Below are 268,916 nucleotides of genomic sequence, written 5' to 3' on the forward strand. Positions count from 1 at the left end.
TCTACAGTGATGTGTCCTTGAAGGGACTTGGCTGTGTATTGATGCAGCATGGTAGGGTGGTAGCATATGCTTCCAGGTAGTTGAAAGAGTATGAAAAGAACTACTTTACCCATGATCTTGAATTGGCTGTAGTAGTACATGCATTGAAGATTTAGAGGCATTACCTGTATGGCGAGCGATGCAAAATCTTCTTCGACCATAAGAGTTTAAAGTACTTTTTCACTCATAAGGAACTAAACATGAGGCAGAGACGGTGGTTGGAGCTTATTAAAGATTATGATTGTACTATCAGTTACCACCCAGTGAAAGCAAACGTAGTAGCTCATGCGTTGAGTAGGAAAACTATGGGGCCAGCGCTGGATGTTATGGAGATTTAGTATCTAATCATGATGGATCTGGAGAGACTTGGCATAGAGGTGGTCAAGAGTGATCGTGTGACGACCCAAATAATAACAATGTAATTTAAATAAAGAGGAAGGGAAATGGAAACAATAACAAAAGGAGGAAGTCAAATTCGTCGACGAACGCGACATTGCACTTTGGAAGGAATAATCAAGGGAAATTATCAGGGTCTCGTTGACGAACACAGGGGATTCATCGACGAGGGTAAAAGAGGACCTCGTCGACGAAGACAAGATTCATCGACGAGAAGATACCGAGAGAGGTTTTGAGCAGTATGAATTTCATCGACGAGAAGTGGGTTTCGTCAACGAAATTATTAAAGGACTCATCGACGAGATGATGTGGCTCGTCGATGAGATGACGTGGCTCGTCGACGAATCCAGTCTTATAAATATTAAAAACCTAGATTTTTTACTTCAAAATTAAGGAATCTCTTACCCTCCTCTTCTCCCTTCGATTGTGGGCCAGATTTTCACTAGTTCGACGATCTGAAGCCACCACGATTCTCTTGGGGAAGTTCTCTCCAAATCTGCTAGCGCGAATCATTGGTGAAAGCAAGTTGAAAATCATCCCTGAGTTGAGGTAAGGCTTTTTAAGACAAATTTGGTCCTACGATAGTTATAAGAAATGATATACACGTGAAAATACTAAAGTTTAGTACTGAGAGTTTTCATTTTCAAGGTATTGAGCAGAAAATCCTATGGGTGTTAGACCAAGATATTTTGGGGGCTTTCTCAGTAGTCAGGTAAGGGAATAAATTAAAGCAATTATTTTTCCACGCAAATTACCATTGTTTCTCAGCAAATTGATTTTCAGAAAAACATGTATTATATATGAATATTATTGAGTAAATGTATATTTTGGAAAATACTATTGTATATAGGAATTACGATTTTAGATGGAACATATGATTTAATTCAGCATTGTGTGGCATGAGTATTATTTTCATAAAATGTATTATTTTACAGTAATTTTACGAATAAGCATGTTTTCAGGAATTACGTAATAATGCAGTATATGATGATTTTGAAATACATGATAATTGATTTATTTTCCGAATGATATTTATGAAATGCTCGGCGCGAGGCCGTATATATGAAATGATTTCGGTGCGAGACCATATTTATGAAATGCTTGGCGCGAGGCCATATATATGAAATGATTTTCGGCGCAAGGTCGTATTTATGAAATGTTTGGTGCGAGGCCATATTTATGAAATGATTTCGGCACAAGGCCGTATTTATGGAATTATGAAAAATGCTATAATATCATGTATTATATGTTATCAGAACTCGGATATTAGTTTAGTTCAGTTTCAGAAGCTCGGTACCATAACTATATAGATCAGATATTTATTTTTAGACTTGTGCTAACCACCCAACGAGGGGGTGGGAGATGGATAGTCGACGTGGCTTTCAGTGTAAAGTTGTAGACGTCCACTTAGTAGTCCAAACCAGGGTGTGGCGGGCCCATCGTACTTACAGATTTTTTTACTCAATAGTGGTTGGCCAGCCATTGTCGGGTCCCGCCTTCGAGCTGCACAACCCGTCATGGGGGGTAATACATGACATCAACTAGCTATTCATCCTAGGTATGTTTTTAGTATTATCAGGTATAACAGACGATTTATGAATGTTATGAATTACTAGAAAAATATGAAAGTATATGATGATTCAGTATGTTATGACGAATGTTTACAAATATATAAAATGTATTGTATATATATAACTGCATTATATATTCATGTTGCCACACAGCTGCATTTAGTTTATTTTCCCTTACTGAGAAGTGTCTCACCCCCGAACATTAAATGATTTTCAAGAAACCCTGAGAGACCGGTGGGACGTGGCCGTCGTTGAGTTTATCGAGTTACACCATTAGGAGGGTAAGTCTTGTACTAGGATCAGAAGATTTTTGTTGTTAGATCCTAGGTCTATTTTTTATGTTTTGGAGATTGTATTTAAACACAGTATTATGGGAATGTAGTAGACTCTGGTATTATGTAATTAATGGTTTGATGGATCTAAATTATTTTTACTGCTGCTTAGGTTTCCGCTGTTTATGTCAAGCTATCCCCGCTACTTACGGGTTCGAGTTGATATTATTATTATTTATGTTTATTATGTGATAATTTAAGCAGGACGTTACAGTGATCCTCAGGTATGTGTTGCCAGTTTAGTGGTACAGTCTACTCTGCAGGAAATGATTAAAGCTGCTCAAAAAGAGGATCTAGAATTAGTAGAGGTAATGGTCAGAGTACAGAGTGGTCAGGGAGAGGAATTTTGTATTACAGATGACGGGGCTCTACAGTTCCGTTCTAGATTATATGTTCCTATTGATGCTGATATCAGAAAGACCATTTTAGAAGAGGCTTACAGATCTTTGTACACAGTTCATCCCAGCAGCATGAAAATGTATCGAGATCTACGAGAGTCTTATTCGTGGAGTGGTATGAAGAATGAGATTACTGAATATGTAGCACAATGTTTTATGTGCCAGCAGATAAAAGCTGAGCACCAGATGCCAGTAGGTCAATTGCAGCCACTTTTTATCCTGGAGTGGAAATGGGATCACATATCTATGGATTTTGTTTCACGACTGTCGTCAGCATTGCATGGCCAGAATGCAATTTGGGTGATTGTAGATCATTTGACTAAGACCACCCAATTCCTTCCTATCAAGATCAGCTACTCCCATAACTGACTGGCAGAGATTTATATTCGGGAGATAGTTTGTTCTCACAGTGTGCCAGTGTCTATAGTGTCAGATCGAGACTCGTGATTCACATCACGATTTTGGAGGAGCTTGTAAGGGGCTCTAGGGTCTCAATTATCTTTCAGCATGACATTCCATCCTCATTCAGATGGGCAGACTGAGAGGACGATTCAAATATTAGAAGATATGCTTCAAGCATGCGTGTTGGATTTTGGGGGTAGTTGGACAGTTTATGTCGCTAGTGGAGTTTGCGTACAATAACAATTATCAGGCTAGTAGATGTCGTTCTCCTCTATATCGAGATGAGATGGGTGAATGGCTAGTTGTGGAACTAGAATTAGTGTAGCAAACGTATGATAAGGTTTGACTCATTAGAGATAGAATTAGTACAACTCAGAACCGGTAAAAAAGTTATGCCGATAACCGCCGCAAGAAATTGGAATTTGATATTGGTGATCATGTGTTTTTGAAAATATCCCCGTTAAAAGGGGTTATAAGATTTGGAAGAAAAGGTAAACTTAACCCTAGGTTCATTGGCCCGTTTGAAATTCTAAAGAAAGTGGGGTCTGTTGCCTACAGGTTAGCTTTACCACCTGTGTTGTCAAGGATACACAACGTATTCCAAGTCTCCATGTTAAAGAAATGTGTCCCAGACCCTTCTCACGTAATTAGTCATGGTGAATTAGAGCTCAGTGATTCACTAGTTTACGAGGAGGTACCAGTGCAGATTCTGGATTGGAAAGAACAAGAATTATGTAATAAGAAGATTTCTTTAGTAAAAGTCCTATGGAGGAATCACGTAATAGAAGAAACTTCTTGGGAACTCGAAGAATAGATAAGACATAAATACCGGCAATTGTTCCATGGGGTTCAGTTATAATCAGGTAAAGTGTAAGTAATTGTGTAATGTTTCTTTTGCAGGTTAGTTAGTATATGTAGTAGTTTTGTTAATGAGTAGTATTTTGATTTTGGGGGAATTTTATTTTATAAATGTAATCTCCCAAAACTCTGAATGTAACCATGGTATTCCTCCGCTATAAGTGAGGGTAAGTAATAAAATAAGTAAACTGGTTATCTTTAAGGGATGGTGGATCATATGGACAGTAAATTTCAAGGATGAAATTTTTATGAGGGGAGTATGTAAAGACCCAAAGAAATTATAATAATTAAATAATAAGAGAAAGGAGAGAGAAAAATAAATTGTAATTTGGAAATTCAAATAGGGGTCTCGTCGACGAACACAACACATTCGAGGACGAACACGCTTAATGGGATCGTTGATGGGGACACATGTCTCATCGACGAGAAGTTATCGAGAGGCTATTTTCAACTCTGAATTTCATCAACGAGGAATAAGCATTCGTCGATGAACTACCTTTGTGGACTCGTCGACGAAGTGACGTGGCTTGTTGACGAGTGCATGTGTATAAATAAACTAAACTCAATTTCTTTCTCTCACTCTCTCTCCCTTATTCGTCCCCTCTCCCTTCTCTCTAAGATTTTGGGCCGGTCTCTTGTCTGTTCGATGATCCAAGCCTGCCACGACACTCCTGGGAAGTTTCTCTCCAAGTCCACCGGAGTGGATTGTTAGTGGGACTAACTTGAACTTCATCCCAATTTCAGGGTAAGGCTTTTTATTTAATATTTGACTTTCCTACAGTTGTGGAAAATGTAGTACTCGAAGAAATACTAAAGCTTTGTTCGGGGAGATGTTATTTTCAGGGTGTTGAATGAGGAATCCTGCGGGTATAGGACAAGTCATTGTAGGGGCTTTTCAGTAGTCAGGTAAGGGAGTAAACTAAAGTAGTAATTTTTCATGAAAATCATTATTATTTAATAACAGATTAATTTTTAGAAAGCATGTATTATATATGAGTATATTTGTGAAAATGTATATTTGGTAAAATACTGTTGTTACACAAGAATATATATTTTTAAGTATGAAATGTCAGGAAATGTGATTTCAGAACAGAATTCATGATTTTATTCAATATTGTGGGGCATGAATATTATTTTACACATGTTGTATTATTTAAAGCCAATTTTACAAAAAAAACATGTTTAAGTTATTTTCAAGAATAACATGATAATACAGTAAACTATGATTTCAGAATATATGATAAACAATATATTTAATTAGATCAGTATGTATGATATGTTCGACGCAAGGCCGTAGTTATGCATGTTTTCGGCGCAAGGCTGCAATTATGATTATATTCGGTGCAAGGCCGTAATTATTTATGTTATTATAGAACTCAGAAATGCTATCAATCTATTTATGTTAAAACAGTATATTATCATATACTATATGTTATTAGAACCCAGATGATAGTTCGGATCAATTATCAGGAGCACAGTACCATAGCTATACAGTTTAGTTTAGTTCAGACTTGTGCTAACTGCCCCTACCAGTAGAGGGGGTGGGAGATGGATAGTCGATGTGGCTTTCAGTGTAAAGTTGTAGATGTTCACCTGGTAGTCCGGACCAGAGTGTGGCGGGCCCATCGTACTTACAGACATTTTTGACTCGTCAGTGGTTGGCCAGCCATTGTCGAGTCCCGCTTTCGGGCTGCACAACCCATCATAGGGGGTAATGCATGACATCAGCTAGCTATTCATCCTTGGTAAATTTCAGAATTACTAGTTATATCAGATGATTTTATGAACAGTGAAATACAATATGATTTAGTATAATTATGAAATGTTATATTTATTCAGTTATGATATTATCAGTGTTTTCAAACATGTAACATGTACTGTATATTTATTATAGCACACAAATATTCATGTTGTCACACAACTGTATTTAGTTTATTTCCCTTACTGAGAGGTGTCTCACCACAACTTAAACCATTTCAGGGAACCTAGAAAGACGGGTGGACCGAGCCCTGCACCGTTGAGGCGACTGTGCTACCTCGTTACGAGGGTGAGTCTTTTGAACTAGGGTCAGTAGGTTCGATATAAGATCCTAGTTTTATATTTTGGTATTTTGAGGATTGTATATATACATTTATAGTACATGATGAAAATATAGGCAACTCTGGTATATTGTGTTATATAGTTGGGTGGATGAAATTTATGTTTACTGCTGCTTAGGTTTCCGCTGTGTATGACAGGTGTGTCCCCATTACTCACAGGTTTGGGTTGACTTCGTTATGTTTTAAGTTAATGATAATTAATAGGGTTAATTATGTAGCAGATTAGGCAGGTATTTACAGCATATGCTGTAACGACCCCAAATATAATGTGTGTAAGTGTAATCCAAAATAATAATAATAACAATAATATTATTATTATTATATTATATTAAATAAATAAATAAATAATAGTATTATAATGATAATAAAAACTTATTGGAATAAGATATATATATATATATATATATATATATGTATGTATGTATGTATGTATGTATAGGCATCCTGAAGCTTCACTCTAAAGCTTCAGGAAATTTTAAGATTCAAGCCCCCCCCCATGGCTCTCTCTCTCTCTCCCTCCCTCCCTCCCTCTCTCTCTCTCTCTCTCTTTTCAATTTCTCCTCCATCTCTCCGCCAAATTGAAAAACGAACACTAATTTCGAGTTCCAGCTCCGCTCTTGAACGTTTTAACCGGAGTCGATTCGTCGTTTGGACGTCGTAGGCACCACTCCAAGGCTAAGGTAAGGGGAATAGATTATGCCAGTTCATTTTTAAAATATTTTCGATTAAATTTGAGAATGTGAATTTAATTAGATTTATGATAATTAAAATATGTTTGATTATTAAATTAATTATATCAATGTTTAGATTTTATTTTAGAAATATGTCTGAGTTAAATTAAACTACAGGGATTTGATTATATAAGATTTTTGGGAATATTTTGGAATTAAGTTAAACTGTAGGGATTTGAGTATATCAGAATTTCTTGGAATATAGTGGAATTAAATTAAATAGGTGAAATTAATACCCCTATTTTTAGCAAAAAATATATTTTTCCCAAGCAGATTATTATATTATGAAATATTTACTCAAATTGTGTGGCATGAGTAATGAATATATTTCTGCATAAGTAAACATATTAGAATATTTTAAGAAAATTTACAGCAAAGTATATGTGAAAAATTTATACAGAGTTATGATATGAAATATGACAGTATTATTCAGATTTATAATATGACAGCATTATTCAGATTTATAATATGATAGTATTATTTAGATTTTAGTTTTTTTTAGGGGTTTAACTGTTATTTGAAATTTATGGGCTTAGGAAATTTTAAAATAATATTTTATTTAGGGTTGATTTGATTAAATTAGGGTTATTGAATAAGGGTTCAAGTGAGCGCCGCCGACATCGTTTTGGGGTCCCTACTGGTGTAATTTCAAGAAATCAGGTAAGGGGACTAAGTTAAGTCAGGAATTTTATTAAATTTGAACCGATTAAATATGCTAAGAATGATTTTATAACTGTTGTTAATTATTTACTGAACTGATTTATACTGTGGGAAGGAAAAATGGTATTTTCAACTATGTAGAATGATTATACATTTAAATGTTATTTTCGGTTAAATGAGGAACGGGTTATTTTCTATATACACTAAAATTCATCTTGGCCACATACTGATATTAACTTAGTCTTCCCTTACTGAGAAGTGTCTCACCCCAATTTACAAATTATCTTTTCAGGAAATTCTAGAAAACGTTCTTAGCAGGCTAGAGGGGCTGAGACGGTAGTATATATATATTTTTTTTGTGGTGAGTGTAGTTTGAAATGGCTCTTGTATAAGTATAGTACATTGGTTTGTAATAAGGATTTTAGAACCTTTTGTATATAAAGGTAGTATAGAACTCTAGTAATGGATTTTGGAGATTGTATCATTTATTTCCGCTGCATTTTATATAATGAGTTGGTATCAGGTACACAGACGTCACTAAAGTAGCACCCCAAGCCCCACGTGGTGGATTAGGGCATTACAGGTGGTATCAGAGCCTAGGTTTACTAGATACTGCAAACTTTGACAGTTGATGATTACAAGAGTATAGGTTGAGACAAGTTAAGGATGGGAATGGGTAGGTTAGGTCGAGTTTTGGTCTGGAAGCTTGGAGGCAGAGATCCTTGATGATTTTCTGTACTTTTCCTAGAATGACGATTTCAGGATAACCATGGTAAATCCATCGATGGTTTCATTTCTGGGTTAAGAGACTAGAAATTGGATTCTTAAGCAAAAACGTTGAGTGGGTTGGGTATGTGTGTAATGACAGGGTTGTGTTCAGGAGTTGACAGTTTGGTGATAGAATTAAGGGAATGAATCTTTAAACTTAGAATTTATACGTATTAGTAGTTTCTTCATTTCATATTTGCTTCAATTATGATAAATAAGGAGTTTTTAAGTCGGTTTCCATCCTATCTTCAGGATGGATTCTAGGGGAAATGACATCGTAGCTGGAGGGAATAATCACATGGATACTTCCAATGAGGATGATGTCGAGGCTTCGGTAGTGCTGCGAAGTATAGCGCGGCAGGCTAGGAAGGAGAACCGGAGGGACTCTAGAGAGCAGGATCAGCCACCGGTTGGTCGGGGGCTGCACTTTTCAGCAATTTACCCGGACGAATCCACCGATTTTTGTAAGAGGAGCAAACCCAGTCGCAGCTGAAGATTGGGTTCAAGGAATAGAGGAAATGCTAGGTGTGCTAGAGTGCATAGATGAGCAGAAGGTGTGGTTTGCCACCTTTAAATTGGTAAGGGAAGCGAAGAGGTGGTGGAGATCGGCGAAGATGGTTGAGGAACAGCGTCCAGGACATCTGGCACGAGACTATAGTGTGATGTTGAGTTACACTCCTTCACAGCCTCAATATCAAGGAGGTAACCAGGCACCATAAGGTGGTAACCAGAGGGGCACCACTCAGGTGCGGGTGTACTCGCTTATGCCGGGAGATGTGGAAAATGCTGACAATGTGGTGACAAGTACTATTTCCATTTTGTCAAATAGTGCAGTGGTATTGTTTAATTCAGGTGCTACACACTCTTTTGTGTCTCGAAAATTCATTAGATTGTGTGGGGTAGAGACTCAGTTGTTAAAGGCCGAGTTAGCAGTGGTCACGCTAACGGGGTTGGTTGTTGTATGTAGTAGGGTGATCAGAGACTACCCAATGGAGATTCAGGAGAGAAAGTTGCCTGCTAGTTTAATCATTTTTTATATGCATGGTTTCGACGTCATTTTGGGGATGGGTTGACTAGCATCCAGCTATGTGAGCATTGATTACCATGGGAAGGAGGTAGTGTTCAGACCTCCTGGGGAGAAGGAGTTTAAATTCATTGGGTCGTGTATGCGTTATGCACCACAGATTCTTTCAGTGATTCAAACTAGGAGACTACTTCTGGAAGGTTGCCAGGGGTACCTAGCATTTGTGGAAGAAGCACCGAAGAAGGGACTTAAGCTGGAGGATATCCCAGTGATAAGGGAGTTCTCGGATATTTTTCTAGAGAACTTACCGGGATTACCTCCTGATCGTGAGATAGAGTTTGCTATCAACCTATCTCTAGGAACAATGCCAATTTCTAAAGCATCGTGCAGAATGGCAACGACAGAGTTAGAAGAGTTGGAAGAACAACTACAGGAATTGTTAGATAAGGGGTTTAATAGGCCCAGCGTGTAACCCTAAGAAGCACTGGTATTGTTTGTGAAAAAGAAAGATGGGTCGATGAGAATGTGCATCGACTACATATTTTCATATTTCCATAAGTCAGCCAAAATAGTGGGAACAGTTTAGTCCCAAAATTAAGATGCCCATAAGATTGTAAGATACTAAGTGGGCAACAATTAGGCTTCTATGTTTTGTGAAAATTCTTTATTCCCTGGGAAGTGATGTTATTACCATAACCTAAAAACAAACATGAGAATAAGATGTCATGGGCATCATGTTGCCAAGTATTCTGAAGGATCCTGTGAATCAAATAACACCTAATAGAATCATCTTTAGAAATTTACTTAGAAGAAAAATTATAATGATACTCGGACCTTTAGAAATTTGCTATTCAGAAGAAAAAATCATACATGCTAGGACCTGGAATTTTATCTTTTCACTTTATCCTATGTGAATCCTACTTTGCAATGGGACACCAATTTAACTGCTTAGGCATTGGCTCGATTGGGATTTGATTTGTATACAGACTAATGTGAAATCTTCAGTTGTTGTCTGCAATTGATTGTGGCTTTTGAAGCCATCTTTAGAAACTAACTCCAACTCTGTAATGAAATTCTTCATTCTACCATTAGCAACTCTCTAGCACAAATGAATATCACCCTTTGGTATGTTTTAATTGTGACCTTACGGTTACCTAAGTATCAGAGCAGAGGGGTGCTACTTGTATGGACGAGTAATCACCTCTATCCTTGGGTATTCTCGTGGGTAAATCTCTGCATGTGATTGTTTAGGTTCAGAAAATGGTTTTAACGTTATGATAATGATTTTCAAATGTATTTAAAATGATATCAATATACCTCATGTTAGCCACACGCTGTGTTTAATATATTGTTTCTTCCCTTACTGAGATGTGTCTCACCCGAATATAAATTTATCTTTTTCAGGATTTCCTTGGGATCGAGCTTTGAGAGCTCGAGATTTTATAACATTTTTTTGGAGATATAAGAAAAAGGGTATATTTTTATGTTAGTTTTGGGGAACGTAAAGGTTTATGTTTTACGTCCTTATGTTTTAAGTCTTTGGAGAAAAGAATATTTGTGAGCATACTGAAATGTTTTGGAGATATATGTAATTATGGAAATGCAGGTGTTGAAGGATATTATAGTCTATGGATAGAATTAGGAAACTCTGGTATTATTTGTATGATTAAGGTTCATAGTTGTGTTTTTCGCTACGTATGTATGGTTTAATTATGGAATATCAGGGATGTTAGCTTTACCGTGATCCCAAGAGGGGGGGTGAATTGGTATTTTTAAAATTTAACCCCTAGGTATTCCTCCTAACAGCAGTATGTTCACAACCCTATGATCAATCTAGTGCAAATAATATAAATATACCGGAAATTAAATAAAGCAGTTTAATTAATCACACAAGCACCAGAAAGCAGTAAAGAGAGGGTGACACGCAGATATGTTATCGAGGTTCGGCCAACTGCCTACGTCCCCGCCTTGGCTAACTAGTACAAGGATTACCACAATAATTTGCTCACTAAAATGGGTGCAGTGGTACCTATACAAACCAGGTCAATTAGCACAGAGCTGACCTCAACCTTTATACCAATCCTTACTGAGCTGGATTACCACCCCCTCAGGCCATACCTGGAATCACTAAGATATACAATCAAATGGTACAATATAAAAGTGCTTTCACGTAAAGCAAGTTTGTACCCAAATGCGCTCAATCACATACACCACAGATGATTTAAAATGTAAGCCCAGTGTGATCTAGATAGTTCAACTCTCAAAGGGATTTTCTATCAGTGTAATGCGTACGTGAGAGTATCAACAAGTAATCTTTGTATTTCAGAATGTTCGCAATCAAGATGATCAAACAAAGATATCATGCAAGATTCAAATATTCCAAATAGCAGAATGTGTCAATCACTTCAAATAGTGTATATACTTGGTTTGCAAAAGCCAAGCAATCTTTGTATTCAACAAATGATATAAACTTGAATAATATTGCCACAAATATTAGTATATCAAACACAAATATCTTTCCACAAAAATGTCAATACGAATACCACAAGATATTTGAGTAAGTTTGAAAATATTTTTGCAAGCCAAAAACAAATACAAATTTCTCGAGAAATTGCAATGAAAATGCAATACTCAAAAGTTCAACACAAGTCTTCTTAAGGTAGGCTTATTAGAAAAGCCTCCTAAGAATACTTAGGTTATACTCTCGTAAAAATCGATTCAAGCACTCACGGAATGAGATAGCAAACCTCTAAATAAAAACACTCAATACACTTACAAATGATACGAATAAGTGAAGAAGGTAAGTTTGAGTGGATTTGGAAATAGTAAGAGCAATAGGAAATATTTTGCTTGAAAGAGAAATTGGGATATTTGTTTTTGCTAATCAACTTGCTAATTTACCCAAATGAAGGGGTATATATAGACATTCCATGATTTCTGACCGTTGGGGACCTATTAAGAATTGTTAGAAAAGTTTAATGACATTTTAAACATTTTAACCCTGTTTAAAAATATTAACTGCGGTAAGAAATGAGGGGCAACCCGAGAGGTCCGGTCGACCAGATCTCATATGGTTCGGTCGACTAGGAAGTTTTTGAACTGAGGGCTTGATCGACCGAAAGTGGGCAATTTCCCATTTCTTCGAGGTTCGGTCGACCGGGCCATTTTGAACTGGCTGGTTCGGTCAACCAAATAGTTGAGATTTTTCCCGAGGACCCTCGATCGACCACGTAGTTGGAGTACAATTTTTGCTCGATCGACCAAATGGTCAATATGTTGACCTCAGGGGGTTTCGGTCGATCGGGGGGTTTTGAACTGCATTGGTTTGGTCTACTAGGACCTTGGTCAACTGTTAACCCATGCCTGTTTCGGTCGACCAGGGCAAAATGAACTGCATTAATCAGTCGACCAAAAGTGCACAACGTGTACATTTTGGTCCTATTTCAATACACATTCACCCTATTCAAGTGCTTACTACATGCAAGTGCAAAGGTGAGTGTCCTAGGGATATTTATGTCCAAAATCAAGACACCGAAAGGATCTGGTGTCAGTCGATCGAGGGTAAACCCTAAGGTCTCTCTACGCTCACTTTTAGTTCGTATTTGGTTTGAGCTTACATAATAAACCATGCATGTGTTGTGTGTACTTATTACAAATCAAATGTCCTAATTACTATTACAGACCCTTGAATAAATATAAAATACAATACAATTAGAAACTAGGTATTCAACTTCACTCTCTCTTTGTGCATTGTGATTTCCCAATATAAGTTCTTGCACAAAACCTCAAACACTCATTAGTTGCAATGAGTATTTGTCATAATCAAAATCAGGTGTAACCAATAAGGTCAACAAGGGATTTTATCAGGTATAACGCGTCGAACCCGGGTTTAAGGGTTCGAGGTAATGGTATCAGAGCAGTGTCCAGCCAGAAGTGTGATTAATTTCACATCGCCTGGATATAGAAATGTTAGAGTATTAGGTTATAGATGATTTATACCAGAGTATAGGAAACAGTTAGGATTAGGATGCTAAATGGATAGGTCAGGTTAGGTGTTGAGAAGTAGGTATAGAGTAGGGAAGTATAGGATTTTGTCTTATAGCTTGAAGGTAGAAATCCCTTGGCGGACTTCTGTGATTTTCTAATTCAGTCGACAGTTTCAGAAAACCACGGTAAATCCATCGACAGTGATGTTTCCTAGTCGTGAGATTGGTCCTTATATGGAGAACTTCGATGTGTATTGGATTTAAAGTATATAATTGTATTATTGAGATTATGGTGTGGGATATAGTAAATTGTAGAATTATGGAAATGAAAGATCGAGTAACAAATTTTGAGGACGAAATTTTTTAAGGAGGGGAGAATGTAAAGACCCAAAAAATTTATAATAAATAGGAAAGAATAAATAAAATTAATTAATTAATTAAAATTATTAATCAATTAATTAGTTAAACATTATTAAATTGATGTGTTAAATAAATAAATAAAAAGAAATAGTATGAAGGAAAAAAAAACAAATTAAAATAATATATATATATATAAAATGTAAACTTCCTAAAGCTTTGCTTCAAGAAGAATCTTGTCTGCAGACGCCAACCCCCCCTGAGTTTTTTTTTTGCACTAGCCACCTCCATCTTCGTCTCTCTCCTTCTCTCAAATTCTCGATGGGTTTGCGTCGAATCAGGAAACGGAAGGTGTCATTGGATTCCTAGTTCCGCCGCCAACATTTCTATTGGAACAGATTTGTTGTGGGAACGGCTTAGGCCCTACTCCTAGGGAAAGGTAACTTTTTCCCATTTTCTCAATTTCGCTTTAGATATGCAGTTAAATTGACGATTTGGTACCACCATGTGGTCCTAATCACGGTTGTCATCATGTTGACGTAGGTAAACTTCCAATTGGGGTTTTCTAGACCCCACTCCAAAGCGAGAGTGAGATTTGGAAAATTTGGAAAAATGGTTATATTTGTAGGTATTATTATTTATTTGGAAATTATGGCCCTAGGAAATATTTAAATAGTATTTTATTTATAAATAATTTAATGGAACTAGGGTTTGTGAATTAGGATCCGAGTGAGCACCGCAGGTATTTTCGGAGTCCCTGTTGGTGTAGTTCAAGAAACCAGGTAAGGGAAAATTATATATTAAATCAGATTTTATGAAATTAAAGGTAATAATTTATGTTATATTATATGTATGTTTCGGTGTGAATTATTAAAATGTCAAACATGTAAAACTATGATTTCTGAGCCTAGGACCACTTATTTAGTTATGTATTTGTGGAAATAAACTGAACAAAGTAGAAGGAATTTTCTGGACAATTATGTAAGAAATGGAAATTGTATTTTCAGTAATTAAATGTTAAATGTGGGTTGGTTTATTTTACAGGAATATGAATGAATTTTACCGTTAAATTGTGTGACATGAGACTCTATACAAATATATGTTAAATGTATAAGATGTAGGCTAAGTAAGTAAAGCAATGAGAATAAAATATGATATGGACAATGTTGTCTGTGTATGTTAAATGCAATCATGTAAAGGTACGATAGCTGAAAGCGAGTTAGCAGATTCTAGTGCATTTTTATGTGGACTAATTGTAGCAGATTCTATCGCATTTCTATGTGGACTAACTGATGACTACTAAAGAGCGGTTGTAGTACAAAGGAATGAAATGAAAATGTTATGTAATGAAATGACTAGGAATGAAAATGCAATGAAATGAAATGTGAAGTGTGAATGATACAAATGGGAAAGAGTCACTTAAAGTGAAACACAAGAAAATGTTAAGTTATGAACATGAAAGAACGTGAATGATTGAATAACGATGGAAATAATGGTGTATTATGATATTAGAAATATGTATGTACGTAGAATATGTTATGATTGGGCGAGGCGTACCTTTCACCTGAGGGCTTGCTGAGTAAGGCGAGTGCACTAGTAGCTACAGATGTCGCAGTAACCGCATAACTACTAGGGCAAAGAGAACCTACTTGTATGAGTGGGTAGATTTCTCTATCCTTAGGGCCTTTGTTGGTAAACTATTATTGAACTGTATGAGTACGAGATTAATATTACACTTGAGGGCTTACTGAGTAAAGGGAGTGCTTTGGTATGTTTTAATTATGACCTTAGGATTACCTAAGTATCAGAGCAAATGGGTGCTACTTGTATGGGCGAGTAATCACCCCTATCCTTGGGTAATCTCGTGGGTAAATCTCTGCATGTGATTGTTTAGGTTCAGAAAATGGTTTTAATGTTATGATAATGATTTGCAAATATATTTAAAATGATATCTATATACCTCATGTTAGCCACACGCTGTGTTTAATCTATTGTTTCTTCCCTTACTGAGATGTGTCTCACTCGAATATGAATTCATCTTTTTCAGGATTTCCTCGGGATCGAGCTTTGAGAGCTCGAGATTTTATAACATTTTTTTGGAGAAATAAGAAAAAGGGTATACTTCTATGTTAGTTTTGGGGAATGTAAATGTTTATGTTTTACGTCCTTATGTTTTAAGTCTGTGGAGAAAAGAATGTTTGTGAGCATACTGAAATGTTTTGGAGATATATGTAATTATGGAAATGCAGGTGTTGAAGGATATTATGATCTATGGATAGAACTAGGAAACTCTAGTATTATTTGTATGATTGAGGTTCATAGTTGTGTTTTTCCGCTGCGTATATATGGTATAATTATGGAATATCAGGGATTTTATCAGGTATAACGAGCCAAACCCGGGTTTAAGGGTTCGAGGCGTTACAGATGGTATCAAAGCAATGTCCAGCCAGAAGTGTGATTAATTTCACATCGCTTGGATATAGAAATGTTAGAGTATTAGGTTATAGATGATTTATACCAGAGTATAGGAAACAACTAGGATTAGGATGCTAGATGGATAGGTCAGGTTAGGTGTTGAGAAGTAGGTATGGAGTAGGGAAGTGTAGGATTTTTTCTTATAGCTTTAAGGCAGAAATCCTTTGGCGGACTTTTGTGATCTTTTGATTCAATCGACAGTTTCAGAAAACCACAGTAAATCCATCGACAGTGATGTTTCCTAGTCGTGAGATTGGTCCTTATATGGAGAACTTGGAAGTGTATTGGATTTAAAGTATATAATTGTGTTGTTGAGATTACGATATTGGATATAGTAAATCGTAGAATTATGGAAATGAAAGATCGGTAACAAATTTCGAGGACGAAATTTTTTAAGGAGGGGAGAATGTAAAGACCCGAAAAAATTAAAATAATTACGAAAGAATAAATAAAATAAATAAATAAATAATTAATTAATTATATTAATCAATTAATTAGTTAAACATTATTAAATTGATGTGTTAAATAAATAAATAAGAAGAAATAGTATGAAGGAAGAAAAAAACAAATTAAAATAATATATATATATATATATATATATATATATAAAATGTAAACTTCTTGAAGCTTTGCTTCAGGAAGAATCTTGCCTGCAGACGCCAACCCCCCCCTGAGTTTTTTCTTGCGCCAACCACCTCCATCTCCGTCTCTCTCCTTCTCTCAATTTCTCGATGGGTTTGCATCGGATCGGGAAACGGAAGGTGTCGTTTGATTCCTAGTTCCGCCACTGACATTTCTACTGGAGCATATTTATCATGGGAACGGCTTAGGCCCTACTACTGGGGAAAGGTGACTTTTCCCCTTTTTCTCAATTTCACTTTAGATATGCAGTTAAATCGACGATTGGGTACCACCACGTGGTCCTAATCACGGTTGTCGTCATGTTGACGTAGGTAAACTTCCAATTTGGGTTTTTTAGGTCCCACTCCAAAGCAAGAGTGAGATTTGGAAAATTTAGAAAAATGGTTATATTTGCGAGTATTATTATTTATTTGGAAATTATGACTCTAGGAAAATATTTAAATAGTATTTTCTTTAGAAATAATTTAATGGAACTAGGGTTTGTGAATCAGGGTCCAGGTGAGCACCGTAGGTATTTTTCGGAGTCCCTATTGGCGTAGTTCAAGAAACCAAGTAAGGTGAAATTATATATTAAATTAGATTTTCTGAAATTAAATGTAATAATTAATGTTATATTATATGTATGTTTTGGTGTGAATTATTAAAATGTCAACCATGTAAAACTATGATTTCTGAGCCTAGGACCACTTATTTAGTTATGTATTTGTGAAAATGAACTGAACAAAGTGGAAGAAATTTTCTGGATAAATATGTAAGAAATGGAAATTGTTTTTTCAGTAATTAAATGTTAAATATGGGTTGGCCTATTTTACAGGAATATGAATGAATTTTACTGTTAAATTGTGTGGCATGAGACTCTGTGCAAATATATGTTAAATGTATAAGATACAAGCTAAGTAAGTAAAGTAATGAAAATAAAATATGATATGGACAATGTTGCATGTGTATGTTAAATGCAACCATGTAAAGGTACAACAGCTGAAAGTCGGGTTAGCAGATTTTAGCGCATTTCTATGTGGACTAACTGTAGTAGATTCTAACGCATTTTTATGTGGACTAACTAATAACGGCTAAAGAGTAGTTGTAGTATAAAGGAATGAAATGAAAATTTTATCTAATGAAATGACAATGTAATGAAATGAAATGTGAAATGCGAATGATACAAATGGGAAAGAGTCACTTAAAGTGAAACACAAGGAAATGTTAAGTTATGAACATGAAAAAATGTAAATGATTGAATAATGATGGAAAGAATGGTGTATTATGATATTAGAAATATGTATGTACGTAGAATATGTTATGATTGGGTGAGACGTACCTTTTGCCTGAGGGCTTGCTGAGTGAGGCGAGTGCACTAGTAGCTACAAATGTGGCAGTAGCTGCATAACGTACTAGGGCAGAGGGAACCTACTTGTATGGATAGGTAGATTTTCCTATCATAAGGGCCTTTGCTGATAAACTATTATTGAACTATGTGAGTTTGAGATTAATCTTACACTTGAGGGCTTACTGAGTAAGGCGAGTGCTCTAGTATGTTTTAATTGTGACCTTAGGGTTACCTAAGTATCAGAGCAGAGGGGTGCTACTTGTATGGGCGAGTAATCACCCCTATCCTTGGGCAATCTCGTGGGTAAATCTCTGCATGTGATTGTTTAGGTTCAGAAAATGGTTTTAATGTTATGATAATGATTTGTAAATGTATTTAAAATGATATCTATATACCTCATGTTAGCCACACGCTGTGTTTAATATATTGTTTCTTCCCTTACTGAGATGTGTCTCACCTGAATATGAATTCATCTTTTTCAGGATTTCCTCGGGATCGAGCTTTGAGAGCTCGAGATTTTATAACATTTTTTTGGAGATATAAGAAAAATGGTATGTTTCTATGTTAGTTTTTGGGAATGTAAATGTTTATGTTTTACGTCCTTATGTTTTAAGTCTGTGGAGAAAAGAATGTTTATGAGCATACTGAAATGTTTTGGAGATATATGTAATTATGGAAATGCAGGTGTTGAAGGATATTATAGTCTATGGATAGAATTAGGAAACTCTGGTATTATTTGTATGATTGAGGTTCATAGTTGTGTTTTCCGCTGCGTATGTATGGTTTAATTATGGAATATCAGGGATTTTATCAGGTATAACGTACCGAACTCGGGTTTAAGGGTTTGGGGTGTTACATTAACCATTGGTGAGAATCTATGTAACCGGTAAGAGATGTTGAGGGTTGAGGCTATGAGCTAGAACTGTTTTTAAAATAGTCTTTAATGGGAAATGACTTCCCAGATGACTTATTAACATGAATATTTTGGATTAGGATGTAAACCTATAAATGGAATGGTTTTCTATTTGTCGTACACTTATTTGATTATTTCCAAAAGAAAATAGTATTTAGAGATCCAAATGGAGTAAGGGTTTTCTTTCTAACTAACAAGCTCTTATAATTGACATCTTGAGAGCTTGTGAAAGGATAGAATTTGGGCACATGACTGGGGTTGTAACAACAATGGAAAAATATACGAGTTAACGAATTCCAAACTTCTTTACCCATAGTCGATGAATTTTTATATATTCTTCCCAGATGATTTATTGGGGCTACCTCCAAAAGGAGATTTAATTTAATATTAATTTGGTGTTAGGAAAGGAGCTTATGTCGACTGCTTCATATAGAATGACATTAACTAAACTAAGGCAACCTAAGGTGCAATTAGAAGATTTCCCCGACAAGGAATCTGTTCGACCTAGTATATCATTATAGGTTGCACATGTGTTATTCACTAAGTGGGACCTTGAGGTTATGCATTAATAATTGGAAGTTGAATCATGTTACATTAATAATTGGTATCAACTTCCAGGGATTGGTGGATTATTTGATTAAGTGGTAAAATCCTAAAATTTTGGAAGAATGATTTGCAATTAAATTACCATTAATTAAGATTTAGGAAGTACACACCCCAAAGATAGAATTGAGTATATAGTAAGATCGCTATGGGTTTTTAGTGTTACCAATTGGGGTTACTAATGCACCTTGCATTTTCGTTGATATAATGAATCAAGTCATTTAACCATACTTGGATCAATTCATTATAATTTTATGGATGATTTTTGGGGTATTCAAAGATTCAATAAGAGCATGAACAACATTAGTGATTAATTTGTCAAACATTATGAGAGCATCAGTTACATGCTAAATAGGATATAATATGAAATTTTTGGGTCACGTCATAATCAAAGGATAGTTATCTATTGATTCTTCTAAGGTTATGTCAATGTTAGAACTTTGGAAGACTGAAGATGAAAAATTTAAGTTGTGTGTTGGTGCTGAAGCAAGGTATATTAGGACAGGGTGTATAATCCATCAACTTGTGTTAGTTACCAGTTCTAATAGAGTGGTTTAAAAGATTAACTCAAAACTTGATAGGTTAACGATGGATTTTACTTGGGGTTGTATTTAACAAATTTCGAGGACGAAATTTTTGTAAGAAGGGGAGAATGTGATGACCCCAAAAATTGTATGCATGGAAAAGTAAAAAATAAAAATTATTAATTAATTAATTAATTAATTAAATTAAAATTTAAAATGAAATTAATTACTTTTTAATTTTAAATAATGATTATTAATTAAATAATATACTATCATAATAATATATATTATGTATAAGTGAGTGAATCAATCCTAAGATTGAAATCTCAGGATTGAGATTACAGAGAGCAGCACCTCTCTTCTCTCTCTCACGTCTCTGCTCTCCTCCATCCTCCTCCTCTCTCTTCTCATTTTCTCGGCCAATATTCGGCCGATCGAAAAACTGAAGATACTGCTGGGTTCTTATCTCCGCCACCGACATCCCTATCGAAGCGGATTTTTCGTGGGAGCAACATAGACACCACTCCTGGGAAAGGTATATTCCCTCTCTTTTCTTAATTTCTCCTTAAATATTCAGCTAAATCGATAATTGGGCACTACCACGGGGTCCTAATCTCAATCGTTGTCACATTTGGTCGAAGTAAATTTTCAATTCGGGGATCTTAGGCACCACTCCAAAGCGATAATAGGATTTAGGGAATTCAAGAAATTGGTTGTTTTCGGAGGTTTAATTGTTATTTGAAATTTATGGGCTTAGGAAATGTTAAAATAATATTTATTTAGGGTTAATTTGATTAAATTAGGGTTATTGAATCAGGGTTCGGGTGAGTGCCACAGGCATCGTTTTGGGGTCCCTACTACCATAGTTTTAGGAAACTAGATAAGGGGATTAAGTTAAGCCAAAAATTTTATTAAATTTGAACCGATTAAATTATTTTATATATATATATATATATGTATGTATTTAAGAATTTAAAGGTTACTTCGAAAACCAACCGTTCGAAATGGATTTTACAAACTTAGGACATATGGTATGGTATTTTGAAAAAAAAACGAATGGTGGAAAGTTTGGTTATTTATATGCTTATGTTTAAATGTTGAAATCGTGTGGCTGATGATTATTTGGTAGGATTTATTGTTTAACTGGATTTGAGACTGTTTGTGAAATACTGGAATTGTTGTGAAAAATACTGAACTGCTTGTGAATATTGCAGGACTTTGATTTAACGGCCAAGGGCCGGGGTTTTGTTTAAACGACTATGAACCGAGTTGTATTTGTCGGCCAGAGGCCAGATTTTATAAAATGACCGGTTTTGTACAAAATGATTTAAACTACAGTTTTTATTATTTAAATTGTATGATATGTTTTAGTGTAATAACCCGAAAAAAATTAAAAAAATATATTAATAAATTAAATTATTAATCAATTAATTAGTTAAACATTATTAAATTAATGTATTAAATAAACAAGTAAAAAAATAGTATAAAAAAATTAATTAAGAGTAATTATTAATTAATTAATTTATTTATTAAATATTATTAAATTAAATAAATAAATAAAAATAGTAAAAAAATTAGAATAAAGATATATATATATATATATAAGATTTAATAATATAATAATATATATTATTATTTAGGAAGTAAAAATGAAGCATTCGTCTCTTCAGTTTCCTTTGCTCTCTCGCCTCTCCGTCTCCGCCTCTCCCTCTCTCTCTTCCCTCATTTCTTGACGGATATTCGACCGATCGGGAAACGGAAGGTGTCGTTGGATTTCTAGTTCCGCCATTTCTACTTGAGCGGATTTGTTGTGGGAGCGACATAGGCACTATTCTTAGGATTAGACAATTTTCTCCTAATTTTTCAATTTCTCGTTAAATCTGCTATTAAATCGACGATCGGGCACCACCACGGGGTCCTAGTCGTGATCATCATTATTTTAAGATGAGTAAATTTCCAATTGGAATTTTCTAGACCTCACTCCAAAGCGAGAGTGAGATTTGAGAAATTTGGCAAATTAGTTATATTTGAGGGTATAACTGTTTATTTGGTATTTAAGGGTCTATGAAATATTAAAATAGTATTTTATTTAGGATTAATTTAATGAAATTAGAATTTTTGATTCAGGGTCCGGGTGAGCGCCACAGGTATTTTTCAAGGTCCTTGTTGGCGTAGTTCTGGAAATTAGGTAAGGGAAAATTATATATTAAATCAGATTTTATGAAATTAAAGGTAATAATTTATATTATATTATATGTATGTTTTATTGTGAATTATTCAAATGTCAACCATGTAAAACTATGATTTCTGAGCCTACGACCACTTATTTAGTTATGTATTTGTGGAAATGAACTGAAAAAAGGGGAAGGAATTTTTTTGGATAATTATGTAAGAAATGGAAATTATATTTTCAATAATTAATGCTAAATGTGGGTTGACTTATTTTACAGGAATATGTATGAATTTTTACTATTAAATTGTGTGGCATGAGATTCTATACAAATATATGTTAAATGTATAAGATACAGGCTAAGTTAGTAAAGTATTAAAAATAAAATATGATATGGACAATGTTGCCTATGTATGTTAAATGCAACCATGTAAATGTAAGACAGTTGAAAGGCAATCATGTTACCAGATTCTAGCACACTTCTGTGTAGACTAATTGATGACAGCTAATAAAAGTTGTATACTAACTGATGATGGCTAAAAAACAAGTTGTAGTATGAAGGAAAGAAATGAAAATGCAATGTGATGGCAATGAAATGATAAAGGAATGAAATGACAAATGTGAACGATGTAATGTTGATGATTATGTAAAGTGAAATGCAATGCAATGTTTAAGCTATGAACATGAACAAAAATGTATGATTGATTAATGACAAAGAGAATAATGTATTATTGTAAGAACCCGGAAAATATAAAAATGGACTCTGCAGATTTCGTCGAAGAAGGCAGAAGACTTTTCATCAACGAAATTCAGAGGTTCATCGACGAGGAGAAGCCGAGAGGTCTGGAAAATTTTAAATATCAGACTTCGTCGACGGGGCTGCCGACATCCTCGACGAAATCCTTGACTTTTCGTCGAAGAAGGCACGTTTTGTCGATGAAAACCAGCTGGGTCAAAGGGGTATAAAAGGAATTTTCTCTTTCTTCTTCATTAAGTTTTCTAAATCTCTCTCTCTCTCTCTCTAAACTCTCTCTACTCTCTCTCTCTCTCTCTCTAGAATTCCTCGCCGGTCGTTGATAGAATTGGGAAACAGAAGTTACCACGAGGATCGTGGAAGGATTCTCTACAACTTCTACGGATCGAAATCTCGTTTCGGAGGTTTTCGGGTTTCGGCGAAAAATCGGGGTAAGGCTCGGTTTTCATTTATGGCCTGGTAGTTTTGTAGAGGATGGTCCTGTGAGTATTTTCTATACTATGATTTGTAGGTTTTGGAACTTGATTAGAAGTTTAGGAGCTTTGGAGTTCAGGATTTGCTTACGGGGTTGAGGTAAGGGGAAACTGTGTTATATTGGTTATTTTTGAAATCGAACTCGGTGGAACTGTGGTTCACGGTCCTGTGTATGTTTTGACTACTCATTTGGGGGGATCTAATGGGGAAAATATGGGTTTTTCATTATTACAGTTTTTGGGGAAAAAGGGGGCGACGGGCTGCATTCTTGGTTTTGATGAAAACCTATGTATATGTGTGATTTATACTGCGTGAATGGGATGGTCGTGCCTTGACTTTGTATAAACTGTATTTGTTTGGAAAACCATGATTTAGATTACCAAATGGGTGTCGTTTGTTTGGTTACATGAGCATGCATATATGTGTGATATGTTGAAATGCTAGTAGGAACGCGAATCTGAAATTATTCCAGGTACTGAGAGTGTCCGGCTCTATATCCGAGGGGGTATGAAATCGCTGGCCATAGATTGGCAAGAGTGTCCGGCTCTATATCCGAGGGCGTGAGCCTTATTCGGCAAATCAGGCCGCAGGGTGTGGATCCACCATTTGAGTACCAGTACGATGCCATGGGGGTCGAGGACTAATCATGTGCCGATGGCGCCGTGCTTTGCGGGTTGGCTATGGGCCAACGCCGGAATGCAGGACCAGCTTCAGGCCGATAAGTGTGACGACAGTGTACAAATCATATGTGTATTTGACGGGGCTACGTATAAATGGCCGCTGTATGTGTGCATGTATGCACTGTGTGAATTAGTACTGGATTGCATTCAACTGCGTGTATGTTTTGTCATGATAACACTCAAATGCCACACATTGATATAACATGTGTTCTTCCTTACTGAGAGGTGTTTCACCCCTACTGTACGTACATTTTTACAGGTCGTTCGAGTAACCGGAACTAGCGTCCTGGTGTAGGGAGCGTAGTGACCGGTGTACTGCGTTAGTGCTTGGGTAAGTGCTAGGACTGTATTGTGTTGGGTTGCCATTTTGAGTTGTATTTGGGCACCCAATTTGTACGATTTGTTAGAGCTATGTTTTGCTCTTGTATAGACTCTAGTATGGTACTGCATATGTTGATATAGTATGATTTTTCCGCTGCGTATATGTTTGTGTTTGGATGCTGTTTAGGGTGCCTAGAACCCCACGGGGTCAGACCCTCATCCATTGTACTGTATCTTTTGATGATTGTATGATACAGGGACAAGTTAGGTTACATTCTCACCTCTGGGTCCCATTTCGAGGTTCGGGGCGTGACAATTATGATATCATAAGTACCTATGTACGTAGAACATGTTATGATTGGGCGAGACGTACTCTTCGCTTGAGGTTTTGTTGAGGAAGGTGAGTGCACTAGTAGCTTCAGATGTGGCACTAGCTGCATAACATATTAGGGTAGAAGGAACCTACTTGTATGGGCGGGTAGATTTTCCTATCCTTAGGGCCTTTGCCGGTAAGCTATTGTTGAACGATGTGAGTACGAGATCAACCTAAAACTTGAGGGCTTACTAAGTAAGGTGAGTGCCCTGGTATGCTTTAGTAGTGACCTTAACGTTACCTAAATATCAGAGCAGAGGGGTGCTACTTGTATGGGCGGGTAATCACCCCTATCATAGGGTAATCTCGTGGGTTAAATCTTTGCATGTGATTAATTAGGTTCAGAGAATAATTTCAGTGTTATGTTAATGATTTGAAAAATGTTATTAAAATGAGATTTATATACCTCATATTAGCCACATGCTGTTTTAATATATTGTTTCTTCTCTTACTGAAATGTGTCTCACTCGAATATGAATTTATTTTTTTCAGGATTTCCTCGAGATCGAGCTTAGAAAGCTCGAGGTTTTATAGCATTTTTGGGAGATATAAGAGAAAGGGTATAAACATTTTAATGATGTTTTTGGAAATGTAAATATTTTATGTTTTATGTTTTAAATCTTCTAGATTTTATGAATGGTTGTGAAACGTACTGGTGTTGTGAATACTGGAAGTGTAGGTTATGTTTTTGGAGATATGCATATATTTGAATACAGGTGGATGATAATTTATTGTGGTTGGTAGATAGATTTAGAAAATTCTGGTATTATATTTGTTGGGAGATTATAATTATGTTTTCCGCTGCGTAAATGAATGGATTTGTCGCACTCTAGGCCCACGTAAGGGGCCGAGGTGTTACAAATGGTATCAGAGCAATGTCCAGCCGGAAGTGTGATTAATTTCACATTGATATAGAAATGCTCGAGTATTAGGTTAGGAATGATTTATACTAGAGTACATGATTGAGTTGCGATAAGGGTAGGAATGGGTAGATTAAGATACTGATAGGAATTATGAGTTGTGTTTCCTAAGCTTGGGGGCAGAAATCCCTTGATGGTCTTATATGTTTTTCTGAAGAAGTAGTTAGTTTCAGAAAATCATGTTAAATCCATCGATGGTGATGTTTCTGAGTAGAGAAATAAGAGCTTGGGATTTGAACTCGATGGGTAGGTCGGCTGAATGTGGAAAAATAAAATCTTTGAAGGAGAATAATTTACGTGATGTGATTAAATGATTTGTGGTCAAGTTGGATTTTTGGCATTTAAATTAAGGTATATGGAAATGTTTGGTATGAGGTTGGTTAGTTGGTTTCAGAGGTTATGGTATCGGGGGAAACTAGCAAGTACCTCTAGGTAGAGGTGGACCAGGGCAAGTGTATTCGTTGATCCCGACTGAGGCAGATAATGTTAGGGGCGCAGGTATAGGTTTATAATTAAGATAATAATGATTTAATTTTGTTATGAATGATTGATTAGTAAAGAAATTTTGAGGATGAAATTTTCTAAAGGAGGGAAGAATGTAATAACTCGAAAAAAAAAATTAAAAAAAATAGTCAATTAAAATTATTAATCGATTAATTAGTTGAACATTATTAAATTAATGTATTAAATAAACAAGAAAAAAGAAATAGTACAAAAAAATTAATTAAGAGTAATTATTAATTAATTAATTAAATATTATTAAATTAATTAAATAAATAAAAATAGTAAAAAAAATGGAATAAAGATATATATATATATAAGTTTATTATAATATGTTTTTATAAGTTAAAGTATAGATATATATATATATATATATATATATATATGTATATAAGATTTAATAATATAATAATATATATTATTATTTAGGAAGTAAAAACTTTCTTCCTCGGGAAGCATTGGTCTCTTCAGTTTCCTTCGCTCTCTCGCCTCCCCGTCTCTGCCTCTCTCTCTTCCCTCATTTTTCAACGGATATTCGATCGATCGGGAAACGGAAGGTGCCGTTGGATTCCTAACTCTGCCACCGACATTTCTATTGGAGTGGATTTGTTATGGGAGCGGTCTAGGCACTATTCTTGGGGTAAGGCATATTTTCACTAATTTCTTAATTTTTCGTTAAATCTGCTGTTAAATCGATGATCAGACACCACCATGGGGTCCTAGTTATGATCGTTTTCATTTTAACATGAGTAAATTTTCAATTGGAGTTTTCTAGGCCCCACTCAAAAGTGAGAGTGGGATTTGAAAATTTTGGCAAATTGGTTATATTTGAGGGTATAATTGTTTATTTGATATTTAAGGGTTTAGGAAATATTAAAATAGTATTTTATTTAGGATTAATTTAATGAAATTAGGATTTTTGATTCATAGTCTGAGTGAGCGCCGTAGGTATTTTTCGGGGTCCCTGTTGTCGTAGTTCAAGAAACCAGGTAAGGGGAAATTATATATTAAATCAAATTTTATGAAATTAAAGGTAATAATTTATGTTATATTATATGTATGTTTTGGTGTGAATTATTAAAATGTCAACCATGTAAAATTATGATTTTTGAGCCTATGACCACTTATTTAGTTATGTATTTGTGGAAATGAACTGAAAAAAAAGTAGAAGGAATTTTTTTGGATAATTATGTAAGAAATGGAAATTGTATTTTCAGTAATTAAGTACTAAATGTGGGTTGGCTTATTTTACAGGAATATGTATGAATTTTTATTGTTAAATTGTGTGGCATGAGATTCTGTGCAAATATATATTAAATGTATGAGATATAGGCTAAGTTAGTAAAGTATTAAAAATAAAATATGATATGGACAATGTTTCCTATGTATGTTAAATGCAACCATGTAAATGTAAGACAGCTGAAAGGCAATCATGTTAGCAGATTCTAACACACTTCTGTGTAGACTAACTGATGACAGCGAAAAGGAGCTGTAGACGAACTGATGATGGCTAAAAAACAAGCTGTAGTACGAAGGAAAGAAATGAAAATGCAATGTGATGGCAATGAAATGATAAAGGAATGAAATGACAAATGTGAACGATGTAATGTTGATGATTACGTAAAGTGAAATGCAATGCAATGTTTAAGCTATGAACATGAACAGAAATGTATGATTGATTAATGACAAAGAGAATAATGTATTATGATATCATAAGTACCTATGTACGTAGAACATGTTATGATTGAGTGAGGCGTATTCTTCGCTTGAGGGCTTGCTGAGAAAGGCGAGTGCACTAGTAGTTTCAGATGTGGTGGTAGCTGCATAACGTACTAGGGCAGAGGGAATCTACTTGTAAGAGCGGGTACATTTTCCTATCCTTAGGGCCTTTGCCGGTAAGCTATTGTTGAACGGTGTGAGTACGAAATCAATCTAACACTTGAGGGCTTACTGAACTCTGGTAATGGATTTTGGAAATTGTATTCTTTATTTCCGTTGCATTTTATATGATGAGTTGGTATCAAGTACGTAGACGTCACTAATGTAGCACCCAGGCCCCACGTGGCGAGTCGGGGCGTTACACCACCTGATAGCGAGAATGTTGGTGCCTGCATCCGCATGTGGTTTCTTAAGGAGGCGATGTTTTGCCAGCCCTCGGCAGATGCAGATACGCACACTGTAGCGTGCCACACACGAGCCCACTTGTTACGTTTGATATGTGGGACACTTTTTTGCGACCTCTCAGAGAGTTATGTGCATTTGATGTTCGTCCCACTCCTTGCGGAGTTGACAAAGATACGCTCGTACAGTTGGGGGTCGGTGACATTAGCATGGCTTTACATGGAGATTTGCCGCACAGCTGACTAATCGCTGCTGGAGATCTCTGGCCCACTCTGCTTACTACAGGTTTGGGCATAGAAGAGATTCACTTCCTTAGCTCCTACGCACCATGGTATCCTACGTATTTAGAGGGACGAGCACGGTCTTCTGATTGACCCAGTCTCACTCGCATTCCGGTTAGTAACTTCATTCACAATGCATTTGTGGCATGAGTACTACGAATACTAATTCGTAGTATGTACTAGTCCTTACACCTATTAATTTACGTATTATTTTGTACAGATGGAGGGATGAGTTGAGGGCACCGTCCATTGCGCAACATACATTGCCCTGGTACAGGTTTGAGTTGGACATGCACCGGGAGCACAAGGTATAGTTTGATTCAAGTGTAGCACATCATAATCGTTTTCCATCAGATACATCACCCACCTCTTACATTATACTTATGTTTAAGTGCAATTCTTATGGACGCCCTGCACAGATGATATTCTGGCCGACCTATCCACTGATTATGCAGTCGAGAGGGACCTTTGTGTAGCTCGAGTGCCACCCATATGCTTTCATATTATCGATTGGTATCTTCCTGACCGAGTTATGCGTTAGTTTGGCTATCGGCAGGGCATTCCCGACAGCTTTTTGACGTTGGGGGTTGATGTACATTGGGAGGACTTACACGAGATTGATGGGCACAGTCAAGGGGCCACGGACTGGGCTGCCAAGCACCAGATGTACATGACTACATGGCATCATCGGTGGGAGTACATTATACGGGGAGTGGCGGAGGATGGTTCGATACATCCGGATGACCCATACTATACGTGGTATAGGTCCATCACACGACGCTTCGTTGATAGGACCGCTACTGTCTACATGAGCCTTGTAAGAATACTTTAACACACACCTACTTTTTTACTGTCTACGTTACGATGTTAATGTGGTAACTAATTTTTTTCGTATATTGCCGGCGTACGTACTACACGAGGTTGATCTACTCTCTTCAGATCCCATTGTTTAGAGTCTAGCGAGAGCTAGATTGGACCTTGTCCACGAGGACGATAGACGGATCCCTATAGCTCGACAAGCCCCGCCTCCAGTGCTTGTCTTGCAAATTCCTATATTTCATGACACTGGAAAATCACAGGAGTTAGCTTGGTAGCCAATGTTTTATTGGATTTTGCATACTTTGGAAAGCTTCATGATTGTGGTTTCTTCAAGTCTAGCATGGGGAGAAGTATTGTATTTCCTGCTCGAGAATGTCTTCTATCCCAACTTCATTTGCAGGGAGATTATGTAACGCCCCGGTCCCAACTTACGACCCGAGTGTTACGGTAGTGATGTCTGTGTACCTGATATACTTCTTAACAGATATATACACAGTGGAAAACATAAACATCCATCAAACTATTATTAGAGTTCTAGTTGCCTGATAGATAGATACAGTTATTCCAACATCCATATACAACAATGTATAATACTTGACGCATCCTAGAGTCTTACAACATATTACAAGTTCTGAAAACCTGTAACATAACCTACAAAATTGAGCTCGTGGAGATGCTCACTCAAAACAAACCGCTACCCTGCCCTAGTCCTTACTAATCTCAACCTCGATAAGGACTTGAAAAGATAGTTTGTATGATAGAGTGAGACACCTCTTAGTAAGGGACGATTAAGCTAACAACAATGTGTGGTCAGCATGCTTTAAGTGTTTAGAAAAAACACAAACATATATAATCGTCATTTCCATAATTGTAAAATACGTAGCCTGTTCTCATCATATGAACAGCCCCATAGTATATAACAACAATTACATAAATGTACAGATATGCAGGATAGTACACGCCCTCATACTCTATACCATGTATAAATCCCAACAGTCGGTGTTGACCGCCCCTACTGTCTCAATATAGTCTGGGTACATGATCAAGAGGCAAACTCACACTAAGACCGCCCCTACTATCTCAATACAACCTGGGCACATATAGATCAAAAGTATGATGCTCTCACTAGCAACGGATCCGTGCCTACACTATCAGTCCCTAGGGTTCCTAAAGCATATCGTGCAATTTAAGTCATTTAAACACTCTTTTGAAATCATTTCACTAAACATGTCATTACGTGGAATCCGGCCCGTAGCTGTCAAACAAACTTCCCGTATTTTCACAACAGTTCTAGTATTTCAACACATTAACACCTGCCACACAATTTTCCACATTCGAAAACTGCCCGAAAGTAAATATAAACAATTAATATCACAGTACGGGTTTCAAACAATGAAAACAACATTTCCAACAGGTGAAAAGGTCCATAATGACAAGTACAATATTCTAAAACTATAACATTTGAATTTGACTGGTTGGTTTTGAAAATAAAGCCGGTTTACCGAATCGAGGCCCTAAAATCGCCATAACTCGATATCTAAAAGTTATTTTGACATTTCAATCGGTTCATATTGTATAAATCACTACATTAACATAACCCCCTTACTTGCATGTGAATCGGAGTCTAAAATGACCTAAAAACTCAAGCCCTAGCTTTTCGAACCCCGAACCTAAACAATTCAAAACAACGGCACAAAAACCCCAAAACCTAATACTCGAAGAACAACACTTCAGTATAATTTCGTATACTACATATCTACTGGACCAAAAGGCAAAAACCGACCCTCACCTCAATTTTTGAGAAAAATTCAGAAATCTCTGAAAAGAAATTCTTATCTGTAGAACCTGTAAAGATTCCTTCCCTGATTTACGTAGCAACATCGGATCGTCGATTTCGAAAACACGCGGCCCAAAAATCTTAAAGAGAGAGAGAGAGAGAGAGAGAGAGAGAGAGAGAGAGAGAGAGAGAGAGAGAGAGTATATATAAAAAAAACATAACTTAGCTCTTAAGCAACTAAAATATCTTCTCCACGGTAATTATATATAAATATCTAAAAAAACATCTAAAAATATCTTCTCCAAGATATTTATTATTATATTTTTTTATTTTTTTTTATTTTTTTGGGTTACTACAAATTGTCATGGAACTTTGGTGCTTTATGGAACGTTATGCAGACGCACACATAGTGAATGATGTTGTTGATGAACTTAACTCATTGTTAAAGTTAGTGGCATCTTCTCAATCTGTTTTTACACCTGGATGCGCTTTCAGAAAGTTGGCAAGATTAATCTGTGTGCTTCTTACTTGTAGCACTTAATCTACCATAGATCGATTTTACAGTTATCGGTGACAAGAGATCTCAAGCATCACGTCTTTTGAGTGTGGCCCTTCTTATGGAGGGATTCCCCCTCACACTGCTTATAGACAATAGAAAAAATAAAGCCATGGAAAAAATTATTATAGATTATTATTGCTTCATAGAGAGTTTTGATGATGAGTCATGCAGTTATGGTTTGTTTGGAGTGCTAGTTTTTGCACTGTCTGCTACCTCCCAATCTCTGTAAGTAAAAAGATTCCTATATACATTATTTGTGAGCATTATATTGAGTTCTGTGAGTATCAAATTGTTTGAATAATTCTAGAAACATATAGTGTCCATTTAGTTTTGGAAAATAGTTTGTATTTTTAGTTAATAAATGAACAACAATAAATAGTTTTGGCACTATTTACTTATGATTGTTATTAGTATACATTCACATGTTTCACTCGTTTCACATATATTTATATTTTTAATTAGATTAAAATTTTTAATTTTTTCTATGTGAAAATTTAAATTAATAAATGATTCTTCACTCCAAAAATTTAATTTATTATTACTATAATAACTAAATAAAAAATAAGAACACAAAAAATTGAAACAATCCATGTTACAAATTATAGTTAGAAAATTTTTTGAAAATGACATACTTTAAATTATTAATAAAAAAAAATGAGCACAGTAAATCTCGTTGCTTGGTCTAGCGAGATTTAAATGGTAGCTCAAATAATTGAGTGACACGTGGCAAGAAAATCTCGCTGCTTGGTTCAATGAGATTTGCATGGAAAATAAGTCAGGGCTTACGTGTGGCAAATCTCGTTGCTTGGTCTAGCGAGATTTTTTTAAATCTGGATGAACCAAACAACGAGATTACGTTAGAGTTATTTTGAAAAATATTTTCCTAAAGGTATTATTTAATATATTTATTTTTTAAAAAAATAAATCGGGAAAAAAACTCCAATAGTACGCATATTCACTGCCCAAAACAGATGCCTATACCCTGTTGGGGGGGGGGGAGAGACAACTTTTTTTTGTTTCATGTGGTGGCAGTCAAAAGCTTCCGGTGACCCACGGAGAACATAACCCCAAGAATTGAGACAAGTGAAAAGCATCTTCTAGATGCCCTCTGTAAATTGTTGAAATTGACAAAATCACCATGACCGAGGGGAAAAAATGCTTGAAAGAAAAGTAAAAAAAGAGAGCATCCAATTGCTCCCCTGTGTCTTTAATATATTGTTTCTTCCCTTACCGATATGCGTCTCACCCGAATGTAAATGTGTCTTTTTCAGGATTTCCTCGAGATCGAGCTTAGAGAGCTCAAGGTTTTGTAGCATTTTTGGAAAATAGAAAGAGAGAAGGGTATATATTTTTATGTTAATTTTTAGATGTATAAATTTATGTTTTTTGTTCTATGTTTTGAGTTATCTAAGATAGGAATGATTGTGAATACTGGATGTTTTTAGGGATATTTATATATATGTTGAATACATGTAGATGACTAATTTATTATGGTTGGTAGATAGGGATAGTAAACTCTGGTATTATATAATTGGAGATTATATTTATGTTTTCCGCTTCGTACATGATATTAGTATGTGGATTGTTAGGTAATGAATGGATTAATAGCACTCCGTGTCCACGCAGAGAGGGTCGGGGCATTACATGTTGCATAAGGGTTTTTAGTACTCTAGTAAATAATAAATAAATTTGAGATCTTTCGCTGTGCAAATATTCGGGTCATCATAGTTTTAATCTTCCACAGTTAAATCTTTGAGTGCCTCACTTGTGTTCTTCTCTTTAGATGGGGAAAAGAAAGAATGTGAAAACTGTTTTTGATTTGACTTGGGGATCATAACCCTAATATCTTTTCTTTATATACTAGGTTAATTTTAGAAGCTCATGAGTCTTAAATTAACTTAGTATTGGACTTCTACACATTGCAAAGCTCATACCCAATAGATGTTAAAATAGTCAAGTACAATAATTGTTCTTAAATATGTGAGCCCACAATAGGAAATTAAAATTTCCTAATAGGTACCATCCATTAGACGAGTGTGTAGAGGGTGCTAATACCTTCCTCCTACATAACCGTACTCTTAGACCTTATCTTGTTGCGCAAAATATAGACTATCGATTTATAGACCCTAGGTTAATTTAGAGATCAATTAACTAATAATAATTAATTAGGTATTCTAACCCGACTTAGGATGAAATAGGTTAGTGGCGACTTAATTGGACAAATTCTTGAATTCATTATTTTCATTAATTTCAAGGTCACTATTTAGTTGAGATAATTCAGAGATTCAACTCCCTTTTTTCGGAAGGCGACCCTCTGGCATGTTGTGACATACATTCACACCTAGTCACACACATAGTGCATGCATACATTCTTATGCCCATATATTATTCATACACACCATGCATGCCAAAAAAAATAAATTTGTATGTATATATGTTAACATTAGAAAAACTTTATTAATCTTTTGTTCACATACAACTGTACAAGGCCATCCTTTTATAGGAGAAGGAGGCATACAAGGGTACAAGGGTATTTTAGGGAGATACACTAACATCCCCCCTCAAACTCAAGGTGGTATCGAATATGACATTTGGAGTTTGCAGACTAAAGCACGATGACGACCAGGTGGATGAGATTTTGTGAAGATATCAGCCAACTGATCAGCCGAAGGGACTGACAAGAGGCGAAGTTTCCCGTTCTGAAGATGATAATGCACAAAATGACGCACAAACCAATTGAAGAAGTTCCCACCTTTGAAACGTCTTAGAACACAGACCTCAAAAACTTGAACTATAGAATCGAAATCCAACGCTTTGAAAGTAATTGAGAAAACAAGCAACGCCGCATCTGCTGTAGAAGCCATAACCTGTGTTTGAGATTCTATCGCCTCCACCACGGGCTCCACCGGGGAGGATTCTTCGGCCGAAGGAGCAGAGGATGCCATTATATTCCCCCTGTGCGAGAGCAAGAGAGAGTACAGAAAAGATTTGTATTCCCCCTGTGCGAGAGCAAGAGAGCGTACAGGAAAGATTTGATCCCTTTTTGGTTCTTTCTTTACCCTCTCCCGTTCTCCCCTGCTTTGCTTTAGCATGATTTCTTTTTAGTGAATTTGAAGCTTTCTCTGGGCTATACACTCCACGCCAAGCGGTTCACCATCATGCCTAAGGTTATCCAGCTTGTGCGTCCCTCAGCACTGACAAGCTACTCGAAGCCCGACTACATAGGCACAACCAAGGCGCTGAGGCTTGTTTAATTTTATTACTGTGCTTCAATTTTTGTTATTGTCCTTTCATCACGCTAAAACTTTGTTAATCTTTTGTTCACATACAACTGTACAAGGCCATCCTTTTATAGGAGAAGGAGGCATACAAGGGTACAAGGGTATTTTAGGGAGATACACTAACATCCCCCCTTAAACTCAAGGTGGTATCGAAGATGACATCTGGTGTTTGCAGACTAAAGCACGATGACGACCAGGTGGATGAGATTTCGTGAAGATATCAGCTAACTGATCAGTCGAAGGAACTGACAAGAGGCGAAGTGTCCCGTACTGAAGATGCTGACGCACAAAATGACAGTTGATCTCGATATGTTTGGTGTGTTCATGAAAGACATCGTTGTGAGTGATCTGGACAGCACTATGATTGTCACAATAAAGCGGAGTGCTCGAGGGCTGAGGAACTCCCATATCTTGGAGAAGCCAACGAAGCCAAAGAAGCTCAGAAGTAGTATCAACGAAAGCCCGATACTCAAAGTCAGTGCTAGAGCGAGCAACAACTGTCTGCTTTTTGGTTCGCCAAGAGATAAGAGAGTCACCAAGTAAAAAAAGAAAACCAGTCGTAGACCGACGATCAGTAAGGCCCCCTGCCCAATCAGCATTAGAATAAACTTGTAACGTCAAGGATGAGTGAGAGGAAAAAAAAAAAAGGCCATGAAATAAGGTGCCCTTCACATATCGTAAGATGCGAAGAATAGCTGCATAGTGAACAAACCGAGGAGCTGACATAAACTGACTAACAGACATAAGTGAACCATCAGCAGTATAAATTAAGGGAACAGAAGTTAAAGATTGCTTATGTGTTACTAAAGAGGAATCAGAGGTCATATGATTGCAACAGGAAAAATCAATAAACCAAGGTGTAGAGGTACCTGCGGAGACTGATAAGGCAGTAGAAGTGCGGGATAGAACCTGGGTGATAATTGCCTCAAGGTCAGCTGTAGAAAGAGACAACAAAGGAGGTGCAGAAGATGGAGCAGAAATTGAGGAGCTGGTGGAGACAGTAGCAACACGCTTGGAAGAGTAAGAGGCCTTAGCCTTGAGAGCATCCCGAGCATCCTTGGCCTTCTTCTTAGGACAATCGGAAATACGGTGACCATCTTCCTTACAATAGTGGCACTGGCCATTGAAACGATGCGATTTAGAAGATGCAACAGCTACAACAGGAGAAGCCGGAGTAGAGGAACGAGATGGAGCAATAGCTAAAACCATATCGGTAGAATGAACCCTACGAGTTTGTTGGCATGTCTCCTTAGAAATGAGCTCCGTAAGAGCAACCTCAAGCGTAGGAAGAGGAGATTGATGTAACAAAGAAGCTCGAGTATTTTCAAATTCATCCCGGATATGCATCATAAAGTATATAAACTAACGACGATCCCGATATGTAGCAAAAAGTTTAATCGACTGCTCATCAGAAAAAGTAGGGTCAGCTTGAGAAAGCTGATCCCAAATGCCACTAACCTGAGCATGAAACTCGGCAATAGATTGTCCAGGTTCCAGACGCATCTGGGAAAGCCTAGTTTCCAACTGAAACTCCAGAGCAGCATCACTACCACAATTGTATCGTTTGGCCAAAAAATCCCAAGCAAGTTTGGTATTACGAAATTTAGGAAGTAGACTATGAATAGTAGGAACGGATGTATTAATAAACCAGGAAAAATTTTTTTAAGAAAAAAAAAATTAGGTTAACTTTGGCTCTGATACCATGTTAACATTAAAAAAACTTTATTAATCTTTTGTTCACATACAACTGCACAAGGTCATCCTTTTATTGGAGAAGGAGGCATACAAGGGTACAAGGGTATTTTAGGGAGATACACTAACAATATACATATATGCAAACCCATATCATGCTCTCATACTTACGCATGCACATAGTACACCTACATATGTTTACACATACGCTAAAACACACAATACATTTATATTTCCCTGATTAAACACCCGCATGTCTTCATATATATATGTACACTGCCATTCAAACTAAAAAATTGTGCATAAACGTTCATCATGCATATCATGACGTCCCGAAATGCTGCCTCCCGAAGAGGGCGAATCTTCGGATTACCTGGATCAAGTGGTGAGTCCAATAAAAATGGGTAAAGGCGAGATAATAGATAAATTCGTCCATAGAGTTGCTATTAATTTACTATATCTTATGCAAGGTTGGAATATTACTACCAATTTAATGGCCTTAAGCTGTACCCAGGTCTAAAGGCTAATAATCACGATCTGGTAAGAGATGGGCTTGCTAGCTCTGGTGCGTGCACAAAATAGGAAATTGTGGGGGACACAAGAGAAAGGAGCTTTAGAGTGCTAAAGAAGGGGTTTGGGACCAAGAGGGATGGGGGTGGTCTGGGGGGCACATGCCATCAGAATCTATGGAAGGTTCCCCGCCTGATGTGGCAGGTTGCATGCAAGAAGAAGAAAAGAAGGAGGGGCTTGAAAACAACATTGTTTTCGGGCTCCCCCCCCCCCCCCCCCCCCCCCTCTCTCTTATATGTATATAATTAAAGAAAAAACCATTCGAAAAACCTTTCATTCTAGATTGGGTTGGGAAGACAAACAAAATATGCTGAACCGAATGGGACTGAAAAAATAAATAAATTACGATCAATTCACTATTTCGAAAGCACAAAATGAGCAGCAAACAAATCCTCAGCATCCCCTAATTTGTGATTCTCCCTCAATTTCTCTTCAGTTGGAATTAAATTCGACACCTGCTTATTAATGGTGCAGAGCCTGGACGCTCAACATCTGTGGCAGCCAGCCTCGCCCTCAGCTTCTGTTGAACCATTTTTCTTCTGGGACTGCGTGTTTTAATTGAATTGACATTTTCTTTTCTGAGGCAATAGTCCAGTGTCCAGCGTCGACGACTCCTCGGCGACTGACCCTGAGGAGGTGAGTCGGCAAAGAGAGGGAGAGAGATGGGAGCGAGCAGCGAGCCGAACCAGGAAGGGTCGGACGAGCAGCAGAAACGATCGGAGATCTACACGTACGAGGCTCCCTGGCACATCTACGCCATGAACTGGAGCGTCCGGCGCGACAAGAAGTACCGTCTGGCTATCGCCAGCCTGCTGGAGCCGTGCCCTAACCGAGTGGAAATCGTCCAGCTGGATGACTCCAACGGCGAGATCCGCTGCGACCCCAACCTCTCCTTCGAGCACCCCTATCCCCCTACCAAGATCATCTTCATCCCCGACAAAGACTGCCAGAAGCCCGACCTCCTAGCCACTTCCAGCGATTTCCTCCGCATCTGGCGCCTATCCGACGACCGCGTCGAGCTCAAGTCCCTCCTCAACGGCAACAAGAACAGTGAGTTCTGCGGCCCTCTCACTTCCTTCGACTGGAATGAGGCCGAGCCCAAGCGCATTGGCACGTCCAGCATCGACACCACCTGCACCATTTGGGACATTGAGCGCGAGGCCGTCGACACCCAGCTCATCGCCCACGACAAGGAGGTGAACGACATCGCTTGGGGCGGCGTTGGCGTGTTCGCCTCCGTTTCCGCCGATGGTTCTGTTAGGGTTTTCGACCTCCGCGACAAGGAGCACTCCACCATCATCTACGAGAGCTCCGAGCCCGACACCCCCTTGGTTCGCCTCGGCTGGAACAAGCAGGACCCTAGATACATGGCCACCATCATCATGGACAGCGCCAAGGTTGTCGTGCTCGACATTCGCTTTCCCACGCTCCCCGTTGTCGAACTGCAGCGGCATCAAGCCAGCGTTAACGCCATTGCCTGGGCGCCCCACAGCTCTTGCCACATTTGCACCGCCGGGGATGACATGCAGGCGTTGATCTGGGACTTGTCGTCCATGGGGCAGCCCGTCGAGGGTGGTTTGGATCCAATTCTGGCTTATACCGCGGGCGCGGAAATTGAGCAGCTCCAGTGGTCTTCGTCGCAGCCTGACTGGGTAGCAATTGCCTTCTCTTCCAAGCTCCAGATACTCAGGGTATGATATGAGCAGCACTTAGTTTGGTGTGCAATTCAATTACATCTGCCACAGCGGCAGAGGGCAGGGGCGGAGGACTATCTGGTATGCAATTGCGTTGGGCGGGTGCTGTGGTGGATTCAACCTTATACCAGGCTGTCGCTGAAATACCTACCCACTGCTAACTTTTCTTGATCGCTTTAGTGTGGTAAACACCGTCCCTGTCCATACTGCCTTTATATTTGCTTCTATTATTTCGTTTTCTTGTTTTTTTTTTAAAAGTTCCTTGATTATCTCAAGACCCTTTAACATTTGTTCCTATGGACAAACTAGAAATATTACATCGTCAGATTCTTGTGCAACTTATAATGGGTTCCCCATGATATTCTTATGTTGTTTTCAGCTATTTAATACCACTGTCAAAGAAGGAATGCTTGGATGTTGTAATAAAAAATCTCTAGGCCTAGAAGCATTTAGTTCATAAAGAACAGTTGCTATTTTTGTTACGTAAATTCACCATGGTCATCCATTTTGGGTGGTGTGTGTGCTGCCAAGAGTTGCTTTTGATATGCAATCATTGCATAGTGATCAAATTTGAAGCAAAATTTTGTCATTATGTTATAGGGCCAACCATGTTTATGGTGAATACAGTGGGTTGAGTGTAAATTAAACTACTCTATTGAGATAGGTGATTGGTGAGAGTAGCGATAAGTACAATTGAGGGTGGAAGAATTGATAATTTTAAGATTAAAGGCATTGTCGTAGGAGAAGGTGAAGTCAATTCAGAAATTGTGTTTGCATGCTCAATTTATTTGGAAGCAGCACAAAGGAGAAGATAAAAGAAATGAAGTTCTCTCCACTTCTCTCATTTGGTTGTCATAGAGTGTAAAGAACAGAAAAGAAGCAGAGGCTGGAGAGAAAAAAACTGAGGGGAAATGCTATCTTTGCCTCTCCCCGACAAATCAAAACTACTGAAAAGATTACAACACCTTTTGAAAAATTTAATGATAGAGAGGTGGTGGAGTTGTTATCCTAGTTACTGTTGTTGGGGACCTGCTGTCCTTCCTTTGGGGTGGATAGGTGTTCTTGGTCTTTAGACTCTTCGTGGGCTTGTTCTTGCAAATCTTTTTGTGGCTACCTGATTAATGCTAATATTTCCTTTCCATTCCATAGAAGTATTTGGAAGGCCAAAGTTCCCTCAAAGATCAAGGCTTTGGTTTTTGTTAATAGAGTTAACACCAATAATGTGTGGCAGAGTAGAGGCCTTCAAAGTTACTTCTCCTCATATATGTTTTCTTTGTCTTCATAGTTTGAGCATGTCATTTTTTTTTTTGCTGCTTGCTTGCTTGCAATATATGCAATAAGCTTTTTGATCTTTTGGGAGAAAATTGGGTCAGTGGAGGATTTGTTGGCCACTTCTTTTGCTGGTTTTGGTAAAAGGAAGGATGCTCAGGCTTTGTGGATCTGCGTGGTTTTCACAGTTTTGTGGGGTTTGTGAATTGAATGAAATGCTTGTATGTTTATGGAAAAAAAGCAGAATTTATCTTTGTTATGAGAGGATTCATTATTTGGCCTTGCTTTGGTGTGCTTCTGCTGGTTGTTATGAAGGATTGAGGTTTTCTGATATCCAACAGGAGTGGTGGCATTGTTTGTCTGATTGTTTGAGTTTTGTTTATTGTTCCTGTGTTATTTTTTATTTTCTATTTTTTCTTTCTTTCTTTCTTTTGTTGTGGAAGATTTCTTGTTCTCCTTCTTTCACATTCTTCTTTTACTTGGGGAATCTACCCTGATAGTTGGATAGATAAATGTAATCCTACAACTTTTAATTATAGGAACTTCTGCACCAGAAAAAATGGAATCTTCAATTATGGCCTCTCTGGATGTAAAATATATCTCTTCCGTAATGTATGAGACAAATGTATGCCTGTGTTTCTTTCCATACTCTCTCCCACCTATCCAATCAAAATGGAGAGAAACTACTTCCACCATAAGTGTAGTATAGGAAAACCTCTTTCTTTCCAAACCAACCAAAAACCCAGCCAATGGGATTGTATTCCATCCTCGTAGGTCTTCACTCTTTCTTCTACAAGCTGAACGTCTTGAAGCATTTAACTCTTTTGATATCTTTAGCTGCAACTTGGTGAATCCCCAGAGTTACATGAATCAAGTCCAAAGTGTTTTCATTCATCTGCAATGAAGGGGAGGGTGACTAGCTGCCACTTCCTATTCTTCGGTGGTAATGGCTATGATCAATAAAAATTCTTGTCTTTTTTAAGTTTTTGAAAAATTCTGTCCAAATTGTTTCATTGGTAAAGAAAGACAATTTTGAAGGGAGTTTAGTCAAAATAATGGCCTCCATGGAAACTTCTTATTTCCTTCCAATCCTTCCCCTTTTGTGAGGCTGTAGTAAGACTTCACTGTAAAAGTCCCTGATTCAGTATGTGATAAGACTGTTCTATTATCTCCTTTCCCTTCTACTTTGTTTTCTTGAAGCATTCTTCGCAGTACTGGTCATACTCTGAATCCCTGAAGTTCCTTCTGCATGATTAAAATTTCCAGTGAGCTCCAAACAGCTACTAACCAGGCCTTGTTTTTCTGCAGCTAGTAGGGGCGTAATCGGTTTGGCTCGGTTCGGTTATGGGCCAAACCAAAAACCGAACCGAACCTTGCGGTTTTTGGAATTCTTAAACTGAAACTGAAACCGAACCGAATGTATTATCCCATGGAGTGGTTCGGTTATGGTTTTTTCGGTTTTTAACCGATTTCCTAATATTCAACAATTATTTTGTGTGTATGTCTTACCGATTGTGAGTGAATTCACATGATAAATGTTCCATCTGAAACTGAAAAATTAAGAAAGCTAGGAAAGGAAATTGAAGACTAGAAGGAAAGGAATGATGTTATGGAATGCAGAAGAGAAAAAAAAAATCCACAAAATAAAAGAGAAATTACTGATAAAATCGGCGAGGGGATCGGCGATGACGGTAAGGCAAACTATACTTCAGGTCCTCAGCTGCTTCCTGCTAGTGCTTGAGAGGACAGGGGAGGGAGGCAGAGGTAGGGCTGCCGGCTGCAACGATGCGTTGACGGCAGCGGCTCAGCACAGTGCAGCTGCACAGAGGGCAGAGGCAGAGGGGAGTCGGGACTGAGAGTCTGAGAGAGTGAGACAGTGAGGGGAGTCGGGACTGAGAGTCTGCGAGTCTGTGAGAGTGAAACCTCAAACCGTGAGCGACTGATCGTGAAGAAGCTGTGAAGGGTTTGTGAAATGTGAACTTCAAAAGAAACCCTAGTCCCAAATTCATGTATATTGAGGGACTGGATCCATAGTGGCGCAACCTGAATTAACTTATTATATGGACCAATCATAATTAACCATATTAAATTTTATATATAATTTAAATTAAAATCAATTTTTTTGATTTTTCAGTTCGATTATACTTTGGAAATCGAAACCGAAACTGAAACCGAAAATTTATACTTTCTAAAATTGAAACCGAAACTGAATACCGAAAAACCGAACCGCTTGTTATTTCGGTCCGGTTTTTGGTTTTTTTGGTAATTTTTGTACACCCCTAGCTGCTAGCCCAAACAGCTCAGGAAACCAAATGTCATGGCAGAAGCACACTGAGTTGTCATTATCAACCACAAATTTAATTATTATTCCTTTTTTTTTTTTTATAAAAGAATAATTTATTAGAAGGGAGAAGAATGTACATCAGAAAAGAAAAAAGAGAAAAGAGAAAAGAAGAAAGAAACAGCGAGAATAAGAAACCCTCTCTTTACATCAACAACAATAACCTACAACAAAAATTCATATAAATCGAAATTCAACTCAATAAAGCAAAGCCAACCAGTCTTGCTGCAGGTCTTCCAAACAAACATGATGGAAAAAGCCATTAGCTTACACCCACAATGTCGTAAGATAAACCACTCTACTCCAAAGCGAGTTATTTGCAGTAGCCACCCCTTTGAAAATTCTGGCGTTCCTCTCCAGCCAGAAACACCAAAGAACAGCCGTAACAGTGCATTGCAACAAGGCTTTCTTATCCTTCCCTTCTCCAAACCCCTGAATGTGATGTTACTAAAAGCCTTCAAGGTGGAGGCACAAACCCAGTCTTCACCAAATATTTCCAAATAGTTTATTCTAGATAGCCCAAGGAAAAGAGCAATGAAGGGACAAATGTGGGTAAGTCTCCCTACTCCTCTAAAGGACACAAACATCCGTTGATAATGCCTTATTAGGCCTTTTCTTTTGAAACAACTTTTTTTTATAATAAAAGAAGGTATATTAGATAAAGAAAGAGAAGTTACAATAAAAGAGGACAAGAAGGTCATCCCCATAAAATAAAATAAAATGGAAAAAAAAAATCAATTAAACAAAGAATCCCCTCTTCAATCCTTTTCGTTCATAATTCACTGAACACTTCAAGTTAGCTAACTCCCTTCGACCCTATTTAGGTATGTTTTTACACATCGAAACACACTTCATTTCCCCCAGGATCACAGAACTTTAAATCCAATTTATCCATGAGATTTTGAACGAATAAATCCTTCCTTGAAATCTCCTACACTGGTGTTGGTAAAATACCGTCCTTGCATTGTAGATCATTAACCAAACCATCATTTTTTAATATAGAGACCCCCTCCAATCCTTCCAAAGGGGATGGATGTACATATGGCAAGTCTCTTCTAAAAGCAAATCATTAGGATTGATTCCAAGAACTCCAGTCCAAATAAAAGCTTTTATTTTTGAAGGAGCTTTATTTTTCCAAATCAAAGAAATGCAAACCAAAAAGATTCGCATTAGGGTTACAAGTCAAATAGGAGAAAAAATTTTTTAGAAAAGAGTTCTTGGACCCCAAATTAGTGTGGAAAGAATCAAGCAAATTGGTTCAAAGATCCAACTCATCAATCTCTCTGTCATTAAGATTTCTTCTGAAATGGAAATTCCAAGAGAGACTATCCCCTTGCAAAATGTAAAAAACCATCAATAGGGGTATCGTGAAGAATAGTGTAACGACCTGCCTATTTTTGCTATATATATATTTTTTTTTTCCCACATAACAGCATTTATAATGACCTTGATACCTGCTAAACTAATAAAACCATGATCAACCCGGACCCATGGGTACCGAGGATATACCTGTCATACATCTCTGATACCTAAGCAGCAGGAATGTAAATTACATACATACCATCCAACCATACAATACCAGAGTTCTACTAAAATCTGTCATACACATATGTACATATATACATCCCCAAAAGAACCAAAAGTATTCTAGGGTCTCAATCCAAAAATCCATCTGACCCTATATCTACTACTTACCCTTCTGACAGGGTAACACAGTCAGTCTCTACTGCCGTGGAGCTCTATCTGCCCTTCTATTTGGATTTCCTGAAATGTTTGTAATGCTGGGGTGAGACACTTCTCAGTAAGGGAGATAAACTAACATCAGTGTGTGACAACATGAGTACTTTCGTGTTATACATATAAACGATACATAAATCATATTTGGTAGAAACTATCTGTTTCATATCTGAATAAAACATGGTTCGTCATATTATAATAAAACATACTAAATTTCTGTATATGAAAATCATCTTATATAACTGTACAATACTGAAATAATACTTAGGATGGATAGCTAGCTGATGTCATGTCTTACCCCTACATGATTAGGTTGTGCGACCCGAAGGCAGGACCTAGCAATGGCTGGCTGACCACGGTAAGTCAAACATAAGTTTGTAAGTACGATGGGCCTGCCCCGCTTGGTTCGAACTGCCAGGGGGACAATTCCACTCTATACTGAAGTCACATCGACTGCCATCTCTCACACTCTAGTCGTGTGGTAGCACTAACATATACATGATCTTGAACATATAGCTATGGTACCGTGCTCCTGAAAACTGAACTAAACCATCCGAGTTCTGATATCTTATAGTACGTTTCATATACTGAACATATCTGTTTCATATTCGTAGTAATATTTGACATGATAATATTTTCATGAATTCTAACATATCATATATGATTACGGCATTTGCGCCGACATAAATCACGGCATCTGCGTCAGCATATCATAACACATAAATCACGACATCTGTGCCGGTCATATCATAGCATACTTAATCATGAAATTTCTGTACTGTTTAACATAATATTTCAAAAACCATGCTTCCTCTGCTGTTTTCACTATTTCCTTGAAAACTGTGCTAACATGCTTATTCTGAAAAACATAACATTCTAATATAACATAATTTTCTTAAAAACTATACTCATGCCACACAAATGTAAATAATACTCTAAACATAAAATCTGGACTAAATCATGTTTTTGATAAAATGTATTAAAACCATTTCCCTGTTCAACAACAGTATTCTCAAACATAGTTCTATAACATACATATTTTCCTGAAATTAAATAGTATAAAATAATAAATAATTTCATGAAAAATGCTAACTTAATTTATTGCCTTACCTGACTTACTGAGAAGCTCACAATTTAACCCAAACTTATGCTTGTAGTGTTCCCAGCACAGCACCTTGAAATTTACATTTTTTTCAACAAAACATCAGTATTATCTTACCTAATACATTCTCCTCAGTCCAAAATACCAAATGCCTTATAAACTTAAAATAACCAACTTACCCAAATTTTGGGATGGTGCCCAAGTTGGTCTAACCAACAATATACTCTAGCAGACTTGAAGAGAATCTTCCCAAAAGTATCGTGGCGGCTTCCGATTGTTGATCTGGCGAGAATCAAAGCCGGAATTCTAGAGAGAAGGTAGAGGAAACGGACTTTTAGAGAGAGAAAGGGGGTTCTACATGATTCTCTCACAGAAAAGTGATTTTTGGCCTTATATAGGGTGCTTGTCCACGTGGTCTCGTCGACGAGTCCAAGAAGGAAGTTCGTTGACGAGCACATAACCCTTGTTGACGAAATTTAGGCCCTGAAATCAGCCCTCTCAGTAAATTGTCGTTGACAAGACACGTGTCCACATCGACGATCCCAAGAAGCCTGCGCGTTCGTCGACGAGACCCTGCTGAGTCCCCCTTTAAAATTCCCTTTTCTCTCCTTCTCTTATTATTTAATTGGTGTAATTCTTCGGGTCTCTACAAATAGAGACTCATTAAAGGCAACGAAAAGCAATAGCCAAAGGCATCTCCCCAACCCAAATGAATTTGCTCCCCATTACCAACCATATAATGGATTTTTGGGGAGAAATAATCATAAGTTTGAGAGTGAAACTTCCAAGGACTTGAACAAGTAATATTAAGCCTAAGTTTAGCATCCCACCATGCTGTACTAGACCAAATTTACTGTAAATTACCTTATGCCAAAGAAAGTGTCATAACCATTTCCCCTCTAAAGAAATGTTTTTGGAACCCAAATTACCAAGACCTAAACCTCCCTTCAAACCTACACAGTCTTCTAACCTACAAGGTGATCTCTATTACACTCTCTCCCATTGACCACAAGAAATCCCTCATTAATTTCTGAAGCCTCTACATTAATCCCACAAGAATTCTTGAATGGAGGATAGACATGAAGAGTAATCCTGCCCCCTAAGGTGAAGAACACTTTGTTCCACCCATTGAGTCTCATATCCATTCTCTCAAAAATAGAATCCCAAAAAGAGTCAGCATTAGGATTACCACCTAAGGGAACGCCTAAATAAGTAAACGGCAAACCGGCCAAGTCAATACGACACAACCCACAAGCCTAACAAAAGGGTCCACATTAATGCCAAGGCCACCCTTAGAAAAGTTAATCCTTAATTTGGAAGCTATCTTAAACACCTGAAGGGCAGTTAGCAAATTAGGGAAGCAATCCATGTTACGAGGAAAAGAATAGGATCATCTGCGAATTGAAAATGCTAAGTGATACAATCCTCATACCCTACCTTGAGCCCCACCACCAACCCTCTGTCAACTCCTCTCTTAATCATCCTGCTCAAACCTTCAACTGCAATGGTAAAGAGAAAAGGGGAGAGAGGATTCCCCTATATTAGACCCTTGGACGCAAGAAACCAAGACTTAGCTTCACCATTAACTAAGACAGAGAAGACCATAGAAGATTAAGCACCCTCTAATCCAATTCCTCTGCCCCTGGCCAAAATCTTTTCAAGCCATATCCTTGCCCAAGAAACTCCATTTCACCCCATCATAAGCTTTTTCAAAATCCAATTTCAACACTAAACCTCTCTTTTTCCTATGAACATCTTCTACCATCTCATCAGCTATCAAGGAAACATCAAGGATCTGCCTATGACCTATAAAAGCACTCTGGCTAAGAGAGATACTATCCTCCAGAACTATAGCCAATCTCTTATATAACACCTTTGTTCAAGTCTTGGTAAACATTGATGACTAAGCTAATTGGTCTAAAGTCCTTGACTTTTATTGCTGCGCAATCTTTTTTGGGCACTAGGGTAATAAAAGTAGATTCATTCTCCTTCCTACTACTATATTATTGAAAAATTTGAGAAAAACTTTAACAAAGTTTCCCTTCAAAATAGCCCAACAATCCTGAAAGAAAGCCATAGTAAGGCCATCCAGCCCAGGGGCCTTCTCTCTTTCCATCTCAAAAATTGTGCTTTATTTCCTTAAAGGGTCTCTCTAGCCAAGTTGCTTTATCAGCTAATATAAGACACCAATCCTGCTCCTTAACTGTGACTTCCTCCTTATCCTCCTCTAAAAAAAGATTCCAAATAACCTCTCCTTTATCATCCTCAAGCTCTTTAATAAAACTCTTTCTTCTCTGGCCATTTGCGACCCTATGGAAGAGTTAGAATTACAATCTCCGCTCCAGACCCAATTCATCCTATATTTCCGCCTTTGGCTTATCTATTCTCTTAAAAAAACTTGTTCAAACTCATTAGACAAATGGATGCATGTTCTAATTTCCTCAGAATCCACAGTTAGTCTATGAATCACCCCCAATCCCTCAAGAATACATTTTTTTTCTCTCTCCTGTATCTAACATCACTGAAGGTCTCAACATTCCATGTTTTCAACTTCTCTTTTAAATACTTTAATTTTTTCATAAAGTAAAAAACCTTCCCACCCTTCCACAGTGTACTACCCCCACTAACTCCTAATCAAATTCCGAAAATTAGGATGAGAAAGCCACATGTTTTTAAATCTAAACAGAGTAGGGCCCCATTTAACAGGATTAGATTCAAGAATCAAGGGGCAATGGCCAGAAACAACTCTATGGATCACTTCTTGAGTAAAGGTAGGCAAATCATCTTCCTAATCAGTAGTAAACAAGAAAGTAGCTGCTGATCTAATGCCATCAGTAAACCAAGTAAATTTTTTAAAAACGACCATTCCAAAGGGAAAGAATATCCCTCAAATCACAATCCCTGATAAACATATCAAACTCCACATGGTTGAGGTAATTCTGGAGCCTCCAATTTTTCATTAGTGAATCTAATGACATTAAAGTTACCCCCGAAACACTAACAGGGAAAACATATGCCATGAACCACAGCTAATTTATCCCACAAAATCTCTCTCAACCGAGGATCATTGGGACCATAAACTGAGGTAAACCACCACTGACCCTTACCCATGACATTTAAATGAACAAACACAGAATAAGAACCAATAAAAAAATCCAATTTGCTAGAAAATCTGGTATCCCAAATAATCAAATACCCCCCACCCCCCAAGGAGCAAGCATAAGCCAACCACACCCAATCATTGAATCTAGAATCCCAGATGCTCCTAACAAGAAAACCATCCATCATCTCCAATTTAGATCATTGAATCATAATAGTGGCTGGGGCAGCCTTGACTATAACATCTTTAACTGGAAAATGTTTATCAAGGCAACCCAAACCCCTAACATGCTAGCTCAGAATCTTCACTCTATTACCTTATTGCCCCTAACCCTCTTAGCCTCCCCCCCGCCATAGTTTATATTAGAGGCCAATTTTTGCAATTAATTTTCTATTTTTTCCCCCTTTATAGGGGGAAACAACCTCCTTGACAGCCTAGCCTAGTGGATTAACTTCGGAGCACACCAATTTATCTAAAAGGCCTTGTTCGTCTCGACTGCCCCTCTCGCTTATCAATGGGTCAAGAATTAAAGTACCTCCTACAAAATTAGATCTCTTTGGTTCAATAAGGTGAACCCCAGGTGTAGGTAGGATACTTCTGCTAGAAGTAATTAATTCATTATGAACATTAGAAGTTATAGAGCCAAAATTAATGTTAAGATTTGATTAATATGAATGACCTAACTTGAAGATAGGTCTCTCCCTCCCTCTTTACAATACAAATTAAAGATATTCTAATGACAATAATACCCTTACTAGCTCTCACTAATTAATATACTAACACACTTAATAATAATAATAATAATAATAATAGTAAAAGACATAAATAACCTCTAACACTACCCCTCAAGTTGGAGCATAAATGTCATATTCTCCTAGCTTTTTACAAATAAATATAACATGAGCATCCCCCAATGCTTTGGTAAACAAATTAGTAAGATGTATATCCGACTTTACACGAGTGGTAATAATGAGCTTTTGCACAAGTTTCTCTCGAACAAAGTGGCAATCAACTTCAATGTGCTTCGCTCATAAAAGATCGGGTTGGAGGCAATATGAAGGGTAGCTTGATTGTCACACATCAACTTTGTAAGATGAGAATGAGAAATACCTAATTCTTCCGACATGTTCTTCAATCAGACAAGTTCACAAGCATTGTGAGCCATAGCTCTATATTCTGATTCAACACTTGACTTAGCCACCAAAATTTGTTTCTTACTCTTCCAAAAAACCAAATTATCACTAACCAAGATATAGTACTTGGTTGTGGATCTTTGGTCAAAAGGCTACCCAACCCAATTTACATTTGTATTTCGATGGATACAAGTGTGACCTTGATTACAATATAAAAGACCTCTTTCGGGTGCACCTTTGAGATATCTCAAGATGCGAACTATGAGATAATTCAACTCTCCAACGAGTCTCCGATATTGTCCAAGATTAGGTAGCAAATCACTCATATCCGACACTAAATTGCTGTTAGGATCCATGGGTGTATCAACCGGTTTAGATCTTAACAATCCAGTTTCATTCAACAGATCAAGAACATATTTGCTCAGTGACAAAACAGTTCCCATACGAGATCTAGATATTTCTATACCCAAGAAGTATTTAAATGGTTTCAAATCGTTGGTCTGAAACTTAATCTGTAGAAAAAAGTTTGATACTCTGAAAACCTTTATCATCATCACCTGTAATAACAATATCATCTACATAAACAAGAAGAAGGATCCTACCCGATGAATTATGACGATAAAACACGAAATGATCCACAACACACCATCAAAGACCAAACTCAAGTACTATAACACTGAAACAACCAAACGATGCTCTAGGAGACTGTTTTAAACCATATAGAGTCTTCTTGAGTCAACAGACTAAGCTTGATACCCCCTGAGCAACAAACCTAGGTGGTTGCTCCATATAAACCTCCTCCTCAAGGTCACCATGCAAGAAGACATTCATTCTTCACATCTAATTGATGCAAAGGCCAGTGACAAATAGTAACTAAGTAGATGAACAGACGTACTAATGTAAGTTTGGATACTAGAGAAAAAGTTTTAGAATAATCTAGACCATACACCTGAATGCATCCCTTAGCGACAAGACGGACCTTTAGACGAGCCACATAACCCTTAGGGTTGACTTTCATAGTGTAACCCGACGAAAAAACCATTGACTTGTCAAGAGGAAGAGGTATCAAGTCCCAAGTATCATTGTCATGTAAAGCATTCATCTCTTCAACCATAGCATCCCTCCACCTAGAATGAGCTAAGGCTTCCGAAACAGATTTGGGAAGGGAAGTAGGTGATAGAGCAGTAACAAAACAATAATAGGAGGATAAGGAGTCATAATAAACATAGTTGGAAATGGAATGTTGAGTACATGTGTGTTTACCTTTTCGAACAGCAGTAGGAGGATCAACATCATAGGGAGTATGATCATCAAATGAGGAAACCAAAGGCGTGGTAGTAGAAGCTAGAGGGGACTCTCTTCCTTGGAGCTGCCGTCATGAATACATCTTCAAATTAGGATGATCAAGATGATGAGAAGGACTTGAGATACATGGAGCCTTAGATGGTTAGTTGGGCAAGGACAATAGAGTAGATTTTGTAAGATTAGGCAAAGGAAGAGACTCATTGAGCTCAGAAGCACTTAGTGTTTGGGTGTAGTAAGGTGTAGACTCAAAGAAGGTAACATCGGAAGAAACAAAGAAGCGTTGAAACACAAGACTATAACAATGATATCCCTTTTGAGTATAAAAGTAGCCTAGAAAGACACATTTTATAGCATGAGGATCCATCTTATCCACGCCCAGAAGTTAGTTGATGAACAAGGGACACACCCAAATATATGAGGGAGAGAAAATAAAGGTGAATTAGGAAAGAGAATGGAGTAGGGAATTTTACCACTGAGAACTGAGGATGGCGCATTCTATTGATTAGATAACAAGCAGTAAGTACAAAATCACTCCAAAACACTTTAGGTACATGCATTTGATAAGGTAAGGTGCGAGTGATTTCAAGATGTCGATTTTTCCTCTCTATAACCCCATTTTGTCGAGGAGTGGGCACAGGATGATTGATGAATTAACCAAATGGAGTCATATAAGTAGTGAATTGTGCACTGAAATACTCTTTAGCATTATCACTTTGAAGTATTTGAACTGGCAAACCAAATTGAGTCTTTATTTCAGAACAAAAGGCACAAAATACATGGAATAAGTTTGAATGATCTTTTATTAAATATATCAAGTCATTCTTGAATAATCCTCCACGAAGGTTACAACGTACCGAAAACCCAACTCGGACACCACCCTACTAGGACCACAAACATCAAAATGGACTGACATAAAAGGGCTTGCTGCCCGTTTATTGACTCGGGAAGCGAAAGGAACACGATGGTGCTTTCCCAACTGACAAGACTCACAATCGAGACTAGACACAGAATTTCAAACTAGGAACAAGATATTTTTACTTTTCTAATGAAGGATGATCAAGGCGACAATGAATTTGAAAAGGTGTGGCAGCAGTAGTGCAGGCGGTGGAAGGAGATGGCAGCTTAAAGTGATAGAGTCCACCAGCTTCACACCCTCTGCCAATCGTCTTTCTCATCTTCAAATCTTGAATAATCACAAAATCATGGAAGAATGTCACTGAATGATTCATGGCTTTAGTAATTTTGCTAACGGATATAAGATTGAAAGTAAATTTGGATATAAAACCGAAGGAAGAGAAATAGAAGAAGTGGGATTTACAATCCTAATTTCCTTGACTACAGTGGTGGATCCATTAGCAAGAGTAACACAAAAAATTTGTACGATATTGAAGAGTGGAGGAGAAGCTAGGTACATCTATGACATGATCAGTGGGAACATAGTCTATGACCCAAGGCTAGGACGAGAAGTACTGGATGACAGACATACTGTGGGATTACCCGTTTGGGCAAGAGATGCAATGGGAAGAGAAGCTTGTTGTCACGCTTGATACTATTGGAACTTGGAATACTCTTCCTTTGACATGGATACAGTACGTTGCCCGGTTGCCCCCCACTCGACTCTAAAGGTGGTGGTGGTTGCATTGGCAACATGTGAAGGTCTACCATGAAGATCCCAACACTGCTCAACAATATGATTACTCCATCCCATGGTATTAAATAACGGCCGTTATGTAGTGTAACGGTTGTTACGTAATGGAAAAACAGGTCACCGATTTCGTTATAGGCCGCATTAGCGGCGAGCCAAAAATTCACATGAGTAACGGCCGTTACGGCCGTTAAACGTTACGGAATGTAACGTCCGTTACTCCACGTCACGGACGAAAGCCCCTTACAGCGTACCTTGTCTCCTCGAATCTGCTCCACTTTGTGCGTCTCTCCTTCGTCTGATATCGTCATTTGAATCCTCCAAAGTCTGAAGAACCGAAAAGCAGCTTCGAGCCTTCGAACCCTTACATCTGTCGTCTGCAAGCTGAGTTCAGTTCCCTCTTCACTTGAATTACTCTTCAATTCTTCGTCTCCTTCGTACGTACAACTTCGATCTACTGATCTAAAGCTTCGAAATCCCTAAAATCCCCAAAATCTGCTTCGTACAACTTTGTCTTCCTCGGTCCGTCATTCATCTCCTTCGTCCAAGAACACAAAAATCAACAAGCCTTCGATTCCTCCATTCGAAGCCTTCGATTCCTCCAAAATTTGGAGGCTTGCAGGTTGCAGCTGCAGCAGGCCAGCAGTTCTCTCGCAGCGCAGGCTCGCAACTTTCGTGGGAGTGGGAGTCGGGAGTGGGTATTGGTTATTGGGTAAGTGGTAACTAGGTAGTGGGTGGTGGCAGCGGGTATGTAATTTATTATTTCAATTTTTGCTTTATTGCTTAATAATTTATTCTGTTTTATTATTTCAATTTATGCTTTATTGCTTTATATAAATTGTAAATTTCAGTTTATTTAATTAGTATATAAATTGTAAGTTTCAGTTCATTTAATTAGTATATAAATTGTAAATTTTGTTTTATAATTTCAGTTTATAAATATAATTAGTATATAAATTTTGTTTATTTATTATTTAATTAGAATACAAATTAACAATTGTAAATTAATAATGATTGTATAAGTAGAATTTATTAATTAAAATAAAAAAAATAGTATAAAGTTTTTAAAATATAAAATTTATAGAGTTACTTAGACTCTTAGAGAGTTAGAACCTAGAACTTAGAACTTAGAAACTTAGAGTACAGATTTAGTAAAAAAAAATATTAACTAGTATTCTACATATTTATTTTTTTTAATGCCTTGAGGTCCTTGACAATTAATAATTAAATATTAGATCTACAATTTATAATAAATTCTAATTTGCACACAATTAGTCAAGTCTCAACTCTTTAGTGACTCAAGTTCAAGTCTATTACCATTTAAATAATTAAATTGTAAGATTTACAATTCCATATTTATTTTGTTAAATTGTAAATTTTAAAGTAATGTAAATTAAAAAAATATATATATTTTTTTGTAAACAGCGGACCAAAATTAATCTAAAAATCATAATGCCTATTAAAAAACATTTGTAGGTTGAATGAAGACCTTTAAAATTCATTAAAAATCATGTATTAATGGATTTCATGCTTATTTTTTGATTTTGGCATGGTTGTGCATGCGTGAAAAAAATTCACGACTGTTACACCCGCTTCCCGTTACGTAACACCCGCGTCCCGCGACACCCGCGACGTTACCCGCGACCGAGATTTCGAACCATGCTCCATCCACAATGAGTGCACTTGTGAGGAGTACCTTTACCTCATTCGTCTCTACCATTATGATCACTCGAACCACCTTGATAGCTAGGTCGAATTGCCTCGAACCCGGGTCTTAAGATTGCTAGAACACGAAGATTTATCATCTACCCCCTTTGCTTCTACATCTCACAAATGTTGGCAATTATAGGTTGCACAACGTTAAACTCCTCATGAATACGCTTCATCTCTTCAAAATAATCTGCAAAACTCCTATCTCCTTATTGTAATTGAAAGTACTTTTGGGATAAATCATACATGTGTAATGTTACTAGAGTATAGAAGTTTCAAATAATCCCAAATCTCCTTGCACGTATCTAGATGCATACACATCCGTGTAATTTGTGGCTCCATTGAATTCGTAAGGGAAACAATCAAGTCATTTTCTTGAACCCACACATCTTTTCTTTTCTCATAAGAAGGATTAGGTTGGAGCAAGTGGTCAGATTTTCCTAATCCTACTAAATAAACCTGAACAGCTTTAGACCATTGAACATAGTGCTTTCCTTCCAAATTTTGAGTCGTTATTTGTGGCAGCGATGTAGAAATTTTTTTTCTAGGATTCATAGAGTCCATCCTAACACTTTAAATCATCAACTGCACCAAAAGTCAAACAAGAAGAACAATCAAAACTAATCGGGACAATCACAAACTATATTAAGCATCGACACAACCATGAATGAGGTGGATGACTCACCAACGAAAATAGCACGGCCACAGCCTCACAACTAAACATATGAACACTGCCATTGCTCCAAAAAAACTCACAAAAAAGCCTTCACAAACCTTGAACCGAGATTGACCGAATATTGTGAGTGCATGATTGAAAAGGTTGGATTTTTGAGCAAAAACAGGCCCAACAACTTGATAATATTGTCTAGAGAAGGAATCAAAACATGGCAGAGGGGGGGAAAAAAAAGAAAAAGGTGGCTAGAAAATCACTGATGTGCCAACATGTAGGGTTGGCACTGTCAGCTTTTGGTCGGCGTGTGGGGGCACGCGAGGGCTCTTCCAGGTGGGGTTTTGTGGGGTTAGGCTTCAAGGGGTTCTGTTTCTGGGTGTATGGTTGGTTTTGTGAAATAATGTGGGGTGGAGGTGGATTTAGGCAGGTTTTAAGTTGGATCACACTCTGATACCATGTTAAGATTTGATTAAAATGAATGACCTAACTTGAATATACGTCTCTCCCTCTATTTATAATACAAATTAAATACATTCTAATGACAATAATACCCTTACTAACTCACACTAATTAATATACTAACACACTTAAAATATAATCATACTAAAAGATGTCAATAACCTCTAACAATTAAGATCAGTAAAAGTACTGTGAGAAGAATAAGAAGAAGTCCCCTAAGAGGTTATTAGAAACCAAGGCTTCCTCATCAAAAAGATTATTTAAACCTATAGAGGAACTTGAAAGAAACTTACCAAATTGATCAGAAGAGGACTTGAAAGAGTGCCTTCCTCCTTCAAAAGTGTTTGTTGTGTTGAGTCAGCAGTTCGGCGCTTGCTCAGATAGTTTTATGATTTTTTCAACATCCTCTGAATTTATCAACATCCTCGTACTTGTGAGATATTTTGGTTTTGGAAAGAGTAGGAGAGGGAGGACTATGTGGTTTTGTGCATTGCATTTAATCTTTTTAATTCGTGACTTAAGAGGAATGCAAGGATTTTAAAGCTTAATCAACCTCTTCTACCCAACTGTGGCATATGGTTAATCTTGCTTCTTTTGGGTATATTTTTTTTGGATTTTTTGGGGTATATTGCCATCTGATCTTCAATGAGATTGGAGGGCAGCACTTTGTAATTATCTAGTTTGTGGAGGATGCCTCATCCTCCATTTTTTTTTTTTTAACTTTTTTTTGGTTATTAATGGATTTTTGTTATCTAAAAAAAGTTGGAATTAAGGTTCTTTAGAGGAAAAATTTGGAACATCTTCTTGACTGCAATTTAGTTGCCATCTCATTTTTGGAGGAAAGCAAGAGAGAACTCATATTTGACTTTCATCTTGCAAAAGGCATTTTGAATGAGGAATTCTAGGGTTTGGGGTTCTCAATCTATGGTTTTTAATAAAGAGGTTGGGTGAGGGCAATTTTCTCTTGATTGTGATGTGTAAGATTTCTCATTAGGAGAGCAAATTTGATAGTGTGAGATGATATTTGTGCTCAGTATGGATATAGATTGTATTTCCTCTTAAAATGTTTCTCATGTGTCGGAGACTCCAATACTAGACTTGGCATGACTTTGTTTTTTAGTAATGAAGAGAGTAATATGCATATAAGTATATAACCAGGTTAGGGGGGAGCAGGATGTCAAAATTGTGGGAGGCAGTTCAAGGTTCAATATGACCTTTTGGACAAGGTGGGTTTGAAATAGACTCCACTGGGACCTTTTAACTATGGCAAAAAAATTGATTCCTCCCCAGTCCCCTACTTTTGTTTATTTTGGTGATAGAAGTTTTCAGTGCAATGCTAATTGTCACGGTCCAACTTTTTCACACCGTTGTGAAGGGCCGTGCAGCGCTAGCTAAAGCACTCTTGCTTAACTAGCCAGCCTATTGTTTACCAACATTCATCCACGAAGCACTTTTATTAACATTCAATCAGATAGCAGCGGAAATAATAATCAATTCATGAAAGCCGTGGCAACCAAGTAGTAAATATTGAAGCAAACGTAATTCATTAACAAATCCTCCGTTGACATGTTGTACTTAGTGAGGGAGGCAAGTAGGCTAAGCACGTTGACAATTGCTAGTGAGTTTTACAATGACTGATGAACACTCACCCTCCCCTAAAGAGGTTTTTATGTAATTATCATCCTGGCACTAGGAAACATCAAAGTGACCGAGGAGTCATACTGCCTTATTTGGCTTACAAAGACTCTACTAGTAGAAATTAACCCTACACTAGTATTTACATGATGGAAACCCATCCTAAGCACACGAGATAAGCGGTCACAAGCAAGCATAATGCCCTGAACAAGCTTAGCTCGTGACATTCTCCCCCACTTATGCGGTCGACGGCCTCGTAGACTTTTGGCGATAGGTACACTTCAACTTTGTCCACGAATGGCTTCAAATCTTCCACAAAAATTCAGCTGATTTCTTTGTCATCCAGGCTCTTCCACTTCACTAGTAACTTCTGCCGCTTCTTCCTTGAGGATAGGAACTTTCTGTCTGCAAGGATCTCTTCAACATCATGTCTGTCAGGTTGCACTATCTTCAACTCTGCGCTGTTTGACTGACTTCTGTTCAGGTCGTTGGTGTTGGCGTTGAATGGCTTAAGGCAATTGACATGAAATTGCGGTCTTCTCTCCTGATCTGCCCACTTCTTCATCTGCTTAGAAGCTTTCTCCAGATAGGCTTGGGCAAAGTCTGCATTCTGTCTCCCTTCACTGGTGAAGATGTACGCCCTAGGACTCTTTTGTCTGTACGGCTCGCCCACTGTGTGAGGTAACAGCGGCAACTGGCCTGTAACAAGCTCAATAGGGCTCTTGTTGGTAGTTGAGCGCCTTTGGGCATTGCCACAGAACGGAGCCACATCAAGTAGTTTCACGCCATTCTTTTGGTTGTCGTTGACAAAATGGCACAAGTACTCATCTAGCAGCTCTCTAAATCTCTTCATCTGTTCGTCTGTCTGTCGATGATAACTCGAAGAGATGTCAAGGTGTGACCTGAATATCCTGAAAAACTCTATCAAAAAGTTGTCAGTGAACATTAAATCTTGGTCACAAATAATAACTTGGGGAACACCCCAATGTTTCACAACAGTCACAAGGAACAATTGTGTCGTCCCCTCTGCCGAACAGTACTTTGGTGCGGCCATGAAAGTACCATACTTCTTCCGCTCCCCTTTGTCTTGTTGGCAAGTGAGACGAGTTTTGGTATAATCAACCACATCATCCCGCGTGTGCGGCCAATAATACCTCCCCAGTAGTCCTGTCATTGGAGTCATTCTCCGCGAATACCCCTTAACGAACTTCCTGCAAAGTTAAGTAAGGCCAAGAAAGGAACGCAACTCCTTCACTGTCGTGGGGATCTTCCATTCTTGAATCATCCTTACCTTCTCCATACCCCTCCGGATACGACCTTGTTCAACGACTTGACCAAGCAATTTGTTGCTCCGCCGAGCGAAAGAGAAATTCTCCTTCTTCAAATCCAGACTGTTTCCCTTTAGCCTGTCGAACACCTTTCGTAGATGCTCTTCATGTTTCCTCTGAAACGACACCGATGCTCCCAACGGTGTTTTGGAAGGGCGAACACATCCCGCTTCCACTTTATCAAGCTGTTTCCCCAACTCTACTATCTCTCGAGGCGCAATCCAAAATGGCCCTTTAGCAGGTGGTTTCACCCTTGATAACAACTCGATCTCTTGCTCCACAGTCCGTCGTGAAGGCAAATTTTGAGGCAGCTTATCCGACAACACCTCCTTATTCTCATCCAACACCGCTTGGATGGTCGTAGGCTCCAGCTCTTGGCCTACTTCTTTGTCTACCACCACCGTGGCTAGACGTGTCTGCTCACCCTGACCCAATCCTTTATTGAGTTGTATGGCTGAAAGGGACTTCCTGTCGTCTCCTTTCGTTGCAACGACTTGCACCATGCACGAGTGATCTCCCATCAGACATAGGGAACCAGCCGAAAGCATCAACACTGCCCTCGTCCCCATTAGGAACTCCATTCCTAGAATGACCGGATAGTCATCCAATGGCACTGCTGTGAAATACGCATAACCTTCCCACTGTCCAAGCTTTATAGCCACTTGCTTGGCTACTCCCAGAGTAGGCTAGGCTATAGAGTTAACTGCTTTCACGCGTCCTGTATCCTTCTCTAAGGATAAGTTGAGTCTCCCTGCTTCCACCTGCGAAACAAAATTATGAGTAGCTCCCGTATCCACCATAGCGCGAGTACTCTTCCCATTTATCCTCAAGTCCACAAACATTAACCCTCTTGCTCGTGTAACTTTTGGTGTTTTTGTCTGCTTTTCCAATGCAATCACCAACCGCACTGAACCCACCCTCGGGGCATCATCCTCTTCCCCATCATCTTCCACTGCCTGTTCTGCAATAGAAGCCTGTAAAGCATTAAGTGATGCTTTGTGAGGGCACTCAAAAACTCTATGAGGACCTCGACACAAGAAACACTCAATTTTACTCTTCCCCTTTCCATTGGGTGTGTTGAACCCTTGAGACGACGAAGCTTCCTGTGAGGTTGATGATTTAAAGTCGGCTCCCCCACTCTTGGGTTTGCCATTCTTGAAAGACTTTCCACTGTTTCCCTCTCCGCCAAACCGTTTGGACGAAGCGGTCTCATCACCAGCGTAGTCTGTCAAGCGTTCTGCAGCCGCTTGTGCAGTTGACAAGTCTTGAACCCTTTGTCTATGAAGTTCAGTTCTTGCCCATGGTTTCATCCCCTCAAGAAAATAGAACAACTTGTCCTTCTCCGACATATCCCGAATATCCAACATTAAAGTAGAAAATTATTTCACATATTCACTGATTGACCCCGTATGCTTGAGATCTCTCAGTTTTCTCCTTGCATTATACTCAATGTTCTCAGGAAAGAATTGGGCCTTGAGCTCTCTCCTCAAGTCTGCCCAACTATCAATTACACAGTTTCCATTTTCAATTTCTCTTTACTTGGTACGCCACCACAGTTTGGCATCACCAACCAAGTACATAGTCGCAGTATTCACCTTTGCCTGTTCTGAAGCCATCCTCACAACGCGAAAGTACTACTCCACATCAAACAAGAAGTTCTCTAACTCCTTGGCATCTCGGGCACCCCCATATGTCCTGGGTTCTGGCACCTTGGTCTTGCTAACTCCCGGAGTGTTGGAGTTCCCCATAGCAAGAACCATCACATTTACCTTTGCATCTAGATCTGCCATTCGGGCTTGCAAAGTTTCCACAGTGTGGCGAAAGTCCTCTGACAAGTCGCCTACCAAACCTGCTTGATGTTTTTGTGATCCCATCACTTCATCAACAAGTTCTCTTATCTGGGCCACCTCCGCGGCCATAGTGTTGGTTGTTTCCTCAACCTGTGCTTCCAGCACGCTGATCCTCTCAGCATTGTTTGGTGCCATGGTCACTTACCAAAGCTTTCCAAATCCAACAATGAAGGCAATCGAATTCACGTAGCAACTCAACCTTAGGCTCTCACCAAGTGTCACCGACTTGGCTCTGATACCAAATGTCACGGTCCGACTTTTTCACACCGTTGTGAAGGGCCGTGCGGCGCTAGCTAAAGCACTCTTGCTTAACTAGCCAGCCTATTGTTTACCAACATTCATCCACGAAGCACTTTCATTAACATTCAATCAGATAGCAGCGGAAATAATAATCAATTCATGAAAGCCGTGGCAACCAAGTAGTAAATATTGAAGCAAACGTAATTCATTAACAAATCCTCCGTTGACATGTTGTACTTAGCGAGGGAGGCAAGTAGGCTAAGCACGTTGACAATTGCTAGTGAGTTTTACAATGACTGATGAACACTCACCCTCCCCTAAAGAGGTTTTTATGTAATTATCATCCTGGCACTAGGAAACATCAAAGTGACCGAGGAGTCATACTGCCTTATTTGGCTTACAAAGACTTTACTAGCAGAAATTAACCCTACACTAGTATTTACATGATGGAAACCCATCCTAAGCACACGAGATAAGCGGTCACAGGCAAGCATAATGCCCTAGCTCGTGACACTATTGATGCCTCCCCAGTCCCCTGCTTTTGTTTATTTTGATGATAGAAGTTTTCAGTGCAATGGTGTTTAGAGCTACAGAGGAAAGATTTCTTCACGGGACCAAGGTGCGTGGAAGTGGCAGAGAAATTATGGTTTCTCATCTTCTCTCTGTGGATAAAGCAATTACATTTTCTCAAGCAAATGCTCATCAATTTCTAAATCTCAGACTCATTCTTCTTTGTTTTGAAGCCGTCTTTGGGTTGAAAATTAATTTGGGAAAAAGGGTGCTAATCTTGCAAGAGGATGAAATTGAAGGGCATCTTTTAGTGGGATTTTTGGGATTACACAGCGTGGAGCGCTTTCCCATGTGGTGCTTAGTTCTTCAATTGAAGAAGACAGTATGGAATAGAAAGTTTGGGCCAAACAATGATTCTTTGTTCCCAATCCAACTAGATAAGACTGCTGCCCACATTGGTTTATTGGTTAACACCCCCTGCAGCATTCTTGGGAAACTTTTACCTTCCCTAGACAAGATTCTATTCGTCATATTTTTAGTTGGAATTAACCATGTAGCAGCCAATATGACTCAACTTTCACATGTTCTCGTAAAATATGTGGTAATCCTCTGCAGGTCTTATGTTTTGGGAGTTTCTTGACTTCCCTTTGGTTATATATTGTTTATTTGTCAATGAAATTACCTTTTGTGTATTAAAAGAAGGGCATGAGAACCTTTGGCTGCATACCAAAATACTTGTCTTAGCAAGCAAATATAAGTTCATTACTGAGTGTTGAGGGGGTGGTGCAAACCAAAGACAAAAATGACATACATGATATGTGAAAGAAAATAGGAAAAAAAAAAAACGTAGCGAGCTTAATTAAAAAAATCCATAGAAGGCGCAAGTATGGGCTTGAAAGAGCCAAACAATGAATCCCTATTCCACAGTCCAACTATAGATAAGACTGACATCCCTCTTGATTACCACCATGCTGCAGCTTTCTAGGAAAGCTTGAGGGCATTTCAGTTTTGGAACAGTTTTCGTTTTTCATTTTCAGTTTTCCTGAGAATTTCGAAAATGTCTACGTGGTTTCCAGTTTTGCAACAATTTCTATAGAATACCTGGAAATTAATAAAAAGATGTCTTGCAACATCTCTATACAAATTTTGGAAAATTGGAAAACAAGGTGGCATTTTGGGTATTTTTTTTTGGAAAGCTAGAAGTAGAAAATAAATTGTTTCTCCCAAGTGAACAGGTTCTAACCTTCCCTCTAAGAGGTTCTTGTTGTCAGTTGTTTTTTAGTAGGAATTAACCATGTAGCAGCCAGTGTTAACTTCCATTTTGGTATGTTTTCCCCTTCCAGGTTTACCACCACTCTGTATGTCTTCCAATGAAATTAGAGGAAGTCTCCAGCTCCCAGCCCTGTGCTGTTCTCTGAAAAGGAATGTTCTGGATCACACTACCAACAGAGGAGACAAAACAAGAACCAGGCAATGGGAGGTCTGTTGAAGAGGAACTTTGGGCTTGGAGAGAGGTATAAATCATAAACAGCCCATGTAGAGGAAGAAATCCTAGCCTTGATCTCTCTCACAATTTTTTGAGTTTTGTCGAGAAAGAGAAATAGAAGAGCTTTTGAAGGAATTGGAACATCCCTCTCAATTTCCAAAATATGTGGTTTTAGTCTGTCTGTACTTGTATAGTGAGAGGGATTTAGTCCCAGCGCAGCTACTGTTATTGGAGTGTGAAGTAGGATAATGACTTTACGGGACATGGTATTTACCAACTCCCATTTATTAAGAGGTGGGGCCAAATGTTATGGATTAAAAAACTCAAGAACTTCATGATAAGACTATTGACGGATCCTGGGATCACGAGAGCAAGTAGAAGAAAGGTCAAGAAGAATTGGATCCTCAATGGTTCAGTAATGAATTCACTTGCAGCCTACTAGAAAGCCTGAATAATGAAATGAAAACTTCACACCTTAACATATCTCTGTTTCTGTGTCCTTGGTGTGTTTTTTTTTTTCAATAAAAATAATTTTACAGCAGCCTATTCTTGTATTGAACTTCTCCTTTTTTGTCATGCGCTTTTATTTCTATGATGGGAAGTTTCCCTTTTTTGTGCTCCCTTCTTTGAACTATTATTTTGTAAACTTGACCATCCTAGAGCTCGTAGGTTCTGTTCAATAGAGAGATCGAACTTTTGAATTGCAACATGGTTGAAACCAATGGTTCAATAGTTTGTTTCTGGCATGATATCTGGGTCAATTAGTCCAGCTTGTGCGGGAGGAATTATTCAGGGGAGTGGCCCCTCCAAGCTGGTGCTGCATCTGGGTGCGCATGCATGCACGCGACACATAGTGATAGTGATGGGTCCCTCTTCCTTTGTTCAGATGAGAGTATTTAAAAAGAGGGGGCTTCTTTCCGATGGCGCATGCTGGTGGAGGGTTCCCCTGCATAGTTTTTTTTTCTCCTTGTACTGCCAGTGTCTTGGTGCTCGTTGGAAGTCTATTTTGACAGCTAGTGAGAGTTTTGAATTGTAAATGGAAATGCTTGGGACAAGTGGTTAATTTGTTTGACATATTATTCTATGTTAATTATTCCAAATTGTACTGCCAACACCACCTTCGACCATCCTCTGACAGGGTCGGTTCTAGCAGCCAAGTCATCGGCAGCGTTGATGTGTGGAGCCCCGGTTTGGAACGTATTAAAAAAAAGTATTTTTCAGAAAAAAAAAAAAGTATTATTTATAAATATTGTTTGGTTTGCACTTGTAATAAGTCAATAAATACAGTATTTTTAGTTTTTTTAAAATAAAAAATTATTAAAATATATATATATTTTTAAAAAGTATTTATAATTAGTAATCACTGATTATTTTTAAATGAGTATTTTTTTTATAAAAAATATAATATATTTTTTATAAGTGGCTTCAAACAATCCCATATGCCCAAGTTTGATTAACACTCACCGTCAAAAAGCCAAGGAAGCCACTCATGTGCCCAATATATAAAAGATAAAATAAAATAAAATAAAATAAAGAACAATTGACAGGGGAGCAATTGGATGCTCTCTTTTTTGACTTTTCTTTCAAGCGTTTTTTCCCCTCGGTCATGGTGATTTTGTCAATTTCAACAATTTACAGAGGGCAACTAGAAGATGCTTTTCACTTGTCTCAATTCTTGGGGTTTTGTTCTCCGTGGGTCTCCGGAAGCTTTTGACTGCCGCCACATGAAACAAAAAAAGTTGTCCTCCGCCGCCGCCACCCCCCGGGGGCGGCCGCCGCTTACAGGTTATAGGCATCTGTTTTGGGCAGCGGAAATGCGTACTATTGGAGTTTTTTTCTGGATTTATTTTTTTTAAAAAATAAATATATTAAATAATACCTTTAAAAAAATATTTTTTAGAATAACTCTAACGTAATCTCATTATTTAGTCCATCGAGATTTAAACAAATCTTACTGAATCAAGCAGCGAGATTTGCCACATGTCAATCTTGGCTTATTTTCTATGCAAATCTTGCTGGACCAAGCAACAAGATTTGCTTGACTCGCGTCACTCAACTATTTGAGCTACCATTTAAATTTCGCTGGATCAAGTAGCGAAATTTACTATGCCTATTTTTTTTATTAATAATTCAAAGTATGTCATTTTCAAAAATCTTTTTAACTATAATTTGTAACATGAATTGTTTCAATTTTTTGTGTTCTTTTTTTATTTAGTTATTATAGTAATAATAAATTAAATTTTTTGAGTGAAAAATCATTTATTAATTTAAATTTTCACATAGAATAAATTAAAATTTTTAATTTAATTAAAAATATAAATATATGTGAAACATGTGAATTTATACCAATAACAATCATAAGTAAATAGTGCCAAAACTATTTATTGTTGTTCATTTATTAACTAAAAATAAGAACTATTTTTCAAAACTAAACGGACATTATATGTTTCTAACTCAATATAATGTTTACAAATAATGTATATAAGAATCTTTTTACTTACAGAGATTGGGAGGCAGTAGACAGTACAAAAACTGGCACTCCAAACAAACCATAACTGCATTACTCATCATCAAAACTCTCTATGAAGCAATAATAATCTATAATATTTTTTTCCATGGCTTTATTTTTTCTATTGTCTATAAGCAATGTGAGGGGAAATCCCTCCATAAGAAGGGCAACACTCAAAAGACATGATACTTGAGATCTCTTGTCACCGATAATTGTAAAATCGATCTATGGTAGATTAAATGCTACAAGTAAGAAGCACACAAATTGATCTTGCCAACTTTCTAAAAACGCATCCAGGTATAAGAATAAATTGAGAAGATGCCACTGACTTCAACAATAAGCTAAGTTCATCAACAACATCATTCACCACGTGTGCGTCTGCATAACGTCCCATAAAGCACCAAAGTTCCATGACAATTTGTAGTAACCCGAAAAAAAAATAAAAAAATATAATAATAAATATCTTGGAGAAGATATTTTTAGATATTTATATATAAATATCTTGGAGAAGAAATTTTAGTTGCTTAAGAGTTAAGTTATGTTTTTTTTATATATACTCTCCCTCTCTCCCTCTCTCTCTCTCTCTCTAACGGCCCAGCCCTTTATACGGACCCAGGTGTTACTCATTCATACTAAATACATGTACCTGTTCAAGATACGTAAACATCCCGCCCTAACCGGGGACATACGGGTATAATTCATACATAATTTCGATGTAAATGTCACGAAAAAACATAGACATCCACTGGGATTTCATTAAGTCTTATACCAGAGTTTACTAATACATCCACAAATACATTTATACAAACTTAGAATAAATCCTGTTATTACAACCCTCCAAAAAGGAATTTTATCTTAGTTTAATATAGGGCCAAATGCTTACGTAAGTTAAACCAACAATAATCTCCCCAATCCCTTTAGCTACTAGGACCGACGAACTGACGGACCTGAAAACAAAGGGTGTATAATAGGGTGAGACACCTCTCAGCAAGGAAGAAAGTGTTACAACAGTGTGTGACTGCATATATGCACATCTTCATACAAATTCATACATTTGAAACATTTGTTTATAATACTATAACATATAACATTTATATGCACATCAAGTATTTAAATTATGCATATGATTATTAGAACAACGACTAGCTTGTCATACATATATTGCTTATTTACCCCGTGGTACGGGTTGTGCACTGATATCTCCAACAATGCCCTGTTCGTGCAGGCATATGTCAAGTATCTATATATAGTCCGACTGGCCCCATCTGGTTTATTATTTCACCAGTGGTTTCATTACACCTGCTAGCCGACCATCTACGTACCCACACTGATTTTAAACATGAATGGTTACACTATACCGTTCCAACTAAGGAATATTCACTGCCATTAGGAGTATCTTTCAATTCCATTATCGAAACTTTTTCAACTTCTTACATTGGAATATCTTTCAACCCTTATTATTGGAGTATCTTTCAACTCCTTTGGTAACAAGTTGTGGTTCTACTTATTATATATACAATTTATAGCAAAATATAGTAACCTGTGCAATTCCATTATTTTCACAATTTTAGATAATCACATCAGGTTCAAACCAGCGCCTATCCACTCGGTTTACCCTTTTTACATATATACAGCTTGGTGTATAACCGGCCTCTGTTTTCCACATTTTCAGTGTAACAAATTGGGATTTCGTTCTCATAATCTATATCAATAGTATAGAAAATTCATACATTTTCATTTCAACATATATCACACGAGTTTAGTCCAAAAATCCACTAAATGATATAAATCTAGTAACCATCACTTAAAAAGAAAAGTAAAGGATTCAAGCATCTCCTATTATAATATAAATGCAAATAAGTAATTTTTCATAAGATTTGGAGATCATATGCCAAAATCCTCGTTTTTACCAAAAATCGTAAAATCGGCATGTCTACTTTGTAGAATTTAGCAAATAAGTAGTTAAATCATACATATAAATATAAACTAACTTTTTAGCGGTTTAGCTTTCCAAAAATGTTGTTGTAATTAATTTCCCCTTACCTTGAACTTGAAATGAAACTTCGTATGAAAACGATCCAAGCCAACAACCTGGGATCCTGAAAACCTAAAACCATAGAACATAACCTTACTATAATTTCGACTACTATCCAAATATCTAATCAAAATTAAGATCAGATCCTTACCTCGATTTTTTGGAAAATCCAAAAATCTTCAAAATAACGATCCGATCCGCTAAAGTAGTAGAGTTTCATCTTCTGATCCACGCAATATCCTCCGTTTTTGGAAACGGACGACGAATAGCGAAGAATCTTAGAGAGAGAGAGAGAAATTTCGTGGGTAGAGAGAGAGAAACAGCTTTTGGGAGCAAACTTAGCTTTTAAGCAACCAAAAATGGATATTTATAGGGCCTTTGACCAAGTCCAAATCGTCGACGAGGCGGCATCTTCGTCAACGAATCCACCACACAACTCATCGACAAGGCCATCCCTTTGTCGCCGAGTCCAACGAGGCTCTGAATTTCATCGACGAGGATCTAAAGCACTTCGTCAATGAACGTGACCCTTCGTTGATGAACCCAGCTTATATAGGTTTGGGTCTCTACAATCTCCCCTCCTTATAAGAATTTCGTCCTTAAAATTTATTAACAATTATTAACATAATCTTTTCTTATTATTCAGCTTTACCAAAAAGTCGAATGTCACCTACAAAGTGACTTTGGTCCACATTTCATTACATACCCTCACATATGGAGGAATACCGTGGCTATACAAGAGATACATCGAAAGATTACATCTATAAGCAAGACTCTCCCAAAGATTATACCATTCAATCTATACCATCTATACTACTACATACCTACGTACTATCAAATAACTATGGGTACTTCTGGCGTATTTTAGATTCTAGTTCTCATGAAGCTTCTTCCACTACATGGTTACGCCATAATACCTTTACGAGAGCTATTTCCTTAGTCCGTAACTGCTGCACCTTCCGATCCAATATCTGCATTGGTTCTTCCTCATACGATAAGGCATCACTGATCTCTAGAGGTTCGTAACTCAGTAAGTAGGATGGATCTGGTACGTACTTCCTCAGTACAGACACATGAAATACATCATGGACTCTGGATAATGCTGGAGGTAAAGTCACTCGATAAGCAATCGAACCTATCCTTTCAAGGATCTCAAAAGGCCAGATATACCGAGGACTTAGCTTCCCCTTCTTCCCGAATCTCATAACCCCTTTCATCGGAGCGATTCTCAGGAATACCATATCTCCTACCTCGAATTCCAACTCTCATCGACAAGTATCAGCATAACTCTTCTGTCGACTCTGAGCTGCTTTAATTCTTTCCCTAATCAATTCGACCTTTGCAGAGGTTTGCTGGATAAGTTCTAGACCCAATATCTGCCGCTCACCTACCTGATCCTAGTACAATGGAGATCGACACCGATGACCATACAAAGCCTTATAAGGTGCCATCTCTATGCTCGCCTGGTAACTGTTATTATATGCAAATTCAACAAGCGGAAGAGATCGTATCCAACTATCACCGAAATCTTGTACACAAGCCCGCAACATATCCTCTAACGTCTGAATAGTCCTTTCCGACTGTCCATCCGTCTACAGGTGAAAAGACATGCTAAATGTCAATCGCAATCCCAAGGCATCCTATAAACTCTTCCAGAATCGAGATGTAAAATGCGGATCCCGATTTGAAACAATAGATATAGGGACACCATGGAGTCGTACCACCTCCTGCACATAAAGTTCTGCCAGCCTATTTAAAGAGTAGTTGACTCTAATTGGAATGAAATGTGCAGTCTTCGTCACCCGATCCACTATAACCCATATGACATTCTGCTCATGCATCGCCGCAGGTAAACTCGTGACAAAATCCATCGATACGTGTTCCCACTTCCACTCAGGGACATTAAGTGGCTGAAGTGGTTCTGCCGGCCTCTGATGTTCCACTTTGATCTGCTGACATGTCAGGCACTGCTCTATAAATCGGGCGATCTCTCCTTTCATATTGGACCACCAAAAAGATTCTCTCAAATCCTGGTACATTTTCGTACTACCAGGATGTATAGTGTAGAGTGAACGATGTGCCTCCTCCAGAATAACTCGTTTAATCACGACATCATTCGGTACACAAATCTTGCCGCAAAATCTCAATATCCCATCACCAGAGATATTGAAATCTGGCTTCAACCCCTTCTAAACTCCTTCCACAACCTCAACCAACTCAGGATCCTCCTTTTGCGCCACCCGGATCCTCTCCTATAAAGTTGGTTGTACCACCAAGCTAGCAAGGACGGCCTAATGGTTTCCTTCTATCACCTCCAAACTCAACATTTCAAGGTCCATACAGATTTGATGTTGAACCTCCACTGCCGAAACAGACGCATCCAAAGACTTCCGACTTAGAGCATCGGTTACCACATTCGCCTTTCTTGGATGATAGCTAATAATACAGTTGTAGTCTTTAATCAACTCAAGCCACCTGCGTTGTCTCATGTTGAGCTCCTTCTAGGTGAAAAAGTATTTAAGACTTTTATGGTCGGTAAAAATCTCACACCTTTCACCGTATAAGTAGTGCCTCCAAATTTTCAGTGCAAACACTACCGCCGCTAATTCCAAATCATGCCTCGGGTAGTTCTTCTCGTATTCTTTGAGTTGATGAGAAGCGTAAGCAACCACTTTGCCCTGCTACATTAAAACACAACCAAGAGCCTTTTTTGAAGCGTCACTATATATAACAAAACCACCATCACTGGATGGAAGAGTCAGAATTGGAGTCGTGAGCAGTCGCCGTTTCAGCTACTAGAAACTCAGCTCGCACTCATCCATCCAATCATACCTCATTTTCTTCCGCGTAAGTCTTGTCAAAGGGCCTGCTAAACTGGAGAACCCTTCCACGAACTGACGGTAGTAACCTGCAAGACCCCGAAAACTTCTGACCTCTTGAACATTCTTCGGTCTCACCCATTCCACTACTGCTTCTATCTTACTCGGGTCCACCGATACACCTTATTTAGACACCACATGCCCCAAAAATGTAATCTATTCGAGCCAGAACTTGCACTTTTTCAGTTTAGCATACAACCTCTTATCCCTAAGCATCTGTAATACTAGCCTCAAATGAACTTCATGTTCTACAGCACTCCTAAAATACACTAAGATATCATCGATAAATACCACAACGAACCGGTCTAAATATTCGTGGAAGACCCTGTTCATCAAATCCATAAATATTGCAGGTGCATTAGTCAAACCAAAAGGCATAACCATAAATTCAAAATGGCCATACCAGGTTCAAAATGCAGTTTTCGAGACTTCCTCCGCTTTCACCTTCAGTTGGTAATACCCAGACTGTAGGTCAATTTTGGAGAAGACCTGTGTGCCTTGAAGTTGGTCAAATAAATCATTGATCCTAGGTAGCAGATATTTATTCGTTACTGTCACTTTATTCAGTTCTCGGTAGTCGATGCACATTCTCATCGGCCCATCCTTCTTCTTCACAAATAACACCGGTGCTCCCCAAGGAGAAACACTTGGTCGAATATATCTCTTGTCTAGAAGTTCCTGAAGTTGTTCTTTCAACTCCCTCAATTTGGTTGGAGCCATACGATACAGAGTTTTTGATATCGGCGCCGTACCTGGAACTAACTCAATAGCAAATTCCACTTCATGGTCTGGAGGTAAACCTGGCAAGTCCTCCGGAAATACATCAGGGAACTTGCACACTACAGCAATCATCTCCAATTCCCGTTCCTCTACTGGCGTGTCTTTTATAAACACCAGATACCCTTGGCACCCTTTAAGGAGTAGTCTTCTAACTTGAATAGCAGATAGAATTCGTGGTGTAGAACACACACACGATCCAAGGAACTGAAATTCCTGCTTCCTTGGCAATCTGAACAACACCTCCCTCCTGTGGCAATCGATACTGGCATAACTGGCAGACAACCAGTCCATCCCTAAGATGATATCAAAGTCATACATATCGTATACCACAAGATCAACTGGCAGCACTCTTCCCCGAATTTCAACCGGAAAGTCATGAACTACCTTACTACACCTAACCACAGATCCAGATGGTGTAGCCACCACCAGTTCATAATCTAACAATTGCACCTCTAATCCACACAATTTAACAAAACCTTGGGAAATAAAAGAATGTGTTGCCCCGGAATCAAATAATACAACAACTTCATAGGAAAGCATATAAATGATACTTGTGACTACGTCACCAGTGTTCTCAGCGTCACCAGGAGTCAGAGAATACACCCTCGCCTGGGTCGTACCCCCCTGCTGACTGTAACGTTGTGTCGGAGCATTCCCTTTGTATGGCTGCTGCAAGGCTCCACTATTTCCCTGCATCGGACAGTCTCTCATCTGGGGCCCTTGCCTACCACACCGCATACACGCCCATGTAGACAACCAACACTACCCCGAGTGTCTCTTTCTACATAAAGGGCAACGTTGAAAACGTGCAGTGTTCTGAAACATACCAATACTATTCTTCCATCTTTGCGTTCCTGACTGTGGCCGAAAAATACCATTCAAAGAAGAGCTCTTTGAACCGGACCCACGTCAACGCTATTGGTATCGGTTGGTGCTCTTCCATCTGCTTTACAGACACCCACCATCTCTCAGCTTTCCCTGCCAACTTGAATGTGGCAAAGGTGACTTTATGCCTCTCAGTGCAGTTCAACACGTCTAGGATCTTCTCGATCTCTTGGATCCAATTCTCAGCACGAACTGGATCTGTACTACCCACAAAAGCAGAGGGCTTCAACCTAGCGAATTGCTCAATGGAGCAACCCAACTCAGTCGTGGGACGATCCTGCCCCCTATTCGTCCGCACTACCTCAGCCATAAGCTGCTGTGCGAAGTCACACAACACACTAGTGGAATCATTATCGGCCTCAGGGTCGACACCCTCACTACTACTGCCACCCATGTTGGCAGTGATATCCCTAGATTCCATCCTAAAAACAATTACGAGAATCCATTAGAAGAGTAATAGCCTAAGAATCGATTGACACTATCATGTTATAACTTAATCCCTTAAGTTCATATTCCCAATATTGACGTACTCCATTAATTTGACAATATCATTCGAACTCGTATTTCACCCTTCTAGGAAACAAAATCCTCAATGGATTGCCATGATTTTCTGAACCTTTCGACTGATCCAGCAAAACACAGAAATCTATCGATGAATTTTCGTCTCCAAATATACAAGGCAAAATCCAAGGTCTTATCCTTGTCCTCTACTCTGGTATATTCTAGACTATCCAACTAGCAAATCCTAAGTTCCGCACATATCCCTAACCAGGCAGCATAAATCAAATCATACTTCTGACTGGCTATGTCTCTAATACCAACTGTAACGACCCAGCCCTTTATACGGACCCAGGTGTCACTCATTCATACTAAATACATGTACCTGTTCAAGATACGCAAACATCCCTCCCTAACCAGGTACATACGGGTATAATTCATACATAGATTCGATGTAAATGTCACGGAAAAACATAAACATCCACTAGGATTTCATTGAGTCTTATACCAGAGTTTACTAATACATCCACAAATACATTTATACAGACTTAGAATAAATCCTATTATTACAACCCTCCAAAAAGGAACTTTATCTTAGTTTAATACAGGGTCAAATGCTTACGTAAGTTAAACCAACAATAATCTCACCAATCCCTTTAGCTACTAGGACCGACGAACTAACGGACCTGAAAACAAAGGTTGTATAATAGGGTGAGACACCTCTCAGTAAGGAAGAAAGTGTTACAACAGTGTGTGATTGCATATATGCACATTTTCATACAAATTCATACATTTGAAACATTTGTTTATAATACTGTAACATAGAACATTTATATGCACATCAAGTATTTAAATTATGCATATGATTATTAGAACAACAACCAGCTTCTCATACATATATTGCCTATTTACCCCATGGCACGTGTAGTGACCTGAAGAATAATAGCATTTTAATAATAATGAGGGAGAGAAAATAGACACAGAAATAGAAGTAGGCTGTAGACTTCGTCGATGAACACAGGGTTTCGTCGACGAAAAGGGTTTCGTCGACGAAATGGATTTCGTCGATTTCGTCGACGAAATGGATTTCGTCGACCAATACAGGGCTTCGTCCACGAGAAAATACCGAGGGACGATTTGGGCTGCTCTGAATTTCGTCGACGAATACAGGGCTTCGTCAACGAATTTACTGAAAGATTCGTCGACTAAGTGACGTGTCTCGTTGACGAATCTGGCCCTATAAGTAGCTAAAAATCATATTTTTATTCATTTTTCATGCCGCTCTCTCTCTCCTCTCTCTGTATCTCTCTCTCTCCCTTCTCTCTTCGATTCTAGCCTCGTTAGTCATCAGATCAACGATCTGAAGCCACCACGACGCTCCTGGCAGAATTCTCTTCAAGTTTGCTAGGACGGATCGTTGGTGGGATTGAGTGGGATTTCATCCCAAATTCAAGGTAAGACATTTTAGTCTATTTTTGGCTTTAGCGTAGTTATAAGAAATGATGTAGGCGGAGAAATACTGATATTATGTTCTGACATATATTATTTTCAGGGTGTTTTGTAGGAGGCCCTGCGGGTGTTAGGCTAGTATTCCCTAGGGGCTTTCCAGTAGTTAAGTAAGGGAAATATGCTATGTTAGGAAGTTTTGAAATATTATACAATTTATTTAAATTTAAAAATTATGTATTTAAGTATGGTGTGGCTTGTGAATATGAAAGCAGTACGAAAATATGTTTTATGATTTTCAATATCATGATTTTACGAATATGTTTTACCATGATTATACGAATCTCAGTATCATGATTATATGAACTTTAGTATTATGATTATGCAGTTCTCAGTGTTATGAATATACAGATCTCAGTACAATGATATATGAATTACGATTACATTTTATGCAGTATCATGGTAATTACGGTTATTTCAGAATCATGGTAAATCAGATAGATATATATAGAAATATATTATATGGTATCAGACCCTGTTGGACTTGCAACTACAGAGTTCGGTACCGTTACTACAAATACTATGTTACTTTATGAGTGCAACCACCTATTTAGATAATACGTGGTAAGTTTGATCACCAAGGCCCTTGAAGAGGTTCTCCCTATCCAGATATGGGTAGAGAGGGGCAGATCGATCGATGGAGTATAATGATTTATTCCTGGTTGGCCAACCAGTGTAAATCCAGCCTACGGGCCGCATAACCCTGTCATGAGGGGGTAAGTCATGACACACAGATAGCCACAGGGAACATTTTCAATTACTATTACGTATGTACATATTTACAGAAACAGGGATATACCTATGTATAATAGAAGTATTTTGATTAGTAACCTATGATACTGTTATGTTAAGCAACAAGGGAAAGGGGGGTGTACTTTATCACTCGTGCTTTATTTATATACTCAGTTATACATGTTTATTTGGAAACAAATTTTCATGATATAGTAGCTCATTTGTCACACACTAGTAATAACATATTTCGTCTTACCGAGCGTTGGCTCATCCTAGTGTTGCATTATTTTTCAGGTGATCTAGGTAGGCGAGCAGACCAGGCTCGAGAAATGTGTAGGAAGTCAGGAGTTTCCTAAGACTGGCAGGTTATTACCGTCGTTTTTTTGAGGATTTTTCAGCCTTGTCAGGTCCTCTTACACGGTTGACTAGGAAAAATGCCAGATTTGTGTGGGATGAAGAGTGCGAGCAAAGCTTCTAGGAATTAAAGCAGCGGCTCGTCACTGCACCAGTTCTTACGATTCCATTAGGTGGCGATGGTTATGTTATCTATAGTGACGCGTCCTTGAAAGGGCTCGGTTATGTGCTGATGCAGCATGGTAGGGTGGTAGCATATGCATCCCGACAGTTGAAAGAATATGAAAAGAACTACCCTACTCACGATATAGAATTGGCTACGGTGGTACATGCATTGAAGATCTGGAGGCATTATTTATATGGTGAGAGGTGTGAAATATTTTATGATCATAAAAGCCTAAAATACATTTTTACACAGAAAGAATTGAATATGCGGCAGAGAAGGTGGTTGGAGCTCATCAAAGATTACGACTACACCATCAGTTACCACCCAGGTAAAGCAAATGTGGTAGCTGATGCACTGAGCCGTAAATCAGGGTACATAGCACAGTTAGCAGCGATAGTTCAGCATTTGATTCAGATGGACTTAGAGAGACTTGGTGTGGAATTGGTGGAGGATGATCCTCAAGCATTTATGGCCAGTTTGGTTGTACAGCCCACGTTGTATGAGAAGATTAAAGCTGCTTAGAGAGATGATCCAGAGTTAGTGGAGGTGATAGCCAGAGTTTAGGATGGTCAAGGGGAGGAGTTTAGTATTTCTGATGATGGAGCTCTGAGATTCCGTACCAGATTGTGTGTACCTGCAGATGATAGCATCAGGAGGACGATTTTAGAGGAGGCACACAGGTCCCTATACACTGTTCATCCTGGCAGTATGAAAATGTATAGGGATTTGCGAGATTCTTTCTAGTGGAGTGGCATGAAAAGGGAGATAGCAAAATTTGTGCGGCAATGTTTGACGTGCCAGCAAGTTAAGGCTGAGCACCAAAGGTCGGCTGGTCAGTTGCAGCCACTTTTCATTACCGAGTGGAAGTGGGACCATATATCTATGGATTTTGTTACTGGGCTGCCTCCAGCATTGCATGGACAGAACATGATCTGGGTGATAGTTGATAGATTGACAAAGACGGCGCATTTTCTGCCTATTAAGGTCAGCTACCCTATGAACAGGTTAGCAGAGATTTACATACAGGAGATTGTTCGATCCCATGGAGTGCTGATATCCATAGTCTCGGATCGTGATCCACGTTTCACATCACGGTTCTGGAGGAGTTTGTAGGAGGCACTAGGGGCTCAACTAGCGTTCAGCGCCGCTTTCCATCCTCAGACTGACAGTCAGACAGAGAGGACCATTCAAGTACTCGAGGATATGTTACGAGCGTGTGTTTTGGATTTTGGGGGTAGCTGGATTCAGTTTTTGCCGCTAGTCGAATTTGCTTATAATAATAGTTATTAGGCTCGCATTGGTATGGCACCCTACGGGGCATTGTATGGTAGGAGATGTAGATCTCCTCTTTTTGGGATGAGGTAGGCGAAATGCGAGTTTTGGGTGCACAGATAATTCAGCAAGCATGTGAAAAAGTCCAACTTATTCGAGATAGAATCAGTGCAGCACAGAGTCGGCAGAAAAGTTATGCAAACACTCGCCGCCAAGAGTTGGAATTTGATGTGGGAGATCGGGTATTTTTGAAAATAGCTCATCTGAAAGGAGTTATGAGGTTTGGAAAGAAGGGCAAGTTGAGCCCTAGGTATATTGGCCCTTTTGAGATACTTGAGAGAATTGGGTCAGTTGCCTACAGGCTAACTTTGCCGCCAGCTTTGGCTCGTATTCATGATGTGTTTCATGTTGCCATGTTACGGAAATACGTCCCAGACCCATCCCACATCATTAGCTATGCAGAGATAAAGCTCAAGGATTCATTGGCATATGAAGAAGCTCCAGTATAGATTTTAGACAAAAAGGTTCAGATTTTACGCACTAAAGAAATACCGTTAGTTAAAGTTTTGTGGAGGAACCATGACATAGAGGAAGCCTCTTGGGAGCTAGAGGAGTAGATTAGACAGAGATACCCACAGTTATTCCAAGAGGTATAGAGGTACTTAGGTAAAGTATAAAGGTTAGATAAGTTTTCTTTTGCAGGTACATGTATTGATTATGGTTAGTAGATAGTATTTTTGTTCTGGGAGAAATTTTCTTTTATGATATATGTAATCTCCCAGAACCACCCATGTAACCACAGTGTTCATCTGCCATAAATGAGAGCAGGTAATAAAATAAGTAGACCCTTTGCTTCTACTGGATGATGGAGAGTATAGATAGAGATTCCAACAGTAAATTTCAAGGACGAAATTTTATAAGGTGGGGAGAATGTAACGACCCAAAGAATAATAGCATTTTAATAATAAAGAGAAGAGAAAATAGATACAGAAACAGAAGGAGGTCGTAGATTTCGTCGACAACATTGCATTTTTGGAGATAATATTAAATAATTATAATTTCAGAAATTACCAAGCTTCGTCGACGAACACAAGGTTTCGTCGACGAAGGTCTTCTGTTCGTCGACGAGAAAGTACTGAGAGGGCTTCTGAGGCAGCTTGAATTTCGTCGACGAATAAAGGGCTTCATCAACGAATTTACTGAAGGATTCGTCGACGAAGTGTCGGGCCTCGTGGATGAATCTGGCAATATAAAAGTGGGAAAACCGGGATATTTCTCATATTTCTCGCCGCTCTCTCTCTCTTACAACTCTCTCTCCCTTCTCTCTTCGTTTCCGACCCCACCAGTCGCCGGATCGACGATCTGAAGCTACCACGACGCTCTTGGCGGAGTTCTCTACGCATCTACCGGAGCGGATCATCGGGAAATCGGAGTTGGAAACCATCCCAAATTCAGGGTAAGGCCTTTTAGTCTCCTTTTGGCGTTGTGGTAGTTATAGGAAATGATACAGGAAGAAAAATACTGACGTTTAGTTCTAACATATGTTAGTTTTAGGGTGTTTTGTAGAAGGTCCTACGGGTATCAGGCAAAAGTATAGTAGGGGCTTTTCAGAGATAAGGTAAGGGAAATATGTTATGCTAGGATATTTCTAAATATTATACAGTTTATTTATTTACGAAAGTTATGTATTATAGTATGGTGTGGCTTGTGAATATGTATGTAGTACGGAGATATGTTTTACGAATGCTAGCTTCATGATTTTTATGAATTTTAGTACCATGATTTTACGGATTTACATACTATGATTATGTGAACTTCAGTACCATGATTTTACGGATTTTAGTACCATGATTACAAGAATCTCAGTACCATGATTATACGAATTCCAGTATTACGAATATGCAGTTCCATGTTCTGATTATTCAGATTTCAGTACGTTATGTAGTATCATGGTTATTTCAGTACTTCAGAATCATGGTAAATCAGATAGACATGTATATAGAAATATATTATACGATATCTGACCCTATTGGACTTGCAGCTACAGAGCACGGTACCGTTGCTACAGATACTATGTTACTTTATCAGTGCAACCACCTATTCAGATAATACGTGGTAAAGTCGACCACCTAGGCCCTTGAAGAGGTTAGGCTCCCCATCCAAATATGGGTTGAGGTGGGCAGGTCGATTGACGGAATTCAGTGATTTATTTCTGGTTGGCCAGCCAGGGTAAATCCAGCCTACCGGCCGCACAACCTCGTCATGAGGGGCATGTCAGGATACAGATAGCCACAGGGAATAGTTTCAGTTATTATTACATATGTACGGATTTAGAGAAACAGGGATCCTACTTATGTACACTAGAAGTATTTTGAATTATAACCTAAAATACTACTATGTTAAGCAACATGGAAGGGGGTGTGGTGTACTTTATTATTTGTGCTGTACTTTTGTACTCAATTATTCATGTTTATATGAAACGGATTTCATGATATATAGTAGCTCATTTGCCACACACTAGTAATAGAATATTTCTTCTTACTGAGCGTTGGCTCATTCCAGTATTGAAATATTTTTCAGGTGATCCAGGTAGGCGAACAGATCAGGCTCGCATATAGAGGGGCGTCTGTAGTGCCCTGTCAGAGAGTGAGTATCATTTTTGGGAGTGTTTTGTATATCCCAGTATAGTTGAGGAAATTTTTTGAAAAACAGTTATATGTGTATATTTTCGGAAAAACAGTAGTACTCTGGTATTGGTTTTGTATTATATATAGTGGTTATGTTTGTATGATTCTGCTTCCTGCTTCTTAGGTTAATATCATGGTATCAGAGTATGTTATTTGTTATTTAAAAAAAAATCAAAAATCAATTTATTAAGCAGGTCGCTACACCATCCCTTCGTCGCCGAGTCCAAGTTCTGGATATTTCTCTGATCCGCTCAGTATTTGCTCGTCGACGAGGCTCTAAATTTCGTCGACGAGGATCTAAAGGACTTCGTCAACAAACATGACCCTTCGTCGACGAACCCAGCTTATATAGGTTTGGGTCTCTACACACTCTCTCTTTTTTTTTTCTAGACACGAACTCCACTCTCTCTCTCTCTCTCTCTAAGATTTTCGGGCCGTGTGTTTCCGAAATCGACGATCCAATGTCGCTACGTGGATCAGGGAAGGAATCTCTACAGGTTCTACGGATTAGAATTTCATTTCGGAGATTTCCAAATTTTTCTCAAAAATTGAGGTAAAGGTCGGTTTTTGCCTTTTGGTCTAGTATATGTGTAGTATACGAGATTATACTGAAGTGTTGTTCTTTGAGTATTAGGTTTCGGGGTTTTCGTGCCGTTGTTTTGAACCGTTTAGTTCCGGGGTTTGGAAAGCTAGGGCTTGAGTTTTCGGGTCGTTTCAGACTTCAATTCACACGCAGGTAAGGGGTTATGTTAATATAGTGATTTATACAATATGAACCGATTGAAATGTTAAAATAACTTTTAGATATCGAGTTATGGCGATTTTAGGGTTTCTGGGCCCTCGATTCAATAAACCGGCTATATTTTCAAAACTAACTGGTCAAATTCAAATGTTATAGTTTTAGAATATTGTATTTGTCATTATATACCTTTTCACTGGTTGGAAATGTTGTTTTCGTTGTTTAAAACCCGTACTGTGATATTAATTGTTTATATTTACTTTCAGGCAGTTTTCGAATGGGAAAAATTGTGTGGCAGGTGTTAATGTTGTGAAATACTAGAACTGTTGTGAAAATGCAGGAAGTTTATTTGACAGCTACGGGCCGGATTCCACGTAATGACATGTTTAGTGAAATGATTTCAAAAGAGTGTTTAAATTACTTAAATTGCACGATATGCTTTAGGAACCCTGGGGACTGATAGTGTAGGCACGGATCCGTTGCCAGTGAGAGCATCATACTCTTGATCTCTATATACCCAGGTTATATTGTGATAATAGGGACGGTCTTAGTGTGAGTTTGCCTCTTGATCGTGTACCCAGGTTGTATTGAGACAGTAGGGGTGGTCAACCCCGATTGTTGGGATTTATACATGGTATAGAGTATGAGGGTGTGTTCTATCCTGCATATCTGTACATTTATGTAATTGTTGTTATATACTATAGGGTTGTTCATATGATGAGAACGGGCTACGTATTTTACAATTATGGAAACGATGATTATATATGTTTTTGTTTTTTCTAAACACTTAAAGCATGCTGACCACACACTGTTGTTAGCTTAATCATCCCTTACTGAGAGGTGTCTCACCCTATCATACAAATTGTCTTTTCAAGTCCTTATCGAGGTTGAGATTAGTAAGTACTAGGGCAGGGTAGCGGTCTGTTTTGAGTGAGCATCTTCACGAGCTCAATTTTGTAGGTTATGTTATAGGTTTTCAAAAATTGTAATATGTTGTAAGACTCTAGGATGCGTCGAGTATTATATAGTGTTGTATATGGATGTTAGAATAACTGTATGTATCTATCAGGCAACTAGAACTCTAATAATAGTTTTATTGATGTTTATGTTTTCCACTGCATATATATCTGTTGAGAAGTATATCATGTACACAGACATCACTACAGTAACACTCGGGTCGTAAGTTGGGACCGAGGCGTTACACAATCTCCCTGCAAATGAAGTGAGGATGGAAGACATTCTCGAGCAGGAAACACAATACTTCTCCCCATGCTAGACTTGAAGAAACCACAATCATGAAGCTTTCCAAAGTATGCAAAAGCCAATAAAACATTGGCTGCCAAGCTATCTCCTATGATTTTCCAGTGTCATGAAATATAGGAATTTGCAAGACAAGCACCAGAGGCGGGGCCTGTCGAGCTATAGGGATCCATCTACCATCCTCGTGGACAAGGTCCAATCCAGCTCTCACTAGACTCTGAGCAGTGGGATATGAAGAGAGTAGATCAACCTCGTGTAGTACGTACGCCTGCAACATATGAAAAAAATTTGTTACCACATTAACATCATAACGTAGACAGTAAAAAAGTAGGTGTGCATTAAAGTATTCTTACGAGGCTCATGTAAATAGCAGCAGTCCTATCCACGAAGCATCGTGTGATGGACCTATACTACATATAGTATGGGTCATTCGGACGCATTGGACCATCCTCTGCCACTCCCCATATAATGTACTCCCACCGATGATGCCATGTAGTCACGTACATTTTGCGCTCGATAACCCAGTCCGTGGCCCCTTGACCGTGCCCATCAATCTCGTGCAAGTCCTCCCCATGTACATCTACCCCTGACGTCAAAAAGTGGTCAGGAATGCCTTGCTGATAGCCAAACTGACACGTAACTCAGTCAGGAAGATACCATTCAATATTATGAAAGCTTATAAGTGGCACTTAGGCTACACAAAGGTCCCTCTCAACTCCATAATCAGTGGGTAGGTCGGCCAGAATACCATCTGTGTGGGGCGTCCATAAGAATTGCACTTAAACATAAGTATAATGTAAGAGGTGGGTCATGTATTTGATGGAAAACGATTATGATGTGCTACACTCGAATCAGACTATACCTCGTGCTCCCGGTGCATGTTCAACTCGAACTTGTACCAGGGCAATCTATGTTGCACAATCGACGGCGCCCTCAACTCAGCCCTCCATCTATACAAAATAATACATAAGTTAACAGGTGTAAGGACTAGTACATACTACGAATTAGTATTCGTAGTACTCATGCACAAATGCATTGTGAATGAAGTTACTAATCGGAATGCAAGTAAGACTAGGCCAATCAGAAGACCGTGCTCGTCCCTCTAAATACGTAGGACATCACGGCACGTAGGAGCTAAGCAAGAGAATCTCTTCCATGCCCAAACCTAAAGTAAGCAGAGTGGGCCAGAGATCTCCAATCGCGACTGGTCAGCTGCGCGGAAAATCTCCATGTAAAGCCATGCTAATGTCGCCGACCCCCAACTGTACGAGTGTATCTCTGTCAACTCCACAAGGAGTGGGAGGAACATCATATGCACATAACTCTCCGAGAGGTCGCAAAAAAGCGTCCCACATATCAAATGCAACAAGTGGGCTCGTGCGTGGCACGCTACAGTATGTGCATCTGCATCTGCCGGGGGCTGGCAAAACATCTGCCCCTCAAGAAACTGCATGCAGATGCGGGTACCAACATTCTCACTATCAGGTGGTGTAACCCCCTGACCCTCCACGTGGGGCTTGGGGTGCTACTTTAGTAACGTCTGTGTACCTGATACCAACTCATCATATAAAATGTAGTAGAAATAAAGGATACAATCTCTAAAATCCATTACCAGAGTTCTATACTACCTTTATATACAAAAGGTTTTAAAACCCTTATTATAAACCAACGTACTATACTTATACAAAAGCCATTTCAAACTACACTCACCACATAAAAAAAAAATATACTACTATCTCAGCCCCTCTAGCCTGCTAAGAATGTTTTCCAGAATTTCCTAAAAGATAATTTGTAAATTAGGGTGAGTCACTTCTCAGTAAGGCAAGACTAAGTTAATATCAGTGTGTGGCTAACATGAATTTTACCATATACAGAAAATAACTCGTTCCTCATTTAACCGAAAATAACGTTTAAATGTATAATCATTCTACACAGTTGAAAATACCATTTTTCCTTCCCACAGTATAAATCAGTTCAGAAAATAATTAACCACAGTTATAAAATCATTCTTTGCACACGTGCACACACACACACAATTATTTATAAGTAAAAGTTTCTGAGGATAGGGAAGATTACAAGCCTATACATATATCTTCCCTCTGCTTTAGTACCATTACAACTATTAGGGCACTCACCTTACTCAGGAAGTCCTCAGGGTTAAGTTAATAATTAACCTCATTCATATAAATTAAAAGATATGCATATAAGACAACTCCATGTGACAAAGTCGCCATTTACTTCCCCCATGGTTCGGGTTGTGCGGCCCGAAGGCTGGACTAAGCCTGGGTGATCAGCCCAAATAAAGTAAAAAACAACATCCTCTACAAGTACATTTGCAGGCATCCACAACAAAGTTACGGGCCCGACGCCCTTAATTCAACCTCACGCAAGCAGTCGGCTAGGACCCCCTACACTTCTATCTAGAATAGTGTGGGTGCACATGGTCTAACTAGCAACGGTACCGTGCTCACATTACACTAGTCCCCAGCGTTCCTAAATGTAACACCCCGGCCCCTTACGTGGGCCCGAAGTTCTACTAATCCATTCATTTACCTGATAATCCACATACTAATATCATCTACGCGACGAAAAACATAATTATAATCGCCCAACAAATATAATACCAGAGTTTTCTAAATCTACCTACCAACCACAATAATTTATCATCCACTTGTATTCAAATATATACATTTCTCCAAAAACATAACCTACACTTCGAGTATTAACAACACCAGTATGTTTCATAACCATTCATAAAATCTGGAAGATTTAAAACATAAAACATAAAATATTTACATTCCCAAAAACATCATTAAAATGCTTAAACCCTATTTCTTATATCTCCCAAAAATGCTATAAAACCTCGAGATCTCTAAGCTCGATCTCGAGGAAATCCTGAAAAAAATAAATTCATATTCGGTTGAGACACATCTTAGTAAAGAAAGAAACAATATATTAAAACAACGTGTGGCTAATATGAGATATATAAATCTCATTTTAATTACATTTTTCAAATCATTAACATATCACTGAAATCATTATCTAAACATAATTAATCACATGCAGAGATTTAACCCACGAGATTACCGAATGATAAGGGTGATTACCCGCCCATACAAGTAGCACCTCTCTGCTCTGATATTTAGGTAACCCTAAGGTCACTACTAAAACATACTAGGGCACTCACATTACTCGATAAGTCCTCAAGTGTTAGATTGATCTCGTACTCACACCGTTTAACAATAGCTTTCCGGCAAAGGTCCTAAGGATAGGAAAATCTACCCGCCCATACAAGTAGGTTCCCTCTGCCCTAGTACGTTATGCAGCTACTGTCATATCTGAAACTACTAGTGCACTCGCCTTTCTCAACAAGCCCTCAGGCGAAGAGTACGCCTCGCCCAATCATAACGCGTTCTACGTACATAGGTACTTCTGATATCATAATACATTATTCTCTTTGTCATTAATCAATCATACTTTTATGTTCATGTTCATAGCTTAAACATTGCATTGCATTTCGCTTTACGTGATCTTCTACATTACATCGTTCACATTTGTCATTTTCATTCCATTATCATTTCATTTCCATTGCATAATATTTTCATTTCATTTCCTTCGTACTATAGCTGGTCTTTAGCCATCATCAGTTAGTCTACAACTCCTTTTAGCTGTCATCGGTTAGTCTACACAGAAGTGTGCTAGAATCTGCTAACATGGCTATCTTTCAACTGTCTTACATTTACATGGTTGCATTTAACATACACAGCCAACATTGTCCATATCATATTTTATTCTTAATACTTTACTCACTTAGCCTGCATCTCATACATTTAACATATATTTGCACAGAATCTAATGTCACACAATTTAACAGTAAAAATTCATACATATTCTTGTAAAATAAGTCAACCCACATTTAGTATTTAATTACTAAAAATACAATTTCCATTTCTTACATAATTATCCAAAAAAATTCCTTCCACTTTTTTTTTCAGTTCATTTCCACAAATACATAACTAAATAAGTGGTCCTAGGCTTAGAAATCATAGTTTTACATGGTTGGTATTTTAATAATTCACACAAAAACATACATATAATATAACATAAATTATTACCTTTAATTTCATAAAATATGATTTAATATATAATTTCCCTATACTTGGTTTACTGAACTACGCCAACAAGGACCTCGAAAAATACCTACGACGCTCACCCGGACCTTGAATCAAAAATCCTAATTTCATTAAATTAATTATAAATAAAATAATATTTAAATATTTCCTAAGCCCTTAAATATCAAATAAACAGTTATACCTTCAAATATAACCAATTTGCCAAATTTTTTAAATTTCACTCTCGCTTTTGAGTGGGACCTAGAAAACCCCAATTGAAAATTTACTCATGTCAAAATGAAGACGATCACGACTAGGACCCCATGGTGGTGCCTGATCGTCGATTTAATAGCAGATTTAAACGAGAAATTAAGAAATTAGGGGAAAATTGTTTTACCTCAGGAATAGTGCCTACGCCGCTCCCACGACAAATCCGCTCCAGTAGAAATGTCAGTGGCAAAGTTAGGAATCCAACGGCACCTTTCGTTTCCCGATCGGTCGAATATCCGTCGAGAAATGAGGGAAAAGAGAGAAGCAGAGACCGAGAGGTGAGAGAGTGAAGGAAACCGAAGAGACTAATGCTTCCTAAGGAAGAAAGTTTTTACTTCCTAAATAATAATATATATTATTATATTATTAAATCTTATATATATATATATATATATCTTTATTTCAAAATTTTTTTACTATTTTTATTTATTTATTTATTTAATAATATTTAATTAATTAATTAATTAATTAATAATTACTCTTAATTAATTTTTTTATACTATTTATTTTTACTTGTTTATTTAATACATTAATTTAATAATGTTTAACTAATGAATTGATTAATAATTTTAATTGATTAATTTTTTTTAATTTTTTTTTCGAGTTATTACATTCTTCCCTCCTTTAGAAAATTTCGTTCTCGAAATTTCTTTACTAATCAATCATTCATAACCAAATTAAATCATTATTATCTTAATTATAAACCTATACTTGCGCCCCTAACATTATCTGGCCCAGTCGGGATCAACGAGTACACTTGTCCTGGTCCACCTCTACCTAGAGGTACTTGCTGGTTTCTACCGATACCATAACCTCTGAAACCAACTAACCAACCTCATACCACACATTTCCATATACCTCAATTTAAATACCAAACATCCAACTTGACCACAAACTATTTAATCACATCACCTAAATTATTCTCCTTCAAAGATTTTATTTTTCCACTTCAACCGACCTACCCATCGAGTTCAAATCCCAAGTTCTTATTTTTCTACTCAGAAATATCACCATCGATGGATTTACCATGATTTTCTAAAACTAACTACTTCTTCAGAAAAACATATAAGACCATCAAGGGATTTCTGCCCCCAAGCTTAGGAAACACGACTCGGAATTCCTATCGGTATCTTAATCTACCCATTCCTACCCTTATTGCAACTCAATCATATACTTTAGTATAAATCATTCCTGACCTAATACTCTAGCATTTCTAAATCCAGACAATGTGAAATTAATCACACTTTCGACTGGACATTACTCTGATACCATCTGTAACACCTTGGCCCCCTATGTGGGGCCAGAGTGTTACTAATCCATTCATTTACCTGATAATCCACATACTAATATCATGTACGCGGAGGAAAACATAATTATAATCTCCCAACAAATATAATACCAAAGTTTTCTAAATCTATCTACCAACCACAATAAATTATCATCCACTTGTATTCAAATATATACATTTCTCCAAAAACATAACCTACACTTCCAGTATTAACAACACTAGTATGTTTCACAACCATTCATAAAATCTGGAAAACTTAAAACATAAAACATAAAATATTTACATTCCCAAAAACATCATTAAAATGCTTAAACCCTATTTCTTATATCTCCCAAAAATGCTATAAAACCTCGAGATCTCTAAGCTCGATCTCAAGGAAATCCTAAAAAAAATAAATTCATATTCGGTTAAGACACATCTCAGTAAGGGAAGAAACAATATATTAAAATAGCGTGTGGCTAATATGAGATATATAAATCTCATTTTAATTACATTTTTCAAATCATTAACATATCACTGAAATCATTATCTAAACCTAATCAATCACATGTAGAGATTTAACCCATGAGATTACCGAATGATAAGGGTGATTACCCGCCCATACAAGTAGCATCTCTCTGCTCTGATATTTAGGTAACCCTAAGGTCACTACTAAAGCATACTAGGGCACTCACCTTACTCAGTAAGCCCTCAAGTGTTAGATTGATCTCGTACTCACACCGTTCAATAATAGCTTTCCGGCAAAGGTCCTAAGGATAGAAAAATCTACCCGCCCATACAAGTAGGTTTCCTCTACCCTAGAACGTTATGCAGCTACTGCCACATCTGAAGCTACTAGTGTACTCACCTTTCTCAACAAGCCCTCAGGCGAAGAGTACGCCTCACCCAATCATAACGTGTTCTACGTACATAGGTACTTCTGATATCATAATACATTATTCTCTTTGTCATTAATCAATCATACTTTTATGTTCATGTTCATAGCTTAAACATTGCATTGCATTTCGCTTTACGTGATCTTCTACATTACATCGTTCACATTTGTCATTTTCATTCCATTGTCATTGCATAATATTTTCATTCCATTTCCTTCGTACTATAGCTGGTCTTTAGCCATCATCAGTTAGTCTACAACTCCTTTTAGCTGTCATCGATTAGTCTACACAGAAGTGTGCTAGAATCTGCTAACATGGCTGTCTTTCAACTGTCTTACATTTGCATGGTTGCATTTAACATACACAGGCAACATTGTCCATATCATATTTTATTCTTAATACTTTACTCACTTAGCCTACATCTCATACATTTAACATATATTTGCACAGAATCTCATGCCACACAATTTAATAGTAAAATTCATACATATTCCTGTAAAATAGGCCAACCCACATTTAATATTTATATGCTGAAAATACATTTCATTTCTTACATAATTCATCAGAAATCACTTTTCACTTTCATTCATTTACTTTCACATATACATAGCTACATAAGCAATCATAGGCTCAGAAAACATAATTTTACATGGTTGGCATTTTATAATTCACACCAAAACATACATATAATATAACAAAATTTATTATCTTTAATTTCATAAAATCTGATTTAATATATAATTTCCCCTTACCTAATTTCTTAAACTATGCCAACAGGGACCCTGAAAAATACCTGCGGCGCTCACGTGATCCCTGAATCAAAAATCCTAATTTCATTAAATTAATTCTAAATAAAATATTATTTTAATATTTCCTAGGCCCTTGAATACAAAATAAATAGTTATACCCTCAAATATAACCAATTTGCCAAATTTTTCAAATCTCATTCTCAATTTAGAGTGGGGCCTAAAAACCTCTAATTGGAAATTTACTCATGTCAAAATGATGACGATCACGACTAAGATCCCGTGGTGGTGTCTAATCATCGATTTAACAGTAGATTTAACGAGAAATTAAGAAATTAGGAAAAAGTTATCTTACCCCAAGAATGATGCCTACGCGACTCCGACGACAAATCCGCTCCAGTAGAAATGTAGGTGGCGAAGTTAGGAATCCAACGGTACCTTCCGTTTTTTGATCGGCGCTCGTTAGGCTGACGAAATTGTGAGACAGAGAGAGAGAGAGAGGGAGGGAGATGGAGAGGCGAGACGGACTGAGAGAGAAGAAGACGCGTCTGTTGTTTCAAGGAGCTGAAGCTTCCTAAAGATGCTTTCATTTCTTTTTCTTTTTTGTATTTATTTTTTACTTACTTTAACTTAAATTACATATACTTATATATATATATATATATATATATATATATATATATATATATAATCACCATTTTACTTAGCTTAATTAATTCAAGTTAATAATGTTTAACTAATTAATTACTAATAAATAATTTTAATTTAATTTAATTCTTTTTTTTGCTATTCCCTTTATTTGTTTATTTAATACATTAATTTAATAATGTTTAACTAATTAATTGGTTAACAATTTTAATTAATTAATATTATTTATTTATTTATTTAATAATTTTTTTTCAGGGTTATTACATTCTTCCCTCCTTTAAGAAAATTCGTCCTCGAAATTCGTTACCTAATCTTTCATTTCCATAATTCTACGATTTACTATACCTCATACCATTCAGTAAATATATCTCCCAAATAAATTTTTGTATCACCAATAATTAAATAAAATCATTATCATCTTAAACATAAATTCATATCTGCCTCCTTGGCTTTATCTGCCTCATCCAAGACCATCGTATAACCACGTGCTCGTCTACCTCTGCCTAATGGTATCTACTGGTTTCCCCCAATACCATAACTTCTGAAATCAACTAACCAACCTCATACCACACATTTCCATATACTCCAATTTAAATATCAAACACCCAAGTTGACCACAAACCATTTAATCACATCACTTAAATTATTCTCCTTAAAGATTTTTCTCCTTAAATCAATCAACCTAACTTTCGAGTTCAAATCCCAAGTTCTTATTTTTCTGCTTGAAAACATCACCATCGATGGATTTACCATAATTTTCTGAAGCTAGCTACTTCTTCAGAAAATACAGAAGACCACCAAGGGATTTCTGCCCCCAAGTTTATGAAACACAACTCAGAATTCCTAACGATATCTTAATCTACCCATCTCTATCCTTATCACAACTCAATCTTATACTCTGGTATAAATCATCCCTAACCTAATACTCTAATCCAGGCGATGTGAAATTAATCACACTTCTGGTTGGACATTACTCTGATACCATCTGTAACGCCCCAACCCTCTCTGCGTGGGCCCGGAGTGCTACTAATTCATTCATTACCTAATAATCCACATACTAATATCATGTACGCAGTGGAAAACATAAATATAATCTCCAATTATATAATACTAGAGTTTACTATCCTTATCTACCAACCATAATAAATTAATCATCCACATGTATTCAACATATATATAAATATCCCCAAAAACATCCAGTATTCACAATCATTCCTATCTCAGAAAACTCAAAACATGGAACAAAAAACATAAATTTATACATCTAAAAATTAGCATAAAAATATATACCCTTCTCTCTTTCTATTTTCCAAAAATGCTATAAAACCTCGAGCTCTCTAAACTCGATCTCGAGGAAATCCTGAAAAAGACACATTTACATTCGGGTGAGACACATCTCAGTAAGGGAAGAAATAATATATTAAAACAACATATGGCTAATATGAGGTATATAAATATCATTTGCAAACCATTAATATAATACTGAAATCATTCTCTGAACTTACCAATCACATGCAAAGGTTTAACCCACGAGATTACCCAACGAGAGGGGTGATTACCCGCCCATACAAGTAGCATCCCTCTGCTCTGATACTAGGCAACCCTAAGGTCACAACTAAAGCATACCAGGGCACTCACCTTTCTCACTAAACTCTCAAGTATTAGATTGATCTTGTACTCACACAATTCAACAATAGCCTACCGGCAAAGAGCCTAAGGATTGAGAAATCTACTCGCCCATACAAGTAGGTTCCCTTTGTCCTAGTATGTTATGCTGCTACTGCCACATCTAAAGCTACTAGTGCACTCGCCTTTCTCAACAAGCCCTCAGGCGAAGAGTACGCCTCGCCCAATCATAACATGTTCTACGTAAATAGGTACTTCTGATATCATAATACATTTTTCTCTTTGTCATTAATCAATTATACTTTTCTGTTCATGTTCATAGTTTAAACTTTGCATTTCATTTCACTTTACGTGATCTTCTACATTACATCGTTCACATTTGTCATTTTTATTCCATTGTCATTACATAATATTTTCATTTCATTTCCTTCGTTCTACAGCTGGTCTTTAGCCATCATCAGTTAGTCTACAACTCCTTTCAGCTATCATCAATTAGTCTACACAGAAGTGTGTTAGAATCTGCTAACATGACTGTCTTTCAGCTGTCTTACATTTACATGGATACATTTAGCATACACAAGCAACATAGTTCATAACATATTTTATTCTCAATACTTTACTTACTTAGCCTGCATCTCATACATTTAATATATATTTGCACAGAATCTCATGTCACACAATTTAACAGTAAAATTCATACATATTCTTGTAAAATAGGCCAACCCAAATTTAACATTTATATACTGAAAATACATTTCATTTCTTACATAATTCCTCAGAAATCACTTTTCACTTTCATTCATTTACATATAGTATAACACAATTTATTACCTTTAATTTCATAAAATCTGATTTAATATATAATTTCCCCTTACTTGGTTTCTTGAACTATGCCAGTAGGGATCCTGAAAAATACCTGCGACGCTCACCTGAGCCCTGAATCAAAAATATTAATTCCATTAAATTAATCCTAAATAAAATATTATTTTAATATTTCCTAGGTTCTTAAATACCAAATAAATAGTTATACCCTAAAATATAACCAATTTTTCAAATTTCTCAAATCTCACTCTCGCTTTGGAGTGGGGCCTAAAAACCACCAATTGAAAATTTACTCATGTCAAAATGACGATGATCATGACTAGGACCCCGTGGTGGTGCCTAATCGTCGATTTAACAACAGATTTAACGAGAAATTAAGAAATTAGGAAAAAGTTGCTTTACCCCAAGAATAGTACCTACGCCGCTCCCACGACAAATCCGTTCCAGTAGAAATGTCGGTGGCGGAGTTAGGAATCCAACGGTTCCTTTCATTTTCCGATCAGCGCTAGTGAGGCCGACGAAATTGAGAGAGAGAGAGAGAGACGGAGATGAAAAGGCGAGACGGACTGAGAGAGAAGGAGACGCGTCTATTGTTTCAGGAAGCTGAAACTTCCCGAAGATGCTTTCATTTTTTTTTCTTTTTTTCTTTTTTTACTTACTTTAACTTAACTTACATATACTTATATATATAATCACCATTTTACTTAACTTAATTAATTCAAGTTCATAATGTTTAACTAATTAATTATTAATAAATAATTTAAATTTAATTTAATTCTTTTTTTTTACTATTCCCATTATTTTTTTATTTAATACATTAATTTAATAATGTTTAACTAATTAATTGATTAATAATTTTAATTAATTAATAATATTTTTTTATTTATTTAATAACTCTTTTTTTTTTTTCTAGGTTATTACAACACAATATCTCCAATATCAAAATTGGCATCCCTAAAAATTCTAAAACATTAGAAACATAACTAATTTAATATCTATTCTAAATAACTCTTCTATTCCACCCACACTTCCGCTACGCTACTCTAATTTTGGCTATGCTCCTCAAGGTATCTAAAATGTAAGATAATAATGGAGTGAGACACCTCTCAATAAGTAAGGACTAAATTATTATTAGTGTGTGGCTAAAATGAGCTTGACAATATAAAAATAAATTTAATAATTTTACTTTAATAAAAACTGCATTTATAAACCGTAGGTCACGTATATAATTAAATTTACGAACTCTTCTTCAAAACAGCATTTAAGCCTATTAATTGTCCACAATCACATAAATATATAAATATGCATAAAAGAATTCCTTTTGGCCTATGCAAGTCATGTTTACCCCCACGACCGAGTTGTGCGGTCCGAAGACTGGACTTAACTGGTTAGCCGATCAACCTACCAGATTAAGTCAAATATCATGTTTATAAGTGGGATTTGCCTATCACATTCATACTCATACTCATACTCATACTGTAACGCCTCGACCCGCCGCGTGGGGCCCGGGATGCTACTTTAGTGACATTTGTGTTCCTAATACCATACTCATTATATTAATGCATCAAAAATAATGACACATTCTCCAAAATATATTACCAGAATTCTAAACTACCTTTACAAACAAAGGTCTCCAAATATCCATATTACATTCCAAACAGAAGAAAGAAAGCTAACTTAATCCAAACGACCATGTTACATATCCAGGGCTCCAAACAAAACTTTAAATATATCATAGTTCTTATAGACACTTACACAAAAAGAACTAACTATCACCCTGCCCCGAAGCTGGTTAAGCTCGATCTCGATATGGTCCTGAAAAAATGATAAATTGTAATTGTATATTGGGGTGAGGCACCTCTCAGTAAGAAGGATTAAATTAATATCAGGGTGTGGTCAGCATGAATTTTAGTAAACATTTATAGAATACCCTAATTGCTATATCTGATAAACATAGCATTTGTATATCATACTCATTCCTACCTAGTTAAAAATACACTTCCATGATACCACCGGTGAATTAGTTTAATAAATATCACCTTTCACACACACGCACACATACATAAAAAATACTCCCTGGGTCCAACGACATGTTTAACCCCCATCACAGGTTGTGCGGCCCGAAGGCTGGAATTAGCCTAGGTGATCAGCCCAAAACTAACTCAACATAATTATCTGCAAGTGCATCTGCAGGCATCTGCTGTAACGACCTAATTTTTCAAGCCATTTTTTTTTTACAATAATAATACTGACTGATAAGTTCCTGTTCTCTAATACCCTGTAACATATTCATATACCTAGGCAGCGAAAAACATAAGGCATACTGTAACGACCTGCCTAATTTACCATACATTTTTTTTTTTCATAATTCATTTAACATAATAAATCTGACATCCTGTTCAATTGAATAACATAAATAACCTGGACCCATGGCTACTAGAGATATACCTGAGATACAATTCTGATACCTAAGCAGCAAGAAACGTAATCACATATATATCATCCGACCAATCACAATACCAGAGTTCAACTAAACCTGTTATATTTACAATCATCCATCAAAAGACCAAAAGTACTCTAGGGTCTCAGCCCAAAAATAAACCCGACCCTAACTCAGCAACTCACCCTTTAGACAGGGTAGCCCCATCGGTCTTTACTGTCGCGGAGCTCTATACGCTCCTTTACTTGGATTTCCTGAAATGTTTATATAACTGGGGTGAGACACCTCTCAGTAAGGGAAATAAACTAATATCAGTGTGTAGCGTTATGAGCATTTTCGTGTTATACATATAAACAGTATAAATAGCATATTTAATAAAATTTGTCTGTAGCATAACTGAGTAAAACATAATTTGTCATATCATAATAAAGCATACTAGATTACTATACATGAAAATCATCTTATATAACTGTACAATACTGAAACACACCCAGGATGGATAACTAGCTGATGTCATGTCTTACCCCTACATGATTAGGTTGTGCAGCCTGAATGCGGGACCTAGTAATGGCTGGCCGACCATGCTAGATCAACATAAGTCTATAAGTATGATGAGCCCGCCCTTACCTGGTCCCGGGACTACTAGGGGGGACTACTCCACTCTACATGGATGCCACATCGACTGCCATCTCCCACACTACTAGTCATGTGGTAGCACTATCATAATTCTAAGCATATAGTTACGATACTATGCTCCTAAAATAGTACTAAACTATGTCATCTGGGTTCTGATAACATATAATAAGTTCCATATACTTAACATAATTGTTTCTTATTTCATAATAATAATTGTCATGTACATATTTCATAAATTCTGTCTGATCATACTTGATTATGACATCTACGCCAACATGAACCTCGACATCTACGTTGGCATACAGAACATGAATCACGACATCTGCGCCGACATAACATAATATACTGAACATAATTTTTCTGTACTATTTAATATGTAAAATCATGATTCCTGTACTGTTTTATAGTTGTCATGAAAACTATCATATCGTGTTTGATTTGGGAAAAACATTCCATTCTGATATACACATTATATGGAAATTAAACTCATGCCACACAGAAATAGGATAATCTCTTAAATGTAAAATCTGCTCCAAAATCATATTTTCTGATTAAACACGTTTAAATCATATTCCTGTACATATCAGTATTTCCTAAACATAATTATATAATATCCATACTTTCTTGAAATTTAATGCTGTAAATTAATAAATAATTTCATGGAAAATTTCTAAGTTAGTTTATCCCCTTACTAGGTTTACTGGAAAGCCCACAAAACACGTAATCCTACACCTACAGTGTTCCTAGCACAATACCCTGAAATCAACATTCTCCCAACAACACTTTAGTATTTGTTTTCCTAACATATTCTCCTCATACCAAAAACTCCAAATACTCAATAAAATTGAAATGAACTAACTTACCCAAATTTTGGGATGGTTCCCAAGTTAGCCTGACCTACAAATCACTCCAACAGATGTGAAGAGAATCTTCCCAGGAGTAACGTGCCAGCTTCGGATCGTCAATCTGGCGAAGAACGAGGTTGGAATTAAGGAGAGAAGGTGAGGAGGGCGAAAATCTAGAGAGAGAATGAGCCGCATGCAAATTTCCTGCACTGAAATCCGATTTTGGCATACTTATACATTGGCCTTTGTCGACGAGGTCAAGAAGAGAGTTCGTCAACAAACTCATAACCTTCATACGAATTTTAGGCCCTACAATAGCCTTCTCGGTAATTTCTCATGGACGAGACACGTGTCAACGTCGACGATTCCAACAAGTCTGTTCGTTGACAAATGCAGCCTGTAGAAACCCTTAAGAAAATTGTTTTTCCTACCTCTTTCATTATTTAATTGTTATAATTCTTCGGGTCTCTACACATACAGCCAGAAATGCAATACTAGAATTTCTCAATACTAATATACATCACTCCAGTTTCATATACCAGATCCTCTAGGATGTATACAAAATACATATCTCCCAAAATACTTACCCTATAAACAGGGCAGTACTAGCAACTCCTCTATCTACGAGCCTGATCTGCTTGTCTAGCTGGATCACCTGAAAATATTAAATGCTAGGGTGAGACAACGCTCAGTAAGTTGAAATATGATATTACTAGTGTGTGGCATATGAGTTTCGGTAAACTATGTATATATGCTGTAAATAACTGAATCTGATAAAACATGACATATAGTATAACGCACACTTACGTTTCTTAAAATACATTTGTTACTAAGCTTATTATTTAATAATACTTTTAATATCTATAAACACTTTTGTTGTTCTCTAGTACATATATAATAGTTGTGAAAAACTTCCCTAAATGGATAACTATATGTCATGATTTAAATCCCCTCATGATAGGGTTATGCAGCTCGTAGGCTGGACTATATCCTGGTCGGCCCTTCAAGATAAGTCAACTATAACTCCACTAAGGTACGATTGACCCCTCAACCTGGGTCTATCCAGGGAGCATTGCAACCTCTCCCCTCCATCTAGACCAGATTACCAGGGAGTCTACAATCTCTCCAACGACACAATCGTCCATAACATGCCACACTCTATCTAAGATGTGTGGTTACACTCTTTCCATTGTATAGCTGTGGTACCGTGCTCTGTATCGGATCTGTAATGGTCCATTAGGGTCTAATACTATATATATATATATATATATATATATATATATATCATTCTAGTATATACATGTTTTTACTGTTTACCATGATTCTATTTCTGCTGTAATAGTCGTAACACTGTAATAACTGTTCTGTATAAATTGTATTGTCTATTTTGAACATAAACCATATAACTGATCTATATATCTGTATACTGTTCGTTATGGCTCTGTGATATATATATATATATATATATATATATATATATATATATATATATATATATCATGGTATTCTGAAAACTACATAACTAAATAGCCATAGCTCTGAAATAAATATTGTATATCATAATAGTATATACTATACACTGTTCATGATTTTGTAAGAATTGTATAAATTTAGTATTGTACTCATCTTACTCATGTCACACAACAAATGATAACTCGTTACATATAATTTGTAAAGTTGTATAGTATTTACTCTTGAAAAACACCCATATCCTTATACTATAATTATTGATAAAAATTCTACTTTATCTGGCATAACATATTTCCTTTACCTAACTGGCTCGGAGGCTTGCCTCCAACTCTATTCTCACACTCACGACATACTATTCCCAAAATCCTGAAATAAAACATATAATCATACTTCTAGTAAATCAACTAAATTTCCCGAACCTACATACTCATAATTTTCTAAACTATAATTTACCTAGGTTCCTAGAAAAATATCCACTAGGGTCCTCAACCCATACCTGCAGGGTCCCAAAAATACCCTAACCCTGAAAACATAACACCCTAGTTTTATTCCACAAAATTCCAGTATATTCTCATATAACATAAAATCTAAACCCTAATAAGTCTATTAATACTAAAAATACCCAAAATAATCTACTTACCCTGGTTTTGGGATGGTGCCCAAGTTGTCCAAATCAACAATCTACTCTAGTAGACTTGTAAAGAATCTCACCAGGATCATCGTGGCGACTTCTGATCATCGAAGCAGGGAGAAACGAAGTAAGAAATGTATAGAAAAGTGAGAGGAACCGAGCAGGAGGGAGGGAGAGAGAGAGAGAGAGATGAGGAAAAATGATTTTACTTCAGGCCCTAAAACCAGCCCTCTCGGTATCTTTTCGTTGTCTCGTCGATGAGACACTGGTGCTTCCTTTTTAAATTTTCTTTTTCTCTACTTCCTTTATTATTTAATTGTTATCAATTTCCCAGGTCTCTACAATCATCCCTCTTTATAAAATTTCATCATCGAAATTTGCTATCTATATTGAACACTGTCCATTAAGGAAAATATGCTACTTATTTTATTAATTACCCTCACTTATGGTGGAGGAATACCATGGTTACATAAGCAGTTCTGGGAGATTACATATATACTCATAAAAGAAATTTCTCCCAAAACCAAAAACACTATCTATCCGATATTCTAAAATACAATTATACATTTATCACTCTACATTGAATAATATAAAACTGTCATTATCTGATCAATGCTAACTACTGTTGAATCTCACTAAACAGGTGTGGGTATTTTTTTCTGATTTCCTCCTCAAACTCCCATGAAGCTCCCTCTATGGCATGATTCCTCCACAGGACTCTTACTAACTAAATTTTCTTAGTACGCAATTTATGTTCCTTCCTGTCTAAAATCTGTACCGGTGCTTCCTCATATGCTAGTGAATCCCTAAGCTCTATTTCTGCATAACTAATCACGTGGGAAGGGTGTAAGAACCTGACCTGAGATATGTAGATTAACTAAATAACAAAAGGGTAAAAAGGTAAATTTTGCAGGCTTCGTTGACCAAGCCATTGTTCTCGTCAACGAATGCCCTCGTACTCTTTGTCTCCGAAAATTAGAGTCTCATCAACGAAGAAATATCGAACGTGTTGTAAAATATCAGAATAGGGTTCATTGCCAAAGGAGCCGGTTCGTCGACGAAATGTACGGATGATTCGTCAACAAAGGCGCCATCTCGTCAACAAGGTTGGCTGGGTCAAAGGAACTATAAATATCCTATTTCATTGCTTAGGTGCTAAGAAACCTCAAACACACTATCTCTCTCTCTCTCTCTCTCTCTCTCTCTCTCTCTGTTTCTCTCTCTCTCTCCCTCTCTCTCTCTCTCTCTCTTCTATTCTTCACTATTCGTTGCCTGATTCGACGATCCGACGTTACTACGTGGATCAAGGAAGGAATCTCTTCAAGAATAGAGGACCATATCTTCGTTTCGAGGATTTTCGAACTTTGACCACAAAACCGAGGCAAGGGTTCGATTTCAGTTTCGTTTCGATTTATATGTAGTAGTAAGAATTATAGTGAAGTATAGTTCTTGGATGTTTAGGTTTTGGTCTCTCGGTTTGTAGTTTTGGAGCCGTAGAGTTCGTATTTTGGTATTCAGGAAAAGGTAAGGGGATTCTGTTTATATCAATTTATTTTTGAAATCGGGATCGGTAAACTTGTAGTTTACGATCGTATGTATGTTTTGATTACTTATTTGGGAAAATCTATTGGGTGAAAATGCGAGATTTTCGGGTAACAGTTTTTGGGAAACTTTAGGGGTTTTGGGTATCATCTTTGTTTTGTTGGAGAAACTGTATGTTGTATTAAAACTGTAGTATTGAGATGACCGTACTCATATTTGTATTAAACTGTATTCTTGAACTGAAAACGATAGGATTTTGTTGTATACCAAATAAGTGTGGAATGAACTATTGTATGTAAAATGTTCCAGGGTTTTGTAAAAATAGCTAGGGGCAGCTAATTACCGTACGCTGGTGAGTATAGGGACATGAGTTCCAAAATATTTTCAGGTTTTGTAAATCAGCTAGGAGTGGCTAATTATCGTACGTTGAATCAGCTAGGGGCGGCTAATTACCGTACGCTGACGCCATGTCTCGGCTAATTACCGTGAGCGAGAGTGTCCGGCTCTATACCCGAGGGTGTGAAATATCGCCTGTTCTTTTCACCTGGTCACCGATGGGTGTTAGCTACACCGTACTGGCAACGATATTGCTGTGTGGTTTCGATTATTATAGGGTATCGGGTACTTGAGTGTGACGACACTAATCGTATGTTTGGTATCGTATGTACTGGAACAGATTTTTGAAAAATACTATAACTGTATTGTACTGTATTGTATTATGTTATGTTTTATGCCGGAATAACACTCGTATGTCACACACTGATATAACCTGCTTTCTTTCTTACTGAGAGGTGTCTCACCCCGAATATACAAATGTTTTTCAGGTCCTTCGGGTAGCTGAAACTAGCATCCTAGCGTCTAGAAGAAGGGGTGTCATTTAGCTACGTTTAGTACCTATGTAGGTACGAGTTTATTAATTGGGTTGTCAGTGTTGGGTTTTTGTAGACACCCGGAGTATGTATTGTATTTTGGGATGTGTATTTCCAATTATATATAGACTTTAGTATGGTATGATATATGTACAGCAAGAACATTTCCACTGCGTATTTGATCTACGGTCAGGGTATCATCAGGTGAGGGTTAGGACTGAAGATGTTGCTAAGACTACTTTCCATACAAGATATGGTCACAATGAGTTTCTAGTCATGCCTTTCGGGTTGACTAACGCTTCGGTGGTATTTATGGACCAAATGAATAAGGATTTCCATGAATACCTAGATTAGTTTGTAGTGGTGTTTATTGATGATATTCTGGTATACTCTAGGAGTTCGAAAGAGCATGAGAACCATCTAAGGTTGGTACTTCAGGTATTATGGGAGAAGAAGTTGTATGCTAAGTTGAAAAAATGCGAGTTCTGAATGAATGCGTTTCTAGGCCATGTCGTGTCGAAGGGTGGTATCTCAGTTGATCCTGGTAAGATAGAAGCAGTGGCTAACTCGGTGAAACTGAAGAACGTGCAAGATGTTCGGAGTTTCCTAGGATTGGCTAGGTATTACCGGCGGTTCGTGGAGGGATTCTCTAAGTTATCTGGCCCTCTAACACGATTGACAGGAAGGGTGTGAGATTTGGTTGGATTAACGAGTGCGAGCAGAGTTTCTAGGATTTGAAACACCGATTGGTCACTGCTCCGGTTTTAACCATCCCATCTAGGGATGGTGGTTTTGTGATTTACAATGACGCATTGCTGAAGAGGTTGGGATGTGTGCTGATGCAACAGGGGAAGGTAATTGCTTATGCTTCTCGGAAACTCAAGGAGTACGAGAAGAATTACCCTACACATGATCTAGAGTTCGCGGTAGTAGTATATGCATTGAAGATCTAGATACACTACTCGTACGGTGTACAATGTGAGATCTTCACGGACCATAAGAGCCTGAGATACTTTTTCACATAAAAGGAATTAAACATGAGGCAGAGAAGGTGTTTAGAACTGATCAAAGACTACGATTGCATGATTAGCTGTCATCCAGGGAAAGCTAATGTGGTAGCTGATGTGTTGAGTCGGAAGTTAGAGCACGCATCAGTATTTGCAGTAGTAGGTCAGCATCATATTAGACGGGATCTGGAAAGTCTTGGCGTGGAGTTGGTGGATGGTAATCATCAGGCTTTCATTGCTAGCTTGGTGATCCAGCTGACATTATTTGAGAGGATTAAAGTCGCGCAGGCTAATGATGTGGAGTTAGTCGAGGTTGTAGAGAAGGTGCAGCAAGGGTTGACTTTAGATTTTAACATCTCTAAGGGAGGTGTGTTGAGATTTATGACCAGACTGTGTGTTCCAAACGATGAGGGGATAAAGAGGACGATTCTGGATTAGGCATGTAACAACCTGCTTATAGACTCATATAATATAAGTAAAATAAATAAAATAGTCAACCCGAACCCGTGGGTAACGGGGACACCTGTGATTCACAGCGGAAACCTAAGCAGCAGTAAATGTAAATCACATTCATCAACCTCAAATTACATAATACCAAAGTCTACCATATCCTCAAAGATACTGTATTTATATACAATCTCTAAAATATCAAAAATACATCTAGGATCGCACAACAAAATCTCATGATCCTAGTACAAAACTTACCCTCCTAGTAGGATAACTTAACAAACTCAACGGCGGCCACGACCTGCCGGTCTCTCAGGGTCTCCTGAAAAATTAATTAAGTTCGGGGGTGAGACACTTCTTAGTATGGGAAAATAAACTAAATACAGTTGTGTGGCAACATGAACATTTAATGCAATTATACATATACAATACATTTCATATATCTGTAAACATTCATCATATCGTACTGAATAATCATATACTTTCATATTTGCTAATAAATCATATCGTTCATAAAACATCTGTTATAACTGATAATACTAAAAACATACTCAGGATGAATAGCTAACTGATGTCATGTATTACCCCTCATGACGGGTTGTGCAGTCCGAAGGCGGGACCCGACAATGGCTGGTCGACCACTGCTATCTATAAGTACGATGGACCCGCCACACCCTGGTCTGGACTGCCAGGTGGACGTCTACAATTCTACACTGAAAGCTACATCGACTATCCATCTCTCACCCCTCGTGGGGTGGTTAGCACAAGTCTAAGCATAGATGTCTGATTTATATAGTTACGGTACCGAGATCCTAAAACTGAACTAAACTAACATCCGGGTTCTGATAACATATAATACATGATATTATAACATTTTTCATAATTTCATAACGGCCTCGCGCCGAAATCATTTCATATATACGGCCTCGCGTCAAAATCATTTCGTACATATTATTCTGAAAATAAATCAATTATCATGTATTTGTCAAAATTATCATAATATACTATATCTTTTCACAATTCCTGAAAACATGCTTTACTCATAAAAACTGTAATATCATTACCTTTCATGAAAAATAATATTCATGCCACACAAAATTAAGTAATTTCGTACATTTCATTCTAAAATCACATTTTTCGTATAGTAGCAGTATTTTCCCAATAACATACATTTTCTTAATATTATCCAAATATCATGCATGCTTCCCTGAAAATTAATTTGCTGATAAATAATAATAATACGCGTGGAAAATAGCTGCTTTAGTTTATTCCTTTACCAGGCAACTAAAAAGCTCATATGTATTCCTAGACTCACACTCGTAGGATTTCCCTATCAATACCCTGAAAATGAAAACTCCCAGTACTAAACTTCAGTATTTTCATGTAAATATCATTTCCTATAACTATGAAAAGACCTAATTTGGCATAAAAAGTCTTACCTTGATTCGGGGATGAATTTCAACTTGCTCCCACCAACGATCTGCTCCGGAAAAAATGGAGAGAACTTCTCTAGGAGCGTTGTGGTGACTTCAAATCGTCAAACCAGCTGAAATCCAGCCTAAAATCGAAGAGAGTAGAGGGAGGAATCGTAGAGGAGAGAAAGGGTAAGAAGATTTTTTATTTTTCTTCGTTTAATCCAAGTTTTGCACTATTTATACTAGTGGCTTCGTCGACGAGCCATGTCACCTCGTCGACGAGGTCAATAGTAATTTTGTTAACGTGCTCTTCCATTCGTCGACGAGATTCAGAGTTGCCCCAAGACGTCTTGGTATTTTCTCTTCGACGAGACTTGTCTTCGTCGATGAGGCCCTCTTGTACCCTCGTCGACGAATCCCCTATGTTCGTCAACGAGGACCTAATAAATTTTCTAGGTTCTTTATATCCCAAAATGCAAAGTCATAAGTCAGCTACCTCCTTCTGTTACTGTTTCCATTTCCCTCCCTCTTTATTATTTAAATACCATAATTTCTTCGGGTCATTACAAGGCGCATCGTTTTTTGTATACGGTACATCCTAGTAGTACGAAGATGTATCAGGATTTGCGCAAAACTTTCTGGTGGAGTGGTATGAAGAGGGAGATTACTCGGTCTGTGGAGCAATGTCTGATGTGTCAGTAGGTAAAGGCTGAACATCATAGGCTGGCAGGGCCATTGCAGCCATTGAGTATTTCGGAGTGGAAGTGGGAGCACATCTCCATGGACTTCATTAGCAGGTTACCACCAGCATTTCACTGGCAGAATGCCATCTAGGTAATTATGGACAGGTTGACTAAATCTGCTTACTTCATACCGATGAAGGTTAGCTACTCTTTGAGTAGGTTAGCAAATTTGTACGTGCATGAGATAGTCATAATGCACGGGGTACCGATGTCCATTCTCGAAACCCGAGATTCACTTCTCGATTCTAGAAGAGTTTGTAGGAAGTATTAGGGACGAAGCTTACTTTCAGTACAACGTTCCACCCCTAGACTGATGGACAGTCAGAGAGGACGATGTAGATCTTGGAGGATATGTTATGGGCTTGTGTATTAGACTTCGGTAATAGTTGGATTCAGTTTCTATCATTGGTGGAGTTTACCTATAACAATAGCTTCCAGGCTAGAATCGGGAAGGCATCATTCGAGGCATTGTGTGGTCGGAGGTGTCAGTCTCCTTTGTATTGGGATGAGGTCGGTGAATGACAGATATTGGGTCCTGAACTCGTACAGCAGGCGTCTGAGAAGGTCAAATGTGAGGTTTGAATGGACCGATGATTGTGAGTAGAGCTTCCAGGAGTTGAAGCAGCGGTTGGTCACTTCCCCAGTGTTAGTCATTCCATCAGGAGAGGATGGGTTTGTTATATACAGTGATGCGTCTCTGAAGGGACTTGGGTGCGTTTTGATGCAGCACGGCAGAGTTATTGCGTATGCTTCTTGACAGCTTAAAGAATAGGAGAAAAACTATCCTGTGCATGATTTGGAACTAGCTGCAGTTGTGTACGCTCTCAAGATTCGGAGGCATTATCTGTATGGAGGGAAATGTGAAATCTTTACGGACCACAAAATTTTGAAGTATTTCTTCACTCACAAGGAACTGAATATGAGGCAAAGAAGATGGCTAGAATTTATTAAAGATTATGACTGCACTATTGGCTACCATCCAGGGAAAGCAAACGTGGTGGTTGATGTATTAAGCCGAAAGTTAGTGGGGGCAATATTTTCAATAGTGGAGATTCAGTACCCTATTCTGATGGACTTGGAGAGATTAAGTGTGGAGCTGATAGAGGATGACCAAGCTTTCTTTGCCAACCTGGTGATTCAGTCTACATTGCAAGAAAGGATTAAAGCTGACCAGAATTCTGATCTAGAGTTAGTGGAGTTGATAGAGAAAGTGTAAGATGAACAAGAAGAGGATTTCAGCATATCAAATGACGGAGCCCTACGATTCCGTACCAGACTATGCATTTTAACAGATGCTGAGATCAAGATAACTATATCAGAGGAGGCTCATAGATCCTTATACACTGTACATCCAGGTAGTACTAAAATGTATTGGGATCTATGAGAATCCTTCTGGTGGAGTGACATGAAAAAGGATATTGCTGAATTCATGAAGCAATGCTTGGTGTGCCAGCAGATAAAGGCTGAGCACTAGAGACCCGTAGGGCAGTTTCAACCACTCTTCATTCCAAAGTCGAAATGGGATCACGTCTTTATGGATTTTGTTATTGGGTTACTACCAGTGCGACAAGGGTTGAATGCTATTTGGGTGATGGTTAATCAGCTAATAAAGACCGCTCACTTCATCCCTATTAAAGTTAGCTATTCCATGGATAGATTGGTAAAAATATATGTTCAAGAAATAGTTCACATCCATGGTGTATCGGTATCCATAGTCTTAGACCGAGATCCCCGGTTTACTTCACAATTTTGGAAAATCTTTCAGGAGGTTATGGGGACAAAGTTAGCATTCAACACCGCTTTTCATTCTTAGACAGATGGTCTGACTAAAAGGATGATCCAGATACTAGAGGATATGCTTTGTGCATGCGTGCTGGATTTTGGGGGTAGCTGGACCCAGTTTATGCCGCTGGTTGAGTTTGCTTACAATAACAGTTACAAGGCCAGCATCAGCATGGCGCCTTACGAGGCACTTTATGGTAGGAGGTGTCGTTCTCCTCTTTTTTGGGATGAAGTGGGAGAGAGGCGAGTTTCGGGCGCAGAAATGGTGCAGCGGGCGTGCGATAAAGTCCGACAAATTAAAGAAAGAATCAGTACAACTCATAGTCAGCAGAAGAGCTACGCAGACACTCATCGCCAGGAGTTAGAATTTGATGTAGGAGATCGGGTTTTCTTGAGGGTAGCTCAGCTGAAATGAATTATGAGATTTGGAAAGAAGGGCAAGCTGAACCCTAGGTGCATTGGCCCATTCGAGATACTTGAGAAAGTGGGGCTAGTTGCCTACCGGCTAGCTCTGCCGCCAGCTCTGTTTAGAATACATGACGTATTTTATGTTTCCATGATGAGAAAATATGTTGTAGACCCATCTCACATAATCAATTATGCAGAATTAGAACTCATAGATTCACTAGCCTATGAGGAAGCACTGGTGCAGATCTTAGACAGGAAGGAACAAATTGCGCACCAAGAAAATTCAGCTAGTGAAAGTTTTGTGGAGGAACCATGTTATAGAAGAAGCTTCGTGGGTACTCGAGGAAGAGATCAGACAGAAATACCCACACCTATTTAGCGAGGTCTAATATTAATTAGTTTTATTTAGATAAAGTGTAACGACCTGCTTATATTTACCATATATTTTTTTTCCATGATAATAAAAATTGATATAATAAATCTAGCAGATCATAATCAACCAGAACCCATGGGTACTAGGGATACATCAGAAACACAACACAGAAGCCTAAGCAGCAGGAAACATAAAATCATATACATCCCAAAGTATCATTCAACACAATACCAGAGTTTACTACAACCATCATATAGATACACACATCTCAAAAGTATCCAAAATAGTCCTAGGATCTCCTCCCAAAAATTTGTTTGACCCTAGCAAATACTTACCCTTCAGAAAGGGTAGACCAGCTGTAACTATCTCTGCGGAGCTTTATCCGCTCTCCTATCTAGGGCTCCTGAAATGTTCATATAATTTGGGGTGAGACACCTCTCAGTAAAGGAAATAAACTAATATTAGTGTGGCAACATGAGTATTTCCATGTTATACATAAAACCATATATAAACATTGTAACGACTCGAAGAATAATAGTATTTAAATAATAAAGAGGGAGGGAAATGGAAACATAAATAGAAGAAGGCAGCAGGCTTTGTCGACGAACACAGGGAGTTCATCGACGAGTGCATAAGTAGGCCTCGTCGATCAAGCCACGCCTTGTCAACGAGAAGATACCAAGAGGGGTTTTTGGGCAGTCTGAATTTTGTCGAAGAGGAGGTAGGGTTCGTCGACGAAATTACTTAAGGACTCGTCGATGAGATGACGTGTCTTGTCGATGAATCCGACTCTATAAATAGTGAAAACCCATATTTTTTATGAAAATTCAGCCCAAGAAACCTCCTTTCTCTCTCTAAACGCATCTCCCTCCTTTTCTCTTCTATCCCAACCCTGTTTCACACCAGATTGATGATCTGAAACCACCACGACGCTCCTAGTGAAGTTCTCTGCAAGTCTACCGGAGCGGATCGTCAGTGGAAGAGGTTTGAAATTCGTCCCAAATTCAGGGTAAGGTATTTTGTTCAAAATATACTTTCTCTACAATTATAAGAAATGTTGGATGCAGAAAAATACTGTTGTTTTGTTCTGGGGAATGTTGTTTTTAGGATGTTGAGTAGAGAACCCTATGGGTATAGGGTTAAAGTACAGTAAGGACTTTTTAGAGATAGTAAAAGAAATATGCTATGTTAGGAGATTCATTTATGTTATCAGAAATTTTATACATTTATATATATGCATGTATACCAATTATATTACAGAATATGAATTTTTAAAGTATGTGTGGCCGGAGTAGATATTACCTTATATGAAGTTTTGTATAGTTTTCAGTATAGCAAGTTATACAGATATAGTTAGATATTTTACAGATTTTTATATAGACAGAATATGTATACATATACAGTTTTACTCAAATGATTACACAGACAGATATTTAACAGTATACAGATAGAACAGTATATATGGTGTATATAGAAAGCTATATTTTCCTAAATGCCATAACACTCTGAGAGTACAGATAGATTATACAGATAGAAAGTACAGACAGAGCATACAGTTATAGCATCAAGATGCTACGGATATTACTGAATTTATAGTATAGAGTTATGGTGTTATGGTTATTTTGGAAACATAATGAAAATAGTGTAAAGAGTATAGTGTGTGTGTGTGTGTGTGTATATATATATATATATATGATATCATATCCCTGTGAAAAGATTACAGAGAGATACATTACATATACAGAATACAGAGCACGGTACCGTTGCTAATACAGATAGAGTGCAACCACATATCATAGATAGTGTGTGGGTATCATCAACCATGCTCGGAGAGTATGCAGCTCCCCAGTTCACTAGGTTGAGGGAGCCGATTTGACGAGGTAGCAGCCAGTCCCGTGCCTAGGAGAGTATGCAGTTTGGTCGGGCTGAGGTAGTGTAGAGTATAGTGACTTACCTGGAGGGTCAACCAGGTTAAGTCCCGCCTACGGGCCGCACAACCCTATCATGAGGGGTCAAATCATGACATACAGAGTTCCAGGGATAAAGCACAGTTATGTATATGTATACAGTTTTACAGCTTTTGTTATATATAGTATGATATTAGCAGTATGAATGATAGAAAGTTCAGATGATACATATATTTTAAGCTACTATACATGTGATATATGTGTTTTACAGATTTACCAGATTATGCAGTTTTACATATTATTATTATAGTTTTATGACTCGGTCATCACACACTAGTAATAACATATTTCCACTTACTGAGCGTCGTCTTACCCTATTATTTTACCATTTTTTCAGGTGAACCAGCTAGGTGAGCAGATCAAGCTCGCAGATAGAGTGATTTCTTGATAGTCCTGGTTTTAAGGTGAGTTTGTGACTGAGTTTTGTATTTTTGGGATAGGTGATACTGGAGGGAGTTGTTTTATATGACTATGGTCTTCATGTATTGAACTCTGGTATTGTATAGTATGTATGGATGTATGGTTTATGTTTCCATTGCATAAGTATGAATATTGTATACAGAATTACCCCGGTGCTTGCTATGGTCTGAGTTTCATAACGGAGGGTATCAAAACAGTTAATATATATAATATAAAGAAAAAAAATTATATAAATTTTGAGGTTGTTACAAACATATTTAGTGAAACTGTTTATATCATATATGGGAAAAACATGTAAAATCATAGCATGATAAAACATACTAGATTTCCATAAGCATAATTCATCTCATATAATAAAAATACAAGACAACCTTGGTAGGTTAGCTGGCTGGTGTCATGTCTTACCCCCACATAACTGGGTTGTGTGGCTTGAAGGCGGGACCTGACAATGGGTGGCCGACCACTACCAAGTCAAAATAAATGTCTGTAAGTACGATGGGTCTGCCAGACCTGGTCCGTACACTAGGGGCGCCAACACTTCAATAAACCACATCGACTATCCATCCTCACGTTGCCCCCGTACGACAGCGATAACACAATATCATGATGATCATGAACACATAGTTACGGTACCGCCAAGCCAACCAGGTTCTAATAACATATAACATATTTCAAATTGTGATACATTGCTATTCCATTGTAATAATTGTCAATTCAATAACATTATATCACATTTCATAAATACGTGAAAATCATCGGTCCTTACCCCGGCATTTCATATTTTATCAATCACAGCCCGTACGTTGTATCACATATCAAATAAGAGGCTCGGCCCCTACGCCGGCTCAATCACGGCCCGTACGCCGACATATAATATGAGAACATTCTCGGCCCATACGCTAGTATATCATATAAAAACTCTCAGCCCGTATGCGGGTTTATCCTTGTAAAACTCTAAATCATCTAACATTTCCCCCAGAAAAAACAGTAATTCATAGTATATACTACTCATGCCACACAAAATGGGTATTATGCATATTTAAAACATATCGTCATTTACGGCAATATTTTCCCAAACATAATGCCTATATATATATATATATATATATATTTATTTATTTATTTTCCTGAAATCAATTGTTGTAGGATTATACATAAATTTTCATAAAATGACTAGTTTAGTTTATCCCCTTACATGATTCCTGAAAAGCACCTAAAACAATCAGTCTTGCACCCATAGGGTTCCCCATTCAACACCCTGAAATCAACATTTTCCAAAATAGAAATTCAGTATTTCTGCGCGTACTACATTTTCTAAAATTATAGGGAAGACCAAATACTGAATAAAAGTCTTACCCTAAATTTGGGATGAAATCTAAACTAGCCCCACCGTCGATCCATTCCAGCAAATTTGTAGAGAACTTCCCCAGGAGTGTTGTGGTGACTTCGAATTGTTGATCTGGCGAAGAACGGACCCAGAAAGCTAGAGAGAATGATGGGAAACCGAAGAGGAGAGAGAAGAGGGAGTCTGCGCATGAAATTTCGGCCAAAATGAGGTTTTTGCCTATTTATAAAGTGGTCTTCGTCGACGAGCCACGTCACCTCGTCGATGAACGTCTGCTTCTCATTGATGAAATTCAGAGATGGGAAAATAGCCTCTTGGTATTTTCTCGTCGACGAAGTGCACCTTCGTCGACGAGCCCAATATGTCACGTCATCGACGAACACTTCGCGTTCGTCGATGAGGACCTGCTGTGCCCCCTTTTAATTTTCTTTTTCTCCCTCTTTATTTTTTAAATACCATAATTCTTCGAGTCACTACATAAATCCAGTTTTGTTGTATTTAGTATAAAAATGTATGATTATATTAGAGGTTATAGGATAGGATAATGTTTTGGTTTTGGGAGAATTTTCTTTAATGAACAAATGTAATCTCCCAAAACCCTAGTTGTAACCACGGTATTCCTCCACCATAAGTGAGGGTAATTAATAAAATAAGTAGCCGATTTTCTTCAAAGTATGGTGTACAGTACAGACGGTAAATTTCGAGGACGAAATTTTATAAGGAGGGGTGAATGTAACGACTTGGAAAATAAAATGATAAAAGAAAATCAGGAAAATGGAATTTTGGTGGAAGTAAGGGAAAACCGGCGACAGTTTTGATTTTTACCGCAAAACGGTAAAGGGTAAACTGTAATTTTGAGCCGGTCAATAAGAAAACCAATGATGGTTTTCTAAGAGGCAAGAAAATCGGCAACGGTTTTTGCCTGTAGTGCTGAAAGTATAAAGATACCGAAAGCTTTAATTTTTCACAAAATCAAATCCTTCCTTTCTCCTCTCTCAATACCCATGAAGCCCTCCCTCTTCTCTCTTCAATTCTCGCCCCAATAGGCCTCAATTCGACAATCAAGAACCACCATGGTGTTCCTAGCAAGATTCTTTATGACGTAGGTGGAGCAGAATTCCAGTTTGGGGTTTTGGGGCACCATCCCAAAACTGAGGTAAGGATGTTTTGGGTTAATTATTGATTTATTTAAGGTATAACTATAAATATGAATATATTTCTGGAGTTAAATTGAGAAAATGGGATTTTGGATGTGCAGGGTTTGGTGTGGATTTTTGCAGGCTACTTAGGTTTTAGTGGGTGTTTTCAGAAACCCAGGTACATAGTATGTAGTTTATAATTTTGAAATATGAGAATGGGATTTATTTTGAGAATTTCAGTTGATTGACAGAGGTAAGTATATGTGTATTATTTCAAGATTATGGGGTAGTGAACACTGTGGATACGAATTAGAATTAGTTGATGGGCTTGATTTTATCAAGTAAAAGAAATATGTCATGTTAAGAATTTTAGAACATTTATCAGAAAATGGTGTATTTATCATATTACTATTCAGTTTCCAAAATATTTTTATTATATTAGAAAATGTAGTTTTTCAAAATACAAAATAGTTATTTATTGAGTTGTGTGGCATAAGCTTGTAACAAAGTTGGCACAATAAATATACAGTTTCCAGTTAGCATTCAGTTAAATATATTATAGATTTTCAGAATATCATGATTTCAGAACCATAACACTCAGATAATCAGTTATTAAGTTAGATATACAAATTTACAGATATTTAAATACTCAATCAGATATTCAGACAATCAAGCCATTCAGAACAGTTTACAAGTGTTATGATTATTTTAAAATCATGGAAAAATAGGAAGATAAATGTAAATATTAGACAGTATTAGACCCTGTTGTATATTATATTAGTTATCAGCAGAGCACGGTACCGTTACTATTTTCAATTCAGAGTGCAACCACATTACTCAGATAGTATGTGGATTTTCAGAAGTCAACTGTGCCTATGTTATGGATAGACTCCCCATCAATTAGGGTTGAGGAGGTCGTTCTGACTGTCGAAGTTCAGTTGACTTATTCTGGTTAGCCAACCAGTGATAGGTCCCGCTTACGAGCCGCACAACCCTGTCATGGGGGGTTAAATCATGACATTTAGTTTTCAAGGTATTATCCCAGTTATTTCTATAAATACAGATTTATAGTACAACAATAGATTTAATATAATACTAGAATTTTGGGTAACTAGAAAACTCAGTTAAACAGTTGTATTTTAAACTGTGATAAAGGTTAGCTTTATAGTATATTATTCTATTAGTTTTACAGTTTCAATAAAATATTAGTAAATTACTTGTGTAACTTACTTGCCACACACTAGTATAACATATTTCTTCTTACTGAGTGTTGTCTCATCCCAATAACTTAACGTTTTTTAGGTGATCCAGTTAGGCGAGCAGATCAGACTCGCAGTGTAACGACCTGCTTAATTTTCATAATTTTTTTTCCATGATAATAAAACCAATATAATAAACCCAGCAGATCATAATCAACCTAAACTTGTGGGTACCAGGGATATAATAGAAACACAAACGGAAGCCTAAGCAGCTGGAAATCATAAAACCATGCACATATCTTAATATTATTTAATACAATACCAGAGTTTACTATATCCATAATACACATCCCAAAACAACCAAAAACCAACCCTAGGGTCATAACCCAAAAATCCATCAGACCCTAACAAATGACTTACCCTTCAGACAAGGCAGGTAAGCTAACACTAGGGTTGCAGAGCTTTATCTACTCTTCTATCCGGGGCTCCTGAATTGTTTATAAAATTTTGGGGTGAGACACCTCTCAGTAAGGGAAATAAACTAATACTAGTGTGTGGCAACATGAGTATTTTCGTGTTCTATATAAATTCATACAAAAACATATTAGTATAACTGTATGTATCATATATGGGAAACATATATTCTCATATCATGGTAGAACATACATAATTTTCATAAGCATAATTCATCTCATATAAATATAATACGAAAACAACCCTGGTAGGTTAGTTGGCCGTTGTCATGTATTACCCTGACATGACTGGGGTGTGTGGCCCGAAAGCGGGACCTGACAATGGTTGGCCGACCACTACCAAGTCCAAAGTACAGTTTGTAAGTCTGATGGGTCTATTAGACTTGGTCGGTACACCAAGAGCGCTCACACTTCTTAAAACCACATCGACCATCCAATCTCATGCTACTCCGTATAGTAGCGTTAACACAATATCATGATGAACATGAACACACAGCAACGGTACCGTGCAAGTGCTAGCCTATACCAAGCCAACTAGGTTCTGATAACATATAACATATAATGAAATTGTGATACATGGATATTTCATACCATTAATTACCAAAGCAATATCATTATATCGTTTTGCATATATATGTATATCATGAAAATCATCGGCCCGTACGCCGGTATTTCAAATTTTACCATAGCTCAGCCCATACACTGGAAAATCATACATATAGCTCAGCCCGTACGTCGGCAAAACATCTCCATAGCACGGCCCGTACACCGGCAAATCATATCCATATTATTATCATATTCCCAAAAAATAGTATTTCATTATAAATTCTACTCATGTCACACGAAATAGGCTTTTTGTATATTTAACATACCATCATTTTTCAGCAGTATTTCTCAAATATAAAACATATATATATATATTTATTTTCCAGAAATCAGATGCTGTAATAACATACATACATTTTCATAAAATAACTAGTTTAGTTTATCCCCTTACCTAATTCTTGAAAAACCCTAGATAATTGGTCCCGCACTTGCAGGGTTCCCCACTCAACACCCTAAAAATCACATCTCCCAAAATTAAAGTTCAATATTTCTACGCGTACTACACTTCCTACAATTGTCAATAAACCAAATACTTAGTAGAAAGTTTTACCTTGGATTTGGGATGGTTTCTAACTTAGCCCCACCGACGATCCACTCCAGCAGATATAAAGAGAACTCTCCCAGGAGTGTCGTGGTGGCTTCATATCGTCGAACTGGCGAAAATCCGGCCCATAAATTAAGAGAGAAAAGAGGGAAACCGAAGGGAATGAGAGAGAGAGAGAGGGAGAGAGAGAGAGAGAGAGAGTTTCTGCGGCCAAATTAAGCTGAAAAATTGCGTTTGGTCGACGAACTCTCTCCTTGTCGACGAAATTCAAAATCACCCAAACTCTCTTTCGTTATTTTCTCGTCGACGAAACGTACCCTCGTCGACGAGCCCAATTATAACTTCGTCGAAGAGGCCTGCTGCCTCTTTCTTTTCTTTTCCCATTTCTATTTCCTCCCTTTCTATTATTATTTAAATATTATAATTATTCAGGTCACTACACGCAGATAGAGAGGTTCCTTGCACTACCCTGTCATAAGGGTGAGTGTTTTTTGGGAGTTGGAGTTTTAAGTAGGTCCCAGGGTTTTGGGTGGATTATACTGGGAGTATTGTAATGAATATTTTGGGATTTTCAGAATTCTGGAATTAAAAATATTACTTGTATAGTTTTATGTTCACTGCTGCGTAGGTTGGTATATGATCAGGGTTACCTTAGTGCTCGTTTGGGCCTGAGTTGTATAACATATAGTGTAGAGGCACCACAATACATATATTAGTTATATAGGGAAAAAAAATGGCATGAAAGAGCAGGTCGTTACACCCATTCCAAAAAGTCTAACTCTCGACCTGTTTTAAAAAGTTTTTAATTAGGCCTGTTTATCAAGAAGCAACCCCGGGCCCCCATTTTAAAGTCTAAACTCTCAGCCCATTTAAAAATAAAAAATAAAAGAAAACTTTCAAAAGTAACTTCCACACCCACTTTTTTTAAAAATTGACCAGGCTCGGTTTCAAAAAAATTAAACCAAGCTCGCATGGACTCACTCCCATGCGTGCCTACAGATACGTGACTCACTCGGGTTCACTCGAGTCCCCAACTCATCCGTGCAACGACTTGATTTTTTTTTTGCTACCATTTTTTTTTGCAGAAATAATAAACAATGATAAATCATCTATCGAATATCTCTGATACAAAATTGTAACAACCCAAAAATTCTGCTATATATATATATATATTCACATATTAAACTCTGTTACCATGCTATAATATCCTGACCCTAATTGGGTACCTAACTGACCAGTTCATCACATATATCTACTATGCAGCGGAATCATACACATAATATCCTAGATACAATATCAGAGTTCTAAAATTACCATAATTACATACATATATCCTCAAAATGTTATACAACCCATAGTAACCCAAAACATAACTATATGCATGCATCTCACGAATACTTACTTCAAAACCAAACACTATTTAGACTCGCCCCGAAACCTCCTAAGCTTGATTTTTGGTATTCCTTGAAATATTAAAATATTATTGGGGTGAGACACCTTTCAGTAAGAAGAAATAGATTATTATCAGCATATGGTAGATGAGTTCTTACTTTTCCCAAAACCCTAATTTGATCCAATCTCCGCAATTTAATTTAACTTAAATATATGGAAATAATAAAAATAAAAATAATCAATTTAAATCATACATATTTTAAAACAAAACCCAATATAATCTATTTCTCTTACCTTAACCCTGAAGTGGTGCCTACGACATCTAAACGACGAAATCTCTCCAGTTAAAATGTTGAGGAGGGAAATTAGGACCTGGAAATGATATTCATTTTTCAATTTGACCGAGAAATGAAAGAGAAATTTAGAGAGAAAAAGAGGGAGTGAAGGTAGAGAAAGAGTTCACGGCCAATGGGGGATAAATTGAAGTTCAATTCCTTAATGTTAAAGAATTCTCATTCCTTTACACACACACACACACACACAGACACAGATATATATATATATATATATATATATGCATATAATATTATAATATTATATTATATTATTTAATTAATAATAATTATTACTTAATTAATTAATTTTTTATTTATTTATTTTTATATTTTTAGGATCACTACAACCCTCCTTCAAATTCTAGTTTTATCCCATGAAGATAAGCTTTATCATTTCTAAATTGTGATTTGCTACCAAAAATCTTAAAATTATTGTTATTTTTTTATTACTTAAGATTAGTTAACGAGTTTTAAATTTTAAATAAATTTAAAACTTACTATTTGAAAGGTAGTTCTAGGTCTACAATTTTCTAAAAATTATCTTTTAGCAATTATAATTATTTATCTAAATGATGTTAGATAGTTTACAATAATTTCAAAGCAAATAAAATGAATTTATTTATTTTATTTTGAGATGTAAAATTTATTTGATATTTGTAATACCATTGCATTCATTTTATTTTTTTGAACAAATTAGATTTTTTAGGTCCAAATATTGACCTACTTAAAATGAAAGTTTCAAATGTACATTTTTCTGAAGTTATTTAATTTATTTCCTCAGACATACTTACTTTACTTCTAAAAGATAATAATATTTTTATCTACAAAATAATTTATATTGTTTAACTTTTATATACGATATGTATGTAGATTGTCAATTTTGTTTTCAGAAATAGAGTTTATTTTTTAAATTCAAACTTTAACATATATATAAGATAAATTTATAAATGTAATTTTATCTAATATCGGTTGGATTTCTTTTTTTTTTTTATGAATGTTTTGTCTTGCTTCTATGACCAAATAAAAGGTTTTTATTTTTAGTTCAAAAGTTAAATTTTTAAACATTTTAAATGTAAAATTACTTCTTTTAAGAATGTTAATCTCATAAAAATAAAATATTTTTCTCCACAAATTAATTTAAAATTCCATCTTTTAGGAGTTTCATCAAATTGATTTAAAGTTACATCTTTTAAGATTTTGTAATTTTTATTTCAAAAAATAATAATACTTTTACTGACAAAATGATTGTAGATATATGGAAATATAAGTATAAATATATTATTTATAGAGGTTTTAATGATTTGGTGAGTTAGGTGGCCAAGTCAGGGAAGAGCCGCCGCCCATTTCTTTGTCAAAATTCGTAAAGATATGAAAAACTGTTCAAAGCACTTCATCCTCCCATAGATACTTAAAAAAAAAAATGATAATAGTTTACTTGAAGATGTGAAGAAATAGGTCCGACGATCAACGAAAACAATAAACACTTAATTAAAACATAAAAAAGACATTAAACTTTTTTTGAAATTTAACACTAATTCCTTTTAAGATTTTAAAATTTTCACAAATCTCACATAAACATTCAAAATTATGATGGACTGTTCATGACATTTGATTTTTTGAATACTTACGCTCTATTATAAAATATAAAAATAACTTAGCATTTTTTAGCAAATTTTAGAGAAAATTTGTAAAATTTTTGAAATTAAAAATGTTTTTTTCTTTTAGTGAAAACCTTTAATCCCACTAAGTGAAATTGATTTCATGAATCTTTTTCTAATAATTCACCTAATCAAGAACATTTTTCCTTATTAGATTAAGGACTATTGAATTTTTTATCAGTGACGTATAATTGTTTTTTATTGTGTACACTTAGTTTTTAGAATCAATCAAAAACATTTTTCTTTTGCCCTTATCAGCGAGACCCGGGGACAGATGATATGTTTAAATATTTTTATTAAATAAAATAGTGTGATGTTATTTATTAATTAAAAATGATCTTATTATTAATGTATATTTATAACATATGACTGTCACATTAATTTATGTTAAGAATAGTATTAACAGTTAAATTAAAAATTTTAATTTATTTAATGTTGGCATGTTTAAGTAAGTTGATTTGAAAATAGAAAATTAGAGATATAATAAAGTCATATTGAGTTGATTTGAAAATAGAAAATTAGAGATATAATAAAGTCATATTGCTTGTAATTATCAAAAGATATTTGTGAATTCAACTTTTTGATTTGCATTGGAATGTACACATTATTCTTTGCTTCATCACAACTTGAATACATTCGCTCTATAAACATAAAAATGTTGAATTTAAACTTTGAAATTTCAAGGGTTGCTTGCAAATTAATACATTACTTTATAAACTTTGGATTCATACTCTACCCTCAACTTCTTTTTATTTTTGGTACTTTTAAATTTATACTATTTCTTTTTCGGGTCTCAAATACTTTGTTATTCTAAGCAAACTACTTTTTATTCACTGTTGTCATAAAAAAATAAAGGATCACAATTGAGTACCTACAAAGATAAACAAGACAATGCTTAGAGGACCTAAAACGTACTCTAGGTGAGCACTTGGATACTTGAGTTAAAGGAAAGAAAATATCTTATAATTGCAGTACTAAAATTGAAAATTTTTTGTGTACCTAACCAAACTATCTCCCCCACTTTTTTTTTTGTTAAAATGTTTATTTTAAGTGATAAGTTCTATAGACACTTTTTTTAAGTGCTCCTACGCAGACAATCATAGTTGAGTAACAAATGAAATCATACATAATTTAGGAAGTTCATAGCTTTAAAATCCCTAATTTCCTATCATATTAGAATATTACTTTTATTGATTTTTTAGGATATTTTAATTATTAAACGCTGATCCGTAGGTTTGGTGCAGTGCCAGAAGATCCGAATGGCTCGTTGGTGGTTGGAGTTCCTATATAATTAAAAAAAAATAAAAAATATTTTTTCTATTAAGGACTATTGAATTTTTTATTACGATTATTAAGGACTATTATTTTTTACTATGTATACACTTAGTTTTTAGAATTGATCAATAACATTTTTCCTTGCTATTGAATTTTTTTATCAGTGATGAATAATTATTTTTTTGCTGTGTATACACTTAGTTTTTACTTTATTTATTTGTCGTGACAGGAGTATCTTTTGTAAAAAAATATAAAAAACACAGAGCAACGAAAACGATACGGGCGACTGGGTGAGTGTGGTCGTGGCGAGAGATTCAAACTTATAGCGTCGTGGCGAGAGATTCAAACTTAAATTTGGTGTTTGTGAATAAAAAAAAAATCAGCGATAAATAAATAATTGAAGCCCTGATGGCCCTTATTATTAATTTTCCATCTCCTAATTCTCAGCTCGAGTCTCCGATTTCGAACTTGCTTAATTCTTCTTCTTCCAGTCAATCCTCCGTCACACTCAGAAAGCCAGCTTGCATATCTCTCCATCAGCGGAGTCCTAATCCTAGTTGTTCGTCGACGGCCTCTAGCTGCGTCCCCAACGGCGGCGCTGCTCGGATACTTGGTAGCGTTAGTCGTTCTCCATCGGTGATGCCTAATCATCTGCGCCACGTTGACTCGATGACCATTCTTCCTTCGGGAGCCGGAAGGATATCGCACCTGAATGCGGTCATTCTGGGTGAAGCACTTGCTTCCGAAGAGAATGATCTCGTCGTTCCCAGCGACGAATTCTCGAATCAGGCGTGCATTCCTTCCTTCCATAAGGTCTCCTCCCACATGTTCCAATGCTTCATTTTGTTGTTGTTGTATCAGACGTCATTCGTAATTAATTTGCTCGATCTGGTGCTGGCATGAAATGATAACTTTTGTCAGAGTTTTTTCTTTCTTACTTTTTAAAAAAAAAAAAAATTTTACATTACATATTAATGGATTCACGGTTTAATAATCATTATGTTCTTCCATTATTGTCAGTATTTGGAGATGTATAGAGAGTCAGTTGAGGATCCTGCCGGATTTTGGTCCAGTATTGCGTCGCAGTTCTACTGGAAAACGAAATGGAGCCGACAAGTCTATTCGGAAAATCTGGATATCAGGAAAGGAAATGTAAAGATTGAGGTAATATTCCTGCATCTTCGTCTTCCTCTTCTCTCTCTCTCTCTCTCTCTCTCTCTCTCTCTCTCTCTCTCTCTCTCTCTCTCTCTCTCTCTCTCTCTCTCTCGTGTCTTTTTGTTGTTGGTGTTGTAGTTGCTGCTGTGCAAGTGATGATTTGTTGAAAAATCTATGGTAATTTGGCACGCACAATCAGGAGCATCACTCTCATCCATAAAATGGCTAAGCCAGGGATTGGGGAATCACCATCTGGTTTAGTTAGTTGCAGTACGATGCCTAAACAATACCGCCGCAGAATTAGTCTCTCTACAGCATTGCGTTACCATATGTGACGGTACCTTGTTAAGTTTCATTCTTTTGATGTCCCAAGTTACTCCAAGAGCTTTCAACAATCTGCAGGCTTTTGCCACACCCAGAACCTGGGAGCATGGCCAGTGGTATCCCGACCAAACAAGGTCCTGCGGAATGCTAAACCCTATTGACAGAGTCCAAGATCTAAGGGCCTGTTTGATATTGTTGCAGTTTTTTGTTTCTGTTTCTCTACCGTGAAGAAACAGATTATAAAAACGCATTTGTTTTTGTTGCCAATTTTCTGTTTCTGTTATTGGTTTTCTCTTGTGAAAAAATTGAAAATAAGATTTTATGGTTTTTAGTTGTTTTGACAGTCGGTTGCTAGATATTTTTTAATATCCAAAAATAACTCTTTCGGATTAAATTATTTATTTTATACACTTCGAAATTAAAATAAAAATAAAAAGATCATATGAATTCAAATATAATTGAAATAATAATGAAGCCAATTACAAAATATTTTTAAGCCAATTACAAAATATTTTTACCATTTTTCAATTGCAATGCTTTATAAAATTTTTATTATAAAGTAAAATTTGGAAGTATAAGAATTAAGTAGAATAATTATAATAATTTTTATTTACTATTGTATTTTTTAATGTGTATTATTTTGTAATTTTATTATTTCAATCATATTTTATAATATTATTTAATTTAAGAACGAAAATGAACATTTTAAAAATATTTTTAATTTATTTTAGTTTTGTAAATATGAACTAAACAGGTTACTAGTTTTTGGTTTTCGTCTCCGGTTTCCGTTTCTCTATGCAGTGATACCAAACAACCCCTAAGGTTTTGGACTCCATTTGCACATGTGTACAACAAAGGACAACAAACACCCCGCTCCTGCCACCGCGGTGGCTTTTTTTTGTTGCACTAACTCGTTGTAAACCATTTAATATCTCCAAAGTTCGAAGGATGGAAACAATTTAAAGAGAACATTTCCCTTGGGGCTTATCCTTGCTCTCAACTTGAATTGTTCATTGGCTAGCACTCGTTAAGGTTCCTAAGCCTTCGGCAGAAACCTCGAAACTTGGAAAATAATTATTGGCAGGATGGGTTCCATTCCACTTCTTTTTCAAAGGGATTCTTTATCTCCTTTCTTTTTATTTTGGCTATTAGTGTTAAGTTGGATGTTTGGTAGGGCAACTAATAGGGGTTTTGTTTAAGGCATTGCTGTGTGTTAGGATGGAGTGATCGTCTCATCTGCAGTCCACTAATAATACTATTCTATTCAAGTGGTGGAAGGACACACTTTTTCCCTTAGAGGTAGCATCACTTAAATCCATGCATTTGTTTCTTCGGCTTCCCTTGTTTTTTTTTTTTCAATCCTTGTTTAAGATTTTAGGGAGGGTGGTGAGTGAACTAGAGAGGATTATGTGTGAATTTCTTAGATTAGGGGTTGATGAGAATAGGAATCATCTTGTGAGTTAGAAAATTATTTGCAGGTCTAACGAGGATGGGGCTTGGGTCTTGGTAATTTTGTGTCTAAATTTTTTTTTTTGGTCGCTAAATGGTTAAGACATTTTCCTTTTTGGAAAAACTAATTTCTTGTCATAAGATTATTAAAAAAAATAAATTTGGTTTGTAGAAGAATGGTTGGGATGCTAATATGTAGCTATAGTTTTTAGTGTAAGCCCATGGAAATTCATTTGCAGGTAACTCCTTTTTTACCTTTCCTTCTACCAACTATAAAGTGAGAGATGGTGTAGAGTATGTTTTTGGAGGGACATTTGGCTTGGGAATAATGCTTTTTAGTTGCTTTTTTGTCTATTTATCATTGTTCTTTGCTTCTTGGGCACCTATATTGTCTTTCCTCACTGTGGATAGTTTTGTGTTTCTTTCATTTTTTGTTCCATCCACATCTTAAGGATAGGGAAGTAGAGGAACTTGCTTCATTCCTAGTTTTGTTGGATTCCAACCCCCCCCCCCCCCCCCCTCGATATTCTTATTTTGAAATGATAGTATTTGGTGTTTCAGTAATATAGGTGTTTACTCTTATAACTGTTTTATTCTTTTTATTCATTTCCTCTTGCTTGCGAGGTGCAGAAAGCTAAAATTCCCTCAAAGGTTAAAGGCTTTTGCATGGATTGCCATTCGTAATAGTCAACACCTAGTCAGCATCAACAATCTGTCATAGATTCAAGGACCATATATGGCTCTTCCATGTTGTGTGAGTTATGTGTTAAGCACTTATGCTAGTAATGAGGATGACACTCATTTGTTTCTTCATTGCCCTGTGTCTTGGTGCTTATGAAACTATTTATACTGTTCATTGGAGAGTATTGGTTTGCTCTCGTTCTTTAGTGTTTTTTTTGTTTTTGTTTTTTTTTAGGATTTTAGAGGCTTTGGAAGGCATAAGAAGGTAAAGATATTGTGACAGTGTGCAGTTTTTGGAGTTGTATGGGTTCTTTAGCTAAATAGAAATGCTTGGATCGTGGTTCATCTGTAGATTTCATTTGGGATACGACTTCCTTTTTTTGGCTTCCATGTGGGTGTTGGCTACTTGGTGATTTGGTGATACACATTTTTTTGATGTCTAGTGCAACTAGTTGGTTTATTCGCCTAATTTTGGTTTTTTTTGTTTTGTACAACAACAACAACAAACCTTAAGTCCCACTAGGTGGGGTTGGATACATGAATCCTTTTTCACCAATTCACCTGATCAAGAGCATTTTCCTCTATTAGATTAAGGGCTGTTAAAGCCTACCTCACTACTTAATTCCAAGTTATTTTAAGCCTACCCCTACCCATTTTCATGTTAGACACAATAACTAACTCACTTCTCCTCACAAGTGCTTTACTAGGCCTGTGTATCAAATGCCCAAACCATCTGAGCCGCCCCTCCCTTATTTCGTTATCAATTGGTGCTATGCGTAAATTATTACGTATATGCCCATTTCTTACCTTATCCTTTAATATTAAACCACTCATCCACCTTAACATTTGCATTTCAACAACTTTTTTTTTGTACATGTTGTTTATTAGTTGCCCAACATTCTGGACCGTAAAGAGTTGGCCTTATGGCCATCTTATAAAACTTTACTTTTAATTTTGTTGTGAATTGTGACTCACATACTGAGTGGATAGCATACACAAAGGGAAAGCATAAAGGAAGAAACCTTCGATGGTAAGGCTCTAACCATCGACGGTTTGGCTCGGGACACCCAACGCAGATTTCAAATTTTGAATGGAGAACGTTAGTATGGTTCGGGTTTGGAGGGAAAACCTCCGGGAACTCTATATATATGTCATATATGATTTATTTATTGTGTTAGTTGATAGTTGTTGAGAGAATTGAGAGTGTTCTTGTATTGCTCTTGTAATTTACACAAGAAGATAGTGAATCCTTGCAGTTTGCTCCCGTAGATGTAGGCATTTCCGAACCACGTAATTCCTTGTGTCTTTGTGATTGTTATTGCTTCCTTTAATTTGCTGTGGTTGTGGATTGTTTTGTATTTTCAACATTAGAGTGCTATATTGTGTGTTTGATTCTTTACATACAAATATATATTCCGTTGTGCATATTTGGGGGTTTTACACAAAAATTGGTATCAGAGCATTGTTGTAATGGCCTTTGGATCTTCATTTGCGAAATTTGAGTCAAGTTTGATGGAACCGATAATTTCGGTTTGTGGCAGAGAAGGGTAAATGATCTCTTGGTGCAGCAAGGCATGGTGAACGCCTTATACGAAACTCAGCCGGAAGGCATGGATGAAGCAACTTGGAATGAGTTGGAGGAAAAGGCAGTATGAACCATCCGTCTGTGTTTGGTTGATGATGTGTTGTATCGCGTCATGGATGAGGATTCTTCGGCATCAGTTTGGCGAAAACTGGAAAGCCGATATATGTCTAAGGGTCCGTCAAAATCTGCAAATATAGTAAAAGGAGACTTAGGGAGTAGTGATAGTGATATGTAATGTGTTTCATCGGGTTCGGAGTGCCTCATAGATGATTCGTGGATCCTAAATACCGGATGCTCTTTCATATGACAACAAATAGAAAATGGTTTGACACCTACAAGTCAGTTAATACTGGTTGTATTTTGATGGGAAATGATATTTCATGCAAAATAATTGGTATTGAAAATGTCAAAATCAAAATGTATGATGGTGTTGTGAGAATCATATGTGATGTAAGGCATGTACTGGGTCTAAGGAAGAATGTAGTTTCATTGGGCACTTTAGATTGTAACGAATATAGTTACAAGTCTGAAAATGGGGAAATGAAAGTGTGTGAAGGCGACTCGATAGTGATTAAAGGAGAAAAGATAGCGGGAAATGTCTATGCACTGTAGGATGTTACAGTTGTAGGTGGAGCTGCAGTTGTAGAATCTAAGTCAGATGTTCAGTGGCATATGCAGTTAGGGCATATGGCTGACTACATGTATTCAAATGTTTGGAGGCCGGTGAGGATAGCATTACGGGGCAGACTTATGTTTTTCATGGGTGTATGACGAAAGGTCTTGGTTTATCTCATGTGGCACAAGTCTGATGTGTTTCTCAGGTTTAACTTGTGGTTGAGGTGGAGAACCAGACCGGGAAAGAGATTCTCAGGTCATACATTCGAACTGAGTACGTTGGTTTCGTTCAAGGAGTTTTGTGAGCAGGGCAAGTTATATGCATGGTTTGTAGGAAACTTCTTGGTGAAGTCAGTAAGTATGGCGTGTTTCTCATGTGACCGATCGCCAAAGGTATCGCTAGATGGGAGAGTTGCTGGTGAATTGTGGGCAGATTTTGCGGTAGACTACTCGGGTGTGAATGGATGTCCACTGGTGCACTATTCTAGTGATGAAGGATTTAGGCTTAGTGTTATGTTCGGACAGTACATTTTTCTGGGGTATAAGAAAGGTGGGTGCAAGCTGGGCGATCTTGTGGCAAACAAAGTGGTGATCAAGGACATAACTTTAAGTGATAAAGTCATGGGGCAGCGTACTCAGGTAGAGGAAGAGAAGCAAATGCTGGAAAACTATGGCAGCAGCAAACATGTGATTCAGGTGGAGTTAGATACTTAGGGCAAAAATGTGGAGAGTTCTATCTCGGGTCAACAATATCCTAGTATAAATGGGCTTGTGATGCAGGTGGAGTTACAAACCCAAGGCAGAGATGACATTGTTTATATTGCAGGGAGTTTCAGTTCGGGAGATCAGCAGAATCACGGTGGGTCCATGTGCACTATTAGACCACCACTCCGGTATAAATTTAGCATTCTGGTGTTTTATGCGTTCATTACTACCAGTAGCAAGGTTTCTACTATTTTTCTAGTTGCAGTGCACGACAAAGGGAAAAATAGATGGATAAGTGCTATGGTGGAGGAGATGAAGTCATTGTATATGTGCCAAGTGTGGGAGTTGGTGAGGCTTCCAGAGAGGAAGAGGGTGATAGAATGCAGCGGGGTGATGTATCTGTTGTATGTGAATAACATGTTATTGGCTGGGAAGGCTTTGACTGAGGCTAATCAGTTAGGAACTTTGTTGAAAGGTTTTGACATGAATGTGTTGGGTACGGCCAAGAAGGGTCTTGGTTTGATGATTCGCATAGATAAAGCTGCAGGGAGATTGGTGTTATCTTAGGGTGGCTTTGTAGACGGAACCGCAGAGAGACTTTGTTTGCCGTCTCAGGGGAGTTCTATGGAGAATCGATGTGAAATGTCTACCGCTCGGTACCTAAGGATGGATTGTGATGTCCGGAATATGTCAAAGGTCCCTCATGATGGTGTAATAGGGTGTTTCGACAGGCAACAGAGTGGGCCGTCAGTTGTGAGATCTGTTGAAGACTATGTAGGGGGCTTTGGTTATATAAGGCTTGCAGCAGCTTTTGTGTTTACTATTGTGGGAAGGCCTTGTTGGAAGCCTAGGGCGAAGTCTCAGGTTGTTACATCTACAACCGAATCGGGGTTAATGGTAGACGCTGAAGCTGCCATCGGCAAGTTCAAGCGGCGTTGCTTGGACTTGGTGTTTCTCTCTAGTTGGTAGACAGGAGGCGGTCCCAACCTGACTTCCCAAGTTCAAGGTGGAGCAGTGGGTTTATGTTTTTTGGTTTCTCCTAAGGGGTGTATGTTTGCCAAGGTGGAGATTGTTGTGAATTGTGGCTCACATATTGAGTGGATAGTATACACAAGAGGAAAGCATGAAGGAAATCAAGCAGTAGTAGTGGAAACCGTCGAAGGTAAGGCTCTAACCGTCGACGGTTTGTAGTAGGATTTCAGACCAAATACATTCTGTCTGAAATCTTCAATGGTTTGGCTTGGGACACTTAACGCAGATTTCAAATTTTGAATGGGAAATGTTAGTATGGTTGGAGTTTGGAAGGAAAACCTCTGTGAACTCTATATATATGTCATATCTGATATATTGAGAGTGTTGGTTGATAGTTGTTGAGAGAATTGAGAGGGTACTTGTATTGCTCTTGTAATTTACACAAGAAATAGTGAATCCTTGCCATTTGCTCCCGTGGATGTAGGCATTTCCGAACCACGTAATTCCTTGTGTCTTTGTGATTGTTATTGCTTCCTTTAATTTGTTGTGGTTGTGCATTGTTCTGTATTTTCATCATTGGAGTGCTGTATTGTGTGTTTGAATTTTTACATACAAATGTATATTCTGCTCTGCATATTTTGGGGTTTTACACAACAAATTTTAAGGGTATTCTACAATCACACTACACACCTGGCGCACTCTTCCATTTTACCCAGCCTGTTTTAATTCTATGTGCTACATCTTCTTCAATTTCCCCTTCAATTTGCATAATAGATCCAAGATATCTAAATGTATCAGTGCTATTAATCTTTTGATTATCAAGTTTAATCTTCTCTTTATTGCTACTCCTTACATTATTAAAATTACATTTCATGTATTCTGTTTTATTCCTACTTATCCTAAACCCGTTAGACTCTAATGTGGCTCTCCAATGTTCTAGCTTAGATTCCACTCCGCTCCTATTATCATTAATCAACACGATATCATATGCAAACAACATAACCAAGGGATCTCATTTTGGATATTTTGTTTAGTTAGTTCATCAATTACTCAAAGTAGAACCTTGAACTTGAAGTACACCTATTGTGATTAGAAAATCTCTAGATTCACCTCCTACTGTCCTAATACTAGTCATTATTTTTACTTATCCTTAATGACCTCCATATATCTACTATAAAGTCCCTTTTTTCTAAGACCCACCAAAGAACTTCCCTGGGTATTTTATCATAAGCTTTCTGTAGGTCAATAAAGACCATATGCAAGTCCCTCATCTTTTCCCTAAACTTTTCCATTAAACTTCTTAAAAAATAAATAAATTTTGTTGTTGATCTCTCAGGCACAAAACTAAATTGATTTTTTGAAATCCCTGTTTTTAATCTTATTCTATGTTCATTTGCCTTACTCATAATTTCATCGTATGACTGATAATCTTAATTACGCGATAGTTATTATGGTTTTCAATATCACATTTGTTTTTGTACAAGGGTACTAATGTAATTTCCTCCATTCTTCTGGAATTTTCTTGGTTTTTTAAATAGTGTTGAATAGATTAGTTAACCAAATAATTCCTTTATCTCCTAAACATTTCCAAACTTCAATTGGTATTTTATCTAGTCCTATAAATTTCCCACTTTTCGTATTCTTTAATGTCATCTTAACTTCAAGGACTCTAATTTTGTGAATAAATCTTCTATTTTTAGTCTTCTCCTCATTTGTCAGTTTCATGTTTAATCTTTCATTTTGGTTTTCATTAAACAACTTATCAAAGTATCTCCGCCACCTCTTTTTTATGGCTTTTTCTCTAATTAAGACATTATCATTCTTGTCCTTTATACATTTTATATCACCTAAATCTTGTATTTTTAGTCTTCTCCTCATTTGTCAGTTCCATGTTTATTCTTTCATTTTGGTTTTCATTAAACAACTTATCAAAGTATTTCCGCCACCTCTTTTTTATGGCTTTTTCTCTAATTAAGACATTATCATTCTCGTCTTTTATACATTTTATATCACCTAAATCTTTGCATTTTCTTTCTCTAGCTCTAGCAAGTTTATAAATGTCTTTTTCTCCTCCTTTTATATCTAATTTAGTATATAAAGTATCATAAGCCCTATGTTTAGCTTCATTAATAGTGTTTTTTGCATTTTTTCTTGCTTCTTTATATTTTTCAAGATTTTCTATATTTCTACAATTTTGCCATATTTTATACCAATTTTTTTTTTTTGTTCGTCTGAACGGTTTTTTGGATTTCTTGATCCCACCACCAACCCAAGTATCTTCCTTTGGACTCACCTAAAACCTCTTTTGCTATCCTCACAATAGAATTTGCCTTTCTATTCCAAAAAGTATTTGCATCAACCTTATCCCCTACTCTCCAATCACACTTTGTTCATTTTATCTTTAAATTTTACTGTATTATCTCCCTTCAAGTTCCACCATCTAGATCTCTTGCATTGATTTATGCTACTCCTTCTCATCCATTTTTTAATATGTACATCTAACACTAGGACTCTATGTTGTGTTGCCAAACTTTCACCTAGAATAACTTTACAGTCCTTACAAGATAGATGATTGCTATTCTTAGTTAAGAAGAAATCTAGTTGGCTTTTATTATGCCGACTTCTTGAAGGTTATTAAGTGTTCTTCTCTTTTTATAAATCAAGTATTCCGTATAACCAAATCATAAGACATGGCAAAATCTAAAATTGTATCACTAGCCTTATTTCCTCTCATGTCCTATATTATTCTTTCCTATGTGACCATTCAAATCAATTCTTATGAATGTCTCTTTAGACATTGGTTTCCCTTGTAAAGTACTATGCATATGTACCCAAAATTGTCTTTTAAGATTTTCTGTTACGCATATTTCGGGAGCATAAGCACTAATGACATTCACTATCTCCAAGTCTAAAGCTATCCTAATTTTAATGATCCTATCCCTTATTCTTTTAACATCAATTACATTATCTTTTAGGTCTTTTTTATGATAATGCCCACCTCGTTTTTATGTTTCTCTTTACCAGTATACCAAAGTTTAAATCTTGATTTTTCAATTTCTCTGACTCGCTCATAGCCATTTTGTCTCTTGAAGGCAGATTAAGTTAATTTTCTTCCTAAACATTATTTTCACTATTTCCATACTTTTTCCCATAAGAGTCCCTATATTCCAAGTTGCTAATCTAATTTTAGTTTCTTGTTCTAACTTATTTATGCTCTCCCTTTTATACTGACCTAGTCTATTCCCCTGATCTAGGTCAATTTGGTAAGAATTCATGATAATAAGATATGACAAAGTTTTATGTTGACTGTTAGCTACCCAACACGACCTTGCTCCTTTATCCGGGCTTGGGACTGAATATTTGTATAAAGAATTTGTGTTACACAAGTGAAGTACATGTTTGTGTTCTTTTTTTTTCCTTTTTTTCGGATAGACAATTTTCTAAATCACACCCTACAACTAGTAGAGACCACACACAATTTTTAACACAAATACATTAAAAAAATTTGAAACATACAATTTTGAGTGTGAATCCAGGCTATAATACAATTAAAAAACCGTGTGATGCAGGGGCAGCATCAAGGTTCTGCAGCCATGGAGAAATTAGAAGAGAAGAAGGGGAAGGGAGGTGATGTAGGACTAGAAGTAAGACCTTGGGAAGATCTTTGCTGGAAAATAATTAAGAAGAGTTGGGTTAAGAAATTATGGGGTTAAGTTAGTAGTTTATTATGTGTGGTTAGTAGTTAATTATGTGTGTTCAGTACTAATTACTAATTAGTCTAAGATTATGTGTATTTGGGGGTTGTTTGCAATATTTGTGTAAAGTAGGGGTATATTTGTAGTGTAATGTAGTTTTAGGGGTTAAAGTGTAATTTCATGTTAAGAGGCTTTCTTATAATTACTGTATGAAAGCCATGTTGTAGGCAGTTGATGAATTTGAATTGAAGTGAATGTCAGTTTCCCCTTGGTATCTCCTCTCTCCCCCCTTCCCCTTCCTTCTTCTCTTCTAATTTCTCCATGGCTGCAGGACCTTGATGCTGCCCCTGCATCATTTGGTATCAAAGCCCCCTGAAATCGTCACCCTCAAAATTTCATCACTGTCCAACCACCAGAGGAACCCCCATGCGCTGGACAAGTATACTCCAGCCGTCGGCCTTAAAGATACCCTAGTGTCTTGTGTTTTTCACCACAGTGCTCCCCACCCACTGATCTGCAGTCGCCTGAAGTTTCATTGCCAGAATCTCACTGCCGGTGACTCACACGCCCCATCCGCCGACAAAGCAAGGTCCTCCGGAGTCTTCTGCAATTTCCTGTCTTGTGAGAAATTGCCTGCAGCCACGATATTTTGAGTTTCTCCACAATAATTTGATCTGCAGCTTGATATTTTGATTGCGGACACAATATATTGTTAGCGAGCACGATAATTTGGCATGAAAACCTAGAAATATTCACTGCCAGCATCAAGAATCAGGTTTTGTCGCTGTAATTTGTGAGTTTTCTTTGTGAATTTGTTTCATTTCAGCAGGACAATTAATATCAAGGTGAATATAAAGATCTTTCTTCAAAATTCAGAGTTAAGTTTATGCGATTGCATTAGTTTGAGAATTGAAGGAAAATTGTGTTAAAGGGCTGTTGCTGATATATAGCTGCAGCATATCACATAAATCCGGCAATATGGTGACAAATTATTGGACGAAAGAATGCCATTTATCATTATTTGGGCACAATTTCAAGCTTTTCCACACATTTCTCTAGTGTGGAGGAAATGTATGCAAATTCATCATTGATGGAAGATGTCCTATGAATGTGGTTTCTAGAAATGGAGTCACTCATATGCAACTTCATCAGGAACCTCATCCACTGCCTTATGAGATATCTTGGATTGACAACACTACCATGCATGTTTGTGAAATATGTTTAGTTCCTATCCAAATGGGTGGCATTTTTGTTAATGTTTGGTGTGACATCATACCCATGAACATTGGCCATGTACTACTTGGTTCTCCTTGGTTGGATGATTTAGGTGTGACTCAAGGACATGAGAACACATTTGTCTTTCACTCTAATAGGAAGAAATCGTTTTGAAGTCCGCTCTACCAATGAACCAAGACAAAAATCAATCATAATTACTCAGCTTGAAGACAATACACAGAAGGAAATTAATGTTTGAAGACATCCAAAGTCTTTCAAACATTCCTATTGTAGAGTTTGTCATCCCCAATGAGTTCATTGATGTTGATTCTCAAGTCAGGTTTATGGTGCTGCCAATGGAACGTGGTTTCTTGCCTCATTCAATTGGGGGAGAGTTGATGTAGGACAAGAAGTAAGACCTTGGGAAGATCCTTGTTGAAAAATAATTAAGAAGAGTTGGGTTAAGGAATTGTGGGCTTAAGTTAGTAGTTTATTATGTGTGGTTTGTAGTTTATTATGTGTGTTCAATATTATTTAGTATAGAATTATGTGTATTTAGGGGTGGTTTGTAATAGTTGTGTAAAGTAGGGGTATATTTGTAGTGTAATGTAGTTTTAGGGGTTTAAGTGTAATTTCATGTAAAGAGGCCTTCTTATAAATTGTGTATGAAAGCCATGTTGTAGGCAATTGTTGATGAATTTGAATTGAAGTGAATGTGAGTTTCTCCTTGGTATCTCCTCTCTCCTCCCTTCCCCTTTCTTCTTCTCTTCTAATTTCTCCATGGCTGCAGAAACTTGATTCTACCCCTACATCAGGAGGAGAGAGGAGATACTAGGGGGAAACTCACGTTCACTTCAATTCAAATTCATCAACAATTGCCTACAACAGGGCTTTCATACACTATTTATAAGAAAGCCTCCTTACATGAAATTACACTTAAACCCCTAAAACTACATTACACTATAAATATACCCCTACTTTACACAAATATTACAAACAACCCTCAAATACACATAATCCTATACTAATTAATATTGAACACGCATAATAAACTACTAACCACACATTATAAACTACTAACTTAACTCCACAATTCCTTAAGCCAACTCTTCTTAATTATTTTCTGGCAAGGATCTTCCCAAGGTCTTACTTCTTGTTCTACATCACCATGCAATAGTACTTTTTGAAAAACTTTGTACATTCCAAAACTTGCAAATAAAAAACACAAAAATGCATGTACTAAGCCTACAAATCATAAACACAAAATCTCCATTATTAACCAACTATTGGAAAAAATTTTAATAATCGTAATAAGAAAGGAAATAACAAGAGAGGAGAAGATCTCACAGGTAACTAAAACTAGAAAGGAAATGACAACTGCTTGAAAAATACTACAGTATGTACCCTTTGCCGCTGGAAATTTGATGCGGCTAACGAAAATCAATTGAAGAATATTTAAGCAATGAGAGATTGCAAGAAATTCTTCAATCTATTCAAGATTCAAAATCCACGAATATTGGAAAAAACAATATTTCTTAATCCATAAAATCTTTATTACTTCTTCATGATTTTAGGGCTGAAGAAACAAGAATCTTTGGATTTGTTTGGGTCTTTGGGAGAAAAGGAAGGAAAATAAAGGAAAGAAAGGAAGTTCAGAGAAGGGATCTGTTTGGTTGGTGAGAAAAACAAAAAAAACAAAAAGGAAAGATTAAAGTAAAGAAAAATGAAAGAAAAGAAAGAGAAAAGGAAAGAAACCTTTATTAGTAGAAGTAAAAGAAAGAAAAAGAAGAGGAATTTGGGTCAAAGTAGATGAAAGATGAAAGAGGAATTTGATTAATTGTGGGTTTTTGAGTGCAATTCGGTTTTTTTGTTTTGTGTGAGCATATTTTAGTTTTTATTTTGTTTTTTTTATTTTTTTTTGAGGTTTTCTCATTAATTGTATTCATTCTTCTATCTTAATGATTTTTATATCCAAAAAAAAAAAAGAAAAAACTTAAAATAATTCACACAAGGCCCCAATCAAAACAATTTACTTAAAAATGAAGGGTTTACACCGACTACACCACCGAAGCTCACCAAAACATTTGTTTTCTTCCTCAAGAAAAGAGTTTGTTGTCCATTGAGAAACTTCAAAATTGATTTTCCTTCAAATCAGTCCCATGTAATTTATAACCTTTAATTTGTATAATCAAACTCCCTAAAGTATCACAACCATCATCATCACTAAGTGTTTTCTTTTTCCAAGCTTCCCAAAGTATCACAACCACCATCTCCACTTAGTTGTAAGCAATAAGCCTGTTTTTTTTTTTGGGGATAAACAAAGAACTTGATTGAAAGAGATAAAGGAAAGAAATAGAACAAAAGAAAGGAAAAAACATGGAGAACAAACATCCTTTAACAAGTCAATGAAAATGATGAAAAATGAAAAATATCTTCAATATTGCTAAGCAACACAATACAATTCTTGCTACATATTTTCGAATGAAACAAGCCATGTGTATAGCAACATAGCAACAAAAGAAAAATGACTCTGCTCTAAATGAAATTATGAGAGGTAGCAATACCCTTAAGATTTTGGCATTCCTCTCTAACCAATATGCCTAGTGATAGAAAGAGCAATGCATCTTTCTTCTCCTTCCTCATTGCAAAACCTTTAAAAATAAAGCGTTGAAAGCATTTAAAGATGAAGGGCAAACTTTTCAAAGGAATCAATTGTATCATCATCAAGGAAGAAAGCTTCTGCTGTTTCTTAGTTTAGGGGGAAAAGTTGACAGAATATTATCCAAGATTGACTTGTAAATTTTCAACAACTTGGGCAGGTTGGACTTTTAGTTATAGGCTGAGGGTGGTCTCCTCTTTTAGGTTAATTGGGTTAATCATAGCTTATTTCAGTAGAGAAGTGGGTTGAAAAAAGAATTTAGAGGAAAAGCTCACATGCTAAGAGATTGAATAACATGAACTTCTTTAGCCTGAGTCGTCAAAACCTACAAGCCGACGTGAGTGAGGTAACAAATGATTTGGCTTTGCTTATATTTGAGAATAGTAGGCCTCTTGTCATGATGGTATGAACAAGAGTACAGAATCAACAGTTTCCGTATGGACGAAGAGGGATGAACAACAGTTGTTGGCTAGATTGTTATCCAATCATTGCCCTATTCTTTAAGAGTCTAATAAGATTTTCTTGATTGAGAAAGGAGAGGTTTTGGGAATGATGGGCTGATGGGGCGAAATGAACTCTCTTCGTTGCCTCCTCTATGAGAGTCTATGAGCATGGCCACTTCCTCCCCCTCTCTCGCAAACCTCTTTCATCAGAAACCTCCTCCTCATGCTGCTCCATCCATAAAAGGCTAAATCTATTAACATCTTAATCACATTTTTACCATTATTGAATATTGCACACCATCTCGTCCATCATGCACCATCAAAAATCCTTTGTTGACCACTAGTATCTTCCCGTTCTCCAAGAGCTAAACTCTGTAGCCTCTCAAACACCATTATTCTCCTTTCATGCATCTTTAACCAATGTAATCCCACCTTTGTCCATTAGAATATTGTTGTACATTGCCAGTAACCTTCATGCACCATCAGATTATTACCTTTGCTCATAAATTATTGCTCGCCTAGCGCCTGTACCCTCTTTTGCCTTTTCTTCCTTGATTTCTTGCCTAGTCGGAACTTCTTTCTCCCTCGTAGAGGGGATGGGATGCTAAGCAATATTCAAATTGAAAGGAAGGTGGTTTTTGTCTATAAACCAATTGGACGACTCAACATATGTATCACGGAATTTGTAGGGCAACACATTTCTTTTGTAGTGATGGAGAAAGAGGAGCTTGTGAGGGCTCTAAGGTTGACATAGGTAGCATGCAAAGCTAGTGATGGGACTGGTGGTGGTCAAAGAGGGCTTACCTTCAGCAAAATAGGTAACATAGTTAGTCTCAACATTATAGAAAATGGCAGAGGTAGATATTTTTGTTTGAGGAAGGATAACAAATGCAAATTCCAAGTTGTGCAAATTCTTGAAGGAGTCCAGAAAAAATGGGTGGAGGGCCTTTATTGCTACTTTGCTGGAACTTTCGTCTTCTGCAAATGAACTGAATCCTCCAAACCAACAATGGTACATTGGGATGCTTTGATTGTGGCTCATCCAATGTTTTTTCTTTTTTTGATAATAGAAAAGGTATACTAGATAGAGAAAGAGAAGTTATAGAGAAAGAGGACAATAAGTTCACCCCATAAAATAGAATAAAACAAAATGAAAAATAAAAAATAAAAAGTAACAATTAAACAAGGAATCCCCTCTTCAACCCTTTTCCTGCATAATTCACCTAACACTTTAGGTTAGCTAACTCCCTTTGACCCTTTTTAGTTATGTTTTTACACCCATCAAAATGTACTTCATTTCCCCCTAGAATCACAAAACTTTAAAATCCATTTTATCCATGAGATCTTGAACTTCTAAATCCCTTAAAATATATTTCACCGGTGTTAGTAAAATACCATCCTTGCGCTGCAGATCATTAACCATATCGTCATTTTCAAATATAGAGAACGCCCCTCCAATCCTTGCAAAGGGGATGGATGTACATATGATAAGTCCCCTAGAATGTCACTCGAATAAAAAAAATATCCATATTGTTCCCTAATTTTAACCAACAATAAACCTATACCGCAGTAAAACTCACTAAGACCATTGTTTCCATTATATGATAAATCTTCTCATTTCATCACCGCCTTCCCTTTGCTAACCCCATCACAAGAATTGCTCGTCATCTTAACATTTTTAACTTCCACAATAACAAACTCTCCTTTTAAATTCCTCGTTAAAATCTTTGGCACAACCTCACCAGAGTGCTTTCTCTTTTTCTTTGGACAATTTTTTCATTTCCCCACTCATCTGCGCAATCTTCTGATGAGTATAAACCTTGGGACCTTTAGATCCCTCTGCCTTAAGGTCTGAGGCAGCTGATAACCTGCCCATAACTCCATCACTTTTGTAAACCTTTGCTGCATCATCCTCTTTAATACTTTTAGTTATTTCATTTTTTTTCATCAAGAGACTTTTCCAATGGAAAGGAGGTCATGAAATGGTGGGATTTATTAGATAATGAAAATTTTGGTCTTATTGAGTTTGATTATGGTGGGGGTTTACTATTGGATGAAATTAGGGAACAATATGCTATGTTTTTGGCTCCAAAGACGGTTTAGGGGACTTTATCATATGTACACGGTACACCTATCCCCTTTGGAAGGATTGGAGGGGGTCTCTTTTATTTGAAAATGACGATTTGGTTAATGAGCTGCCGCACAAGGACAGTATTTTATCAAGACCAGTGGAAGAGATTTCAAGGAAGGATTTTGAAGTTTAAGATATTATGGATAAATTGGTTTTAAAATTTTGTGATCTTGGGGTAGATGAAGTGTGTTTTGATGACAAAACTAAAAACGGTCAAAGGGAGTTAGCTAAATTGAAGAGTTTGGTGAACTATGTAGGAAAAGGATTGAATAGTTGATTTTTTTATTTTATTTTATTTTATTTTTTTTGGGGTGGACTTCTTGTCCCCTTTCATTGTATTTTCTCTTCCTCTATCTAATATACCTTCTTTTATTATAAAAAAAAAACTTTTTAGAAATTGAGTTGTTGGCTTCCTATACTTGCTTCACGATATGATCTTGCAACATGAATCTTGGGGAGCTGGAGAGAGATTTTGACCTTCATTTAGAGATGGGTGAAAATTCTTCTTCCTTATATTCTCCACTTGCCTATTGGGGCTTGAGTATTGGGCATCTTGGGCGCATCCATTGGCTTATCGAATGTTAGGCCAAAGGAGAGGAGAAGGGTTCTTAAGAGACTTTCGCCAAGTTTCTTCTTTGCCGACATAACTAGACGAGCTTTGTTGATGAGGATGGAATCAGCAAAGGCAAGGGACTGGGGAGGATTCTTTCCTTTTAGGAATCCTAATCCCATATGATGGGATGGTGTGGAAGCAGGGAAATATTTTAAATTTTCTGGGAAGTCTTTTGTGGGGCTGAAAGGCTTGGATAGTCTAGATTGGCCACTCAAAGGCCCTATACAGATGAGCTAAGGAAATCAAAGTCAATACGGGTTATAAAAAAAAAAAGCACTGTCCCAATAGGGGTTTCCAAAACGAGTTTAGCCCAAGAAACACAACAATATAGGCTTGCGGATAAGGTGGGAAGGGGCAAAACAAAATTCGCAAGTTTGGATATTTTGGTTGGGCCGAGTTCACTATAGCTGGTGAAGGTCAAGAGCTCACATAGAATGGAGCAGAGATCTCCACGAACAACAGGGATCAAATTGAAACTAGCGATCATTTGTCTTCTTTGTTCTCAGTGTCGAGGGAGGAGATGATAACGGGACAAGAGGGGGAAGAAGAAGATGATCTGATTGATAATTTGGAAGAAGATACGGGCAGCATAGCTGAATGTGAAAAGGAATTATTAGTTGATCAGATGAGAGCCAATCTCAAATCCGTAGAAGAGGAGGATCTTCTCTTTGAAGAAAAAGTCATTTTGTATAAAATTGCAATCAAACATTGCACCCCCCCCCTCTCTCTCTCTCTCTCTCTCTCTCTGTCTTTGAGGGTACACGCATTTTGCTGGCCATAGCATGGTGAATAATATAGGTCAAATCAATTGCCACTGCCATGGATGCTCTTTCTCATTCCTTAACCCAAACCCCTACCGGCAACCTTTCTCTTTTGCTTCTCCTCGTCATTCTTTTGTTATTCTTAGTTTAGACCATTTGTTTCTTCCTATTGAAATCCAAAGTTTTTTTCCTTGTGTTTTTCCACTCCCTCTTTGTTTATCCCCAATAAAGAGCCTTTTGTCTCTTTCTTTTGAATTCCAAAATCAGAGTGCTTCCATATCTTCTCTTTTAAATCCAAGTTTTTTTGATCATGGGAGAATCTTATTTGGTCATTGGCAGCAAGACCTTTGCTATTGTTGAGGATGCCCTCTTTTAAGATTACCGAGAAGAGCACTAGATGAGTGTTTCGACGGCATCTATCTTTGGAGAAGACTAATTGGATTGTCAAAGAGCTGAATTCCTTTTTCCTCGCAAAGACTATTGATCCTTGGGTCAATACTTCCCGAGTGCCTAATAATTTTCATATGTTCATATTGAGGGCCAATTATTTTGGTAGGTTTTTATCTTTGGAGAAAATTCCGTATAGTGGTGTTATTCAATCCATTGGCATTCTGGAAGGGAAGGAGGCAGAAGGTTGGTATAATTTCTTCAGAAAATCGAAGGTCGAAGGTGCCTCATCAAGGGGGATTTCGAAACCACCTAGGTAGTTGAAGAGAGGAAGGGAGGAGATTTGTGTTACTAATGTATGGATTGCAGCTCCATGAATGTTCGGAAGTACCCTAAACCAGCTATGGAGTTACGTGATGCTTAGGATTGCTGGAGAAGGGGAAGCTTGAATGCAGATGACCAGAGAAGGAAAAAAATTGAACTTCAAAGGAAAGAATTTGAATTTCAGAGGAAAGAATTTGGATTTCAGAGGAAGGTATTTGAATTTCAAAATTTTTAGGGAGGATATTCGGGGAAATCTCAACAGGGAAGGTAAGAGGATATTCAGGGAATTATTAGTAGAGAAGGAAAGATTTTGAAGCACAGAATTTTCAGGTGGGTAGCCAGGGATGCGGATAAGGAAAGATTTTGAATTAAAAAAATTTTCGAGGAGGATATTCATGGAACTTTCTGTAGAGAAGTAAAGATTTAGATCTTCAAAATTTTCGGGGAGGGATGTTCAGGGAATTCTCAGCGGAGGAGGAAAGATTCTGAATTTTGGAATTTTTTGGGAGGATATTCAAGGAATTTTCAACACATTCATGGTGAGAGATTTTGGTAGTTATGGGAACTTTGGACATGGGGGGAACAAGAAGTTATGGGTGCCAAGGTTTAGACAAGAGGGGCTGCAAGGCAGAAATCAGAAGCCCATTCTAGCGAAGGCTACTTACAAGTTACAGCCAATCTCTTAAAAATGGGATTAATAACACAGGCCCAAAGGAAGTTTAAATAGAAAATAATATTTCAGCTGAGATGGAGATAGAGTTTCATAGGTTCGGGCTTGGGGATTCTTAAATAACCAAGAGCTCTCTTCCTGAAGAAACAGATTTTTTTGAGCTTGAAGAAATTCAACCAAGAAACCTACCAATGTGCAAATAGAGGATGGATGATTCTAATAGAGTAACATGGATTACTAATTTTTTAGATCCCTTTATTTTGAGGATTGTGGGAATAGTAGGTGAATGGTCTTGATTGGGAACCGATTGGGAAGTCTGCTAATTGGCTTGAGAGGCCATTTGAAATGGAAGAGACAAGAAAGGCATTGATGGAGATGGATAGGGATAAAGGTCCATGCTTGGATGGTTTTACTGGGGCTTTTTTTTTTTGGATGGTATTTGGATTATGCTTTTTGGTGTTATGGGAGAAAGCTAAATTTGTCCCCCCTTGATGGCAGGCTTTTTAATATCCTTTGCAAGGTTTGGTAGAAGAAAGTATAGGGCAACTTTATAGAAGTGTGGCTTTTTCTCGATATTATGAGGTTTATGAATGGAACTTAATACCTGGATATTTTTTAGGAAAAAATTAAACCAAATGCTGATTTGGGAAAAACTAAACTATTTGGCCTCTTTGTGGTATGTTGAGTATGAATTTTTTTAAAGAGGCAAGCTTTCAGGAGTTTCAAAGAGATTGGAGGAACTGGATGATTTTTTTTCTTGGGCATTTTTTTATGTTTTTTGTTTGGTCTTGGAATGTCTTAGTTTGTCTTGGGGGATTTCTCATTCTCCCTCTTGTAAATTCTCTTTCTATTAATGATATCTTCTTCTCTTATTAAAAAAAGGATAGTTGGGCTATTTTGAAGGATGATGTAATAGGTTTTTTCAGGGAATTTCTTAAAAATGGCATAGTGTGTAAAAGCATTAATTCCTTTTTTATTGTGCTCATTCCCCAAAAAAGAGAAGTGAGGAAGGTTAGAGATTTTAGATTGATTAGTTTAGTCACTAGAATTTTTAAGTTTCTTACTGAAGGCTTGTTGAGGAGACTTAGGGAGGTGTTGGGTGATATTGTTTAGTTAGCCCAATGTGCTTTTGAAATAGAGAGACAAATTCTAGATACAATTTTGGTAGCTAATGAAGTTGTAGAGGATGTTAAAAGGAGAGGAAATCAAGGCATTATTTTTAAATTAGATTTTGAGAAAGCTTCTGATATGGTTAATCGAGGATTCTTGTATGAGGTAATGGTTAAGTAGGCTTTGTGTTCTTATGGTGTAAATGGATCAAAGATTGCCTTAGTTCTGCCAATTTATCAGTGATAATTTATGGTAAGTGTAGGGAGTGGTTTGAGATGTCTAGGGAGTTAAGACAAGGGGATTCATTATCTCTGTTTTCGTTCACGTTGGTTGTGAATGGTTTGAGTAGGTTGGTATTGCATGCTCAGGATTATGTTGTGATTAGGGGTTTGGAGGTAAGTAGGGATAAGGTGTAAGTGTCTCACTAACAATTTGCTGATACTACTTGCTTTTTAGACAATAGTACTAAGAAATTTTGCGGGAACTTAGTCTGTGAAAAAAATTTGAGAAGATTTTAGGACTAAAAATCAATTCGGCTAAAAGTGGTTTGGGTGGTGCTAATTTGAAAATTAAAAAGGGTGTCAGCCTCTAGCAGTTGTCTTTCTTTATCGATGAGTTTCATTCCACCAACAACGCCAACGACATGTAGCTTTCTTCCGTCGAGTTAGAATCGATCAAAGACGCATGGAGAAAAGGCGAACTATTATGATGTCTTGCTTTCTCTATCTCTCCCTCTTGCGAACTACTCCCTTCCCTCTGTGCATTTGATGCTATGGAACTCCTTGAGGTAGCCGATGTTGAAATGACCGATTTAGACCGAAGATAGACGTTCGATCTATGATTGGATAAGGTTGGGGAAGTTGTTTCCTTGCTTGTGGTCGAGAGCAATGTCTCTTATAATAGGTGGGTTAGGTTTTCATGAGAGGTTGTGTTTTGGTTTGTTGATGGCATATCTATTTTCAGTTGTATGCAAAGGGGGTTTTGATTTGTTTGATTGGGTATCACAAAACTCTAGATGTTCATTTAATGGAAAAAGGTGGTAAGTATTTGGAGTTAGGATTAGGGATGGAAAAGGAAGAAGTTTTCATTTTTTATTCCTAGGGGTGAAAAAGGCGATAGGTGGTGAAGATTTTCGAGTGCTTTTTGTGAGATAGCAAAGGATTTTCATGAGGATACTAGGAGCGTAGGTGCAAATTACTTCTCATGACATAGATCGTGGAGTTGGGTGGTGCTAGAAGGCAAAAATCGTGAAGGTGGTGGTAGTGATAGTCAAGTCAATTTTGTAAAGCAGGGTCTGAGGGTCAGGAAACAAGATTTGTGTCATCGATGTGGAGACAATATGTATTTGAATGAATGTGGAGCCGTCTCAAATAAGTAAGTTTCGATCGATAGGAGCAAGAAGGAATCTAGGGTTCTCGATGGAGCAAAGATGATCAGAGAGGCTAGGGTTGTGTTCGGGGAGGAGGTAGAGAAGAGAATAGGTCTGGGCTACATGCTTCTTATTTTGGACTTGGCCTAGGAAAAGGAGGTCTTTCATGTTTGACTAAATTGGGCCAATCATTTGACTAGGCCTAATGTTTAGGAAAGGTTGATTTTGACTTCAATTTGTGTCCTTTGCATGAGGAGTGAAGAGACTTGTGCACATCCCTTACTTCATTGCCCTCTCACGTTGGCTATTTGGAAGAAGTTATTTGGTATATTTGGTGAATTTTGGGTCTGTCCATACACTTTGAAGGCCTTTTATACCATAACTTTTAGGGGTTTGGCAAAGGAAAGGATAGGAAAGCTGGAAAGCTGTATGGCGTTGCACCATTATGGTTATTATTTGGTGTGTTTGGTTGGAGAAAACACTAGAATATTCAAAGGTGTGGCTACTACTAACAATCTGCTTTGGAGTAGAGTGGTATATCTTGCATTGCTGTGGGTGTCAAAAAATGGTTTTTTTGGTCATGCTTCTTTGGAAGACTTGCAGCGGGATTGATTGGCCCTGTTACATTCAGTTTAGTTATATGTGTTTAGGTTGCATTCTTTGTAACTAGTTTTTATTGATGTAAAGGGAGCATTTCTTATTCTCCCTGTCTTGTCTTTTTTATTTTCCTTTCTCTTTCTAATTTTCTGATGTACATTCCTCTCTCTCTTTTAATTTCGTTTCTTGTTTATCAAAAAAAAAAAAAAAAAGGGCCCATGTACAGCCATGTTGGTTCTGGGTAATGGACAGGCTCAAAATACTGTTGCTACATCTTAGAAGATGAGTGTTGGGAACGAAGAAGATATACCCTTCGATAACAGAATTTTTATTCAGCCTTCAGTTAATAGATTATTATTCAAGGTCCATCTAGTAAAAATACGAATTGAAGTGATAGGAAGCTCAGGATGCTAGAAGACTGGATTCATTTCAAGACTGGTGACAAATTGCGTCTAGGTCCGAAGATGTATTAGAAGATGGCACTGAAAAAAGTATAATTAAGCAGGGTTGGGGGAGAAATCTGATGATTGTCGTCTTTATACGGATAAATTTGAAGGTAACAAGGTTTATGCTCGTCAAAAGGCTGCTTTTTTGGGTGTTGAAATGAAGAAGATATTCGAAGATAGGAGAGAAAAATCTGGAGAGTCAATGACAAAGTTACTACGGAGAGATTCTAAAGGAGAGTTCAGTATTGTGGAAGTGCCTCATGTTGAGAAGAATGTCGGAGGTTCAAAATTTCTAATGAGATTATTAAAGTTAAGAACATTAAGAAATGGGGGGATTTTTTAAGATTCAATTAGTGTTGATAATATCAATTTTGATTGTGGTTGGGGGTTGTTCTTGGGTGAGATTCGAGAACCATATGTGGGTATGTTTTTACTTCAATGATGAAATAAGGGGTTTATGTTATGTCCATCCATCCTTGTTGGAAGGTCTGGAGGGACTTCTATTTTTGACAATGATGGGTTGGTGAATAAGTTCTAGCATAGAGATGGAATTCTGCCTACAGCAGTGGAGGATATTCCTTTTCTGGTGTCTAAAAACACAACCCTTTCAGCTATATGGCTTTGGTGGTTCACACTAGAGAATTCCTCTTTGTGGCATTTGGTTGTTAAAAGTAAGTATGGATTAGATGAGAATGGGTGGGATATCAATTTGAGATTTAGGTGTTCTTCGGAAAGTTCGTGGAAAGCTATTACTCATTATTCCCTCTTCATTCCCCATATTAGATTCCTGGTGGGTAGAGGTAGTAATATGGTTTTGGAAAGATCCTTGCTTGGGGAATGGAGTTCTGTCCACCTCTTTTCCATGCTTTTTTGCCTAAGCTCAGGGCAGGATGAGTCCACTTCTTCTTTGGTTGTTGATTCAGGTGGTCCTTGCCTTCTTGTGATTTCCGCTTCTGTAGATCGTTAAATGATAGGGAGATGGGACAGCTATCCTCTCTGCTATTCTTGTTGAATAACTGTCGTTTTTATTTAGAGGACAGTTCAGTCTTAGTCTCTGGATCCTTCGGGGGTTTATTTGTGTAAATCTTTTTGGTGATTTTTTGAATAGGTCAAAATTTTCTTTTCCGCTTTGTAGTTCCATTTGGAAGGCCAAGTCCCCTTTAAAATTAAGGCTTTATTTGGTTGGTTGCACCTGATAGAATTAATACCAATAACTTCTTGCAGGTTAGGAGACCTTTGAAGGCTATATCTCCAGACGTATGTGTTCTCTGCTTTAATTGTTCAGAATCATTTCTTCATTCATTGTGACTATGCTTGAGTGTTTGGAATAAGCTATTTGGTATTTTTAGGCAAATGTTGGGTGAGTTCTAAACGTGTTTGGAATAAGCTATTTGGTATTTTTTTTGGCGTCGAATTTTTCTGGATTGGCAGGAAAAAGGAAAGGGCAGCGCTTTGGAAATGTGTTCTTTTTTTTGCAGTTTTTTGTGGGTTGTGGATGGAGCACATTTTTCTAGGGAAGAAATCGGCTCAGGTGCTGGTTTGGGAAAAGATACATTATATGACTTCTTTTTGGTGTCTGGGACAAGGGAATTTTAAGGGGGTGAGCTTTTTTGATATTCCGCTTGATTGGCGTCATGTGTTAGAGTGTTAGTTTGTGATATTTTTTTAATTCTCTTTTGTTCTTTAGTCTGTAGGTTTTTCCTTTGTGTTTTCTATCTGGATTTTCCAGTTTGTTAAAGGAGATATCTTTTCTATCTGGTCATTGTTATCTACTAGGATAAATTATAAATGGAGGGAAGACACCAATCATTGTGGTTAGATCTTCCAATTTACCTAATACTTCAGCAGTTCAGCAAGGAATATGGCTGATGGCTTCAGAATTTGTCTCAATTACTACTGCCAATTCCCAAAAATCCAAAGCAGCAGTTAGGAAGTTCTGTTCCACAATATCCAATTCTTTTTTAAAATGAGAGAGAAATGTAACTATTGGCCCCTGAATGATTGTTAACTTTTGTGGGACAATGGGCTTTCTTGTTCTGTATTGTCAATTTCTATTCTTAAAATTTTCAATTAAATAGTGTTGTTAAAAGAGTTTCAATTCTGACTTTTTATTTATTATTTATTTTTCCAAGCAGTGGTTCAAGGGTGGTGTCACCAATATCTGTTATAATTCCTTGGATAGAAATATTGATGCTGGAAATGGTGGCAAAATTGCTATCTATTGGGAAGGAAATGAGCCTGGTTCTGACTGTAGTTTAACGTACAGTGGTCTGCTGGACAGAGTTTGCCAGGTTTAATTGAATCTCCTCTCTCTCTCTCTCTCTCTCTCTCTCTCTCTCTCTCTCTCTCTCTCATGCATGCACAAAACACAGGCAACATGCTGGCTGCATGCTTGCTCTCTGGCCTGTCCTTGGCGACATGGTTAAATGTGTGTGATGCTCACTGCAGGTTGCAAATTACTTGAAAGATATTGGAGTTGCAAAGGGTGATGCTGTTGTGATTTATTTACCCATGCTAATGGAGCTCCCAATCACAATGCTTGCATGTGCTCGGATTGGTGCTGTTCACTCGGTATAGCACAACATTAATCTTCCATGCTTTTGCCCCTGAACTGTTGTAAATAATCAACTTCATTATGTTTTTTTAGGTTGTATTTGCTGGATTTTCTGCAGAAGCTCTTGCCCAAAGAATCATGGATTGTAAGCCTAAAGTTGTGATAACTTGCAATGCTGTTAAAAGAGGGTCTAAGGTTATCCACCTCAAAGAGATAGTTGATGCTGCCCTCCTTGAATCTGCCCAAAAAGGGATTTCTGTAGGTAGGTATATACAATTTCTTCATGGCTCAAGCACAATATTCTCCCAAATTCTTGTAAATGTTTCTACCATTGCAGATTCTTCTGTTAATGTAGTTTCTCATGTTTGAGACTCCTACAATGAATTCAAAGGAGCTCCTTTTTAAAGGAAGCAAATTAATTAGTTTAGATGCTGCATCTGGATAGTTTCGGAGGGTAGGATGATTTTAATAGAGGAGATCATATTATTTTATTGTTTTAGGGGTATCTTTGTCATCAGCATTATAAAATGTATGGCTGCTTTCTGAGAATTCTTCTCTCCAAACTTAATCATCTCTTTTAGTTTCTTCTCTCTCTGAGCCTTTTAGGGCTTCCTCATTCTTTGTTGATTTTCCTGTGCGCACCCTTTTTGGGCGCTGCACCATCTATGTGTGGATAGCATGGATTGTGAAGAAATTGTGATTTGCTATATGTATGTTTTTTTTTTTTAATAGAAAAGGAAATTCATAAATAGATTAATGATTTACAAATAGGAGAATAAGACATCTCCTTAGTGAACTCTGGACTAACCCAGAAAAACAAAAAGAAAAAACCAAAAAGCAAGGAGAAAAATACAGAAAAACCAGCATGTGCTAACAAGTCAACAACAGATGCCAATCACACTGAATATCCAAAAAGCATACCCCCTTGAAGTTCCCATGACCCACAAACAAAAGAGAAGCCAGATAAAGAATCTTCTCCCTAGCCAAGAGAGATGGCATCTTCTTCCCTGAGAAAGTATGTGCATTATGTTCCATCCAGAGTCCCCAAAATACTGCAAAGAAAGCACATTTCCATACCGCTGTTCCTTTCCTTTTTACTACCAAAACTGAGAGAGAAATTGCCAAAAACTTGTTCACTGTCTCTGGACAAACCCAACATTCTCCAAAATAATCAAGTAACTTGTTTTGTACTCTTTGGGAAAAATCGCAATACCAATAACTTGTAGAAAACTAGGAGACCTTTGTTTCTGGCATGAAAAGGGGTAGAGATGGGCTTAAAATAACTTGGAATGAGATAGTGAGGAAAGATTTAATAACCCTTAATCTAATAGAGGAAAACGCTCTGGATCGGGTGAATTGGCGGAAAAGGATTCATGTGGCCGACCCCACCTAGTGGGACTTAAGGCTTGTTGTTTTTGTTGTATGAAAAGATGCGGAACTGATTCTGAACAGTTAAAGCAAAGTACATAGACATCTGGAAAGAGAGCTTTCAAAGGTCTCCTAGTCTTCTACAAGTTATTGGTATTAATCCTATTAAACACAACTAACCAGAGAAAAACTTTGATTTTAGGGGGGATTTGTCCTTCTAAATAGTTTTGTAGAGAGGAAAGGAAGAATCAGTATTAGTCAAAAAATCACAAAAAGATTTGCTAGAATAAACCCCCGAGGAATCTAGAGATCAGGATCGACTATCCGCTTCCAAAGAGACCTAGACTAGCGAGGAGGATAACTCTTCTGTCACCCTATTGGTCAAGAATCTACGAAAGTGAAAATCCCAAGAATGTAAAGGACCACCCAGATCTACAATAAAAGAAAAAAAGGAGCCATAAAAAAAATTGCTGCTGTCGCTGTGTTTGATGTGTCTCTCTTTTGGATGTATCATGGCAATTTTCTATAGTCTGCTGTTGCTGGTTTCGATGTGTTTATATTTGGTGAGAATTGTGCCTGATTCTTGAAGCTATCAGGTGTACTATTTGGTGCTTGTGCTGCTGTCTATGGTCAATCAAGTGCAGGAGATGCTGTTTGTGGCCTGTTCTTGTTTTGTATTTGTTGTTTGGTACCTGCAGTTCTGCATCTTGTTGATCCAAGTGCTCGAGTTGTAACTGTAATTGTTAGATGACCATAGTTCATCTTTTTTGAAAATTTAGAGTCTTCTCCATATTTTTGAGTGTGCTTCCAGGCTTAAAATTAATGTGGGGAAGAGTGGTCTTGCTGCTGTTAATGTGTCTGCTGATTGAGTTAGGGAGTTGACTTGTGTTGCAGGTTGTTGTACTTTGGATGGGCCCTTTTTATCTGGGGGTCTCATTTGGGGTTGGAATCCTAGGTCATGAACTTTTGGGATCTGGTTGTGGAGAGGGTGTCCAACGATCTAGATGGTTGGAAAGGGGCTTTTTTTCTCTTGGGGGTAGAATTACTCTTATTTAGGCTTGCCTTGCTAGTATCCTGTTGTATTGTCTACCTATTGTTAAGATTCCCACAAGGTTTGTTAGTAGGATTGAGAAAATTATGGGAGGCCTTTTTTGGTCTAGGATTGGGGGTAATAAGGACCATTTGGTGAGTTGGGATGTCATGAGTAGGTCAAAATTGGAGGGTTGGTTGGGTTTTGGAAGTTTGGCATCTAAAAACATTGCTCTCGTAGGTAAATGGATTTGCTGTTCTCCTTGGAGGATTCTTCCGTTTGGCATAGTCATTAAAAGTAAGCTTGGGCTAAATGAGAACAGCAGGGATATCAATTTGGGATTTAGATTGTCAACATTTTGTGTAAATTGAAAGACCTAACATAAATGATGGGCCTCTCCCTCTTTTTATAACATGTGTCAACTGTCAAGTAGGACGTGCCAATGACCATAATAACCGTACTAACTTGCACTTACTAACATAACTCTAGAACATAATAATAATGCTAAATGACCAACACAACCATCAACCCTCCCCTCCAAGCAGCATGTTTATCATATGCTCCTAGTTTGTTACAAATGAATTTCACATGAGCATCTCCCGCAACTTTAGTGTATAAACCAGCTAGTTGCAAATCAGACTTCGTATGAGTGGTTGTAATGAGCTTCTGCACGAGTTTCTCTCGAACAAAGTGGCAATCAACTTTAATATGCTTTATTTGCTCATCGAAGACTGGGTTGGAGGCAATATGAATAGCATTATAATTGGCTTTCACATTGTACACCCAATGACAACCAACAACAAACTTATCAAGAGGAAGAGGTACCAAATCCCAAGTATCATTATTAGCGCATACATCTCTTCAACCATTGCAAGCTGCCACCTAGAATGGGATAGGACTTTAGAAATAGATTTTGGAAGAGCAATAGAAGTTAAGAGTACTATCACAATAGTAATATGATAGCAACAAGAAATCATTACAAACAAAGTTTGAAATTGGATGTCGGGTACAAGTGCGCACTATGAACAGCTATATGAGGATTAACAACATGAGAAATAGGATTTCTTTTTGATAGAAAAAGAAATTCATTAGATAAAGCAAGAATTTAAAATTAGGAGAGAAGACATCTCCTTAGCAAAGTCTAGTAATCCTTAGGAAAACTAGAAAGAAAAATGCAAAAATAAAAAACGACAAAAGAAGCTCAAGAGGCCCTAAGAGGAGACTACCAATTGCGCTGAACATTTGAAACACGCAATCGCTTGAAATTTCCATAGCCCACACCCCATAAAGAAGCCATAAAAAGAATCTTTTCCCACACCAACCAATATGGTAACTTCTTCCCTAAAAATATACGCAGATTATGATCCTTCACAAACCCTAGAACACTGCAAATAAAGCACAATTCCATTATGCAATTCCTTCTTTATCCCTAACCCCACAAAAGAAATTGCCAAGAACTCCTCCATTGTTCTAGGACAAACCCAACCTTCTTCAATGTAATGGAATAACTTGTTCCAAACCTTCCATGCAAAATCGTAATGCAAGAAAAGATGTGAAGCAAACTCTGAACAATCAAAGCAAAGAATGCATATATAAGGAAGGAGAGCCTTTAGAGGTCTCCTCTGCAACAACATTAGTATTTATCCTACTACGCACAACCAACCAAAGAAACACTTTGATTTTAGGGGGGATTTTTTACACTACATATAACCTTGTAGAGTGGAAAGGAGATTTTGTTTCAACCAAGAATTCAAAGAAAGATTTACAAAAATACACTCCCGAAGAATCCATCAACCAATATCGACTATCATTTTCGGAAGATACCCTACAATTATTCAACATAACCAACAAATAAGATATCTTAATAGTTTCCGTATCATTTAAGGCTCTCTTGAAGTGAAAATCCCATGAAGGTAAAGGATTGTCTAAGTCTACACTAAACGAAGAAATGGGATCATTTTGGCTCGAGCTCAAGCCAAAAAGGCGATGAAAAGAGGTGTATAGAACAACATTCCCCATCCATAGGTCTTTCCAAAAACAGATATTACAACCCTTACCCAACAAATTTTGTATGTGGAATAAAGAGAGGGTAAATATGAGGTATATCATTCCACGGACTTTCGAAGAGCATCTAAAACCCAAATTAGTATCCCATCCATTCACATTTAGTCCAAATTTACTTTTGATTACTTTATGCCACAATGAGGAAACCTCAAGTGGGAATTGCCAGAGCCATTTAGCCAGAAGAGTTGTGTTCCTAGGCACCAAATTTCGAAGACCCAACCCACCCTCCCTCTTAGTCCGACTAACCACCTCCCAACTCACCAAATGATCCCTAGAACCCACCATCACTGTCCAAAGAGAATCTCTCGTAATTCATTCAATCTTACTAGCAACTCCCATTGGAATTTTAAAAATAGAAAGAAAAAACAACAGAATACTAGAAAGACAGATCTGAATTAGAGTAATCCTCCCTCCCGAAGAAAAAAGGGCTCCCTTCCACCCATCTAAACGCTTGGACACTCTCTCCACTGCTGAATCCAGAAAACTTGATGATTTAGGATTATCTCCTAAAGGAACCCCTAGATAGGACAATGGCGAACCCAGCTCAGTGCACCCAACTTCCAAGGCTCCCTAACACACTTTGTAGGCACGTTAATAGCTGCAATACACTCTTACCCAAAATAATCTTGAGCCCCAAAACCCTTTCAAAAATTTGAAGAAGCTCCAAAATATTAATGAGAGAAGGCTTATGATCCTCCAAAAAAAAAAAAAAAAATAGCATCATTCGCAAATTGAAGGTGTGACGCCGTGATCTACACCCTACCCACTTTTAGGCCTTTCACTAATCCTATATCCACCACTGTATCAACCATCCTACTCAAAACATCAACCACTAGAATAATTAAAAACAAAGAAAGATGATCTCCTTGTCTAATCCTCCTCATGGCCTTGAACTAAGATTTGGGCTCACCATTCACTATTACTACAAAATTCACATTAGACACAACTTTTCATCCATTTACGCCATCTCTCTCCAAACGCCTTCCTCACAAAAATCTTACCCATAAAGTTCCAACTGACTCCAGTGTAAGCTTTTTCAAAGTCCAACTTAAAAACAAAGCCGCTTCTTCCTCCTCCTAATATCCTCAGCAGTCGCAATCAGGTTTGCATCCACAATCTGTTTACCTCCCCCAAAAGCACTCTGGGTCTTAGAAATAGTCTTATGAAGCTGTACACTCAACCTCTTAGCTAGTGCTTTGGTGATTATTTTATAATCACTGGAAACTAGACTAATTGGTTTATATTAGAGATCTTGATAGACCTATTTTTCTTAGACACTAAAGTTATAAATAGAGAATTAATACTCTTACTTAAAATCACATTCCAATAGAATTCATTGAAAATCTTCATCAGATCATTCTTGACCACTGCCTAACAATCTTGATAAGAAGCTAAATTAAAACCATCTGGCCCAAGAGCTTTATCCCTCTCCATCCCAAAAATTGTAGTCGTAACTTCCTTTTCCTCAAAATGTCTCTCTAACCAAGCTATCTTTTAAATAGGCAATCCCACTCTAATCTTACTACCATTGGTCTATTCTCATCCTCAGTATAATATATATTATAATAAAAATTAGTGATCTCAGAGGCAATTACATTAGCATTTGAGATAATAACCCCCTATCCACCTCCAACTCCCAAATCAAATTCTTCCTCATTTTTCCATTGGCTAAACTATGAAAAAAATTTGGAATTACAGTCACCATCTCTAACCCATTTAAACTTTGTTTTCTGCCTCCAACTTCTCATATCCTTAAAGATTAGCTCTTCCAATTTGTTTTCTAGAGAAACCCTTTTAACCTCTTCATCCCTTGAAAGGATCACTCCTTCCATTATAACTCTACCAACTTCCCTAGAATAATAGAATTTTTAGTCCTTATATCTCCAAGCACCTCCTTGTTCCACACTTTCGAATTTTCTTTCAACCTCTTCTACTTCTTCGTAAATATAAATCCCTCCTAGGCCCTTTCCTCATCCTTACTCCACGAATCCCTAGCCAAGGTTTGAAAGGAGCCATGCTCTAACCATAGATTCTCGAACCTAAACGGGGTGGGAGCCCAAGGCACTTTCTTAGATTCCAACAAGATAGGAAAATGATTAGAAGTGGGTCTAGGTAATACTACTTGAGAAAGATTAGGAAACTCCTCCTCCTAGTCAACGGAAAAAAATAGCCTACCGATTCTACTAGCCTCCTCCCTAGCCCCACCCACTACAACAACGACAACAACAAAACCAAGTCTTAGTCCCACTAGGTGGGGTCGACTATATGAATCCTTTTCTGCTAATTTATGCTATCGTGGACCATTTCTTTTGATAGATTCAAGGATATTAAATCCTTATTATCTCCTCCCAAGTTATTTTAGGTCTATCCATACCCTTTTTATTGCCCTCCACAGTATCTAACTCACTCTTCCTCACAGGTGTACTATATGGCCTACGTTGCAAGTGTCCATACAATCTGAGTCGTCTCTCCCTTATCTTCTATAGGAGCTACACCTAATTTACTGCGGATATGTTCATTCCTTAATTTACCTTTCAATGTTACCACTTATCCATCTAAGCATTCTCATCTCGGCGACTTTTATTTTTTGGATATTATGTTTCTTCGTTGTCCAACATTCCGATCCATATAGCATAGTTGGTCTTATAGCTGTTCTATAAAACTTTCCTTTCAATTTTAAGGGTATTCTACGATCACAGAGCACACTTGAAGCACTTTTCTATTTTACCCAACCTGCTTTAACTCTATGCATTACATCATCTTCAATTTCTCTTTCAGCTTGCATAATAGATCCAAGGTATCGAAATCTACAAGTGCTATTTATTTCTTCATCATCAAGTTTAACTTTGTCTCCAATATTCCTCCTATAATTACTAAAATTACATTTCATATATTATGTCTTATTTCTACTTATCCTAAAGCCTCTAGATTCCAAAGCTTCTCTTCATAATTCTAATTCAGCCTCTACTCCGTCCCTAGTTTCGTCAATTAATACAATATCATCTGCAAACAACATACACCATGGAACCTCCTTTTGAAAACTCTTAGTTAATTGGTCCATCACTAAAGCAAAAAGATAAGGACTCAAAGCAGATCCTCGATGCACACCTATGGTGATTGGAAATTCTCTAGTTTCTCCATCTATTGTCCTTGCACTAGTCATTACTCCATCGTACATATCCTTAATGACATTGGTATTCCTACTACATGCACCCCCCCCTTTTTTCTGAAACCCACCATAGAACTTCCCTAGGTATCCTATCATATGCTTTATCAAGGTCAATAAATATCATATGCAAGTCCCTGTTCTTTTCCTTAAACTTTTCCATTAATTTTCTTAAAAGATAAATAGCTTCTGTGGTAGATCTTCCAGGCATAAAACCAAATTGATTTTTTGAGACCTTCGTTTCTAACCTTAATCTTTATTCAATTACCCTTTCCCATAGTTTCATCGTATGACTCATAAGTTTAATTCCACTATAGTTATTACAACTTTGAATATCTCCTTTATTTTTGTATATAGGTATTAAAGTGCTTTTCCTCCATTCATATGGCATTTTCTTAGTTTTAATAATTGTATTAAATAAATTAGTTAACCATATAATTCCGTTATCACCTAAGCATTTCCAAACTTCAATTGGGATGTTATCTGGTCCCATAGCTTTCCCATTTTTCATATTTTTTAGTGCAAGCTTAACTTCGTTAACTCTAATTTTGCGAATAAATCTCATATTTTTAATCTTTTCCTCATTTGACAATTCTAAGTTTAAGTCTTCTATTTGCTTTTCATTAAACAACTTACTAAAGTAACTTCGCCATCTTTCTTTAATGTCTTTGTCCTTATCCCTAGCCTCACCCACTGACCATGTAAAATTGGCATTGCCCGAAGCAAGATTCCTAAACCCACACTCCCTAATGACCAAATCAAATTGCTGCATTGAGGCGTTAACCCTACCACCCTCCTTCTTTTGTCGAGGGAACCTGACTGCGTTAAAATCACCATCCTTAATCCACGTAGGGGAGAATAAGTCATAAACAAAGTATAAATCATCCCAAAAATTTTCCCTTAGAGCAGGCCTAGATGGGCGATACATAGAGGAAATCCACCATTGACCCCTATCTCTAATATCAAGCAAGACAGAAAGAGAGAAAAAAACCCATTAAACTACTGACTGCCCACTCTCGTAATAGACCGAGTGTCCGACAACACTAGAATGCTGCCCGCTGCACGTTGGGATGGTACAAAAACCCAATCCTTGCATCGTCCTTCCCAAATCCCTCTAACTACCTCCCTATATATTAGTATAAGCTTAGTCTCGATTAAGACAATTTCGAGGGAATTCCTTAACAAAACCTCCCTAGTTAGACTTCTCTTCCCAACATCCGCTAGACCCCTAGCATTCCAACTAATAATCTAATGCACTTACCCCTTTCATTGCCCCCTTCCCTCCCCCAAGAAATAGGTTCATTAGACAAGGGGGCTAGAGGTGTAGAAGTGGAAGCTATAGGAGACTCCTGCCTTGAGTCGCCATTTGCATACTTTCAAATTGGGATGATCCTAGTGACAAGTACTCAAACTAGATGAAGGTGTAGGAGGATTGGGGCACAATATAATAGGTTAGGATCAAGGGATCAGAGCATGGTTTTAAATTGCGGTAGCGGGTAGCATAATGTAACGGTAACGGGTGTAACGGGAAGCAGCAGCAACGGGAAGCGGGTGTAATGGCTGTGAATTTTTTTCAAGCACACACAACCTTGTGCATATTAGTGTACTTGCATGTTTTAAGCTTTTAACCTTTCTTAGAAAGAGTTTTAGTATATTTTGGATCCTTTAGTCCGACTAACAAAATTATTTGGTAAGGGCAACAAGTTTACATTTGTTTTAAACCACCATTGATAGAAAAATTACATGTGTGCGTTTTTATTTTTCTCATTGTTCTTATCTGTGATAAATTCTTATGTGTGCTAAATTAATTAATAAAACACAGTACATTACACACTCCATTAATCTATTAGACACATAAGAAATACGAATAATACAAATATAAAATAACTAGAAAAGAAGAAGGTGGAAGTTGAAAAATATGGAATATAAATATCAAATTACTAATATTATCAAAATAAAATATTTTCCTAACAAGTTAGTATTTTCAAATCGTTAATTAATGCATCTCTTGTGAGTATTTAAAGAAATAGTAAATTTTGTATCATTGTCATCTTCATCATAATCTTTCTGCTCTCTCGCCACATGGTATATTGAGAATAATTTATGAAAGAGAGGGAAAAAGTGAGAATAAAAAATAAAAAATAAAATAAATTTTTTGGTGTAACAGTCCTGTAGTGGTTACGTAACGGCCGTAGCAGCATTTACATAACGGTTGTGGTCCGTAAGGGCCGCTACAGCTGTGATTTTTCTTCCCACCAATTTTGCGGTGTGTAATGGTTTCGGTAACTCAAAAAACAATTACGCAACGGTATTACGTAACGGTCATGGCCGTTATTTAAAACCATGGATCAAAGTAGTATGGTATAGACTCAAAGAAGGTGACATCAACAAAGACACATAATCAATGTAAAGTACGGTTATAAGAATATAAGAATATCTAGAAAAAATATTTTTAATAGCATCAGGATCCAACTTATCCTTTCATGGAGTTAATTGATGGACAAAGGACACACAACCGAATAAACTAGGTGGATGGGAGAACAAAGGAGCTGTAGGGTTTGTGGAAGGAATCATAACATGTTTGAGGGAAAAAATCAGAAAAAAGCTGTCTGAAAATTGTCTCACACGTTGGCGCATGGGGTCGGGACTGTTGATAGTTGGCCGACTCGTGGGGGTGTATGGGGTTTGTTATTGGTTATTTTAGTCATTTGGTAGTATTTGTTTGTTAGTGTTAAGCTTATAAGTGAGAGTTAGTAAGGGCATTATGGTTATGAGAATGTGCTTGATATATATTATAAATTGATGAAGAGACCTATCACTGTGTTAGGTCCTCAATTTTACTCCAAATTGCAACATGGTATCAAAGCAAAATCCAACCTAAACCCTACTACCACCACCAATCAAACCCTAAACCCTACCACCAATCTAAACCCAAAACCTAGCAATCCTATGCAAGTCAGTTCGTATAGGAGGATCAACCACACTCCTACAACCTAGAAACAAGTCCAGGAAATGTAAGAAAACTCAGCCATTGCCAAAAAATTCCTTGGACATCGCTACCCATCTCAAAACCTTCAAAACCCTTCCATATTTCACAAAAGCAACCATATAACCAATAACGTAACTGTTTGATCTGTAGGTCTGAAAAACTCCATTGCCGGACAACCTCCTCACTTGCCCTCATGTGCTGACTAACTACTGGAAGTGCCGATCCGACACGCCAACACATGAGACGCTTTCTGCCCACCTTTTTTTTTGCATTTTTTTCTGCAAAATGTTTTAATTACTTCCTTAGACCATAATATCAAGCTGTTGGCCATGCTTTTTGTTAAAAAATCCAACCTTTTTTGACCATGCACTCATGGCAATCTGGTGGTGTTGTTTGGTATTAGTGAAGTCCATTGGTGAGTCTCTTTGGAGCAGTGGCAGTGTTCATGCATTGATTTTGTGGGGCTGTGGCTGTGTTATATTAGGTTGTTGGTGACTCGTATGTTGTTGTTTTGGTGGTTGGCCTTGTTCGTGGTTGTTTTGGTAAGTTCGATTATTCCTCTTGTTTGACATTGGTTTAGTTAGTGAGTGTTAGGATGGAGTCTATGAATCCCAAAAATATGTTTCCTTCATCACTGCCATAGATAACAACCGGAAAGTTGGATGGAAAGAATTATGTTCAATAGTCTAAGGCATGGTTTTAAATCGCGGTAGCAGGTAGCGTAACGTAACGGGAAACAGGAGTAGCGGATGTTACATAACGGGAAGCGGGTGTAACGGCCGTGAATTTTTTTGAAGCACGCACAACCTTGTGCATATTAGCGTACTTGCATGTTTTAAACTTTTAACCATTCTTAGAAAGGGTTTTAGTGTATTTTGGACCCTTTAGTTCGAGTAACTAAGTTATTTGGTAAGGGCAACAAGTTTACATTTGTTTTAAACCATCATTGATAGAAAATTACGTGTGTGCGCGTATTTATACTTCTCATTGTTCTTATCTATGATAAATTCTTACGTGTGCTAAATGAATTAATAAAATAAAATACATTATACACTCCATTAATCTATTAGACACATAAGACATACGAATAATATAAATATAAAATAGCTAGAAAAGAAAGAAGGTTGAAGTTGAAAAATAAAGAACATAAATATCACATTACTAATATTATTAAAAAAAAATTTTCCTAACAAGTTAGTATTTTGAAATTGTTAATTAATGCATCTATTGTGAGTATTTAAAGAAATAGTAAATTTTGCATCATTGTCATCCTCATTATAATCTTTTCCCCCTCTTGCAACTTGGTATATTGAGAATGATATATGAAAGAGAGAGAAAAAGTGAGAAGAAAAAGTAAAAAATAAAATATTTTTTTGGTGTAACAGTCCTGTAGCAGTTACGTAATGGCCGTAGTGGCCTTTACGTAACGGTCGCGGTCTGTAACGGCCGCTATGGCCGTGATTTTTCTTCCCACCGATTTCGCGGTGTGTAACGGTATCGGTAACCCAAAAAACCTTTACGTAACGGTTGCGGCCTTTATTTAAAACCATGGTCTAAGGGTCTAAGGTTGTTGGGGGTCTATTTAACAGATTTATGAAAATTTGACCCTTTGATTGTTTCCCTCTTGTGGACATCTATGGAACCCCAAATTGCACGGATATGCATGCATTTGGATGCATCCAAGGAGATTTGGGATTTATGTCAACTTGCTGTATTCCAGTATGTAGGAAAGTTTCAAATTTCTGTTATTGTGTAAATCTACTCTCCTTGATTATAGGAGAAATTTCTGTAATTATGTAAATAATGCTGCAAATCAGGCAGCATGCTGTTACTGAACATGTGCCTGAAACTCTGGCACCATGTTCCTGAATTTCTGACAGCATTTAGGTGCTGGAAACCTGCTTGAAAATATGGCACCCACTATGTAAACCCACTATGTAAATTGCTTCTATATAATGAAAGGAAACCCTATGGAAGGGATATTCAGACCAAAAATTCACATGGTATCAGAGCCTGCTGCTGCTTCTTTGCTGTTTTACTCCGGTTTTTAGATCAAAAACAGGTTTTTTTTTGCACTTTTCTGTTCAGCCTTCATTGCTGAAATTTCTTAGAAGCAGTTTCAGTTCTTTTCTTTTCGGCAGTTATAGCCTCTAAAACCTAGGCCTCACTGCCTTTACTCTGTTCAGCCTCCAGTATGTCTGAAATTTCCAAAACTTTACAGCGGTCATATTCCAATAAAAAATCTTGAGTATGGTGTGTATTGTAATAAGCCACGCCATGCCCGAGAAACCTGCTGGAAACTACATGGAAGACCAGCAAATTGGAAGAGCAGCAAACCTGGACCTGGAAACAAGCAAGTGATTCCTAGAGCAAATGAAGCCCAGACCAATTTTCTAAGTTCAGAGCAGATGGATCAGCTTCTTCAACGGCTGAAATCCAATCTGATATCTGGTACTTCTATTGGTTCCTTGGCCCAAATAGGTAATATGTCAAGTGCCTATTCCAGCTCTTTGTCCTCTGCACCATGGATTATTGATTGAGGTGCATCCTACCGTATGACTTGTATATCTCAATTGTTTCAATCTTATTATCCTTGTCCGGGTAATAAAAAGGTTAGGATTGCAGATGGGAGTCTTTCATCCATTGCAAGTGCTGGTTCAATTAGAATTTCCGGGAAAATTGAATTAATATCTGTCCTTCATGTTCCTAAACTTACTTGCAATCTTCTGTCTGTTAGTAGATTATCTCGTGATTCTAATTGTCGTATCATATTCTTTGATTCTCATTGTGAATTTCGGGACCAGAATTCGGGGGCGATGATTGGCAGTGCTAGGATGATCGATGGCCTTTATTATTATTTTGATGATACCCTATTCAGCAATAAACAAGCTCAGGGCTTGAGTGGTAGTACTAGTGCAATCCCTGTGCGTGATCAAATAATGCTTTGGCATATTAGATTAGGGCATCCTACTTTTTCTTATTTAAAATACTTGTTGCCTAATCTATTTAAAAATTTGAATTGTTCTTCTCTTCATTGTGACGTGTGTCATTTATCAAAAAATCATCGAGTTCCTTATATTTCAAAAGGCTACCGCATCAAAACCTTTTTATTTGATTCATGGTGATGTTTGGGGTCCCTCTAAGGTTACTACCTTTTCTGGAAAAAAAATGGTTTGTGACTTTTATAGATGATCATATTCGGATTTGTTGGGTATATTGGATGAATGAAAACTCTGAAGTTGAAATATTATTCAAGAATTTTTATAGTATGATCAAAAATCAATTTCTCACAAAAATAAGCATACTTCGTACGGATAATGGTACATAATATTTCAACCAAGTTTTGGGAAATTTTTTGAAAGAAAGAGGGATTCAACATCAATCCACTTGTCGTGACACCCCACAACAAAATGGTATCGTTGAAAGAAAAAATTGTCATTTACTTGAGGTTGCACGGGCTATAATGTTTTCTATGCATATTCCAAAATATTTGTGGGGGGATGCTATTCTAACTACTTGTTACCTTATTAATAGAATGCCTACCCATGTGTTGCTATATATCACTCCTTTGGCATGCCTAAAAAAATCTTTTCCTGATAATAGGATAATTTCTAATCTGCCTCTAAAAGTATTTGGATGCACTGTTTTTGTTCATATTCCAGGTCACCTTAGATCTAAACTTGATCCTAGGGCTGAAAAATGTGTTTCTTGGATATGCTCCCAATTAGTGAGGGTGTAAATGTTTTAATCCAAAAAAAAAAAAAATTCATATCAGTATGGATGTCGTTTTTGTTGAAAATCAGTCTTACTTTAACCAAACTTATCTTCAGGGCGAGAAAGAGAGTAGTGAAGATCAGTTTTGGCAAACTTCTATACCAATGCCTAATGTTTTCCTTGACATTGACATCCCTATACAAAACATTCAAGGAACTGAAATTTTAAATAGTGATAACACTGGAAATCCCAATCTGCCTATACAAAATACAAAGCATAAGGGAATCACAAACAAGGGGAGAATTGCTACAGAATGATCTCTCTTCTGAGCTTCGTGTTTATACTGGAGGTAGGTATCGTTCTAATACTAAGGACCATCCCACAATTTCAGAGCAGAATCAATCATCACCTCCAAAAACCAGTCATTTTGAAATCCTAGGTAATCCCTTCTACTACACTTCCTTTTGATCAATCTATTGACCTTGATGTACGTATAGCCAATAGGAAAGGAGTTAGAACCTGTACCACACACCCCATTGCCAAATATTTATCATACCATAGACTCTCTCATAATCATAAGGCCTTTACATCCAATATTTCTCACCTATTTGTTCTAAGGACCATTTAAGAAGCTATGGATCATCCGGATTGGAAGTTAGAAGTTCTTGAAGAGATGAATGCACTACGGAACAACGGTACTTGGGAAATTGTTGATTTGCCAAAGGAAAAGAAAACTGTAGGTTGCAAGTGGGTGTTTATAGTTAAATGCAAGGCTGATGGCAATATAGAGAGACGTGATGCAAGACTCGTTGCAAAAGAGTTTACACAAACATACAGAATCGACTATCAAGAAACTTTTGCTCCAGTGGCCAAGATAAACTCAATCCAAGTGTTACTCTCCTTAGCTCTACATTCTAACTGGCCCTTACACCAGTTGGATGCAAAGAATGCCTTTTTAAATGGAGATCTAGAGGATGGAGTGTTTATGGAATTACCACCAGGTTTTGAAGGTAATCATGGCAGAAATGAGGTATGTAAATTGAAAAAATCGTTGTATGGGCTCAAGCAATCTCGGAGAGCTTGGTTTGAACGCTTTGGGAAGGCTGTAAAGGGTCATGGTTACAGCCAAGGTCAAGCTAATCACACCATGTTCTATAAGCACTCAAGTGAAGGGAAGGTTGCTATTCTAATTGTCTATGTTGATGATATTATTTTGACAGTAATGACAGCAAGGAACTTGAGAAATTAAAAAAGATGCTTGCTAATGAATTTGAGATTAAAGACTTTGGTGACTTGAAGTATTTTCTCGGTATGGAATTTGCAAGGTCAAGAAAAGGTATTTTTGTTTCACAAAGAAAATACTTGCTTGGAGAAACAGGTTTACTAGGGTGAAAAGCAGCTGAGACACCTATAGAGCCTAATCTTAAACTACGAGCTGCGAAGCCTGAGGAAGTAACCAATAGAGACCAGTACCAAAGATTGGTTGGAAGGCTACTTTATCTATCACATACACGTCCTAACATAGCCTTTGCTATCAGTATGGTAAGCCAATTCATGCACTCACCAGGGCCTAACCACTTTGATGCAGTTTATAGAATCCTAAGATATTTAAAAGGAACTCCAGGAAAAGGTCTATTGTTTGAAGACCATAGACATCTACAATTTGAGGTATACACTGATGCAGATTGGGCTGGGAGTATAACTGATCGAAGATCAACTTCTGGTTATTGTGCCTTTGTTGGTGGAAATTTGGTTACATGGCGAAGCAAAAAACATAATGTGGTAGCTAGGAGTAGTGCAGAGGCAGAATTTAGAGCAGTTGCTCATGGAGTTTGTGAAGTGTTGTGGATTAAAATATTATTGGAAGTATTGAAAGTCACTAATCCGCTACCTATAAGACTGTATTGCGATAACAAATCTGCCATAGCCATTGCTCACAATCCAGTGCTTAATGATAGAACAAAACATGTTGAGGTCGACAAGCATTTTATAAAGGAGAAGCTGGACAGCGGACTGATTTGTTTACCCTATATCTCTACTACTGAACAAGTAGCAGATATACTTACAAAAGGACTACCAAAGAAGCAATTTGAAAACTTGATCGGCAAGCTGGCTATGGAAGACATCTTCAAACCAGCTTGAGCGGGAGTGTTGGAAAGTTTCAAATTTCTGTTATTATGTAAATCTACTCTCCTTGTATATAGGAGAAATTTCTGTTATTATGTAAATAATGCTGCAAATCAGGCAGCATGCGTGCACTGAACATGTGTCTGAAATTCTGGCACCATGTTCTTGAATTTTTGACAGCATTTAGGTGCTGGAAACCTGCCTGAAAATATTGCACCCACTATGTAAATTACTTCTATATAATGAAAGGAAACCCTATGAAAGGGATATTCAGACCAAAAACTCACACAGTAGCATTGCACGTATGTATGATTTATGCCCAAAGTACTTTCAATTACAATACGGAGATAGGAGTGTTATTGAGTATTTTGCAGAGATGAAGTGTATTCATGAGGAACTCAATATTGTATAATCTATAACTGTGGATGTTCGCGAGATGCAGAGGCAGAGGGAGCACATGACAAATCCTCGGGTTCAAGTGGGTTTCAAACTTGAGTTTGGAGCAGTCTGGTCTCAGATACTTGGTAGTGTAGAGTTGCTATCATTTGCTGATGTTTATTCTCATGTCCTTGGTGCTTCCTTGAGTCCACGTTCCCTTGCTTTTGCACATGGGTTTGAGAGAACAACCTTTGTTATGCAGGGTGATTTTGATTTTCAACCAAGTAGCTGTAGAAATTATCGAAGTCGTTCAAGTGGCTGTGGTGAAAGAGATGGATGAGGTAGAGGCAGTGCTTGCGAGTGCGTTCATTTTGGACAAGGAGGTCATACTACTGAGTGGTGTTGGGATCTCCACAGTAAACCTTCTTGTGTTCCCAATGCAACCACCACAGACTCCACACCTTTGGGGCCAAGTGGGGAGGAGCATACTCTATCTATCTCAAAGGAAGAGTATTCCAAATTCCAGCAGTGTCAGGTGCCCCAACAAGCTTCTTACCCCATTGCATCCATGGCCCAGACAAGTAACCCAACAACTTGCTTGTCACCCACTAGTTCTTGTCCAAGTCTTTAAGTTATAGATTCCATAGTCACTGATCACATGTATATCTAATTTGTTCTCTACTCTCCTGTGCTTTGAAGCTTACCTTGAGTTATTCTTGCCAACGGATCCACCACCGCTGTTGAGGGAATTCGGACTATAAATCCACTTCCTTTATTTCTCTTCCTTTGGTTTTGTATATTTCCAAGTTTTCTTCAATCTTAATTATTAGTTGGAAAGATCACCAAATCCATGAATTGTTTAGTAACATTCTTCTTTGATTCTATGGTAATTTGGGATTTGAATTAGGGGGATGTTTTTTTTGAAGAGGAGGAGGTAGGATTCAAATAGGTTTGCGTAGGAATGAGAAGGGTAGATTTATATGTATTGAGATTCTCTCTCCCATTGGTCAAAGTCAAGTCCTTTGAATTCTAGAAGGCACTCAGAATGATGGCATAAGTTTCTAGAAGCCTTGATAAAGTTGTCTATCATCCTTGAAGAAAGCCATAACATGAATTGTGCAAATTGTGGCTCCATGAACATCATTTGTCACGAGCAGAAGTTGGAGCAGCTGAATGCTTTTCACAGGCTCTTGGAAAATAGCTCATTCGCCGATGAAGTCAAAAATTTCTAGTAGAGGAGAATTTCTGGGAGGAATCTTTGACAGGGATTTTAACCCCTTATATAACAAGCTCCCGTGATTTGATTGTAGTTCATTTCCTGATGTTGGTAATGGGGATTGAAGACTTGGGTGTCTCTATAAAGGGTTGTGAAGAGTTGTTGGTAAATGGGTTGAGAAGGGTAAAAATATTGTGACCTCTGACTTTAGAGGTGGATCCAAGACCATTTGGCACTAAGGGAAGGGGTCTAAATGATTTGGGTTTCTTTTCTAGTGGCCAGGTGCGTAAGGTCGGCATATTGGAATTGGGGAAAATCTAATACAAGAGGTCAGACAGGTATGAGCTCATCTTCTACTATTCCCCAAAGAGTTTTAACAATTTGGCCGTATGAGCTAGCTACTAAAATCTAACCCATCTACTGCATGTTGTGCTACTGTTGCTTGTTAGATACAAGAGAGATTCTCCATCTTCCAATCCTTGGATAATTGATTCAGGTGCAGAATTGGAGGTAAATGATATAAACATATTGAAGCTTCGAACCTTTTATATGTAATAGGTTTGAGAATGATTGCTTTTGGAAGTCAGGAAATTAGAGTGGATGGTGGTAAAAGTGAAGGAAAAGGGCCAAAGAGGATTGAAAATTTGAAATGTTTCATTGCATTATGCTGGGATGGGTCTCAAGTACTGAATGATATGTAGTTTTTTTTTGGTCACTTTTTGTGCTTTTATTTCTCATTTTCTTGATTAGCCTTGAAGATTTGTCTTCTGTTAGCTTGTCTTCCTTTCCCACCTCTCTGTAGTGAAAATGAAGGACAGGCAGGAGCGGAAAACTTTCATTGGAGAGCCAATTGGAAGGCTAAAGCTCCAAACAAGATGTCTTTTTTTTTTTTTTCTCTCTCCCTTAGAAAGAATCTTGGGGAAGAATTATTTACTATGGGAACCTGTTGGGGTTCTTTACTATAAATAGATGTTTTGTGTTAAGATTGAGAAGAGACAGCGAATCAGCCTTTTTTTACACTGCAAATGGGTGAAGCTGTTAAGGTTTTGTACAGTTTGGTTTTTATGTTTATATGGTAATCAGTTGGGTGGCTGTAGGAAAGGAGGAGCAAGAACTCTTGGCATGGAGGGTTCTATGTGCTGAAAAATGGATAAAAATATATGAGATGCCATTTCTTGGCACAACTGGTTAGCCTTGAGAGAGAAATGCTAGAACTTTTGAAGGAGTGGAAACCACTATGAAGAAGTTAGAAGGAAAGTGGTTTAGTGTCTTATTTTTGGCTCAGTGGATATTTTTTTTAGTAGTTTTGACTCCTTTTTTTAGTTTTTGATGGTTTTATTCTGGGAGATGAAGTCCATATTGCAATACATATATATCTTATTTATTCAAAAAATCGTTATCGTTTACGGTAAGCTTGGCTCCAACCTTTGCCAAATGTATGAGTGGTGTAGGCCAAAAGGGGTTCCCTTGATGACAGCTAAATATGGAAATTGGTTTTTCTCTTTATATATTTAGGCAGATGTAGGAGAAAAATTCGGAACACCACTTTTATTGGATAAGAAAAGTTATATTAACATCTATTAAAAGAGACAGTAAGGGGTAGAACAAGAAGTCCTCCAAAGAACAAAAGTTGACAAAAGCAAACAAACAGAGAATTACAATAATGTTGCTTGCCTTTCCATTGCTGTTCCATTTCCTTTTTCTTGTTCTTGTTCTTGTTTTTCTTTGTTATATTCTTACCTTTATTTTTTGTTTGTTTCCTGAATTTACTTCCCATTTTCAATTTTTGTCAAATCAATAATATGCACATCTTAATGAACCTTCAAAAATGCGAAAATTTCTTCAAAGCCATATCTAAACTATTCTTCACACACTTGTGTCAAATATTTTGTGAATGGCCAAATGTATTGGCCTTGAGTTCTGTATATTATATATTGATTTTACAAGAATGCTAATACATGGAAAGTAAATAAGGTCTAGCATGATTCTAGCCCTATACAAGTAAACTATAATCTGGCAAGCCCTATACATGTAAACTAAATATATGCTAACTTACAAAATAATGAATTGAAATATAAGGAAATAAATGTGGGCTGAAGTAAGGAAATATGTGAGAGACCCAAGATCTTTCATATGAAAGGACTCTAAGAGATGAGTCTTGAGCTGAGCAAGTAAAGCAGAATCGGAACCACTAATCACAATATCATCAACATAAACCAAAAGAACAACAATACCCATGTCTGATTTCTGAAGAGACAATGATGTGTCATACTTGCTCTGCTTGAATGAAAATTATAATAAAGTGGTGCGGAATTTATCAAACCAGGCCCTCAGAGCTTATTTAAGACCATAAAGAGAACGACAAAGCTTACACAGATGTGAAGTCGAAGAGGGAAACAAGCCCAGGGGTGGCTTCATATAAATACACTCTTTAAGATCCCCATGAAGAAAAGCATTCTTGACATCCATCTGATGTAGTGGCCACTCACTAGAAGTAGCAATAGTCAGAATCGTACGAATAGTAGTCATCTTAGCCACATGAGCAAAGGCCTCGTCATAATTGACACCATATTCTTGATTATTCTCAAGTGCAACCAGGCGAGCTTTGTAACGATCCAGATGTCCATCAGATTGGACATTGACCGAGTAAACCCATTTACAACCTAGAGGAACAATGGTGGGAGGACAAGGCTCAATGTCCCAGGTGTGATTGGCCTCTAGAGCGGCATTCTGCATAGCTTGTCGCCAACAATCATGCTTGGCAGCGTGTGAGTAGGAAGTGAGAATATCTAAATTGGACAATGCAACAGGTAAAAGCTGAAACGGAGTTACCAAAACTTGAAGAGGGAAACCCATACTTGTCCAGGGGTACAAACACTTGAGAAGAGCGATGTACCAAAGGCTCTGGAGGTGCTGCAACTGACTGAATCTGGAGCGTGGTAGGATCAGATATTGGAAGAGATTGTGGGCGGGGGCGCCGTGTATACACAATACCTAGTTTAAAACGAGAATTGACTGGATGAGGATCTGAGAACTACTCCTCAAAGGAGGGGAGCATCACAGTAGGTGAGGAGGGTACAGAGGACACAGGAAAGAAATGTTGATTTTCAAAGAAAATAACATTCCTAGAAATGCGTGTATGATGTAATGTAGGATGATAGCGAACAAATCCCTTTTGACACACATTGTATCCCAAGAATGTACATCGAATAGATTGAGCAGATAATTAATGACGCTTATGAGGAGGTAAATGAACAAAACATACACAACCAAAGGTACGGAGGTTATCGTAACTAGGTTGCTTAGCAAATAAACGGAAATAGGGAGACTTCATGTCTAAGACTTGAGAAAGTAAACGATTAATCAAGTAAGTAGCAGTTTTTAGAGCCTCAACCCATAACAAGGATGGAACAGAGGATTCCAGCAAGAGAGTACGGACCACATCTAGGAGATGACGATTTTTCCGTTCGGCTACTCCATTTTGTTGGGGAGTAGCAGGACATGAACGTTGATGAATAATGCCTTTAGAAGACAAAAATTCTTGAAACTCTATAGACATATATTGACCACCAGAATCTGTGCATAATGTCTTAATAGAAGCAGATAATTGATTGTCAACATATGCTAAAAACTCAATGAAAGTACGAAAAACCTCAGATTTAGAGCGAAGAAAGTAGACCCAAGTAAATTTGCTATGGTCATCAATGAAAGTCGCATAGTATTTAAATTTTTCATGTCAACTAACCAGGGAAGGTCCTCAAACATCACTATGGATAAGCTCAAAACACTAAGAAACTCTACTAGCATGCAAAGGGAAGGGAAGAGTTTTGCTTTTATCAAGTTTGCAAGAGGCACACTCCAGAGATAAACAAGAACATTCTTTATTACCAAGTAGACCAGAGTTCAATACATGAGATAAGATCTGAGTATTGGAATGGCCTAAACGACGATGCCACACCATACTAAGATCATAAACATTATTACAAGCAAAAAAACTTAATAGAAGAAATTGGAGAACGTGCTGGAACGAGCAAAAGTAGTGAAAACAAGCGCCCCACTTTAGGTGCCTTTGCGATCGGCTCCCTCGTTACTTGGTCCTGCACAACACAACCATTACCAAAAAAATTAACAGCACAATTGTTATCAACTAATTGACCAACAGAAATAAGATTCGTGGAAAGATGAGGAGCAAGAAACACATTAGTGAACTTGGAAGAGGCATCTCCGACAGCAGCTATTGGCAAAGAACTGCCATTGGCAATCTGTATAGCAGATTGACCAGTGTAGGGACGAACATGACACAAGGTAGTGAGATTATTCGTCATGTGATTACAGGCACTCGAGTCCACATACCAGAGATTAGTAGAATTGTTACTTTAGAGCTCCATTGCTGATAATGCTGAAATTAGCATCCGTTGCACCATTTCGGGTGTGCAGAATGCGCAGGCGGCCCTCGTTGTTGAGCGGCATAAGCCACATGGACAGACCTGGAACTACCATGAGATTGTGCCCGAGTAACTTGAGTACTAAGCCGTTGTTCCTCACGAAGTAACTCACCAAAACAAACATCTAGAGAAGGAACAGGAGAGCGATTTAGCAGAGATGAGCGAACAGATTCATACTTAGGGCAGAGTTTCATAAGAAACTAATCACAATGACTAGTCTCGTGAAGACGTTGAAAAATGGGAAGAGAAGCCACAGGAACATCCGCAGTAACCAGATTAGAACATTCATTCCAAAGAGTCAGAAAGCTCAAATAATAGTCTTGGATGGAATGATTGTCATGTTGAAACATGACAATCACATGCTCTAACTAAAAACGACGGGCACTGTTATCTTGATGATATACTGTTTTTAAATAAGTTCACATGGATTGAGCGGTGCGATAAGGTTGCAAGTTGGGGACAATATGTAGCTCAACCGAGCCAAGAAGCCAAAATATAATCTGAGCATCAAGCACAGCCCATGAAGGACAAGCTGCGGACTCCTTGGATTTATCAGGATTGGGTGCACAATCCGTGCCATCAATATGACCCCAAAGATCTTTTCCCTTCAGGAAAACTTCAAACTGAAAAGCCCATGTAGAATAATTGTTGCCCGTAAACTTGGCACATGCAGGTGTGGAGTCCATGCTAAATAATGGAGAAAATTGAGAAGCCCAAAAAAAAACAGACTGTGCTGAAAGAAACAGACCACCAGAAAATCTAGAAGCCCAAAATAAACAACGCAGGTACAAAGAAAAACCAAGAACAACCTCCCTGCACTAAAAAATTAAATCTTGGACCAAAAAAACTTCACTTAAAATTAAATCTTGAACCAAAAACCTGCTGTGCCGAGAAGATAAGTTCCAGAAACAGCAACAGAAAGCTGTTGCCTGCTTGCCAAGAGTCACAAACAGCAACAGAAACTGGAGAAATAAGTGGCAAACCAGAAACCTGCTGTGCCTGCTTGCTGAAAGTCAAAAGCCTGCTTGCCGAGAGTCAAAAACAGCAACAGAAACTGGAGAAATAAGTGGCAAACCAGAAACCTGCTGTGTCTGCTTGCTGAAAGTCACAAACAGCAACAGAAAACTGTTGCCTGCTTGCTGTGAATCACGAGGACATAAACTGGAGAAATAAATGGCAACCCAGAAATCTGCTGTGCCGACAGCCACGCAGCCACAGAAGTACCGAAAGAACAGAGAAAAATTCCAGAAGAGAAAACAAAACCACAACAGCCACGAAACCGGGAAGACAAAAAATCGAAGGGAAAAAAGACCTAGCAGTCGGCTGGCTCTGATACCATGTCAAAAATTTTGTTAGTGGCCAAATGAATTGGCCTTGAGTTCTGTATATTATATATAGACTTTACAAGAATGCTATACATGGATAGTAAAAAAGGTCTAGCATGATTCTAGCCCTATACAAGTAAACTATAATCTGTCAAGTCCTATACATGTAAACTAAATATATGCAACTATACAAAATAATGAATTGATATATAAGGAAATAAATGTGGGCTAATGTAGGGAAAGAAATTTTTTGCTTTGCTGTTTCCTGTTCCGTTGACAACTTGAACCAATGGACAACCTCCCAGATCTAATTTCTTCAGTAAAACATTGAATTTGAAGCATTCATGCATCATGCTGTTCTTTTGGGTTCTCAGATGCTCCATAAGATTTTCTTTATTTTCATTGAAATAGAAACATTCTGAAACTTTTTGATGGAATGGTTTTAAAAATTCACTACCATGGTTGGAGATCAATCAGTTTAGTTGGCCATTTAGGCTTGTGCTGTGTGATGCTCATATGGCTAGCCCAGGTTGATGCAAGGTGGAGTTGAGCTATTTGGTGTATACATTGCTAGCGCAAACTCTGGTACAATAGCTGCTATGAATAAGTTGCTGCAGAAGTTGTGTATGTTCTTTATACTTATGATTCCCTTTTTTCTTCCCCATTACATGTATTGGTTTTTCATTTTTGGCAGGTAAATGCCTGACCTATGAAAATCAATCTGCCATGAAGAGGGAAGCTACACAGTGGCAGGAGGGAAGGGATATTTGGTGGCAGGTGAGTGAGAACATGTTCTCTATTATATAATGTATGTTCGTATGAAAGACAAAATGCTTAGTTTATCTTTATGGCATAGACAATGCTTTATCTGTCTTCATGACACGGTCATGACATTTTTTTTTTATAAAAAATAAATTGTGTTAAGATAGGAGAAGAAATTGCAATATAAAAGAGAGGACAAGAAATCCTCTAGAAAAAATGATAACAGAAAACTGGAAAAAAGAAACTAATTGTGAATAACCCAGGCCTATTACCATCTTCTACCTTTGACTAGCTCATCCTTTCCCTAGCTGCTGTGGTCACATGCCTATATTTTCCCCAGCACCCTTGTAGTCACTGTTCTCTGCGAGTACATGGTTCATCACTTCAACAAATTTAGAGCAAACAAGAACATTTTCAAATTTAGAGCAAACAAGAACATTTTCAAATTTTGAGCAAACGAGAGCATTTTTGGACAACACAGCTTCCTTCCACAATTTAGCTCCTTGATGCATAACAGATGCAGTGCCTTTCACCTTAGGAGAGCCTTCTCTGTTACTTCCAACACCAATTGGAGCTCTTCTGCGAAATTCCTCCATCCACAACCATGATGCCCTCCTGGAATAAAAACAGTAAATCTCTTGCGTGTCCACCCCAACCCTATTTCTACACTTACCTGGCTTTGTTGACCTAATTGCCATCCAGTATTCAAGCCTTCCAAATCTCACCTGCAAGAAACTACCCATCTTCCAAGCACTTAGGACAGGCCTTCCACTGTTCTATAATCCATCATGCTGCCTTCATAGAAACCCTAGCCCAACAAACACATACTCGGTTGCTCTACATCAGAAACTAGAATCCACCATTCTCCACTTTCTCTAGCTACAAATTGAAGGATTTGTTTTTGATCTGAACGGTACAGCAAACACAATCTATCATAGCAGGAAAACACATAGCTAAACAAATTGTCCAGGGAAAAGGAGCTTTGAAAGAGGAGGGGTGGGGGTGGGGGTGAGGGTGTCATATTCTCGGCATGACGACAACATAAAAAATGTTTTTATTAAAATTTCATATCTGCATTGCATATTTGTCTTGCATAAATGTCTACAACCACGGTTTACTCCTGGAATAGAGCTGTAAATCTATTATTATTTTACCCCAACCCTATTTCCAGGAATTTAATAGTTTAGTTATCATAATTGCCATCCAGTAATTGACCCTCCCAAACTCCCAAATGTCATTTTCCTCAAGAAACTACCCAATCGCCCAACCACTTACAACAAGCCTTCTATGGTTCTACAATCCATCTTGCTGCCTCCACAGAATCCCTATTTCAATGATTATGTGCTGGGTTTCTCTCTACTTTTCGCACTTTCTCTAGTTACGGATCTCCAGATTTGCCTTCGATCTGGACAGTACGGTGAACGCAATTGTTTCTCATGAAAAGAAACACCACATCTAAACAAATTGGAAAGGGAATAGGAGCTTCGAGAGGGCAGAGAGGAGAGGAGGCGAGCAAGAGTAAGAACACTATATTCTTGACATGTCCACACCATAAAAATGGTATAATCAAAGTTCATATCTGCATTGCATGGTTGTCTTGAATAAAAGTCTACAACTGCAAATCCTCGGTACTTCCTTGATTCCATGCCAACCTTATTTCAGGAACTTATCCAATTTTGTTGATCTAATTGCGATACATTATTTGACCCTTGCAAATCTTGTTTTCTGAAAGAAAATGCCCAATCCCTGAACGACTGAGGACATGCCTTCTGAAATTCATCTTGCTGTCTGCACAGAAACTCCAACCCAGTGATTACATGCCTGGTTTCTCTCTAACAGTAACAAGAACCCACTCTTTCTCACTTTTTCTAGTTGCAACCAAAGGGGATTTCCTTTTTGTATGGACAGCAAAGCAGGCACATTCATCTCATGGTGAGAAAATACCATAATTAAACAAATGCAACAGGAAATGGGAGGGAAAAGAAGCTTCAAGAGAGGGGAGGAGAGAGTTGAGAGCGAGCAGGAGTAGGAGAGGGAGCACATATTCCTGACGTGATCACAACATAAAAATGGTATCATTAGAATTCATATCTGCATTGCATATCTGTTTTGCATAAATGCGTACTTATCTCCATGAAGTTGATTAAGTAACAATTGTAAATGTTACTTTTGAAGTAAAGTGCAGTTTTTTTTTTTATAAATATTTTCTGGGCAGCTAAATTTTGCAATTTGTATTAAAATGTCAGGTGGTTTAATGCTTGCTTGCATAATTTTGATAATCAACTTGACAATATGTTTTATTCTCCTATAATATATAATGTTTTTGCATTCAAAGAACTCACATTTTGGGCGTAAATGATTGTCTTCCAGGATGTTGTTCCCAAATATCCAACCACTTGTGCAGTAGAGTGGGTCGATGCAGAGGATCCACTGTTTTTGCTATATACAAGTGGGAGCACAGGAAAGCCTAAGGTATTTAAGTCCATAGGCTAACTATTTCTTTTTTCCTTATGCTGCTTTTTCAATTGCATGTTAATTTTATTTTGACAGGGTGTTCTGCATACTAGTGGTGGATATATGATTTACACTGCAACAACCTTCAAATATGCATTTGACTACAAACCATCTGACATATACTGGTAGTCTTGAAAATTCAACTTTTTCTTAGAATTATATACAAATTTTTTATTGGGAATCAGTTTTAATAATTTCATAAATAGCTGCTGTAAGCTAATGTATAGTTCTTTTCCTGATTTTAGGTGTACAGCTGACTGTGGTTGGATTACTGGACACAGCTATGTTACATATGGACCTATGCTCAATGGAGCAACTGTTGTCATTTTTGAAGGGGTAACAAATCAATGAAACTTATGTGATAATCACTTCCATCACATCCAAGATGGGGAAACAAATTGTTTATTTTTTTAGATAATAAGAGATGCTATATTAGATAGAAAGAAGATAAGGTACAACGTACGGGGACAAGGAGTCCACCAAATAACAAGAAGAAATACCATCAAAGAAAAAAGAGAAAAGGAAAAAGAAAGAAAGCAAATAACTCGAGATCACAAAATAACATTAGACAAAACTAACCAAGGAAACCCTTTTCAAACCCTTGCCATCATAATTTACCAAGCTCTTCAAATTCGCTAATTCTCTTTGACCATTCATCTTTTGAATTTTTCCATTATCCAATCACACTTCATTTCCTTTAAAATCAGTCACCTTTAAATCCATTTTGTCCAAAAGATCTTCAGCTTCTACTAGTGTAGATTTTTAACCAACTCAGCATTTTCAAAAATAGACACTCCCTCCTAACCTTCCAGTGGGGGAGGATGAACATAAGATAAATCCCCTAATTCGTCACACGAATCAGAAATATGACCATATTGTTCTTGAATCTCATCCAACAACAACCCCCCACCACAGTTGAATTCGCTAATATCGCCACTCTTTGAATCTGAAAAATCCCCAATTTCTTTGCATGAGAGTCTTCCACTATGCCAAATTCTCCTTTAGTCTCCTGCTTTATATCTTTGGCTCTGACTAACCAGATTTTTCTCTCTTATCATCAAACACCTTCCTCATCTTCGCACCCCTACGACCTGTCTTCCAATGGGCTTAAACCTTGTTGCCTTAAAAGCTGTTAGAATTTGGACAAAAAACATCAGAATTGCCCCCCACTCCCCCAGGCAGCTTGTTATTTTTTAATCCTTTGCACCCCACCATTTAATCCCTCTTTGATACCAGTCTCATTTTCTATTCTTTAACGTCATAGTCTTGTTTGAAAACTAACCAACCGATATTTTGGTTTTGTTCCCAAACTTGATCAATTTGATTTGTATCTTGGAGAGCTAGGACCTGTGAAAGAAGTCCAATATCAGAAGGTATAGAGTCCTCACTAATCGCTCCTAGATTTCGGGCCTGCCCGTTATTTGGGTCTTGCAAGGAAGTACCTGAATCACTTTGTTCCTTCATTGTGGAGCCCAAAAGATGTAATCCCCTTAAACTCCATATTAATGCCCACATCAAAATTGCCTAACATTGGGCCTGCTAAAAAATTAACCTTGTTTATACAAGAGAGAAGTACAACCAGGTCCAACACAAGAAAAAAACCAATCAGCCCACTCCTCTTTGCAATCTCCTCCCTAAAACCAACCCTAGCTTCCTTCGAGAGAAGTGCAATTCCTACTGGAGTCCTAGCTTACTTCACATTTTGGTTGTTTGATTCTGGTCGGTTAGTGTTGGAACCTGTTGTCGAGAACCCATAATCCTTCGTCTATATCGCACCTAATTCCAAAAATTTTCCCACCTTTGTCCACTTAATAGTCAACCAATTCTATGGGATACTCTTGCACATAAATTGAAATCCTTTGCCCATTTGACCGAAAATTGACAATCCATCTGGGAACTGGGATGTTGCCTCTCACGAAAACCTAACCCACCTATTTTGGACAACTTATTCTCAACCACAAGCAATGACAAAAGCCCCCTTCCTTTGTTTGAGCTCAAATTGAAGGATTTTCCTTCAATCTGTAATGTTCGATTCAACATACCGTACAATAGTAAGCTTCATAGCAATGTACATAAATTGTTACGTGAGAAAGGGAGAGAGAGAGAGAGAGAGAGAGAGAGAGAGAGACCCCTCTAAGCCTTGAAGATGACCTTTGATGAAAAAGCTTTGACCTTACTAGGGCTTTGAGAAGTTGAAGCTACGAACTTGTAGTCTTGCACACAATAGCTTTCCACTACCTTCTGATGAGCTTATCACTTTACCAGCTGGGAAGTACTAAAGATAAAGAACCGAAGAAGAAAAATCTTCCTCCGACGTGTCACTACTTTTAGTTTGTCACTGCTATAGAGACTCCTCTAGTCATCCAAGCACTGCTTGCCCTAGGGAGATTTATGAGAGAGGGAGGGAAAGTAGTTTTCTGAGAGAGAGAGATCCCAGGAGCACTGCTAGGCTAGAATTGGAGCATCGTTGGCTACATTCGAAACCCTAGGGTAGATTTGTGAGAGGTGTCTCCCCATGTGAGTTCTTTCTTATTGAAACCCCACTTGTTCATCCCACACAATATTGTCGTACAGACTGTCTCCCCATAGTATTATCCTTCAACACAATGTTGGAATTCTGTGAGTTCTTTCTCATTGAAACCCCACTTGTCCGCCCCACACAAAACTGTAGTACAATCTGTAATCATGGTCTTAAATTTCCACAAAATTGTCAACATTTCTGCGAAAATTTTTGCTTTGCAACTTCCACCACCCTCGAGTAAATTTTTTTCTTACAAAATTTCTATTGAAATTTTCATGAATAATCCATATCACTTTTGCTTTTATTGTAACAAAATATTCCCCTTTTATGTTGAAATGGCTCGTATCAATAGTTATGATTTTACGTATGGACAATTGTTGAATATCTTGTTCACTAACAAGAAAATATTTTCTTTTTGCGTCGATGTAAAAAAAAAAACATGCTTTTTTGGAGAGAGATACTATTTCACCAATCGAGTCATATGTATCTAATAGATTCATACCTAATGATTTTGAACAAAGTGGTGGCGAAATGTATAACCTGTACAAATCTTTCCATTTTCCAATTCGTACCTATCTATTTGTTCATAGAGCTATTTACTTGATTGCAGACATATCTGGAACATCTCTAACAAAGGGACAAATACTCAATTTTTGAAAGAACTTAGTTTCAACCTCTCTCAGATATGCATCTTTTTGATTCAGAAGGGAATAACTTGCATCAATATCTCAATTTCAATTCAAACATGAGTTTGATTCACACTCCACATTCTGAGAAATATTTGCCATATGAAAAGGGGAAAATAGTGTCTTTGTCTTAAGAAAGGGGTTGAGAAAGAAGATGTTTAGAACCTTTCAACAAGATAGTGTTTTTTCAACTCTCTCAAAATGGAATCGATTCCAAACATATATGAGATAGTTCCTTACTTCGATAGGGTATAAATATATAAATTTGATATTTTCATATAGTTTTTCAAACCTATTGCTGATACTAAGTAGCAGTAAAAGATTTGTATCCATTTTTCTTGATATTATGCATGGATTGGATATATCTTGGCAAATTCTTCAGAAAATAATGAGTCACCATTGATATTGACACATCTAAGATCGCCAAATGTTTGGGAATTCCTCTATTCAATCCATTTCCTTATTGTTCTTGGATATCTCATTCGTACACGTCTTCTCTTTGTTTCCAAGCCTTTGTAGACAGAGTTCAAAAAGTTCAAATTTTTGATGATTCCATCCTCTATGATTGTGTTGTAAAAACTTCTATATTGGTATCATTCATCTAAATTGCATTCTTTTTAGTTAAGGAATTTCCTTCTAGTTGCTCTAGGATAGTCAGGGGATTGTTTAAAAGAAATACGAGATTCTGCTTTTGGATGCAACATGCTTTTGAGGGTTATGGGGTCAAATCAATATGCTCTAGGAAGAAATATTTGAATATCAATCTCATCCATATCCATGACCTCAAAAGTACGATACCAAATCCCATCAATTGGATAACTTTTTTAAGGTATATAAGATATCCAAATCATACAAGTAAAAAGATCTCTTCATTGATAAGATAAAGAAAACACGTAAACGGTGATTGAATTGATGATATAATAGAATCCTAGGTCGTGAACAGTGATTCAATGGATGATGAAGGGAGAGAATTATTGGTTTAGTTCTCCACCTTAATGGCAGAAAAAAAAGATTGATCAAAATCTGTTGAGTTAGACTCATAGTGTTGATTTATCAAGGAAGGACCCTGGTTATCAAATGATCGAACAACTAGGAGCAATTTACTTATAATACTTAGTTGACATTTCATGAGAACTATCTAATGAATTATGAGTTCAAGACATCCTGTTTAGTAGTAAGATAGATATTCCTGGCTTACAATCAGAGAATCACTTATTCACGAACATCATGTGGGGCTAATAGTTTTCATTTCCTATCTCATGGAAAACCCTTTCACTTCACTTAGCCCTATCCCCCTTTAGAGGTATTTTAGTGATAGGTTTTATGGGAACTGGATGATCCTATTTGGTTGAATTCCTAGCAACAAACTCCTATGCTCCTTTCATTACGATATTTCTAAACTAGTTCTTGGTTAACAAACGTAAAGGTTTTCTTCTTGTTGATATCGATATTGATGATAATGATGTTGATATGGAGCTGGAACTGGAACTGCTATTTATGATGAATGCACTAACTATGGATAGGATGTCGGAAATGGATAATTTTATATCACTCTTCAATTAGATTTAGCAAAAGCAATGTATTCTTGCATGATATGGACTCCAAAGATTCCTGATCTGGATGTGAATGAGTCGAATTACTTAACCATTGATCTATTAGTGAACTACCTCGCTAGGGATTATGAAAGATGTTCCACTAGAAATATTCTTGTTATTGACTTATATTCCCCAAAATGCGGATCACGCTCTAGTAGCTACAAATAAATTAAATACATGTATTAAGATATGAAGGCTTCTTATTCCACAACAATGGAAGAACTTTTTCACTTTTTCATATACTAGGGAATTTCACATGGGAAACAAAATGTTCTATACTAATGGATTTGGGTCTATGACCATTGGTTCCAATGCATGAGATCTTGTACCAATTACCAAGGTGGCCCTATCGATTAGTATTACACAGAAGAAATTAATTATAGACACTAATACAATTAGATCCGATCTTGACAGGCAAACTTGGGATTTGTGATCCCAAATAAGATCAACTCAAGATCATGGGATCCTTCTCTATCAGATAGGGAGGGCTATTGCACAAAATGTACTTCTAAGTAATTCCCTCGACAAATCCTATATCTATCTATATGAAAAAGAAATCATGTAACGAAGGAAATTCTTATTTGTACAAATGGTATTTCTGAACTTGGAACGAGCATAAATAATATAATGATTTTTCTTTATCTTTTGAGTAGTTTTGCTGGATCAATCACTCAAGATCTTTGGTCTCTATTTGAGCCCAATGAAAAAGATGGGATCCCTTCTTATGGACTCATTGAGAATGATTTTGATATAGTTTATGGCCTATTAGAAGTAGAAGGCGCTTTGGTGGGATCCTCATGGACAAAAAAAAATTATAGTTAATTTGATAATGATCGAGTGACACTGCTTCTTTGGCTCAAACCGAGGATTTGAGGAATACCTTAGATATGATGCGAAATGGATCTTGTTCTATCGTTGATAAGAGATTTCTCTAAGAAAAAACAAGAATAAGAGTTTGAAGGAGGAGTCGTCGACCCTCAATAGATAGTGGATGATTTATTCAATCAAATAGTTTAGGCTCCTAGAATATGACACCATAGTTGTCAAATCGAGATTCAAATCGTGAATCGAAATTCCAATTCTAGGAATCGAGAATCGAATAGAATCGTAAGATTTGATACAAATTGTTGAAGTCAATTCTAAATGATATGCGTATATTGATGTACAAACAACAAGTAAAATTGTACAACACATTTAAATTTTGCCAATATAAAAATCATATTTCATGTGTTTGCTTTTCCTAAGAAAATGAAAATAGGGGAATGAATCAAGAAATATTAATAAAAAAAATGAACTTGTGCTGTTTAAGGGAAAGAAATCAAGAAATAAAATAGTAAAAAACTGAACTTTTGATGTTTATCAACAATTTTAAAAAATATTTCATGCATATTGTTTCTCGAATTAAAAATAAAAAAATAATTAACTTAAAAAAATGATAATAATTGAACCAGCTAATTAAAAAACCCTTGTTTTCTATTTTAACAAGACAACAAAACATGAGTATTGCGCCGCATGGTCTTAAATTTCCACGAAATTGTCGAAATTTCCAATTTCCGTCACCCTCGAAATCGAAATGGCAGTCGATTTCCATCTTGCATAATTTCTGTCGAAATCTCAACGAATCATCTGAAATTTATCGAAACCTCGAAATTTTAGCGAAATTTGTTGAAATTTTAACTACACAATGAAATTTCATTGAAATTCAAACGAGAGATTCAAGAGTGAAGTGAAATTTCTCTTTTAATTTATTTTATTGAAACAAAAGATTACCACAAGTGCTTTTGAAATTATATGAAAAAATAAACTTATAGTAATATTTTATTTAACCATTCATGTCTAAATTATCAATATTTGTATAATAAATAATATTTAAATGAATTATGAATTTCATTTGCCGTAACTGAATCTGTTTAATGTACATTATCTTACAAACATGTTTGATACACATACTATTTTACAACTTTTCCACCCTATACAAAATATAGATGTATTTAATTTGTAATATATTAGTCTTAAAACTTATATTATTATATCTGTTAACCATTTCTAAAGTTTCACAAAGAATTCCATGCTTTACGACTAGTTTCCGTTATTGTTTCAAATCGAAATCGAAATTGACACTGAAATCGAAATTTCTGTCGAAATTTCCGTTCTTTTGGAGCTTCAAAATTCGAGTCGAAATCGAAATTTAAGACCTTCGTACCGCCTTAGCAGGGTGTTTTGCCTCGTCTTCTCAATAGTAGAAAATTGTACTCCAAGAGTGAAGAACGGTTTTGGGAAGACAATATAAGGCCTAAAGTTCTATTTTCTCTTTTTTTTTTTTTCACCGAAAGGCATGGATAAGGAGTGGAAAGTAATTGTTTTAAAATGAAAGAAAAAATAAAAAGAAATGAGGTTTTAAATCAGTCGTATCTATCAAAATATAATAGGCCTAGAGTTGTGTGTATCATAGATTTGAATTGATTCATGAGATTCCCAAGGTGAATCGATAGATTCGGCAATGATTCAGTTGGTTTTAGAGTTGGTAGTAAGATTCAAATTGATTTGGTCTGGAACTGATACTAATCGTATGAATCGAATTGTGAATCGTAAGATTCTAACAACTATGTATTGCACCCTTGGGGCTTTCTATTTAATTGTGTCAAAAGACCTAATGAATTGGGATTTCCCTATATGGCCATGTCATTTCGGGGCAAGCGGATCATTTATGATGGAGAGGATGAGCTTCAAGAGAATGATTTGGAGTTCTTGTAGAGTGGAACCGTGTAGTACCATACACGAAATAGATCTTCCAAAGAACGAGGCTTTTTTTCGAATAAGGCAATTCACTTGGGACCTTGTGGATCCACCCTTTTTCCTATTAAAAATCAGCCCTTTGTGTCTACATTTTCACATTGGGAATTCTTCATAGAGGTAAAGATGTCAAAGGGACTTCTTACTTCCCAAATAGATCCTCCTACATCTATATATAAATGCTGGTTTATCAAGAACATGTAAGAAAAACACTTCAAATTTTTGATGCTTAGAACCAATAATTCATTATCTAATGGATCTTTTTGTTCTAATACTCTATTCGAGAGTTATCGGTATTTATCAAATCTATTCCTATCTAACAGAATGCTATTGGATCAAATGACAAAGACATTATTGAGAAAAAGATGACTTTTCCCGGATGAAATGAAAATTGGATTCATGTAACAAGAGAAAGATTTCCCATTCCTTAGCTGGAAAGATATATGACCATTAAAGGGGGATTAAGTGGAACATAATTGACTAGGTGGTAGAGTTGTGGAAACACTTGTTTTTTCATATTTTGGATCTTAGCTCCATGGAACAATAGACAATTGCTGAAATAGGGAAGAATTGAAATATTATATTAGAATAGTATGTATGGATGGAAAACACTATGTATGGATGTTGTGAATTGCCTAAACAAGAATTCTTAAACAGTGAACAACCAGAGCCTATTGCTCACTACATGAAAAAATTTCCATTAGTGAAAAATGTAAATTCCTTGGAAAATTTAAAGTACACGTGTACGATGAAATGGTTTTTGCTATTTGCCCCAAGAATGAATTATTGGTTTAACTGAATAATTAAATAAAATAGATAGATCTTTCTTTTTTTCTCAGATTGATGGGTTTTCTAATTGGTGGATCCTTTATATGGATAATACACATTTTAGTTGACTAAGCCTAATTCTATTTGTTTTGTCTCGAAGAAAATACAACCATGGGGGTAGTTTGTCCTATTCAAATATTCAAGACCAAGAAGTACTAAATTTTCTTTCGGATAGGCCCCGAAAGGAGAAGGGTGGAATGAAAACCCCGGTCTTTTATTGATCCAATCCGATCCATTTTGAGAATGCCCAGTGTTGGTCACTAAATGGATAAGTCGCCAATTCCTAAAGCAAACCATGTAATGTACTTTATTTGTTGGTTTATAGGTGGATGTTTTATTAGAGGTTTCTATTGTATCAATTTACCTTTGTGGGATTCCTATTGAAGCATATATTCGGGGGTTGGGTGTAGGGAGGACGATTTCAAAGCAGTGTCCCCACTCATTAGATAGAGATGATTATCAAGATTTTGTGATTCGTTGCCGAGCATATTCCAATTGCATTCAATAAGCATTCTCAATATTGTGCCTTGAAGCGGACTCGAACCCCCACATTTTTAGCACGAGATATTGAGTCTCATGCGTCTACCATTACACCAGCAAGGCGTCTTGTAAGTTAATCATATTCCATGAATATGATATCTATCTAGTGTGAGGCATGATATGTATGACAAAGGTGGAGTGTTGGAGTATTTCTATTGATTGGTCATGTCATATAGGCCCGAGTCAGACATCAAATTGCTTTGATTTTAATTATCCGAAGGATGATTTATATATTATGTATCGAATAGGTGGACAATCAAACCTATTTGTCGATACAATAGAACCCCAAAAAGGTGAATAAGGTTCTAAACAATGAGAGATACATAAAAAGTAGGTCTGATTATGCCTATTCCTAAACTAAATGGAATGGCAATGACATAGGGGTCCATATGTAAACATGGTGTCTATTTAGGTATGCTCGAATGCCCCTTCTCATATGAGAATGTATATAACCCTATTCTGGTCTAGTTTGATATAGAATCAACTTAGAATTATTGAATCAGCTCGATCATCAGATTCTTGATTCTAAGTTCATAACCCTAGCCCATTCCCATTTTTGGGTGATATAGATCTACTAATTCTTTGATTCCAGTTATTAAGAGGGATCTTGTGTTAAGACTAAAAAATTGACCCTAAAAGTTAAAAAGGTAGTTGGCCAATTGAAATAATCGGGTTCATTGATATTCCTAATATAGTGGATGCTATCACACATACAATCATACTCTATTCGATGAAATTGTTTGATCTTAAAGGAGATCTTCTATAATTTCACACTTGAGGGATTATTTCTTGGTTTCATTTAGTCATTAATAGCTTGATTCTTTTTAGATGGTAGTAGATACTAGATAGAAACAATGCTCTTAAGGAGTCCTATTGAAACCAAGAAATATAGGCTTCCTTGCCGTCCAAACCAGAATAAATGGAGTTTTCTGGCAAAAAAGAAACCTTGCTAGTGAAGGAAGACCTCCTCGGGATAAGAGACAAAAAAATATCTTTTGTGTATAATCCTACATAATCTCGAATATTATCAGTTCCAATATGTAGACCAAATGAAATGATGCAAGCAAAAGTTCCTAGATTCATGGAGATATAGAACATCATATAAGTTATTATGTTCGTGTATCCCATTTTGAGTTTCCAACAATTATTCCAATAATTGCATATCCAATATGTTGACCGAAACGCTCAATTTTTCATGCTCTACGGTTAAATGGTCTTCTTTGGATAATTCGTCCAACCCAAAAATAGCTATAATGTCCTGGAGTTCTTTTTAACGTTGTAAAGTTTGCTATACTCTTTGTGCAGTTTCATAATGCTCGTCACCAATGATTTGAGGTTGGAGCCTAGTTGACATTGAATCTAAAAGATTTACTGCTGGATAGATAACTTTGATAGCCAATCGTCTCGATAGTATGGTAGTAGTATCTAAATTTGTAAATGACGTGGCAAGAGCAGGGTTGGTCAAATCGTCAGCAGGTAGACAAACTGCTTGAATAGAAGTTATGGACCCTTCCTTGGTAGAAGTTATTCTTTCTTGTAAAGAACCCATTTCGGTACTAAGGGTGCGTTGATAACCCAAAGCAGAAGGCATTCTACCAATAAGGTGGAAACTTGAGATCCTGCTTGGACGAAACGGAAGATATTGTCAATATATAGAAGTACATCTTGTTCATTGACATCTAGAAAATATTTTGGCGTAGTTAGGGCAGTCAAACCAACTCTCAATCAAGCCCTCAATGGTTCATTCATTTGATCTTATTGAGATCTGGTTCTGCAATATTTTGGTCATTGATTACTCCGGTTTCTTTCATTTCTGTGTAAAGATCATTTCCTTCAGGAGTACTTTCATCCACTCCCCTATAGATAGGTACACCTCCATGAGCATTGGCAATATTGTTGATCAATTCGATAATGAATACAATTTTACTCACTCTAGCCCCTTCGAATAGTCCAATTTTTCCTCCATGGTAATAAGGAGCTAAAAGATCTGTCAGATTTTAGGGTCTACATCTTTTGGTCTTAATGTCTTACCCTTCCATAGGGTTCGCTATCATTTTATAGAAGAAGTTTACATAATTGGTGCCATATTTTCAGCACCTAAATACTGCCAGAATTTCTGGAACATGCTGCCAGAATTTCAGGAACATGTTTCCAGAATTTCAGGCACTTCAGTGCCAGCATGCTGCCTGATTTGTAGCATTATTTACAGCTACAAAATAAATATAAAATTAACATCATAGAATACAAATTATTAACCATGTTTTCCCAAACTCCCCCTCAAGCTGACGAATGGTTATTTTCCATTCCCAGCTTGGATACAATACTCTGAAACACTCAACTACTTAACCCCTGCCTGGATATTTTGCAATTTGTTGGGATCGAACAATCTCCTCCAATTATGTTGTAGCGGTTGTCTCTGCAGCCTCCTACATTCTTCACAAACAATGATCTCTTGGTGATTAAGGCCGATCACTTGAAACTACCAGCAATGAAGGCTGGTAAGAAATGCTCTAAGAAATTCAGCAATGAAGGCTGATCACGAACAATGATCTCATGGAAATTTAGGCCGATCCCTCGAAACCACCAGCAATGAAGGCTGGTGAGAAAAGCTCTAAGAAATTTCAGCAATGAAGGCTGATCACGAACAATGATCTCATGGCAATTAAGGCCGATCACTCGAAACCACCAGCAATGAAGGCTGGTAAGAAATGCTCTAAGAAATTAGAAATGAAGGGTGAACAGAAAAATAACAGAAACCACCAGGTAATAAATCAAGATTGATAACTGCACGAATTTTCTGCCAACCGCATCCTCTTGCAGCTCCTGAAAGAACACCCTGTATCCCATCTAGGAAGTTGGATGATGCAACAAAATGCAACTTGATTGCTACATATCTGGCAACTTCTGTTTCATTGCTATAAGCATAGCCCAATATCAGCACTGACCCAACCAAAACACCCTCAGTAATGCCAATTACTAAACACAACACATACTGCCATTCGAGCTGTTCATGGATGCCCAGCTCCTAGTTCGTTTGAAACTCGAGTGCTCACAGCACCACTGAGTCCAAATGGGATCATCCGAACAATTGCAGCTGTATTGAGGCTGATAGAAAGCACCGAGGTTTCTAAATTTGGATTAGGAAGAAGATCAGATAAAAGAACCATCATTTCAAATGACCACATTTCCAAGCAGACCGTTAGGGCAGAAGGAACAGCCAGTCCAAGAAAAGGGTGAATATTGTTTAAGCTACCTTTGAAATTTCAGGATCTTTGCCGAGAGTCATGAGAAAGGATCCTGTGTTTGCCCAGATAACAGCAAGGGGTATGCGCTTACAAGAAAAAGAACAAACATGGTTTTCTGCATGTGAACTCCAAGCATGTGGTACTGCTTTGCTCCATAGGACTGGCCACATAATGTATCCAGCGCACTTGCCATTCCCATCAACAAGTTGAAACCGGTCACGATTGCGGAAGAAGTGCCCATCGAAGAACCAGAGAGAGCTAATTCACCTGAATGACCAACAATCAAACCAATGAAGACCTTTGGGGTCAAGATGTCAACTGTCGAAATCCCGACACGACTCAAAAAGGCACCAAACAGCACCAAAGACACCAGTGCAGCAGATCCAATGGCAAATCCCTTTCCTATAGCTGCAGTGGTGTTTCCTGCAGCATCAAGGGCATCAGTTCTCTCACGGATACGGTTGGTCATGCCAGCCATCTCAGCAATGCCTCCAGCATTGGCACTGATTGGGCCATAAGCATCAATGGCCAATCCAGTAGCAATGGTGCTTAGCATTCCGAGAGCTGCCACAACAATACCATACATGCCTGCAAAGCTGAAACTAACAAAAATACTGATTGCAATGGCAAAAATAGGACTTATGACACACTAATATCCCAGGCAAGTCCAAATATAACATTGGTGGCAGCTCCAGTCCTGCAGGAATCTGCAACCTCTTGTACGGGGCTGTATGCATTGCTGGTGTAATACTCAGTCACAAACCAAATAATAAGTCCAGCCCAAAGACCAACCTGCCACACACAGGAACAGCTGCCAGTTTTTGACAACCTTCTGAGCACCAAATTTGAAGATTGTGAATGATGGTGGAAGGGCAATCCAGCTAACAATTCCAATTCCCAGAGTCATAAGAATGGTGGAAATAATAAGTTGTTTCTTCAATGATGGTTCTATTTCCTTGACAGCCTTGATTTCAAAGAAATCAGTTGCGAAAAGGGTGGTGACCAAACAAACAAGAATACCCATGGAACTAATAAGCAAAGGATAACACCTTGTAGTGAAATCATGATGAATTCCGAATAATGATATGGAAGCAACAACAAGAGCTGCATAAGATGATTCGGCATATAAGCCGAAAAAATCTGACCCCATTCCAGCAATATCCCCAACGTTTTCACCAACATTGTCAGCAATCACAGCAGGATTTCTTGGTCGTCTTCTGGAATGTTTCTTTCTACTTTGCCCACAAGATCAGCTCCAACATCAGCAGCCTTAGTATAGATACCGCCGGCAACTCTCCCAAAGAGAGTGATGGAAGAACCACCAAGACCATAACCAGTAATAGCCTAAAAAAAAAGGCCTTCCCAGTCATCACCATAGTATAGCAATGTAAACCACAAAGAGATCATTTGCAGGAAGGAGAAAACCCATTACTGCACCAGACTGAAATGCAACAATAAAAGCCATTCCAACGCCCTTTCTTGCTTTTAAGGTTGTCCTTGCATTTGCGTATGTAACAATTTTCATGCCAAGGAAACCAGAAAAAACTACTGAAGTGACAGCACCAAGTAGGAAGGACAGAGTACTGAAAACAGCTGTGGCAAGGGACACTAGCTCAAAACAGTGCTCTCAGGACTTCAAATATCCAGAACTTACAACACTTTAGACCTTCCAAAATCCAAAACTTCAAGAGGCAGCTATGACTGCAGAACTGAGCTTACAATAACCTAGGAGGAATAACTTAACCACAAAGATCAGGGCAGACCACAGAAAAGTACTGCAGGCATTTAATAAACAACCTGGCAGCAGCTACAGGCATTATACTGGCAGCAACTGCAGGCATTATGCTGGCAGCAAGTGGAAATGAATGCAGGCAAGCACAGGTAGTAAGTATTTGAACACCAATCGAAACCAACCAGCAATCTGTGCAAGATTGTGAGCAATCAATCACGAATACATAGCGTTAAAACAGGATCATCAGCTAACTGCAAATAGAGTACAGCTGATAGCAGCCCGTGGAACAGAGGAACAGCAACAGGCCAACAACAGCATACTAGAAACATAGTATAATTGACTTTACATCAGCAAATCACCATGAAAACACGCAGTTTCCTACCAAGGATGCTGCACAACCTTACAAAGAGGAAGTGTGTCCCTAAACAACTCTCAAAACAACCATATCAGATTTGAGGACTGTCAGTTTTGGCTCCTTGTGCTAAGGCTCTCCACAGAACCTAGGAAGTGAAAGATCAAAACTGCAAAAGACGTCCTGCTCTGCTTCTCCTCAGAGCAGAGCAGAGGATGAGCAGAGGATAGGGAGAGAGACAGGCAGTAATAGAGGTAGCTAGGAAAAAAATAGCAGTAGGCTCTGATACCATGTCAGATTTCAGGGTCTACATCTTTTGGTCTCAATGTCTTACCCTTCCATAGGGTTTGCTATCGTTATATAGAGGAAGTTTACATAATTGGTGCCATATTTTCAGGCTGATTTTCAGCACCTAAATACTGCCAGAATTTCTGGAACATGCTGCCAGAATTTCAGAAATATGTTGCCAGAATTTCAGGCATATGTTCAGTGCCAACATGCTGCCTGATTTGCTGCATTATTTACAGGTACAATATAAATATAAAATAAGCATCATAGAATACAAATTATTAACCATGTTTTCCCACATGATCAACTACCTTAATTCCTGTTTCAAAATAGAGAATTTTGTATCTAACTAGATAAGGGCGAGCACAGATCTATGAAGAGGGGATGTCGTGAGTGTCAATAGGCTTTAAATTATCAACATACTTCCCAAGGTTAGATGATTGTAAAAAGTCATAGCCAACCCCATAACTACTTGTACTAAAAAAACAAGTAAGCATAATTCCTCCTAGACAATAAAATATGTTGACATGGCGAGGAACGTATTTACTAGTTATATCATTTGCGATTGCCTGAATGTAGAGACATTCCTTGAACCAATCATAAACTTTATTGAGATGGGTAAACCAAGGAAGCTCCCCCTTTGAGAACCATGTATGAGAATTTCATCTCGTACAACTGAAGCTGAAACACCCCAATATTAGTTGAAACAGACGTGATAGAAAGTTTGAAACTTCTTAATCCTTTGATTTAATCTTTCTCTAAAGATAGGATGGACTAAAAATTCGAAAGCTTTTCTTTGTTGGGCTTATTCCAAAATATCAAGTTGGCTCACTCGGTTTTATGTCGATCATTATAGGCATCTTGAATCTTCTCTTTCCCTATTTCATTTCTTTCTTGATTTGTTATTTTTTTTTAGAATATAACAAGGTTTCCTTATTTATTATTATTATTATTATTATCATTATTGATAGGAGTTTTTCTTGTTAAGGTCCTATAAATTCAATTTAATTGTTGGAAAACTCACTGCTGAATTTGATGAATCACCCTTTGTTGTTCAAAAAATGAATGGTTTTGTTTTTGTAATTTTCTAATCGTTTTAGCTTAGAGGTTTTCTTGAATCATCATGGTTCTAGTATGAATCTGAGGCAGTTTGTGGACTGTTGCTGCTCTCCACAGCACGTTGGGCTATTAGGTTTCATGTTATGTCAATTCGAACTTGCTCGATTTGTTCAATTGTGGCTTTATGGTGCAATGGCATTCTCTGCTCCAATCACTATTTTTGTTTCTGTATTCCTAATTTATCCACTTGGTCAGTCTAGTTGGTTCTTTGTGCCTAGTAAGATCTTCCTTAGTGTGTAAACGATTGTATACCACCACCGATAAACATCAAAATAAGCGATATTCATTTGTCCAAGAGCACCCCTTTGAGTAAAAGCTTGCATGGCCGGTTGACCAAAATGAGGCAATAGGTCTTACATGCAAAGGATCTTGTACCCATCACCCAAAATTTCCTCACCAAGCTACATAAAACATATTTCTGGAAGTCCACAGAAAACTTATCGCTAATTGCCTGAAGTAAAAAGGGCAGCCTGGTCCTAATTGCCTGAAGTGAGAAGAAAAAATTCATGACTCTCAAATTCCTGTGCGGTAGCAATATCAAACCAAATATGATGAGTAGTGGCGTCCTAGGCTAAGCCTTGACTAAACCTTGGAAATATTGAGGCCATTATGTCTTTCAAATCCTCCTAGCCATTATCCTACTGCAGTTCTTCTTGCTAAGAAGAACGCCCATGTGGCAATTCCACCCAGAAGGTAATGAGTTACTTCGGCACATGTCAATCTCAATATTGCAGGACCATTTTTTTTTTAATTTATTTTTTATTTTTATAATTTGATGTTGGAACATAGTTTGAGATTCAAAACGAAAATTGAATTTTTTTTTTATGACAAAAGATATATATTAAGAAAGAGGAGAAAAATTGCGATCTAGGAGAGGACGAGAGACCCTCGTTGCAGAAACATAGAAAAGAAATAAAAACAAAGAAAATGGAGCTAACAAATCTTGATTAAGAAAAACTCTATTTAAGTCATTCTGATTATAATTGATAGAGCTCTTAACTCTTGCTAATTCTCGCTGACCTTTATTCTCATTTCCTATAGCTCCATGCAGTCGTATTTCATTTCCTTCAGGAGCAGCCAACCACAATCCCATTCCATCCAAAAGATTTTGTGCAGCAATTTCCTCACTAATATTCTCCTTGCGAGTAGGAACGATCCCATCCTTACACTTATTATTCACAGGCAAGTTATCTCCCAAACCTTCTTTCTCAAAAATAGATACTCTCTAAACCTTGAAATGGAGAAGAGGGCACAAAAGTAATATCTCCCAGTGCATCAGAGAAGTTGGAAGTCTAATCCAAAATTTTGTGAATCTCTTCCAACAATAGACTACTATCACAAGCCAAGTCACAATCAAATTCACTAGCCTTTTCTGAGATATCCCCCCAAATTTTTTGCTTCTGACTACCTCCTTTATCTATATCAGACTTTGAGCAATTTTGGGACTCATTAGCAAAATATTCCCAGTATCCATCTATTCTTAAAAATTTGCTTCCTTGCATGTTTGAATTAGTGCAATTGTTTGCATATTTTTCTTACCTTACCCCTTCTTTCCTGATCAACGCTTGTGCACCTTCGTAACCATAGCTGTCTTACATCTATTTCCATTCTGTAAATTCCCAGAAATACTTACCTTTTGACACTAGCTATTGTTAAAACTCTTATCATTCTCTTCTTCACTTGATTGAATTTTCTGCTCCACATGAGAGATTCCCCTTTTGCGTCTTTAACTAAAAACACTCTTCTCAAACAATTATCCCCTTCCGGAAGATTCTGCTTATGTTTTTTTCTCCCCTTCCTTAATTCTTGGTTCTTGCTATAAGAACCTTCTTGGGCCTCTCTACTGCCTGAGCCCCAACTAAAAGAAGTCCACTGGACATTATTAGAAAGTAAATCAGACCCTTGGGTTTTAAGACCTTGGTTTTGGGCTTTGATAGTTATACTTGAAGAATGGTGTTGATCCTTGGAGTGGCCCATGTCAGAAGCAAAAGAGCCTTCTGTTTTCTATAAAACACTATTTAAGCCTGACTTTTCACTTGGCATTCTCAAGAGCCTCGCACAGCATAGGTAATAATAGGCTCCTCCTTTAACAAATGATTGGCCAAGTCTAAAGCAATCATCAGGGCATCCGGCCCAGTCTTATACTTTCAACAATTACAGGGAGGATATGGATACTTTCAAAATTTTGAATTTTTTTGCGAAATTGACCTTAGATATTAGTGCAATATTTTATTCAACCTTTTATGTAAAAAATCTGTATTTGTATAATAACTAATATTTAACTAATTTTTGAATTTCATTCATACTAATTGAGTGTGTTTAATATTGTTATTGTAAATTATATCCTGCATACTTGTCATTCATGTATTTTACTTGATAATGTTTTACGTTTAAATCTCGCATTCCTACATTAAGAGTATCAATTTCCCTACTTCAACCAAGTTGGATGATCTGCAGTGGGCTTTATAGCTATATTTATGTGCATTACCTGCAGGCTCCAAGCTATCCAGATGCTGGACGTTGTTGGGACATTGTTGACAAATACAAGGTGACAATATTCTATACTGCCCCAACATTGGTGCGATCTCTAATGCGTGATGGTGATGAGGCAAGTACTATCTCTAATGTTATTGTTAATGGTTGTTTTGATCATTTAGGATTATTAATATGTGCTAGTGTTATATTAGTAAGGGTATTATGGTCATTAGTATGTACTTTACATATATTATAAGTAGAGGGAGGGACCTGTTGTTGAGATTAGGTCTTCCATTTTACCCAATTATTCAACATGGTATTAGAGCTATGGTTATGAGGAGGTCTTGGGCTCTAGTCTTATTGCCCACATTTATTGTTTATTTCTGAGAATTATCTTATTCCCTGTAATAGTGCTGTTTGTCATTTGTTAAGCTCTCCACATGTGATCAGGTTGCGTGTATAGGGGTTTGATAAACATTGTTCGTCCACAACTTTACAACTTCAGCTTTTAGGTAAAATGGGAATCTGAGATGGTATCGGAGTAAGACCCGATCTAAATCCTAAGTGCATAGGCCGCCAAACCAAACCCTAAGCACCATAATCCCATGCAAACCTGCTGCTATACAAGGATCATCTGCATCACCAAGGTCCTGAAGCAGATTCAGGAGTTGCAGGAAAACACTGCAGTTGCTGGAAAAATCTTGGATGCTGCTGTTTTTTCAAAACCTCAAGAAAATCAACAATATTTTGCAGAACCAACACATGCCACATAACCTGCTGTTCTGCAAGCCTGCATAATTTCTCAGCCAGAGGAGCTCGCATGCGCTGCCATGTACCGAGTGCCGACCAAAATCTTGCAACTCCAAGTCCACCTCCTGGCACGTGGGTGTTTTGAGCAACCTTTTTGCTCCAATTTCCTTTCAAATGTCTTGAATCCTCTCCTACACCACTCTCTCCTACACCATAATATTAAGTTGTTTGTCATGTTTTCCCTCCAAACGATCTCACCCTTTTTGGTTGCTCATGTGCGACATTCTGGGAATGATCTCACCTTTTTTGTCAATGTTTATAGAGTTCATTTAGGCCTGAAATATTGGTATTTTCTATGTCTGTGATTCTTTTTTATCTTGTTCAAGTGTGCTTATGGTTTGCTTTGGTCATCGAAGGTTGTGTATTGGGATGGAGTCAATGAATTCAAAAGGTTGTTGTTCGCTGTGTATTTCTAATTTGATGCTGTATTGAGGTTGTGTGTGTGTCGGGATGAAGTCCCAAAATCCCAAAAGTATGTTTCCTCGTCAGTTACTTGTTTGGGTGAACCACATACTATAATTGGCTTAGATGAGCATTCAAGGTTTTTGGTGTTTTAGGCTTCCCAACAAGCATCTTATCACATTTTATCTTTTGCTCAGAAAGATAATCGAATAGTCTATATGTCAGCTAGTATCTCTCCCATTAGTCCTTTGGTAATCTACTTTGCTGCCATTGACCATATTACTGGTTTAACCAACCAACTCCTTTCTACCCACATATTCTAAAAATCCACCTCAAGTACTCTTGTTCATGGGTCCACCATTGCAGTTAAGGGGATAGGAACAATAAATCCTCCCTCCATTTATCTTTCTTCTATTTTGTACATTCTTAAACCTCTTTAAATCTCATGTCTACTAGTAGGATTACGAATTTACTAAATTGTTCTATAACCTTCTCTTTTTTTATTCAGGTTTTGAAAACGAGGAAGCCAATTGACAAAGGACGTGAGGCGAGAGGACTTTACTACTTTGAGTCACTTTGCCCTCCTACTACCTCCGGGTTTGCCGCTACCCTACATCAAATCCATTGTTTCCTTGGCCACCTGTCTTTGGACAAGTTAAAACAAGTAGTCCCTACTTTGATATTTGTGCCTAATCTTGAGTTTGAGTTCTGTCAATTGGGAAAACATCATCTTGTTCCCTTTGCTTTCCAATGTTAGTCCATTCTAATATTTGGGGTCCCAATCTTATTACGTCAAAGTTGGGTTTTTGGTACTTTGTTACACTTGTTGATGACTATTCTAGTATGACTTGGTTGTATTTAATTAAATTTGTTCTCGGTTATTTAATATCTTTTGTGCCTTTTGTTCTCAAATAAGGACTTAGTTTGATTCCAACTAGGATGTTTCGTAATGATAATGCTAAGGACTACTTCAATACCCAATACATTACCTAATATGACTAACTTAGGTATGATCCATCAATCATTTGGTCCCCGCACTCCACAGTAAAATAGAGTTACGGAGCAAAAAAATAGACATATTCTCAAAGTCACTTGTACTGTAGTCTATCAAATGAATTCCCCTAAATTTTTTAGATTGATGTTGTGCTTATTACTCACTCTTTCATCAATAAAATGCCATCTTATGTGCTTGATGGTATAATCCCATATTCAGCTATCTTCCTTAAGACTCCTTCGTTCTCATTTCCTCCTCTAACATTTGGTTGTGTCCTTTGTCCATTGCTAAGTCTTGGAATGGAGAAATTGGGTCCTCATGCTATCAAATATATTTTTTTGAGCTATTTTGATACTTAGAAGGGATATTGATGTTATAGCCTTACTTCACATCGATTTTTTGTCTTTGAAGATGTTTACTTTTTTTTTTTTTGAGTCTACGCAATACTATTCTAAACCTTTATGAGTCCCTTCCATTGCATAGCCTTCAAAACCCTGACCTATTATCTCGACCGTGTGTTGCTACATCTTCATCTAGTTTGAGTCCTTCTTGTTGCTGATCATCCCAATTTGTAGGTTTACACACGACGACTCAAGGGAGGAGAGCCTCTTCTTGCTTCTACTACTATACCTCTAGTTCCCTTGTCAAATGTTCCCATTTCCATAGATGTAGATCGTTCTATTTCTGTTTGGAAATGTAGATGCATTTGCATCCAACTTCCATTCTCTAATTTTGTTTGTTAAGATTTTTTGTCATCCTCATATGATTGTTTTGTTAGTACATTGTGTATATTTTTTGCTTTCCCTAAATCTATTTTTGAATCCCTATCTTATTCAAGGTGGATTGTAATGGCTGACGAGTTGCGTGCGCTACATGATAATGATGCTTGGCTTTGGTACATCATCCTCCTGATAAGTATTTGGTTTGTTGTTGATGGGTGTTGATTACGCCCAAAGAACAGCACGGTAGTTGTAGCACAACTTTGGGGTGTCGATTCCATAGAGAGACAAATTAAAAGAATAGCAGAAGGAACAAAGAAACTAAAGAAAAATATTAAATGATTAATGGTGAACAAAAATTAATTTTAGATGCAAATTAAAGTGAAGCAAAGTGACTAATGGAAAAAGTACCCAAATTTGACGAACAGTAAAGCGTCGGGAATCCCTTGCACAAATTTGGTATTTTAATTATTCTTAATTCATTGAATAACTCAATTCCCAAAATTCCCAATCAGAAGGTATAGATTTATAAACCAAAATTAATCCAAATGTAACCCTTCGAAAAATCATTCACCACTTTTAGAATACGTAAATTATTATCCCTGTTGAAAAAATCCAACAACAACAATATACTCAGGGAGCGATATTGCAGCAAAGAAGTAAATCAATATAGATAAATAATTGATCTAAACATAATCAAAGAACTAATCCATTCTATAGAAAAAGCATGACTGAATCCATAAACAGAATAAATTCTATGATTATTCGGAGAGGAAAACATCAACAATGAATTGAGAATGATAAAACAAAGGAGTTTAGTAATTGAAAATCACCTTTTCGATGCTTTCTGGCAACTTCGGCTACCTTTTTTTGGCGACTTTCCCGGCAACTTTGGCGACTTCGGCAACTTTTACGGCGATATTGGCGGCTTTTTCGGGGACTCCAGCGACTTTCTTGGCAACTTTGGCGTCCTATTTCCGGAGACTCCGTCATCTTTTCCGGCGCCTTCCCCATACACTAGAGCAACTTCCGTCGTCCTTTTTTGGCGACTTACGGTGGCTTTTCGACAACTCCTACATCTTTTGGCATCCTTTTCCCAGCGGCTTTTTCGGCAACTTACTTTGCTTTGCTCTATTGATACTTTTGCAGCCTATTCCTCTTCTTTACAATGGCTACCAACGACGGTGATATGCCTACCAAGGACAGTACATCCACCTCTTCTTCTCTGAACCTTACACGCCCTGACTTATCTCTGGCTCAGACCGCTCCTGTTCAGAAGGTCACCAACATTCTTCTGAATGGCAACTTTCATGCCTGGTCACAGTCCCTTTGCCCTGCTAGGGTATTGATCCGGCTCACCGATAGTGGTTCATTGACAACTGTGTCATCTTGGGTTGGATACTTGCTTCCATGAAAGACCGCCTCTATAGGATGTTCATGTTTCACGATACTATTCATAGCCTTTGGTCTACCTTGGCCAAAATGTTCACCCACACAAGTTGTGAGGCTCGGAATTTTGAGCTTTATCGGGAGCTCCACTAGGCGACCTAGGCTTCTTTGAGTTTATTTGTGATTGACTTCTTTGGCTATCTCCAGTCTCGGTGGGAGGAACTCGCCCAGTATGAGCCTCTTTTTGAGTTTCCTATCGTGGTAGCAGCTATTGAGGCAAAGCGCCTGGATCGTCGGCATACCTATTAGTTCTTGATGAGTTTAAAACCTGAGTTCAAATCACTCCGGACTCAGATTTTGAACACAACCCCGGTGCCTTCTTTGTACGAGGCATTTGCAATGATTGATGGTGATGATCTGCGACGATGTCTTCTCCCTGGATTTGCTTCTTTTAGTGTGCTCGAGCAGGTTGCCCTTGCGGCCTCTACTGGTGCTAGGTCTGTTGATCGCAAGACTCGATTCTGCCAGCACTACCAACATAATATTCACACCATTGAGCGCTGCTTTATTCTCCACCCTGAGTTGCAAGAGCATTACTCCTAACAGGCCTCGCATGGTTGTGGTTGTGGCAAGGTCAGGGACCTTCTAACATTAGAGCTGTTGCAGAATCCCTTCTTGCACCTCCGACTTCTCTTAGTCCTGCACCTGCTACTGCTTCAAATTTCTCTCAGCTTGAGGCTTAGCTTACTCAGTTTTAGTCTCAGATTAGCCCCTTTGCCTCTGCTGCACTGACTGCATCCTCCTCTATAGCCACCTTTGCTGCAGGTAACCCTATTGCCCTTTTAAGTAGGTTTGGCATGCCCGTTGGCACGCCTGGTGGCACACCCGTTTGGATACTGGACTTAGGGGCAAACAATCATTTGACTAGTGAGACATCTCTCATTACATCCCCTGTCCCTTCGTTGGTTCGTACTATTTGCATTGCCGATGGTACCTCTCGTTCCATTCTTACCCAAGGCACTGCCTGTTTATCCTCGACTCTATGTTTATTCCCTGTTTATTATGTTTCACAGTTTTCCTCTAACTTGTTATTTGTTAGTCGTATTGCCAAACAATATAATTGTGCTGTGGTTTTCTCACCAACTCTTGTTACTTGCCGGACCTGAGTTCGAGGAAGATTTTTGGCAGGGGCCTTGAAAGGGATGGGCTCTACTACTTTGGCAATCCGCCTTCCTATCCTACATCCTCTTCTGGCTTTCTGGCATCTGTTTTGCCTTCTGATGTTTCCGTTGTTTTCTCTTTAAAAACCTTGGATTTGTGGCATGCCCGTTTGGGACATGCAAATTTTAAATATTTGTGTTGGTTGTTTGCAGAATTTAAGCTTGCAAGAATTTTAATTTTCAGTGTGCTACTTGTGAATTATCTAAGCATGTTCATTCATCTTATCCGTCTCGTATGCACCGTTCTCTTGCAACTTTTGATATTGTTCATAGTGATGTCTAGGGTCCCTCCCCTGTCTCCTCACTCACTCAGCATCGATATTATGTCACCTTTATTGACGATTACTCCTGTTGTACCTGGGTCTACCTTATGAAAAATAAATCCGAAGTTTTCACTCATTTTCAGGCTTTCCTATGAATGATTAAGACTCAATACAATACCGTGGTTCGTATCTTGAGGTCTGACAATGGTTGTGAGTACCTCAGTAATGAGTTTCGTGTTGAATTGTGTCAACAGGGTATTCTTCAACATTTGACTTGCCCCTACACTCCTGAAGAGAATAGTGTGGTTGAACGCAAAAATCGCCATATCATGTCTATTATCCGTTGTCTTCTTCGGGGAATGCAAGTCCCCAAGTCTTATTGGCCTTACACCGTTCTCACTGCAGCCTATCTTCTCAATTGTACCTAGAGTCGTGCATTGCAGAATTCTGCTCCTTTTCATCTTCTGCATCTGATAGGTCTCTTTTCTCCCTTCTTCCTAGAGTGTTTGGATGCACCTGCGTTGTTCATGACCGGAGTCCGTCTCGGACCAAGCTTGATGATAAGGCCATCCAGTGCATTTTTCTAAGGTATTCCTTTATGTCTAAGGGATATTACTATTATGATACTGTTGGTCGGCACACTGATCACTCTTTTGATGTCACGTTCGATGAGTCTACCCCCTTCTACACTGACTCCTCTCCTTCCATATCTTTGCCAGTGCCATGTCCACTTCCTCGACCCGAGCCTATTTTTCTCCCATCTGTACCAGTGCACTCTTTTTCCGGTGTCGTCTTCATCTTCTGAGCCTCCTACCTCTGCCCCCACTCTTATTCAACAGGTTTACACTCGCCGACTGCGCCCTTTGGAGCCTCTGCTAGCATCTTCACCGAGCTCAGGTATGTTTCCTATAGTCCCTCATCCTCCTGCTCTTTCCTCACGGTATCCTTCTCGAATCTGTCAAGCTCGTGATAGACTTTCTTTAACCTGTTCTACTGACCACCCTATCTTCCAGTATCTTTCTAATCAGGATATTTCCTCGAGTTATCAAGCCTTTTTGGGACAGGTTGATGCTATTATCATACCTCGCTCAGTTCATGAGGCCCTCCAGGACCCCAAATGGGTTGTAGCCATGCGTATTAAGATGGAAGCTCTACATCAGCACCATAGTTGGGATCTTGTTCCCCTTCCTTTAGGTGCACGCACAGTGGATTATAAATGGGTGTTCATAGTTAAGCACCTTGCAGATGGTACTATTGACAGGTATAAAGCCCGCTTGGTGGCCAAGTGTTTTACGCAGATTCCAAGTCAGGATTTTCATGCTACATTTGCTCCTGTGGCGAAGCTTACTACTGTTCGCCTCCTGATCTCTTTGGCGGCTTCTTTCATTTGATCTTTATATCAGTTTGATGTCAAGAACGCCTTCTTGAATGGTGATCTTACTAATACTATTTACATGGACCTCCCTCATGATTTTTCTACTCAGGGGGAGTATTCTAGAAATGTGTGTAAATTGTGCAAGTCCTTATATGGGCTTAAGAAATCACCTCGTGCATGGTTTAGAAGATTCAATGATGTGGTTTTCTCTATGGGATTTATTCAGTGCCAGTCAGACCACACTTGCTTTATTAGGCGTCTCTCACATGGTCCTTGCACCATTATCTGTGTCTACGTGGATGATATTATTGTTACAAGTAATGACTTGTCTGGAATTGCTCATATTAGAAAGGACTTGGGGGACACCTTTGACATCAAGGATCTGGGACCCCTCAAGTATTTGTTGGGCATTGATATAGCACGCTCCCGTAAGGGCATTTCCCTCTTTCAGCGTTAATATGCCCTAGATCTCCTTATGGACACGGGTATGTTGGGATGTCGGTTTGCTTCAACGCCCCTAGATCTGAATATCTCCCTTTCTGTAGAGTTTGGTGATCAATTGACAGACCCTTCAGTGTATCAAAGACTTGTTGGTCGTCTCATCTATTTGACCAACACTCGGCCTGATTAGGCCTATGCAGTGAGCCTAGTAAGTCAGTTCATGCATTCTCCCCAAACTTCACATCTTGATGCAGTCTATCACATCTTATGGTATGTGAAGACTTCACCTGGGCTGGGATTGTTCTATTCATCTAGAAACCAGGTCTTTCCGTGTTTACTGATGTTGACCATGTTGGGTCCAAGACTGACAGATGATCTACCTCAGGTATTTGTTCTTTCAAGGGTGATCATCTTCTTTCTTGGAAGAGTAAAAAGTACGCGGTGGTTTCACGTTCTTCTGCTGAGGCTAAGTACCGTGCTATGGCACAAGGTACCTGTGAGATCTTGTGGCTACGCTCTCTCCTATTTAAGATTGACTTTCCTGTGACAGACTCTTCTTTGTTGTTTTGTGACAACAAGTCTGCTATAGCTCTCTCTTCTGATTCAATTCTGCATGAGAGGACCAAGCATATTGAGGTGGATATTCACTTCATTAGGGGAAAAAGTTTGTTCCGGGATTATCTCTCCCCACTTTATCTTCTCCAAAGGCCAGGTTGCTGATGTCTTCACCAAGTCCGTTGGCCTAGGATTATTACAGACTGCTAGCTCCAAGCTTCAACTTGTCAACATCTTCGTTTAAGCTTGAGGGGGAGTATTGAACATAGTGTATATTTTTTTAGTCCCACATTGGAATGTTAGGATAACCTCACTCTTTTGTATAGCTATATATACATCTCAAAGTTGTAAGCTAAGTACACCAAGTGATATTCACTTCCTCTTGTATAGTTGTCTCTCTTTTACTTTCTTCTCTTTTGAAGTCTTGAAATTTAGTTTAAATTGAAATTTGAAACATTGATAAGGAAGTAGTTGGTAGTGCTAGTGATGCTGGTGATACTCTTTAATGGTGACCAATTTTAGAAGGTGGAGAATAATTGTGGAATAAAATCTCAAAAGTGTTGGAAGAAAAGTTTCTGTGTCTTAAGATAAATATGTAAGGGGGTTTTGAGGTGGATAAAATTATTAGAAAGTGCAATTTAATTAGGAGGTGCCAACTACTAAAACTCTTAGAAGACTTAATGACAGAATTTTTATTATTTTGGAGTCTTGTTGATTTGAGCAGTGGATCAGAAGAGAGTTAATATAACTAGTTTCTCAATTGTATGCAAAAACTAGGCCGATGGGTCTGATAGATTTGATTGTGATAGTGACTTTGCGATGAACATGTATTTGTTGCATGAATTTCTTGAACAATACGAGTATGGTTAAGGTTCCTTAGATTTAGTGGGGAATATCTCTTATGTATCTTTAACTTGTTTAGAAGGGCTTGGAAGGAGCTCTTATTTTTTGAAGAAAATGAGACGAGTAAAGAGATTCAGGTGATTGGTCTTAAAAGGTGATGATATTTTTGTTGTTACCATCTCTTCATAGAAGGAGGCAATTGAGAAGGATATTGAAGCTTAACAATTGTGGATGAGATGGGTTTATGGTTTTTTGTTTAGAGGATATGGAGTTTGAGTGGGTGATGGTATGAGTAAGATGAAAAAAGGTTAACATGAACTATCTAGTTTAAAGTGTTCTTTAACTTATTTGAAGAAGGGATTGAGAAGAGTTTTCTTGGATTAGCGGTGATAGGCTTTATTTTCTTTTAAGATTTTTTATTTTCATTTAATGAAGCTAAACGTAGAGCTTATAATACTTTGTATACTAAACTAGGTACAAAATAATCAGAAAAGGACATTTATAAACTTGCGAGAGTTAGAGAAAGAAAATGTAAAGATGTTGGTGATGTAAAATGTATAAAGGATGAGAATGATAATGTGTTATAGAGAAGAAGATATAAAAGAGAGGTGGCGGAGATACTTTGATAAGTTGTTTAGTAAAAATCAAAAAGAAAATTGAACTTGGAAGTTACAAATGAGGAGAAGACTAAAAATAGGAGATTTATTCACAAAATAAGAGTCCTTGAAGTTAAGATGACATTAAAAAAATGAAAAGTGAGAAATTTTTAGGACCAGATAAAATATCAACTAAAGTTTGGAAATGTTTAGGGGATAAAGGAATTATTTACTTAACTAATCTATTCAACACTATTATAAAAACCAAGAAAATACCAAAAGAATGGAAGAAAAGTACGGTAGTACCTTCGTACAAAAATAAAGGTGATATTCAAAACTTTAATAACTATCGTGGAATTAAAATTATGAGTCACACGATGAAATTATGGGAAAGGGTAGTTGAACATAGAATAAGATTAGAAACGAAGATTTTAGAAAATCAATTTGAATTTATGCTTGGGAGATCAACAACAGAAGCTATTTATCTTTTAAGAAGTTTAGTGGAAAAGTTTGGGGAAAAGAAGAAGGACTTGCATATGGCTTTTATTGACCTAGAGAAAGCTTATGATAGAGTACCTAGGGAAGTTCTTTGGTGGGTATTAGAAAAGAAGAGAGTTTGCAGTAGATATACGGAGGTCATTAAGGATATGCCATATGCATGATAGAGTGGTGACTAGCATTAGGACTGTAGGAGGCGATTGTGGAGAGTTTCCAATCACAATAGGTGTACATCAAGGTTCTATTTTGAGTCCTTACCTTTTTACTTTAGTAATTGATGAACTAACCAAGAATATCCAAAATGAGATCCCTTGGTGTATGCTGTTTGTAGATGATATCGTGTTCGTTGGTGATAGTAGAAGTGGAGTGGAATCTAAGCTAGAACTTTGGAGAACCACATTAGAGTCTAAAGGGTTTAAGATAAGTAGGAATAAGATATAATATATGAACTGTAATTTTAGTAATGTAAGGAGTAGCAACAGAAAGAAGATTAAACTGGATAATCAAGAGAGTAATAGCTGAAGGGGAAATTGAAGAAGATGTTGTACATAGAATTAAGATAGGTTTATTAAAATGGAGTAGTGCATGAGGTGTATTGTGTGATCGTAGAATACCCTTAAAGTTAAAAGGAAAATTTTATAAAATGGCTATAAGGCCAGCTATGCTTTTTGGTTTAGAATGTTGGGCTACTAAGAAACATATACAAAAAATGAAAGTTGCTGAGATGCGTATGTTAAGGTAGATGACTGGTTTATCGTTAAAAGATGAAAGTAAGAAAGTAGCACATACTCAATAATTTAGTTATAACACTGGTTGAAAACAAGATAAGAGAGGGGCGGGTAAGATGATTTGGGCATTTAAAAGGCAGATTTAGTAAAGCACCTATGAGGAAATTATTTCTGGCATGAAAAGGGATTGGGATAGGCCTAAAATAACTTGTAATGAGGTAGTCTGGAAGGATTTAATAGCCCTTAATCTAATAGAGAAAAACGCTCTGGATCGGGTGAATTGGTGGGAAAGGATTCATGTAGCCACCCCACCTAGTGGGTCTTGAGGCTTGTTGTTGTTATTGTTGTTGTTCTTGTCCTTTTTCACTTTAATTCTTCTCGTTCTCAATAAATTTCTTTTTCTATTAAAAAGTTGTGTTATTTTATGGGTTGTTGGATGTTTCTTCTTCTTCCTCTCCCTGCCCATTTTGTTGGAATTGGAAATTGTGATATTTTTTCAAGATCCAATGAGTAGTACTTAAATAGCTTAGCCGCGTTCAAGGGGTAAGCAATAAAAGCTCATAATAAATATGACAACAGATAGAATGGCCAAGAAATAAGCGAACAGTTGGTTGGCATGGAATGTAAAAATGGATTTAATGGTCTTGTCATTGGCTGGCCACTATGAGAGGATCATCCTTCCTTCAGTTGTATGTGTACGTGCAAATTTCTCAACAATGAACTTCTTGTTGTGGAGTAGAGGTTGTGGGAAGACCTCTTTCCTATTGGGTTTAGCATATTATTAAATATCCTTGCTTTTGCCTCCATCGCTCCTTTGGTGACCACTGCAGCTAATATGCTCTTTGGTCTCATTTTGGTCATACCTCTCTCCTTCCCTCTTTCCTTGCTTGGCAAGTTTTTTGTGGGAAAAGTGGAGGAGGAGCAACCAACAATCTTAGATTGTCAGAGCTGTTATTTCTTGTGGGCAAAAGAGCCCTTTTTTTTTTTTGTTATTTTGTTTTTTTAATAACATAGTTGGCTAGACATTTTGGCTCTGAAAAAGGGGGGGGGGGGGTGATTGGTTTTTTGAAACGCAAGGGTGCATTCGGTCTTTGTTGTCAAAACTTGGAATGGTCTGTGTATTTTAGCCTTTAATTTCTAAAAATATTCAATCAAAATTATATTCATCTGCATTTGATCCCATTCCTCTGATGGGAGCAGCCAAGGTTCCTCTCTCTCTCTCTCTCTTCACACGCACACACACCGGTTAAGGTTCTTCTTTTATAGTAAATTTCTGTGATGGCATGTTGATTTCAATTAGTTATGGTTTCAAGTTTTCAGTGACGAGGTTTATCTTTACATTTTTGATTATGTAGTATGTCACCCGCTACTCACGCAAGTCCTTGCGAGTTCTTGGAAGTGTGGGAGAGCCTATTAATCCAAGTGCATGGAGGTTAACACTAATAAGTTACATTGTCTGACAGTTAACATTTTACTTTTCAAATAAAGCATTTAACAAATTCTATGTGTTATAGGTGGTTTTTTAATGTAGTCGGAGATTCAAGATGTCCTATATCTGATACTTGGTGGCAAACAGAGACTGGTGGCTTCATGGTAGTTTAACTTTGATACTTTCTTTTTATTATGTTGTGTAGATTGCTTTTGGCCTTATTTTCTTCAAGAAATGTAAAAACATCAAATGTCAATGTTAATAATCCCATTATTCTTATGCATAATTTGATAAGTCACAATTCACCATTGTTGTTGCTTTGCAGATTACTCCTCTACCTGGTGCGTGGCCACAGAAACCTGGTTCTGCTACTTTTCCTTTCTTTGGGGTTCAGGTATTTACATTGCATTACTAACATATTTATGCTTTTTTTTTTTCCTTAACTTTATTTATTTATTTATTTATTTTTTGTTTCTGCCTTTACATTGTTGTCGTCACCATTGTCATCATCATTATTGCCACTATCATGTTCCCTGGTGTTACCACAGCCTGTCATATTAGATGAGAAGGGTATTGAGATTGAAGGTGAGTGTAGTGGATATTTGTGCATGAAAAGCTCATGGCCGGGTGCATTTCGAACTCTTTATGGTGATCATGAAAGATATGAAACCACATATTTCACGGCATTCCCTGGCTACTATTTCAGTGGTGATGGCTGCAGCAGGTAAGTTATTACTGGAATTACTTCTGTCATTGCATCTCTTTGGTCCTACTCTGTCATTCTATTGATCATCTCCATAAACTCTTTAAACACTGCATGGGTTCTGTTTGTGTGCTTTATTATTCTTAGCTCAAGTTTTATCCTTACAAGGAGATGCTATATATGTCGAATGAGCACGTAGTTTTTGTTAAGCACGTCACTTTTATTTTGCAGGGATAAAGATGGATATTATTGGCTTACTGGAAGGGTGGACGACGTTATCAATGTCAGGTACCTTCTGGATTGCATGAGTTCTCTCTTACAGTCTCCCGAACCTCCTGTTAATTTTTGGGCGTGGACGTGGACATGGTGACAATACACATCAATCACCATTCAATCTTTTGCAAACGTATATGTGTGCGAAATTGTACATAAACATACATTAGGTCTAACATTTTCAGATTTTAAGCTTGTTGATATGCATTTTATTTTTCGTTTTTTGTTTAATATCTTTCTGAACGAATGAAGCGGACACCGTATCGGCACAGCAGAAGTGGAGTCAGCTCTAGTTTCACATCCCCAATGTGCTGAAGCTGCTGTAGTTGGTTTTGAGCATGAGGTACCCATCTGTAATTATTTTTCTTTGTGTATGCACATGTGTACTGTGTACATGTGTTATTTTTAAACAGTTGTGTAATTAAGATTTACGCAACACCTCCTCTCACCCACTCTTCCCTGTCTTTGTGTTTTTGTGACTTTTGCAGTTTGTGAGATAATTTTCATAATTAAATTGGCTTTATTCTTATGAACAGTTTTATCTCAGTGAGTATTTATTTATTTACTTTTATTAGGTTAAAGGACAAGGTATATACGCATTTGTTACCTTGGTGGATGGTGTTAAGTGCAGCGAAGAACTCCGGAAAAGCCTTATAGTTACAGTGCGAAACCAGGTTTTTATATATTAAGACAGTCATTCTAATTTGGTGAAAAACATCATGCATGTGCCTAAGCAAGTATCAATCAGAATGCTCGTGTCCTTGCATTTGGTAGTTAGCTATAATGGGAAAATCCAAAAGTCTAATGTTTCGCTCATACTCAAAAGATTTCTTTTCATTTCTATTACTTTTTGATAGCAGAGGCAGAGCCATAAATTGACTGGACAACTCTAGGTGCTGATCCTCCCCTAGATCCCCTCCCAAGAACTAACAATTGGGATGGGATTTGGACTGTTGACCAGGAACACGCATTGTCTGTGTGCTTAACAACCGAGGGGGATAATTTCATTTTTACTATTATTTGAGAAAGAGAGACAGCACAATGGAACTTTGATTTCCTTCTCATTTTTGCCTTTTCTTTTACCTCAAAAAATCCTCGTCCAAACCTTTTATAGGCTGATCTTCATAATTGTAACCTAGATTTTATTACTCATAACCATATCAAGACAATTGCATTTGCACAAGAAACTAGACCATGGAAACACATTTTGGATATGCTAGTAGGTTCATTCATGGCCAAAGCAAGAGCCAAAAGCATAAGAATTCAAAGTGCACCCTTAATTTACACAAGTTCGTGGTTTCCCTTCTCTTATGCTCTTTGCATTAGTCACTATGCCTTTTTTATGCATCATGAATGAACCCTATATACCCATGGTCTGCTTCCTTATTTTCCAGAACCCATTAGAAAAATTTTATACTCTATTATTGAATTTCTCTAAGTCAATAAAATCCATTTGTAAAGTCTTGTTATTTTCGATGAAATTATTCATTGATGACTTAATGTCCTAATCTTTTCACACACAGCTGGTCCCAAGTCTGGCTAAAAAAGGAGGGTTGTGTTAGGTAGTTGATTGCCAGTGTAAAATTTGTCAGATCACTATGATATGAATCCTTACCAAATATTCACTAAAGAATTCCCTATGAGTGATGTGTTGCACTTATTCTATTTGGGTGTAGCAAAAAGTGGGCGAGGGTGGGCTAGGTCGGTGACCCAATGCAACGCGTTGTGTCAACGCCCAAGTTCGGTGTCAAATATGCGAGGGTTCTTGCATTATTTTGGACATAGATGGGTAAAGAAGTTCAAGAGATTAGGATTATATTAGAAACTTGGAATATAGGGATACATACGGATAAAAGCATGGAAATTATGGATACTATGAGTAAAAGAAAAATTACTATAATGTGCGTTCAAGAAACAAAGTGGGTGTGGGAGAAAGCTAGAGAAATTGATAAATCAAGATTTAAACTTTGGTACACGGAAAAAAAAAACTTAAGAATAGGGTAAGAATTATTGTAGACTAAAAATTAAAAGATTGCATTGTAGATGTAAATATAGAGGGGATAGAATTATAAAAATCAAGATGGTCTTAGGCCAAGAGATAATAAATATCATTAGTACTTATGCTCCTCAAGTAGGCTTAGCAGAAAATCTTAGGAGACAATTTTAGGAAGATGTGGATAGTATTATACAAGGCATATCGGGGACTGAAAAAATATTCATAGGAGCATATCTGAACGGACAAGTTGGAAGGGATAATAAAGATTATGAGAGGATACATGGAGGATATGGATATGGAGGCAAAGATGAGTGCGGGGAGATGATCTTAGACTTTGCTATGTCTTATGATTTTATTATAATGAATGTTTGCTTTAAAAAGAGAGAACACTTAATAACTTTTAAAAGTGGACAAAATAAAAGTCAAATAGATTTTTTCTTAACTAGGAGGGTAGATTGTTTATCACTTTATCATGTAAGGATTGTAAAGCTATTTCAAGTGAAAGCTTAACCACACGACATAGAGTTTTAGTGTTGGATATATGTATTAAAAAATGGAAGAGAAGTGATAGTGTAAGTGAACTAGGTAGTGGAACCTAAAGGGAGAAAATATACTAAAATTTAAAGATAGAATGATTAAAGATGATGATTGGACTGTAGAGGATGATAAAGATACAAATACTCTTTGGAGTATAATAGCTAGCTCTATTAAAAAACAGCAAAAGAGATTTTAGGTGAATCAAGAGGAAGATTCTTGAATAGTAAAGAAAGTTCCCTCCCGTTTGGTTTGTAGAATGAGGTTTGGAATGGAATCAAATTTCAGGAATGGAACTTGGTTTGCAGAATCAAGGATGGAATTGTATTCCAGATAGAATACGATTCCTACGAATGGGGGAATCGTGATTCCAGTCCAAATGGGTTGGAATCAATTTTCATTCTATGGAATTAGACTCATTTTATAATAAAAAATATTTTAGAAACAAAAAATACTAATAATACTAATTATTATTATTATAATGAAAATAATAACAACTAATAATAATTGTAATAAGAATAATATTTATTATTATAAAAATACCAATAAATAAAAATGTTAGTAAAAAAGGGCAAAATAATAATATAACTATTTCAAGGATAAAACATTATAAAAATAATAAAAAATAATAAGTTATAATAATTACAATAAAAATAATATTTATTGTTGTAAAATAATAATGACAACAAGAATAATAGTAATAAAAAACTATAATAATTATTATTTTAAGGATAATAATTAGCATAAAAATTAACTAATAATCACTATTATGAGAATAATTAAAAAATAATAATCAAACAAAACGACAACAAATAATAATATTAATTGTTTTATCATTATACAAACAATGAATAATTATAATATTAATTACAATAACAATAATAGAAAAAATAAAAGAACAAGAACAATAGTAATACAAAAAATTAAAATAATAATAATTATTTTACACTAATAATAGTCACCATTATGAAAATAATGAAAAAATAATAATCAAACAAAAACAACAACAAATAATAATATGAATTGTTATTACTATTGTAAAGACAATAACGAATAAGAATAATTACAATAACAATAACAACAACAAATAATAATATTTATTACTATTAAAATAATAATAACAACAAGAACAATAATAATAAAATTGCAAAAAACAAAAGTAATTATTATTTTAAGGACCATAAGTATTCTAAAATTGGTAAAAAAATAATAGTAACAACTAATAATTGCAATGGCAATAATATTTATTACTATAGAAATAAAAAAACAAAATGAGCAATAATAATAATAAAAAGGAAAAAAAATTATTTTTTTAAGAACAATAATTAATTATTATTAAGTTAATTAAAAAATAATAATAAGAACTAATAATAATTTCATTGGCAATAATATTTATTACTATAAAAATAATAATAACAAAAAAATAATAATAATAAAGGCAAAAAATAATTGTTATTATTTCAGGGTAATAATTAGTATAAAAAAATAAAAAAATAAAAATAATATTAACACTAATAAAATTCACTATTTTAAGATAAGATAATAATGTAAAATTAAATAATTATGTATTAGGGGTTTTTATTAAAAAAAAAGGCTAATTTTTCATTCCATTAGATAAGCCATTGAAGAATACCAAATGCTAGCTAGGAATTGAAACTGGATTTCTACAGTCATTCCATGTTACTAAACAAGCGTTGTAATTACATTCCGAAACCAATTCCATTCCTACCTTGATTCCATTCTTTCCTCAATTTTTTCCTGCTTCAATTTCGTTCTACAAACCAGTTGAGGGGTTGGTGATTGGATCAAGATGTCCATAAAGCTGTAAAGACAAAAAAGAATTTTGTATAAGACATGACAAAAATGTAGAAACATGGTTAACTTTGAAAAGTATAAAGAGGCGAGAAAAGATGCATAAAAGGCCGTTAGTGAAGCTAAACATAGATCATTTATGGAGGAGTAAGAAGCAAAGTGTGGTAGCCAGAAGTAGTGCCGAGGCTGAATTCAGAGCTGTTGCACAAGGGATGTGAGAAGGGCTATGGTTACAAAAGCTTTTGGAAGAGCTACACATCACAATAGAGCTCCCTGTCAAACTCTATTGCGACAACAAAGCTGCCACTAGTATGTCTCATAATCCTGTTCAGCACAACAGGACTAAACATATAGAAGTGGAGAAGGGGACAATTTGCATGACCTATATCCCTACAAGAGAACAATTAGCAGATATTTTCACTAAGGGATTACAGAGATCTAGCTTTGAAGAGTTTATTTGCAAGTTGGACATGATCAATATCTATGATCCAACTTGAGGGGGAGTGTGGAATAACAGCCATGGTTGGTGAATGATGGCCACCTATCATGGTGGGTGAGCCACCACCACCTACCATGAGATCTTGCCACAAGCCAGAGGCTATAAATTGAGACCCCCCACCGAAGCTAAACTACACATCTCAACTGCAAGTTGTGTCCTCTTCTATTTTTCCATATTTTATTCTCTGTGTACATGTTAAATAGGGACCTAAGTATGTAAAGAATACACAATTGAATATACAATCGATTCATTCTCATTCTCTACAAAAACTGAGTTTTTTCTTTGTTTTTATTTTTTGGGTAAAATTGAGTAAATACTTTAAAAAATTCATACCTATCCTTTAACAAGTAGATCTAGTTCATATGTGATAAATCATTCACTAAGGAGACAAAACATTGATGATGAGTCAAATTTTTGATTTAATGTGAAACTCAATTATAGGCAGAAAGATGTCCTGATATGCTTTCCCAACTGACATAGAACACTCAGAATGAGAAACAAACTTGAATGTGTGAAAAATTTGTAGTTTTTTAAGGAATGGATGATCCAAACGAGCATGCTACTAATCATGACAATACCATGACTAGAAATTGAGGAACTAGTTCTACCATTACTACCTTTAAAATTGATAACAAATTCAAGGGAAATTGTGGTACATATAACATAGAGGAAAGAGGAATAGAAGGAAAAGAAGGAATATTGCAACAACAAGAAACCAGTGTAACTAAAGAGTAACCTTAGTGTGTAAAGTATTGGGTTATAAGGATTAAAATAAATTAGGACTACTTGTCATATTGGAGGAGGCACCAAAATAAAAAACCCATGGTGAGTCAGATGAAGAGTGAAGAAGCCTGACTATACTTGAATGGTTATAGTAGAATAGATGTAGAAGATTGACTTTGGCCATGTGGGCAAGATTGTTATACTCCTCTCAAACACTGTAGGTGATGTGCTCAACCGCATGGTGGAATGGCTTGGTGCACTTGAAGTTTCAACGTTCGAATCACCTTGGCAAGAGACTCATGGACCCAAATCAGTTTTTCATGGAGGTCTTAAAAATGTTTGAGGGTATGGTTTCCCTAACCACAGTGTGTGCAAATGGAAAATCCCCATGACAGTTCTTGTCCTAATAGACTACCTTCCAAAAAACATCCTCATACTCGAATACTTGCCCTACAACGGTTGAAAGGCAGTGCTAACCATGGCTAAACTATCATAGGGAGAAACTTGAAAAGAAAAGTGAGAGTTCATTCTTGGATGGCATGAGAATCTAATATTAGAGGGATTGAAGCTTTGGACTTAATGCAGACAGAAACGTGGCAGCCAAAAACTGTTCTTTGCCTCTTAATCAACTCAACATCGGAACTAATTGGTTGATAGATGTTGAGTTCCTTCCACATTCCTTTGGAAGTGCCATAATAGTAGTAGTCGACAAGCCATCTTGGTCATATTTGAAAAACTTCTCATCAAGTAAAAAAATACTAGTTTGAACTTTATCTTGTGAGAGGCGTTTCATGAAGATCATCCTATACAACCTTGGCTGTTCTATGAAACATTTTCTTTGCAGCAATTCATAGTTCCATGCTATTCCACAACCACACAAGTAATTTCATTCTCGTTCATCCAATCATCCTAATCCCTGGAGTCTAGAGATGGATGTGAATGCAACACATACTAGGACTTCCCTTTCGGCTAATATACACTTGCACTACCTGAGACCACAACAGGCAGTTGGAGGATCCAACTAATTTGACGGTTGTGATTTGCACGTTGTCAGTTTTATCAGGCGAAGCTGTCTGTGCAGTGACCATCAAAACCACCCACTATACACTGCAATCAATGCTCACTATAATGGTGAACGAAGTACGCAGGTTACACAATGGCTATGCATAATCAGGTAGAACACAAGCACAGGGCAACACTTTAGAACTTCAAAGATCTAGAAGTTCAAGAGGCAGCTTTGTCCACAACTGAAATTACAATCCTCCAGGGAATTACTTTTACCATACGAAAGAAGGTAGATCGCAACAAGCGCTGTAGACTTCTTTGGAGATTAATGCTCTAGTACCATGCTGCAAAGTGATGGATTGAGGAGATAAAAAAGAAGAAGAAACAAGAGAAGAAAGAGGCAGCAGTTTTCCAGAGCATATGTCCAGCTCCAGGTCTGCCCTCTTTTATATTAATAATAAAAATAATTAAGGACAAGATCACCACTACTTGCGCAAACATGTAGGCTCAATTGATTTTTCGGATTGAAAAAGAAGAACATTATTGTTGTAAATTTAGAGATGGAGGAGAGAAGAAGAGAAGGAGAGGAGACGAGGAGAAGAAGAGAAGGAGAGGAGACGAGGAGAAGAAGAGAAAAAGAGAGGAAAAACTGAATGACAGTTTTCTGGAGTCTGCTTACAGCTCCAGGTCTGCCTTCTTATATATTATTAATAATAGTAAGTCTTAAGGACACAAATACCCTCATTAACACAACCTAATTATTAAAGTAACATATCCTTTTCTAACACTCCCCCTCAAGCTGGTGGTGTATGAATATCACCTAACCCCAGCTTGTAACAAATATTAGAGAAGGCGGGCTTAAATAAAGGCTTCATAAAATCATCGCCCAACTAATCGACAGATTTCACAAAGGGAGAGCTCATGACCTTCTTCAACACAGCTTTTGTAGAAATCCCTACAGTGTGAATGACGACTGCGATTGGTGAACAACGGCCACGGTTGGTGAATGACAGCCACCTACCATGGTGGGTGAGCCTCCACCACCTACCATGAGATCTTGCCACAATCTAGAGGCTATAAATTGAGACCCACCACCGAAGCTAAACTACACATCTCAACTACAAGTTGTGTCCTCTTCCGTTTTTCCATATTTTATTCTCTGTGTACATGTTAAATAGGGACCCGAGTATGTAAAGAATACACAATTGAATACACAATTGATTCATTCTCATTCTCTACATGGTATTAGAGCTGGTTTTTTCCTAAACCAAGCTAACTATAGGGGACAACTCCATCAACAGTCGAGAGTTGACAACCTTAGAGACTCAAACGAGTCGAACCAATGCCATCATTAGTTCGAATGGACTAAATGGCTCTTCTATCCAACTATCGGAAGAAAAACTCAACGGGAAGAATTTCCGAGAATGGGCCCAGTCCGTGAAACTTGCAATCGATGGCAGAGGAAAGCTCGGGTATCTTACTGGTGACTCAAAGAAACCTAATTCAACGAATGCTGTGGCAACACATATAGAGATAAACACACGATAAATAACACCCATGATAGGGAACACAATAAATTGTTTTAACACCACACAATAAACACGGGTGACAAGACTAGAGCCCAAGACCTCTTGGTAACCAGCTTTGGTACTATGTTAAGATTTTGATTAAGCCCAAGATTTTTTAACAACACACAATAAACGCGGGCGACAAGACTAGAGCCCAAGACCTCCTGGTAACTAGCTTTGGTACTATGTTAAGATTTTGATTATAATGAATGACCTTACTTGAAGATAGGTCTATCCCTCTATTTGTAATACAAATTGAATACATTCTAATGACAATAATACCCATAATAACTCTCACTAATTAACATGCTAACACACTTAATAATAATAATAATACTAAAAGAGATAAATAACCTCTAACAATTTCTATGTGTTCTATAACCAAGAATCCCATCTTTGACATAAGAGACTTAAACCATATAAGCTCATTCACAATATGACTCTGGTCTAGTGATAGCCAAGTAGATCAACTTACCCTCAAATCCGATTTGATATCTCGAGACAACCCGTTGGGATCTATAGGAGTATCAACTGTTTTAGCTTGGAACATATCAGTCCCATTTTGAAAGTCTTTGGCGGAGATAGATTCAATCCTTTCTTATAGCGTACAATCTCTATATCAACAAAGTAATTAGAGTACCCAAGTCCTTGATTTGAAATTTTTCTTGAAGCAACAACTTGATGTCTACAATTTCACTCTCATCACTTCTAGTCGTGATGATGAAGTACCCCACCTATCTCCATTTTGCAGATAGAGATTGAAGTAGCACTAGGTAAAACATAGAGACAGTCATGTCAAGGTTGTCAAACAAAACTTGAGGAGATTGTAGGCTATCAATAGCCTTATGCAACTTTTATACCTTAACATCTACCCACTGAGCAACATACCAGAGAGGTTGCTCCATGTGTACCTCTTCCTTCAAATCTCCATGCAAGAAGGCATTCTTTACATCTAATTGGTATAAGGTCCAATCAAAATTAACTACTAACATGATTAATACACAAACAAAATTTAGTCAAGAAATAGGAGTGATTCTCAAAATAATCAATACCATATGATCGGGTGCTCACCTTAGCAACTAATTGAGCCTTGAGCCAATGAAATCTAACCAACTCCTTGTTAGGAGGAAAATACGCCAAGTTCCACTTCCCTCAAGTGGTCATTTCATCAATTTCTACATCCATTGCAAGCTTCCATCTACGCATACGAGGCAGTGTAAGGGCTTTAAAATGTGAATAAGGGATTATTTAAAAAAGTAAAAAAAGAAATAGATTAGGAAAGACAACCATAGGACTAGGAAGGTGAAGTATTGAAACATAATGCGCAATAAATAAGCAACTAATGACTACTGGATACACGTTCGAGTACCTTTCCACTGAGCAATGGGCAAATCCAAGAAACTAAGGAAAAGTACATGGTTGGATACCTTTCCAGTGAGCAACTAGTCAATCCAAATCATGTCGGGATGGGTCTTGAAAAGCAGAAGTTGAAACAATGGATGGCAGAAGAGGCGGTTGTGTGGTGGTAGTGATCCATGCTTGGTTTCACTCCCCTATAAACCGTTATATGTTTCTTTAACTCTTGGATTTGAAAGAGGAGCAAAAGTTTCCTAAAAAGGGATTAGGATAGGAATTGGAGGAACAACACACAAGGGGGAATTAGAAGTCGTTGATGGACTCGAAATAGATTTATCCAAGAAGGACCCGCTGCTAGAGAAATACAGTGTTCCCTATAAAAATGTAACAACTCCACTAACATATTTCTTCTGAGTGTGGGAATCACAAGGAGAGAACTTATCTTGGCTAGTATGTGGAACATGAACAAAACATGTGCACCTAACATGGATGTTTTTGGCACATGATTTGAGGGAATTTATGCCCTTGAATACTGGAAAGGATCTTGTAAAGAAGGAAATAGGCTGTAAATGTTATTGTTAAAATTTGATTAAAATTAATGACCTAACTTGAAGATAGGCTTCCCCCTCTATTTATAATACAAATTAAATATATTTTTATAACAATAATATTCTGACCAACTCTCACTAGTTAACATACTAACATGGTCTTAAATTTCCACGAAATTGTTGAAATTCCGTCGAAATTTTTAGTTTCCGTCGCCCTTGCCCTTGAAATCGAAATGGCAGTCGATTTCTGTCTTGCATAATTTACATCGAAATCTCAACGACTCATCCAAAATATATCGAAATTTCGAAATTTTAGCGAAACTTGTCAAAATTTGACCTATGCAATGAAATTTCCTTGGAATTCAAATGAGAGATTTAGGGGTGAAGTGAAATTTCTCTCTTAATATATGTGTGTGTGTATATATATATATTATCAAAACAAAAGATTATTGCAAGTGCTTTTGAAATTATATGAAAAAATAAACTTACAACAACATTTTGTTTAACCATTCATGTCTAAATTATCATTATTTGTATAATAAATAATATTTAAATGATTTATGAATTTCATTTATATTAATTGATTCACTAAATATGTTTAAAGTACATTATCTTATAAATATGTTTGATGCACATATTATATTACAACTTCTGCACCTCATACACAACATAGATGTATTTACTTGTAATAGATTAGCCCTAAAACTTATATTGTTACGTCTATTAATCATTTCTAAAGTTTCATAAAAGACTTCCATGCTTTACTCCTGGTCTCAATTATTTTTTCAAATCAAAATAGAAATTGACATCGAAATCGAAATTTTTGTCAAAATTTTCGTACTTTTGGAGCTTCAAAATTTGAGTCAAAATAAAAATTTAAGACCTTGCTAACACACTCAAAAACTAATAATACTAGAAGACATATATAACCCCTAACACTCCCCCGCAAGTTGGGGCATAAATGTCATACGCTCTTACCTTGTTACAAATGAATTTAACAAGAGCACCCCCCCCCCCCCAATGCTTCGATAAACAAATGAGCAAGCTGCATGTCCCACTTCACATAAGTGGTTCTAATGAACTTCTGCACAAGTTTCTCTTGAACAAAGTGGCAATCAACTTCAATGTGCTTCCTCCGCTTATGAAAGACCCAGTTGGAGGCAATATGAGGAGCAACTTGATTATCACACATCAACCCCACAGGTTGAGAATGCGAAAAACTCAATTTTTCCAACATGTTCTTCAACTAGACAAGTTCACAAGCAGTGTGAGCTATAGCTCTATATTCTGATTTTGCACTTGATCTTGCCACCACAGTTTGTTTCTTACTTTTTCGAGAAACCAAATTACCCCCAACCAAGATACAGTATTCGGCGGTGGGTCTCCGATCAGAAGGTGATCCAACCCAATCTGCATCTGTATATCCATGGATATAAGTCTGACCTTGATTAGGATATAAAATACCTCTCCTAGGTGCATCTTTCAGATATCTCAAGATGCGAATTATTGCGTCCCAATGACTTATCCTCAGAGAATCTAGAAATTGACTCAACGCTTGTTGCAAAAGATATATCTAGCTGAGTAACTGTGAGATAATTCAACTTTGCAACAAGCCTCCGGTATTGTCGAGGATTAGGTACCAAATCACCCATATCCGACATCAACGTGCTGTTAGGATCCATGGGTGTATCAATCGGTTTAGATCCCAACAAGCTAATTTCATCCAACAAATCAAGAACATACTTTCTCTGTGAGACAATAGTTTCGATACGAGATCTAGATACTTCTATACCCAAGAAGTATTTCAACGGTACCCAATCTTTGGTCTGAAACTTAGTCTTTAGAAAAAATTTAAGATTATGAATACCTTCATTATCGTCACGTGTAATAACAATATCATCCACATAAACAACAATAAGGATCCTACGCGAACATGGAATGATCCTAACGCACTGCCCGAAGACCGAACTCAATTACTACAACGCTGAAATGACTGAACCATGCTCTGGGGGACTGTTTTTAACCATATAAAGCCTTCTTGAGTTGACACACTAAGCTTGACTCCCCCTGAGCAACAAACCCAGGCGGTTGTTCCATATAAACCTCCTCAAGGTCACTATGCAAGAAGGCATTTTTCATATCTAGCTGATGCAAAGGCCAATGACAAGTAGTAGCCAAGGAGATAACCAAATTGGCAACCGGAGAAAAATTATCAGAATAATCCAAACCATACACTTTAGTGTATCCTTTAGCAACAGGACCACAATGTAAACCTAGCGACAACCAACCACCACAAACTTGTTAGGAGGAGGAGGCACCAAGCCCCAAGTACCATTGTCAAGTAAAGCATTCATCTCTTCAACCATATGATCTATCCACCTAGAATGGGCTAAGGATTCCGACATAAATTTAGGAAGGGTAGTAGATGATAGAGCAGTGACAAAATAATAACAGGAGGGTGATAAAGAGTCATAAGAAACATAGTTGGAAATGGGGTGTTGAGTACATGTGCATTTACCTTTCCAAACAACAATAATAGGATCAACATCATGGGAAGTTTGATTATCAAATGAGGAAACCAAAGGCGTGGTAGTATAAGCTAGAGGGGACTCTCTTCCTTGGATCCGCTGTTGTGAATACACCTACAAATTAGGATGATCAAGGCAATGAGAAGGACTCGAGCTACATAGGGATTTAGATTGTTGGTTGGGCAAGGACAGCAACATAGAATTTGGAAGATTAGGCAAAGGAAGAGGCTTATTAAGCTTAGAAGCGCTTAGTGATTGGGTGTCGTAAGGTGTGGACTCAAAGAAGATAATGTTAGCAGAAACAAAGAAGCGATGCAGTGTAGGACTGTGACAATGATGTCCTTTTTGAGTATATGAGTAGCCTAGAAAGACACATTTTATAGCACGAGTATCCAACTTATCCACCCCAAGGGTTAGTTGATGAACAAAGGGCACACGCAAATATACAAGGAGGAAGAGAAAATAAAGGTGAATTAGGAAAGAGAATAGAGTGGGAAATTTTACTACTAAGAACAGAGGATGACATTTTTTTGATGAGATAACAAGCAATAAGTACAACATCACTCCAAAACACTTTAGGTACATGCATTTGATAAAATAAAGTGCGAGTGATTTCAAGAAGATATATATTTTTCCGCTCTGCAACCCCATTTTGTTAGGGAGTGTGGGCACATGATGATTAATGAACAATACCAAACTAAGTCATATAAGTAGTGAATTGTGCATCGAAAAACTCTTTAGCATTGTCACTTTGAAATATTCGAATTGGCAAACCAAATTGAGTTTTATTTCAAAACAAAAGGCACAATATACATGAAATAACTTAGAACAATCTTTTATTCAATAAAACCAAGTCATTGTTGAGTAATCATCTACAAATGTTATAAAGTACCGAGACCCAACTTGGACACGACCTTACTAAGACCCTAGACATCTGAAAGAACTAACATAAAAGGGCTTGGAGCCCGTTTATTGACCTAGGAAGTGAAAGAGACACGATGGTGCTTTCCCTACTGACAAGTCTCACACTCAAGACTAGACACAAAACGCAAACTAGGAACAAGACATTTTTACTTTCTCAATGAAGGATGACCTAGGTAACAATGAATTTGGAGAGGTGTGGTAGCAGTAGTGCTCGTGGTTGAAGGAGATGGCTGTTCAAGGTGATAGAGTCTACCAGCTTCACGTCCTCCGCCAATCGTCTTCCTTGTCTTCAAATCCTGAATAACTACGGAATCAGGGAAGAATGTCACTGAATAATTCATGGATTTAGTAATTTTTCTAACAAAATAAGGTTGAAAGGAAGTTTGGGAATATATAAAACCGAAGGAAGAGAAATAGAAGAAGTGGGATTACAGCCCCAATTCCATTGATTGCAGTAGTGGATCCATCTGCAGGAGTAACATAAGGTAAATTTGCAGGATATTGAAAAGTGGAGAAAAAGCTAGGTATACTGTATACCTATCATATGATCAGTGGCAGCGGAGTGTATAACCCAAAGACTAGGACAAGAAGTACTAGATGACAAGCATGCAGTGATTACTTATTTGAGCAAGAGGTGTAATGGGAAGAGAAGCTTGTCTTGACGCTTGATACTATTGGAACTTGGAATACTCTCTCTCTGACATAGAGACAATGCGTTGCCCCCCACTTTTCCCCAAAGGTGAAGAGTTGGTGGTGGCTGCATTGGCTGCCCCAAAGGTGTGAAGTCAGTGGTGGCTGCAGGGGCAACACATGAAGATTTGCTGTGAAGATCCCATCACTGCTCAATAGTATGATTATTCCGTCCATAATAAGTGCACTTGCGAGGAGTACCTCTGCCTCATCCATCTATACCATTATGACTACTCAAAGCACGGTCTTTACTTTTGCGGCTGCTTGGTAGAATCACTCTTTGTGGCAAATCCTGTCCTCTCAAAGCCAAATGCAAGAGTAGGAGAATGCATGCCAAAGGAAGCACGAAGGACATGAGAATAAACATCAGCAAATGATGGCAACTCGGCACTACTGAGTATCTAGGACTGAACTTGCCCAAACTTAGGTCTCAAGCTTGCTAGAACACGAAGAACTGTCATCTGTGCCCTCTACTTTTGCATCTCACGAACGTCAGCAGTTATAGGTTGCACGACGTTAAGCTCCTCATGAATATGCTTCATCTCTCCAAAATAATTTGCAATGTTCCTATCTCCTTGTTGTAACTAAAAGTACTCGTGGGATAAATCACACATATGTGTAATGTTATTGGAGTATAGAAGTTTGGCACAATCCCAAATCTTCTTGCATATATTTAAATGCATTCACATATGTGGGCTCCATCGAATTCCATAAAAGGGAAACAATCAAGGCATCTTCCTGAACCCACACATCTTTTCTTTCTTATCGGAAGAATCGAGTTGGAGCAAGTGGTCAAATTTCTCTAATCCTGCTAAATGAATTCGAACAGCTTTAGACCATTGAACATAGTTCTTTCCATCCAACTTATGAGTCGTTATTTGCGGCAGCGATGTAGGATACAAATTTTTGGGATTCATAGATTCCATCCCAACACTTACAAATCAGCAATCACACCAAAAACAAGAAGACCAATTAAAAACTAATCGGGACAATCACAAACTATGTGAAGCACTAACACAACAACGGATGAGGTGAACAACTCATTGACTGATATAGCACTGCCACACCACTCACAAATCAGCAATCACACCAAAAACAAAAAGAACAGTCAATAATCGGAACAATTACCAACCATGTGAAGCACCGACGCAACCACAGACAAGGTGAACAACTCACCGATAGATATACCATTGCCACAGCTGCACAACTGAACATATCAATATTGCCATGGCTCCAAAAAAATCACAAGGAAGCTTTCACAAACTCTAAACAGAAATTAATGGAATACCGTAAGTGCGTGGTCGAAAAAGGTTGAATTTTTTAGCAAAAAAATGGCCTAACAGCTTGATAATATAGTCTAAAGAAGGAATCAGAGCATGGCAAAAGGAAAAAATAAAAATTAAAAAATTGGCTGGAACTTCACTCACGGATTTGCGTGTGGGGTCGGTCTTGCTGGCATTTGGCTGGTGCGTGGGGGCGAGTGGAGTGCCCTATGACGATGGGGTTTTGTGGGGTGGGTCATCCCGCGCCCGGGGGGGGGGGGGGGTTGATTATGGGTGTGTGGTCGGATTTGTGATTTAGCATGGGATGGAGGTGGATTTGGGAAGAACAGCCATGAGAATGGTGTTTTCTGGTGATGGCTGAGGGAAATAGGGTTTAGATAGGAACCTGCTTTGATACCATGTTAAGATTTGATTAAAATGAATGACTTAACTTGAAGATAGGTCTCTCCATCTATTTATAATACAATCTAAATACATTCTAAGGACAATAATATCCTTGTTGACTCTCACTAATTAACATACTAACACAATAATAATTATACTAAAAGACATATATAACCTCTAACAGTTATCTTTCCATTTAGGCACTCCATTGTGTGGAGGGATATGTGCACGTAATATTTGATTATTAATCCCTTTGGCCAAGAAAAAAGAGTGAAGCTATTTGAACAAATTCTATTGTATTATTAGATCTGAAAATTTGAATGCTAATGGCAAACTGAGTTTGTATTTCCTAATATAATTGAGTAAATAGATTATTTTAGATTGATCTTTTAACACATAATTCAATCATATACTTAAAGTCATTCACAAAGGACACAAAATATTCAACACCGGCCAAATTCTTCACCCTACACAGACCCCCAATATTTGATTGAATAAGAGAAAACAATGATTTACCATGGGATTCAACTCTAGACAGAAAATGCCCTAACATGCTTTCTTATCACACAGAACACTCAAAATGAGAAATAGATTTAAACATGGGAAAAACTAATTGCAGTCTTTGAATGGATGGATGATCCAAGCAGCCGTGCAACTGAGCCGTCGAAATACCATGAATAGAAATTTAAGAATCTGTATAACAAGAATTGGATTCACCACCACCACTACCTATACATTTCATCCTTCTTATGCCCTCCACCAATTGTCTTCTTTGTTTGGATATCCTAAATAACACAATATGAAGGGAAGAAGTTCATATAACAACTAATAATAGGTTCAAGGGCATCAAGGGCAATTTAGGCACATACAGCACAGAGTAAAGAGGAATTGATGGAAATGAAAGAGTATTGCTATGATAAAAAAACTAGTCAGCTGAACTATCAATAAGAGTAACCTTAGAGTATAAAATAGTGGGTTTCAAGGACTGGAATAAATTAGGATTACTTGTCATGTGAGAGGAGGGAGCTAAATCAATAACCTAGGGTGAGGAAGATGAAGAGGCAAGCAGCTCAGCAGTATTGAAATTGACCACAGTAGCACTAGATGTGGAGGATTGAGCTTAAGTGATTGAACCATGCATAATGTGAGAATTTCCATGATGAACTCCTCATCCCAGTACACTACCTTTGACACGACTGCCACCTAAACTTTGTCCTTGTCCTCCAAAAGTTCCCATGCTGTTATGAGAGGTAGTGCTAATCATAGTTGAAGTATCACAGGAAGAAGCCTGAGAAGAAAACTGAGATCCATGGTGATTCATTGGATTCTATCATATGCTTGATTTGTGGATATGTTCATTAGCAAGAATCTGATTACGAGTGGGTTGAAGTTTAGGACTTAATTGAGATAGAAATTTTTCAGCCAAGAGCTTTGCCTCTCACTTCTTAATCATTTCAATGTTGGAACTAACTGGTTACTAGTTGTCTAGTTCCTCCCATATAACCTTTATGGCTCTTTTGGTTCGGTGAAATAACTATTCATTGGAATAAGATGATATATAGTTTAAATTTTAGGAATCAAGGAAATAGTTATTTCATATATATTCCTAATTATTTCATTAAACATGTAATTAAAAAATAATAGACATTCCCATGATGAAATTTGGGAATAGTTATTTCTTGTCTATTCCCTATCATGGATTCATAAAATGTTTCACATTGTTATTTGCTTCATAATAACAACATAATTTCTTGTATATTGTAACTAACCTATTAAAAAAATTTATTATTTGGAATTGGCATTTTGCAAACTGAACATAACCTTAAGTTTATAACATGGGACCTACTGATGTAGGTTGAGAAAAGAGGGTATTTGGATGGATCATTTTTCCATCCAATTTGGAGGCCTATGTCGAAGAACAGGGTCAATGATTTGTTGGGTTCTACCTAAACCTAAATGTGCTTAGTTAATTAGTTGTCTATTATGTGTGTTTTGTTTGCTTGTAGTAGGATTATGTATTTTGGGGGTTTGTTTGCAATATTTATGTATTTTAGAGGTATGTTTTTAATTTCATCTAGTTTTAGGGGGGTATATATGTAACCTCATGTGTTAGAGGCTTTCTTATCCATGTAGAAGTTGGTTGTTGAATTTGAATTGATAGTGACTGTTTGTTCATCGTGGTACATTCTCTCTCCTCTCTTCGTTCTTCTTTTTCTTCTTTTCTTCTCTCCTATATTTTTTCATGGCTACATATCCTAGATGATGTCCCGCATCATTTGGTATTAGAGCCCCACCACTATCACACCATTCCTCCATTTTAATTCCCCACATCTTCCTCTTTCACCCTTTTTCTCCCCTTCTTCTCTTCTTCATTCTCTACTTCCCTCCCTGCCCTTTCTCTGTTCTGTTCTTTCGTTATTCTTTCTCTCCCTCTGTTTTGTCCCTGCTGCGAGCAGCCCCTTCTCTTCTCTTCCTCAATTCTCTTGCTTTGTTCTCATCTATCTAATTTTCTCCCTTAATTATCTACTTTTCTCTTTTCTTCCGCGTTTTCTCTAATCTCTTCTATTTCTCTCATCCGAAATCTCCTATCTTGAAACCATCGAGGAATCTAAATCCAACCCCAGATTTCATTCCCTTCAACCATCCTCTTTGCCCTGAAATTTCAATCTAAAAAATACCAAAGAGCAGTTCTGAATTTTTTCTAAAATTCCAGTCATGTCCTCATCTTTTGAACACCCCTTTTCCTGGAAGATTTTCACGATACCTCCACTTCCATAAAAAATGGTAGAAATTTGGTTGCCAACATCAAGAATCAAACCAAACTGCTGGTACTTGCTCCTGTTTGTAAGTTGGTTTTACTTGAAGATTGTTCTTAAGAATTGAAAGTGAAGTTTGTGGTTTGCATGAATATATTGATGATTGTTAGCAAATTGTCTAAGAATCCTTGCCAATATATAATTGCAAGATGGTGACTGATGTTGAATTGTTTGTGAAGGTGAAATTGTTGTTTGCAGGGTATAAAATATAGAAAATGCTTTGGAGACTATTGCCAATGCTTTATCAGGCTAACAACTGAAGTTGCAGCCTCAGGTAAAAAGCTCATGGTTTTTTCGTACCAAACAAGAAGGTGGAATCATTGCTGTCCCTCATACTTATGAGTTGTGTGCAGGCGGAAATGATCATTTGAGTTAGGCAATTAAGCTAGAAGTCTCAGATTTTAGGTGATTGATGAATTTGATGATGGGGTGTATTCTTTAGAGTACTAGTTCTGATAGTATGACATGAATGAGGCTAGAAAGTTGTATTTGGCTGAATCAAAATTGAAGGAAACTGCTCGAATTTGGTGGATTAAGCCATAGAAGATCTTTAGAAGGAGATTTGGTGAGATTACAACATGGGATGAGATGTAGCAAGCCATGGTGGAGCAATTTGTGCCTCCTAATTATCAACAGCGTGTTCATCTCCAATTCTTTGATTTGAGGCAAAGAAAAAAAAGATAGTGAGTACACTAGTAGATTCTATCATTTGGCTACTTGTGCCAACATAGAATGGAAGGATGATGTGATGATAACTTTGCATACAGGAAAGTATTGAAGCCAATTATTGCCTCCACACATTTTGCATGTTGTCTTATTATAGTTGAGGATGTAGTACAAGTTTCCACTTAGATTGAGGAGGATATGTAATGTAATCCTTCTAGAGCTACATCAACCCGTCAGTTTGAGAAGAGTAATAATGGAGTTGTATGGGAGAATATACTTGAGCAATTGGGTAAAGGAGTTCAGAATAATACCCCTTGCGAAGACTCTTGAGCATTTTAGAACTTCTAAGTGCCAACCATCAGTCAAATGCTTTAAATGTGAAGGTTTTGGGCATTGAGCTCCACAATGCCCTAACCAAGTCATGGCTGTTGTAGAAATATGATGATTATGTCACTCTAATAGTTGAAGCTGTAATAGATGTCCCAAGTGACTAAGACAATGACAGCCATGTGAAAATATGTTTAGTGCTTTGACATATTCCCTTTTCCCCCAAGGTTGAAGAAAAAGAATATTGGAGGTGGACCAACATCTTTCAAACTCGTGATTTTCCAAAAGCAGCTTTGAACTTTGGGTATAGATCCTGGTAATTATACAAATGTAGTTTCTGAAGAGGCTGGGAAGAAGTTAAATTTGGAAGTTGAACCTTATCGAGATCCATACAAAAATGTTTGGGTGGATAATACCGACTTGAAGGTTCATCTCGTCACTTGCTTACCTTCAAGATTGGTCCCATTGTGGAGATACTACAATGTAATATCCTTCCTCTAAAAACTTGTTATATCCTTTTGGGTTGTTCATGGTTATTTGATACGAAGGTTAACCATGACAGATATGAGAATTCTGATTCCCTCATCATTGACGAAAAAAGGAAGTATAAGTTGATGCGTTCTCGAGCTCTTCCACTTGACAAGTTGAAGCGTACCGTTGGTTCTTTCTTATGAAGCAAGATAATTTTATTCATGGTGATGGCCTCCTTGGTACTTTTTTCCAACACGACGGAGGTGAGTTACTTTTGGAAGGAGGGAATTGATGTAGGGCGGAAAGCGGGTATTTGGATGGATAATTTTAAACCAATTTGGAGGCCTATGTTGACGAGTAAGGTCAATGTGTTATTCGGTCCTAAACCCAAATGTGCTTAGTCAATTTGTTGTCTATCGTGTGTGTTTAGTTTGCTTGTAGATTTGTTGTACTTTTTCCCAACTCGACGGAGGCGAGTTTTTTTTGGAAGGAGGGAATTGATGTAGGGCCAGAAGTGGGTATTTGGATGGATAATTTTGAACCAATTTGGAGGCCTATGTTAAACGATAAGGTCAATGGGTTATTTGGTCCTAAACCCAAATGTGCTTAGTCAATTAGTTGTTTGTCGTGTGTGTTTAGTTTGCTTATAGTAGGATTATGATTTGGGGGACTTGTTTGTAATATTTGTGTATTTTAGGGGTGTGTTTGAAATTTCATATGGTTTTTGTGGTATGTGTAATTTATTGTGTGAAAGGCTTTCTTATAAATAGTGTGTGAAAGCCATGTAGAAGTTGGTTGTTGAATTTGAATTGAAAGTGAATGTGTTATTCACTGTTGTATTCTTCTCTCTCCTCTCTTCCCTCTTCGTACTTCTTCCCTTCTCTCCTCCATTCTTTCATGGCTGTAGATCCTTGATGCTGTCCGGAATCACCAACCTTTCACAATCACACAAGTAATATCACTAGTATGTCGTTCACTTTTCTCCAATCTTCATAATCCTCGGATCCTTGCAGCAGATACTTGGAGTGCCCTTTTGTGTTAATATATACATGCACTACTTGTGACCACATAGCAGTTGAAGGATTCAATCAATTTGTTAACCGTGATCTGTAAGTTAACTGTATCAGCTGAAGCTCTTTTGACTGACGCCATCAAAACTACCTCCGGTACTCTGCAAATAGGCACACATCAGTATGGGGAATGAACAGCACAGCAACAGTGCACAATCAGGCAGCATACACTAGCACAGAACAACACTTGAGAACTTCAAATATACAGAACTTACAGTACTTTAGAACTTCAAAGGTCTGGAACTTCACGAGGCAACTACAACCAAGAACTGAAGTTACAATATCCTAGGAGGTATTATTTGACCATGAAGAACAGACAAACCATGAAAAAGCATTGAAGGTACTTAATAAAAAACCTTGCTGTAGCTGCAGGCATTATGGCTGACAGCAACTAGAAGTGAGCATGGGCAAGAATAGGAAATAGAGTCATCGAACACCATCGGAACCAAACCGCAACTGATATAGGATTGCAAGCCATCAATCACAAATTCATGCAGCATTAAAAGAGCATCATGATGCCGCAAGCAGCCTGTAGAACAGAGGAACAGTGTCAACAGCATATCAGAAACAAGGGTAAACGGACTTCACATTAGCAAACCACTGAGTAGTACACATAGCATCATATCAAGGATGTTGTACACACTAACCAAGAATATTATGCTTAAATGACCCTCAACTCAGAAGAAAATTAGATTGGAGAATCGATTAGGGAAAAATAAGAAGAAAAAAAAAATGGAAAACCGAACATCCAAAATGGACTCAGCTAAATAAGATTTTGAGATCAATGCTTTGCTACCATGTTGTAAAGCTAGAGAGGGGAGTAGAGAAGAAGAGAAGATATGTAGAGAAAAGGAAGAGAAGAGAAGAAAAAAAAAGCATTTGTTTCCTATAGCATTTGTACAGCTCCATGTCTGCCCTCTTATATGTTAATAATGAAAGGCACAAAAGAGAAAAAAATACCCCCACCAAAACAATATAATTACTAAAGGGGCATATTCTCTTCTAACATACTATTATTCATATCTTTCCAAAAATTTATTTTCATGTTTCCTAAGGAGCATAAGCACAAATAACATTTCTTGTCTCTTAAACGAAACCAACTTAATATATAGGGTAAAATCCAGTAACACACCATCACTTTTCAAGAAATGACACTTTACCCCCTGTTTTTTCGAAAACTACCACAAACCCCCTGAGATTTAATTTTATTTGCAAAATGAACCTTCCGTTACTTGAGCATTAGTCAACTGTTAAATTTAGTGAGAAAATTTAATTTTTATCCTTAATAAAATTGCAATTTTGCCCTTCCACACAATTTTGATAAGATAAATTAAGAAAATGACATTAATTTAATAAATTAAGTTGGAAAAGTTGACTCATTAATTGCAACATATTTGAAATTTAAAATTATAAGTGAATTGAACACCTATGACTAAGCCAATTCAATTAGTTGACATAAGCATGACAACATAATTAAATTATTATTTAAAAAAAATTATAAATTATAATAAATAAATAAATAGTTTAAATAATTTAACAAAAATTCTTAAATAATTATATTGTTACAAAATATTTACTATATGCATTTCATGAAAATTAAATAACTAAATATCTATTTAACAAATCAAATATAGTTTTAAAAAATTGATTTGGATTAGACGGTTGGTCGAATTGCGACTTGCTTTTTGGGTGAACACCAAATTTAATAACATAATAACTTGAATAAAATCAGGAAAAGTCGGGTGAATTATCTCGAACAATTTTCAACCAGTTAATATAAATTTGAGTTTTATTTATCCATTTAGCATTCATATTTTGCACGGAGAAAAACCAACATTCCATTTTATATCTTTTTCTAACACTATGTTTTATTTGTTTTATGATGTATTTAGTCATTAAATTTTTATGAAAATTACATCTAATAAATATTTTGTAGTATTTTACTTACTACGTATTTTTATGACTTATTAGTAATTTATATTTCTCATATATTTTTAAAAAATTTAAAAATAATAATAGTTTTTTTTATTTTTTTTGTTATTTTGATGTCAATTGGTTGATCTAAAGCAATTGGACCAAATAGATCAATTAATTTGAGAATGAATTAGGTCTTCGAGTTATTTAGCTAGTTTTTAAGACATTATGTTGACCAATTTTTTCAATTTAATTTATTAAATATGTTTCATTTAAAAATATCATTTTATTATGGCTATTTTTTTTTTTTTTTTTTTTTTTCACATATACTTACTGGTTGACTAATGCTCAATTAATGTAAGGTTTATTTTGTCAATAAAATTAAACCTGAGGGGGTTCTTTGGTAGTTTTTGAAAACATATGTGGTAGAGTGTCATTTTCAAAAAACTCAAGGGGGTGTTGTTGGATTTTACCCTAATATATATAGTACCACCCCTACCCCTAATTCTTTTTCCTCTCTTTCTCTCTTAACATCTACAACATTTTATTTTTAGGTTTTTGATTTCAATGGTTCCTAAATTTTTATCACTTTGTTTTCTTCTTTACCAAAGTTTAAACATGTTTTCCATGCATGGTTATTCTATATAGGGCAAAATACAGCATCCTCTCTTGATGTTTGGCGAATAGGTGTGGATCTCTCTTGATGTTTGGCGAACAAGTGTGGATCTCCTCTCATGTATCAAAAATCCCATTAAACTCCACTAAGATGTGACGAAAAGACTTGCCTCCCTTGAGTTTCAAAAGTCAACGAATCTCTTTGACATTTGATTTTTGAGACCCTTGTACTCCCTCCCTCAGCTTGTCTTTTTCAAATATTTGGGGAGTTCCATGTCTTTTTGCTAGAACTCAAGAGAGGTCCATGGGATTTTTGGAGCCTCAAAGTAGATCCACTTCTTTTATGTTAAATCTAAAGAGAGGTTCATGGAATTCTTGAAACCTCGGGGATATCCATGCCTTTTTATTAAACTTTAGAAGAAGTCAGTATTTTTTGACCTTTTACGAGTTGCTCCATTCCTTGTGGCATTACTCTGGTGCTTATTCACTTTTTCCTTTTTTCATTTTGTTGGTGTTATATGAGGTTGGTGCATTTGAAGTTGTTATAAATACATATGATTTGTGATGCTTGTGTCGTCCCTTTGGGAACTCAATGTCCTGCTCCCCGCATTTATAGTTCATTTTCGATTTTGATTTCCATGGTGCCTATATGGATAAGGTGTCTGGAAGAACCAATCAAGCTTGCTGTGTGGCTTTGTTGTTGGTTTGAAGTTCATTGGTTTGTTTAGTTTTGGCTCAATTGGTTTGAGAATCACCATGTTTACTGTCACTGGAATAATTGATGTGCTCAACAGCAGTAACCAGTACCTAAAACATTATAAATAGCAATATTTAATTAAGATAATTATAAGAATTCTTTGCTTTACTTTGGGCTTTCTTTGCCGGTTAGCTCTAGTGAACTTTTCTTTAGATTCTCAGCAAGATTAGGGCATTGTTGATTTGATGTTGCTCGTGTTTATATATTTTTTTTCTTTTGTTCGTAGATTCTTTCATTTGTCGTAGGTTTATATATTGCCCTCCCCTTCATATCTATTTTCTCCTAAATGAAATTTGTTCTATTGTGAAAAAAATTATGATTTCTTTGCATATTAACGTGTACACCATGTATTGTAAATTTGGTAAAGACATCAAAGGTTTCCTCTTAAATTTTTAGAATTTACCATTGATTTCCTTAAAATTTATGAAGCATTGCCATCGTTGTGGAGGTTTGATGTAAGCATGAATGCCATCTTTTTCAAATTGTTTTTGTTTGGGTGCGTTTTATTTTTTTGAAATTTTTTTTTTTAATTTTTACTTAGGTTGGTTAAAAACTGAGGTGCTTAACCCAGGTTCATTATTTCCTTAAAGCTGACTTCAGGTTCAAGTTCAAGTTGGATTTTGAGCATATTATGGAGCTTGTGCATTGCTCCTTACAGTGCAATGGATGGAGTTATTGTCTTGATCATTTCATGTGCTTGAGATAGACATAAATGTATGAAATTTCAGTTGCTATATGCTCTGATGGTACATAATTGGTTTCTCTTTTCAGATAGGAGCATTTGCAGCACCTGACAAAATCCATTGGGCTCCTGGCCTTCCAAAAACTAGGAGCGGAAAAATAATGAGGAGGATCCTAAGAAAAATTGCATCCAAGCAGTTAGATGAGCTCGGGGACACAAGCACACTCGCAGATCCAAATGTTGTTGATCAACTCATTGCACTAGCTGACAGCTAGGAGTGCCAAAATTGGAGTCCAAACTTTAACATGGAGTCATCCAGAGGACCATATTTAGCTGAGTGCTAGGTTTCCTCCTTTCAGCATGGTACTAGGTTGCGTAGTGAAAGCAAGATCGTTGCTTTGGCATTTCTTTTGATTCTTGCATATTTGCTTGTGTTGGCAGAAAATATGAACACATGATACAACAACATTATTTACCATGTCCAGGGCACTGTTATAGTCAAAAAGTAGCCCTTTCACATTGTAAGAGCCATAATAAATGTTATTGAAAAGGAAAGAGGGACCCTCGGTGTGGGGTTTGAATTTGGGATGTGGTCCAGACTGCTGTGTTCTTTTTTCTTTTTCTTTTTTTGATTAATTGGGTAAATATATTGATCAAGTGAAAATATATACAACTACGTTGGGCATACCCAGGTCATCTTGTTACCACACTGACAATACAAGTCAAAAGTCCCGAAATACATCAAACCTAGGCATACCCAGGGGCCAAGGAACTGGCCAATCACACTATCAATACTCAGAGATATCCCAAGGACAACAAACATGTCTAATAATATCAAACTGAGAACATGTCAAATTTATCAAAAACCGTCCTATAGATATGTCTTTGTATGACACTAATTAAATCTATAGGAGGAATAACATGATTATCGAATCTTTTCCTATTCCTAAAATGCCAAATAAAATACACAGAAGTAGCCAATCCAATTTTCTTCCCAGCAGAGCGAACTCCATTGCCTTTTGCTTCTTTATGTAACCATTTCACCGCTGCCTTGATTGAAGTCATGCTCCTTTTAATTCCCATCCACTTCCTTATGCAACCCCACACTTCGGCCGAGTATTTGTAGCCGAAGAAAAGGTGATCAAGAGTCTCCATATCGCTATTACAGAAGGTACATCTTACGTCAATCTCAACTCCTTTTAACTTGTCACAAGTTGGAAGCTTTCCCTTCCAACCCAGCCACAAGCAGAAAGCATACTTCGGAGTAGTTCCATTATACCATAGACTTTGTCCAAGACATGACTTGGCACTTCTCCCTCCAGAAGTCATAGAGTGTATGCGAACCTCTTCCCATTCTTTCCATAGTTTCTATGGCAGCAACTACACTCCCATAATTCAGTACCAGCCGATCCTTGATTTCAACCAAGCTTTTGAATAGGTGGGAGTCAATCTTTTTTGGCTACAGCATACCAGATTTCGGCCTCCTTCAAGTAGAATTGATGGATCCATTCCGTCCATGAACAATCCTTCTTTGGTGTGTTCTTTGAAGTGATGGAAAACTAGAATATAGCCCTTCTATTTTAGTGTTTTTGTGAGTTTTCAAATTGATGTGTACTGCTTTTTGTTGTTTGGTTTCTGTTAGTTGAGGGCTCGCTATTGGTTGTTTTAAGGTTTAGGAATTATTGTGTTTGTGGGTTTTGTGAGGTCTCTTCTCTAGTTGCTTGTTCTGTTTTTATGTTTAATTTTTTTTTTTTTAATATATATAGATTTCAAGGTAATAGGTTTGCGCACAACTCTAAATCTAAAACTATTTGCTGTTATTTTGGAGTTTAGAGTTAGGACCTTAGATTTGAATTTGTATAAAATATAATACAAAACTGTGTTGAGTTTCACATAATTTCATATAAATCTAAGTCTCATGCTTGAAATTAATGCTCCCAAATAGAAGCTCACCTTGTTTTTGGAAGCTTACCTTCAGTTTGAGTGGGCTACACATCCATTCAGTCCAAAAAATTGTGAACTTGGGGGAAATTTTGGCTCTACACGTGTGATATGTTTGAGGCTGACCTAGCTTAGCTCAACACAAATTTGACCCACTTAAATATTTTTTATTTTAATATATTTAAAATCACAATATACTCATAATTTTTAGATTGAAATAAATACAACTTGATAATTAAAAATTTTCTCAACATATTAATTCAAATTCTTGACATCTTGTGTTCTCTATTTCTAAAATTTACATTCGTTGTAGTTTTACCTCTTACAAGCTTATATTTCTTAATTTTGAGATGCTTGAACCAGGTCTAAAGCATGAAAATAATGGACTTGAGCTAGGTTTTATGTAATAATCTTATATATATATATATATATATATGTGGAAGGATATGACATGGATGTCAATCCTGACAAGCCCCCTCCCCATTCTTTCTTCTTTTCTTTCTCCCACACAAAGCTTTCCTTCTCCTGTAAGGTTTTTTTGTTTTTTCTTAACCTAAGTAATCCTCTTACAAAATAACAATTTTATGCCTCCCCAATTGCCTATAAATAGAAGAGTTCTCAACTCATTTTTTGTAAAAAATTTCGAAGGAGTAGTTGAAGTAAAGGTGAGAAGGATTTTGTCGAGGAAGAATAATTTTTATTTACTTAAAATTCTCACTCTTCCATTCTTTTCAAGAAGTCCCTTGCAAGCTCAGCATACATCATGCCCTGCTCACAAAACTCTTTGAACGCCATCGTACTTAGAACCAATATCTAACTTGAGGAACTCTCTGCCAGTCTAGTACTCTGTATCAGCCACAAGTTACACCTGCCAAATAACTTCAACTTGTGCCACATGAGATACTTTGAAACCTTTCGTGATAACCTCACGAAATACTTATGTCCAACTCGTGTTGGTGCCCTCTGATTACGCACTTAAACTGTGTAATTAGGTGTTTTAATTAATGTATTGAAACTTATATTTTTAATTAAATGCCTAATTACTTTCAATATTTTAACATTGTGTCCTATTTATAATATTTGAGTTTTATTGAATAAATTATGAATTTTTGGTATTTTTTTTATTGCAAATTGATTATTGGAAGCTAAAACCGACGCTATTTCATAATTTGTGCATAATTTTCTCGTTTGAGTTCTAATCGAGAGGTTTCAAAATTCTGTGGAAAGTCGAGAAAATTATTTACAACTTCCGTGTTTTAAGTTTCGAGAGATACGAGCTCTAAGATGGTCAAAATCGTCTTCGTTTGCTAGGAAATAAAATAAAAAAGAAAAGGAGAAAAAAAAAGAAAAAAAAAATTAAATACTTACCTGATGTGACCCAACCATGCAGCCGGGTCTGGATATTCCACCCGGGCGTAGGGCATTCCCCCCTCTTCCTCTATATATTAAGTTTTTTTCTCTTCTTTGGAGGCAGCCCTAGCTCCCTCTTCTCCTTCTCCTTCCTTTCTCTTCCTTCTCCTTGTTCTCTTTCATTCTCTCAGCCACACACGGTCACACAGCCCAGCTCCCTCTTCTCCTTCTCTCTTCCCTTTCTCTGCAGCTCCCTCTTCTCCTTCCCTTTTTCCTTCTCTCTTCCTTCCCCTTCTCCCTTCTCTCTCATTGCTGCTTCCAGCCATCCCAGTCGTGCAACCTGCTTCTGTTATTATTGTAGGACATGAAAGCCCTTGTTACTCCCTGCTCCTCCTTCTTCCCAAGGCTTCCTCTCTTGGTTTCCTTCCAGTTTTAGCTGTTGCCAGCCACCCGAGGCTCCCAAGGTTCCCTGCTTGCTGTTGTTTTTCTTTTAGCCACCATGAAAGCCCACTGCTGGCCCAAGGCTGCTTCCCTTTCTGCTGCTACCTGTGAGCACCATCTGCCACAGCTGCTGCCAGCAACCTCAAACTCCATAGCTGCTGCTGCTATGTTCTTCCTTCTCTTTCTCTTTCTTTCTCTTTTTTTCTTCTGTATTCTTTAGTTCTTTTAGTTGTTTACTCTTGCTTTTAAATAATTGAATACTTGTTATTTTTCTTTCTTTAGTAGAATTTTAATTAAAGTTTCAATTTTTGAATCTTGTTGGGTTATTATTGTTAGGGTAGATTTATTATTGGTGTTAGTTTTTGTTTGAGCTATTTTTTATTATTATTGATCAAAGTTTGGTTTGATTAAGGTTCGATTTTGTTTCTTGAAAGAAGAAAAAAAAATAAAATACAAAAAAGAAAAAAGAAAAAAAAATTTAGAAGTTAAACTAGTGGTTTTCCTTAAAATTTAAATTTTGTTTGTTGAAGTTCAATTTAGTTTAGGGTTAATCTTATTAAAGTTCCCATTTTTATCGTGTTTAGTTATTGCTTAAGTTGTTACAAACTTTATTTATTTATTTTTTTCAAGTTCTTGTTTGCATTTAAATTTTGATATTGATTCAGGTTCTTGATTTTAGTAGAAGTTCGCTTTTGCTTAATCACATTTGTGTTGAATTGAGATTTTTTTAAATTGCATGTTTTAATTTACATAGGAAAATTAGCGTCTTTAATTTTTGTTCCGAAGTTCAAAGCGCGTTTCAATTTTTCCCTGGTTAATTATAGGATTTTTGTTTCTCGTTATTTAATTCAGTGTGTATTAGGTTTTAGAGTTTAAATTGAATGTTCGTTTAATTTGTCAAAAGAAATCTCAAAAAAATCCAGAAAACCCGAATTTGAACTGTGTTCAGTGCCTTTTTGTTCTTATTTTCTAATTGGAATTACATAAAATTTGATATTAAATTGCATTCCCTGAGGAGATGATCTGGTCTTTGGGTTAAATATTACATGACAAAACTCGTATACTTGGGATAGCTTTCAAACTGCTTATTTTTAGAGTGAGTCAAGTTTTTGGCGTCGTTGTCGGGGAGTGCTAGTTTTAATTTCAAATTTTTTATTTTTTCAATTAGTTTCATTTTTTTATTAAAAAATAATAATAAAAAATTTGAAAAAAATTGATCATGCTTGTTTACTGCTATGTTGGTGAATTTTTACTGTTTGCATTGATGTTTGATGCCCTGGGTCTGAGATAATTCGAATAGACTATCTAAAATTTCACCTAACGCCAGTAGTGACACACAGAGCACATAATCTGATTGTTTTCTTGTTACTTTTACGATTGATTCTGAAATTGACTTGAGCAATCTGTTTGAACAATTCTTTGACGAAGTCATGTGTAACAACCCGAATAAAAATGGAATTTGAATAATTAAGAAGGAGAGAAACAGAAACAGAAATAGAAGGAGGCCGTAGACTTCGTCGACGACATTGCATTTAGGGGATAAAAATGATTTCAAGAGATTGCCTGGATTCGTCAATGAATACAGGGGTTCATCGACGAGTGCAGAAGAAAATTCGTCAACAAATACAGGGATTCGTCGACGAGAAAATACCGAGGGGGGGTTTTTGCTGCTCTGAATTTCGTTGACGAATACAGGATCTCATCAACGAATTTAATGAAGGACTCGTCGACGAATCTGGCCTTATATATATATATATATATATATATTTATATCAAAAATCTGATTTTTATCTTCATTTTTAAGCCATCTTCGCCCTCTCTCTCTCTCTCTCTCCCCTTTGGCTCTCTCTCTCTGACACACACACATTATTTTTGGGCCAGATATACGTCGGATCGACAATTCGAAGTTCCCACGACGCTTCTGGTGAAGTTCTCTACAAGTTTGCTAGAACGGATCGTTGGGAAAACGAAGTTGAAAATCATCCCTGAGTTGAGGTAAGGCTTTTTAAGCCAAATTTGGTCTTGCGATAGTTATAAGAAATGATGTACGCATGAAAATACTGAGGTTTAATACTGAGAGTTTTAAGTTTTAGGATGTTGATCAGGAAATCCTATGGGGGGTCAGGCTAGGATATTTTAGGGGTTTTCTCAGTAGTTAGGTAAGGGAATAAACTAAAGCAGTTACTTTCCATGCAAATTATTATTAATTATGAGTAAATCTATTTTCTGAAAAGTATATGTTATACTTGTTTATTATGAATGAAATGTACGATTGGGAAAATACTACTATGATGATTAAAATGTATTATGTATGTATGAGATGTCAGAAAATCATGATTTTAGAATATGAAGTATGACTTTCAACAGAACATGTGTGGCATGAATATTATTTTACATGAAATGTATTATGATATGAAGAATTTACGAGTAAAGCATGTTTTCAGGTATTATGAAAAGATAAGTTATGTTGTGATGATTTTGATGAATATATGATAAATGATTTATTTTCAGAATGTATATACCTGAAACGATTCTAGCGCGAGGCCACATATTTATGTTATCGGCACGAGACCGTATTTATGTATGTTATCGATACGAGGCCGTATTTATGATTTCAACGCGAGGTTGTATTTCGGCACGAGACCGTATTTATGATTTCGGCGCGAGGCCATATTTATGAAAATGATCGGCACGAGGCCGCTATTATATCATGTATTATATGTTATCAGAATCCGGATGTTAGTTTAGTTCAGTTTAGGGGCTCGGTACTGTAACTTATAGATAAGATGTTTATGATCAGATTAGTGCTAACCACCCCACGAGGGGGGTAAGAGGTGGATAGTCAATGTGGCTTTCAATAGAGTGTGGACGTCCACCCGGCAGTCCGGACCAGGGTGTGGCGGACCCATCGTACTTACAGACATATTTGACTATGTAGTGGTCGGCCAACCATTGTCGGGTCCTGCCTTCGGACTGCATAACCCGTCATAGGGGGTAATACATGACACCAGTTAGCTATTCATTCTGGGTATATTTTCAGTATTATAGTTATAACAGATGTTTTATGTATGTTATGATTTATTAACAAATATGAAATTATATGATTATCTAGTACGATATGATGAATGTTTACAGAGTTATGAAATGTACTATATACGTATAAGTGCCTTAAATATTCATGTTGTCACACAACTATATTTAGTTTATTTTCCCTTACTGAGAAGTGTCTCACCCTCGAATATTAAATGATTTTCAGGAAACCTAGAGGGACCGGTGGATCAGGGCCGCCGTTGAGTGGGTTTAGCTTCCCTACTAGAAGGGTAAGCGTTGAACTAGGACCAAGAGATTTTTATTGTACGATCCTAGTGTTATTTTGACTTTTTGAAAAATTGTAAATAAATACAGTATTTTGAGAATGTAAATAACTCTAGTATTATGTTTCATGGTTGAATGATTGAGATTTTATTTTACTGTTGCTTATGTTTCCGCTGTAATTGACAGGTGTCCCCGTTACCCACGGGTTCGGGTTGACTTTTCCATTTATTATGTTATATTTTTTATTAAGAAATTGAGGTCGCTACATTTGGTATCAGAGCCTAGGATACTAGGTTCTGTGGACTCTAGAATGCAGCAGTAATAATACTAGAGTATAGGATAAGGGGATTTGAGGTCTAGTTGTGTAGTCTAGATGCATGACTTCCGTGGTGGTTTGTGTGATTTTCTTAGGGTGACGATTTCAAGGAAGTCATGGTAAACTATCGTCGGGTTGGGTATCTAGGTTGCAGGATTGAACCTTGAATTGAGATCAGGAGAGATGAACTGATTAGGAGAAAAACACTATATAAGTTGAGTGATATGTATAGAGAAGGAGGTTTTGAGTTAAGTTACTTATTTTTCAGGATGAACCCTAGTGGCAATAGTGCCCACGCTAGTGGGAGTGAGGGTGCTGGACCCTCAGGCGCTGCTAGTAGTGATTAGAATGCCGTTTTACGCAGCGTAACGCAGCAAGTGATGGCAGAGATTGCTAGAAGTTCGAGGGAACATGGTGGTTCGTCTGTAGGCCACGGTAGCTCAATAGAGAAGTTTATTAAGATGAGTCCTCCAACTTTCTCAGGAGGAATGGATCTTGCAGTTGCTGAAAATTAGGTGCAAGAGATGGAGAAGATATTTGCAGTGCTGCAGTGTTCTGAGGAGCAGAGGGTACTATTTGCCACATATAAACTGACTGGAGAGGCCGAGAGATGGTGGTCGGCTATGAGATTATTAGAGCAGCAGAGGACTGTACCTGTAGAGATGACGTGGGAGCGGTTTAAAGAAATATTATTTGACAGGTATTTCTCAGCCTCATTCAGGGAGGCTAAGATTAAGGAGTTCCTGAATCTGAAGCAGGGACAGCTATTAGTGCAGCAGTACGTGGCGAGATTCATCGAGTTATCTCGCTTCGCCCCGTACATCATCCCAGATGAAGCGAAGAAGGTACGACAGTTTGAGAGAGGCCTGAGGAGAGAAATTTATAAGCAGGTATCGATTCTGAAGTTGCAGGATTTTGCTGAGCTAGTAGAGCCACTATAGTAAAGATTGGAGAGCGATTGGAGGTTGAGGAGCAGAGACAGAAGAAGAGATTCACACCTTCCGGTTCCTAGCAGGGAGTCGGCTGTGCTGCATGGAAAAGAGGTGGCTATTATAGAGACCAGAGACAGGAGACCGGGAATCGCGGTTTCCAGGGTGTGCAACCATCTCCAACTTGTCCATCTTGTGGGAAGAGGCACCTGGGAGAGTGTCGTGCCAGGCGAGGTGTCTGCTACAGGTGCGGGGAGCCAGGGCATATGATGAGGGAGTGTCCAACACAGACTGGTACTGCTCCTGCTCCTAGACCTGCACGAGGGGGATACCAAGCACCACGAGGAGGCCAGCAGAGGAATACGGTCCCAGCCAGAGTTTTTGCTTTGATGCCAGGCGACGCTGAGGCGGCTGGCGACGTGGTGACAAGTACTGTTAGTATGTTTCATTTAAAGTTATTACACTTTTTTATTCTGGTGCCACACATTTTTTAATTGTGTGCTTGGAGTGTGTTAAATTATGTGGGGTAGAAACGCAATCATTAGATGTCGAGTTATTAGTGGCTACATTGACCGGGTCAGCAGTGAGATGTAGTAGGGTACTTTGTGGCTATCAAGTTGATGTTCAGGGGAAGATTTTATCTACTAATTTGGTGTTATTAGATATGTACGGGTTTGACATTATTTTCGGCATGGATTGGCTAGTGGCTAATTCTGCTATTATAGACTGTCGTGCTAGAGAAGTGATATTCAGACGTCCAGAGAAACCAGAATTTAGATTTACAGGGTCACAAGTGCAATCCTTACCTCAGATGGTCTCAGCTGTTCAGGTGAGGAGACTGCTTTAGAATGACTGTTTGGGATTCGTGGCTTTTGTGAAGGAAACGTCTGAAAATGAATTGAAACTTATCAATATACCTGTGGTGAAAGAATTTACAAACGTGTTCCCAGATGAATTATCGGGTTTGCCACCTGATCATGAAGTAGATTTTCCCATTGATCTACTTCCAGGTACAGTGTTGATCTGTAAAGCACCGTACTGAATGGCGCCGGCAGAGTTGGCAGAATTGAAAGATCAGTTGCAGGATTTGCTTGATAAGGGCTTTATACAACCTAATGTATCGTCGTGGGGAGCTCCAGTTCTGTTTGTAAAGAAGAAGGACGAGTCTATGAGGATGTGTATAGATTACAGAGAGATTAATAAAGTGACCATCAAGAACAAGTATCCTCTACCCCGTATCGATGATTTGTTCAATCAGCTCCAAGGTACACGGGTGTATTCCAAGATCGATCTTAGGTCAGGCTACCATTAGGTAAAGGTAAGAGCGGAGGATGTATAGAAGACAGTCTTCAGGACTAGGTATAGGCATTATGAGTTTCTTGTTATGCCATTTGGTCTGACGAATGCTCTTGTGATATTTATGGACTTGATGAATAGAGTCTTCCACCAATACGTAAACCAGTTCGTGGTTGTTTTTATCGATGATGTACTGGTCTATTCGAGGAGTTATGAGGAGCACGAGGTACATTTGAGGCAGGTTTTGCATATGCTTAGAGAGACGAAATTGTATGCCAAGTTCAGCAAATGTGATTTCTGGCTCGAGAAAGTTGTTTTTTTAGGACATGTTATTTCAGGAGGCGGAATTTCTGTAGATCCCAGTAAGATTGAGGCGGTAGTGAATTGGGTTAGACCGAGGAACGTCCAGGAGATTAGGAGTTTCTTGGGATTAGCTGGTTATTATCGTTCTTTTTGCTGAGGGGTTCTCAGCTTTGTCAGGGCCTTTGACACGACTGACAAAGAAGAATGCTAAATTTGAATGGGACGATAGCTGTGAGCAGAGTTTTCAGGAGCTGAAATAAAGGTTAATCACAGCGCCAGTATTGATCATCCCTTCTGGGGGTGAGGGTTATACTATCTATAGTTATGCGTCCTTGAAGGGACTTGGCTGTGTGTTAATGCAGCATGGCAGGGTGGTGGCTTATGCGTCCAAACAATTGAAAGAATACGAAAAGAATTACCTTACCCACGATCTTGAGTTGGCTGCAGTGGTACACGCACTGAAAATTTGGAGGCATTATCTGTACGGTGAGTAGTACGAGATTTTCTCCGACCACAAGAGTTTGAAATATTTCTTCACCCAGAAGGAATTGAGTATGAGATAGAGGAGGTGGTTAGAGTTGATTAAGGATTTTGACTGTACTCAGTTACCACCTAGGGAAAGCAAACATGGTAGCTGATGCATTGAGCAGGAAGTCTGGGGTATCTGCGTTGGCAGCTAAGGAGATCCAGCATCTGATCATGATGGATCTGGAGAGACTTGGCATTGAGTTGATAGAGAGTAATACTCAAGTATGTATCGCCAGCCTAGTGGTACAACCTATTCTGCAGGAAAGAATTAAAGCCGCCCAAAAATACAATCTAGAATTGGTAGAGGTGATGAACAGAGTGCAGAGTGGTCAGGAGGAGGAATTCTGCATTTCAGATGACGGAGCTTTACGGTTCCGTTTTAGACTATGTGTTCCTTCTGATGCTGACATTACGAGGACTATTTTGGATGAGGCTCACAGATCCTTGTATATAGTTCATCTTGGAAGTACGAAAATGTACAGGGATCTAAGAGAGTTTTACTGGTGGAGTGGTATGAAGAAGGAGATTGCAGAGTATGTAGCTCAGTGCTTGACGTGCCAGCAAGTAAAAGCTGAGCACCAGAGGTCGATAGGTCAGTTGCAACCGCTATTTATCCTAGAGTGGAAGTGGGATCATATATCCATGGACTTTGTTTTAGGGCTGCCGTCGGCATTGCATGGTCAGAATGCGATTTTGGTGATAGTAGATCGATTGACCAAGTCCACCCATTTTCTCCCTATCAAGATTAGCTATTCCCTCAGCTAATTGGTAGATATTTACATTTAGGAGATAGTTCGTTCTCATGGGGTGCTTGCATCTATTGAGTCAGATCGAGACCCGCGATTCACGTCATGATTTTGGAGGAGCTTGCAGGAGGCTCTGGGATCTCAATTATCATTTAGTACGACATTCCATCCTCAGTCAAATGGTCAGACTAAGAGGACGATACAGACATTAGAAGATATGCTCCGTGCATGTGTTCTAGATTTTGGGGGTAGCTGGACTCAGTTTATGCCACTGGTAGAGTTCGCGTATAATAACAGTTACTAGTCCAGTATTGGCATGGCACCTTTTAAGGCACTATACGGTAGGAGATGTCGATCTCCTTTATATTAGGATGAGATGGGTGAGCGGCGAGTTGTGGGACCAGAGTTGGTACAGTAGGCATACGATAAGGTTCGGCTTATCAGAGAGAGAATCAGTGCAGCTCAGAGCCGACAAAAGAGTTATGCCGACCATCGCCACAGAAATTTAGAGTTTGACGTGGGTAATCACGTATTTTTGAAGATAACTCCGTTGAAAGGAGTTATGAGATTTGGTAGGAAGGGTAAACTTAGCCCTACGTTTATCGGTCCGTTTGAGATTTTAGAGAAAGTGGGACCGGTGGCCTACAGGCTAACTTTGTCACCTACACTATCCAGGATACACGACGTATTCCACGTTTCTATGTTGAGGAAATACGTTCTAGATCCTTCTCATATTATCAGTTATGGTGAGTTAGAGCTCAGTGATTCACTAATTTATGAGGAGGTACCAGTGCAGATTCTGGACAGAAAGGAACAGGTACTACGTAGTAAGAAAATTCCTCTAGTAAAAGTTCTATGGAGGAATCATGCGATAGAAGAGGTTTCTTGGGAGCTCAAGGAGCAAATTAGACAGAAATATCAGCAATTATTCCAAGAATTTTAAAGGTAATTAGAAATGTGAGTAAATATGTAGTTTTCTTTTGCAGGTACATGTAATATTTTAGTAGTAAGAGGTATTTCAGTCTGGGAGAAATTTTCTTTTGGTATATGTAATCTCCTAAGACTTGAGTTGTAACCACAGTGTTCCTCCACCATAAGTGAGGATAAGTAATAAAACGAGTAGATCATTTTGCGTAATAAGGGATGATGAATTATATGAATAGTAAATTTCGAGGACGAAATTTTATAAGGAGAGGAGAATGTAACAACCCAAATAAAAATGGAATTTGAATAATTAAGAAAGAGAGAAATAGAAACAGAAACAGAAACAGAAAAAGGCCATAGACTTCGTCGACGACATTGCATTTGGGGGATAAAAATGATTTCAAGAGATTGCCTGGATTCGTCGACGAATACAGGGGTTCATCGACAAGTGCAAAAGAAAATTCGTCGACGAATACAGGGATTCGTCGATGAGAAAATACTGAGGGGGGTTTTTTGATGCTCTGAATTTGATTGACAAATACAGGGTCTCGTCAACGAATTTAATAAGGACTCGTCGACGAGGTGACATGTCTCGTCGACGAATCTGACCCTATATATATATATCAAAAATCCAATTTTTATCTTCATTTTTAAGCCATCTTCGCCCTCTCTCTCTCCCCTTCGGCTCTCTCTCTCTCTCTCTCTCTCTCTCTCATCATTTTTGGGCCAGATATACGTCGGATCGACAATCTGAAGTCACCACGACGCTCCTGGCGAAGTTCTCTACGAGTTTGCTAGACCGGATCGTTGGGAAAACGAAGTTGGAAATCATCCCTGAGTTGAGATAAGGTTTTTTAAGCTGAATTTGGTCTTGCGATAGTTATAGGAAATGATGTACGCATGAAAATACTAAGGTTTAATACTGAGAGTTTTAAGTTTTAAGGTATTGATCAGGAAATCCTGCGGGTGGTCAAGCTAGGATATTTTAGGGGCTCTCTTAGTAGTCAGGTAAAGGAATAAACTACAGCAGTTACTTTCCATGCAAATTATTATTAATTATGAGTAAATCTATTTTCAAAAAAGTATATGTTATACTTGTTTATTACGAATGAAATGTACGATTGATAAAATATTGCTATGATGATTAAAATGTATATGTATGTATGAGATGCCAGAAAACCATGATTTTAGAATATGAAGTATGACTTTCAACAGCACATGTGTGGCATGAATATTATTTTACGTGAAATGTATTATGATATGAAGAATTTTACGAGCAAAGCATGTTTTCAAGTATTATGAAAAGATGAGTTATGTTGTGATGATTTTGATGAATGTATGATAAATGATTTATTTTCAGAATGTATATACCTGAAACGATTCTGGCGCGAGGCCACGTATTTATGTTATCGGCACAAGGCCATATTTATGTATGTTATCGGCACGAGGTCGTATTTATGATTTCAGCGCGAGGCCATATTTATGAAAATGATCGGCACGAGGCCGCTATTATATCATGTATTATATGTTATCAGAATTCGGATGTTAGTTTAGTTCAGTTCAGGGGCTCGGTACCGTAACTTATAGATCAGATGTTTATGATCAGATTAGTGCTAACCACCCCACGAGGGGGTGGGAGATGGATAGTCGATGTGCCTTTCAGTAGAGTGTGGACGTCCACCTGGTAGTCCGAACCAAGGTGTGGCGGGCCCATCGTACTTACAGACATATTTGACTCGGCAGTGGTCGGCCAGCCATTGTCGAGTCCCGCCTTCGAGCTGCACAACCCGTCATGGGGGATAATACATGACACCAGCTAGTTATTTATCCTGAGTATATTTTCAGTATTACAGTTATAACAGATGTTTTATGTATGTTATGATTTATTAATAAATATGAAATTATATGATTATCCAGTATGATATGATGAATGTTTACTGGGTTATGAAATGTATTGTATACGTATAAGTGCCTTAAATATTCATGTTGTCACACAGCTGTATTTAGTTTATTTTCCCTTACTGAGAAATGTCTCACTCCCGAATATTAAATGATTTTCAGGAAACCCAGAGGGACCGGCGGATCAGGGCCGCCATTGAGTGGGTTTAGCTTCCCTACTAGAAGGTTAAGCGTTGAATTAGGACCAGGAGATTTTTGTTGTACGATCCTAGTGTTATTTTGACTTTTTAAAAAATTATAAATAAATACAGTATTTTGAGAATGTAAATAACTCTGGTATTATGTTTCATGGTTGAATGATTGAGATTTTATTTTACTGCTGCTTAGGTTTCCGTTGTGATTGATAGGTGTCCCCGTTACCTACGGGTTCGAGTTGACTTTTCCATTTATTATGTAATATTTCTTATTAAGAAATTGAGGTCGCTACATCATAACTGCACCTGCACTACGTATACTTCAGGATTTTCTACAACCTACATGCACATCCACACATTCTTGTATTGTGTTACCACAAGATGCACCAAACTTCAACATTAAACACGACATGTTATCTGTGATACCCCAGTTTCATGGGATGGATTCTGAGAATTCATACCAACATTTGACAGATTTTGAGTTGGTCTGCACTACTTTCATTAATAGGGCTAGAATTGATGAATATGTCAAACTTCGCTTGTTTATCTTTTCTTTGAAAGATAAGGTAAAAATCTGGTTTAATTCTCTGTGACCTAACTCTATTATTAGCTGGGCTGAAATGCAGTGTGAGTTCTCACATAAGTTCTTTTGTAAAGAACCGAAAATTTAAAAGGATTAAAATAATTTAGAAAAAAAATAATAAATAAAATAACAAATAAATAAATAAAAAGAATGATGTGGGAAAAAAAGTAAATTAAAAAAAATTAAAGAAATTAAATTAAATTAAGATAAATTAAATAACTAAATTACTAGTTGTTAAATTAAATATTATTGCATTGGATTTAAAAAAATTAATAATTAAAATAAGATATATATATATATATATATATATATATATAAAGTAAAGAAGATAAGAAGAAGAAAGAAGAAGAAGAAGAAAGAAGAATCAAAGCTGCCCCCCCTCCCCTCTCTGCACTGAATTTTTTTTTTAATTTCCTACGCTAGCCACTCCATCTCCGTCTCTCTCCTTCTCTCAATTTCTCAGCGAGTTTGCAGCGGATCGGGAAATGGAAGGTGCCGTTGGATTCCTGGTTCCGCTGCCGACATTTCTATTAGAGCAGATTGATTGTGGGAACGACTTAGGCACTGCTCTTAGGGAAAAGTAATTTTTTCTCATCTTCTCAATTTTGCTTTAAATCTACTATTAAATCGGCGAACGAGTACCACCACGTGGTCCTAGTCGTCGTCGTCGTCATTTTGACGTAAGTAATTTTTCAATTGGAATTTTCTAGGCCCTACTCCAAAGCGAGAGTGGGATTTGAGAAATTTGTAAAATTAGTTAAATTTGCGGGTATAACTATAAATTGAAAATTATGACCTTAGAAAATATTTAAATAGTATGTTATTTAGGAATAATTTAAATGGAATTAGAGTTTTTGATTCAGGGCTCGGGTAAGTGCCGCGGATGTAATTTTGGGCCCCGCATGCATAATTTAGAAAATTAAGTGGGAGTATTAAATATTAGTTTAAATATTAATTTGAGGTGTGTGAAGCTTAGGGAAGGTTAGATGGATAGTATTTTGGGGAAATAAATTAATTAATTTGAAAATTTTGATAATTTGCCTATATTTAAGGGTATATTTATTTATTAGAATTTATGAGCCTAGAAAATATTAAAATAATATTTTATTTGGGATTAATTACATGGAATTAGAATTTTTGATTCAAGATCCAGGTGAGCACCACAGGTATTTTTCTGGAGTCTCTATCGGTGTAGTTCAAAAAACAAAGTAAGGGGAAATTTATATATTAAATTAGATTTTTCATGAATTAAAAATGAACTTGTGTTATTTATGTATATATATTTTTTATGTAGGTTTAAAATGCCAGCCATGAAATTTATGTTTTTTGAGCTTAGGATTGTCGATATAGTTATGTATGTGTGAAAGTAAATGAACAAAAGTGAAAGGAATTTTCTAAGGAATTATGTAAGAAATGAAATGTATTTTGAGCATGTAAATGTTAAATATGGGTTGGCTTATTTTATTAGAAATATGTATGAATTTTACTACTAAATTGTGTGGCATGAGAATCTGTGCAAATTATATGTTAAATGTATGAGATGCAGGCTAAGTAAGTAAAGCAATGAGAATAAAATATGATATGGACAATGTTGCCTATGTATGTAAATGTAACCATATAAAGGTACGATAGCTGAAAGCCGGGTTAGAAGATCCAACTCATTTCTATGTGAACTAACTGATGACAGCTAAAAGGAGTTGTGTTAGATTCTAACGCATTTTTATGTGGACTAATAAATGATGGCTAAAGAGCGACTGTTGTACAAAGGAATGAAATGAAAATGTTATGAAATGAAATGACAAGGAATGACAATGCAATGAAATGAAATGTGAAATGTGAATGATACAAATGGGAAAGAGTCACTTAAAGTGAAACACAAGGAAATGTTAAGTTATGAACATGAAAGAATGTGAATGATTGAATAACGATGGAAAGAATGATGTATTATGATATTAGAAGTATTTATGTATGTAGAACATGTTACGTTTGGGCGGGGCACACTTTTCGCCTGAGGGCTTGCTGAGTAAGGCGAGTGCACTAGTAGCTTCAGATGTGGCAGTAGCTACATAACGCACTAAGGTAGAGGGAACCTACTTGTATGGGCGGGTAAGATTCCCTATCCTTAGGGCCTTTATCGGTAAACTATTGTTAAACTGTGTGAGTACGAGATTAATCTACCACTTGAGGGCTTATTGAGTAAAGTGAGTACTCTGATATGTTTTAATTGTGACCTTAGGGTTACCTAAATATTAGAGCAGATGGGTGCTACTTGTATGGCTGGGTAATCACCCCTATCCTTGGGTAATCTCGTGGGTTAAATATTTGCATGTGATTGTTTAGGTTCAGAAAACGATTTCAATGTTATATGATGATTTGCAAATGAAATAAAAATGATATCTATTTATCTCATGTTGCCCACACGCTGTTTTAATATGTATGTTTCTTCCCTTACTGAGATGTGTCTCACCTAAATATGATTATTTCTTTTCAAGAAATCCTCGAGGTCAGGCTTAGAGAGCTCGAGGGTTGTTAGCCTTCTGAGGATTGTATAAAGAGAAAAGTTATATTTTTATATACTTTGGGGGAATGTAAATATTTATGTTTTAAGTCTGTTGAGAACGGAATGGTTGTGAAAATACTGAAATGCTTTTGGAGATGTATGTATATATGGAAATGCAGGTGTTGGATGGATACTTTGGATTATAGATAGAAATTAGTAAACTCTGGTATTATATTATACTATGGAGATTTTGTTTATGTTTTCCGCTGCATATGATATGGATTATGGATTATCAAGGATTTTAGCAGGTATAACGTGCCGGACCCGGGTTTAAGGGTTCGGGGAGTTACATCTTTCCTTTTTAGAGAACTCAGTACCTGCAGGAGCAGATCAGTTAGTTCATGCAGAGGTGACGAGATGTTCCAAGCTTGCTGAGAGAGATTCAAGGACCTGATGAATATATGTCCACACCACGAATTCGAATCATGGAGGTTAGTGAATTATTTTTATACTGTTTTAACCCCTGTATGTAAACAGTTTGTCCAGACTATGTGCAACGGGGAGTTCTTCAGTAAGGAATTAGATGAGGCTTTATCGTTCTTCGATTACTTAGCTGAAAGTGCCCAATAGTGGAACACACAACATGAACGGGCACCAATAGTAGCACAACCTCTTAGAGCGATTAGTGGTGGCGGTAGATACGAGGTCAAAGAGGAAACTAGCTTATAAGCTCTTGTTGTTGCGTTGTCTAAGAAACTAGAGGTTATGGAATCAGAAAAAGTGAAAGCTGATGATTGCTCTATCCATGACACCTTAGACCACAAGATTCAGGATTGTCATTTACTACCAGTTTGGCAGAAGAGTAGATATGTTCGGGTACAATCAACGAATTGGGTCAACGAATCTCAAAATCAGCCATTCTCGAACACTTATAACCCTGGATGGAGGTATCACCCAAACCTCTCATGGAGGAATGATCAGTCCGGTCCATCATCCTCACAATATTAGCCAGCTCCTCAATCTCATGCACCACCTCCGCAACCGCTATATCATCCAATTGCAACTCCTCAATCGCAGTATCAACCGCAACAGATTTCTCAAAGTTACGCACCTCTGGGATTTCAACATGGTAGGAGGTGTCGTTCTCCTCTATACTGAGATGAAATGGTGAGAGGCAAGTTTTGGGATTGGAAATAGTGTAGCAGGCGTACGATAAAGTCCGGCTCATTAAAGAAAGAATCAGTGCAGTTCAGATTCGACAGAAGAGCTATGTTAATACTCGCCAATGAAGGGGATTATTGTAACGACCTGCTTAGTTTTCATATAATTTTTAATAATTTTTTTTTCTTTTTTTTTTTCCTTTTTAAAAACCATTATAGCCTATCCAGCAGATCATAATCAACTTGGACCTGTGGTTACTAGGGATATAACAGACACACAAAACGGAAGCCTAAGTAGCAGGAAACATAAAATCATAATATCATAAGCACAAAACTATCCATCTTAACACCAGAGTTACTACATCCATTGTATTTAGGTATATACATCCCAAAAAGAAAGTACTAGGGACAATTCACACAAAATCCATCTGTCCCCACCAAAACTTACCCTTCAAAGAGGGCAGATCAACAGTACTATCTCAGCGGAGCTTTATCCGCTCTCCTATCAGGGGCTCTTGAAATGATCATATAATTAGGGGTGAGACACCTCTCAGTAAGGGAAATAAACTAATACTAGTGTGTGGCAAAATGAGTATTTTCGTGTTCTATATAAAATCATACATAAACATATCAGTATAACTATCTGTATCATATCTGGGAAACATATATTCTCATATCATGGTAGAACATACATGATTTTCATAAATGTGATTCATCTCATATAAATATAATAATAAAACAACCCTGGTAGGTTAGCTGACTGTTGTCATGTATTACCCCCTACATGACTGGGTTGTGTGGCCCAAAGGTGGGACCTGACAATGGTTGCCCGACCACTACCAAGTTAAAAGTACAGTCTGTAAGTCCAATGGGTTTGCCAGACCTGGTCCGTACATCAGGGGCGCTCACACTTCTTAAAACCACATCGACTATCCATCCTCACGCTACTCCGTACAGCAACGTTAACATAATATCATGATGATCACGAACACATAGCAGTGGTACCGTGCAAGTGCTAGTCTAAACCAAGCCAACCAGGTTCTAATAACATATAACATATAGTGAAATTATGATACGTAGATATTTCATACCATTAATTATCAAATCAATATCATCATATCGTTTTGCATATATATATATATACATCATGAAAAATCATCAACCTGTACGCCGTCATTTCATATTTTACCATAGTTCGGCCCGTACGTCGGCAAATCATATCCATGGCTCGACCTATACATCGACAAAACATATCCATAGCTCGGCTCATACGTTGGTAAATCATATCCATAGCTCGGCCCGTATGCCGGCAAAACATATCCATAGCATGGCTCGTACGTCAGTAAAACATATCCATAGCACAACTCGTACGTAGGCAATACATGTAAAAATTCTCAGCCCGTACGCCGATTTTCATTATAAAAATCCATATTTTATCATGTTCCCAGAAAATAGTATTTCATTATAAATTTTATTCATGCCACACAAAATAGGTTTTATGCATATTTAAACATATCATCTTTTACAACAGTATTTCCCGACATAAAGCATATATAAATATATTTATTTCCTTAAAATCAGATGCTGTAATAACATACATACAATTTCATAAAATAACTAGTTTAGTTTATCCCCTTACCTGAGTCCTGAAAAGCCCCTAAAATAAGCAATCCCGTACCCGCAGGGTTTCACGATCAACACCTTGAAAATGACATTCCCCAGAACTAAACTTCAGTATTTCTACGTGTACTACACTTTCTACAACTGTCAAGAAGTCAAATATTGAGTAGAAATCCTTACCCTAAATTTGGGATGGTTTCCAACTCAGCCTCACTGACGATCCACTCCATTAGATTTGAAGAGAACTATCTTAGAAGTGTTGTGGTGGCTTCAGATCGTCGAACCGGCAAAAATCCGGCCCAAAAATTGAGAGAGAAGAGATTTATGCGGCCAAAATCCATCAAAAAATGGCGTTTAGAACTACTTATACACTGGCCCTCGTCGACGAGTGTCACTATCCGACTATTTTCACGCCCTTGTGAAGGGTTGTGCAGCACTAGCTAAAGCACTCTTGCTTAACTAGTCAGCCTATCGTTTACCAACATTCATCCACAAAGCACTTTCATTAACATTCATTCAAATTGCAGCGAAAACAATTATCAACTCATGAAAGCCATGGCAAGCAAGCAGTAAACATTGAAGCAAACGTAATTCATTAACAACACCTCCATTGACATTGTGTGTTTAGCGAGGGAGGCAAGTAGGCTAAACACGTTGACAATAGCTCTTGAGGCAGCTGACATGTAACATTTGGGGCTTTAGCCTTCTTTTCCAATGCGCTCACTTGCCGCATTGCACCCATCCTCGGGGTCTCATCCTTTTCCTCATCGTCTTCCACTTCCTGTTCTGCAATGGAAGCTTGAAAAGCATTAAGTGTTGCTTTGTGAGGACACTCAAAAACTCTATGAGGACCTCGACACAAGAAACACTCAAGTTTACCCTTTCCTTTGGGTGTGTTGAACCCTTGAGATGGCGAAGCTTCCTCTTAGTCGGCTCCCCCACTCTTGGATTTGCCTTTCTTGAAAGACTTTCCACTGTTTTCCTCTTCGCCAGACCCTTTGGATGAAGCGGTATTCTCCCTAGCGTAGTCAGTCAAACGTTCTGCAGCAGCTTGTGCAGTAGACAAGTCTTGAACTCTTTGTCTATGAACTTCAGTTCTTGCCCACGGTTTCATCCCTTCTAGAAAATAGAAAAATTTGTCCTTCTCCAAAATATCCCTGATATCCAACATCAAAGCAGAAAATTGTTTCACGTATTCCCTGATTGACCCAGTATGCTTAAGGTCTCTCAGCTTTTTCCTTGCATTATACTCAACATTTTCAGGAAAGATTTGGGCCTTGAGCTCTCTCTTCAAGTCTGCCCAACTCTCAATTACACTGTTTCCATTTTCAATATCATTGTACTTAGCACACCACCACAGTTTGGCATCACCAACCAAGAACATGGTTGTAGTATCCACTTTCACCTGTTTTGAGGCCATCCTCACAGCGCGAAAATATTGTTCCATATCAAACAAGAAGTTCTCTAACTCCTTAGCGTCACGGGCACCCCCATACGTTCTTGGTTCAGGTACCTTGGTCTTACTAACTCCTGAAGTGTTGGAGTTCCCCATAGCAAGAACCATCAAATTCACCTTTGCATCCAGATCAGCCATCCGAGCCTGCAAAGTTTCCACAATGTGGTGAAAGTCCTTTGACATTTCACTTGTCATACTTGCTTAATGCTAGTGTGATCCCATCACTTCATCAACAAGTCCCCTCAATTGGGCCATCTTGTTGGGTATATTGCTGGTTATCTCTTCAACATGTGCTTCCAGTGCACTGATTCTTTCAACATTGTTTGGTGCCATGGTCACTTACCAAAGCTTTCCAAATCCCACAACGAAGGTAACTGAATTCTCGTGGCAACTAAGCCTTGGGCTCTGATACCAAGTGTCGCGAACTTAGCTCTGATACCAAATGTCACGGTCCAACTATTTTCACACCATTGTGAAGGGCCATGCGGCGCTAGCTAAAGTACTTTTGCTTAACTAGCCAACCTATCGTTTACCAACATTCATCCACGAAGCACTTTCATTAACATTCATTTAAATAGCAGCAAAAACAGTAATCAACTCATGAAAGTCATGGCAAGCAAGCAGTAAACATTAAAGCAAACGTAATTCATTAACAACACCTCCGTTGACATCATGTGTTTAGCGAGGGAGGCAAGTAGACTAAACACGTTGACAATAGCTAGTGAGTTTTACAATGACTAATGAACACTCACCCTCCCCTAAAGATCTTTTTAGGCTATTCTCACTCTGGCACTAGGAAACATCAAAGTGATCGAGGAGTCATACTGCCTTATTTGGCTTACAATGAAATAAATACTGGAAAATAACCCTACAATAGTATTTACATGATGGAAACCCATAAACACACGAGGCAAGTGATTACAGGCAAGCATAATGCCCTAAACAAGCTTAGCTCGTGACAACGAGTCACGTCACCTCGTCGATGAGGTCATGAAGACAACTTGTCGACGAAATCTCTCCTCATCGACGAAATTCAGAATCACCCAAATCCTCTCTTGGTATTTTCTCGTCGACGAACCACACCTTCGTCGATGATCCCAATATGTCACGTCGTGGACGAAGACCTACTTGCCCCCTTTTAATTTCCTTTTCTCCCTTTCTTTTATTATTTAATTATTATAAATTCTCTGGATCACTACATTCTTCCCTCCTTATAAAATTTTGTCCTCGAAATTTACCATCCATGTAACTCATCATCCCTTAAAACAAAATGGTCTACTTATTTTATTACTTACCCTCACTTATTGCGGAGGAATACCGTGGTTACATTCCGAGTCCTGGAAGATTACATAAACAAAATAAAATTCTCCCAAAACTAAAATATCATTTACTATTTAAACTATTACATGTACCTGCAAAAGAAATATTACCCAATTATTTACATTTTACTTGTCAAATCTTTTAGAATAGCTGCGGATATTTCTGCTTCATCTGCTCCTCGAACTCCCAAGAAGCTTCTTCCACTACATGATTCCTCCACAAAACTTTTACCAAAGGAATCTTCTTGTTACGTAACTCCTGCACTTTCCTATTCAGAATCTATACTGGCACCTCCTCATATACTAGTTAATCACTGAGCTCTAATTTACCATAACTGATAATATGATAAGTGTCTGGAACGTATTTCCTCAACATAGATACGTGAAATACGTCGTGAATTCTGGATAACACAGGTGGCAAAGCTAGCTTGTAGGCCACCGACCCCACTTTTTCTAGGATCTCAAATGGACCGATAAACCTAGGGCTAAGTTTACCCTTCCTCCCGAACCTCATAACTCCTTTCAACGGAACTATCTTCAAAAATACATGATCACTAACATCAAATTCCAAATTCCTGCGGCGATTTTTCAGCATAACTCTTCTGTCGGCTCTCAACTGCACTGATTCTCTCTCTGATGAGTTGAACCTTATCACGCGCTTGCTGAACAAGCTCTGGTCCCACTACTCGCCGCTCACCCACTTCATCCCAAAATAAAGGAGAACGACATCTCTTACCATATAGAGCCTAAAATGGTGTCATGTCAATGCTGGTATGATAACTGTTATTATACGCAAATTCCACTAGCGGCATGAACTAAGTCCAACTAACCCCAAAATCTAATACGCATGCTTGGAGCATATCTTTCAATATTTGTATCGTCCTCTCAGTCTGTTTGTCTGACTGATGATGAAATGTCGTGCTAAAATACAATTGAGACCCTAGTGCTTCCTACAAACTCTTCCAAAAACGTGACGTGAAACGTGGGTCTCGATCCAACACAATAGATACCGGCACCCCATGAGAACGAACTATTTCCTGAATGTAAATCTCTGCCAAACGATTGAGAGAGTAGATGATCTTGATAGGCAAAAAGTGGGCGATCTTAGTCAAACGGTCAACAATCACCTAGATGGCATTCTGGCCGTGCAACGCCGTCGGCAGTCCTGACACAAAATCCATAGATATATGATCTCACTTCCACTCTAGGATAAATAATGGTTGTAACTGCCCTGCAGGTCTCTGGTGCTCAGCTTTTACCTGCTGGCACATCAAACACTGGGCTACATATTTAACAATCTCTTTTTTTATAACACTCCACCAATACGACTCACGCAGATCCCTATACATTTTCATGCTACCCGGATGAACTGTGTACAAAGATCTATGAGCCTCTTCTAAAATAGTCTTTCTGATCTCAGTATCGACAGGAATGCATAATCTGAAACGGAACTACAAAGCTTCGTCATCCGCAACACTGAATTCCTCCCTCTGGCCACTTTGCACTATATCCATCACCTCTACTAACTTTGGGTCTTCTTTTTTAGCAGCTTTAATTCTTTCTTGTAGAGTAGGTTGCACTATTAAACTGGCAATGTGAGCCTAAGAATCACTTTCAACTAATTCAATGCTGAGTCTCTCCAGATCCATCATGATTGGATACTGGATCTCCATAGCCGCCAACACTGATTCCCTAGATTTTCTGCTCAACGCGTCAGCTATCACGTTTGCTTTTCCTGGGTAATAACTGATAGTACAATAAAAATCCTTAATTAGCTCCAACCACCTTCTCTGCCTCATATTCAATTCCTTCTGCGTGAAAAAGTACTTCAAACTCTTGTGGTCGGAAAAGATCTCACACCGCTCGCCATACAGGTAATGCCTCCAAATTTTCAATGCGTGTACTACTGCAGTCAATTCAAGATCATGGGTAGGGTAGTTCTTTTCATATTATTTTAACTCTCTGAAAGCATACACCACCACCCTGCCATGCTGCATCAACACACAACCAAGTCTCTTCAAGGATGCATCACTGTAAATGACATAACCCTCACCCCCTGACGGGATGATCAATACTGGTGTTGTGACTAGCCTCTACTTCAATTTCTAAAAACTCTGCTTACAGCTGTCGTCCCACTCAAATCTAACATTCTTCCTCTTTAGTCGTGTCAGAGGTCCTAATAGTGCTAAGAATCCATCAAGGAAACGACGGTAATACCTAACTAGCCCCAAGAAACTCCTGATCTCCTAGACATTCCTCGGTCTAACCCAATTCACAACCGTATCAATCTTACTAGGATCCATGGTAATACCATCTCCAGATATAACATGCCCCAAGAACACGACCTTCTCAAGCCAGAAGTTACATTTACTGAATTTGGCGTACAACTTCTTCTCTCTGAGCGTCTGCAAAATTTGCCTCAAGTGTGTCTCATGCTCCTCATAGCTCCTCGAATAGACCAGTACATCATCAATAAAAATAACAACAAACTGATCTAAATATGAATGAAAATTCCTATTCATCATATCCATGAATATAGTAAGAGCATTCGTTAGACCAAATGACATAATAAGGAACTCATAATGTAACGACTCGAAGAATAATGATATTTAAATAATAAAGAGGGAGGAAAATAGAAACAATAACAGAAGGAGGAAGTAGACTTCGTCGACGACATTGCACTTTAGAGATAATAATAATTTCAAAAAAATTTCCAGGCCTCATCCACGAATACAGGGGTTTCGTCGACGAGAAGATACCGAGAGAGGATTTTTGGGATGTTTGAAATTCGTCGACGAGGGTGCAGGTTCATCGACGAACTTTCTACAGGACTCGTCAACGAGGTGACATGGCTCGTTGACGAATCCTACAGTATAAATAGTGCTTAAACTCAGTTTTATGTAGAAATTTCAGCGAAGATTCTCCCTCTTCTCTCTCTACGGTCCCTCTCCCATTTTTCTTTGATTTGGGCTCCATCAGTCACCAGATCGACGATCTGAGGCTACCACGACACTCCTGGCGGAGTTCTCTTCAAGTATACTGGGGCGGATCGTCGGTGAGATCGAGTTGAATTTCTTCCCAGAATCAGAGTAAGGCTTTTTAGTTAATTTTTGGCCTTCTGGCAGCTGTAGGAAATGATGTAAGCAAAGAAATATTGATATTTTGTTCTAGAATTTATGGTTCTCAGGGTGTTAAGTGGAGAACCTGCGAGTGTAGGACCCGTTACAGTAAGGAGATTTTAGTATGTTTCAGTAAGGGGAGTATGCTATGCTAAGCAATCCTAGTATGTTTTCAGTATGAATTATACGTTACTACCAAATTATTATTTATAGCAGAAATTTAAACAGTTTATCAAGTATGTTTAATATGTTTAAAAATTACTGTATGGCTTGAGAATATAGATATAGTACAGAAACATGTTCTATAGTATTTTTCACTGTTACGTTTTTCAGAATATACAGACAGTGAATATATTTTATAGCAATTACAAAAAATACCATGATTATACAGTTTAACAATACCATAACATACAGATTTACAGTTAATTACAGAAACAAAGTTGATGTAGATACAGTTTTCTACAGCGTCATGGTTGATACAGTTATTACAGAATCATGGTAAAACAAATAGTTGTTTATAGAGATGTATTATATAGTATCAGACCTTGTTGGACCATACAATTTACAGAACACGGTACCGTAGCTACATACAGTATAGAGTGCAACCACCTATTCAGATAATACGTGGTATAATAGTTAATCGTATAGATCCCACGAGTGGACAGGCCCATCAGATATGGGTTGAGGAGGGCTGATCAGACTGAGGAGTATAGTGGTTTATCCTGGTCGGCCAGCCAGGGTAGATCCCGCCTATGGGCCGCACAACCCTATCATGAGGGGTTAAATCATGACACACAGTTATCCACAGGGAAGTTTTCAGTTATTACTATGTTTATATAGATTTACAGAGACAGAAAATATATATATATTAGAAGTATTTTGAGTAGAAACCTAAAGTACAGATATGTTAAGCAACAGGAAAAAGGTGATGGTTTATATTATCAGTATTATATTTACAAATTTAGTGATACATGATTATATAGTAATAGATTTTCACAGTACTGTAACTTAATTGCCACACACTAGTAATAGTATATTTCGTCTTACTGAGCATTGGTTCATCCCATTACTTTAACATTTTTCAGGTGATCCAGGTAGGCGAGTTGATTAGGCTCGCAGATAGAGGGGCCTCAGTATTGCCCTGACAGTAAAGTGAGTATTTTTAGGGCAGTATATTTGTATAGCCTTAGCCAGTTGAGAGTATTTTGGGAAACAAACATATATGTATATTTTGGGAAATATTTTAGTACTCTAGTATTGTATATAATAATATATGATTATGTTTATTTGATATCCGCTTCTCGCTGCTTAGGTTGATGGTTAGGTTTAATCCAGTTTGGTAACAGAGCTTTATAAATTTTACAGTATATATATATAAACCCAAGTTATATAGCAGGTCATCACAGTTTGGTATCAGAGCCTAAGTTGCTAGGTTCTGTAAACTTTAGAGTGCAGCAGAAGCAATACCAGAGTATAGGAAAATGATTTGAGGTTTGTTTTGTGTCTGGGTATAGGATTACCGTGGTGGTTTCTGTGTTTTTCCTAGGGTGACGATTTTAGGAAAACCATAATAAACTATTATCGGGTCATGTGTCTAGGTGATAGAACTGGATATTGAGTTAAGGTCAGGGAAGGTAATTAATTTTGAATTGGTATAGGATAGATCTGTATAGGAGATAAGGTGCTTAAGTGTGTTTTTTGATTCAGGATGGACTCGGGAAGCAGTGGTACGAATGCTGGGGAAGATAGGCCAGAACCTTCCAACATAGGTGGAGAAGATATAGATGTTGTACTGCGTAGTATCACTTAGAAGGTGATGGTTGAGATGGCTAGGAGCTCTGGGGAGCGTGGCTGTTCGATCGAGCAGTTTACATGGATGAAGCCTCCATCCTTTGCTGGAGGAGATGGCTTGATTGTAGCTGAGAATTGGGTCCAGGACATTGAAGAGACGTTGGCAATGCTTCCCTGTTCGGATGAGCAAAAGGTAGTGTTTGCAGCATTTAAGTTGACATGGGAGGCAAAGCACTGGTGGAGGTCAACGCGATTGATAGAGGAACAGATATCGGTTCTAGTACGAGTGACGTGGGACCAATTCAAGGAGTTATTCTTTGAGCGGTATTTCCCTGCTATCGTTCGGAGCGTGAAGGCAGTAGATTTTATGCACCTGGTACAGGGGCAGATGTCAGTGTCCTAGTACGCAGCTCGGTTTATTGAGTTGTTGCGTTTTGCTCCACATCTAGCACCTGATGAAGAGAAAAAGGTAAGGAAATTTTAAGAAGGACTGAGGCAGAACTTATTTGAGCAGGTGATTGGCTTCAGAGCTCAGACATTTATGAAGGTTGCAGACAGAGTTGCGATCATTGAGAGTGGTATTCAAAGGGGTATAGCGGCTTAGAGTCAGAGGAAGAGGCCTGCGCCTCAGGGCTTTCAGACTAGCTCCAGTAGGGGTCCATGGAGAGGAGGTCGTGATAGGGGAGATCAAAGGCAGATGATAGGACCTCGTGGGAATCAGGGTACGTCGATTATCGCGGTTTGTCAAACGTGTGGGAGACTTCATTTGGGAGAGTGCCGGATAAAGAGAGATGTATGCTATCGATGTGGGAGACCCGGCCACATGGCATGTGTGATACCCCATGGATGAAAGGCTTAAAAGACTAGATGTTACTACCCATATCAACAAGGTACACATTTCTTTTCAGGAGCTTTCCCATAAGAACTTCATAGTTAAGCGTGCTTGGCTTGGAGCAATCTTGGGATGGGTGACCACCTGGGAAGTTTTCTCAGGAAGTGTGTGAGTGAGGACAAAACACACTGAAAATGACACGTGTTGGTTTGTAGGGCCAGTCATTAGTCATTAGTCTGCCTTTGTAAAGCCCCAACCTGGGTCTGCCAGGGAGCACTGCGTCTTTCCTCCTCCACCTGGACCAGACAACAGGGGACGGGCCTTATCAGACTAATGACTGGCCCCACAAACCAACGTGTCCTTTTCAGTGTGTTTTGTCCTCACTCACACACTTCCTGAGAAAACTTCCCAGGTAGTCACCCATCCCAAGATTGCTTCAAGCCAAGCACGCTTAACTATGGAGTTCTTATGGGAAAGCTCCCGAAAAGAAAGGTGTACCTTGTTGATATGGGTAGTAACATCTAGTCTTTTAAGCCTTTCATCCATGGGGTATCACACATGTGCATGCCCAGAACTGCTAGACCAGGTCCCAGCTCTCAGGCCTTATCGGGGAGGTTATCAGCCGCCTCATGGAGGATAGCAGAGGAATTTGGCCCCAACGAGGATTTACGCATTGACACCAGGTGATGCTGAGGCTGCCGTGGATGTGGTGACAGGTACTTTTACTGTTTTATCACATTCCGTTATTGTTTTATTTGATTCAGGTGCTACTCATTCATTTGTCTCTACATCATATGTTAAATTATCTGAAAGTGAGACTTAGTTATTAGATAGAGAACTGTCAATAGCTCCACCTTCAGGGTCAGTGTTGAGGTGTAAAAAGGTACTCAGAGGCTATCCAATAAAAATTCAGGGGAGAGTGTTACCAGTAGACTTGATTGTGTTTGAGATGTGTGGGTTTGATGTAATACTGAGTATGGATCGGTTGGCGACTAATCACGCCAGTATTGATTGTTCTCAGAAGGAAGTAATTTTCAGACCTACTGGTGAGTAAGAATTCAGGTTTGTTGGCTCTCGTGTACGTGCTCCATCGCAGCTAGTATCAACAATGCAGGCGAGTAGATTGCTCTTGGATGGAATTCAGGGGTTTGTGGCTTTTGTAAAGGAAGTGTCAGAGAATGAAGTGAAGCTTGATAGTACCCCAGTCGTACGAGAATTTTCAGATGTTTTCCTAGAGGAGCTACCAGGGTTGTCTCCCAAATGTGAGGTGGATTTTCCCATAGATTTACCCCCAGGGATGGCACCGATTTCTAAGGTTCCTTATCATATGGCTCCAGCTGAGTTGAGAGAATTGAAGAATTAGTTGCAAAACTTGTTGAATAGGGGATTTATACGACCCAGTGTATCGCCATGGGGAGCTCTAGTGTTGTTTGTAAAGAAGAAAATGGGTCTATGAGGATGTGTATTGATTACAGAGAAATCAACAAGGTTACTATTAAAAATAAATATCCTTTACCCCGTATTGATGATTTGTTTGATTAGCTCCAGGGTATACGAGTATATTCCAAGATCGACCTCAGATTAAGTTATCATAAGGTGAGGGTAAAAGTAGAGGATGTTGCAAAGATAGCTTTCAGGATCAGGTATGGGCACTATGAAATCCTCGTTATATCATTTGGTTTGACGAATGCTCCAGTTGTATTCATGGATTTGATGAATAGAGTTTTTCACCAGTATCTAGATTAGTTTGTATTAGTTTTTATTAATGATATACTGGTGTACTCGAGGAGTTTTGAGGATTATGAGGTGCATTTGAGGTAGGTACTACAAACACTCAGGGAAGAGTAACTCTATGCCAAGTTTAGCAAGTGCAAGTTCTGGCTTGAGAAAGTTGCATTTTTAGGCCACGTGATCTCAGGAGATGGTATTTCAGTGGATCCCAGCAAGATCGATAAGAATTGGGTCAGGCCGAAGAACGTGCAAGAAGTTAAAACCTTCTTGGTACTGGTTGGTTATTACTGTCGGTTTGTTGAGGGGTTTTCGGCTTTGTCTGGACCTCTCACACGTTTGACCAAGAAGAATGCTAGATTTTTGTGGGATGAAGAATGCAAGCAGAGTTTTCAGGAATTAAAGCAGCGTTTCGTCACTGCACCAGTACTGACGATTCCATCAGGAGGTGATGGTTATGTGATTTACAGTGACGCGTCTTTGAGAGGATTCGGTTGTGTACTGATGCAGCATGGTAGGGTGGTGGCGTATGCATCCAGGCAGTTGGAAGAATATGAAAAGAACTACCCTACTCTCGATATGGAATTAGCTGCGGTCGTACATGCACTGAAGATTTGGAGACATTACTTATATGGTGCGAAATGTGAAATATTTTTGGATCACAAGAGCCCAAAGTACATCTTTACACAGAAAGAGTTGAATATGCGGCAAAGGAGGTGGTTAGAACTCATCAAGGATTATGACTGCACCATCAGTTACCACCTAGGTATAGCAAATGTGGTAGCTGATGCACTAAACCGTAAATTAGAGGATACAATGCAGGTAGCAGCAATAATTCAGCACCTGATTCAGATGGACTTGGAAAGGCTCGACGTGGAGTTAGTAGCAGATGATCCTCAGGCATTTATTGCCAGTTTGGTTGTGCAGCCTACACTTTATGAGAGAATTAAAGCTGCTCAGAGGGATGATCTAGAATTGAAAAAAGTGATAGTCAGAATATAGGATGGACAAGGGGAAGAATTCAGTATTTCTGACCATGGGGCTCTGAGATTTCGCACCAGATTGTGTGTTCCTGCAGATGATAGTACAGGAGGACGATTCTAGAAGAGGCACACAGATCTTTATACACTGTCCATCCTGGCAGTACGAAAATGTATAGGGATCTGCAGGAGTATTTCCGGTGGAGTGGCATGAAGAGGGAAATAACATAATTTGTGTGACAGTGTTTGACGTGCCAGCAGGTTAAGGCTAAGCACCAGATGCTGGCTGGTCAGTTGCAGCCACTTTTCATTCCTGAGTGGAAGTAGGACCACGTATCCATGGATTTTGTTACTGGGCTACTGCCGGTGCCACATGGTCAGAATGCCATCTGGGTAATTGTTGATAGGTTGACGAAGACAGCGCACTTTCTGCCCATTAAGATTAGCTACCTTATGAACAAATTAGAAAAGATTTATATACAAGAGATTGTTCGACCCCATGGAGTGCCGGTATCCATAGTCTCGGACCGTGATCCATGTTTTACATCGTGGTTCTGGAAGAGCTTACAGGAAGCACTAGGGACTTAGCTAGCATTCAGCACCGCATTCCATCCTCAGACTGACGGTTAGACAGAGAGAACTATTCAGGTACTCGAGGATATGTTATGAGCGTGTGTTTTGGATTTTGGGGGTAGCTGGACTCAGTATATGTCATTAGTGGAATTTTCTTACAATAAAAGTTACTAGGCTAGCATTGGCATGACTCCTTATGAGGCAATTTACGGTAGGAAGTACTGTTCCCCTTTATACTAGAGTGAGCTGGGTGAGAGGCGAGTTGTGGGGCCAGAGATAGTTCAGCAGGTGTACGATAAAATTTGACTCATTCGAGATAGAATCAGTGCAGCACAGAGTCGGTAGAAAAGCTACGCAAATACTCATCGCTAGGAACTGGAATTTAAAGTGGGTAATCACGTATTTCTGAAAATAGTACCGCTGAAGGGAATCATGAGGTTTGGGAAGAAGGGTAAGTTGAGCCCTAGGTTCATTGGCCCATTTGAGATACTCGAGAAGATTGAGTCAGTTGCCTATCGGCTAGCTTTACCGCCATCTTTATTCAGGATTCACAACGTGTTTCATGTTTCTAGATTAAGGAAATATGTCCTAGATCCTTCCTATATCATCAGCTATGCAAAATTGGAACTCAGGGGTGATCTAGCATATGAGGAAGCTCCAGTATAGATCTTAGACAGAAAAGAACAGGAATTGCGTAATAAAAAGACACCACTAGTAAAAGTCCTGTGGAGGAATCACGCGATAGAAGAAGCTTCGTGGGAGCTTGAAAGTAAGATTAGACAGAAATACCCCCACCTATTTAGTGGGATACAACAATGATGGACAATCAAGGTAATAATAATTTTATTTTGTTTAAACAGTGGAATTGTAATGTAGTGTATAGGATAGGTAGTATTTTCGTTTTGGGGAAATTTTCTTTCATAATTTTAACCTCCTAGAACTACCTATGTAACCACGGTATTCCTCCGCCATAAGTGAGAGCAAGTAATAAGATAAGTAGACCATTTTTCCTTTAAGGGATGATCAGTTTTATGAACAATAAATTTCGAGAACGAAATTTTATAAGGAGGGGAGAATGTAACGACCCGAAGAATAATGGTATTTAAATAATAAAGAGGAAGGAAAATGAAAACAGTAATAGAAGGAGGTAACCGACTTCGTCAATGAGGGTGCAGGTTTGTCAACGAACTTTCTACAAGACTCGTTGACGAGGTGACGTGGTTCGTCGACGAATCCGGCAATATAAATAGTGCTTAAACTCAGTTTTAAGCAAAAATTTCACCGAAGATTCTCTTTCTTCTCTCTCTACGGTCCCTCTCCCAATTTTCTTCAATTTCAGCCCCGTTAGTCGCCAAATCGATGATTTGAGGCCATCACGACGCTCCTGGCGGAGTTCTTTTCAAGTCTGTTAGGGTAGATCGTCAGTGGGATCGAGTCGAATTTCTTCCCAGAATCAGGGTAAAACCTTTTAGTCAATTTTTGGCCTTCTGACAGTTGTAGGAAATGATGTAGGCAAAGAAATATTGATATTTTGTTCTGAGATTTATGGTTTTCAAGGTGTTGAGTGGAAAACCCTGCGGGTGTAGGACCCATTAGAGTAGGGAGATTTTAGCAAAAATCAGGTAAGGGGAATATACTATGCTAGGCAATCCTAGTATGTTTTCAGTATGAATTATACGTTACTACCAGATTATTATTCACAGTAGAAATTTAAAACGGTTTATCAAGTATGTTTAATATGTTTTAAAATTACTGTGTGGCTTGAGAATATAGATATAGTACAAAAACATGTTCTACAATATTTTTCAGTGTTATGTTTTTCAGAATATACAGATAGTGAATATATTTTATAGAAATTACAAAAATACCATGATTATATAGTTTTATAGTACCATGATATACAAATTTACAGTTAATTACAGAGACACAGTTGATATAGATACAGTTTTTTACGGCATCATGGTTGATACAGTTATTACAGAATCATGGTAAAACAGATAGTTATTTATAGAAATGTATTATATAGTATCAGACCCTATTGGACCATACAGTTTATAGAGCACGATACCGTAGCTACAAATAGTATAGAGTGCAACCACCTATTCAGATAATACGTGGTATAACAGTCGATCATATAGAGCCCACGAGTGGATAGGCCCATCAGATATGGGTTGAGGTGGGCTAATCAGACTGAGGAGTATAGTGGTATATCCTAGTTGGCTAGCCAAGGTAAATCCCGCCTACGAGTCGCACAACCCTGTCATGAGGGGTTAAATCATGACACACAGTTATCCACAGGGAAGTTTTCAGTTATTATTATGTTTATACAGATTTAAAGAGACAGAATATATATATATATTAGAAGTATTTTGAGTAGAAACCTAAAGTATAAACATGTTAAGCAACAGGAAAAAGGTGATGGTTTATATTACTAGTATTGTATTTACAGATTCAGTGATACATGATTATATAATAATAGATTTTCACAGTACTGTAACTCAATTGCCACACACTAGTAATAGCATATTTCGTCTTACTAAGCGTTGGCTCGTCCCATTACTTTAACATTTTTCAGATGATTCAAGTAGGCGAGCAGATTAGGCTCACAAATATAGGGGCCTCAGTATTGCCCTGACAGTAGAGTGAGTATTTTTGGGGGAGTATTTTTGTATAACCCTAGCCAGTTGAGAGTATTTAAGGAAACAGTCATATATGTATATCTTGGGAAACATTTTAGCACTCTGGTATTGTATATAATTATATATGGTTATGTTTATTTGATTTCCGCTTCTTGCTGCTTAAGTTGATGGTTGGGTTTAATCTAGTTTGGTAATAGAGCTTTATAAATTTTACAATATATATATATAAACCTAAGTTAAACAGCAGGTCGTCACACATAATGCCCATACCTGATCCTGAAGGTCGTCTTCAAGATGTCTTCTACTTTCACTTTCACCTGGTGATAGCCATATTTGAGGTCAATCTTCGAATATACCTGTATACCTTGGAGCTGGTCAAACAAATCATCTATACGGGATAGAGGATATTTGTTCTTGATCGTCACTTTATTAATCTCTCTATAATCTATACACATCCTCATAGACCCGTCTTTCTTCTTCACAAATAGAACTAGAGCCCCCCACGGAGATACACTGGGTCGTATGAAGCCCTTATCAAGCAGATCTTGCAACTGATCCTTCAATTCTGCCAATTCTATTGGCGCCATTTGGTAAGGTACTTTGGAAATCGGCGTTGTACCTGGACGTAGATCAATAGGAAAATCTACCTTGCGATCAGGTGGCAAGCTTGGTAACTCCTCTGGAAAAACTCTTTTACTAAAAGGGTGCTAGCAAGTTTCAATTCATTCTCTGACATCCCCTTCACAACTACCACAAACTCCTGAAAACCACTCAGCAGTAGTCGTCTAGCCTGAATAGCTGAAACTAGTTGAGGCGGGGATTGCACTCGCGACCCTACAAACTTGAATTCTACTCGTCTCGGTGGTCTGAATATCACTTCTCGTGAATGGCACTCTATGCTAGAAAAATTAGTTGCTAGCCAATCCATGTTGAAGATCACATCGAACCCGTGCATATTCAGTACTATTAAATCGGCAGACAAGATTTTTCCTTGAATATCCACTGAACAATCCCAGAGTACCCTACTTCACCTTATTGTTGACCCAGTCGGTGTAGATACCAACAACTCAGTATCTAACAACTGTGTTTCTGCCCCACATAGTCTAGTGCACTCTGAAGACACAAATGAGTGTGTGGCCCTTGAATCAAACAATGTAATAACTTTAAAAGAAAACATAATAACCATACCTGTCACCACATCACCTCCAATCTCAACTTCACCCGACATTAGAGTAAACACCCTAGTTGGAGCTATATTCCTCTGCTGGCCCCCACGTGGCACCTGATAACCTCCCCTGTATAGTCTGGGAGCAAGAGCTGCATCTGGTGGTGTAAGGCAATCTCGCACCATATGACCCTGCCTACCGCAGCGGTAGCAGACAACTCCACCTGCTCGACACTCTCCCTAGTGTCTCCTCCCACAAGTCTGGAAGATTGGAGGACCCTACACTGTCTGTACCTCACGACCTCCAATCTCCTGCCTCCATCCTCTACCATGGTTCCCCCTCCTACTAATTCTGTCTAGGACCCTACTGGTAGCCCGTAGATGCAGATCTTTTCTTCTGTCCCTGCTCCTCTGCATCCATACGCTCACCAACCTCTGCCAAGGTTGCCCTATCGACTAACTCAACAAAGTCCTAGATCCATAGTACCACCGCCAGCTTGAAAATACCTCGTCTCAAACCTCTCTCAAACTACCTCTCCTTTTTCGTCTCATCAGGTACAATATACGGAGCGAAGCGAGAGAGCTCAATAAAACGTGCCGCATACTGATGGACCAATAACTGTCCCTGCTTCAAACTCAGGAACTCTTCTACTTTATCCTCTCTAACAGTAGCTGGGAAATATCTATCGAAGAACAACTCTTTAAACCGATCCTAAGTCATGGCTATCGGCGTAGTCCTCTGCTGCTCCAGAAGTCTCACAGCAGTCCACCACCTCTCAGCCTCCCCTTTCAGTTTATAGGTGGTGAAGAGGACCCTCTGTTCTTCCGTACACTGCAACACAACCAAGATTTTCTCAATCTCTTGCATCCAGTTCTCAGCGGCTGCAGGATCGGCCCCTCCTAAAAATGCCGAAGGATTCATCTTCGTAAACTTCTTGATAGTGTATCCATGGCCAACCGATGGACCACCCTGCTCCCTAGAACTCCTAGCGATCTCAGCCATAACCTGCTGAGCCACGCTATATAATACCGCATCAAAGTCAGATCCGCCTGCACTCGAGGGCCCTGTCCCATCACTACCGCTCGCATGGGCACTACCTCCTTTTAGATCCATCCTGAAAAATAATAAACGTATCTTAGGAACCCTATACTTATAACTTACACACCTAACATAGTTCCCCATTGAACTTTCTCAACTCATTCTTAACTTTCGTTCTACATTCTAGGAACACAACCTAGCAATAGTTTACTATGGTTTTCCTGAAATCGTCACCCCAAGAAAAATACAGAAACCACCATGGATGTCCTGCCTCTAGACTGTAGAAAAAAACCTTAAATCATTTCCTATACTCTGGTATCATTTCCGCTGCATTCTAAAGTCTATAGAACCTAGCAACCTAGTCTCTGATACCAAACTATAATGACCTGCTTAATTTCCATATAATTTTTAATAATTTTTTTTTTCCTTTTTAAAAACCATTATAGCCTATCCAACAAATCATAATCAACCTGGACCTGTGGGTACTAGAGATATAACAGACACACAAAACGGAAGCCTAAGCAGCAGGAAACATAAAATCATAATATCGTAAGCACAAAACCATCCATCTCAACACCAGAGTTACTACATCCATTGTATTTAGGTATATACATCCCAAAAGAAAGTCCTAGGGACAATTCCTACAAAATCCATCTGTCCCCACCAAAACTTACCCTTCAAAGAGGGCAGATCAATAGTACTATCTCAGCGGAGCTTTATCCGCTCTCCTATCAGGGGCTCCTGAAATGATCATATAAGTAGGGGTGAGACACCTCTTAGTAAGGGAAATAAACTAATACTAGTGTGTGGCAACATGATTATTTCCGTGTTCTATATAAAATCATACATAAACATATCAGTATAACTATCTGGGAAACATATATTCTCATATCATGGCAGAACATACATGATTTTCATAAATGTGATTCACCTCATATAAATATAATAATAAAACAACCCTAGTAGGTTAGGTGGCTGTTGTCATGTATTACCCCCACATGACTGGGTTGTGTGGCCCGAAGGCGGGACCTGACAATGGTTGGCCGACCACTGCCAAGTTAAAAATACAGTCTGTAAGTCTGATAGGTCTACTAGACCTGGTTCGTAGACCAAGGGCACTCACACTTCTTAAAATCACATCAACTATCCGTCCTCATGCTACTCCGTACAGCAACGTTAACACAATAACGTGATGATAACGAACACATAGCAGCGGTACCGTGCAAGTGTTAGCCTAAACCAAGCCAACCAGGTTCTGATAACATATAACATATAATGAAACTGTGATACATGGATATTTCATACCATTAATTACCAAATCAATATCATCATATCGTTTTGCATATATATATATACATCATGAAAAATCATCAGCCCGTATGCCGGCATTTCATATTTTACCATAGCTCGGCCCGTACGCCGGTAAATCGTATCCATAGCTCGGCTCATATGCCAGCAAAACATATCCATAGCTCGGCCCGTAAGCTAGCAAATTATATCCATAGCTTGGCCCATACGCTAGCAAAACATATCCATAGCACGGTCCGTACACCGACAAAACATATCCATAGCACGACCTGTACGCCTACAATACATGTAAAAATTCTCGGCTTGTACGCCGATTTTTCATTATAAAAATCCATATTTAATCATGTTCTCAGAAAATAGTATTTCATTATAAATTCTGTTCATGCCACACAAAATAAGTTTTATACATATTTAAACATATCATCTTTTACAGCAATATTTCCCAACATAAAGCATATATAAATATATTTATTTCTCTGAAATCTGATGTTGTAATAACATACATACAATTTCATAAAATAACTAACTTAGTTTATCCCCTTACCCAAATCCTGAAAAGCCCCTAAAATAAGTAGTCCCGCACCCGCAGGGTTTCCCGAGTAACACCCTGAAAATGACATTCCTCAGAACTAAACTTCAGTATTTTTAAGTGTACTACGTTTTCTACAACTGTCAAGAAATCAAATATTGAGTAGAAAGTCTTACCCTAAATTTGGGATGGTTTCCAACTCAGCCCCACCGACGATTCACTCCAGCAGATTTGAAGAGAACTCTCCCAGGAGTGTTGTGGTGGCTTCAGATCGTCGAACCGGTAAAAATCTGGCCCAGAAATTGAGAGAGAAGAGAGGGAAACCAAAGGGAGAGAGAGAAGAGATTTCTGCGACCAAAATCCACCAAAAAATGGCGTTTAGAATTACTTATACACTAGCCCTCGTCAATGAGCCACGTCATCTCGTCGATGAGGTCATGAAGACAACTCGTTGACGAACTCTCTCCTCGTCGACAAAATTTAGAATCACCCAAATCCTCTCTCGGTATTTTCTCTTTGACAAACCACACCTTCATCGACGAGCCCAATATGCCACGTCATCGACGAATGGACCTGCTTGCCCCCTTTTAATTTCCTTTTCTCCCTTTATTTTATTATTTAATTATTATAAATTCTCTAGGTCACTACAATTATGAGGTTTGGGAGGAAGGGAAAGTTGAGCCCTAGGTTTATTGGCCCTTTCAAGATTCTTAAAATAGTAGGATCAGTTGCCTACTGGCTAACTTTACCACCATCTTTGTTTAGAATTCATGACGTATTCCATGTTTCCAATCCTTCCCATGTCATCAGTTATGTAGAGTTAGGACTTGGTGATGCTTTGGCTAATGAGGAAGCCCTAGTGTAGATTTTAGACAAGAAGGAACAGGAATTACGCAGTAAGAGAATTCCATTAGTAAAGGTCCTGTGGAGGTATCACGCAGTTGAAAAAGCTTCTTGGGAGCTTAAGGAAGAGATACGACAAAAATATTCGTATCTCTTCAGTGGAGATCAGCAGTAATCAAGGAAAAATACAGGTAATTATGTAAATTTTTTTTTTGTGTGTTGGTTAGTTAGTAAATGTAATAATTTTCTATTAGTAGGTAGTGTTTTGGTTGTGGGAGAATTTTATTTTATATGTATTTGTAATCTCCCAGAACCCTGAATGTAACCACGGTAGTCCTCCGCCACAAGTGAGGGTAAGTAATAAGATAAGTAGTTCATTTTTCCTTAAGGGATGGTGCATAACACAAACAGTAAAACGGATATTTGGCTGATTGGAAAACAGAATGTGTCATTAGATTCCTAGCTCCACCACCGACATTTCTACTGGAGCGGATTTGTCGTGGGAGCGGCGTAGGCACCATTCCTAGGATAAGGTAATTTTTTCCTATTTTCTCAATTTCTCCTTAGATCTTTAACCGAATCGACGATCGGGCACCACCACGGGGTCTTAGTCGTGATCGTCGTCATTTTGGTCGGAGTAAATTTTCAATTTGGGTTTTCTAAACCCCATTCCAATGCGAAAGTGGGATTTGGGGAATTAAGTAAATTAGTTATATTTGAGAGTATAATTATTTATTTAAAATTTATGGGCCTAGGAAATATTAAAATAGTATTTTATTTAGGATTGACTTAATGGAATTAGGATTTTTGATTTAGAGTCCAGGTGAGCGCCACAGGCATTAGTTTGGGATTCTTGTTAGCGTAATTCAAGAAATCAAGTAAGTGAATAAATTAAGTCAATATTTTTCATGGAAATATTTACTATTTTACAGCATTTTATTCTCGAAAATTATGTATAACATAGAATTATGTTTGGAAAATTTACTGTTGTTAACAGGAGATTGCTTTAATATATTTAATTAGGGAAAATGATTTTAGGGCAGATTTTATGAGTAGAACATGATTTACTTTTGTGTGACATGGGTATAAAGTTTTATGATTTTATGTAATGACAAAAGGCTATGTTTTCAGAATAAGCATGCTATCACTG

The 268,916-nt window shown here is 37.5% G+C and overlaps 2 protein-coding genes across 10 annotated transcripts; both read left to right on the forward strand.

Annotated features, from left to right (window-relative positions):
• Positions 1-37,357: 37,357 nt before the first annotated feature.
• Positions 37,358-63,723, forward strand: LOC131167890 (WD repeat-containing protein LWD1). 4 transcript variants are annotated; one of them, XM_058126943.1, is made up of 3 exons: positions 37,358-39,276; positions 44,752-44,797; positions 62,470-63,723. In XM_058126943.1, the coding sequence occupies exon 1, from the start codon at positions 38,061-38,063 to the stop codon at positions 39,093-39,095; it is 1,035 nt and encodes a 344-aa protein (XP_057982926.1). In that variant the 5' UTR covers positions 37,358-38,060; the 3' UTR covers positions 39,096-39,276; positions 44,752-44,797; positions 62,470-63,723. The 4 variants fall into 4 exon arrangements, with proteins under 4 accessions (XP_057982926.1, XP_057982925.1, XP_057982928.1 ...); XM_058126942.1 differs by lacking the exon at positions 44,752-44,797 and having other exon boundaries at positions 37,479-39,276; XM_058126945.1 differs by lacking the exon at positions 44,752-44,797 and having other exon boundaries at positions 37,480-39,276; positions 63,282-63,723.
• A 54,782-nt stretch (positions 63,724-118,505) lies between these two features.
• On the forward strand, positions 118,506-242,728 carry LOC131167891 (acetyl-coenzyme A synthetase, chloroplastic/glyoxysomal). Of its 6 annotated transcripts, none has more exons than XR_009140174.1 (19): positions 118,537-119,075; positions 119,283-119,426; positions 144,304-144,459; positions 144,617-144,739; positions 144,816-144,984; positions 169,239-169,321; positions 171,677-171,778; positions 171,857-171,945; positions 172,066-172,156; positions 190,014-190,127; positions 202,183-202,259; positions 202,342-202,420; positions 202,582-202,650; positions 202,805-202,980; positions 203,191-203,247; positions 203,485-203,575; positions 203,808-203,894; positions 235,389-235,452; positions 242,551-242,658. XR_009140174.1 is itself a non-coding variant. In XM_058126946.1 (18 exons), exons 1-18 carry the CDS (start codon positions 118,671-118,673, stop codon positions 228,673-228,675), a joined length of 2,310 nt encoding a protein of 769 aa, XP_057982929.1. In that variant the 5' UTR covers positions 118,506-118,670; the 3' UTR covers positions 228,676-228,983. The 6 variants fall into 6 exon arrangements, 4 of the variants coding, with proteins under 4 accessions (XP_057982929.1, XP_057982931.1, XP_057982932.1 ...); XR_009140173.1 differs by having other exon boundaries at positions 203,808-203,906; positions 242,551-242,657; XM_058126946.1 differs by lacking the exons at positions 235,389-235,452; positions 242,551-242,658 and adding an exon at positions 228,490-228,983 and having other exon boundaries at positions 118,506-119,075; positions 203,808-203,906.
• The last annotated feature ends 26,188 nt before the right edge of the window (positions 242,729-268,916 follow it).

Source organism: Malania oleifera, chromosome 11, assembly GCF_029873635.1.
Source record: "Malania oleifera isolate guangnan ecotype guangnan chromosome 11, ASM2987363v1, whole genome shotgun sequence".
NCBI lineage: Eukaryota > Viridiplantae > Streptophyta > Magnoliopsida > Santalales > Ximeniaceae > Malania > Malania oleifera.

Excerpts from the sequence above, each read along its gene's own strand:
- LOC131167890 (XM_058126943.1), top strand. The coding sequence starts at position 38,061 with ATGGGAGCGAGCAGCGAGCCGAACCAGGAAGGGTCGGACGAGCAGCAG.
- LOC131167891 (XM_058126946.1), top strand. The coding sequence starts at position 118,671 with ATGGCCCTTATTATTAATTTTCCATCTCCTAATTCTCAGCTCGAGTCT. Across the intron at positions 119,076-119,282 it reads GCATTCCTTCCTTCCATAAG|TATTTGGAGATGTATAGAGA; the intron begins GTCTCCTCCCAC and ends CATTATTGTCAG. Across the intron at positions 169,322-171,676 it reads GAAGGGATATTTGGTGGCAG|GATGTTGTTCCCAAATATCC; the intron begins GTGAGTGAGAAC and ends ATTGTCTTCCAG.